The sequence below is a fragment of the Phacochoerus africanus genome, chromosome 4, assembly GCF_016906955.1.
Source record: "Phacochoerus africanus isolate WHEZ1 chromosome 4, ROS_Pafr_v1, whole genome shotgun sequence".
Classification (NCBI taxonomy): Eukaryota; Metazoa; Chordata; class Mammalia; order Artiodactyla; family Suidae; genus Phacochoerus; species Phacochoerus africanus.
Window position 1 is genome coordinate 43,551,957 of NC_062547.1, and position 245,428 is coordinate 43,797,384.

Genomic DNA, 245,428 nt, shown 5'->3' on the forward strand with positions numbered 1-245,428 from the left:
TGGAATGTTCTGTAAATATTTGATATAAAGTGTCATTCAAGTCCATTATTTCCTTTGTGCTTTTCTTTCTGGATGACCTATCAATTGCTAAAAGTGGAATATTAAAGTCCCCTACTATTATTGTGTTATTGTTTATTTCTCCCTTCAGATCTGTTAGTCTTTGCTTAATATATTTAGGTGCTCTAATGTTGGGTACATATATATTTGATTGTTTTATCTTCTTGATGAATTGACCCCTTTATCATTATATAATGATCTTTTTGCCTCTTGTACCATTTTTGGCTAAAGTCTATTTTTTCTGTTTTAAGTATAGTTACCCCTAATTTCTTTTGGCTTCTACTTTCAGGGGATGTCTTTCTCTCCATCCCTTTATTTTAAGCCTGTATATGTCCTTACGTCTAAAATGAGTTTCTTTCTTTCTTTCTTTTTTTTGTCTTTTGTCTTTTTAGGGCCGCACCTGTGGCATATGGAGGTTCCCAGACTAGGGGTCTAATCTAAAATTAGTTTCTCGGAGTTCCCATCGTGGCACAGTGGTTAACAAATCCGACTAGGAACCATGAGGTTGTGGGTTCGGTCCCTGCCCTTGCTCAGTGGGTTGACGATCCAGCATTGCCATGAGCTGTGGTGTAGGTTGCAGACGCGGCTCGGATCCTGCGACGTGGCTCGGATCCTGCGATGCGGCTTGGATCCTGCGTTGCTGTGGCTCTGGTGTAGGCTGGTGGCTACAGCTCCAATTCGACCCCTAGCCCGGGACCTCCATATGCCGTGGGAGCAGCCCAAAGAAATAGCAAAAAGACAAAAAAAATAATAATAAAATAAAATTAGTTTTTGTAGATTGCATATAGTTAGGAATTTTTTTTTTCCATTTAGTCACTTTATGTTTTTTGATCAGAGAATTTACCATTTATATTTAGAGTAACTATTGATAAATAAGGACTTACCAATGCATCTTATTTTTTGTTTTCTGGCTGCTTTATAGCTTATTTCTTCCTTTCCTCCCCTCTTTCTGCCTTCCTTCATGAAGTAATGATTTTCCATAGTGGTGTACTTTGATTCCCTTTTCTTTATCTTTTGTCAATCTACTGTTAATTTTTGCTTGGTATTTACTATGAGGCTTATATCAAACATCTTATAGATACAATAGTCTGTTTTACTCTAACAAACTTAACCCTGGTGAATTTTACCCTAATACACCATAACTTTTGGTTGTATACAAAAACTCTACCCTTTCACTCCCTTCCTTCCCCCCCCCCCTTTTTAGGGCCACACCTGCAGCATATTGGAAGTTTCTGGGCTGGGGTTAAATTGGAGCTGCAACTGCTGGCCTATGCCACAGCTATAGCAATGCCAGATCTGAACCACATCTGCAAACTACACCACAGCTTGTGGCAATGCCAGATCCTTAACCGACTGAGCAAGGCCAGGGATTGAACCCACATCCTCATGGATACTAGTCATATTCTTTACCTTCTGAGCTAAAACAGTACCTGCCAGTACCAGAGTATTCTGAATTTGTCTAAATACCTATCTTTACCAGTATATCACGTGTTTTTATATGTTTTCATGTTATTAGCATCCTATCATTTTAAGCTTGAAGGATTCCTTTCAGCATTTTTTGTAGGGAAGGTTTAGTGGTGATGAACTGAGATTTTGCTTGTCTGGGAAATTCTTTACCTCTCCATTTTTGAAGGAAAATTTTGCCAGCTGGAGTATTCTTAGTTGGTAGCTTCTTTCTTTTAGCATTTTGAATACAGCATCCCACTCTCTCTTAGCCTGTAAAGTTTCTGCTGAGAAATCTGTTCATCACCTTATGGGGTTTCTTGTAAGTTATAAGCTTCTTTTTCTCTTCCTGATTCTAAGATTCCCTCTATGTCTTTGATTTTTTTTTTTTTTTGGTCTTTTCTAGGGCCACACCCACGGCATATGGAGGTTCCCAGGCTAGGGGTTGAATTGGAGCTGCAGCCACTGGCCTATGCCAGAGCCACAGCAATGTGGGATCTGAGCCATGTCTGCTACCTACACCACAGCTCATGGTAACGCTGGATCCTTAACCCACTGAGAAAGGCTAGGGATCGAACCCGCAACCTCATGGTTCCTAGTCGGACTCATTAAGCACTGAGCTATGACGGGAACTCCTGTCTTTGATTTTTGACAATTTTATTATAATGTGTCTTGGAGAGTGTCTCTTCAAGTTGAGTTCAGTTGGTGATCTATGAGTTTGAGGAACTTGGATATCCAAGTAAGTCCTCATCCATTATTTCTTTTTTTTTTTGTCTTTTTGCCATTTCTTGGGCCGCTCCCGTGGCATATGGAGGTTCCCAGGCTAGGGGTTGAATCGGAGCTGTAGCTGCCAGCCTACACCAGAGCCACAGCAATGTGGGATCCGAGCCGTGTCTGCAACCTACACCACAGCTCACGGCAACACCGGATCCTTAACCCACTGAGCAAGGGCAGGGACCGAACCCGCAACCTCATGGTTCCCCGTTGGATTCGTTAACCACTGCGCCACGATGGGAACTCCCATTATTTCTTTAAATAATCTTTCTGCCCCCTTATCCCTCTGTAACTCCAACAATTCACAAGTCATTTCTTCTGATAGAAATATCTTGTCCTATAGATCAAGTGGGCTTTCTTCATTCTTTTCACTCTTTTTTCTTTGTTCTCCTCTGACTGAGTAATTTCAGAATTCCTTTTTTCTAACTCATATATTCTTTCTTCTGCCTGATCCATTCTGCTGATGCTCTCTATTGCATTTTTTATTATATCATTCATTTTATTATTTAGCTTCAGATTTTTTTTAAGTTTCTTGTATACAGCATTATAATTTAACTGTTGTATACACCACAAATGATTAGCTTTTTAATTATTTTTATGATTTCTAGCTCTGTTAAATTTTTCATTCTGTACATGTATTATTTTCCTGATTTCATTGAATTATCTTTCTGAGTTTTCTTGTAGGTCACTGATTTTCCTTAAAACAGCTATTGTGAATTATTTATTGAGTAAATTGATTATCTCCTTGTCTTTGGGACTGGTTACTGGAAAATTATCATGATCTTTTGATGGTGCCATGTTTCACTCATTTTTTCATGTTGCTTGAAGTTTCGAGTTGCTGTCTTTGGATTTGAAAGAGCAGCTCCTTCTTCTAGTTTTTACTAAATGCACTCTTTAGTGCATCCAAACTTGTATTTTTTTGCTTCAGTGTTGTGTTGGAACTTCACACCAAACCTAGACTTCCACAAAGATCCTCTTAGTCTGTGGGTGATTTTCTAGGACAGTGTTTTCCATAGCTTTTGTACCATGTCTGAGAGGGGCTGCAGTTGTTTCATGAGCCCCTCAGTGCCCACAGCTAGGACTAAGGTCTAAATGTCTATTGCTTGAAGCACATGTAGGTGAGACTCCTCCTGAGTCCCTTGGCACATGGGGCTGGATCCCAAGGCTCCCACAAAAGCATGCTTGTCCATGGATAGATACCATATTGTTGTTGTTGAAGAGGGGATACAAATTAAGGATATCTTATTCAGCCCTGATGCACCCTATACGTTAAAACAGTAGCATACCAGATACACAGTTCTGCATTTCACATTTCACTTAATATCTCAGAGACCATTTCGTATGAGTACATAGAGATTGATCTCATTCTTTTTTTTTTTTGGTCTTTTTGCTATTTCTTGGGCCGCTCCTGTGGCATATGGAGGTTCCCAGGCTAGGGGTCCAATCGGAGCTGTAGCCACTGGCCTACACCAGAGCCACAGCAACGGGGGATCCGAGCCGCGTCTGCGACCTACACTACAGCTCACGGCAACGCCAGATCCTTAACCCACTGAGCAAGGACAGGGATCGAACCCGCAACCTCATGGTTCCCAGTCGGATTCGTTAACCACTGCGCCATGACGGGAACTCCTCATTCTTTTTTTATTAAAAAAATTTTTTAATGGCCATACCTGCAGCACATGGAAGTTCCTGGGCCAGGGACTGAATCTGAGTCACAGCTGCAACGTATGCTACAGCTGCAGCAACACCTGATCCTTTAACCCACTGTATGAGGCCAGGGATTGAATCTGCACCTCTGTAGTGACCTAAGCCTCTGCAGTTGGATTTTTAACCCATTGTGCTGGAGCGAGAACTCCTATCTCATTCTTTTTAAGAGCTACATAGCATCCCATTGTAGGAATGTGACATAATTTAACCCATTAAAAAAAATTTGAGGTGTAACTGACATATATTCATTCCAGACATACAACATGATTCAGTATTTGTATATATTGCAAAACATCACCACAATAAATCTAGTTTACATCTCACCACATAAACCCATTTTGCGGGGGATAGACATTTTGGTTTTTCTTGGTCTTTTTTTTTTTTTTCTTTTTTGTCTTTTTGTTATTTCTTGGGCCGCTCCCGTGGCATATGGAGGTTCCCAGGCTAGGGGTCTAATTGGAGCTATAGCCACAGGCCTACGCCAGAGCCACAGCAATGCGGGATCCGAGCCGCGTCTGCGACCTACACCACAGCTCACGGCAACGCCGGATCCTTAACCCACTGAGCAAGGGCAGGGACCGAACCTGCAACCTCATGGTTCCTAGTTGGATTCGTCAACCACTGTGCCATGACGGGAACTCCTTTCTTGGTCTTTTTAAACTATTAACAATGCTGGACTGAATACTCTAGTATACGTCTTTGTGCCTCTGTGTGAGCATTGATGAAGGATTAACTTGTTGTGGAATTGCTAGGTCAAAAGATATATGCTTTTTTCCCCCTCTTTTTTGGCTGCGGCATGCAGTTTGATGTGAGATTTCAGTTCCCAGATCAGGGACTGAACTCGGGCCACAGTTGTGAAAGCACCAATTCCTAAACACTAGACCACCAGGGAACTCCCAAAAAGATATATTCATTTTCTTAAAATAATTTTTTAATTTTCCCACTGTACAGCAAGGGGGTCAGGTTATCCTTACATGTATACATTACAATTACATTTTTTCCCCCACCCTTTCTTCTGTTGCAACATGAGTATCTAGACAAAGTTCTCAATGCTATTCAGCAGGATCTCCTTGTAAATCTATTCTAAGCTGTGTCTGATAAGCCCAAGCTCCCGATCCCTCCCACTCCCTCCCCCTCCCATCAGGCAGCCACAAGTCTCTTCTCCAAGTCCATGATTTTCTTTTCTGAGGAGATGTTCATTTGTGCTGGATATTAGATTCCAGTTATAAGTGATATCATATGGTATTTGTCTTTGTCTTTCTGGCTCATTTCACTCAGGATGAGATTCTCTAGCTCCATCCATGTTGCTGCAAATGGCATGATGTCATTCTTTTTTATGGCTGAGTAGTATTCCATTGTGTATATATACCACCTCTTCCGAATCCAATCATCTGTCGATGGACATTTGGGTTGTTTCCATGTCCTGGCTATTGTGAATAGTGCTGCAATGAACATGCGGGTGCACGTGTCTCTTTTAAGTAGAGTTTTGTCCGGATAGATGCCCAAGAGTGGGATTGCGGGGTCATATGGAAGTTCTATGTATAGCTTTCTAAGGTATCTCCAAACTGTTCTCCATAGTGGCTGTACCAGTTTACATTCCCATCAATAGTGCGGGAGGGTTCCCTTTTCTCCACACCCCCTCCAGCACTTGTTATTTGTGGATTTATTAATGATGGCCATTCTGACTGGTGTGAGGTGGTATCTCATGGTAGTTTTGATTTGCATTTCTCTTATAATCAGCGATGTTGAGCATTTCTTCATGTGTTTGTTGGCCATCTGTATATCTTCTTTGGAGAAATGTCTATTCAGGTCTTTTGCCCATTTTTCCATTGATTGATTGGCTTTTTTGCTGTTGGGTTGTATAAGTTGTTTATATATTCTAGAGATTAAGCCCTTGTCAGTTGCATCATTTGAAACTATTTTCTCCCATTCTGAAAGTTGTCTTTTTGTTTTCTTTTGGGTTTCCTTTGCTGTGCAAAAGCTTGTCAGTTTGATGAGGTCCCATGGGTTTATTTTTGCTCTAATTTCGATTGCTTTGGGAGACTGACCTGAGAAAATATTCATGAGGTTGATGTCAGAGAGTGTTTTGCCTATGTTTTCTTCTAGGAGTTTGATGGTGTCTTATCGTATATTTAAGTCTTTCAGCCATTTTGAGTTTATTTTTGTGCATGGTGTGAGGGTGTGTTCTAGTTTCATTGCTTTGCATGCAGCTGTCCAGGTTTCCCAGCAATGCTTGCTGAATAGACTTTCTTTTTCCCATTTGATGTTCTTGCCTCCCTTGTCAAAGATTAATTGACCATGGGTGTCAGGGTTTATTTCCGGGTTCTCTATTCTGTTCCATTGTCTGTCTGTCTGTTTTGATACCAGTACCACACTGTTTTGATGACTGTGGCTTTGTAGTATTTCTTGAAGTCTGGGAGAGTTATGCCTCCTGCTTGGTTTTTGTTTCTCAGGATTGCTTTGGCGATTCTGGGTCTTTTGTTGTTCCATTTAAATGTTTGGATTGTTTGTTCTAGTTCTGTGAAAAATGTCATGGGTAATTTGATAGGGATTGCATTGAATCTGTAGATTGCTTTGGGTAGTATGGCCATTTTTACAATATTGATTTTTCCAACCCAGGAACATGGAATATCTTTCCGTTTCTTTACATTTTCTTTGATTTCTTTCCAAAAAGATATATTCATTTAAATGACAATAGGTGTTGCCAAATTGCCTTCAAAGAGACAACCATTTTACAGTCCCACTAACAACGAACAAGAATGTCTTTCTCTATAAGGTGCATTTTTGCCAATCTGATACTAAAACAAAATAGTATTTTCCCTTAATTTTAATAAGCATTTCTATTATGAGGGGGTTGAATATTTTTTCATATGTTGAAAAACATGACTTTTCTGTGAACTCTGTGTTCATGTCCTTTGCCCGTTTAATGCAGTCTTTTAAATTAATGTTTAACAACAAAGACACCACTTTCCTTCCCCTTCTCATTTGCTTAAGAATCTTTTCAAAGGCAGGAAGCCCTCTCAGTCAAGTGTTCAAGGTCCTCCACAATCACATCAACTCCCTCTTTTTCACTCACATGGGCCTTTTCCCCCAGTATCACTGTTCCTAAGGGCACCATTATGGTCTCCTCAACATCCCATACTACTTGCACAATCCTGTGTTTGCTCTCCAATCCCTCCCCTCTGGGGTATTCTCTTCCCAGTCACATCTGACCAGTCCTTCAGGGTCCAGCTGAATTCGACCTGCCTGGGGCTCCTTTCTGAATCTAGCCTACAGTCTCACTTTCATTTCAGTTTCAGTCCACCAGCTACATACAGCCTATGTCCCTCAAAACCTGGACCTGACATCTCCCAGAGTCCAGCTTCCTGTCGTCCATGCTCAGTTTGCAGGGGTGTCAGGGTGGAGTGTGTTTCATGCACTCACTCACCATTTGTTGACTGCATACATGAGTCAGGCACTATTCCAGGCACTGGGGATATGGCGGTGTTTGAGACAAACCAAGGTCCCTCCTTTCATCCCACTAACATTTTACTACTGTGTGTGTGTATTAATATACAACAGAAAGGCATAAACCAAACACACAAAAGAATGTCAATTAAGTGCACACAACAAATAGTGAAAGGAGGAGGGGAAGGGTCTCCTTTGGATAAAGGGATCCTCAGGAGCTGAGATGAGAGCACAAACCCGAAATGAGAAGGCTCTAATCATGTAAAGAAACTTCCAGAACCCCCACTAAAGGCCCCACCTGGAGGGTGTGTTCTTCTAAAGATGGACGAGATGCAGCCCAGCTCTCAGCATCTCTCTGTGACTTGAGAAGAACTGAAGGCCGAAGGCTGTGATCCCTGCACCTGCAGGCCTATGTTGTATCGCAGGAGGACTTGCACTCTTCTGCTTCATTAGCCAGTTGCAAATTTGGGAAAATGAAATCACGCCTGACCTGGGATTAGGAGAGCTGGTACTACGCGTCAGCGACCAGCAATTTACACCCCTGTTATTTCATTTAATCTACAGAACAATCCTGTGTAGTATTTATTACTAACTTTATTTTACAGAGGAAGAAACCAGGCTCGGAATATGGAAGTAACCTGTTGAGGGTTTCCACGGTTCAGAAAGAAGTACAGTTCCCGGAGAGTTGTGTGGTGGGGCGATCCGGCGGGGTTTACCGGCGCATTTTGGAAGCACCCTGTTTCAGGAGTTTGCCCCTGGCGGGCGCCCTGAAGGCGGCCCCCGCCCTGCTCAAGTCTTGTGGCCTCAAGGGCCAAGGGGCGCGCGGCAGGCTGGGGGCGGGGAAGGCCCGGGGACAAAGGCCGCGGTGACCGCGCTCAGGCGCGCGGGTGCGGCGGCGAACTTCGGCGGCGGTGCGGGGACTCTGCACGCCCGAGCCCTGGCCGCGCACCCGCGCCCGGAGGAGCCCGCGCCGCGATGGAGCGCCGCGGGATGCCGTCTGGGCCGCAGCAGGCCGAGCCCGCCGGGCCGCCGCCCGCACCGCCCCCTCCCCCGCCTCCGCCCCCTCCCCCCCTCCCCGGGGCGGCAGCGGCGGCTCCGTGCGCGGCGAATATGGCGGCGGCGGCGGTCGGGCGGGACGCTTTACCTGAGCACTGGTCCTATGGCGTGTGCCGGGACGGCCGCGTCTTCTTCATCAAGTGCGACCCGGGAAAGCGGGGACGCGGGCGGGGGCGCGGGCCGGGCAGGGGTACCGGGGCGGGCGGACGTCTCCGGAGCGGCGGCAGCGCTAACAGGTGCACCTCTTTCCTCGCAGTGACCAGCTCCGCTGCACAACCTGGCTGCACCCGCGCACGGGGGAGCCCGTCAACTCAGGCCACATGATCCGCTCAGGTGGGCACCAGGGAGCTGGGGTGGGGCGCTCGGGAGGCGCGCGCCCGGGCGGCCCAAGTTTGACGGGACTTTTCTTGCGTTTTCTCAGATCTGCCCCGCGGCTGGGAGGAGGGCTTCACGGAGGAGGGCGCCAGCTACTTCATCGAGTGAGTGACCGGGGCCCTGCGCTCGCACCTGTGCTGCAGGGGGTCCGAGTCGGTTCCCGCCGCGCCCCCGCCCCCCTCCTCCCGCGGGGGTCCGGGAGAGTTGGCGCGCTCAGCGCGGCGGCCGCACTCGTCTAGGTTTTTTTGTGCCTGAGTTATGTGGCGGGCTCCATGGGGGAGGCCGGGTGGGGTGGGCGGAAGTATCTCCAGAGGGGGACCCTGGAGGGGGTCCGGAATCCAGCCTGTTACCAGGACAGGGCTACAAACTGCGCCCTGGATGCGGCGATTGGGTGAGATTCCGACCCCGGTGTGAGGGGCCGGATACACCTCCGTGTTAGGGTCTCCCGCTGCGCTGAGCCTGGCTGATGCCCCGACTGTGATGGCCCGGGGTGGGGGGGAGCAGAAGTAGCAGTTCAGACCCTGGTCTGGGAACTGGGTTTGGGGGAGGGGATGGGAAAGAGACGAAGGGTCTCTCATCTAGGGCCGTTTCTCTTGGGCCGCGTTCTCTGGGATGGTGGTGGAGGAGAGTCGAAACCGCCCCCCCCGCCCCCCACTCCTCCAAAGCGCGGGCCTGAGGGGGAGAGGTGGGGGTGGGGAGGGGAACCGGTCAGCCTGTAACATTCTTTGAACACTCTGCTTCTCTTTAGCTGTGCTTAAGGGACAATCACTCTGGCCTCTGCTAGCCGAGCAGTAGTTTTTCTGCAGAGGCTTAGGAGTGTTGCCCCACTCACTCATCAGCTCTCCTAGACCTCCGTTTGTTTGACATGCAATTGAGGGACAGCAAGTTAGGGCGCTGTTCCGACGCTGACACTAGTATAGTGCTTGCTTTCACTCTTTGGGTGTGCACCTGTGTTGCAGATTTTCTCTGCTACACTCTGCCTGCTTGCCGCCGGTCAACTCCGTGAGGTCAGAAACTGCTTTTGATCCTTTGCCCCAGTGCCTGGCACAGAGTCGGCACTTGGTAAATGTTTGCTTGTTGAATGGATAAAGTAGCCAAAGGATGGATGGAAAGTGGTGTATTTGAGGGGCCTGTGAGTCATAATTGCTTCTTCACCAACTTGAAAATACTGCTAGTCAGTGGTGGAGCAGCCTATTCAAGGCTGCAGTGCCCCAGAAAATCTCAGAGCCTCCCTCCCCCGTTTGGGCTCCGGCAGATGGATGAAATCCTGATGGATGCGATGAATAGAAATGAGCACTAACTCTGTGGTTGTGGCTCTGCTGTCCTACCTCACATTTGTCTTTGAGAGAGAAGTTGGGGAGCTGGCTGGGACCTCAGATCTCTTGGTCAGTGGGTCTCTCTGGCTCATAATTACATCCATTGATGTTATGATGTTCAGTTTCTCCTGAGTACCACACATTGGTCTAGTCGCTGGGACTATCCAAGTGAATTAGGCACTGGTCTGGATCCTCAGGGAACTTGCAGTTGAGTGGCAGAGAGGAGGAAGCAGAAAACTAAGTTAAAAAAGAAAAAAACAAACAACCAGGAATAGTGTCAGAGAGTGGTAACTACTATGCAGAAAATTAAAGGTGATATGATAAATAACTGGGTAGCTTCGTTGGAATGGGAGGTGAGTGGTGGTGTTTCTGAATAGGTGATATTTAAAGTAAAATTTGAATGACAAGAAAGAGTCATCCTTGTGTTGATGAGGTGGCAAAGCATTTCCGGAAGAGAGAAACTGCCAGTGCTAGGGCTTTAAGAGCTTCCAGTTCAAGCAACAGAAAGGCCAGTGTGGCTGGAATATGAACAAGGGAGAAAGTGGCAGGAGAAGAGGTTATAGACAAGAGAGAGCTGAATGATGTAGGGCTTTGTGAGCCAGGGTAAGGAGTTTTCAGACTGTATTCTGGGCCTGGTGAGAAGTCATTGGACAGTTTTAAGAAGGGAGTGGTGCAATTTGATTTGCGTTTTTAGAACAGTCACTCTACCTGCTCCAGAGTGGGCTATAGGTGGGCACCTGTAGGGATGGTAGTAGGAGGTTGTTGCTATAGTCCAGGCAAGAGCTAATGGTGGCTTGAGTGAGGGTGGTAGCACCGGAGATGGTGAGAAGTGGTCAGATTCGGGCTCGGTGATTTGGACAGAGTCTGTGGGAGAAAGAAAAAGGCCAGAGATGACTTCTAGGGGCCTGAGCCCCTAAGTGGATGGTGCTTATATCATTGAGACGGTAAGGCTGGGAGGAGCAGGTTTGGGGTGAGGGAGCGCATGTGATCTTGCTTTGCCATGTTACATTGAAATGTGAAGATATCGACTAGTCAGATGTATGTGTGTAAGCCCAGGGGAGAGAGGGGACTGAAGAGGTACATTTGGGTGTTTTAAGTGTTATTCAAGGCCATGGGATTGGATGCAGTCATCTAGGAAGAGAGTGTAGACAGAAAAAAAAAGTTGACCTAAGCCTTGGGACAGAGCAGCATTTAGAGACTGGCAAAAGTTCTCTGGATTGAGAAGGTAGGAGAAAACCCAGGAGAGTGAGGGGTCCCAGAAGCCTAAAGGACAATCCTGAGTGGAGTAGGTGGAAGAAAACACATAGGGTAAGGAAATGGAGTTGGTAGGTATAGGTGATGTGTACATAGGTATAACTTTCAGGCAGTTTTGTTACAAAGCGGAATTGAAGAACTAGCTGGGAGTTGGAGAGGATGTGTGTTCTGGGGAGGTGTGCCTTTTTTTTTTTTTTTTTTAATTGAAGATTGTAGAATACGTTTTGTTTGGAATGGAATAATCCAGTAGAGTTGGAGAAATAGATGATGCAGGAAGGAGTTGGGACAATTACTGGAGCGTTGTTTCTGAGAAGGTCTGAGAGAAGGGATCCAGGGCTTAAGTGTCACCGGTCTCAGACAGGAACAGGGCATTTCATCCATTTGTAGGGAGGAAGGGCTGAGTGCCAGAGCTGATGTAAAGAGGTTGATAGGGTTAGGGAGGGGAGAGGTGGGTGTTCCTGTCTGAGGGTTTCTTTTCCATGAGGTACCAGGCAAAGTCTTGGGTTTGGGGTACTTGAGGAGTGTTTAGGACTCTATAGGCCATGGTCACAACTGCCCAACCTTCCTGTTCTTTGGTGACTCTTCCATGGTAACTGTGTTAAGTCCCTGGTGATCATCTTACAGCAAGCCCTGTCTCCCTATCCCCAAAGCCTTGGCTGAGTCCTCCTAGGCCTAGGGGAAAGCAGAATGTGACAGCGTCCCCTACCCTCAAAGGAGAGCCATATAGGGAAGCTGTGACCCTATGGCAGCTGATTGTATTTACTAGCTCCTGTGACAATTTCTTGAGAGACTTAACGGCTTGGGAGTAATTAGAACAGTTACTTTTCCCCCCACATAGAAAATGTTTTGCTTTAGTCTGCTTTCTTAGATTTGCTATGAGCATTTCTGAGTATTAATTTTTTTTTTAACCCTCCTCTAATAGGGCTCAGTTAGAAGGACAAAGAATTGGCACAGCTGGTTTTATTTTCCCCAGTTGAACCTTGGACTAGAAAATTGTGTGAAATTTTCAGGATGCATCAGTTGCTCCTGATATTTAGCAGATGTTTGAATTCTTTCCAGAGTTCAGTTCTTGAAGCAGAAAACCTTGGGCTAAGGCAGATAGATTTTAGGGTGTGTGTGTGTGTGTGTGTGTGTGTGTGTGTGTGTGTGTGTTTTAGAGCTGCACCCACAGCATATGGAAGTTCCCAGGCTAGGGGTCCAATCAGAGGTGTAGATGCTGGTCTATACCCACAGCCATAGCTACGCCAGGTCTGAGCCACATCTGCGACCTACACCACAGCTCACGGCAATGCCAGATCCTTAATCCACTGAGCGAAGCCAGGGATCGAACCCGGGTCCTCATGGATACTAGTTGGATTCATTTCTGCTGTGCCACAGTGGAACTACCAGATTTTAGGTTTTTTTTGTTTTTTTTTTTTGGTCTTTGTTGTTGTTGTTGTTGTTGTTGCTATTTCTTGGGCCGCTCCCGCGGCATATGGAGGTTCCCAGGCTAGGGGTTGAATCGGAGCTGTAGCCACCGGCCTACGCCAGAGCCACAGCAACGCGGGATCCGAGCGGCGTCTGCAACCTACACCACAGCTCACGGCAACGCCGGATCCTTAACCCACTGAGCAAGGGCAGGGACCGAACCCGCAACCTCATGGTTCCTAGTCGGATTCATTAACCACTGCGCCACGACGGGAAGTCCAGATTTTAGTTTTGATTGCTGCACTTTTGGTTCAATTTTGGATTAACTCAAGGACAAAGCATATAAAGAATCTACTCCTGGTCCTCCCAACTCTAGACTATGTGATGCTCATATCCCCTAAGAAGACTTCTTGCACTCTAAAACGTCTTTACTTCCCCATGACTCTCTTGGCCAGGTAGTGAGTTATGATAGTAATTGTGCTAATAGTGTCATTAACAGCAGCAGCAATAATGGTAATAGCAATTATGATATAGCATCATCTTTTAGAGTCCTTGAAAAATGCCAGGAACTGTTTCATAACTATTATCTCACAACAACTTGGTGAGGTGGAAACTATTACTAGTCACATTTTACCAACATGGAATCTCATATAATCCTGGGCATTCAGGCAGCAAAGGCTAGTTGGTTTTTCTGTTTCCTTTTCTTATTTGATCCTTCTAACAGGCCCTAGAAGCAGCAGAGCAGGGATTATCCTGTTTTTCAGATGATGAAATTCCAGTTCATGAAGGTTCAGTGATTTGGCTGAAGTTTTAGAGCTGGGACTAGCCCAGAGGTCTTCTCTAATATGGTTATCGTGGTAGCAGGGGTGGCTCCTTCCCCAGGTCACAGGTGAGTGCCAGCATCCATATTTGAAGGAGCCTTGTGCCATGTGCCATTGCTCTCTGTCAGGCTGCCCACAGCTCATGGGGCCAGACCGCTTCTCTGTTTTGCTGGGGATTGAGGTGCCTTGGGAGGGCACCATGCTGACTGGTGGTGGTGCATGTCTCATAGTAAGAAATGAGGGACATTAATTATTACTTAGTAAAAACAGTTGGTAGACACAACCTTTTCTTTCTTTTTTTTTGGCTTTTTCTCTTTTTAGGGCTGCACCCATGGCATATGGAGGTTCCAAGGTCCAATCTGAGCTACAATTGCTGACCTACACCACAGCCACAGCAATGCCAAATCCGAGCTGCCTCTGCGACCTACACCACAGCTCACGGCAATGCTGGATCCTTAACCCACTGAGTGAGGCCAGGGATCGAACCCGCAACCTCATGGTTCCTAGTCAGATTCGTTTCCACTGCGCCATGACGGGAACTCCGACACAACCTTTTCAAACATAAAACCCATGAGGGAAAAGTTCTAGAAGAGGCCTTGGGAACTGGAGTGTTAAAATGGGCTAGTTTTTAGGGTTTCACGGAATCCTTTGGGTTGGGTTCTCTCTATAGCAGGCTTGGAATAGGTCCTGAGTCAATAAGGAGTATGAATGGCAGAAAGGAAAGGTCTTGGCTCCTATGAGACTTTGGTGCCCAGCCCAGCGCTGGGCACTGAGTTGGCATTTGGTATTGAAGTATATCAGAGGTGTAGGTGGAGACTGGGCAAGGTGAAGGAAGTGAACCAGGAACCACACCTGTCAAGGCAGGTGCCTGGACCTCAGGCTTCTTGGATGTCGTTGCTTGCTGTCAGGAACAGCACTCAGAGCAGGCACCTGGCCTCCTTTGGCCTCTTCGCCACATAATCTCATGTTCTGCATCCGAGGAACAGAACTTCTGTTGGCCTTTGGACCAGGCTTCCCTTACTTTCTGGTTGCCAGGACTTGGTATCTGCTGTGACTTGGCTCCAGGGTCCTGGTGGGAAACAGCTGATGGTACAAGGTCTCTTCTAGCTTTAAGTCCCTCAGTTTTAGCTTTGGAGCCTTCTAGGGCCATCCTGTGTAGGTGTCATTCTCTTTGTGGGTGCCCTTCCCCAAGTGAGGGCAGTGAGGCTCCTGGGGAAGACATTGCTGAGGCTCAGAGTAAGGCTGATTTTCCTTCCCCAGCTGTTTGTACTGTGGCAGGTCTTGGGGCAGGACTGGCTACATGATTTGCAGCACCTTATGCAAAATGAAAGTACAGGGCCACTTGTTCAAAAAGCTGGAAAAAAGTGTCCTTAAAAGTATTAAAATATAAAACTCTTTCCTTTCTTCTGTAGCCTTTCCCTCAACCTCTATGGCATTTCTATTTGCTATTTAATGTCATTCTAAGTTTTAAAAAGTTAAATTATTAGCATCAATCTTATAGTTCATTTCTATATTGTGGAATATAAAATTTTAAAGGCAAACATCAGGGCATTGACCTCATAGATGAATCACCACGACCATGTCCCACTTCGAGACAGCATAGGGAGATTGCAGGTGCTCAGGTTCCCCTGGACAGAAGTGAGGACCAGCAGTTCTGGGTCAGGCTTGGGGTTCCAGTGGGCTGGGAATGGGCAGTTAAGAACCCACCCTACAGAGATAGGGAGAAGAGACCAGATGTGAACCAAGGCTTCAAGCCTCCTTCAGAAGGGTTTCCCTTCTGGAATAATACTAAATATCTCGGGTGTGTGCTTTTGTATTTAACAAACTCATCATTCAGTCTGAAATTAAAGAGAGAGAGGAGGAGTTGGCGAGTGAAGGCTGAACTGGCGGTGACACAATGTCCAGGTGGGGACCCCAGTTGGTTGTAGCCACCAGGTGTAGAGGAGACCTGTGAATACTGGACGGCCCAGGAAGCTACCCTCTTGAGGTGGTTTTTTTTTGGGGGGGGGGTGGGCAGTCCTCTGACAGCACGAGAAGCTCCCAGGCCAGGGATCAAACCTGCGCCACAGCTGTGACAATGCCAGTTCCTTGCAGATACACCAGGAACCTCCTTGAGGTTTAATTAAGCCATCACCCAGGGGACAGTCTTCCAGGCCACCCCTAGAAAAAAATCTGCTGTCCGCTACGTATTCCTCTCCAGGCAAGTGTTGAACTTTATGGTGGTGAAATTTGCCTTGTAGCATGCCAGCCTATTAATTCAAGTATTTGTCATCTTTCTTTTTGATGTGTTCCTGGGAACAGCAGTCCCAGCAACTTTCTTTCAAACCAGAAAGCAATAGTTCCACAAAGAATTTCTGGGAAACTAGCAGCTTACCTCTATTTAGAAGGGAAATTCTTAAACCTCTTGTTGAAGGTTAAGAAAAGGTTCTCCCAGCTTGGCAAGCCTTGGCATAATCCCACACTTTATGTTTCATTTCCTGGTTGTTTTATCAAGGGTGAAAACTGGCTCATGGATTGAAATGCTAGGGTCTGTGCACAAGGAACAAGAGTGGTGTTGTGTAGAGAGCTGGGGGAAGGATTAAGAGCCATGATTTGTGCCACGGTCTCAAAACCAACCTAGAAAAGATCTGGGAAAACCTCTTTAAGACAAATGGTGGCAAATCGCTTCTTAAGGCCCTTTTTTTCAGAGAAGGACGCGGGTGGGTGGTGAGGATGTTACTCTCAATTTGCAGCGCTGTGTGTGTGAAGAGGGTGGGTGTAGGTATCATTCCCTTGATATTTATGGAAGTAAATTTGGGGCTTCCTAGATTGAGGACTTTGGAAAAAAGGAGCTTCTTAAGAAAGCACATCATGATGTGAACTATTTGGTGATTTAGTGAGGTGCCTAGTCTAGTTTTCTCTGCCTTCAGAAAAAAGCATGGGTTTGAGTCTTTTTGTTCAGTGTAAGACAGCAGCATCTCAGCAAACGAGCAGAGTGTCTTAAGTAAACATTGGCAGAGGGTTCAACATGGAGGAATATGGTTTTGTTTGTTGTTTTTAAAGGACTGTCAAAACATTTACTTCTCAATTTTCTGAACTGAGAAGTGTTTTGGGTTAATGCTTTATTGTTTACGAAGTGCTCTGTGAATATTATCTACTTGGAGGCTCAACAGCTATGGCATTTTTGGAGTTCCCGTTGTGACGCAGTGGGTTAAGGATCCGGCATTGTCTCTGCAGAGGCTTGGGTCACTGCTGAGGAATGGGTTCGATCCCCGGCCAGGCGCTGTGGGTTAAGGATCCAGCAGTGCCACAGGTTGCAACTGGGGCTTAGATTCAACCCTTGGCCCAGGAACTTCCATATGCTGCAGGCGTGGCCAAAAAAAGTCTCCCCCCTCCCCATCCCCGAGCAAACAATAGGGCTCAGAGGAATAAAGTGACTTCCTAAAGTCTATGCTATGTTAGCTCAGCCTCTTTGGCATTCAGAGAAATGGGAAGGCATCTTTCAGCCCAGGGCTTCTCATGCCTTCATAGCTCAATGACAGAAGAGGGTGAAGGCCAGCTTACCTGGGAGACCGGGTGGCAGAAAACATCCTCAGAATGGTTTTGTCCAGAAATTCAGGTAGACTTTATCCTCAATTTAACTTATTAAAAAATCCTCTCCCATATCTTTCATTAGGATGAGAACGTTGTCAGGATGCATCATGCAGTGGTGTGTGGCTTTGTGGTTCATAAACCTGTACCCCCCAGAGGGCCAACTTCCTGGTCAATCTTAGGTGACAGGGAAGAGTGGGGAGAGCACATGTTGGCCTTCCATTGCCTCTGGGCCAAATATCTCCAAAGGGGGATCCACAGGCCTCCAGGAAGACATCAGCAGCTGTTGTGACTTCAGGTTGTCTTTTTCCTGGACTGAGTTGAGCCAGAACACCTCTTTCAAATCCAGCCTACTCATGGTCATCTGGATGCTGGCCTGGCAGCAGGGTCAGTTTTTCTTGAAGCCTGAAGCGTGAGAGGGCAATTTTATCATGCAGAAAAATGTGTAGGGGTTGTTATGTGGTAATAGTCTGTGTAAGGAGGCACTAAGTACATGAGCTCTGGAATCTGATTCCTTAGATTTTTTTGTTTTTTGCTTTTTTTTGGCTGTGCCTGCAGCATGCAGAAGCTCCAGGGCCGGGGGTCAAACCGAGCCACAGCAGTGGCAAGGCCAGGTCCTTAACCTGCTGAGCCACCAGGGAACTCCTGATTCCTTAGATTCTAATTCCAAGTCCTCCATTTATAACTCCCTGACCCTGGCAGTTTACCCACTCCCTTTAAGCGTCATTTCCTTACCAGTAAAATGAGGATAAATGTGAGAAATATGTGAATTGATGAAAAGGGTTTAGCAAGTGTCTGGCTCGTCATAAGTGCCAATAAATGTGAGCCTCTCTTCTGTACATCATGCAACAGTGAGATGAGGTGGAGATGTATGTGACTTCTGAGGCCCAGTTGTATTCTGCTGCTGTAGGAGGTGTGGTGCCCTTGAACTGGGGTTGCCTGGCTTGGGAGCATGTGAACTATAGGACTCAACTCAGGAATTGGTTTGGACCAGTGAACCATTAGGGTTGTTAAAAAGATGTTCTTAAGGTATTTGCTTTTTTTTTTTTTTTTTTTTAATAGGGCCACACCTGCGGCATATGGAAGTTCCTAGGCTAGGGGTCGAATTGGAACTGCAGCTACCTGCCTACGCCACAGCCACAGCAACACGGGATCCAAGCCACATCTGAGACCCACACCAGAGCCCATACATCACAGCTCAAGCAACACTGGATCCCTGACCCACTAAGCGAGGCCAGGGATCGAACCTGCATCCTCGTGGATGATAGTTGGATTCGTTTGCACTGTGTCACAATGGAAGCTCCATTAAGATGTTTGCTTTTAAGTGGTTGAGGAAAAACTCTAAAAAATATGCATGTGTATGTTCAGGGGAATGGACGATAGAGCAGATGGGGCTAAATGTTAACAATAGGTGAGTCTGGGTGAGGAGTATTTCGGACATTCTTCGTAGTATTCTTGCAACTTTTCAGTTCATTTGAAATTTTTCCAAATAAAAAGGTTAATTTAAAAAACACCGCTAAAAGGGAGTTCCCGTCATGGCGCAGTGCAAACGAATCCGACTATCATCCATGAGGAAATGAATACGACTAGGAGCCATGAGGTTGCGGGTTCGATCCCTGGCCTCGCTCAGCGGGTTAAGAATCCGGGGGTTGCCATGAGCTGTGGTGTAGGTCCCAGACATGGCTTGGATCCCACAATGCTGTGGCTGTGGCATAGGTTGGCAGCCATAGCTCCCATTCGACCCCTAGCCTGGGAACCTTCATATGCTGTGGGCGTGGCCCTAAAAAGCAAAGAACAAACAAATAAATCAAACAAAATAAAACCAAAAAAAACAACACTAAAAAAAAGATATAGTTTTAAAAAACCCACTAGATAACCTTGTCCAACAAGGGTTATACTGTCCCAAGGCCATTGGTATCTTGTCTAGGCTGCAGACCTGGGGACCAAGAGCCCTGGGTAATGAGGTGTGAAAACGACTCCTGGTTTGTCTGTTTCCTGGGCACTTAGAGGGCTGCACAGATGTCCAGCCCTTAATCTGGACAGCCACCTGGTTATCGGCTCTGTCTGCTGAAGGGCAAGCGCCGTCTGGTGCTGCTTGGGCCACAGATGTCAACAGGAATAATCTCTGAGTTGCGTGATAGTTGAAAGACACATACATTCCTTTTAGAAGCAGGTATTTTTATTGTTTTATTGTCTTCATTTTACAGATCTAACATTTGAGGTAGGGGGTGAGGGGTGGGAGAAGGGTTAAAAGGTCTTTTCAGGAGTTCCCGTCGTGGTGCAGTGGTTAACGAATCCGACTAGGAACCATGAGGTTCCAGGTTTGGTCCCTGCCCTTGCTCAGTGGGTTAAGGATCTGGCATTGCCGTGAGCTGTGGTGTAGGTTGCAGACGCGGCTCGGATCCCCTGTTGCTGTGGCTCTGGCGTAGGCCGGTGGCTACAGCTCCGTTCGACCCCTAGCCTGGGAACCTCCATATGCCGCGGGAGCGGCCCAAGAAATAGCAAAAAGACAAAAAAAAAAAAAAAAAGTCTTTTCAAGGCAGAGCATCCGTAGGGGAGCTGGGGCTTGAACCTCGGTCTCTTGGACTACTGTTTCTACATTTGTGTACTGTTTCTACCAGGGTATGAAGTGTCTTCTGACTCCCATCACCTCTTCCTCTGTCCTGAATCCTCCCTTTATGGTCTGTTCCCCCAAACTGGTCCCTCTGTATCATCCCTAATGACCCTGAGGCAGAAGGGCTCAGGGCTCTTGGGCCACCCTCAGAAAGTACCCTGCCCCCCACAGGATAGAAGAGTGATGGGTGAGTTGGATGGTTCCCAGGGCTGTGGGTTGGGTCCCTGGTGTTCTGGGGGAATAGATCCCCTGACCTCCCCCCAGATGTCAGCTGACCACAGCTTAGGGGCCGATGAGCCTCTTAAGCCTGCTTAGAGCCAGCCAGTCTCTTTCAGGTTCAGCCAGAAGAGCATTTTGAATGTCACAGCCAGTGTTCTCAGGGTTTTTCAGGGGCTTTTCCTGCCAAGGCAGAGCCCTCGCCCTCTTGAGGTCTGACAGCTTAAAGTTAGCATGCTCCCAGGGGCTGCTGGCTACTCCTGTGCTTCCTGGGATCAGTGCAGGGGAGGGGTGGGCAGTGCCCTCAGGGGACAAAGGAAGCAGAGGGCATTCCAGCCCTGTACTTGGGCCCTGGCTGCACAGTCACCTGTGTTCCCTCCCCTTGGGTGAGGTGGGACATGAGACTAGCTCCTTCCCAGGAGGAGTGGAAACAGAGCAATGTTTTAGGTTAATGCAGTGACCAGAAGGACACTGGGCAGTTTCAGTGTGAATGACTGGGGTTGGTGGCCTGAGGAGGGAGCTCTAGGGAGCTTCAGAGGGTGAGTGTGAAGCAGGCCAGGCAGCTGTGGAGCAGAGTATGGGCAGCCTGAGGCAGGAGAGGCCCGTGGAGGAAACTTGAAGGAGCTGGGGGTGAGGGTAGTGTGTGCCTGTCTGCATGCTGAAGAGGCTGGCGCTGAGTTGAGTCCTGGATACCCCCCTTCCCTAGTAGCTGGGCTTTAGGAGAGTGATGCAATCGGGGATTTTGCTTAGACATAGAAGTTCCCTAACTGAGGAGTGGGGCTGCATGGGGGTCACAAACACAAATTCTGGAGTCAAGTGCCTCGGTTGAAACCTTGGCTCTGCTGCCAGCTTGGGCCGGTCACTTAAACGTCTCTGTGTCTTCAGATGTTTCTTCATCTGTAAAGTGGGAACAGTGACTGTATTGCCAACTTAGAACACTACCTGCCGTATAACTAGAATTAACTACTAGTCATTGCTGCTCTTATAAAGGAGGCTCCCTTCCCATGGTGAAATGTGGCACAATCAACAGAGGAGCTTGTTCTGGGGTGTGGGTGGGGGGTGTGTGTCTCAGATCAGGCTAGCTGGAGGGAAAATTGTCCTTCCTTGTACAAATCTTGTTGAGATTTGTCTTTAAAAGGAAGCTGGGCACTAGATGGTTGGTGCTAAATATCAAAGAAATGATTCCTCGAAGCCCTGTGTGGCTGTGTCCAACTTGAGGGAAAATGAATAGGTTTCTTGTACTTGTGTTCGACGTTTTCCAAATGGGCAGTTTTGATTTCCTCCCCTTCCGTCCCCCACAGCCACCCCCAGGGGATGGGTTCCCAGGCGTTAATGTTTACTCTGCCTGGCAGGGCATCTAAGCTCTTTGTTTTGGAGGCAATAACCCTGGTATCTGTATTAGAGCACTTGATGAGGGCGCAGGGAGGGTAGATATGAAGTAGAAGCTGTAACTTCTAGGGGTTGGGCTCAGAATCAGCATTATTACAAGCTCCGTGGGTGATGCTTATGAGCCCTGAAAATGAAAATGTCTCGGAGGTTCAGCTTTCCCATCTGTGCAATGATGACAGGTCTCCTTTCCTTCCCAAAGTTATTTGAGAATTAAATGTGATGGCCTGTCTGAAGCTCCTTGCATGCTGTTTGGCATATAATAGGTGCTCAGGCCTTGTGAGTGAGGGGACATCTGTCAGGATTTATTGGATGGCCTTGAGATAGTGTCAGTGGGTCCATCTGTCTGTACTGCCCAGCCTGCTCTAGTTAGCTCCTGGAGAGCCAGGTTTCCTCCTGGAGGCTGGGAGTGCGCTGCCCTCCTCTCTGCCCAGATGAGAGGCTGTCAGCCCCCTAGATTAACAGTGGGGCTGGTCTTTTGGGTGACCACTAAGTGGGGACTGCGCCTGCCTGGGGACGGGCTAGCATTTCTTATCTCAAGAACTCCATGATCCCTTAGAGATTCCCCCTGAGGGCAGAGGAGGGGCCGGGGTGAGGAGTGGGTTGTTCCGAATGATTGACATTGATAACGAGAGCAGACTAGCAGGCTGAAATTAAGATGAGAAATGGGACTGCTTCCTCTGTGTGGGAGAATAAATGTGTCCCGGCAGACAGTTCTGATGATGAATGAGTCGTAGAGGAATCTGTTGTGGCAGTTTTCCTGAGCTGCTCCTGGGGGAGCTAGGGCAGGGAGGGCAGGCAGGATTGTGACTCAGTGCCTTGAACGGCTCACCGGCTCCCTGGGGACAGCATCAGGCACAGAGTCGGTGCTCAACCAAATTGGCATGGGACTGTGGATTTGACATTTGGCATGACCCTCTCCACGCTGACAGGCACACGAGGGGAGTTGATTGGAGTTAGGAGTAAACTGGGGTCATAAGCTGCAGGGATGAGGAGGGACACAGAGTCCGTGGTCAGGGTCCTGGGGAGGACATATGGTTTCCTTCCCTGCCTATGAAAGTGTTTGGAAAGTTTTTTTTTTTTTTTTTCTCAATGTATTTTGACCTGGGGCTTTTAAAAAAAATAGGCGCGTGAATGCTGTGAAGCTAAATATCTATAATCACTGTACCCATTAATGCATTTCTAAACGGAATTGGTGGTACCTGAAATTACATCCATTTACCGAGGCTTTGAATAATTACGTTTTTTTAGCCCTGGTGTGTAGGTGGGAGCTGGAGAGAGCTCAGTTGCCTTCCCCCAGCACCTGAAAATGCATAGATGTGTTGGTGCATTTGGCACCATATGGTTTCTAAAACTCGGGGCAGGGGGGTGGATATTAATTCTTTGGGGGAGAGAAAAGTGACTGGCTTCCTGGTCTGTGAATAGATAGATATTTAAATTAGAATCCAAAGCACACTCTTTTTATTTCAAAAACTCCACATGTCTGAGGAGCTCCGTGATTTAAGATACAATAACCATGCTGTGCAGGGATCTTGCTGGGCCTTTCGAGGCTGCTCCTTGCAGCAGGGAGGACCTAGTTGGTGCTGGATGACCTCCTTGAGTTTGTGGGAAGGTGTGAGAAATTTTTTTTTCTTTAAGTCCTCTGTTGAATTTTGCTTGGTTTTGAGGTGCAATAAGCTGAGCGCCAGGGGAGGGGAACTGTCACATTGAGAAGCCAGTTGCTTTTGTGGAGTCCTTATTTATTTGTTAGTTTTACAAATGTTTATCTCGTGCACATCGTGTGCTCTGTTCTAGGGGCTTTACAGACATGGGCTCACTTAATGCTCGCATTAACCCTTTGAGGCAGGTCCTATTATCCTCACTTTATAGATGAGGGAGGTTATAGAATTTGCAGCACAGGTGTTAGGTGGCAGCTCTGGGGTCAACCCCAGGAGTCTTTCATTGGGGTCCTTGCAGTTCCTTTCTGCCCTGCCTGGCTTGTCTCTGTCACACTCTGTGGTGGGCTGTGCTGTGGTGACTGGCTTCAGTTTGTTTCAGGGAAAAGCTCTAGCTTCACACAAGTCACTGGGGACTGTAGCTGCGGAGAGAGGTGAGGATGCAGCCCGAGCTTTTGGTTCAGGACTCATTGGGAGCCAACTGTGTGAAGCCTTCTGTTGTGTCAGCTTCTGGATGGAGCCCTGGCTGGCCTGGTAGGAACTGTCACCCCTCCTGCCCCGACACACGTACATCCTATTGGAGAGAACCCCCTGGACTTTGCAGTGGTCCCTCCAAGAGAGAATGCACCTGGAAATGGCTCTCACAGATTTGTCCGGAGCTCAGAGACTGGCTGAGTCTGGCCCCCAGGTCCTCACCATCTTTCCCTGTCCAGAGTGCAAGTGACAGAGGACACCCATTGGCTGGTTAGGTTTCCCTGCTCCCTGAGCTGCTCCTTTTCCCCTATCTGGCAGGAACATAGGGTCTGGGAGAGGAGACAGATCCTTTAACCAAAAGCCTTTACTTTGAACTTGACTCCTTTCAGGGATGGACACTGCCCCCTAGTCCCACCCAAAGTGGAAAGATTTTGAAAATCATCTCCTCTTCATAGTGCAAACGTTTGGCCTTCTGAAGGGAGCACAAAAACCTCACATCTAGTGCTTTCCTGTAGCCTCCAGGTATTGCTCTGGTCCTAATCCTTGGACCTTCCAGGTGGGAAGAGAGGGAAGCCATCTGTGGGCTAAAGCAGGGAGAAGCTGGCTGGTTTTTCCGTCCCTGTAGTCGCCTCAGGGGTATTGTGAGGGGGTGGTGATGAGAGCACTGGCCACCTGGGGGAGGGAGCAGACATGTCCTTGGCTCAGAGCCTCCTGGCTGGGGAGTCTCCCTGGGTTCTAATAGAGCCACATCCAGCCCATGCTTGTGTGATGTGAGGAAGGGGCCGGGTAGCTCGGCCTGCTTCCTGCAGATTGATGTGTCCTAACCCCCCAGTCCCAAACCTTCCCCTCTGAACCTTACTGAATCTGGATGTGGCCTCAGGCCTATTTCCCACCCAGCCCTGGAGTTTTGTTAGCAGGTGGGGTAGGTAGAGGGACCACCTCCCTGAATGTTGAGTGCTAATGTCTAGCCTCAGGCTGACACACAGTTCAGCTGTTCCACTCCAGACTTTGGATAGAGCAGCTTTGGGGTTGTCGGTGAGCACACAGGCAGCACAACTTGGTGGCCACATCATTTTATTCCTTTTATTTAACCTCTAGGAGTTCTATTCTGGCACACAGGGTTAAGAGTCCCGTGTTGTTACAGCCTGGGGCGCTGTAACCTCTAAATAAAATGAGGCAAACGCTGGCATCTGCCCTCTGGGACTTTGTAGTAATTACATGAGAATAATACCTGTGAAGTACTCAGCCCCCAGAACATCGTACAGTTCAATAAATTTTAGCAAGTATTGCCTTTAACATTGCATATTTTGTCTTTTTACTGTAACAGCTGCTTTGGTCCAAGTGTCTTTGAGTGATTCCTTGCCTTACCTCCTGTAGGGACTCTAGTCTTCCAATATTCACAGACGGTGCCCATGGATACTGTCCAACTCAGGTTGAGAGTTATGGGCATTTTCTAATAGAGGGCACTGACCAACCATCCTGATGTGTTTTGCCCAAGAATTAAAATGGCCAACTCTCCCTTTGTTTTTGTTTTTTTGTGGGTTTTTGTTTGTTTGTTTGTTTGTTTTTTGCTTTTTTAGGGCTGCACCCAAGGCACATGAAGTTCCCAGGCTGGGGTCGAATTGGAGCTACAGCTGCCGGCCTACACTACAGCCACAGCAACTTGGGATCCAAGCCACATCTGTGACCTACACCATAGCTCATGACCTCCAGATCTTTAACCCACTGAGCAAGGCCAGGGATCCAACATGCATCCTCATGGATACTAGTCGGATTCCTTTCCACTGCACCACAATGGTAACTCCTACTTGCTGTTTTTTTTTCTTTTTTTAATAGCTTTTCCTATTTTATTTTATTTATTTATTTATTTTTTTGGTCTTTTTGCCATTTCTTGGGCCGCTCCAGTGGCATATGGAGGTTCCCAGGCTAGGGGTCGAATCGGAGCTGTAGTCTCCGGCCTACGCCAGAGCCACAGCAACGCAAGATCCGAGCCGTGTCTGCAACCTACACCACAGCTCACGGCAACGCCGGATCCTTAACCCACTGAGCAAGGGCAGGGATCGAACCCGCAACCTCATGGTTCCTAGTCGGATTCGTTAACCACTGCGCCATGACGGGAACTCCTACCTGCTGTTTTAACCACAGTTGCCCCCTAGTTTTGACCTTAGCTAGTACAGCTTAATGAGTTTAGGCAATTTGGATATAATTGCAGCAAAATTTGTGTCTGATCTGAGCCCGGCTGGACTTGTTTTCCCGGGCAAGGGGAAAAATCACTTTGGTGATAATGGAAAAATGAAGAGGGGAGGCAAGATTTAGTTTATTATTTCTGTGTCTATTTTTGCTGTGTGCCTGGCACCATATTTGTTGGGGGATATCACGGAGCCCAGGGAGCTGCAAGTAAGATATCCCCACAGCTTCAGGTGATAGCATGGCCAGGTGATGTGTGATTAAGTGTCAGGTGAGTAGTGCAGGTACAGCATGGAGAGGAGCATCCAGGAGACTATTCTGGAGCCGGATGAGTCACGGAAATCTTGAGGGGTCTTGTGAACTGGATTGGGTGGGGATGAGAGAAGGAGTGGTCGCCCTAGGCAGGGGAACCAGCATTCATCATTGGGGAGGGGTCCCTACCTTTAGCAGACTTTTACTGAGCTCTTAGTGTGCCAGACACTGGCCTGGGCACTGTGGCACTGTGGCACTGTGGCTACTAAAATGCTTTGTAAAGCAGAGTAGACAAAACAGCTCTGAGAAGCAGAATGGCCCAGTGGTTGGAAGCATGGTCTAGCACAGGACTGGGTGGACTTGAATCTCAGCCTTACCACTTACTAGCCTGTGGATCCTGAGCTAATTGTGTGATATGGAGCCTCATTTCTTTCTCTGTACAATGGGCATGATAATAATAACAGTGGTGGAGATCAAATAAATTAATGTAAAGTACTCAGAAAAGTCTTGAATTTACTCAAGTATTGCCCATTATTTTTTTATATTTTATTTTTTATTTTAAATTATTATTTTTTTCTCACATTGTCCCCATCATGCTCCATCATAAATGACTGGATATATTTCCTAGTGCTACACAGCAGGATCTCATTACTGAGTGTTGTCTATTATTAGCACCAGAAAATGAGCTCCATGAAGGCAGGCATTTTGTCTGTTGTGTGTTCACTGCTGTATCACTGGCTCCCAGAAACCTTGTGGTACATGGTAGGCATTCAATTAATGAATCAAAGTGCTACTGGTGTCCTCAAGGAGCCCGAGCTTGTTTTCTGGCGGAAACACAGACCTGTCAATAACTAGAAGATGCTGTGCAAATGATTCCACAGGGATAGGTGGGGCAGAGAGAGGTGGCCAGGGGAGACTTTCTAGGGGGGTGGGAGTGAAGGGAGCCTGAGCTGGACCTTGAAAAACAAGCAGGGATTTGTTGGATGATGAAAGAGAGTTTGGATGTTCAACGGAGAGGAAGCAGCGTGGGCAGAGCTGTGTGAGAATGTGACATTCTAGGATGTTTAGAGAGGAAGGAGACTGCAGAAAGGGATGCTCAGAAGAGTTGGGGCCTCATCCTAAGGATCTGGGTTTACTTAGGGCTGTGAGGCCCACCTCTCACTGCCGCCATGATTGTGGGGGACAAAGGTGGGGTGTGGGGGGTGCGCTGGTCATTCCCAGACACCAGCTCAGGAGTCCAGAGAGGTAGGGTTGGGAGTTCCTGTTGTAGGTCAGTGGATTAAGAGGATGTGCTCATGAGGATGCAGGTTCAATGCCTGGTCTTGTTCCGTGGATTAAGGATCTGGCGTTGCCGTGAGCTGTGGTGTAGGTTGCAAATTTGACTCAGATCCAGCATTGCTGTGACTGTGGTATAGGCCAGCAGCTGCAGATGCAATTTGACCCCTGGCCTGGGAACTTGCTGCAGGTATTGGCCCTAAAAAAAAAAAAAAAAAAAAAAAGCAAAACAAAGAGGTGAGGCTGGAGAAAGTAGGTTGAAGCCTGTGAGAGATCCCACCTGGCAGGTGAGAGCTTGGTCGCCAGAGGAGAAGCTGGGTAACCCACACCACTACCTGGCAGAGCTTCTGCCTTAAAATAGAAAGAGACAGAGATAAAGAGTGGGTGGTGGTGTGAGTGTCCAAGGGGTGACCCAGTTAAAACCTGACCCCCTGGAAGTGCAAGAACCACACTCACCCTTGCTCCAGCCTTCTAAGGGGCAGTTGCCCAGGGCAGCCTCACCTTCCTTACCTTTCATCCCTCCTCAGCCCTCGGCCACGTGCAGAAGTCCTGTCACCAGGTGACTTCAGCCACACCCCACTGATGGAGGAAGTCTGGTTCCCAGGCCAGTGTGCTTCTAGGGGAGGGTACAGGGGCTGAGGGTAAGAGAAATCAGAGAATGAAAATAGGTTAATGGATTCAGGTTAATGGAACCTATGTATTTAAGCAACTCCAGTTGAAGAAGACGTTGAGGAAAAATTCTACTTCGGCTTTGTTCCCCACAGAGTATCATAATTCCTTATAGATTCAATTATCCGATGGACAGTAGCACCCTTACACGCCCCTGTTCCTGATCCCTCCCAACTTTCTTAAATGCCAGAGATAGTAGAAAAGAAACTATGGAGAAGATTTTCCCCTTTTCTCTTAGGTCCTCTGTCTTATTTTTCTTTGGCCCTCTCTGATTTCTCTGAGGCCTTTGGGACTTATTTCTGAGGCTGATAATTTATATGCAGGATCTGCTGAAGGTCCTTGCTCAGGACTTTTAAACTTTAACTGAGGTTGTGGCTGTGATAGAAATTGTGTGGAAATGCTGTTTGCAGACATGTGAGGTGGAACCATCTACCCATGGCCCCTCGTGATGTTTTCTGGTCTGAAATCCTGAGTCAGGAGGGTGCCTCAGGCTTGTTGCTGTAACCACATGACCGCCACTTCTTGAGCACCTACTGTGTGCTCACTGGCCTTTCACTTGAACAGCCCTGGGAGGTCGGTGCCCTGGGAGGTCCCAGAACTGGGAGAGAAGAAGCTGCCGTGAGTGACCACAGGTGCTGGCTGTTTCAGGTGAATTGGAGTCTGAGGACACTTAAAATTTCTGGGAGGGAGTTCCCGTTGTGGCACAGTGGAAATGAATCCGACTAGGAACCATGAGGTTGTGGGTTCGATCAGTGGGTTAAGGATCCGGTGTTGCCATGAGCTGTGGTATAGATTACAGACGTGGCTTGGGGTCTGTCATGGCTGTGGTGTAGGCTGGCAGGTGTAGCTCTGATTTGACCCCTGGCCTGGGAATCTCTGTATGCCACGGGTGTGGCCCTAAAAAGAAAAAAAAAAAAAAGTGAAATTGCCGGGAACTTCGAGCCTGCAGGAGTGGGCTCCTGGTACTGAGCCTGAGGGGAATGTGTCAGGAGGGGAGAGTGAGCCAAGGGTCTTCTTGATGCCTCTCCTTCCTCCTGTGGCTGGCAGGTGGGAAAGGTGGGCGAGATGATGACATAGAGAAGGATTCAGATCAGATGTCACATAGAGGCCTGGAGGGGATTTCACAGCCATTGAGGTGCTTTTCTATGATTGGCACTTCATAGATTATTTGCTTTGGTCCTCATAGTAGCCCTAAAAGCTGTCATTCCCGTCATTTCATAGATGAGAACACTGAGGCCCAGGGAGCCCATTAAGTCCAAGGTCACACAACTGGCTGGTGTATTGTGATTCTAAGTCAGCTTTTGCATAGCATGATGCATATATTAATTCATTTAAATTTTGCAAGAACCCCCCAGCTTATGTATTATGAATGTCATTTACACACATGGAACTGAGACCCAGACGCAAATGGCTTACCTGAAGTCATACAGTGAGGGCAGAAGCTGAACTTGGACCCAGGTCCCCAGGTGCCTCATGGGGGCTTCCTTGAGAAGGAGTTCTGTTTCCACCTTATAAAGCCAGGAGCTCTTTACTCTTGAGAGGCGAGGGAGGGGATGGGAGTGGGGTTTGAGGAGAGGTGGGAGTAGCGGTGAGTTCTGCTGGGAGAGGCCCCTCCTGGCTAGGTGACAGCATCTCCACCTCTGTGGCACATAGACAAAGTCACATGGCTTCTTCCCTGCAGTTCTGCAGGGATGCACCTTCCACACTTGTATGCCCAGGCTGGGGCTCGGGAGACCAAATTCAATTTGTCTTTTGGTCTCTCCAGTACAAGCAGCTGGTGATGCCTAGGACTACCTAGCATCAGACACATTTCCAGGGAACTTTTAAAATCTACTGGATCAGAGTTCCCATTGTGGCTCAACAATAACAAACCCAACTAGTATCCATGAGGATGCGGGTTCAATCCCTGGCCTTTTTCAGTGGGTTGAACATCTCGCATTGCTTTGAGCTGTAGTGTAGGTCGAAGGCGCAGTTCAGATCTTGCATTGCTGTGGCTGTGGCATAGGCCAGCAGCTGTAGCTCCGATTCAACCCTTAGCCTGGAAATAAATGTTCATATGCTGAAGGTGCAGCCCTAAAAAAAAAAAAAAATTAAAATTATAGTATGTCTGGGTTGAATTGAGAATTCTAAACAAACAGAAAGGAGAATTAAGGAATTAGATTGTATTGCGGGAGAGGGTCAAGAAAGGCTGCTTTGAAAGGGTGACAGCTGAACAGAGACCTACCTGAAGAAAGTGAGGGAGCAGTAAGCCATAATATCTGAAGGAAAACATTCCAGCCTACACCTCAGCCACAGCAATACCAGATCTGAGCCATGTCTGTGACCTACACCACAGCTCACGGCAATGCTGGCTCCTTAACCCACTGAGCAAGGCCAGGGATAGAACCCATGTCCTTATGGATCCTAGTTGGGTTCATTACCACTGAGCCATGATAGGAACTCCCTATAATTTTAATTTTTTTCTGGTCTTTCTGTCTTTTTAGGACCACACCTGTGGCACGTGGAGGTTCCCAGGCTAGGGGTCTAATTGGAGCTGTTGCTGCTGGCCTATGCCAGAACCAAGCCTCGTCTGCGACCTCACAGCTCACAGCAATGCTGGCTCCTTAACCCACTGAGCGAAGCCAGGGATCGAACCCTCAACCTCATGGTTCCTAGTCAGATTTGTTTCCGCTGCGCCATGGTGGGAACTCCAGCTTTAATTTTTTATTTTGTCTCCCACTAGAATTTAACATCCATGATGACACAGAATAGTGCCTGTTTTGTTCAAGGCTGTTATGTACCTCTGGTGCCTAGAATAGTGGTTGGAACAAGTAGGTGTTCAGAAAATATTTTTTTTAGCTTGATTGAAGAATACTTGACAAATGAAAATTGTATAAATTTAAGCTGTACTACTTGATGTTTTGATATGCATATGCCTGTGAAATGATCACCAGAATCAAGCTAGTTAACACATGCATCACTTCACATGATTACTGTGTGTGTGTGTGTGTGTGTGTGTGTGTGGTGAAAGAAAATAATTGTGGAATGAATTTATTAAATGGTTCAGTGAACTCTGTGATAGCCTCTTTTTGGGACTCTGCCTGAGAAGCCCATCAACTACTGAGTGGTGCCTCCCTGGCCTGAGAGGCATGGGCCTTGGGTGCTCTGGCTCAGGTGTCCCCAAAGACTCTTTTCCAGTGTGGGGACCACCTGGCATCCATATTTACCTCAATGCTGGCTTCAGATCACCCCTTCTGGGGAATTATCTGAAAGTAGACTTTTTTTTTTTTTGTCTTTTTTAGGGCCGCTCCCGCGGCATATGGAGGTTCCTAGGCTAGGGGTTTAATCAGAGCTGTAGCCACCGGCCTACGCCAGAGCCACAGCAACGCGGGATCTGAGCCGCGTCTGCAACCTACACCATAGCTCACGGCAACGCCAGATCCTTAACCCACTGAGCAAGGCCAGGGACCGAACCCGCAACCTCATGGTTCCTAGTCGGATTCGTTAACCACTGCGCCACCATGGGAACTCTGAAAATAGACATTTTTTATCATGCCTGTCCACAATGGCCACAGCGAATTACAATGGGTTGCTTTACCAGCTAACCATTGGGAGTATTCGAATGCCCGTTGAATTTCTCAAAGCCATACACATACTTGTGGCCAGAGGAGGTGCTGTCCATCTCTGGAGGTTCTCCCTGCAGAGTTGGAGCTGAGCCATGCCTAAGATAGCAGTGTGATTCAGGGCTCAGGATGTAATAGACTGAAAGGAAGGAAACCATGGTTGAATGAACACCTGTTGTGTGTAGCACGTGACCACAATGGTTATGTAGTTATCTCACTCTTAACCATATTTGAACCTTGAGGTTGCTGATTTTTTTTTAAGATTTTTATCTTTTCGATTATAGTTGATTTCCAATGTCCTATCAATTTCTGCTGTACAGCAAAGTGACTTAGTCATACATATATATACATTTTTTTCTCACATTATCTTCCATCATGTTTCCTCACAAGTGACTAGATAGAGTTCCCTATGCTATACAGCAGGATCTCATTGTTTATCCACTCCAAATGCAATAGTTTGCATCTACTAACTCCAAATTCCCAGTCCATCCCACTCTCTCCCCCTCCCCTTTGGCAACCACAAGCCTATTCTCCAGGTCCATGAGTTTGTTTCCTTTCTGTAGATAGGTTCATTTGTGCCGTCTATTAGATTCCAGATTTAAGTGGTATGATATGGTATTTGTCTTTCTCTTTCTGACTTCACTTGGTGTGAGAGTCTCTCCTTCCATCTATGTTGCTGCAAATGGCATTATTTTGTTCTTTTTTATGGCTGAATAGTATTCCATTGTGTGTATGTACCATATCTTCTTAATCCATTCATCTGTTGATGGACAGTTAGGTTGTTTCCATGTCTGGGCTACTGTGAATAGTGCTGCAGTGAACATACGGATGCATGTGTCTTTTTCAAGGAAAGTTTGTCCAGATATATGTCCAAGAGAGGGATTGCTGGATCATATGATAGTTCTATATTTAGTTTTCTGAGGAACCTCCATACTGTTTTCCATAGTGGTTGTACCAGTTTACTTCCCACCAACAGTGTAGGAGGGTTTCCTTTTGTCTACGCTCTCTCCAGCATTTGAGGGTGGTGGAGAAGTAAGATGTGGCACTCACCTTCTTCCACAAACACATAAAAAAAAAAAAAAGTTTACATATAGAATCATTCTTACAGAACATCTACTGAACGCCGGCAGAAGACCTTAAACAGCCAAAATTGAGGTTGATGATTAAGTGCTCCTCTGATGGGATGAGTAAATTAAGCTTCAGAAGTGATGTAATCAGGGCTCTCACTGACTCCAAAGCCTTGGGAATAACTGGGAAAGGCTCTAAAGGGGAACTCACAACTAGGCTGTACTATTAGTATTTGAGTCACAGGGGTAGTGTGGTATCAGGCAGTACCGCAGAAGACAAGACTGCTCTATCAAGTGTGGCTTGGTTGATTTGAGACAGCCCATTGAATACAAACAGGTGCTCCCCCCCATTATTAATTACTGGAGAATAAGGAGAAAGTGCTTTTACTGAAGCCCCAGAAATCAGGGGCTGGAGAAACCCTCCAGCCTTTCCCCACATAGGACCTGTGCATCTCGGGGACACTAGGGACCATCCCAGACAATGCTCCTGTGAGTACACACAGCCTAGCCTGGCTCCAGGAGCAGCTTAGAGCAAACCCCACCAGTCTTGGAGATTTTGTAGTTGGTAGGTTAGGCAGAACTTTGTTATATCCTGGGTAGAGGAGAAGCCTGAGGAGAGAATGGGAACAAATGAAATGGGCTTCCCTGCTCTAGGGTGGGGAGTGGGTCATGCTGGCATGAGTCAATACCTTCAAGCCCTTGTGAAATAAATGCTGCTTGCTACCCAGTCCCTGCTGGTGGGATTGGAGCTATTGAGGAAAGGCCCGTCTTCTTGATATCTGTTTAATTAACGTGTTCAAAGAGTCATTTGTTCATCAACATTTATTAGCTCCTACTCTCTAACAGGTGGCACCATGCCAGAGTCCGGGGCTACAAAGACAAGGATGTTGTCAAGGAATTCATAGTGCAGTACAGGGAGAAAGACAAACCATGGAGGACATTAAGCATGAAAGGACTGTTTTGGGACAAAGAAAACAGGGTGGGGCTGGAGTGTGGTGCCTAAGGCCACAAAGCTTTGGGTTGGCAGACTTGGTTTGACTCTTATCCCAACCCAACGAGTTACTTGACCTTGGGCAAGCTCTTGTTTTGGGCCAGGTGCTTATGTACTTTATCTTATTTTATTCCTAAAATCAGCCTGCTGAGGTAAAAATGTTCCCCCATTTTGTAGCTGAGGAAATTGAAACTTGGAGAAGGTAATTCATCTGGGTCCCTCCATAAATAAGTGGCAGGACCAGGGTTCCACCCCAGGTCTGACTCCAAAGTTCCTGTGCTTTCTGCCCTGTGCAGCTGAGGGGAACGAGTTTTGTCTATGCCCCAGCACAGCCAGGGTCCTCTGGGAGATGCAGCTCTGGGCAAAGGGGTTTGTTGATCACCGTCGCCATAGGAGTCAGCAGGATGGTCTGACCAGCCAGGTTGCTAATTTTGTTTTAGCCTGCGTGAATGGAAGCATAGTGTTCCTAATACAGGAAGCGATGTGCTGTGCTGCTCGGAGGAGATCGTAGATGGAATATTGGGGTCCCTTCTGGGATCATCCTTTTAAGAGGGCTGTGACTAGATGAAGCCCTTCTGCAGTGCTGACTGTGATGGCATCGGAAATCTTGTCTCCTGAAGAACAGCTACAGGAATTGGGGGTGTTTCATGTGGGGAAGAGGAAACCCACAGGGAAATGAGGGCTGGCTGCAAATATCTGAAGGGCTGTCACATAGAAGAATTTTGTTCCCTGGAAAAGCTACAGAGAGAGGGTTTTGGCTCCAGGTTTATGACAGAACCTTCTAAAATATCTCAGGATGTAGTGAAATACCGTCACCAGAGGTAATCAGGCACATTGGAGAGTATGGAGTAAATACCTTCTATGATTCCTCTGCCCCGAGCCCCTGAATGTGGCTTTGCTGCTGCTGCTCTGGGTATAGGTCCCGGCAGGGGGTTCAGAAGGGAAGGGTTTAGATTGTTTCCTCTCTCCTCAGCAGACTCCAGGAGTTCCCGTTACGGCGCAGAGGAAACGAACCTGACGAGTAACCATGATGTTGCAGGTTCAATCCCTGGCCTCGCTCAGTAGGCCGTGAACTGTGGTGTAGTTCATAGATGTGGCTCGGATCCTGTGTTGCTGTGCTTGTGGTGTAAGAATGAGGCTGTAGCTCTGATTTGACCCCTCACCTGGGAACCTCCATATGCCTCGGGTGCGGCCCTAAAAATGCAAAGCAAAACAAAACAAAAAACCCTGAAGTTCAGCAGACTCCAGGATTGCTTGTGGTGGGGCAAACACAGGCTTAGAATCAGAGTTAGAAGGCCTGAGTTTGAATCCTGGCTCAACCCCTTACCTTGACAGTGAATTTGCTCTCTCTGTAAAAGGGAGCCCCTCCTCTGTTGGCCTTTCATTAAAGTAGTGAGAAAATGCTTAATCAAGGAGAAGAGTGTTCAAACACTGGATATTAACAATGCAGCTCTGGCCACCAGGAATATAACCAATTTCAAGGAGCTTGGCTGTCTGAACTATGCCTAGGAAACATCACCCAGTGGTGATGGAGGACCTGTTAGGTGCAGGTGCTTTAGAGAGCTGGTTCCAGGTTTGTGCAGAGCCTTCTGAAATATGTTGTGGTAAAGTGAATTCCCCATCACTAAGGATAAATAAAAGAGTCCCCTGCTTTCTGGCCCTTGAGTGGAGGAGGCAGAAGGAGAGACTGGTGTTGAGAAGGGAGGGATCCAAGAAGCTTTCATGGAGGAAGTGATGTTTGCACTGGGCCTAAACAAAGATTTCATTATGCGGGGAAGGAGGCCAAGGCCTGGAAGAGGCAAGGGGTACAGAGGACATGGAGGGAGAGAATCAGATGCTGGGGCGGGAAGGGAGTCTGCTTATCGGGGTGGAGTGTTGTCCAACAGCTGGAAGAGGCTTCCCTCCCTGACAGCAGAGCACAAAACTCTCTGGTAGTGGAAAGAGTGATCCAGCTTTACTGCACTTTGCTGGTGGAACATAGGTCAGGAAGAGGCAGAGTGAGAAGTTTTGGGGAGACTGTCTTACATTCCCGTCATTTCTCAGGTGAAGTGAGGCCCACATGGGAAGAGGGTTTCCCAGCAGGTACAGGGTGAGCTGAGGTTAGAACCAACGCCTTACATGTCCTCCAGGTTTTCACCTTGCTCCATGGATGAGTCGGCCCAGATGCCCGTTTTTCCTGGTTCTGCCTCCCAGCAGGCTGTCTCTTAAGAAAGTAAAGGAGGAGAGAGCAAAGTTGTATTTACCAAAGGGGCTGGTTGGGCAGGTCTTCTTGCTGAGGCCACAGTCTTAGGCCAAGGTCAGCTAGGCTGGCTTCTGGTGGGTGGAGTCAGCCCTGGCCGGTACCCAGCTAGGGGGGCTTTTGGTTGGTGGTGACCACTGGGAGGAACTGAGGTTTTTCCAAGGCATGGCCCCTGAGAACAGAGGGCTGGACCGATTACAGCCCACGCATTCTTTCTCAGGAGATTAGGGCCATAGGAGATTATGGAATACCCAGGCGGCTGTAGGAAGCCTGTAAATTTCCCATTTGGGGCAATTAATTTGATGGATTGTAAAACAGCTCACCACTTCCTCTCCCCCTCCCTGGGCTGAGCTAGGCAGTCAGACTGGCCGGAGAAGGTCCTGAGCACGCTCTCCCTGAGCCTGCTTGGGTCCCTTGTTAAAACCTTCTCTGGGGGGCAGGGGCTGGGCCTGTCCTTTTCCTGCCTCCCCTCTGGTACAAGGAAGAGCACACAGTAGGTGATTTGTGAAGTACCATGCAGAACTGGTACTTATCTGATTGGAGCCTTTCCAAGGTGTTCTTAGGGGTGGGATGGGCTGAGCTTCATGGTGGCAGCTTGGTTGATAGATGGGGAAGCTAAGCCCCAGGGGTGAGGAACCTGCCCAGGGTCACTCAGGTCATTCGTGATAGCTAGGCCTCCAGCCAGGTTTCTCCACTCCTGGGCCAGGGCGTCTTCCTCCCAGTTCTGATGTCCTGAAAGTGAAAGTGAAGTAAATCATGGGCATTTTTTTCTGGTTTCTCTCCCGGGACTTCCTCCTTGCTCCCAGCCCAGATGCTTGGGTCCCTGCTTTGGTGATTGTGTACAAGCTGTGACCAGGTTCTGTTCCGGTCTCTCCCACGCAGATTTGCAGCATTCCTGTGAGGGCTCTGGTGGGGCTGCCCTTCTGTGTGCTCACAGTGTGTTGTGGCTCATCTTGGCCGTCTGCCTCCGCAGTGGGCTCTGGCAACCATGGTTGGTGAAGGTTTCTGCACAGTGCTTTTACTCTGTGCCCTCACCAGCTTGAACTTGGACTAGTGCAGTTAGTCCTGCCTGGTTGTGCTCTGCCTCTGTTCTATCTTCCCTCCGGGGGCCCCAAAGACGTCATCCTAATGCGCGTCCACATCAGGGCCTTCCAAGGTGTTCCTACCTGGGGCGTCTCCGAGTGTGGTCTGCGTCCCGTCAGATCAACAGCATTCACCTTGGCCTAAACCCAGCCCGGCAACATCGTAGTGCGTGTGGTGCTTTTGTGTGGTCCTTCTGTGCCTTTACTTTTGCAGGTCCTGGTACCGGCAATGCCCCCTTTCCATCCAGATAATCCCTATGCATCCTTAAGACTCAGACATTCCCTCAGGAAGCCTTCCCTGATTCCCCACTACTGAGGCTTTGTGACGTCCTGTCATTGGTGCTTTCATTCATTTGTTCAACAAGTATGTCATGAGCAGCTTTTATGAGCCTGCAGTGTCGTAGGTTCTGGGAAGTATGGCAGTGAACGAAGCAGGGGTGTCTGTGCTCACAGAGTGCTCATCCTAGCATCTTCTCCTGCCACCTATCCCCTTAGTTTACACTAATGTTTCTGTGTCTCTTCATAAGCCTGTGGTTCTCTTCATATTTTATTCATTTATTCATCTCTATCCCAAGCACTCAGCTCAGTGTCTGGCAAAGTAAAACTTCAAAGTTAAAATTAAATAAATGAGTGAATGAGCAGGCGTCCCACCTTCCTCTCCCCTCTGACCTGCCCGTGGGGTGTGAATGTCTCCTTGCTTGTGTGCAGCTCCCCTCCCCACCCCCTGACTCTGCCCCCTTGCTCTCCTGGCACTGTTATGTGCTGCTCACATGACCATCCTGCTTCGTATTACACCTTTTTGTATCTACATCTTTCTCCCTCACCTGGTTGTAAATTTCTTCAGGGCAGCGTCCATTTCTAGTTCAGTTTTTGTGTACTTGGAACTCCTGCCCTTTCTCATATGCAGTAAAAATAAAGAGCAGGATGTGAAGCGGCATGTAAAGAAATAAAAATGTAAGGACAGACTGAGGGCCTGGAGGTGGTTGATTTATTCTCAGACGTCTGGTAGGCACCTGCTGTGTGCCAGCCCTGGGCCAGGTGCTGGACATTCCTAGATAAATGAGGCAGAGGTATCTGCCTTGAGGAGCCCAGATGGAGCAACATGCAGATGGGGTAAGGAGGTGCCCAGCCTGCTGGCACCCAAGGTATTTGTGGTATAGGATGGCCAGACTCTTCTTTTGGTCAAAGAAGATGGCATGGCGCCACAGAGTTAGGAGGATGTGAGACAGGACTCAGTTGTTGTTGTTTTATTTTTGATTTTATTGGAGTATAGTTGACTTACAATGTTGTATTAGTTTCAGGTGTACAGCAGTGTGAGTCAATTAAATATAAACATATATCCATTCTTTTCTTACCAGAAAGGTTTATTATAGACTATTGAGCAGATTTTCCTGTGCTATACAGTAGAGAACTGATTTTTTAATCCCACCTCTGTCCCTTGCTAGCTGTGTGACCCTGGACAAGTGAGCCAACTTTCCTGAGCTTCCGTTTCCACATCTGTAATAAGGGTCTAGTAAGAACAGCCACCTTGTAGGGTAATTCATTCACGAGTATCTCTCCTCCCTGCCCCCACCGCAGAATCTCAGACCTTTATGGAAAGGCCTTGGGACCCTGATGATGGCTCTGATGCAGTTTGCCTGCCCACCCCATGCAGAGATCCCTTCAGCAGCAGTGCTGACCAAATTGTCTCTGATTGAGTCCTTTGGGCAACAGGCAGAGCTTGCTACCTGACAAAGCAGCCCCTCCTGTAATTGTCACATCTTCATTGTTAGGAAGTTCCCTTTTAGGTTGAGTTGAAATCTTTTCTGCTCTGACTTCTCTCATTGCTTTTAGTTCTGAAATACAAGGGAGTCACTCACATTCTCTCTCACCCCTTTTATCCCCTACCCCTTGCTTCTGCCCAATTAGGAAAAAGTTTACTAGTGTCCCAGGAGGTGCTTCCTAGTCCTTCCTTCCTCCTTCCCTCCCTCCCTTCCTTCCCCAGCTGCAGCATATGGGCTGGGGTCAAAGAGCTGCAGCTCAGGCCTACACCACAGCCATGGCAACACTGGATCTGAGCCACATCTGTGACCTATGCTGCAGCTTTTGGCAATGCCAGATCCTTAACCCAGTGAGCAAGGCCAGGGACCAAACCCCATAGTTACCATCCAAACAGATGCTATGTTGGATTCTTAACCTACTGAGCCACTACGGGAACTCTTGCTTCGTAGTTCTTGCTCTTTTACTCAGAGTGATCAGCTAGTTGGGGAGGTCAAGGGGAGCTTTGTAGAGTATGTGATGCTGGAGTGGGGTCTTGAGGAATTAGTCAGATAAGGAGGGGAGAAACACCTTTGAGGCAGAAGGTAAGGCAGTGTCCTCTAATAGTATGTAGAGTCCAGGGACTCTAGATAGTTCCTATCACAGGAGCAATAGGTGTGTGTGTGTGTGTGTGTGTGTGTGTGTGTGTGTCTGTCTGTCTCTCTGTCTGTCTGTCTGTCTGTAGGTGTAGGGGGAACCATGAGGGAGGTGAAACCTGAGAGGTAGGCCAGAGCTAGAGCCAGAAGAGCCACATATGACCTGTCAAGGGTCATCAACCTGAGGTCAGAAGGCTGCCTAGGACAATGGGTTTTAAAAACAGATTTGGTTGGGGGCCCAGGTAGCACAAGTTTCATATTCTCCCAGAACTGATGAATGGGTTTCTGAGCACCTCTAACTTGCCTTCCTGCCGTGGTCTGGAGTTACTGATTAAACCTGTCCTTGGGACCTCTGTAGAGCCGAGAGGGGACAAGTTGGCACCCTGAATGTGCCAGTCACCCTAGACATCGTGTTTCTGAGCTCAGCACACTGGATGAACCTGGCTCCAGGCCCCTGTCTCTGGAGCACCCTTTCCCAGGGTTGGGATAGAGGCTGGGACGCTGTAGCCATGGCCTCAGCTTGCCTCTGTCCCAGAGCTGGCGGAACACACAGGCCTGTTTCTGCCCTCAGGGTTTCTCTTTATACAGGGAACCTGCATGAACGGCGCCTGGACTCTGAGCCCTTGGCCAAACATTCCAGATTCTTTGGGCATAAAGATTTTCTGAAGGGGCCTGGGGCCCTTCCAGGGCTGTTTATGTCACACTCAGATAGCTGTTTGTATCTGTTTTTCATATATTCCCCAAGGCACTTTGCAGGAATCCCGGGGAGGCTGTCTCTCCCAGCCTGGCCGGCTCATTGGGAATCTTCTGGCAGACCCACCCAGCACTGCTGGCATATGGAGTGTCCTCCCACTGCCGTCTGTCCTTCCCCAGGGTCTTGGATGCTGAAGTGGCCGAGGGTGGAGTGGGGCTTTTTGTTTTGTTTTTAAATAGGGGCAACGTGGGTAAACAGAGCAGTGTTTCTGGTGCTGTCTGAGGGCCAGGACCCCGCATTCCGGTTCCATGACGACAGCCTGTCCTGTTGCCGCGTGCTGGGCTGTGGGCAGCAGCAGTTTACACGGGAACAATGGAGGCTCTGTTGAGATGCTGCTGCCGAGCTCAGGCAGAATGCATTTTAATTGAACACTTTCTACCCTGAAATCTGGGGGATCTGGTGGCTCACTCCTCTCGTTCCTTCCTTTTCTCTTTGTAGCTCAGGAGCCAACTTATTACAGCTCCCTTTTCCTGCTCTAATATTACCAGCCTCTTGCTGGGAAATCGTGTTTCCAGCCTGGGGTGGTTTGCATTTGGCTGACCTGGCCTTGGTGACAGAGAAGAGGACTATGCTGAGGGACTGGAGGTGGCTGGGAGACATCCCTGTACCCTGGGCTGGAGTGTCATCTCAGGTGCTATAGGAAGCTCTCTTCTTCTGGAACAGGGCTACCTGGGACTAAGGAGCACTGGCTGTAAAGTCAGATCAACTGGGTTGGACTCCCAGTGGTAACGCTTCCAGTCTGGGTCTCAGTTTCTCCATCTACAAAATGGGGATATGAATAATATCTAACTCATAGGATTGTTATAAGAATTAAATGAATTTAACATATATAAAGTACTAAAGATAATACCTGGCACATAGTAAACATCTGAAAATGCATTTATCATTTGGTCATTTTTATATTATGTCTTGATCGTCAGGATTACATTCACCCTTCAAGGCTTCATCTGAGACTAAAAGACAGAGCTACATTCTTTCTAAAATGCAAATTTGGAGTTCCTCTTGTGGCTTAGTGGGTTATGAACCTGACTAGTATCCACGAGGATGCGGGTTCGACCCCCGGCCTTGCTCAGTGGGTTAAGGATCTGGTAGTGCCGTGAGCTGTGGTGTAGGTCGCAGACGCAGCTCAGATCTGGAGTTGCTGTGGCTGTGGTGTAGGCTGGCAGCTACAGCTTCAATTTAACCCCTAGCCTGGGAACTTCCATATGCTGCAGGTGCACCCCTAAGAAGACAATAACAAAAAAAAATAAAATGTAAATTTGATTTTGTCACTCTTTGGCTTAGAAAGCTGCAGCAAGTCCCCATTGATCCCTTTGCATGAGGAGAAAGGAACTTTTGTTTATCGAAGGCTTGCTGTGTGCTTGGTCCTGGGTACTTGGTGCACCTCTGCTCATTTAGGTTAGGTCCAAATTAAGGCCCTTTGTCGTTTGTCTCTATCTTGCCTGTCTTTTCTTCCCTACTTCCCCAAACCAAGTCAAAGAAAAACATAACTCTACCTCAAAGAATAATTTGTTCTTCCCTGATATCTCATTGTCTTTCATCCTCCGTGCCTTTGTACATGTTCTGCCTTTTTCCAGGAATGCCCTGTGGAGGGTGGCTGTGGTCCAAGGCAATAGATGCACCAGGGGAGAGTTTGGGAATTCCCTAACCACCATCCCCTGAGGACCCAGGCTGCGTGAGCACCCACTGGCCAAGCTGGCTCTGGCTGAATCCTGGTTCTACCACTAACTTGGTTACCCCAGACATGTCCTAATAATAGCACCCGTCTCATAGGTTTCTTGCAAGAAGTTAATCCACGTAAAACATGAGAACAGTGTCTGATGTAAGGTGAGTGTTCAACACACTTAGCTGTTTCCGTTACTGCAACTCCTTCCAAAGGTCTGATGTAGCGTTTTTCTGTCTGGAGTATTTCTCTTTCTAGGCTCAATGCTGGACTGATTTCTTTGGGAGTAACAGGAATTGAAGAGATCTCAGCCTAGCACTTCCTGCCCAGCACTTCCTGCCCCCCTCCAGTTTGTCCCTGGCAGGATCCTTTGCTTCTCAACCACTGACCTAGCTCCTTGATGTGGCTACTCACTGTGGTGGCAGCTGGGGAACAGACAACAGCATAGCCTCACAAGATGTGGAGACCCTGTGTACACAAGCCTGCTTGCTTACAGACAGACTTGCCTGCCTGTAAATGGGACAGTTGGGATCCAAATGAGAATTATTTATAGGCCAAAAATTTTTTCTCTGATTTGAGATTAGCCAGATAACCAGTCTCTGGTCAAGAAGGGGAGAATATATATATATTTTTTCATCTAGCTGAGTTTATTAGGGCCAAGTTCTCAGAGACTGACTGTCTTGCAAGTACCTCTCACTGAAAACAATGAAAAGCCTTAGAAAGAGAAAAGAGCTGTGTGATGTATGGAGCTATGGTGATATATGTTTTGTGTCACCTCTGTTCTCTGGTTCTTGGGCTCAGTAGTCAGAATAGCTGGGGCTTTATCTCGGTTCTGTCACCAACTGACTATGTGACCTTGAGCAAGTTGAGTCTCAAATTTCATATCTGTAAAATGGGAATAACCATCTAGCTTTGCCTGCCTCCCAGAGTTGTTTTCAGGATATCATGTGTCCTTTCATATTCATATTTATTCGTTTAATCAACCAACCTTTGCTAGATCTACTGTGTCCCAGAGCCAGGCATCTAAGGATGGATAGAATGTAGTCTCTCTCCTCCTGGAGCCCAGAGATGGAGGCGAAGGTGAGGGGATGTGCGAGTGGATGGACAACAGGCATATGGCAGTCTGGCAAGTGTTTTGCTGGAAGCACATGGAAGGTATATTGGTACTCAACTCTGGAAGGTCAGGGGAGGCTTCCCAGAACCTGTCACACTTGGGGCAGAGATAAGAGAGGTACGGGTATAAGGTGGAGGCAGACACACCCTTGGTGTTGTAGGGCGAATACCTTGGTGTTGAGGGGTGAAGGTGGGGTTATGAACCTGTGGGGGAGAGGCTGCCCTGTGGATTAGGCTGGAGGTGGGGCTTTGTCCTGAAGGTGTTGAGCCTGGAGGCAGAATCTGGTCAGTAGTTCCAAATCTCATTTTGGTCTCTGTGTGGAGGGAGACTTGACCAATGGCAAGAAGTCCTACTAGGGGACTCCTGTGATGATTTAAGCAAGAGATGATATGGGCCTGAACCGTGCACAGAGGAAGACAGGAGGCACATTTGTGTGTGTATGTGTGTGCGCGCATGTTTATGGGGTAAAACCCTCTGTGTACACATAGCACAGTTTTGTTGTTTAACGAGATCATCAAAAGAATAGACACCCAGCCATTCCATCACTGTGGCTCTTCCTTTTAGGATAAGTAGACAGAATTGCAGAATTGCAGAGGTTCATGTTCAGGGATGTTCATTGAAGCCTTGCATATAGCACTAGAAATTGAAAACAACCTAACTCTCCACCAGTGAGGAACCAGATAACTAAATTATGGAGTCATGCAACCCCAAAGTGATGCTGCAGGTCTTTTTTCCTGTACATAGCAAGGCAAATACATGTATCAAATGAAAGAATGAAAGAACATATATGTAGCATTTAGCTTACCACCCCTTTGCCTTTATTCTCCACGATTTGAATGGCAGTCAAGATTGGGTTTGCTCTTTTGCCCTGTGTGTCATTTCCTGTCTTATATTACTTGATAACCGTTTTGTGTCTGGGTCTCTATGAACAAGGACCATGCCTTGTTCTTGCTCCCCTGTTTCCTTCAAGCAACAGGAGTAGGTGGCCGCTAATTACTGCAGAATTTAATTGAGGGATGTGAACAAAAGACCTTGTTATCAGCATTAAGTGATATTAAGCTGTAGGCTGATTCCTCCTCCCTCTTACAAACAGAAACAGTAGGCCTGGCTCATAAAGAAGCTTTTAAACTAAAGTTGTGTTAACAAAGACCTCTTCCAGAGACCTCCCTGCTTGGGGGGTGGGGGGCAGGGGAGAGGGAGTAAATTTGGGCTTTGTTTCCTCTGTCTAAGGGAGCCAGCTGGAGGCGAGGGGAGATGAGGTGTGTCTGCTGTCCAACCGGTTTTCTGCACTCAACATCTGAGCCTGTGTGTTTTTGTTGGGGGTGGAAAAGGGGGAGGGGAGAGCTTTGCCTTATATCTCCTGGGTGCTAGCACCTTAGGTTATCTTGTTTCATCCTTACAGCAGCCTGAAGTTGAAGAAAACACTCTCTTTCATTTTGAAGACAAGTATACCAAGGCACAGAGAGGTTGAAGCCTTGCTTAGGTTGCCTAGCTAGAGCCAGGATTTGACCATAGGTCTCTCTGCCCTCAAGCCTGTGTGCTTTACTGTAGCTGCCAATAATCCTAGAGTAGGGACCGGTCCATGGTCTGAGCTGGTGGGCATTGTTGCTGTATGAGTTTGGCTTTGGATGGTGAGCGAAGGGTGGGAGGCTCTGAGTTGGGGCAGCATGAGAATTAAGCAGTTGGGTGTGTATTTCATATCTTCTGTGTATGCAGCATGATGCTGGACACTGAGGGGACACAGAGAAGAGGCCAGATGACACTGTGCTTATCTAGTCTACCATGTGGTTGAAGCCACTCATTCTTATACAGAGAGATACAGCAGGGGCTGGTGAGGAATAAATAGGGGCACAGAAAATAGGAGGTGGAGGAAGTCTGAATAGGAGTAGCCAGCAAGACAGAGTTGGACAGGGAGGAGAGGGGGAGGTGTGAGCAGTGCTATAAACGTGGCAGGTTTGGGCTGAGTCAGGGTTTCTCGGAGATGAGTGAGTGGGAGCTTGGTTGGGAAGTGAGAGGGGTGGGTTGGGAGGCCTTGGATGCTGGACCCAGGAGCTTCCCCTGATTCTCTGGGTGATGGGCGGCCATTGAAGCTTTGGAGTGGAGAATTGAGCTGGAGGGAATCAGTTCTAGGGTGTGCACCTGGCCTTGCTGGACGATGTGGAGAGATGGCGGGAGGGTGGAGGAGTTGCCTCACCTCTCTGTTGTTTATCCATCTGTGAGAATAGTGTGGGAGGGGTGGGGATGCCCCACCTGAGGTGAACTGGGGAGATCAGGTCTGCTTTGATGTGGGCGTGTGATGGTCCTGACAGTAGAAGGAAACAGTGGTGTGATGCTCTGGTCTGGGGGTGGGGATGTGACCACACTGCCAGCTGCTCAGCTTAAGGAATTGTTGGCGTGCGTGTGGGCATTCATTTAACAATCATGTATTGAGTATCTACCATGGCACTTAAGCTAGGCATATGGTAGTGAGCAAAACAGATCTGATTGCCCTCCTTGGGTCTGGCTTTGGAAGTATACATCATGTGACCAAAAAAAAAAAAAAAGTGACAGGGAAACAATCCAAGCTACACTAAGGAAACAATTTGCTCTATAGCTTGGTTATTCCACCAAAGTAAAAGCATTGCATCTCACTGCAAAGATGAGATCTTACAGAGGAAGCTCCTGGTCAGAGCTTGCCTGGAAGAGTGGGGTTTTAGACAGCCACTCTCTTTACTTGGAGGTGAATTAAACAATGGGGCCTCCCAGAGGTTGGGGGCATTCCTTGGAGCTGTGCAGCACATTCCTGGCCGTCCTTGCTTTCCCGTACTCCTGCCCAAACCACACGGGCTCTTCTCTGGCTGAGCCAGTCTTTCCAGGCCAGCTTCTGCCTTTGGGTGGGAGGAGGAGCTGGAGGAGAAAAGGGGGTAGGGTGGACATTAGAAATGGAACAAGGAAGACATTTCAAACAGGATAAGCCCCAGAGGAGACCCTCCCTTCCTCTGTGGGCCAGTGAAGCCCCAAATCACAAGTCCCAGAGGGTGGGCTCAGGTCTTCATCAGTTGCCCATGGTTCAATAACTCATTTCCAGGGCTTATTTCTGAAGGCCCACGTTCTGGGGACCAAGATGTCACTCACTTCAGAAGGCCTAACACCTTGCAGAAATTCCAGAGACTTTCCCTTGAGCCTTGAGGCTCTGGCTAAACAGCCCCTGGTGTGGTTGCAGCCTCAGGTCCTTCTTTAAGTACCTGTGCCCCAAGGCTGGCCCTGGCGAGGATGTGTGCAGGGAGGCAGAGAGCAGAACAGCCTCTGACCAGGTGCAGGAGGCCAGCCCACGAGCAGTTGTGCTGTTCCTGTGCATGGAATGAGTCCTCGGAATACTTTGCTGACGGGAGAAGGACCCAGTTTTGACCGAAAGCTTTAAAGATGGCAAAATTGGAGCTTTACTCCAAGCATTTAAAAAAATTTACTTTTTGTATTATAAAGTTACGTTCACTGTTGTAAATTTAGGCAATGCTAATAAGCAACAAGAAGAGAATAAAAATCTCCTGTAATCCTTTTCACCCAGAGATAGTCACTTAACATTTTGTTGTATATCTGTATATATGTAGGTGCATTTTAACAGAAATAGGATAATACAGTATAAACTATTTTGTATTTTTTACATATATATATTAATCTTTTTAGGGCCATAAAAAGAATACATATTTATTTATTTTATTTATTTATTTATTTTGCTTTTTAGGGCTGCACCCACAGCTTATGGTGTTTCCCAGGCTGGGGGTCGAATCAGAGCTGTAGCCGCCGGCTTACACCAGAGCCACAGTAACATGGGATCTGAGTCTGTGACCTACACCCCAGCTCACAGCAACGCTGGATCCTTAACCCACTGAGCAAGGACAGGGATCGAACCTGCATCCTCATGGATGCTAGTCAGATCTGTTAACTGCTAAGCCACAGTGGGAACTCCATACATATTTATTATATAATTAGGAAAGTGGAGAAAAGCCCAGAGAAGGAAAAAAAATTTATAATCCTTCAAGAATAAGGACTGTTAACATTTTTCCTTCCTGTCTTTTTTCATTGCAGATATATTATAAATTTTATAAATGGAGGATCACATTGTACATGTAGTTTTGGCTCTTGCTTCTTTCAGTGATCTGCTGTAGACCCTTGTCCCTATCAGCAGTTGTTCTTCTATAACACAGTTTCCAATGGCTGTACAGTATCAAGTTTTCTAAGTGATCCTTGAATTATCAGACTGATTTTTTTTTAAAAAATCAAGTTATTACTACTTTTTTTTCATCAATGAATGATACTGTTATAAACATCCTCCTCTCTATGAACATCTGGTTGTTTCCTCAGGATAAATTCTTAGGAGACATTGATGGGTCCCTAGGATATCTGCCTGTGATAACGCACTCTTCATTAACATTTTCTCCTTTGATCCCTAAAATAGCACCCGGAAGCTGGTGCGGGAGGGGTTATTATCCCTATTCTACACATTGTTTTTTTGTTTTTGTCTTTGTCTTTTGTCTTTGTAGGGCCGCACCTGAGGTATATGGAGGTTCCCAGGCTAGGGGTCTAATCAGAGCTGTAGCTGCCAGCCTATGCCACAGCCTCAGCAATGCCAGATTGAGCCAAATCTGCGACCTACATCACAGCCCACGGCAATGCTGGATCCTTAACCCACTGAGTGAGGCCAGGGGTTGAACCTGCAACCTCATGGTTCCTAGTCAGATTCATTTCTGCTACTTGCCTCAACAGGAACCTCCCCCATCCTACATATTGGAAGTTAAGGTTTGTAAAAGTTTCAGTTTGCTCAAGATAAGAAACTACTTTGGAATGATAAAGGGATTTGCTTTAATCCAGTGAGTCTGAGGGAATAGAGTAGGAGATGGGTTCAGATTCATCACTTTTATTGTGTTATTCAGAATTCCTAGAAGTTCTATGTTCCAAAACTTCCACCCATGTCTTGGGTGTCCTTCTGGCCCATCATAGAAGTCTACTTCCTTTCAGTATTTAAAGAGGCTCCCATGTGGCTCTGAACTTCCCCTTTTCCAAATTAAACCGTCTTGTTCTTTTCGGAAACCTGGTTTTTCAGTAACTTACTGTCTTTGATACTACTTTGGACATATTCCATCTTAGCAGTAATCCTCTTACAGTATGTGTATTAGTCAACTCTCCAGGTTGGAAGTGACAGACTAGCTTAAATAGGAAATACATTGACTCCAGTAACTGGAAACTTCAAGGGTAGATCTGGCCTGGTCTTGGCACTGTCAGACCTTAGTGCTCTAAGGACTTTTCTCTTTTTTTTAGGGCCGCACTCGTGGCATTCAAAGGATATTTTGACAGCTTTATTATCTCTCCTTTCAATTCTACCAAATCCCTTGTCAGAGAGGTGCTTACTCTCTCAGGATCTATAGATCACTTAAGGAAAATTCTGATTTTGCCTGCTTGGATCAGGGGCCCACCCTTGGGGGTGGTGCATGCTGGTTGACAGTCACAACACAACAGCGTGGGGAGTTATGGCTTTTTCTAATGAGGGGATGCATAGAAGCAGTGCAGACCCACTGTACTGTGATATGTAGACCTGAACTGTGTGCCAGCTGGTGTTAGGCCAGTTCAGAAGAGAGTGGCATCATCATCTCTCTCTTTCTCAACATTATACTTCTATTAATATAGCCTAAAATCAAAATGGATTCCCTTTTACTATGTAATCATAATACATCAAGGGTTGATGCGCTGCATGTCTCTCCTCTCTTGTATTCCTGCTGGGAGGTTTTGGACTCAATATTAGGTCTTTAAGTATATCCCTGTAGATATCCTCTGGCTGGTCTGGGTCCAGAAAATCAGCCCGTTGAGATCCTTTAGCCTCAATTCTGTCATCAGGCACACTGGTCCCCCTCCCAGCTCAGTGCTGTCTGTAGTCAGGTAATAGATGTGGTTGACATTTGGTGAGGGGGCAGAGATGGGGGAATGAGGTAGGTCCAGGCAATCGCCTGCTTCAAAAGAGCCAGAATCTTTTCCTGCCTTCTCTTCTTCCCACAAACCTCTAAATTTTCCTTTTCATGGCCCATGAGGTCAGCTTTCTGCATTTGTGGTGTGTCAGAGGTTCACAAGGAAGGGCATCAGGCAGTCTGCGTTTCTGCCCAACTCAGAGGTGAGCCTCTGCCCAACTCAGAGGTGAGCCAGTGCCTGAGGCTCCAGATGGACTTAAGTTGAAGTAGAAAGGATCTAGGTTAGCATTAACTGCTTCTCGTCATGGTGTTTAGGGAAGGCATTCCAGAAAAAGTGGTAGGTTCATTTCCAGAGACTGTCAGGCACTAGCAGGTTCCTGAGAAGTCTGCAGTGCGGTAGGATGCCTAGCCTGGGATTGGAAATTCCTATGGGCCTTGTTGGGCTTACAGGTTGAACGTGCCAGCCTCTGCCTCTGGGCATTCTTGGTAGCGAGGAGGGTGGCATGGGTGTGCCGGGTGGCTTTTGGCCTTCATCGCTCTATTGAAGACTCCAAACTGTGTTGTTCAGCTGCAAAAACAGTTTTCTTCCTGTGCTAGCAAGAAACACAAAGCAGCCCTTCAGAGAGGGTCGGTGGGTGTGCAGCAGCTCTGGAAGTATGTCACCCTCATCTGGTGCAGCATAGGGCAAACCAACCCAGATGGCATGGCAGAGGCAGAGGCAGAGTTGGACAGCAGCATCCAGAGGAACCCTGGGGAACAGAGGGCAAAGGAGGGAGCCTTGCCCTGGAAGGCCCTAAGACCACAGGTGATGGCGGGAGGAGGCCTGATCTAGGAACTGGCTCACCTCTGAGTTGGGCAGAAATGAGACCAGAGAGTGGCCTTTCCATGAGGCCCAGTGGGTCTGATGGAGCCTCCTGTGTGCGCTGTCTTTGTATCCAGATCTAAGTCTGGGAGCAGTTTCTCTAGCGGTTGCCAGGGAGGAGAGGGAGGCAGGTCTCTCTGCTTTTGAGCATTAAGGGGTGCCTGAGGCCTCCTCACCTTAGGGTGGGTTTGCCAAACCATGCACTACTTTGGCAGCCTGTTCTTTTGACATCCAGATGACTTCCTGTTGGTAGAGCACCGTAGCTCTCTATTTCCTCTGTCTGCACCAGATCCCCATTGAACTATTAAGTTTGGCTGGGCTGAATGGGGTTCTGTCTGCTTGTTCTTTCTGTTTCTCTCTCTCCCTCTCTCCCCCTTCCCTTTCTCTCCCTCTGTCCTTATCTGCATCACTTCTTTCCCCTTTTCCTGAATGCCCCGAGCTCCCATTCCACCCCAAGGAACATTGGGGGACTGGTTAAACAGGGAGCAACTTCCTCATGTTTAGATGAGCCCCTCTTCCCAAGCAGTTGGTCCAAAGAAGGATATGCAATTGGCTGCTGAGGGGTAGGGGTTGTGGCAGCAGGCTGGCAAGTCTATGTGTCTAATACGGATGCCTAAATCACCCTGCTACCTGGAGGGCACAAGACAAATAAACACTTGTCGGGGTCTTATTCTGGGCTTCTGATTTGTCACACCAGAGGAACCTGGAGAGCTTCTAGGTGTTGGAGAAGGGGTGCACGTAGCTAGTGGAGGGAGGCAAAGTGGAAGTGATAGCTGGTGGGCTGCTCTCTCCTGGGAGGAGGTGACTTGTGTCCAGACAGTGGCTGCAAAGAGTGGGCCCCAGGCATGGAGGGCCTTGTGGCATTAAGCAGAGCTGTTCTCCTGTCCCCATCCTGAGCCTGGTAGAGAGTCATACATGAGTGTCTCTTTAATGCCTGTCTTTGATCAGCACTGCCCAGACCTCAGATACCCAGCCGAGGGTCAGTGTGAGTTGTCCAGATTTCCCCTTAGCTCTGCTGTAGAAGAACAGAGGCCAGTTTGGGGGAATCCTGTGGGAGGAAGCTGGGATGCTCATTGAAATTTGCCCTAATGAAATGTGCTTTAGGCTGTTCTTGGGGGTTGCTGGAGAAATTATGTTTTAATGGGAATGTTCTTTTCTAAACTTTAACTAGCAAAACCACAGAAGTGTTTGCAGTTAATAATGTACCTGGTGAGTTGTTGAGCTGAAATTTAACAGCCAATTTAAAAAACAAGGTGAGGAATTTAAAAAATAGGACATCGAGAGCATGCATGAGCTGGAATGATTTCAGTGTTTCTGTTGAAATAAGTGGTTTTGTGCTGACTGGGAGGGTTTCAATGGCCCTGTTATCATTGGTGGGCTTTCCAGGAGGCCTTGATGCCAAGCTCCCTGTCCCTGAAAAGTAATCTACTGTGCTGTCTGTTTATAGACAACTGGCAGGCCATTTCACCACTTTGGTTGGTTTTTTGTTTGTTTGTTTGTTTGTTTGTTTGTTTTTTGTCTAATGGAAGCTACAGCTGCCAGATTACGCCAGAGCCACAGCAACGCCAGATCCAAGCCACATCTGTGATCTACATCACAGCTCACGGCAACACTGGATCCTTAACCCACTGAGCGAGGCCAGGGATCAAACCCGCAACCTCATGGTTCCTAGTCAAATTTGTTTCTGCTGCACCATGATGGGAACTCCCCATTTCACCACTTTGTAGAGCTGCAGAGCTGAGGCAGTTCTTCCCCTGGTGGGATGCCCAGTGAAAGTGGCTGTGACAGGAAAGGGAGCCCCAAGTCACGATGTAGGCAGATGTTCCAGGCACACAACAGAGAAAAAACCCTCATGACTGAGCAGGGGTGTGGCTGACCCAAGGATTAAAGCAGGGATCCAGTATCAGAGATGGCAAAATCCTTCTGCAGATTTTGCTTTGGAAAAGAGAAGAGGTTTTAACAAAATCTCTGAATGGAAAATTTAGGGAACCTGAAACAAAGTATCCTTGTGGATTTCAGTGGTGTGTATTACTGCAGAAGATTGGTACCTTTTGTTAGACGCCCTGGATCTCAGGGCCCCGCCCCCCCAGCTAAAGCTCCCAATTTCACATTCATGCCCTAACTCCAGGTCTCCTGTGCTCTGCTCACTCTCTCTCTTCCCTGCTGACTTGTGGTTCAGTGAGTCACCTGGAAATGAGCTCAGAGGGTGGACTCTGCCTGGCTTGTTTCTACATCCTTCAAGGTACCCGACACCAGTGGTTGCTCCGTGGATGTTTGTAGAATGCACGTGGTGATTACTTACAGCTGTGTGTGGTGTACATGCACGTTCACCTCCCCCCACCAGACACACATACACACAAACACCTCACACCTCCAGTCCTGTCCCTGTTGGTTTTCACTCTCCCAGCTCCACCTGGAGTTCTCTTTCTTTTGCCTCTTGTGTGTTCTCACTCCTACTTGGTTTATTAGAACAGCTAATATATGCCAGGCAGGCATTGCTCTAGTGCTTTATGTCAACCATCTCATCTACTCCCACAGCCACTCTGTGGATGTTAGTATATAATGTTGCCATTTTGCAGGGGAGAAAAATCACGGTCAAGAGAGATTAATTTGCCATAAAAGTTAGTGGGGATACTGCTACCCATCCACAGGTATCACTGATCCAAAAGCTGAGTTCTTTTTTTTTTGTTTGTTTTTGTTTGTTTTTTTTTGCTATTTCTTGGGCCGCTCCTGCGGCATATGGAGGTTCCCAGGCTAGGGGTCTAAGCGGAGCTGTAGCTGCCGGCCTACGCCAGAGCCACAGCAACGCGGGATCCGAGCCGTGTCTGCAACCTACACCACAGCTCACGGCAACGCCAGATCCTTAACCCACTGAGCAAGGCCAGGGACCGAACCCGCAACCTCATGGTTCCTAGTCGGATTCGTTAACCCCTGAGCCACGACGGGAACTCCTTTTTTTTGTTTGTTTTTTTTGTTTTTTGTTTTTTGTTTTTTTTTTGTAAAAGCTGAGTTCTTAACTTCTAGGCTACAAACCTCCCTTTTCTGGGCTTTGAGTTGGAATGGAGTAAATACCTCAGGGGGGAAGAATGCTGTCCATTCTCCCCTCTCCTCTGCTCCACTGTCTCTCACTTCCCTCTGGAGTGGGAGCTCCCTAAAGATAAGTTGGCAGCAGGCAAGTGTCAGGCTCTGAGGGGTCGGGTGGTGGGTTTGTGAGTTTATTTCCCTCTGTTGTCATTATCATTACTGTTGGTACAACATACTATAAAAATCAGGAAGAAAAAAAAGGCAACAAAGGAAGGATTGGTCTAAGGTTGGAGTCCTCAAACTTTTTTGATCGTATATGTCCCATTAATAAATTAGCACATACCCTAATATATGCTCATTTATAAATTCATAAAATGCCACAATAATGTATCTGTAAGACACACATTCACACACACGCTTAAAAGGATGATATAAAAATAAACATAAATAGGTGTTCTAATACTTTCTTCCTGAACTGGAGTGGGTCATTTGAGCACCTCAGGGTCAAGTGTGCCCCACTTTAGAGACCCCTGGGTCCCCCCAGTTATCCGATGCATGCTCTGCTGCTGTAGTCTGGTGCCCTGTGAGAGGGTCTATCTAGCTAGACCTTCCATTTTTAGGCGCTCTCATTTTCAGAAGCAGGCAGGCCCATCTCTTCCAGCCCTCATGGTTTTTGCTTAGAGATTTACCACCTTGCCTGCAGCCAAGGGGGAAACTCTCCTAGCTGCTGTTCTGGCTGCAGTCCTTTGCTGTTATTCCCAAGCCCCTCAGTCAGTTCCAGTAGCTTGCAGGCATCCCAGGGTAGCAGGGAAAAGGCCCTTTTCTGGGCCTTGCCTTCCCCTCAAGGATTGATGAGGATATGGAGAAATTTGAACTCTTGTTCGTCGCTGCTAGGAAGGTAAACTGGTGCTGCTACTGTGGAAAACAGTTTGGCGGTTCTTCAGAAATCTAAACAGAATTACCATTTCATTCAGCATTTTTGCTTCAAGGTATATACACAAAGGAATTGAAAGCAGGGACTTGTACACCAGTGTTCACTGCAGCATTATTTACAGTAGCCAAAGGTGGAAATAACTTGTATCTAAGTAGGTGAATTGATTAACAAAATGTGGTGTATATTCAATGGAATATAATTCAGCCATAAAAAGAAAGGAAATTTTGATCTATGCTACAACATGGATGAACCTTGAAAGACATCATGCTGCCAGATACAAATGGACAAATATTGTATGATTCCAATTATTTGGGGTACCTAGAAAAGATACAGATACACAGAAGCAGAAAGGTTACAGGTTGGGAGTTCCCATCGTGGCTCAGTGGTTAACGAATCCGACGAGGAACCATGAGGTTGTGGGTTCGATCCCTGGCCTTGCTCAGTGGGTTAAGGATCTGGCGTTGCCGTGAGCTGTGGTGTAGGTTGCAGACGTGGCTCAGATCCCACGTTGCTGTGGCTCTGGTGTAGGCTAGTGACTACAGCTCTGATTAGACCCTTAGCCTGGGAACCTCCATATGCCGTGGGAAGTGGCCCAAGAAAATGGCAAAAAGACAAAAAAAAAAAAAAAAGAGGTTACAGGTTGGTTACCAGGGGCTAGGGGGAAGGAGTATTATTGCCAACAGATGATTATAATGTTTCTGTTTGGGGTAATAAAAAAGTTTTAGAAATAAATAATGGTGATGGTTATGCAACATCGTGAATATAGTAAAAAAGAAAAAACTTAAAAAAAAGAGGAAACAAGGAGAGGAAGCCGGGGGCTGGGATGGAGAGACAGGCAGTTAATTCTTTTGTCTGAATGTGTTACAGTCAGATGCCAAGCTGTCCCTTTCCCTGCGGGCACCTGTGCCCGGCATTAAGGCTGCTAGAATGGGACACCTGTGGCCGTGCCCTGGCCGTTCTGAACGGCTGTACAAATAGCTCTCTGGGCCTCCCAGGGGAATGGTCATCAAGATGTGGGCCATGAAGTAGGGCCACTTGTCCCCCTTCTTTGCCCTCTCTCCAGTCAGCTGATGACAACTCTGCTACTGCAGCCCAGCACCCTGTGACCGAGGCCACACCTTTCTGGGTGTTCCATTGTCAGAGCTCTTGGATTTTCAGAAGCAGATAATAGTTTTTCTCTGAGGATTGAGATCATGAAGTAGGGCAGACAGGTTTCTTTGGAGTTAAATTTAGGGCTTAGAATCCAGGGGTGGCTGAGAAAAGCTGTATTTAACAATTACCCCACCACCAAAAAAGAAAAAAAAAAGGCCTAAATTAAGCAAGGTACATGGAACCTGAAGATACCTCAACCAAACTGGAGCACCTACCTCTAAAAATAAAAGATGCTGAAATCTGGAAAATACCAAATACGTCTGCTTGGTCAGGTGTTTGCTTCTCTGCTTTTCTATTTTTGCCACCCCCGTCCCAGTACTGCGGCTGCACAGGGACAACGTCACCCTAATCCTGGAGAACTAGACTATGTACCAGGCCTTGTCTTTCATGGTGTGTGGTTCTGGGGTGAGAAGTGGAGGCCTCCTGTTCTACAGGTGAGGAGAGGAAGCTAAGAAAGACCTTGGCAACTATCCCCCAGGTAACAGTGGCTGCCCCTGCTCCTCATTGCCCCTTTCCCAGAATGTCTGCTTAGCCCCGCTCCTCGTGGGAAGGGGTGCCCATACCTCAGAAACACCTTTGGTACCACCTAGTTCCCAAGACTCTAGTGGCCAAGTGCCACTTCTTGGGCACTCAAATTTTTTTTTCTTAATCATTTTAGGGCCGCACCTGTGGCATGTAGAGGTTCCCAGGCTAGGGGTCAAATTGGAGCTGCAGCCTCTGGCCTAAGCCACAAGCACAGCAACGCAGCATCTTGAACCACATCTTCGACACAGCTCATGGCAACCCCAGATCCTTAACCCACTGAACAAGGCCAAGAATTGAACCTGCATCCTCATGAATGCTAGTCAGATTCGTTTCCACTGAGCCACAACGGGAACTCCCCGATTTGTTGTTGTTCTTGGGCACTGGGCAGACCAGGGTACATGAGAGATTCTTAGAAACACAAGGTCAGGAGAGGCTGCCTAAGGGCCACATCAAGCGACTTGTTCCCACAGGTAGAACTTGAGTTTGTAGGACTTAGGATTGTTTTAGGGAGTGAGTGTTAATAATAACAGTGAAAGATACTGGGCACTTACTGCATTCGAGCCTTTCTCCAGGGGTCTTTATGCAGACAACCTCACAACCCTATGAGGTAGATACTGTGACCATGTCCATTTAGAGTGAGAAAACTTAGGCTAAGTATCCTTCCCAAGGCCATGCAGCCAGCAAGTGGTCAAGAAGGGTTAGGGTTAGGGTTAGGGTCTCCAGGGCCTGTGCATTCCAGGACCTGGGCACATAGCTATGTGTGAGTCAGTCATTTCTGTCAAAGCCACAGGGCTGCCTCCTCACCTGAGGCACGGTGTCAGGATACAGGGCTTTCCTGCTCCTCCCACGGCCTCCTGTTTTGGGAAAAAGGACAGAATAAAAGTTGCCCCGCTCTCCCCCTGTGTACTCCCCTTCTGAAGTGGGGATGATGTCCGCCTGACTTTGACATGCAGGCTCCTGCTTTCTACATTTTGCATTTGGTTGCTCCCCTCCCCAGACATATTTATTAGGCACTTACTATGTGTCAGGCCCTATGACAGGTGCTTCGCTCATATCTTAGAATAGCCAATGAGTTAGGTATTATTGCTCCCAGTTTACAGGTGAGAAAACTGAGGCTCAGAGAGGTGAATACCTTGTCCAAATTAAATAGCTAATAAATGGCAGAACCTGTTTGATCTCAGGGCCATCCGATTTAAAAATCCAGGGTCCTTTCCACCCTCTTCTAGGAGGGTGCCGTGGGGCTGCTGAGACCTTTCATACTCCTGGCTCTGCGAAAAGCCTGTCTTTGGCTCTGATGATGCCAGGGTAGGTCTGAGGGCCAAGGTTGAAACAACATATGCCTTTTTTAGGAAAGAAGCTGGGGGGTAGTGGTGAGTGAGGAGGGTCCTCATGCCTCCCCCAGGTGTCCCCAAGATCCTGCCCTGAGGAGAGTAACAGCTAGGATGCTCCTTTTGGGCGTGGCCACGGGTGGGTGCAGGGCTAAGGGCCTCTTTCTGGGCCACGTCTCCGGTTGCCTGCAGCCGTAACTGTAAACTCTGCGGACAGAGCTCCTGGCTCCCTGGTTGGAAGCCGAGGCAGGGTCAGTGCTTTTGAGGGGTCAGGACAGGTGTGAGAAGCAGGTGCTCTTCTTCTGCCTCTGAGACTTTTCCTCCAATGAGCTGTGAAGCCTGGCATCAAGATCACCTGAAGGAGCTGGGGGCCTTTCTGCAGCCCTTTCTGGCTGAGCTGCTGAGATTCTGTCATTTCTTTAAGAGCCTCAGGCATCCTGGTGAGTGTCAGAAAATCCAGCCTGGGGCGCGGGCAGTTTGGGGACCCCACTTGAGAAAACTTTCCTGGATGACCTGATTTTTCTAAAACTTGAGGGCTTTGTGTTCTGAGTTTGGAAAAAGCGGTATCCAGAAAGTGAGGAGGAATAGGTTTCAGAAGATCAGACTCTTCAGCCTGAAACCCTCAAGGGCACAACTGGCAATGAGCTTCCTACAGGGGTGCACGGAGGAGCTGCTGGCTGGGTCTGTTCCTGGGGAGGCTGGACTGGAGATGTGGGCAGTGGGGACTGAGGTGAGAAAAAGAAGCTGAAGCTTGAGGACAAGTTTGGGTTCGAATATTTGGCAGGTGACTGGTGTGAGCGCTTCTTCCCTGACCTGGGTCAGCCCCTGTGTGCCTCAGTGTCCCCATCTGTATGGGGGGGTGTGAAATCCCCTGGAGCATTGAGAGGCTTCAGCCTCAGGGTGTAGCTGTTACATAGTCGTTGTTGTCATTATTTATTATTTAAGCACCTCTCCTTTGACTGAGCAGGGGCCTGTGAGTGGAGTATCACCTTGGGCTGCAGGCACCCTTTCTCCGCTGGACCCTGCGATCGCTGTTTGTAGTTAGCGCCTACTGCTTACCGGGACTGTGTGAGATGCTTCACATGGGTTAGTCCTGGAGGCCAAGGGGACACTCTTCCCCCCTCTTGTGGACGCCCGCATGTCCCCTACTCCCACCTTCTCCTGTTCTTTACCCCCCTCGCCAGGAACTGGCCTGATCCTCACCCTCCCAGCGCCTGGCACCCAGGTCGTAGGAAACATTTGCGTAAACCCGGGTGTTGGGGGGTTGGAATCTAGATCTTCATTGGCTTCTCCTCTCTTTCCTGTTTCCTGGCTCCGCTCAGGCCCTGGGTGCCCATGCCTTCTGCTCTGGGTGCCAGACACTCAGTGACTGTGCCAGCTTCTCCAGGACCTGTGGGGCTTGAGGCCGTGAAGGCTGCAGGGGGAGAAGGGGAGGCTGCTGGTGGCTGAATACAGGACAAAAGGAAACAGGAGTCAGCATCCAGGAGTGAAGGTGCCATGGGGAGTGAAAGGACATAGGGCCCAAGGTGGACAGAGAAGCCAGTTCACAAGTAAGGGTTATGGTTGGTGGGGCCATGGGGGGATGGACGGGAGGGGAGAGGGTGTGTATAGGAGCCAGGGCTGGTCATGAGAGTAGAGGCCTGGGGCATGGGGTGCACTGCAGCTGTCACTCATCTCATCAGTGGGTCCTTTGGGGGCAGTAGGTTTCAGCTCTAAAAATCTACCTGTTGTCATCTGGGCTCCTCCCCTTGGGCTTGGCTAGGGGTGAGCCCTGTATGGAGGTGCAGGCCTCTGTGGCCTCAGAGGGCCCCTCCACCCAAGAGCCACATTTCATGGGAGAGCCGGAGCCAGGAACCCCACACTGATAAAGAAGTGTTTTCATTCTTGGGGGTGTTAATTAACAGAGATTAGATTTCAACTGAGTGGGCCTTTTGTTGTAGGAGCCTTTCTAATCAAGGTAGTTTCAATACTACTGCCGTTTCAGTGAGCCAGTTCAGGTTCATTACTTTGGTCTGTTTCCACCCCAGGTATTTAGCCCCAATGTTGTTACTTATGGCCTGACTGGGTCCAGTTTTTCAAAATTGATTTAGCTACTGGCCTGGTGTTGCTCTCAGACATCACCCTTGTAAGGTGCGGAGCCTAGAAAAAGACAACTAAGCATGCAGCCACGTTTTCTGGGCTCTGTGAATTTTATTAAATATTTACACGTATTTTCTTCAGTTTCCTGAAGTAATCAGGACAAGATGGGCTTTGAATGCTTTCCAGTTGTCGTGTTTATGAATAATTCCATCAGTTCTTACTGTATGGAGAGAGACTGGAAAGGAATGAGACAGAGGTGGAAGGGAAGCCAGGCTAAAAGGAGGAAAGGGCGCTGAATCTGGTGCAGGTCACAGATGAAAAGATGAGAAGCTTCCTGGCTTGGACAGGGCTTTGTGCTCTGTAGCTGCATACCCCCACCACGCAGTCCTGACACTTCTTTTTTTTTTTTTTTTGTATTTTTAGGGCCGCACCTGAGGCACATGGAGGTTCCCAGGCTAGGAGTCAAATCGGAGGGAGCTGTGCTGGCCAGAGACACAGCCACAGTAACGCAGGATCTGAGCCACATCTGTGACCTACACCACAGCTCACGGCAACGCCAGATCCTTAACCCTCTGAGCAAGTCCAGGGTTCGAACCTGCATCCTCATGTAAGCTAGTCAGATTCGTTAACTGCTGGGCCACGATGGGAACTCCAGTCCTGACACTTCTGTTCTTGCAGTGGACACTGCTTGTGTTTCTGGGTGAGAGACTTTGCAGTTCTTTTTTTCTTTAATATTTTTCCTCTGGTCACATGTGCTGGGTAATTTAGGAATTAGCAAAGAAGAAAATATGTCACCTGGGATCTTACCAACCCAAGGTAATGACACTTAAGATAATAGTTTCATTCCTTTTAGGTTTGACAGAGGGCATTTAAAAATATTATTAAGGAGTTCCTGTCGTGGCGCAGTGGTTAACGAATCCGACTAGGAACCATGAGGTTGCGGGTTCGATCCCTGGCCTTGCTCAGTGGGTTAACGATCAGGCGTTGCCATGAGCTGTGGTGTAGGTTGCAGACGCGGCTCGGATCCCGAGTTGCTGTGGCTCTGGCGTAGGCCGGTGGCTGCAGCTCCGATTCAACCCCTAGCCTGGGAACTTCCATATGCCATGGGAGCAGCCCAAGAAATAGCTAAAAAGACAAAAAAAAAAATATATATATATATTATATATATATTACACTCTCTACACATAAGTCGTCTATATATCTTGCGCTTGCAGAATATTTAATTCTTTTTCTTCTTACAGAAAAAATGCATATTTGATGTAGAAAATTTCGGGAATAGAGAGGAAAAGCATAGAGAGGAGAAATAAAAATTGCACTAAATATTTCTCCATCTAGAGGTAACTATTTTGTGACTGCATGTATACACTACCAAGCTTTCTTTTCTCAAACATATATGCACACAATCTCTCACCACAGACTGGGGTCATGCATATACAGACATCCTTTCTTTTCCCTTTTTACTTAAAGATATCTCATGAATGTGTGTCATGACATGAAGTTTTGCATTGAGACATGATTTTTTTTTTTTTTGGCCATGCCTGTGGCATGCAGAAGTTCCCAGATCAAACCTGAGCCATAGCAGTGATAACACCTGATCCTTAACCCCCTGAACCACCAAGGAACTCCTAAAATTAACCATTTTAAAGTTAGCAATTCACTGACATTTAGTACCTTCATGGTGTTGTGCAACCAGTACCTCTGTTTCAAAACATTTCCATCCTCCAAAGTAAAACTCCCTACTATTAAGCAGTTCTTCCTATTTCTTCCAGCCTCTGGCAATCAACCAGTCTGCATTCTTTCCCTATAGGTTTATCTGTTCTGAATATTTCATGTAAATGGAATCACACACGAGATACGATTTTTAATGGCTGCATAGTATGCTTTTATGGATCTATTTGAACAGGCACTGGGTCTTTAGCGTAGGATGCCACCATCAAGGTATATCATATGGATATATCAAAAGTTATCTAATCCCTTATCTTTGGTTACTGAGGTTGTTTTCAGTTTTTTTTTTTTGGGGGGGGGGTTCTTTTTAGGGCTGCACCCACAGCATATAGAAGTTCCCAGGCTAGGGGTTGAATCAGAGCTGCAGCTGCTGGCCTACACCACAGCCACAGCCATGTGGGATCCAAGCCATGTCTGCGATCTATACCACAGCTCACGGCAATGCTGGAACCTTAACCCACTGAGCAAGGCCGGGAATTGAACCCCAAGTCTTCATGGATACTAGTTGGGTTTGTTAACTGCTGAGCCACAACTGGAACTCCCTGTGTTTCTAGTTTTTTAATGCCTATAAGTAATAATGTGTTGAACATCTTTGTTCCTAAACCTTTCTTTAATAGTTTTTCAGATTAACAAGGACATATATTCTTGAATATCTTGTGTAATTTAGTTTGAACATAGTTATGAAGTAAACTTTTTTTTTGCTATCCTCAAGTTAAAGGCTGTAACCTCTGACCTTTGGGCTCCTAGGTTGCTTTTTTGACAGTTTTATTTCTTCCATCTAAGTCGTTCATTGGCAAGGGTGACTTAATGCTGCTTTAAACCAGGCATAGTGATAATACCACACATTACTCAAAGGTAGCATTTAAGAAAGTAGCACTTAGGAGTTCCCATCATGGCTCAGCGGAAATGAATCTGACGAGCATCCATGAAGACGCAGATTCAATCCCTGGCCTCGCTCAGTGGGTTAAGGATCTGGCGTTGCCGTGAGCTGTGGTGTAGGTTGCAGACGTGGCTTGGATCTATCTGGCGTTGCTGTGGCTATGGTGTAGGCCTGGTGGCTACAGCTCCGATTAGACCCCTAGCCTGGGAACCTCCATATGCTGCGGGTGCAGCCCTAAAAAGACCAAAAGAAAGAAAGAAAACAGCACTTTAAACCTGCCACTTCCATTGGAATCACCAGGGCTTTTTTTTTCTCCTGAATTTCTCTGTCCTTCAAGGGCAGCATAACTTTTGCAGAGACTGGTTATCCTGCTTTAGACTGAGTTGAGAGGCTAGCAAGAGCTTGTGAAACTTGTAGCTGCTAGAGACCTCAGGTAAAAGCTTTTTGCTGCTTCTTGTCTCTCATCCAGGTGTAGGAAGTGTCAGCGTAAGGCTGGCTGTGCAATGCCCTATGTAGACAGATTGTGGATTAGGGCTCAGCTAGGAGCAGACTTCCTGGAGAGGCTTCAGATCTCCTGCAAAATCCAAAAATGGCAGGAAGTTCCTTTATCTCTGTCACAGACATGGATTAGGTGTTATTAAAATATGAGCTACCTTTGACTCTTACTGTAGCATTGTGGCATGGGATCATTGAAGGGTCATTGGCTGGTTCTGTGGACAGAGAGGGCACATGCACACCACAGAACAAGCTGATGGGAGGTCTAACCTTTCCAGTGCCATTAATCAGCTCTGTGACTTTGGACAAGACACTCTGCCCTGTAGGAATCAGATTGTCTGTACTTTGGGTGGGTGTTGACTTCTCTGGGCATAAATGCCGTCCTTCAGAATTGCACTTCCCAGGCCATCACTGATGATTTCCCTCCAAGCCTACACACAGTTCCTGGGGCAGAGTGAGCCTCAACATGCACATGTATGAATACATGCACGCATGTGCGCACTCACACACACATTCCTCTGAGCTGCACTGTCCTGATAATTGGATGTATATCCCTTTGCCTGGTCCCTATGGAAGTTATCCAAAAAGAACATATTCCTTTTTTTTTTTTTTTTTTTGCTTTTTAGGGTTGCACCCGTGGCATATGGAGGTTCCCAGGCTAGGGGTCTAATCAGAGCTACAGCTGCCAACCTATGCCACAGCCACGCTAGATCTCAGCCGCATCTGCAACCTACACCACAGCTCATGGCAATGCCAGATCCTTAACCCACTGAGCAAGGCCAGGGATTGAACCCACACCTCATGGTTCCTAGTCAGATTCGTTTCTGCTGTGCCACTGATGGGAACTCCAAAAAGAACATATTCCTACAAACTAGATCACTGGCTGTGGATCCTCCCCCAACTCTGCTTTCTAAGTGGCTGTGTATGGTCTCTAAAAATACCCCCTTTTCTAGATAACTTGGTCTCTAATCATGCCTCAGTCATTTTAGATCCCTTTTCTGGGTTCACTAAGCCTGCCTTCACTTGAGATAACTGAGAGCAGTCCTTAAAATTCCATCCTTACCCATCCACCCATCATGCTAGAGCTTTCTAGAGGTAGTCTTGACTGTCTTTCATGGACATTATGGATTGCTGGCACATGTTTGACACAGCTTGGAGGAAAAAAAGAACCACCAAGATCAGTAACTGTCTTTAAGTATCATTGATTCTGGTCACTGTAATGTGACCAGTGTCCTCACGTGGATTTGTATAGAACACAACAGGAGCACAGATGGGAGGGCAGTCTACTCCGTGGCTAGGCTCAACAGGAAGCAACATTGAACTGGGTCTTGAAGGATGGGTAGAATGTCGCCATATGGATGGGTAGGGGCAGAATATTCTGGGGAAAATGTTTATTCCATTCATTCATTCAGCAGGTCTCCCCTGCTAGCATGCCACCTGTTCAGGCATGATGGTTTGTTAGAAGTGTAGAGTTTCTCCTTTGTATTTTCTAGGATGCCTGGCATAGTGCTATCTGTGTATACAACAGTTATTGGGGAAATATTTGAGTAAACTTTTGATAATCTGACAGGTAAGGGAAGTAAAAATTACTCTGACATTAGCAGAAACTGAATTTCAAATGAAACGATGTATATGGAAATAAAGCAAGACACAACTATAATTGTGTACTTAATATTTACCTCTCTTTTTAGCTGTTTTTATTTTGTTTTCTTCCCAAGAAATTTATTGGGAGGATTTCTGTGGTCTTTCACATAACTACAGCATCTTCTTGTTACTAGCTTTAATTCTGTGCTCTCCTAGTGCTAGATAAGAGAACATTATGGTGGACGTTTTTATTTTATTTTATGATTATGATTATGATTTTTGTTTTTTAGGGCTGCACCCATGGCATATGGAAGTTCCCAAGCTAAGGTGTCGAATCTGAGTTGTAGTCACCAGCCTACACCACAGCCACAGCAACGCCAGATCTGGGCTGCATCTGCGACCTACACCACAGCTCATGGCAATGCCAGATCCTTAACCCACTGAGTGGAGCCAGGGATCGAACTCGCAACCTCATGGTTACTAGTCAGATTCGTTTCTGCTGAGCCACCACAAGAACTCCAGTTTTGTTATTATTCAACAAAATATATAGGGCCAGAAACCATACAAATCTCTGTTAACTTGTGCAGCTCCCTCATGTTTGTGTTAAGTTTGCTTTTTACCTGTTAAAGCCCTGAACTTCCTTTCCAACTAACTCCTCCATTGAGTTTAGCTTCCTGTGGGTCCAAGGGGTCAGTTTCTGAACTTTATATAAGTTTCTATTTGGTGAGTCAACTTTCTAATCATGATAAAGGGCAAATTTTTCTTTTATAAGCCTGGTAAGATTTGTCATGTTCCTGTCATTCCAGTTTCTTGAGGGGGAGGGAAAGAAAAATATAAGCACCCTCTAAGTCTGCCTTCCATTTTCCTACAGAGTAAGTAATAGACTTTTCACTTATTTGAACAAAAGTAAAATAAAATAAAATCAACACAAAGCAGACAAACATCATCCAATCAACCAGGTAAATTTGCCTTTAGCAGGTAGCCTTAAGTTGTGCCCTTAAATGCAGTACTAGGAGTTCCCGTCGTGGCGCAGTGGTTAACGAATCCAACTAGGAACCATGAGGTTGCGGGTTCGGTCCCTGCCCTTGCTCAGTGGGTTAACGATCCGGCGTTGCCGTGAGCTGTGGTGTAGGTTGCAGACGCGGCTCGGATCCCGAGTTGCTGTGGCTCTGGCGTAGGCCGGTGGCTACAGCTCCGATTCAACCCCTAGCCTGGGAACCTCCATATGCCGCGGGAGCGGCCCAAGAAATAACAACAACAACAACAAAGACAAAAAAAAAAAAAAAAGCAGTACTATTTATTGAAACATTAAAAGTTAACCAAGAGTTCTCATTTTGGCTCAGAAGCTTAAGAACCTGACATTGTGTCCGTGAGGATGTGGGTTTGATCCCTGGTCTTGCTCATTGGGTTAAAGATCTTGCATTGCCGCAAGGTGCAGCATAGGTTGCAGATACGGTTGGGATCTGGTATTGCTGTGGCTGTGGTGTCGGCTGGCAGCTGTAGTTCCAATTTGACCTGGGAACTTCCATATGCCACAGATGTGGGGAAAAAAGTTTAACCAGTAAAGGGCTCTGATGTAGACTTTATCAGTATAAGTTCTTCTGTCTATTTTGGTGCAAAAGTATGTAGAACATAAAATGAAATCTTGTATCTCAATCATGTGACCAAGGGCCTTAGTTATTACCATTATGAAGAGCCCTTACCCTCATCATTTGGTCTAGCGTATTTAATTTTTAAGTTGGGATGGTGTACATAATAGCTCTTATTCTCTCTCTCTCTCTTTTTTTTTGGAACAAAATTTTAGAACTTTAAGGCTTCTTGTGGATTACAGTCACTCTAGCACTCACAAAAGAACTTTCTTATAATTGTCTTTCATTTCTTTATACTCATTTTTTATTTATTTTTTATTTTTTTGTCTTTTTGTCCTTTTAGGGCCGTACCCAAGGCACATGAGGTTCCCAGATTAGAGGTCTAATCGGATCTGTAGCCACTGGCCTATGCCAGAGCCACAGCAACGCCAGATCCTGAGCCCACTGAGCAAGGCCAGGTATCAAACCCGAAACCTCAGGTTCCTAGTTGGATTCATTTCTGCTGCACCACGATGGGAACTCCTATACTCATTTATTCTTTACATTCATTTAGTTATTTAACCATTACAAGGCATTTAGATGATTACTGTGAGGAGGACTAAGGTTTAAGACTAGTCTATGAGAATGTGTAATCTAGTGGGATCTAATAGTATCATCTCCATGCCTCCACAGAAGCTGTTCCCTCTGCCTGTTCTTTGTCTCCTCTTGTGCATCTGGCAACTTCATCCGTAGCCTTCAAGGCTTAGCTCAAACCTCCCTGAAGCTTTCTCTGACCTCCCTGTGTTGTTCAGGGCAGGGGATCCCCAACATTAGGCTGTAGATTCCTTGAGGGGAACCTTATAATTATTGCAGTGGGTCAGCAAATTCACATGGATACTAAACATTATCTGCAGACTAAATAAACAATATGTTATTTTTAAAAAATATTATTTTTGAAATGTATGTAGATGCCATTGTGAAAAGTGAAATAAATTGAATTTTTAATTAATTAAACAATTTTAAATAAAGCCTTATTGAGAATTCCCTGGTGGCACAGTGGGTTAAGGATCCTGCCTTGTCACTGGTGTAACTCAGGTCACTGCTGTGGTGTCTGTGGGTTCGGTCCCTGGCCTGGGAACATTTACATGCCTTGAGTGTGGTCCCCCCAACAAAATAAATAAATTAAAAAGCCTTATTGAATGCATAGTAGCTCTTTGTCTTTTTGTAATTTTACAGTCAACAGATACAAAAAGTATAATCATTATGATGGAGGTCTATGAATTTCTTAAAGTTAAAAATCATTATTCGGAGTTCCCATCATGGCGCAGTGGTTAATGAATCTGACTAGGAACCATGAGGTTGCGGGTTTGGTCCCTGGCCTTGCTCAGTGGGTTAAAGGATCCGGCGTTGCTGTGAGCTGTGGTGTAGGTTGCAGACTCCGCTCGGATCCCGCATTGCTGTGGCTGTGGTGTAGGCCGGTGGCTATAGCTCCGATTAGACCCCTAGCCCAGGAACCTCCATATGCTGCGGGAGTGGCCCTAGAAAAGGCAAAAAGAGAAAAAAAAGATCATTATTCTTGGAGTTCCCCCATGGCTCAGTAGATTAGGACCTGGCATCGTCACTGCTGAGGCTCTGGTTTCAGCTGTGATATGGGTACAGTCCCTGCCCCAGGAACTTCTGCATGCTGTGGGTGCTGCCAAAAAAAAGAAAAAAGAAAAAAAGTCATTCTTACTTGTTTTAGTTAGGTGTTATATTTAGCTGAAAATGACAGAAAGCATTATAGAGACTTAGATTTATTTCTATTTCACACGAAAGTCTGGAGGTAGTCCTCCTAGAGCTATTAGGTTGACCTCAAAAAGTCTTCTGGGGAGTTCCCCGTTGTGGCGCAGTGAAAACAAATCTGACTAGGAACCATGAGCCTGGGGGTTTGATCCCTGGCCTTGCTCAGTGGGTTAAGGATCTGGCATTGCCATGAGCTGTGGTGTAGGCTGGTGGCCACAGCTCCAATTCAGCCCCTAGCCTGGGAATCTCCATATGCCGTGGGTGTGGCCCTAAAAAGCAAAAAAAAAAAAAGTCTTCTGGGCTCCAAGAACTCTAATTTTTCCTCTGCTCTGCTCTCCCTAGCATGTGGCTTTCATCTGAAAACTCAAGATGATTGCTTGAGCTCCAGCTATTCTGTCTGTATTCCAGACAACACGGGATAAGATCACCTCCCTATCCCCACCCCTATCCCATCCCCAAAACAGAATTATATCTTTAGGATTAGCAGGGGAAAACTGCACCAGGAAGAACTAGATCCCTGGAACCTCCTCTGGCAGGGGAATCTCTTCTCGTCATTGGTGTGGGACTCTTCCTCAGTTCCTTTGAGGGCTAGGTTGTCTTAACCTGATGTTTGGGGCCATGCTTCTTGGTTCAGCATTGCCTCACCCCATTGAGGCCTATAGCAAAGAGGAAAACCCTCTTGGCTCAAGGAAGATCATTCTCTGCTCTCTGCTCTCCCTCTCTTCTCTGCGGCCCTCCTCTGCTTCTACTCATTCCTTTACCATTTCACCCTCCACTCTCTGAGATCCCTTTGGCTTCCTGCTCCCTAAGTCCAAAGACTGTTGTCAGGCCAAGTTCCCTGCACTCTTTATAGAATTTGACTTTAGTGACCAGACTCCCAAAACATCTTCTTGGTTGTTCTGAAATCTCACCTTCTCTTACCCCCTTACCTCCTTTTATTGCTTTCTCTCCACTGAAGTTCTATGTCTCACGATCTCTGTACTTTGATGGCATTTGTTCCTTTCTTTCTTGTACTTTGATTTACTTTGATGGTTTATAGTCATCTTTTAAGTCATGTGCTACACTCTCAGGACAACATCTGATGCTTAATTGTCCTTTACTCCCCCAGGTGCCTAGGACAGGCATATAGTGGATAGATAAGCACTGGAGTAAATGAATGAACAAATAATTGGGGGGGGGGGATTTCTTGTATGTTAACTGCTTAGTAATGTTTCTCAAAGTGTTTTCCACAAACTGTCTGCATCAGATTCGTATGTGTGTATAATGAGGTATTTGTTCAAAATGCAGATTTTAGGGCCCTATCCAGATTTACTGAACCAGAATCACTGGGAGAATGATTCTGGGGCCTGCGTTTTTAACCCTCTCCCAGGTGTATTATTCACATTGAAATCTGAGAATTCCTGGTTTAACGGACAATGAGCCAATCTTGTAAATGCATTTTAGCCACTGAGCATCAAATGTCTTCTAGATGAGTCCTGGGAGGGAGACATGATGCTGTCCACCTCCCACCCCCCCACCTACCAGGAAGATGGGCCTTGGGGCGGAAGGCATGGCTTTGGGAAGTGGTGAATGGGAGGGGAGTACAAAGGAGGTGAGGGACAGATAAAGCTTGCTAAGTAGAGATGGGGAGAAGGTAAAGAGAAAGGGGCTTTGGGGGCTTCTGTGAGGAGGAACCAGCATGAACAAACAAGACCTGGAGGTGAGAAATCCAGCATATGGGAATGACAAGGGCTCTGGATTGGCTGGATGGAAGCACATGAGGGGAAGCAGAAGAAAGACTCAGGTCATGAGGGCTTGAATGCCATGCTGAGGAATGATGATGTCCTGCCGTAAAGAGGATACTGGGGATGCAGGGCTGTCGGCATCTGTGTGGCCTGATCACCTGCAGGGCCTGCTGTTCTCCCTGTGTTGAGGAATCCTTGGGGACTAGGGAGAGTTGGGAAGGGCTTTGTGAAAAGGAGGTGGGAAACCTGGAGCTTATGATCAAGTCCTAAAACACTCCTATCTATGTTTAATGTGGAAGTGTATCTTCTTATTTCAAGTTTCTGTGCTCTCCCCCTTTTCTTAATCTTCTCCTGCTCCTATGAACTTACAAGAGGCTGGTGTGTCCCATGGGGCCCTGGCATCTGTATTCTTTTTTTTTTTTTTTTTTGTCTTTGTAGGGCCACACCCGAAGCATATGGAAGTTCCCAGGCTAGGGGGTCAAACCGGAGCTGCAGCTGCCCGCCTACGCCACAGGAATGCTGAATCCAAGCCACGTCTACAACCTACTCCACAGCTCACGGCGACTCAGAACCTTAACCTACTGAGTGAGGCCAGGGATTGAACTCGTGTCCTCATGGATACTAATCGGGTTCATTACCACTGAGCCACAACGGGAACTCCAGGCATCTGTATTCTTTGCTCGTTCCCAGGGGAGCTTGTTGTTGCTGATGTAGCTGCATTTTGGAACCATTGGTCCTTTCACCAAGGATTAAGGGCTTGTGAATTCCTTAGCTGGGACGGGGTTATTTAAGTTGAGAGTGACTCTTTCTTCCACTTTGATCATCAGAGAGGAAAATACCTCCCAGAGCTGAGAGGTGGCCCAGGGAATGTTCCTCCAGGTCTCCTCTGCATGGTGGGTGTGCGTTGCCAGAGCCGGAGTCTAACAGAATGCTCATTAAGACCTGCAGCAAGTTGGGGCCTGTCAGTAATGAGTCCTCTTTGCTGTTTTCTACAGAAATTCCACTTTAAAACCTGATTTGCCTTCAAATACCCTGATTTGCCATTCTAATTAGGCACTGAAGTCGGGCTTTGTGGACAGGTTTGTGGAGCCCTCTGTGCATCCCAATTCTGTGAACCTCTTGGGAGACACTTGAAGTAAAATTCTTTGAACACATGAAAAAAGTCAATACAAACGAAAGTCCCAGCAATTCGCAAACCTTAAAAATATTCAGTGTTCAATTTCAAAGTTCCTATCTGTCTTCACTTTAAGGTTGATGTAATCCTGCCTTGTGCTAAGTGAGGAAGGAAGGTTTTACACTTTAAGGCACGTAGGGCCGGGCAGCGGGGGGAGCTCAGGGCTGGGGGCTCTGGCCCGTGTCCAGTCCTCTTCAGGCTGCTTATCCAGTGACTAGACTGGAGAAAGGCCCTGGGAGAAAACCTGGAAGCCTCAGCCTCAGACTGACTCAGACTGACTGGATGCGGCTCCCATGGGTACCAGGTCCCTTTCCATCTCTAGCAGAATGGGGCTGTGGGAGCCAGCAGATGAATCTCTGTGAGCAGGAGAGTGTGGGTGGCACCACAGATGGTTCCTGCTGCCCCCGTGAGGAGGGCTCTTGAAAGAGCAGCTTCCTGATGGTGGAGGCTCTGGTTTCCCGCTAAATAAGGAGGCCCAGGAAACCACAGGGGAGGGAATCAGGCTGGTTCCTGTCTGTGGCTCAGTCATGAGCAAAAGGGATGGCCCTTAAGGATGCTCCCTTAAAAACAAAACTGAATGCCTCTGTGACCTAAATGAGAGAGCAAAGCAGCGATGTCCTTTGAGGCCAGAGAGTGAAAGCATGAGACTTTGTAGGACTTTTGTTCCTGGTGGCATCCCTCCTGGGCCCATGGTCCAGCAATTCCCTAGGCCCAGATCCTGATTCCTTTGAAACTGCCTTTTAATATGACCTTTGTGCATTCTGGCACTGAGTTTCTTCACTTTGGATCTGCTCCTTTTAGGGTCTCCCATCTCCACTTCTCTCCACCCCCTTCTCATATCCCCATGCAGCCCTGGATACTCCTGGACCAAAGTTTTTATTCTGTCTCCTGCTTAGAAACCTTTTGGAGCTTCCATTTATTCAGCTGATAAGGTTCAGTGATCTAGAGCTCCCTCTTCTGGAGTTCCCATCATGGCTCAGTGGTTAATGAATCCGACTAGGAACCATGAGGTTGCGGGTTCTGTCCCTGGCCTTGCTCAATGGGTTAAGGATTCGGCGTTCTTGTGAGCTGTGGTGTAGATCATAGATGCGGCTCGGATCCCGCGTTGCTGTGGCTGTGGTGTAGGCCAGAGGCTATAGCTCCGATTAGACCCCTAGTCTGGGAAATTCCATATGCCACGGGAGTGGCCCTAGAAAAGGCAAAAAGACAAAAAAAAAAAAAGGATTATGTATATTTGTGGATCATAGTAACTATTAAATAAATATTGGCTCAAGATTCCCTTCGTGGCTCAGAGGTTAATGAATCTGACTAGGATCCATGAGGATGCCGGTTCGATCCCTGTCCTCCCTCAGTGGGTTGAGGATCCAGCATTGCTGTGGCTGTGGTGTAGGCTGACAGCTGTAGCTCTGATTTGACCCCTAGGCTGGGAACCTGCATATGCCGTGGGTGCGGGCCTAAAATGCAAATAAATTAATATTGACTCTTATAATTATTATCAAAATCAGAAAAGAAATTTTCTCCAGGATCCATGGAAGTCACTGAAAATGCAGAGAAAAACATCTCCAATGATTTGCTCAGCATGAATCCACCAAGTCTTATAAACTCATCTGTTGTAACACTCCTCAATGTAAGTGAAAGGGATTACTCCAACAGTTTAGTTATCAGTGAACTGAAATCTGTTGGATAAAGAGTAACACCCTGTTTTATCAATTGATCAATTGTTTGTTTTCCATGTTGGATTTTTTTTTTTTTTTTCTTTTTAGGGCCTCACCCACGACATATGAAAAGTTCCTGGTTGGGGTCGAATCGGAGCTACAGCTGCCAGCCTAGGCCACAGCCACAGCCCTGCCAGATCCAAACTGCATCTGCGACCTATACCACAGCTCACAGCAACACCAGCTCCTTAACCCACTGAGTGAGGCCAGGGATCGAACCCCACATCCTCATGGATCCTAGTTGGGTTCATTTCCACTTCTCCACAATGGGAACTCCTGCATTTTTTTTTTTTTTTTAAAGGAGAGGCATTTTAATACTTGCAAGGTGATTTGGTGCAGTTACTCCCAAAGAGTGACAACATCAGAATCACCTGGGAAATGTCTTTAACATACTGATCGTGGGGTTCTGCCTTTCTCCTCTCCCCAAATTGCTCCAGTGTATCTGGACAGGGCTGGAAATCTGTGTTTTATTTTTTTATTTGGCCATGTCTATGACATGCAGAAGTTCTAGGGCCGGAGATCGAACCCATGCCACAGCAGTAACCCCAGCCACAGCAGTGACAATGCCAGATCCTTACCTGCTGAGCCACTCAGAAACTCTGTGGAAATCTGTGTTTTAAACAAGTGCCTCCAGGCAGTTCTGCTTTGGGGCTCAGGTAGGGAACCCATGACAGAACCGGGACTCTGAGGCCAAGCCCTGGGCTTAGTTTCTCCTGGTGCTGCCCCTGTCTACCTGGATGACCTCCTGGTCACTCAGGCTCTGGGAGTCCCAGGGTTATCAGGTATGGGCATCTGATGAGATAAGAACACTTCTTTGTGAGCTCAATAAAAGGAAAGGATTATCATTTCTGTTTATTCATTATAATAATCCCATTTTCCCAGTCCCACTCCTTCCTTTAATGATGGAATCAGAATTACCACTGCACAACATTTATCTTTTAAGCCTTCAGTTGATTCTGATAGGATTTAGTGTTATGAAATAAGTAGCAAACGCTTCTGTTTTGGCCTGGGAGCAAATTCTTTGCTGTTAAAAAGCCTCTGATTCGGAGCTTTGGTCTGTCTGCAGAAAGGAGATTATGCCAGGCATTTATGATTGGGACTTGAAAGCTTGAGGTCTTTTTGCTGTCCTGAAAAGTAGCTGCTAGCCACATGTGGCTATTTAGCAGTTGAAATATGCCTAGTCTGGATGGAGATGTAGTGTGAATTTGCAATATATAACATATTTAGAAGACTTACTATTAAAAAAAGAATGTAAAGTATATCTAATAATTTATACTGATTACATGTTGAAATGATAGTATTTTAAATATGTTAAGGTATATTATTAAATTAATTGCACTAGTTTCTTTTTACCCTTTTTAATGGGGCTACTAGGAAAGTTTAAAATTGTATATGTAGCTTCCATTATATTTTATCAGTGCTGCTTTAGGTTTTAAGTCAATCTTAGGGAGCCAGTTCAAAAAGTTTACAGTGTTTACTCTGCAAATTCCAAAAATGGGTTTTACGTTTGAAATGCACGTCCAGAGCAGTTATTCTGAATCATTTTACTTGACCTTGAATATTTGGAGTATTATTATTCTTGTTGCTTTTTTTTTGAAATGGCAATTTCATGAAATTCAGTCTGAAGGGCATTCGTGGTTATCTACTGTTTTAAAAGAAAGTCTTCTAACATCTTTAGGAGGGACGAGAAGAAAGCTTAAGTGAGAAATTGCTTTGCTCAGATTGGATTTTTATTGCAGAGCTGCAAAGCCCAGAAGATAGCAGTTGATAGTGGACACTGCAATTCATTTTTTAACTGTCGACTTGGGATGAAACGGCTATGAAATAGCAATGGCAGCATCACTTACCCTTTTTCCTAATCATTTTTGGCCTCTCTCTGGCCCTCTGCTTTCTCTCTCTTTCCCTGATGTTGTTTGGTGATCATAATGCGTGAGGCCCAGCTAGAGCCTCAAACAGTGAGGTTGAGAAAGGCAGATTAGCTCCTAAGCAATGGCCAAGTTGGAGTGGGCACCGGTCAGTGAATTTCTCTCTAAATGGCAACATCCTTGGGAATTCAGACCGTTTTCAACACCAAAGGGACAATGCTATGAGCTCTTGTGTATACCTTATGGTGGGATTATGAAAAATAAAAAGAAATTAAAAGGCAGGATGTCAGGGGTACACAAATAGATAGTAAAAGCCCAGAAGAACACAGGCCCCTGCTGTTAATGTTTCTGTGGCAAACACTCTCCCTTCTGTAGGCCTCTTTCTCCTGTTATAAACTGAGGAACTAGAATGATTCAATATAGTTAAAAAGACGCAGAGTCTGACCCCAGATTGAATTCCATTTCTGCTACTTACTAGCTGTGTGACCTTGGGAAACTTCCTTGACTGCTCTGTGCCTCAGTTTCCTCATCTATAAAATGGGATAATAGGAAGTTCCTTTGTGGCACAGGGGTTAAGGCTCCGGCATTAACAAAGCTGTGGCGCAGGTCATAACTGCGGTGCAGGTTTGATCCCTGGCCCAGGAACTTCCACATGCTGCAGGTGCTGCCAGAATAAAAAGTGGGGATGGTAGAACCTGTTGTGAGGTTAATTGAGCTAATATCTGGAAGGTCCTTAGACGTGCACTCGGAAGACAATAAATATCCTCTGTGAACACTGGATTTATTCAGTCAACAATATTTTTTGAGTGCCTTTTATGTGCGAGGTGCTTTTAGTAGAGGAATTCAAGGTATATTTATTAATTATAATCAGAGTATGTCACTGCTTTGGGAAGCATCTTGCACTGTGCTGCTTTGTTTTATTTACTGGGTTTTGACACCTAAGATCCTATTTTTTTTTAAAGGATTCTACTGCTAAATAAAACAAAGCAAATATGAAATCTTGGGTTTCATTCCTAGTTCACCTTCACCGTATGACCTTGGGTAAGTTACATTAACTCTCTGAGACTTCATTTCCTCATGTGTAAGAAAGTTAATGAATAATATCTTGCACAAAGGAGAGTGTGGACATTAAATGTTATATCACATGAGACAGTGCCTATAAAGCTCTTAGCATATGTTCTATAAATGTTAACTCTTACTGCCATCACTTCTAGTTCTGGAGATTCTAGAAGTCAGTGGTTCTAAATGAAAAGTTCCCCAGGCTGGTGGAAGGGGATGTTGAATCCTGTTTTCCTGTGGTTCCTCTTCATGGGCTAGGAGGTTCGTGAGTGCCATAGAAACAATCTTTTTTTTTTTTTTTTTTTTTTCCCAGAGAAAAATACTGATCTGGAATTTCAATAGAGTTGTCCAAAGTTGGAGTGGGTTTTCTTGAGAGGTAGGAGTTCCTCAACATTAGGGGTGTCCAAGCTAGACAGCCAGTCAGCAGGGATGTTGTTAAGGGTTGGTCCTTGGTTTTGCTGTTTTCGAAGACTGCTTCCAGCTCTGAGTTGATGGAGCCTTTTTTTGGCCATCAGCATTTTTTTTTTTTTTCCTTTTTTGACTGCACCTCTGGCAAGTGGAAGTTCCCAGACCAGAGATGGAACCTACATTACAGCAGTGACCCCAGCCGCTGTAGTGATGATAGATCCTTAACCTGTTGCACCACAAGAGAACACCTGGCCATGGACATTTGATCCAGCCAGGTAAGGAAACGTTTGTGAGGGGTACCCGATCATCACGGCCCTGTTGAGGTACTGCTTCTAGAAGGGCAACTGATGACCTCAGAGACTTGCTGCCCCACACAGCCAGGTGGGGCACTCACCCCGACATTGCCTTTATTACTTCTTGGGAGAGTAGTTATTTCTTGGACACAGGTGCTGTCAGAGAGGCCTGTCACCCCATTACCTAATTGTTTATCCCAAGAGTGGGGGTACTTGAGTGTTGGTGTCACATTCATCCTTTTCTGAGGATGGAGTAGGTTGAAATAACTTCAGTGCCAAGTGGCTAGTGGCAGAGCCACTAATGTCTGGACCACTAAGCCAGCTCTGAAGAAGCCACAGTTAGCTTTTAATTTTGGTCTCAGTTACTCCTTCATCTTCATTTGCTACCTTGGACTTGCCTACAGGAAGTGAAAAAGCAAAGGCACTGTGTTTTCTGGGTTCATTTGCTTTCTTTTTCTTTTTTTTTTTTTTTAATGATAAGCAGTTTATTTGCTTTCAAAGAACCATTTCCTAAGCATCTACCTGCACAAAGCACCCGCTAGTCTCTGTTCTTCCATTCCTTCAAAGTGTCCACCATGTGCCAGACACTGTGCAAGAGCCTGGAGATACAGGGCTGCGAAAAGACACAAGTGGTCCTTCCCTTGAAGTTATAATCCGGCAGGAGAGACAACTATTGAAAGAATAAGTCTAAGGCCCTGATTGTGAAGGGAGACAGTCACACACAGACTGAATGGTAGCTCTTCCCTTCTTGTCCGATCCCTCAGTGGCCCTGGCTTTGGTTTGGCAAATCCAGCACATTGTCCAACATCCTGGGTTTCTGACTCACTTCCTGTGTCCATGTCTAGGTCTCATCACATCCTGGGTGTCAGTGAAATGCAGCTAGTTGTTGCACCTCACTCTGGTCACTTACCTCTGCTCAGGCAGGTCAGGAAAATCTCTATCATTCAGCCCATACATGTCTCCTATGCCAGAGCTGCCTTTCGCCCTTTAAAATCTTTGCAGCAAACCAGGAATCCTCTGGCTTGTAACAGTGGGAAATGTAAATTGGTACAACTACTATGGAAAACAGTATGAAGGTATCTTAGAAAACTATACATGGAACTACCATATGACCCAGCAATCCCACTCTTGGTCATATATCCAGACAAAACTTTCCTTGAAAAAGACACATGCACTCGCATGTTCATTGCAGCACCATTCACAATAGCCAAGACTTGGAAACAACCTAAATGTCCATTGACAGATGATTGGATTAATAAGAAGTGGTATATATACACAATGGAATACTACTCAGCCACAAAAAGAACAAAATTATGCCATTTGCAGCAACATGGATAGAACTAGAGACTCTCATACTGAGTGAAGTAAGTCAGAAAAAGAAAGGCAAATACTATATGATTTCACTTATATCTGGAATCTACTATGGCACAAATGAACCTTTCCACAGAAGGTTCATGGACATGGAAAATAGACTTGTGGTTGCCAAGGTGGAGGGGGAGAGAGTGGGATGGATTGGGAATTTGGGGTTAATAGATGCAAACTATTGCTTTTGGAATGGTTAAGCAACGAAATCCTGCTTATAGCACTGAGAACTATGTCTAGTCACTTATGATGGAGCATGATAATGTGAGAAAAAAAAATGTATGCATGTATGTGTAACTGGGTCACCTTGCTGTGCAGTAGAAAATTGAGAGAACACTCTAAACCAGCTATGATGGAAAAAATAAAAATCATTATAAATGAAAAAAAAAGAAGGAAAGCTCAGAGAGATAACAGGGCATGGGATATGTGTTGCCAACCTAGCTGGCCTGGGGGAACATGAGGAGAGAGAAGAGGAAAAACCAGTGTCCTTGAATGAGCTGCTTTATGATTGTAACAAAAAAAAAAAAAAAAGACTTTATTTTTTAAAGCAGTTTTAGGTTCACAGCAAAATTGAGCAGAAGGTACAGAGATTGCCCATATACACCCTACCCCACATACATGGCCTCCCCCATTATCAGCATCCCCCACCAAAGTGGAACATTTGTTATAATTGATCAACCCACACTGATGCATCATATGGCCTAACGTTCATAGTTTACATTAGGGTTTGCTCTTGGTGCTGTACCTTCTGTTGGTTTTGACAAATATATAATGTATCTACAGTATTTTGTTTTTTATTTATTTTTGATAGGCAAGAAGTAGATTTATTAATATGGGATGCTTATGAAGGATACAGTGGGCAGGCAAGAGGGCTCTGACCTGAGAACTAAGTGGGCGACATTTATATAGTCGAAGGAACAGTGTGGAGTGGGAAAAGACCACCTTCTTCCTCTTTCTTTGTAAAGATGTGGCAGGAAAATGGGGTACAAACGGATTGTCATGTCCTAGGTCTTGGGTGAGTTCCTGGGATGGGCTGCCAAGTGAACATCAGGAAAGAATTCAAGAGTAAGCCATAGTAAAGTGAAAAGAAGACATACACATTCCATAGACAGAGTGTGGGTCATTTTAGGTGAGAAGTCTGTAGTGTTTTAAACTTAGATTTTTTGTTTGTTTCTTTTGCTTTTTAGGGCCGTACCTGCAGCATATGGAGGTTCCCAGGCTAGGGGCTGAATAGGAACTGCAGCCTACCCCACAGCCACAGCAGTGCCAGAACTGACCCACGTCTGCGACCTACACCACAGCTCACAGCAACCCTGGATCCTCAACGCACTGAGCAAGGCCAGGGATTCAGCCTTTGTCCTCATGAATACTAGTCGGGTTCGTTACTGCCGAGCCACGATGGGAAACTCCTAAACTTAGATTGTTTTTGAGTTCCTGCCATGGTGCAACAGGATTGGCAGTGTCTTGGGAATGCTGGGATGCAGGTTTGATCCCCAGCCTGGCACAGGGGTTAAGGATCTGGCGTTCCCACAGTTGCAGCTTAGATCACAGCTACAGCTCGAATTTGATCCCTGGCCCAGGAACTCTGTGTGCTGCAGGGTAGCCAAAAAAGAAAAAATAAATAAATAAACTTAAATTGTTGACTCCTCTATGCAGTATTCCACAAACTTCAGCATCTCAAACTTTAGGCATTCCTGTTCTACCTCTGCACTTTTGCAATAGCCATATAAAACCGACTCACTTAAAAAAAAAAAAAATTCAGACACCAAATAAGTGAATTTAAAAAATAATTTCACGTAACTCTTATCTACATTACATATAACTATTACTTATAGCATTTATAGTTTTTCGAATGTTCTTGCCTCACTGTCATCTCAGGTGCCCACAGGTATTTGCTCTTTTCTTAGGGAGATTCTGCCTAAGTTCATGAATGGACTTTCAGAAGGTTTTTTTTTCCTTGCCACGCCCATGGCTGTGGAAGGTCCTGGGCCAGGGATTGAACCCATGCCACAGCAGTGAGCTGGGCCACAGCAGTGACAACACCAAATCCTTAACCCACTAGGCCACCAGGAAACTCCTCAGAAGGTTCTTGAATCTCCTAAAACTGGCCAAAATTGTGCTTATGTCTTTTTTCCTTGGGGAGACAGTTTAAATTTTCATCATATAAAGGGGACCAGGACCAATTAAGGAGGAGAGCCACAATTTGCAGTTCTTGGAACTACGTCTGATTTTCATTTATAAAGATTTCATCTTCCTAGGAAGAGAAATGGTTTTCTACAAGAGATGGACCTTTTACTCATAAAACATCCTTTTTTTAAAATGAGGTGCAGATAAACTGCAAATTGAAAAAGGTAATGGCCTCTCCCACATCTCCTCCTCATGTCTTTCCTGTTTTCAGCCTTCGATACATGAACATTAATTCATCATAAGAGGAGAGTGACCATTTTCTGATCCCAACACCGTGACATAGGGTCTGATGAAGAATTTGTGTATATATATATCATGCCTTTCAAAGGTATAAAAGGAAAACTCCAGTTTTATATTTAATGAGTTGTCTTTATTAAACAGAAAATTGCAAAAAAAAAAATTTGTTTTAAAGGGAGGGGTCATCTGTCCTGAAATATCCAGAATGAAGCTTCGCTGTGAATATAGGTCATTGAATGTTTCAGAGAAAAATGAGCAAAAGGAAAGCTGCTCGTTAGGGTAGAAATATAACGTGATAAAGTGCCTCTGGAAGAAGCACCATCGTGCTAGATCACACAAACCACCAGGAACGCACTGCTTGTATAAAAGTGGACCAAGCCACATGTCTTTCTCTGCCTCTGGGGTAACACACCAGGCGGGGACACAAAGGGCACTCTGTTAATCCTTTCCAGCTCAGCCCCTTAGCCTTAGAAAGAGTATTAATAAGTCTCTATTTGTGTCTTGCCTCCTTTCACCAAGGATTCATGAACAATAGAGACAATGGTAAAATAGAAATAGGAATTTGAAATCAGGGCTAGGGAAAAAAATAAATGAAAAGAAGACGACAAGCCAGGGGGTAGTGAGAATATAAAATATGCATGTATTAAGGGTCTGAATTATTGCTGAATTTTATATTTGATTTGGAGCTTCCTGGCAGCCAGAACAAAAAGGAAACTGAGTAGGTTTTCTGGATATCACTGTCAGAGAAGAAAAACACCCTAGTCATGAAGAGGAAGTGAAGTGCCTCCTTAGTTTGTTCCTTTAAGTTAAATTTCTTAGGCAGGGCCCACTGAGGGTGTAGAGAACAATGACGTCTTTAGCTTTCTTCTCTTATTAAGCCCTTGTCATCCTGCAGCTCCTCTGACTGGGCTGATTTCCTCATTTTAGGTGGCCAAGTCACAGATGGTCGTGAGCCTCTCCTTCGTAGTACTTATCACAGGTGTACATTTATATCTATTCCTGAGAGTCTCTTGAAAGCTTGTCTTCTCCACTAGATCTGGTTTCATGAGGCCAGGGCCATGATGTCTTCAGTGGCACATTGCGAGCCTTCAGTAAGTATTTGAACAAATGAATGAGGCAAAAGCCACCAGGGATTTTATGTGATTTTTGTGGTTCTCTCATAGAAAATCAAGGTTCTTTCAAGGGTACAAACTATCTCTTGCCCAGACAGCTTGACAACGAAGTTCTCAGGATATCTCCAAGTTCCTTTTGCTCTGCTGCACACTTCAGAGACTGTTAATAACAATTGCAGTGTGTCATGCACCTGCTCTAAGTCCATTTCTGAAGCAGAACCTGGTACACGTTGATGCTGTTCCTCCCGGATGAGGGAAACTGAGGCGCAGTGGAGGGAGAGGGCTTACCCAAGGTCTGTCTGACTTGAGTGCATACCGTTTCCTTTCCGTCTGCTGTGTCTGATACTGAGCCACAACTGCCTGTGTGGGTTATGGGTTCTTATCTCTTGGCAATTAGGGCTGCACAGCAAGGTATTTCTGGCACAGGCCATGGCTGCTTTCTGACAGCTGTTAGATTCCAGTCTCTCTTGAGTTGGGGAGAGAAAGCCCACACCTGGGGTTGGCCAAGGCAGTCTCAGAACTCATTTGCCCTGGCTTTTGCACACAGAGGATGTGTTTATCGCTCTTGAAAGTGCAGGCACATTCAAGTTGAATATTATTTTCATAAAAGTCACCAGGGAGAAAGAGAGAAGAGAGGCACAATTCGGTTGTCTCAGGAATAATTGGATTTGCCTAGTGCTTGGGAGAGTGGAGGCGGGAAGTGACAGCAAGCCAGGACGTTCATTTGATGGTGCATTTGATTCTGTGTTTGTCAGGCATGTATTTTTAATTACTTTGTGCCTGTTGTCATCCTTTTAATAGAGACCTGATTTTTCAAATGGGATTTATTATTATATTAAACTTTATGCCACAAGGCTGGCAAATGGAGGATTCTCATGGCTCAGTGTTGCCCCCTACTGTGTACAGCAAGGAGTGTCAATCTTTAGAAAATTAGAAGGCAATAAAACACATTCAAACTGCAACAAGGCATAATTTGATCTGTCTATTCTTCCACAAGGTTGCAAGTCCTCAGGGTGAGCATTATAAGCATCTGTCATCACCGTGAGCTCTAGAGTGCCAACATATTGGTTCCAGTGACTTCTGGTGATTAAAAAAAAAAAAAATACCACTTTTCCTTTGCTCCTTGAGAATGAGCCTCCTCAAAAACATTTGTTGCCTGCACGTGGGGATCTAAATAATTGCTATATTCAGGTTTATGTTAGAGAGTGTTCCCGAAGAAGGCACTTAAGGGGACGCTTGTAAATGTGATGAGAGTTTTGGTTCTATCTTTGGCCCACTGGTCTCAATAAGGATTTTGGCTCATGTCAGTGATTTAGAAAACCTAATAATTTTTATGTCTCCAAAGTTGTGTTCCCAGGCTGCTGGCAATTTCATATTCTAAAGCTTGTTTCTGCTTTTAGAAGGACACGAGAGATTAGCAGTGGGCATCAACATGCCTTTTTACCTCTCCATGCCAGCAAAGGACTGGCAATTTCCAGCTTTGTTTGTGATTAGATTTAGATTGAGTCTTATTCCAGTTTCCTTCAGTGGCTTTGACAAGTCTTATTTGGAAGATGAAGTAGCACAGTTATTGAACTGGCTTCCTATTGTTTCCAGTTTGAATGGTAAGAGCCACAAAATCGTCATACGTGTATAGGACATAAGATGTCATCCACTTCCCCTATAGATTATTGTTCAGGAAGTTAGGGAGAAAAATATGAAAAATGTAAGTGCTAGTTATTACTAGACTCTCTCTCTTTTAAAACAAGAGATTGAAAAAAAATTTTTAATGCTTTTTAGGGCCGTACCTGAGGCTTACGGAAGTTTCTAGGCTAGGGGTCGAATTGGAGCTACAGATGCTGGCCTCCACCACAGCCATAGCAACACCAGATCCAAGCCGCATCTGCAAACTATAATGTAGCTCACAGCAATGCCAGATCCCTTACCCAGTGAGCAAGGCCAGGGATTGAACCCGTGTCCTCGTGGATACTAGTCGGATTTGTCGCCGCTGAGCCACAACGGGAACTCCCAAGAGATCAAATTTTTTAAATGTTTTACATATTGATTAGAACATTTCCTTGCCCAACCTCCAATTAATACCCATGATAAACAACCTTTATTGATTACATAGATCTGAAAGTTTAGTATCCAAGAAGGTCAAGACTGTGCACTATTTGTCTTTTTATCTATTGCTTTATCCTATTACACAGTGGATTCAAAGAAGCTTATGAAAAAACCATAAAATATGAATGAAAAGTAAAACAGTCAGCACCAGCAAGAGTATAAATTATACTAGGAGCTTAAGCCTAAGGAGACAAGGAGAATGAGAATAGCCTGGTGTTACTTCTGTTAAGCTAAAAGGCCATTTCATTGGGCAGGTTGTTGTAGCCATTTTCTTAAAGCTACTTGGAAGCTGCTCGGAGTTTTTAAAAGCTCTGTGTAAACATGGGCTGCTTCATGTTCTTGACATTTCAGCTGAACTTTAAAAAAAAAGTCGCCCTTTATTTTTTTCCTTCCAACCTCTACTGACCTCCAGCACACACCCACTTCCTCTGAGCCAAGGTGGTGTCAATAATGAAAGTATTTTATCAAGTGAGGTTGCTGTATTTCTGGAAATGGTGTAGCCTGGACGTCAGCGGGGCATTTGAGAAGCCCGAATGTGGGAGGCTTATTTTGGAAACCCTTTCATTATTATCGCACTCTGGCCCTTGTGAGCAATTCCAGGGACTCACACCCGGATGGGCTTCGTTGATAGGACTGAAAAAAGGAGTGTTGCAGTGGAAGAGGGGGTAGAAAGTCCTTTTCTCACAAGGCAGCGGGATGCCTGATAAACTTCCATCCACAGCTTCTATTTCCATCCTCTCCTCCAGGACCTCCAGCCTCTGTGTTGCCTTCTGGAGATCTGACATATGGGAGGTCATCTTGAAAGAAGATAGGCTCCTGGAAGTGGGTTCAGGGGATGGGGCTGGGATGCAGGCTTTACTGGACCACAGAGGGCAGGTTGGGCAGGGTGCTTTCAGCTCCAGAGCAAGGTGTAGTCTTGCATTGAGATGACGTGCTGCCCTCACTTGTTACCACCAACCAGTTCCATGGCCGGAAGAGCCCTCCTCCTCCATCCTCACAACATACCAGGTGAGGAGTCATGTGGTGGTGAGGTACCTCTGATTACATCTGCAGCCCTGACCTCTCCCCAGACTGCAGACGGCCACAGCTCGCAGCCTTCCGGACGCCTCCACTGGGATGTCTAATAGACACCTCAGACCTAACATGTGCAAAGCTGAGTTCTTGTTTGATTTTAATGCCTCCCCTTTCCTTTGATTTGATCTTCCCTGGGCTTAACCATTTCGGGAAACTGGCATCTCTTCCATTGTTCAATCCCAAAACTTGGGAGTTGGAGTTTTCTTGTGATGCAGTAGATTAGGGATCCAGCCTTGTCACTGCAGCAGTTTGGATTGCTTCTTTGGTGCAGGTTCGATCCCTGGCCTGGGAACATCTGCATGCCACTGACAAGGCCCCACCCCCCCCAAAAAAAGAGATCGTACATGTACAGTTCTTAGGACAGTTCTGAGCACATAATTTAGCAAAAAGGAAATGTTAGGTTTTTGTTTATTGTCCCCAACCCCCGGCCATCCTCCAAATAGCACCTATAAAAGTCTTTTTCTGAGTTCCCGTCGTGGCACAGTGGTTAACAAATCCGACTAGGTTTTGGGTTCGATCCCTGGCCTTGCTCAGTGGGTTAACGATCCTGCGTTGCCGTGAGCTGTGGTGTAGGTCGAAGACGCAGCTCGGATCCTGCGTTGCTGTGGCTGTGGCTGTGGCCAGTGGCTGTAGCTCTGATTTGACCCCTAGCCTGGGAACTTCCATAGGCAGTGGATATAGCCCTAGAAGGCAAACAACATACATACAAAAACAAACAAACAAAAAACCCAAAAAACCCCACCCACCCCAAACACATATCTAAAACCTCATTCAAAGGCTTGGGTGAGGAGTTCCCATTATGGCTCATGGAAACAAATCTGACTAGCATCCATGAGGACAGAGGTTCTATCTCTGGCCTTGCTCAGTGGGTTAAGGATCTGGCATTGCCATGAGTTGTGGTGTAGGTTGCAGACATGGCTCAAATCCTGCATTGCTATGGCTGAGGTGTAGGCTAGCAGCTACAGCTACGATTAGACCCCTAGCCTGGGAACCTCCATATGCCGCGGGAGTGGCCCTAAAAAAGACAAAAAAAAAAAAGTTTTTCATGCGTCTTCCACGGCACAAAATTTTCTTTTAAACCCATCCACGGCTTCCTACTGCATTTGGAAGAGAATCTAAACTCCCACTAAATATTACATAGCCTCATAAGCTTCACTATCTGACTCCCCAGTTTCCTCTTTTATCGTCATCCCACTGGTCACTGACTTCTAGCCTCACAGCCCTTCCTTCCCAGGAATGCACTTAGTTTGTTCCCACCTGGTCTCTTACCTAAATTGCTCTTCATTTAAATGCGACGTCTTAGGCCTTCCCTGATATCAGATGCTTTCCTGAACCACCATTTCACTCTGTCACATCACTGTTTTATTTTCTTCATAGCATTTCAATTTCTGAAATTATTTATTTGCTTGTATGTTATTTGTATTTTCGTCCCTCTGTCTCTTTGGTGTCTACTGTATTTCCTGTGCTCACAACACCTAACTTATAAAAGGCCCCAATAAATGTTTATCCATAGATTAAATAATGGTCATTGCTGTTTATTTAGTATCTACTACGCCCTCCACCCTTTGACAATTTTGTTATACCTCCCTCATAACAGTATTAAGGGGATAGATATTTTTAAACCCATTTTAGAGGTGAGGAAATAGAATGGCTCAGAGAAGAAAAAACTTATCCAGGGCCACCCAGCTGCAAGTGAGTGAGCCCAAGTTTTTAACTCAGGTCTGTCTGAGTCCATGTAGTTTTTAGGTGGTAACACTAGTGAATTCAGAGATTTCATACCTGGCTTATGCATAGAAGTTGAGACTAGACAGGTATAAAAATTTCAGTATCCTCATCTTTTAAAAAAGATAACTGTTTTAGGGAGTTCCCCTCATGGTGCAGTGGAAACGAATCCAACTAGGAAGCATGAGGTTGCAGGTTTGATCCCTGGCCTCGCTCAGTGGGTTAATGATCTGGTGTTGCCATGAGCTGTGGTGTAGGTTGCAGATGCGGCTTGGATCTGGTGTTGCCATGACTGTGGCATAGGTCGGCAGCTGTAGCTCCAATTGGACCCCAGCACGGGAATCTCCATATGCCATGGGAACAGCCCTAAAAAAAAAAATAAAATAAAAAAAAGGAAAAAAAAAAGATAACTGTTTTAGAGCACTTCCTATGTGCTTAGTGATTCTTTATATTTTCTTTGTTTCTGCCATTCTTCATCACACTTTAGTTTTGTTGTGAGTTTTGTAAGATGCATCAATTGGATTCATTCAGCATTGATTACAAATTGATTCAAGCCCACTTGGGCGCTGCCTCCTAGATGGTAGTGGGGAGACAGGAGTGTTGGACTCTTCCTGGCCTTTTAGCTTCAGATTTCAGTGTGGGCTCCAGACCACAAAAAGCTGAATCACCCAGGTTGTTTGCAGATTCTTGGGCTCACTCTAGATTTGTGGTATGAGAGTCTCTAGGGGTAGACCCCTGGAATTTGCTTTTTTACAATCAACCAAGGTTATTGAGGGTTCACATTCACAGTATGTTGAGGTTCCTGGGCCAGGGATTGAACCCATGCCACAGCAGTAACAATACTAGGTCCTTGACCTGTTAAGCCACCAGGGAACGCCCCAACTGAGGCTCTTTTGATAAAATGAATGTACAAAGATCACTGGTCACAGATATGTGTTCTAACTAATTAGGAGTTTTGTAATTTGGTTTAGTCCATGATTTTTAAAAGATTTGTTAAGCTCTGTATATACTTACTAATTATTCATTTTAGCAAAAGTCATTTGCGTGGCTTTTTGTTCTGACCATGGAGCAAGTAGGCTTTCTCCTTCTTAATGACTCTTTGTCTTCAAGTCCCCAGTCCAAGTTGGCTACCTTGGTTAGTATGTCAGTGTTTCCCACTTAGATGAAGCAGGGTTCCTCATGTCTGTCCCTGTGCTGTTGCCTGGCTGTGGGGGTAGGCAGATAGGAGGCTGGTCTCTTCTCAAGGGGGCTGGATAGTTGTACAAGAGCAGATATTCTCATACAGTTGAGCCCATTAAAATTATGTTTTAAAATCAAGTTCATTCTTATCACTTCCTTTCCAGAAACAGTTCCGGAATAATCAAAATTTCCAGCTCTTGATGTCTGTGCTTTCCTCCCCTCTGTTTACTCTCTAAACAAAGGCCCCATGTTTTAATAGATGCCATAACAGTAAAATTAGCTTTATTAGACTCTAGGTGGATTTAAAATGTAACCTAATAGGAGCTCTGTCTGGCTTGGAAATCATGTGCTTTACTTTGAGCAGAGAATGCGGTTGGTTGCTGTGCCTGGTAGAGGATTGAATGATGATTGAATTAAAGAAGCCAAATAACATAAACATCTTTCGCCTTTAGATGCTGCCTTTATGGTAGTTGGCTATAGTGTTTTGAGAAACCTGGGCCTCCAGCTTGGATTTTTTTTTTTCTTTTTCCTTTTAGGACTACACCCACGGCATATGGACATTCCCAGGCTGGGGATCGAATTGGAGCTATAGCTGCCGGCCTATACCACAGCCATGGCAACATGGGGTCCGAGCTTTGTCTGCAACCTACACCACAGCTCACAGCAACACTGGATCCCCAACCCACTGAGCAAGGCCAGGGATCGAACCCACATCCTCATGGATGCTAATTGGTTTTATTTCCACTGTGCCACAATGGAAACTCCTCAGCTTGGATTTTTAATCCCACTTCCTTCTGTCCTTGATATAAGAGTTCCTGGAAATTCCCATTTTAGCTCAGTGATTAACGAACCCAACTAGTATCCATGAGGACGTGGGTACGATCCCTGGCCTTGCTCAGTGGGTTAAGGATCCAGTGTTGCCGTGAGCTGTGGTGTAGGTCGCAGACGCAGCTCGGATCCCATGTTGCTCTGGCTGTGGCGTAGGCCAGCAGGCTACAGCTCTGATTCAACCCTAGCTTGGGAACCTCCATATGCCATGGGGGTGGCCCTGAAAAGACAAAAAAAAAAAAAAAAAAAGAGTTCCTGAGTTTTGCCATAAGAGAAAGTCTTGTTTCCCATTTCACTCCCTCATCAGGTTTGTGAACACTTTTGGTTCTCAGAAAGCTTGAAATGTGATGCAAATTGCAGTTTACCACCCTTGGGACAAAGAACCCACAACTAGTCAGCTTCTTCGCCCTCCAAAAGTCCTAGCATACAGTTCCATTAAATAATAACATGCTACATTGAAGTAGTATTTTCTACCTTGTCCTAATGCTTTTATAGCCACCCCTTCAAACAAAAAAACTATAGAGTCTTTACTACTTTTAACAGGGGAAACTGAGGCATAGATAATTAAACCAATTACTGGCTGAGCCCAGTCTGATTCATGGCCTGTGCTTTTTCTGCTGGTTCTTGACAGTGTGCTTGGTGGCACCATCAGGTCTGGGAAAAGCAGGCTGAACAGTTTTTGGTCCTCAGGACCTGGAGGTGTATGTCATATTTGTTTTCAGCTTATTAAGAACCTAGAATGTTTGGTGAGTTTCAGGGTAGGAGATCCATTAGCAGATGATCATGGCTGCTTCCTTTTGGACCCTTTAGTCTAAGCTTCTAAGCATTATTATAAGCATAGCCCAGGAGGTAAATGTAAAAATAATTTTCTTGCCAGTTTTTCCTACATGGTATCCTAGCGACGATGTACTGTCGTCCTTGGGCGTTGGGGCACCAACTGGGGCAGTATCAGAGCTTGCAGAAAGAAGGGCTGCGAAAGGCATGATCAGAGTCACCCCTTTTAAAGTCAAGACTTAGCTTCTTTTTATCTTTCGGAGGGTTTCTAACCCACTTGTTTTTAAGTAGCATTTCACTTTCTGATTACCAAGGTAATACATGTTTATTTACAGACAACTTGGAAAACACAGAAAATCTGAAGGAAGGAAATAGAATCAACTATAATTCCAATATTGTTAACATTTTGGTAAATATCTCTCAGTAGTCTTTTTTCTTCTTCTGAACTGTCATACAGTGATTAGACACTGTATAAAGTATAAAGGAAAAAAATCTCATAAAGTCAAGATTACCCTAAACCACCATGGACAGTAATTTTTATGCACTCTAACGTCTGGAAACTACTGAGCTAGACTCAAGGAAAGAACAGCTGAAAAAGCTAGGTGAAATGGAACCTCTGGGGGAAAACTATTCTACCTTTAAGATTACTATCAAATCCCTAATGGTGAGTGGATAGCAGTAGAGAATTGAGCCAGGTTCCTGCCTACCTGCAAGGTTTATTCTATGCTGTTTAAATATTAAGGTTCTCTAACTTTCATATGGGTTAATAGATTTACTAGTGAGGGTGACAAGCCATAGTGGCATCATGTTTTGGTCCAAAGGCTAGGTTTTGAATCAACCAGTAAGAAAAATGAACACAGTGTAATTTTATCATAGGTGCTTACCACCACCATCATCCCCCTCCAACCTGTACACACATGCTTGCACACACAGGGATCATTTGTCTTGTAATCTTTGTTTTGTTTTATTCAACAGTAAATATTCTATATATCAGTTTTTTTGGTTTTTTTTGTCTTTTGCCTTTTTAGGGCCACGCATATGGGGGTTCCCAGGCTAGGGGTCCTGTTGGAGCTGTAGCTGCCAGCCTACGACAGCAATGCAGGATCCAAGCTGTGTCTGCGACTTAAACCACGGCTCATGGCAAGGCAAGATCCTTAACCCACTGATCGAGGCCAGGGATCAAACCCACAACCTCATGGATACTAGTTGGGTTCATTAAACACTGAGCCACAGTGGGAACTCCTTTATATATCAGTTTTAAAGTTGCATATATTCAGTGGCAAAAATGTACCAGGGTTTACTAACCAATCATTTGTTGTTATGAAGATGATGATGTGAACATCCTTGTGGATAAATCTTTGTGTTCATCTATAATTATATCTTGAGGATAAATTCGTAGATCTGGAATCGATGGTTCAAAGGATACATACATTTTTAGGGCTTTTAAATCATACAGCTGATTTGTCCACAGGAACATTATATGCGTCCTTAAAAGTGTCTGTTTCCCAGCATCACTGGAAATTATCATTCAGAACAGTCTTCCACAGCATGCCTTTTGGATGACCCATGGCTTCTGTTCATTGCCTGGCCAATTTATCCTGGAAAGAATAAAAGAAATGAGGGTAGAGATAAGTGCTTATGGTCAGACTCATGTGGGAAGGATGGGGACAGATAACAGGAAAAGGGTGAGCTTGGAGACCATTTTTTTTTCTTTTTTGGATGCTCTCCAGCATATGGAGTTCTTGGGTCAGGGATCAGATCCGAGCTGTAGTTGGCAGTCTGTGCCACAGCTGAGGCAACACTGGATCCTTAACCCACTGTTCCAAGCTGGGGATTGAACCTGCATCCCAGCATTTCCGAGATGCCACTGATCTTGTTGCGCCACAGCAGGAACTCCTTTAATTAAAAAAAAAAATTTTTTTTGGCCACTCCTGTGGCATGTGGAAGTTTCAGGGCCAGGGAATCCAACCCTCACCAGAGCAGTGAACCAAGCTAACGTGACAATGCTGGATCCTTAACACCACAAGGGAATTCCTGGAGACCATTTCTTTATTCCTACTTCCAAGTTAACGTCAGCAGACATCTTTTAATGCTGTATACTTAAAGGGGCACATACAGTTTTTCCAGTTTTTCTTTCTTCTTTTTATAGCTGCACCTGCCGCATATGGAAGTTTCCCAGTCAGGGGTTGAATGGGAGCTGCGGCTGGGGTCTACACCACAGGTGTAGTAACAATGGATCTGTGTGCAGCATAGGTCACAGATGTAGCTCAGATCTGGCGTTGCTGTGGCTGTGGCGTAGGCCAGCATCTGTGGCTGGGATTCAGCCCCTAGCCTGGGAACTTCCATGTGCCATAGGTATGGCCCTAAGAAGAAAAAACAAAGGAAAAAACCAAAAGGGAATAGGGGAGTATGGGTTTGAAAAAAATAAATGTAGAAACACTGTTCTAACCAAAACCTCATTTTATTTGTTTATTTATTTATTTTTTTAAGTTTTGTTTTTTTTTTTTTGCTTTTTAGGGCTGCAAGTGAGGCATATGGAAGTTCCCAGGGTAGGGGTCCAGTCGGAGCTGCAGCTGCCAGCCTATGCCACAGCCACAGCAACTGGGATCCAAGCTTTGTCTGCAACCTACACCACAGCTCACGGCAACACTGGATTCTTAACTCACGAGCGAGGCCAGGGATTGAACCCACATCCTCATGAATACTAGTTGGGTTTGTAACCTGCTGAGCCACAGCGGGAACTCCCAAACCCTCATTTTAGGTGGAGAAATTGAAACCAAAGAGTAGAAGGGATTTCTTTAGAGCCACATAGCAAATTGATGATGGAGTTGGAGCTAGAAGTAAAAGCTCCCAACTGCCAGTTTAGAGCTCAATGATGGGAAAGATAGCCTGGTTCAGGGGGAGAAGAGAAAGCAGACATAAGGGCCTCTTTGAACTCTCTTCCAGGGCCTGTGAACTGCTTCATGCCCCTCCTGGACAAAGGCCCATGTGTCTCCAGCAAGTTCATGTCTGCTTATCTTCACCTTTGAATGGAGGCAATCTTTTTTTTTTTTTGGACTGTTCCCAGGGCATATAGAAGTTCCCAGGCCAGGGATTAAACCCATGCAGCAGCTGTGATCCTTAACCTACTAGGCCGCAAGGGAACTTTCTCCACCTGTGAATGGGAATGAACCTAACCCGTGTCTTTGCCTGAACTTTCCCTCCCCCAGGATAACTTCTCTTCATACTTCAGCAGCTCAAATGTCACTTCCTCAGGGAAGCCTTTCCTGACTGCCAATATTGTTTAGGGTTCCCAGGTGCGTTCTTGTAGCACCTCTTACCTTTAATACGCTTGTCACAATTATAATTACCTTTCTTTGTTTTTAATCTCTCCCTCCCTGACTATATACGCTATGACTGTAGAGCTCTATGAGGGCAGGAACGTTGTTTATGTTGCTCCTGGCATATACTAAGCCTTAATAAATGCTTAAATGTTTGACTATTTGGATGGATGTTAATGAGTGAATTAGAAGTGTGTGTGGGCTGCTGGGTGGTGCTGTTTCTGATTGCCTGCAGGAGCTTGCCAGGAGAGCTGTCCCTTATTGCCAAGGGCATTGAGAGAAGAGAAAAAGAAAGGAGACCCAGTTGAGGCTGCAGGTATAGCAACAAGCCAGAGGATAAGGTCAGCTTCTTTGGGTGCCCATAGCAGCCTCCTGGGTGATGGGGTCAGCAACCACATCCAACCAAGAATTCATTCCTGGCTTGGCAGAACCAGCCCTGGCAATTTAGTAGGGGGTGGTTAGAGGGAAGCCTCCCTCAGTCATTCTGGGGAAGAGGATTCAAGGTCAGGACTTCCTGGTGGGGAGAGGACAGCAACCCGGATCACCTGCAACCTGGTCTTCACAGTTGATGGGCGCGCTAGCAGCAAGGGCTGTAGGGTCTGCTGGTGGTTGGCTAGGCGCCAGAGCAGCGCGGCTGTTAGGCTGCAGGTCCTGCCCCCTCCGCGGGTTTCCCTCCCCCTCTTCCGTCTCCCTGCCCACTCCTGCTTGCAGCATCATCTGCAAGGAGAGAAATGTGCGGCTCGGACGCGCAGTCCTCGCGAAGCAGTGGCACCTAGGGCGCGCTCTGGACCGCCGGGGTCTGCCGTCTGGCGCTGCGCCACGTGCTTTGATCCGAGCTGATGTCAAGTGGGTGTGGGCTTTTAGGGAAGGCCGGGCGAGGACAAGGAGGGCGCGAGATGCGCCGCGGGCGCGCTGAGGCCCCAGCGCGCTCCGCAACCCAGCGCTGCTGACCGTGGCCAGTCCCGGCTCCCGGAGTGGCTCATGGAACCAAGGCGCTGCCCGTCCGGGCACGCGTGCCCCGCCGCCCTGGGGGGCTTGCGGGGGACGCTGCCGGGAGCCTGCAGGTATGTCCGCACACCGTAACTTTCGGGGGGCTGCGGGTAGTTGGGCCGGCAGGGCGCAATGTGCACGGGCTGTATTTGGGGGGTGTTTTTGTGCCTGGGAGCCGGCGTGACGTGAGCCGGTTGGTTCTCGGCCGGCCATCCGCGTGGGAGCCGCAGCTCGCCACTGGAGTTTCAGCGAGAGAATTCATTGAGCCGGCGATTGGCTTTGGGTTACTCATCGGGAAGGGCGCCGAGGGAGCTGCCTTCTTTTGAGAATTGGTTTCCAAGTACAGCCAGCATTCATGGTAACAGGATTATCTCTCAGCGCGGCGTCTCGAAATCGGCTGTTTGGGGGCACCGGTCGTTGGGAGTGCGGGGGAGGGGAAGTGGGCAAAGGCGACCTCGCCACCAGTTCCGCCCCGCGCGTCGGCCCCTCCCCCCACCCTTTCTAGCCGGGGGTCGGCTAAGTGGGAGGTAAGGGGTCAGCCTCTCGCCTTTGACAGATCTGGTTTCAGACACACCTTCCCGGAGGAATGCGGAGGCTTTGTTCCAGGCGCCGGTCCCAGCCTGGAGCCTAGAAGCCTATGGGCATGGGGCCGGGACTCCCGTGTCATTACTCATCTTTTATGGCAACGCTGGCGAGCTCCCGGGTAGGCAAGTTAATTATTAATGTGTTTAGGCTGGAGGGAGGGGATCTGGAAATGAGATTGGTGGGTCGCAGGTTTTTCTTTCCCTTTTTTGGCGTTGGCAGTCAAGGTTTAAGCTCAGGCTACTGCATCCCATTTCCTGAGAAGGATGCTGGCATTCCCCCAGTCACCAGGACCCTGCAGAAGAAAACCATTTTCGCCTTCTGTGGGACTACCCTGAGGGCAGAAAGGGAGAAGCTCTATGTTTTTATCTACTTTGGAACCCGCCTATCTATACCTTTCCTCCTTTACCTTCGGAAACCACCCCTTTTCCTACCACCTGCCCCAGGGCAGCTTCTAGATGAAGCTTCCAGGCCAGGTGTGTGAGACTGAGTTCTCAGCTGGCAGGCAGTCTGAAAAGCATTCTGAAAAGCGCTGCCCTGTCCCGGCCCCAGAGCCTGGAAACCTCGGCAGATTCAACAAGTGCCCTGGGGTGTATTTTCAGGCCCCAGCTCTGTAGGACTCTGGGCTAAGGCAAAAGTGCCTCCCAGGTGGTCACCTGACCTGCCTCTCCCAGTTCCCTCAGCGCCAAGAGGAAGGAGGAGGTCAAGGTGGGGAAGAGCTGAGGGCGGAGTTTGCACTCTCTGGTTTCAGTTTCCCTCCCCAAAGGCTGGGAGAAGGTGGATTCTCAGACTGGTAGTGTCACTAGGTGTGTGCTGTGTGAGCTGTGTGCTGTGTGTGCTGTGCTGTGTGTTGTGTGGAAGGGCCCAGCCTTAAATGGAGGGCTGTGGATAGGTCTTGGCTTTAAGGGATTGGGCTAGTAGGAGGCCTGGGATTTTGCGCCAGCTGGGGCCTGAGAAGAGTTGCCCAACTCAGCCCTCCTGGCAGGTGCTGTGCCTTAGAGACTTGGGACACCGCTCTTTCTTTGACAGATTGTGGTAATGGATTCAGCCTTGTAAACTAAAGGGTTGGCAGATCTGTGATGAGAAGAGCATGTCTTGAAAGTTGGCACTCTTGGGGTGCAACAGGGGGCTGGACTTATTGGGGGGGTTGTGGGAGGGGCGATATGTTTATAGGGGTGAGGAGTGCAGGGAGGAAGAATTTAACAATGACCATAGGCTGTGCATTGTATCAGAGCAGTTCTCTGAGACAGGCCGTTGCAGTCCCCACATCTCCTCTTCGGTTTTCTATCCCCTCCTTCAGTGGCTTGGCTTACTGGGTTCCTCCTGGGCTGGACTGTTCTGATGGCTGCCCAGGGACACATAGTCCCCATCTCAGCCCAAGCTTCCAGAGAGGAGATGAGTGAAGAAGGGCTTGGCTGGAGAAAGGCTGCTGATTCTCACCCTGCGTTATTGGGGGGTCCATGCCACCTGTCACACTGGGTTTGTGGTATGTACATTCACTCAGTGGCGCCCCTCCCCCAATACTCATGCTTTTAGAGTGCCACCTTCTCCCGCAGTGCCCTGAGCTGCTGTTGATCTGCTGTCACTCTGTGAGGTGAGGATTTGGAGATGGTCCCGATTTAAGAACAGTTTTTTTTCTATGGGAAGTCTGCCCAAGGCTGCCATTTAATGTCTGCTCACTTGCAGCCTGCTGGTCATGGCTGAATATGCATTAATAATGGCCTGGCCACTGCCTGGGGAAGCTACTCAAGTTGATTCTGTAAGGTCTCTGGGGGTTCTGTGACGTGAACAGGGGTTGTGAGGTTGTGGGAAAGTGAGGCCGTTGTTAGAAAGGCTGTGGGATTGTGGGGTGAACCGGAGGGGTTCAGCATCGCTATGAGTGGTAGGGTCAGAGGACTGAGCAGGGCTGGTTTAGAGATTCCCCATGTGTCCATGCTGGGCACAACGGGCTCTGGTGAATCCAGCATCAGCTGAGGCCTCTGTCCTGGGGCCTGACTGCCCCTGACACCGGGTTAAAGGGGCAGCCTGGCTCTGTACATCAGCTCTTGGACTTCTCCTTTCCCTCTTTTTTTTTTTTTTTTCCGTCTTTTTAGGGTCACACTGTGGCATATGGAGGTTCCCAGGCTAGGGATCGAATCGGAATTATAACCGCCAGCCTACACCACAGCCACAGACAGCAAGATGGGATCTGAGCTGAATCTGCCACCTATACCACAGCTCATGGCAATGCTGGATCTTTAACCCTCGGAGCGAGGCCAGGGATCGAACCTGCGTCCTCATGGATGCTAGTCAGATTCGTTTCCGCTGAGCCCCAACAGGAACTCCTCCGTTCCCTCTTAACAGAGGTGCTGGGTTTAATGGTGACTGTTACTGTATTTCTCTGGCAGGGGGCCTCTTCTTGGGATTGGCATCAGGAGAAGGTACCCAGGCTAAGATAGAAGTTCTCTGAAAGTTTGTTCTGAATCATGCAAGATCAAGAGGAGAAACTGAATAAAGACCCTGCCAGCCTTTGCTGTCTTGGTTTGCAGAAGCACTAAATTCCTTCCACTGGGTTTTACTGTCTCTGGTGAAGAGAAGAGAGGCTAGTTGTTCCAGGCCTAGGCCCTGTGGGTATCCAGGTGGGGGGAGAGGGATTGATGAGGAGTAAATTGAAATGGTTTGTGGCACTTTCTCTGCCTAATTGGGTTCAAATTTAGTCTCTGCTGTTTATTAGCTCTGACCCTGGGCCTCTCTGAGTCTATTTCTTTGCCTGTTAAATAGAGATAAGGGTACCTCTCTTCACCTCCTCCCCCTAGCAGGATAATTGTGAGGATTATACAAGGTGTTTATATAGGATTGAACGCAGCTCTTGTTAATTGGTAGCTTAAAAAAATTTTTTTTTTTTTTTAATGAAAGGTAACTAGAGGATCCTTGGAGCAGCAGCCGAGACAGTTGTTTTATTATATAAAAGATGAGAATGTCAGAAGTGCCATTTTGTGCCCACCCCAGAGGCCATACCTAGGCTCCTAGGGTCAGATGTGAGAACTGTCCTGGAAGTTTTTTCTGACCTTCACATTAAGCCTGTTTTCTAGTGTCTGACTATTCGAAGAGGCCTTGGAGACTGGTGAGTTCCTGATTGTAGGCACAGTACCGTTTGAGCTGGAAAGGTAGCATGCTCAAATTCTTGGTAATGGGACCATCTCTGGTTCAGCCATGATTATGGACTGTTAGTCCTAAGAACAACCAGACACCTGGCACTTTTTATCTGTGTGATTCTGAGCAAGTCCTTTTATCTCTTTGAGCTATTGTCCTGTGAGAGTAATAAAATCTACCTCTCAGTTCTTGGGATCAAATGGAATAGTATATGCAAAACTAAGGCAGCATTGGAGTTCCCGTTGTGGCGCAGTGGTTACCGAATCCGACTAGGAACAATGAGGTTGCAGGTTCGATCCCTGGCCTTGCTCAGTGGGTTAAGGATCTGGCATTGCTGTGAGCTGTGGTGTAGGTTGCAGACTCGGCTCGGATCCTGCGTTGCTGTGGCTCTGGTGTAGGCTGGTGACTACAGCTCTGATTTGACCCCTAGCCTGGGAATCTCCATATGCCGCGGGAGCGGCCCTAGAAAAGGCAAAAAGACAAAAAAAACCCACAAAAAAAAACAAAAAAACTAAGGCAGCATGCAAATAATTACTGATGGCTTACTGTGTACCATACACTGTTCTAAGTGCTTTCACATATTATCTCATTTAATTCTCACAACAATTTATGATGCAGTTAATTATCACCTACATTTTACTGACAGGGAAGTTGACTCAGGAATTAAAATTGCTATGTGACTGACCCCCTGTGGAAATTATGCATCTGAAGAACTCTGCCTCCCAGAATAGGAATAAACCAGGAGGCAGTTTCTGCAAATACATTTGCTTACTGTTTTCCTTCCATCCTCCTAGTCTAACATCCCAAGCTAATTCTGGATATGTTTGTAAAATGAGCAAAAGAGGTTCGTATTGGTCATTTTGGTTTTTTGGTACCCTTTTCTGGTCCCATCTGTCTTTCATTGATAGGCTCTCTGGGGCTTCTAGATACAGCACCTTCTTGGCTGTTATTTATTTTTTGGCTGTGCCCGTGGCATGCAGGAATTTCTAGGTCAGGGACTGAACCTACGGCACAGCTGTAACCAGAGCCGTAGCAATGACAATGCTGGATCCTTAACCTGCTGAACCATGAGGGAACGCCTTGGCTCTCACTTTTAAATATCATTTGTGTGGGACTGTAACCCTCCTGTGCTCACTCGTTTAATGGTTGCTGGTGGATCAAAGATAGTTGATATTAGCATAGTAATGCAAGATATATAAAAGGGATTATACATCAGCTTGCTTCAATGCAGGGCAGCACTTAGGTCCTAAGGATCAGTTATGTCTCCTGACTTGAATGTAAATTCATGTACATATGAAAGGTTTGTGGATAAAAGAAACAAAAGGAGGAAGAGAAAGAAGTTGCCAGTTTGATTTTAGGCAGAGGAAATGTTTGGTGTAGAGTCTTAACTCCATTAGGCTTGGAGTTTTCAAGGTCCCATCCTTCTGATGGTTCTGGTTAGCTATTTTGCCTCTTCCTCTCTGCTACAGACCTTCTGCCAGCGAGCCCTTAGTCTGAAGTTTTAATGTATTGTGGGGGAAAAAGGGAAGAAAGAAACAAAACACCCTATGAAATTAAGGATTCACGGCTGGTGGCATTTCAAACACGGGTGGTGCTCATTAACAGCAGTGATGATCACAGCCTGAAATTCCTTCTCAGTACTTTTTTGTAGCAGGTTTATGGGGTAAGAAAAAGGCTGCAGCTTTGCGGGTTATTCTTTCTTTTTACGACAAGTATAACGTGTATGGAGGTTTGACAAATAAAGGTCTGGTTAGAAATAGAAAGTGAAAAGCAACTGGTGGGACCCAGGCACGCACAGGAGATTCCAGGGCTCTCAGCGGAGATTTTCACTGCCCTAACCTGGGTGACCTAGTTCCCACAGCAGCCTGGTGATGTCAGAGTGGTATTGTTTCTGTCATTTTACTGGAAAGTGGAATGACTTGCCCGAGGTCAGGTAGCCAGATATGAAATGCTGGGGAGTGGACCCCAGGTCTCTGACTTTCTGACTCAGAGGCAGTCAGTCTCATTTATCCTTGTAACAATTTTAGTGATTTTTCCTACTGTGGACATATGATGGAACATATGGGATGTTATATAGGGAGATAAAGCAGGGAGTCATGGCTCAAGCACCAGAGTCAGACATTGTTTACATTTTGGTGAATTTTTAAAGACTCCTTTTAGCAAGAGGGTCATTTTTGACAGGGAAGAATGCTTGTTGTTTATCTATCTCTGTGCATATCCCGTTTCCTGTCTGGGAGCAAATACTCTTTCTGTAAGCTTTGATTCCCTACAAATCCAGGCCAGATTTTTATTTTAGTGAAACACTGTGCTAGGCACAGTGAGGGGAGAGAAAGATAAGCAAGGCCTTTCTGCCTTTAGAGTGCTTACAATGAAGTGGGAAAGACGGGTGTGTACTCAGCAGATTAGTCCAGGCAAAATAGTAATAGCAAACAGTAACTGTGTCCACTTCTGTTCCAGGTGCTTTAGATAAGTAATTCCCAGTCAGCCTTGCTAGGGAGGTATTACCCATTTTACAGTTGTAGAAAAACTATGAGGTTAAATGGCCTGCCAAAGGTAATAAAGCTAACAACCATCCAAGCTGAGATTCAGATCCAGGTTGTCCCATTATAAGACCAAGTGCTCTCTCGTTTGAAAAATCCCTTAAAAGAGAAGCAAAAAGTCAGTCTTTTGAGATGAGGGAAGGTATGGCATATACCTCTTTGTCATTCCCTCTCGTTCTTTTCTTCTGTCATCTTTTAAGATGAATGATTCTAATTATGTTGAATGATAGTCATTACTTTTTTCAAAAATCCCCTGCACGGATTCTCTTGTTTATATGGATCACTTAGTAATAAATCTCATAGTCTCAGAACTGAAAGGAAATGGAAAGATTGTCTAGATCATTCGCTTTCTTTTCTTTCTTTCTTTTTTTTTTTGTCTTCTTGCCTTTTCTAGGGCTGCTCCCTCGGCATATGGAGGTTCCCAGGCTAGGGGTTGAATCGGAGCTGTAGCCACCGGCCTATGCCAGAGCCACAGCAACGCAGGATCCGAGCCGCGTCTGCAACCTACACCACAGCTCACAGCAATGCCAGATCCTTAACCCACTGAGCAAGGGCAGGGATGGAACCCGCAACCTCATGGTTCCTAGTCGAATTCGTTAACCACTGAGCCACGACGGGAACTCCGATCATTCGCTTTATTTTCTTATTTGGGGGAAACTGAGTCTCAGAGAAGGGACCTGACATGGGCATACCTAATAGTTGTTAGTTGAGTCAGGACCAGAACTCAGGTTTTTTTCACTAGGGTTTCCCAAAATGTAACAGGATATGAAATAACACCAGGCTGGATATTTTAAATTTTAATGGTTTTATACATGAGTATATGATTTTTTCACTTGAAATATAGCCAGAATATTAAACTCATCATTTGGCAGCTGCTGTTGCTTAGGATGTGTCTAAAATCTTGGCTGTCTGTTTAAAGAAAAATAGACAAGGTTGGACAGGGAGGTGGCAGAATCATGGAGGTGGGGTGTGGATAACATTAGGGAAACAGTGCACATACACCAAGTTGTACTCAATGAGAGGATTTACTTGCCCTGCCAACTTTATTCTTTCAGGAGCAGGAAGGAGGGGTCCAGACCCTGATGAAAACATATTGCCTGCTGGGCATTTTACCGGTGGGTCAGTGTTAATGGGCTTGTTGTGTGTGTCTTGTATATTGAGAAAGCTCAGAGAGGTTGATTAACAAGACCTTGGTCACACAGGGTAGAATGGAGAGTCAGGGTTCAGATCCCAGCTTGGGCTCCTTCCAATGCCCCTTCTGGACCAGCCTGCCCTTGTCATCAGGAGTTCTGACACTTTCTTGTTCAGGTACCAGCCTCAAGTGGAAGTGAATGTGATTGGATTTCTGCTGTAGCCTGCAATTTAAAGCTTGATTTTGACAGAATTTCAAAGAATGTGCTGTATTTATAATATGTGGCATTTATCAAATCTGACTCATGCTGGTAAGTGATAAAACCCTTATCCTGCTGCCTTTTGGCTTCTGTATACATTGTGATGATGCTGTGTGGATTGTGAGCTCCAGGAAGACATAGATTGTGCCTTCAGTCTATCTAAAGGGCAATTACCAAATGATTTTGGAGACTGATTCATCTATCCATACTTTCAGAGTTCAAAGAATCAACCAGTGTATTTTTACCTAGTGTGGAGGTATATGGACCACTTCCATGTTAGCTGAAGAGACCCAGAGTTGCAGGTTATGGAGAGAAGGCCCCCTTTGGGAGATTTTAACTAGAACAGAGGTTCTAGGCTTTGGGTCCCTCCTAAACCAGCTGAGAAGGTTCTACTTCTCAGTGGTTTAGTACCACGTAGAGTGTGGTTTCTTGCACAGGACAGGTGGTCACTGCCCATCTGCTATGCAATAAGAGCTATGATAGGGATGGAATTCCTTGGTAGCTCCTTAGGTTAAGGATCTGGCATTGCCACTGCTGTGACTTGGGCCACTGCTGTGGCATAGACTCGATCCCTGGCCTGGGAATTTCCACATGCCACAGGTATGGCCAAGGGGGGAAAAAAAAAAAAAGCTGAGATTGTGAGGTAGGCTGAGTGATGGCCCCCCTTCCCCAAATATGTCTGTGTTGTGATCCCCAGAACCTGTCAGTGTTACTTTATGTGGTCAGAGAGATTTTGCAGGTGTAATTGGGAAGTGAGGAATGGGGAAATTATGCTGGATTATCTGAGTGAGCCCAGTGTAATCAGAAGGGTCCTTATAGATGACGGTCAGAGTGAAGAGAAGGAAGTGTGCTGACAGTAGTAGAGGTTGGAGTGAGCAAGGAATATAGAAGCTGAAAAAGGCAAGGAATTCATTCTCCAGAAGGAATGCAGCCCTATTGACACTTTGATTTTAGCCCAGTGAAACTGATTTTGGACTTCTGACCTTCAGAACTACAGTATGGTAAATGTGTGTTGTTTTAAGCTGCTAAATTTGTGATCATCTGTTACAGCAGCAGTAGGAAACCAATACAGATGAGTACTGAAGAGCAGAAAATGAATATACCACTCGCAGTCCTTGCCTGCTTTCAGTGGCTGTCAGTGCAGTGGGGGAGACAGGCAATTACAGAGCCAGTTTTGATAATAGTAGTGAATATCCTTATAGGGTTGTAAATTCAGGAATCTGTCGGAGATAAGGAAATTCAGCTTTGGGAGTAAGGGAGGACTTCCAGGATGAGCTGATTTCAGAGGTGCTACTTAAGGACAGTTAGAGTTAGAGGATGAAGGGGGCCAGAGAGGAGCCCTTATGAAGAAAGACGAGCATATTCAAGGTCATCTCAGTAAGATCTGAAAACTAGGTGAAGGCTATTGGCCAGGCCTTGCAAGGCAGAGCTGGTTTCACCTGAGCTGATATAGGCACACATGGCCCTGTTTTCAGACTAAAGCCTTGCATAGTGGAAGCAGTTCTAAGAGGGAAAAGTCCTGGAGTTCTCTTGTGGTGTGATGGGTGAAGGATCTGGCCATGTCACTGGCTTGGTTCGCATCTGTGGCGCGGATTTGATCCCTGGCCATGAAACTTCCATATGCCATGGGTATGGCCAAAAGAAAAAAGAAAAGTCCTAATGCTATACCATCCATGTTGGGTGCTGACACCATCTCAGGCACCTGCTGTCTCTTTCACATATATTTCCCCATGTAATCCTTGCAACTAGTATGAGAGGTAGGGACTATTATTTTCTTCATGTTGCAATTTGAGGAAATTTTAGGTTAAGTAATGGACCGAGGGCCACATAGCTTATCAGTAGTGGGGCTGAGATGTGAATCCAGGCCTTAGGGCTTTAGAATCCTTATTCTTAGTATTCTCCTCTGTGGTGGAAAGATCACTGGTTAGCAGTCAGAGGACCTGAGTTCTAGTGCTTGCTGTGCTTCTTACTAGACTTAGGTCAGTCTACTCTCTAACCTCACTTTTCTCATCTGTAAAAAGGGATGAGACGCCTACCTGCTTCAGAGATGTTGTGAGCCTAAAGGAGATCCTGAAGGAATGTGCTTTTGCTGCAAACTCCCCTCCTCTCTCCAGTTTCAGACCTCCAGAGAGGGCCTTGTTTGCCCTGTCTTGAAGTCATCCTTAGAGGTCATGAGGCAGGTCATGAAGACTGGCCACAATGGATCACGGATATGTCCACATGGGGCTAGTGTGTTTGCATCCGTGGGTGGTGATAGAGATAGCAAGTGGGCAAGAGATATATAGTGGCCTTGTCTCCAGGTATGGAGAGCTGGAATGGAAGTCTGGAAGGAAGAGGTGTTGTCTGCGTTGTGTTCCCTGCCAAGATGCTAATGCCAGAGGTGACGGAGGGGGAAACTTTCCTAACTTGGAAGTTAGATGAGCAGCATGTAGTGATTTGAGGCAAGTCCGTGTGAGTTTTGAAGGCTTCGTCTCTTCATGTGTAAAATGGGGCTAGTGTGTCCTACTCTGCAAAGCATATGAAAGCATCCTACCCAGTTCCTGATATTTAGCGGACATTCCATAAATAGTGACAGTCTCTAAAACTGGCAGTTCGAGACTTCTCAGGGTTAATCCAATAAATTCCCATTCTTTGCAGGATTCTACTTCTCTCCCTTCCCTTTCAGACTCCACTTAGGCACATTGTAATTCGATGTGAAGGGAGTTCTGGCCACAGAATGAGAGACCCAGGAGTCTTTGGTGTGGGGCGGGGGCGGAGGGAGGGGGCAGGAGACCCTGTGCTTCCCAGCAGGAAAGAGTGACGAATGGTTTTCAGGTGGCTGCAGTGGGTCGGCTGAGCCATTTTTGAAGCGAGAATATGTTCATCTTGCCAAGGACAAGATTGAGTGTCACCGTTTTGCTTTCTGGGAATAATGGCTGTGCAGATGAAGCAGATTTATGGCGCTGAGGTACATCAAGGAATAGACTGCTTTTTTTTTTTTTTCCTGAATGTCTACATTTGCTGATTGTTAAGGTAATGCTTATTTTAGAATATTCAGAAAGTATTTTCCAAAAAAATAAAATTATTTCCACACCCACAGATGATGACTGCTAACATTTTAGTGTATTTCCCTTCCTTCTTTTTTGAAATGCACATATCCTTTTTTTTGGAAAATACACAGTTTCATATGATTTATTCACTGAACATTATATCATGTGCATTTCCCATATTATTACATATTCCTTAGAAACATCTTTATTTGCTACAGAATAGTCTGTTGGGTGCACGGACCATAATTTTCTTAATCATTCCCCATTCAATAGTTGGACATTTAGATTGTGACTACTGAATTACCTAAGTACATATTTTCCCCTAAAATATGTAAAAATATTTGACTTTTTCTTTTTCTTTTTTTTAACCATCTTCTTAGATTCCTAGAACCGGAATTCCTAGACCAGAGAATAAGTACATTTAAAAATACAGAGTTCCCTTTATGGCGCAGGGGAAACGAATCTGACTAGTACCCATGAGGAAGCGTGTTTGATGCCTGGCCTCGCTCAGTGGGTTAAGGATCCCGTGTTGCTGTGGTGCAGGCTGGCAGCTGTTGCTCCGATTCAACCCCTAGCCTGGGAACCTCCATATGCTGCAAGTGCAGCTGTAAAAAGCAAAAAAAAAAAAAAAAAAGCCTATTGGTGGGGATTATCAGACAGTTCTGTTCACCTTAGATTTAAAGCAAAAAGGCTATGGCCTGTTATGTGGCTGTGGGCCGGCTGGGTGTGGTCCCTGCTTCTGACCATTGTGCACAGGAGGAGGCTGCCTCCTCATCCCTCCCTTGCTTCCTGGCGGACAGTACAATCAGCCCCTTGTGGCAAACCAGTGTAATTTAAGTAATGGGTCAGCTTTTCCAGAGCTTCCCTCTCTGTCAGGAAGTTCATCTGTGAATCTAACCTAAATCTCGTTGTTGCATTTTAAATCCCCACCCACTGCCGGCTCCCCTCAGTGGAGAGGAGCAGAGCGGAGCTGAACACCTGCCCATTCACCTCTCTCCCCACTGCCTGACCACCTCGGCTCCAGCCACCAGCCTTATGTTACCCTGGAGGAAACTTGAGGGTCTCTGGCTACTGCTGTCTCGACTAGGAGGGCAGTCCCTGCATCGAGTGGCTGCCGATAACACCAGGTAGGGTTTCCAAACCCAAGAGTGCCCATGCCATGGAGGCCAGCATCCCCGGCCTCTCCCCATGCCCTCTGCAGAACTCGTGGGGACAATTAGCATTCAGAGTGGTGCTCTCCTATTGACACTGCGGGTCTATCAGATTCATTCTCTAGGAAAAAAGGAATGTGGCTTGAGCAGGGATTAATTGTGTTTCAGTCCCAAGTGCATTGGCCCAGTGATAAATGTGCAGTAAAGGAGGACGGCCAGCTGGGGGTGGGGGGACGTTTGAGGGCTTTCTGGTGATGGAAGAGCCCACTGTCAGTGTGAAAAGGCTTAGTCCCACCCTGGGCCTCCCACCTTTGGCATCAAGTAACTGCTGTGCCCACTGCCTAAACAGCCTTGGGCACCTTGGCCAGAGTCTTTTGTTGCGAGCTGACGGCTTTATTAGGAGGCAGTAGGATGTTAATTTGGAAGGGAAATGAATATAGCTGCAACTTCATGGGCAGCCAGAGGCCCCTTACGTCCCTCACTTGGCCTTTTGGAGCTGGCTGGCAATAGGCCAGCAGGGTGGACCATGTCAGGGAACAGACTGCGGATTCAGTCCTGCAGCACCTGTGGGAGTATCTGAGTGTGGCTGGAACCTGAAGTGTCCCAGGGCCTGGCCCAGGCGGGCTGACCTTCTTCAGCTCCTTCCCTCCCCTCCACGTCAGCACCAGGAGACCCTGCCTTAGGATGAACTGCTTGGGGTTCCAGCTTTACCTCCTCAGAAGGTCTGCACTCTGAAGATGAGATGCCTCATTTTCTATTTGCTCTGCCTTCCTTCAGTGCCTGGCACTTTGCTAGTGCTTGATTGAAATGAAACAAGCATTTATGAGGCAAAACCCATTGGTTTTATGCCCTCAGTAAAGAAGCTAGTTGTCTGCTCTTTAGCCTTTATTTAAAAATTCCATGTCGGGAGTTCCTGTTGTGGCCCAGTGGTAAGGAACCTGACTCGTATCCATGAGGATGCGGGTTTGATCCATGGCCTCACTCAGTGGGTTAATGATCTGGCATTGCTGTGAGCTGTGGTGTAGGTCGCTGACGCAGCTTGGATCTGGTGTTGCTGTGGCTCTGGCCTAGGCTGGCAGCTACAGCTCTGATTTGACCCCTAGCCTGGGAACTTCCCTATGGTGTGGCCATGGCCCTAAAAAGACCACCACCACCAACAAAATTCCATGTCAGATAGTTTTTCTTCCTTTTGAAGGGGAGGAGCTTTGCTTCTGCCTTACCTTATTATTATCCCACACTCACTTTGGGGCTGAATGTTACTAGTACGTTTACCTTGTTGGAGCCCAGTGTCCCCACTGTGAGACCTTAGCCGAGTGAATGCCATCCCCGGCTGCCTGTTGGAATCCCTTGGACAGTTTTTTTTTTTTTTTTTTTTTTAATATCGATGCCTAGGACCTAATGCCAGAGATTCTGATTTATTTTGTTTCTGCTGGCGCTCTGGCATCATCATGTAAAAAACATTCCACAGGTGATTCTGATGTTCAGAATTTTCCCAGGATAAGGAGTGAGACATTCATTCCTGCCATGTCCTGTCAGCAGGTTCCCTTTGTGGGAAGACATGTGTTAGAAGGCTGTGATATCCACAGCAGTAGGCTGCAATTTGCTAGCCATCTAAACAGATTCCCCTGGGGTGCTTGTTAAAAATTCAGAATCTCTGGAAATGGAACCTAGGAATTTGCATTTTAGCCAGAATTCCAGGCCATTATCAGGTACAGGAATGTTTGAGTATAACTTTTTTTTTTTTTAAGTTACTCCTTTTGTTTTAGAGGGGAAATGTGACACAGAATGGTTAAGTGACTTGCCCAGGATCATGCAGTGATTTAGGGCTGGAGCCAAGCCTGGAAGAACCTAAGCCAAGTCCAGAATGTTAATATCACCTCATCGTTGTCTAGAACATTGTTCTTTGAAAGCATAACCCATTTTTCTGCCCCTCTGGTTTGCTAAGATAGAAAGTGTCATCCATCATCTCTTTTGAACCAGATTACTTTTTTGCTGTGGGGAGCTGTCCTGTGCATTGTAGGCTGTTTAGCAGCATTTCTTGCTTCTGCTCCCTGAATGCCAGTAGCATCCTCTAGTTCTGACAATCAAAAAAGTCTCCAGGCATTACCAAATGTCCTTGGGGTTGGGTGGGGGGTGGCAAAACCACCCAACTGAGAGCTTTAGCAGCAGAAGCTGTGTGTCAGGGATGTTCCCTAATGGCATCCTACAACATTTATTTTTATATCAGAGGACTTCAGTTTTAAAATTTGCATAGCTGGCTTCTACCCGACTTGGCTACTGTGCTGGATTGCACACATTAATGATGTCACGCTAAATATAAGCTCTCTCCTCCTCTGTTTTGGCCTGCAGAGGAAAGGCATAAATAAGCTTGGAAAGACCTCTGAATCTGAACTCCAGTCTGCAGTTTGTCTGCCAGCCCTGCACTTCCTAGCTGTGGGATCTCGGGCAAGTCGCTTACCTTCTTGAGCCCCTTTCCTCATCTGAGTATGATAGAAAGAGATGTTTGTTTTGAATGAGAATTAAGTGACACCTTGAATGTGAAAGTGTTTATAAAACATTACTCATATATTAAGTGGTGATGATAAGATTCAGGTCTAATTACCAGCACTTGAGGTTTTCTCAAATTCAAAAGTGGGGAACTCAGCACAGCAATTCTAGACTTATATTTGGCCAAGTATATTACCCTTGTCTTCTTTCTGCCCATAAAGTTAATCTTCCCCTCCCTCAATTTAAATCTAATCTTCTTATTCTTGGTGGCCATTGGGATACCTCTTTTGGATCATTGTCTCTGCAAGGTTGGTTGTTTATTACCTGTGACTGACAAGAGCCAGTTTCTTATTATGGTGAGGTTTCAGAAGGGCTGTCAAATAATTTGTGAAAATCGAAACCAGTGCCACCTTCCTTTCCCTCATTGCCACCACCCAGAGAAGTGCATCGTAATTGGCACACAAGGCCTAAATGAAGCTGGTGAAGCCAGCATCATTCTGCAGAGTTGCATGCAGCATACAGATGAACTTGGAGATTAAAGGTCACCGAGCTGTTGGCACAGCAAAGCTCAGCTAATCCAGCACTTTATTTTGCAGACAAGGAAACTGAGCCCAGAGAAGGAACATGTCTGAGGTATCACAGGGGCAGCGTAAGATTGTGGCCCAAGGTTCCCAGGTGCCAACTGAGGCTGCTGTCTCGCGTGGTGAGGGGGAGGGGGCAGGCCTCACTCCATATCCAGGGTGCTTTGGCTGCCCTCTGTTTTACTTCATGTATTGTGATGGGTCTTGTGATGTCATCTCCTTCTGCTCAGTAGTTTATGGATGGAACTTCAAGAGTTCACATAGTACATGGCATGATTTTCACTAATTCCTATAGCAGGACATCTTGAGGGGAAAAGGCACCAGTTTCAGTGTGAACATATTAGAGAGGAAAATGCCCCTCTTGTTTCTGTGGTCACCTCAAACACCATCCCTTGGCTGTATGTTTTCTCCCACTATAATGTGCTTGTATATCACTGCTGATACTAATTGTTAGTATTATTAATACTTGCCGTTATTTATTGAGTGACTGTTGTATGCATGTGAAGTGTTTACCACAATGTAAATCTCGGTTGATCCACCCAGACTCTCTACTAAGAAGGTACTGTAACTGTCTCTGTTTTGTAAATGGGAAACAGGTTAAGGAACTTACTCAACCTCAAATCCTTCCAGTCAATGAAGCCTAAATAGTCTTGTTCCTGACCTATGGTTCTTGACTCCCATGCGGGCAGTTACTGGGAATCTCACCAGCCCTCTCCTCCTCTCCAGCCAAAGGCAAAATATTCAAGGACCTACTGTTTGTCAGATGGTCAGTTTGAACTTCCAGAGCTGTCCTGACTGGGTGTACTCAGCTCACTAGGTCACCACCTGCCTCCAGGCATTCCCTCTCAGGCTGTGCCAAGAGTCTAAATGAGAAGAGCTGTTCCTGACTTGGGAAACTAGAGGTCAGCTGACAAGGGAGGCACAGCCTTCAGAGACTAAGGCTTGGATTTTGGTGGGATAGATCCCTTCACCTTCTGGACCCTCATTTTGCTTGGCTGTAAAATAGAGGTGATTCCCTGTCTCACAAAATTTTTTTTTTTTTTGGCAGCATGTTAAATGAAACTCTTCAGTTGAAAGGGTTTATAAACTCTGGGTTTAGATGAGATTGTGCCTAATCCATCACCATCATAATTCCAGAGGAGGGTAGAATGGGAGTCTGAGGGAGAATGATCCAGGGACTGAAACACAGGGACACTGTGGGGAAGAAGCAGACTGAGCTCCCTTTGCCAGTTGTTTCAGAGGTCTTCTCACTCAGCCTTCCACCTTCATGCAGTATCAGTGCACCATGCGTAGATGTGTTTCTGCTTCCCTACCTGCTCTGGAGGGAGTGATCACAGGCATCAGTGGGGGACTAGCTGTTCCTGCAGGTCCGCTCTGCAGATACTCACCAGAGGGCCCCATCCTGCTGTTCCTTCCCTGGAGCAAAAAGGGCTGCTTGGGGGAACTTTAAAGGGAAATTGCTGGCAGATAATTTGGGTTATGATGACCTTGAGGAAAGCATAGAATGGAAAAAAGTTTTTTTCATCATGAAGGGAACATAAATACGTTACATCAAAAACTGGATAATAGAGAAGGAGCACACACTCATATTCATTTCACCTTGATCAATTTCTTCTGCATTTTTGTGTGTAGAGAAGGGATAGGTATACATAACATGGTACATATTTGACAGGGTATAAAGCAGTAAAAAATAAGGGTTTTTTGTGTTTTTTGTTTTGTTTTTTATCTTTTTTAGGGCCACACCTGTGGCACATGGAGGTTCCCAGGCTAGGGGTTCAATCAGAGCTGTAGCCGCCAGCCACAGCTGCAGCAACACCAGATCCCAGCTGAGTCTGCGACCTACACCACAGCTCACGGCAATGCCAGATCCTTAGCCCTCTGAGACCAGGGATTGAACCTGTGTCCTTATGGGTCCTAGTCAGACTCGTTTCCGCTGAGCCACGACAGGAACTCTGAAAAATGTCTTTTAATAGAACATGTTTGTAGTCATTTAATACGTATGATTTTGACTCAGTTAACATTACTTGATTTTCATATGTCTAAATAGCATGTCTTATTCGTCCCCATTTTAAAGATTTAAAAAAAAATTTTGCAGGCAATATATGCAAAATATATTTATACATTTTTTTTTGTCTTTTGTTGTTGTTGTTGTTGCTATTTCTTGGGCCGCTCCCGCAGCATATGGAGGTTCCCAGGCTAGGGGTTGAATCGGAGCTGTAGCCACCGGCCTACGCCAGAGCCACAGCAACGCAAGATCTGAGCCGCGTCTGCGACCTACACCACAGCTCACAGCAATGCTGGATCCTTAACCCACTGAGCAAGGGCAGGGACCGAACCCACAACCTCATGGTTCCTAGTCGGATTTGTTAACCACTGCGCCACAACGGGAACTCCTATACATTTTTATTCTTACATAAGTAGACAGCAGAATACCAAATTGGTAACAGTGGTGACATGTTACAGGTGACTTTAATTTTTATTTTTTATGCTTTTATTTCTGAATTTTCCATAATGAGCAGGAATATTCAGAGAAGTATGCAAAGGAGATACTGTCCATAACCTTAGAGTTAACATTTGGGCCTATTTTTATCACATATTAATTCTTTGCATCCTATAAACATAGCTGAGATTATATATTTTATCAGTGTGGATCCTGCTTGGTCTTCATTTAATATAAGCTTTTTTTTTTGCTTTTTGGCTTTTTTAAGGCTGCACCTCTGGCATATGGAGGTTCCCAGGCTAGGGGTCGAATCAGAGCTGTAGCCATCGGCCTACGCCACAGCCACAGCCATGTCAGATCCGAGCCTCGCCTGCGACCTGCACCATAGCTCAGGGCAATGCTGGATCCTCAACCCACTGAACGAGGCCAGGGATGGAACCTGCAACCTCATGGTTCCTAGTCTGATGTCTTTCTGCTGCACCACTATGGGAACTCCAATATAAGCATTTGTTAAGCTTAGATTCTTCAAAAACTTTGTTTTCATGGCTGTGCAGTATTCCATCAAGTAGAAACACTGTATTTTATTTAATCATTTCTTATAGTTGGATAGTTAGGTGACTTGCAGTTTTTACTGTTAAAATAATGCCATAATGAACAACTTAGGAAATAAACATTTAGAAGTGTCAACCCTGAAAAAAATCAGTTCAGAGCTTAGAGGAACTGTATTCCCAATGGATGGGTATGTAGCAGGCACTCAGCGGTTGCTTGTGCTTAGTGAACGACAGGAGAGGAGTGAAGGAGTAGTTCTATACATGATTTCAATAAGTGATAGCATGAATGAATAAAGAATGTTTTACAGCAGTGAAGTCTTGTAAGGAGGGACCGGGGGATGGACTGCAAAATCCAAACCTGTCACTCCCTGGTAGCTTCACGGTTTTGGGGAGGGTTCTGCAGTTTCAGCCATGCATGGTATTGAGGGAAGACAGTGATTTGCAAAATTCTGCAGTAGGAATATAGAGCTCACTCTGTCTGGTGTGAAGGATCAAATGGCACTGATGCTTTTCCAGTCTCAGGGAACATGGCAAGAGGGACAAAAGCCTAAAGACAGTTTGTTGTCTCTGTGCTGCCCAAGAGGCGGCTGCTGAAACCAAGTCAATTTGCAGAAGGCTGTGAGGGTTTTCTTGGCTTGACTCTCTTTTTTGGAATTGGATAGAAAAATAGAATTTCTCTAAAACGTGTCTTTGTTTGTGCCTGGAGGGCTCTGTAATTTGGACCTTGTCAGAACAGCCTGTCTTTATTTTGAATTTGGAACCATTGGCTCCCCTTTTCTTTACACTGGGAGCTATTTATATGCCTGAAAGCACCAGTGGAGGCCTTTTCACATTCTCACTCAGAACTTCAGGAAATCAATAAAGGAAAGCAACATTCTCTAGACTGTATAATCCCTGAGCATTGGCAACAAAGAAATGAAAACTACTCTAATACAGACGTCTTTGCAGTGTAGATGGGCTGTGGATGGGTGGTGAGAAGCTCTGCTGCTGGGTCCTATTGTGCTGTTCTTTGCTGGGACCCTCTGGGGAAGGGACTCCTCATTCACCCAGCTGAGCCTACATCCTGAACACGTTGTGCTTGTCTGTTTTCCATTCATTCCTTCACTTGTTTATTCTATTTGGTTCACTTCAGTTTTTGATCACCTAATGTTTTAAGTGGTGCAGTGTCAAGGCTGTAGTGATACAGCTGTGACTAAGCCTTCCTTCCTGTTTCAGTCAGGGTTCAATGACAGCAATGAGAAACTGGCTACTCTAAATAGACCTGGATTGAATACAGTGAATTAGGTGCTTACGTCATTATTGGAAGGGCCAAGGAGTAGGACCAAAACTGGTCTGAGACAATGGCTCCTAAAACAAGACTCTGAAGATGGTCCGCTACTAACTGTTTTCTTTTTCCCTTTTCTCCCTCTTTTGAACTTTTGATCACCCCTCCCCCGCCCCATCTTCTCTGTCCCAGACCTTAGACTGTCCCTTTCTGGAATTAATGGATTGTGAAGTGTGAATGATCAAGTCTGTTGTTAATATCTGTTGTTAATAATAACAACTCTTACTTGCTGACCTTTTACTGAGTGCCCAGTTGTGTGCTAAGTCCGTTATATGCCCTCTCTCAATTCTCACAGCCTCTGTTACATACTTACATATTATCTCTGCATTACAGTTAAGGAACCTGAAGTTAATAAAATTTAGCGACTTACCCAAGACAATTTACCTGAGTAACATTTGAATTCAGGCAGTATCCCTGTCCAGAAGTACTTGCAGTTTAAAACAAAAGCTAGGCCAAAGAAGATAGACAAATGGCTAATATGCCCCTGAAAAGATGCTCGACATCACTAGCCAGCAAGGAATATGCAAATCAAAACCAAAATGAGCCACTACTTCACACACACTAGGATGTCTGTATTCAAAAAGACAGATGTTTTAGAAGTGCTGGTAAGGATGTAGAAAAGCTGGAACACTAATACACTGCTGGTGAGAATGTGCAACCACTTTGGAAATCAGTTTGCAAGTCCTGAGAAGTTTAAACATAGAGCCACATATGACTCAGTTCTACTCTTGGGTGTATTCCCAAGGGAAATGAAAACAGATGTGTAAATGTAGATATCTATATATCTAAATAGATACATAGAAGTTCCCGTTGTGGCTCAGCGGTTAATGAATCTGACTAGCATCCATGAGGATGCAGGTTTGATCCCTGGCCTTGTTCAGTGGGTTAAGGACCTGGCGTTGCCATGAGCTGTGGTATAGGTTGTAGACGCGGCTCGGATCTTGTGTTGTGTGGCTGTGGCATAGCCCAGCAGCTATACCTCCTATTTGACCCCTAGCCTGGGAGCCACCCTATGCTGCAGGTGTGGCCCTAAAAAGCAAAAAAAATAAAAAAATAAAAATAAAATAAATAGATATATTGGTATAGCCACATAAAGACGTACACGTGAATGTTCATGGAAGTATTATTCATGATATCCCCAAAGTGGAAATAACCCAAATGTCCACCAACCGATAAATGGATAAATAAAATGTACATTCATGCTGTATAATATTATTTGGCAGTTAAAAAAAAAAAAGTCACACACTGATACTTGCTGCAAGGATGAACCTTGAAAACATTGTGCTAAATGAAAGAAATAAGTCACAAAAAATGACAGTGTATTATTCCATATATATGAAATGTCAAGAACGGGGAAATCTATAGAGATGGAAAGTAGATTAGTGGTTCTCAGGGACTGGGAGAGATGATGGCTAAAGGGTATGGAGTTTCTTTTTAGCTAAGGTGATGAACATGTTAAATTGATAAATGTTAAGGTGGTAAAATTGATTGGGGTTGTGGTTGTACAACTCTGACTCTACTTTAAATGGGTGAATAGTTTGACATGTGAAGTATGTCTCACTAAGTTGTGACCAAACCCAAAAACGAGAGAGAATGAAAGCTGGGAAGGTCAGTCCTTACCCAAAGACGTGAAATGCTAATGGTGGAATTTAGGAAATAGTAAATAAATCCCATACACATTCTCTTGAACTTTTGGCTGTTATTAGTTTGTCTCCACTAGAATGGATTTAATTTAGCTCAAAATTAAATGTTTAGTTCCCAAGTGATTGTCTGGTTGGTGGGCCTAGAGGTGTGTTCTTTTTTCCCCCCCTCTGCTGTCTACTTTTCTAGGTTTTTCAACTTTTCTCTAAGGGGTATATATTCCTTTTTGTAAGTAGGGAACCAAAACTGAAGTATATCATAAAATATATATTCCATTTGGTTGTGCAAAAAGAACATCATGACTTCCACATGTTGTACGCCTTGAACTAGTTTGAGAATTTTTGTCCTAGAAAAACTATTTTGGAGGAAAATCCTGGGAGCCTCCTGCCTTTTGCTTCCTCATTTCTTACTTGCTTTTTGAGTCTGTCCAAGCACCACCAGGTTGTTAATGATCACAACGTTGTATACAATTTTGTGCACAACTTGACTTACAAGGGAAAGATGGCAGGGGAGTGGTGGTGATGGATGGTCCCATTGAATATGAGTAAAAGGAAGAAATGTAGTGGGGTCTGAGCCCTTAGGTAATTTGTTCCATTGCTGAGGCCAGCATTTCATAGTCTGCTTATAACCCAGTAAAATACCTCATGAAAGTTACCAGGCCTCCACGGGGGAATTGCCCCTTCACAAAGTTACAAGGGGAATTCACTGTAGTTCCCTCCTTTCTACCTGAGCTAAGACCATGTGCGTGTTTCGTTTTGTTTTTTAAACTGGATTTATGGATCAGTGAAGTGAAATATATCGAGATCCAGGTGTATGGTTGAGGGCAGAATTTGCTGTCAAGCAATCGGAGTAAAGCTGAGGATTTACAACCCACAAGAGGCTTAAATGTGGAGAGTACTTTCCCCATTGCACATTAAGTAGGCAACTTGGAGCATGACCTGGATTTCTCAGGCTGGAAGTTGCAAGCTCTGGGCCCTTCTCATTTACTGTGTGCACGTGTGTTTGCGCAAGTAAGGTCCTGGTGCCTTCCAGGTAAAAAGGAATGAGGGGAGTTCCTGTTGTGGTGCAGCGGAAATGAATCCGACTAGGAACCATGAGGTTGTGGGTTTGATTCCTGGCCTGGCTCATTGGGTTAAGGATCCAGCGTTGCCGTGAACTGCGGTGTATAGTGCGGATGCGGCACTTGGCTAGGATCTGGCATTGCTGTGGCTCTGGCCTAGGCCGGCAGCTACACCTCCAATTAGATCCCTAGCCTGGGAACCTCTGTATGCCGAGGGCGCGGCCTTCAAGAGACAAAAAAGACAAAAAGACAAAAAAAAAAAGGTGGGGGGGGATGTGAGGAGTAAGAGTGAGGGGATCATGTCTGCTAGGTACCTGACTCCCACCTTCCCGCAGTGAGCCTGCCAACACTTTTCTGCACACCCCCTGGTACCCAGGCTCTCTCTTTCCCTGCTGACTGACACCTGGGACCTTTAAGAGCAGGCCAGGAACAGCTCACAAGTATGTTAGAAAGAAATCCCAGAGAGCAAGGTTTGCGTCCTCACTCTACCACTTGCAAGAGCTCTTTGCCTTTGGGCAAATGACTTAAACTTCTTAAGGTCTTCCCTAATCTTGAATAGAAATAATGCTACCTTTCTTCTATGCTCGTGGTAAATACAGGCATACCTTGGAGATATTGCAGGTTCATTTCCAGACCACCTCAATAAAGCAAATATTGTGATAAGAAAATCTTGCGAATTTTTTGGCTTCCCAGTGAATATAAAAAGTTCTGTTTATACAATACTGTAGTCTGTTAAATGTGCATTAGCATTTTGTCTTAAACAATGAACGTACCTTAATTTAAAAGTAATAGGGAGTTCCCATTGTGGCTCAGTCAGTTAAGAACCTGATATAGTGTCTGTGAGGATGCTGGTTCAATCCCTTTTGGCCTTGCTTAGTGGGTTGAGGATATGGCATTGGCCTCAAGTTGTGGTGTAGGTGACAGATGTGGCTCTTATCTGGAGTGGCTGTGGCTGTGGTATAGCCTGTAGCTGTAGCTCCAATTTGACCCTTAGCCTGGAAACTTCCATATGCTGCAGGTGTGACCATAAAAAAGAATTGTTGGAAAAATGGCACCAATAGACTTATTAAGCTCAAGATTGCAACAACCCCTTCAGTATGTAAATAGATGCAAGAAGTACAGTAAAATTAATCCTATGGAAAATGCATAGCACAGTGTCTGAGACACATTAAGCCTTTAATAAATATTACCTCTTTCCCAATCCACTTTTCTTCTTTGTCTCCCTTTCCCTCACCTGATTTCTACATTGTGTTAGCAAAGAAAATTACTCAGTTTTCTCCACCTCCAGAGGCCACCTGGCAGCATCACTAAAATATTTTCTTCCCCACCAACCTATTTTTGTGCTAAATTTTTGTCTACATTGAGCACATTTCTCCAGAATGAAACCCATTGAAACAAAAAAAATTCTTGGGAGTTCTGATTGTGGCTCAGGGGGTTATGAACCCGACTAGTAACCATGAGGATGCAGATTTGATCCCTGGCCCCATTCAGTGGGTTAAGGATCCAGCATTGCCATGCACTGCCACTGAGATCCTGTGTCGCTGTGGTGTAGGCTGGAAGCTGTAGATCTGATTCTACCCCTAGCCTGGGAACTTCCATATGCCAAGGGCGTGTGGCCCCAAAAAGCAAAAAAACAAAAGAAAGAAAGAAAAAATTGTTGACTCTAGAATAACCTGTCTAGTAGAACTTTCTATAGTAATGAAATGATTTTGGCTGTTTTTGCTGTTTTTCACTTAGGTTTTAAGATTGGTTTGTGACAATCTATGAAAAACCATGTGAGATCTTGATTGGCTTCACACTGAATTTATAGGTTAATTTAGGGAAGAAGCAGCATATTTATGACATTGGGGTTCTCTTAACTCTCATTTAGGCCTTTTAAAATGTTTTCCAGTAAACCCATACTTTTCTCCATGAAAGTCCTTTCAGAGGTTCATATAGACCAAAGGATATATTGGTTGAGTGGCCATGAGGACAGTGAACGAGAAAGAACAGATTCTAGAAGCAAGGAATCAGTGAGGGGGCTGTTGGAGTAGCCTAGGTGAGACAGGATGGAAGCTCAGACTTAGGTCTGTGAGGAGGAGGAGGAGCTAAGACGTCTCCTAGGCAGAGTGGACAGGGCTTTCTTAATTCTTTCAGGGCAAAATAAGGCAGGGGAATAATACCATTTGCTGCCATGTATTGACAGCTCATCGTGTACCAGGCCAACTGCTGGCTTCATTACTTCTCACAGTGCTCTGGAGTAGGCATTATTACTTTTTTCCTGCAGGTGAGGAAAACAAATCTCAGAGAGATTAAGTAACTAACCCAAGGTCAACAAAGCGGGCATTTGCATCTAGTTCTGCTCCTGCCCAAAGACCACTGAACTTTTCTAATCTTGGGTTGTTTCAGAGTTTATTGGAAATATTTTATGAAAATGTACCAGGCCTTTTGAATTTTATGACTGAAATAAAAATGACGAAAATCCTGTTCACAATCATAGTCAGAAAATTAAATTGGAAGGTTTACCTAGTTTTATAGTGTTTGATAAAAGATCTAGACAAGTCGGAATTTATGAGATCTATAAAATGTGAGTTGTTGAGAGGGCAGGTGGGGCAGCTTTGGGGATGGAGATCATGTGACTCTGAGAAAAGCAGTGGAAAGATTTTTGAATTCTGAAAGTGTTTTTGGTCATGTATTTCTGGGTAACATGTTGTTGATGTTTTTCATCCATTGGTCAGAAGGAAAAAAAGGAATAGCCTTAATTAAAATTTCTATTGTCTTTGCCACAGAGGAAGGAAGCCTTTCAGTGGTTGTCATGGTGATGTCTGAATGACACTGTTGAAGTAGGTAGTGATTGCCCTCGAGAACCCAGAAATGAGCATTTATCATTTTCCATACCCCCGGCCCCCCGAGAGGCCTGCAGAACCAAACTGCACAATTCCTTAATCTCCTTTTAAATTTGAACTTGAACCAAATGTGTGTGTGTGTGTGGTGTGTGTGTGTGTGTGTGTGTGTGTGTGTGTGTGTGTGTGTGTACGGGTATGAGGGAATGAGCTTGGCTTGCAGCCATGGTTAGAGTCGTAAAGTCTGAAACCCCATTTCTAATTACTTCGTGCTCCTGAAGCAAAATGGCAAATGTGAGGTACTGGTGAAAACTCTCAGAAAGTAATTAGGAACTACCAACCTTTCACGTGATACAGCAGCACAGCTTGGGAGGCTACCATCCCCTTCCAGCCCTCCTGACCCCCTTCTGGGCACTCAGAAGTCTTGCCTGGCACACCTTCTCTGTGGGCACCCCATTGAACGTGGCTTGTAGTTAATGCATGCCAACTTTATTTTTATTTTTATTTTTTTGTGTATTTTTGCCATTTCTTGGGCCACTTCCGCGGCATATGGAGGTTCCCAGGCTAGGGGTCTAATTGGAGCTGTAGCCACCGGCCTACACCACAGCCACAGCAACTTGGGATCTGAGCCGCATCTGCAACCTACACCACAGCTCACAGCAACACCGGATCCTTAACCCACTGAGCGAGGCAGGGATTGAACCTGCAACCTCATGGTTCCTAGTCGGATTCGCTAACCACTGCACCACGACAGGAACTCCTGCATGCCAGCTTTAAATGCTGCCACTTACCACCAGTCCTCTACCACCCCTCCCTGCAGTCAGCAGCATGCTAGAGCCATCGGGCTGCATGCGGGCAGAGTGTGGCTGTTTCTGACAGTCAAGCGAGGCTCCGTTACTGGCTTTGGGGTTTCTGCATAGTGTGATTGGGGTGTAGGAAGGGGAAAGGGGAAAGAGCAATATTGTGCCAGCTGGGAAATGTGGATGGGTTTTTCAGAACTCTTTCTGCATGTGAGGTTACCTCCCCAAAGAGGCCTGAAGAAGAGAGGACTGTGACACCCCTCCTCCCCCGTGGTGCTGTGCAGCTAGCTATGTAATGTGGATGGATTTTCTAGAGTTCTGTCTACAGGTGTGGAGAGAGGCTTATGACACCTCCCATCCCCAACTAGATATCTCTTCTATAGCCTTTTATGTAGAGTGGTGTTGTGACAAAGAGCAAAGAATTCGCCATCAGAGAACCAGGTTCAAGTCTTAGCTCCATGCCTTAGCTAGCTCTATGAACCTCAGCAAGAACTTATCCTCTAGAGCCTTGGTTTCTTCTTCTGTACAACTGTATCAATGACAGTAACTCCCTGACCCCTAGCCTGGGAACTTCCATATGCCACAGGTATGGCCCTTAAAAAAAGAAAAGAAATGATCAGTGACTGCAGTGGTTAGTAAGAAAGGTGGTGCCAACGTTGGCAGTGGAGATCCTGCGTTAGAGAAGAGCAGCCTCATCTCTGTGTCCTGAAGAGGCAAGGCACGGAGTTATGTCTCTTGAGGACCACCTACCCCAATGGGGGGACATGTTTATGCTTTTCCCATCAACTGAAGGGAATCTGAGGTTGCTCTTCTCCTGGAACCAAGTCAAGATTTGACTGGCATCACCCTCCAGTCATACCACAAATTTGCAGGGGAAGACAGAAAAAGCCACTGGGTTTTCTAAATGCTGTCTCCACGCCTTTTAAGAGAATAAACAGAGTGTATTCGGATCCAAAAAAAAAAAAAAAAGACAGTAACTCCCACTCCAGGTCATTGTATTGCATGAGATAATACTTTATTAGCTGTTAAGTGCTGTATAAGCTGTAAATTCTAATTCCTTAAGCTTGTATTGTATACTAGACTCTGTGTTAGAGAATCAGAGCTGACAGGCAGGGCAAGAACAATAATCAGAATAAGATGAAAATGTGTGATCTCAGTGTGTACCAACAGGCATTTAATTCTCCCTGATGTCAGGGAGAGGCTTCTAGGTAGAGTTGACCCTTGCGCTTGAAGGGTCTTGAAGGATGGCTAGAAGTCAGCCAGAAAGATAGGGAGGCAGCCTTCAAGAAAGGGGTAAATAGGAGTTCCTGTCGTGGCTCAGTGGAAAGGAGTCTGACTAGCATCTGTGAGGACACAGGTTCAAACCCTGGCCTCACTTAGTGGGTTAGGGATTTGGTGTTACCTTGAGCTGTGGTGTAGGTGAGGATGCAGCTCTGATCTGACGTTGCTCTGGCTGTGGCGTAGGCCAGCGGCTATAGCTCTGATTCGACCCCTAGCCTGGGAACCTCCATATGCCTCAGGTTCGGATCTAAAAAGAGGAAGAAAAAGCAGGGGGGAATAGTGTGTGCAGACACTAAGGCACCACTGCACTAGGGAGCAGTGAGCCATGAGGCTGAGAACAGATAAAGGCTGGTATTTGCCTTTATCCAGGAGGTGAGGGGAGCCAATAGATGATTTTAAGACAAGGAATGACATAGTTTGTAGCTTTAGGAATATTACTGGTAGCTATGTGGAGGATTATTGAAAGTTAATTGGGAGTAGGTGGGTGAGTGCAGAACTAGGCTGATGACCTTAGAGGGAACTGCAGTCATCCCAGTGAGAGAAGCCATGGGGACAGAGAAGATGGATTGGGTGGGTGAAAGAGGACATAGAGTTGACAAGCTTCTGACTGAAAGGAGATGAAGGAAAGCAGTAGGATAACTTCCAACGTTCCTAAATGGTGTTTGCATCTCTAGGGACAGATTTTCATGGCGTGGGACTGTGTTGCTCAGCATCCTGGATCAAACATCAACAGAAACATCACTGTACTTTTTCCAAAAGCCCCTGGTTGAAAACCATAAAATGGTAGTTTCACCAACATGGGGGATACAAGAGGAGAAATGGAGTGGGAAGAGTTCCGTTAGGGAATATGTCAATTTTGATCTTATGTTTGATTTACATCTTGGTGGAAATGTAAGCAGTTGGCCCTAGGGATCCAGGGCACGAGAGAGTGAACAGCACGGAGGAGGCAGCTTCAGGAATCGTATCTGTGGCAGCAACTGAGCTTTCCAGGGTGGATATTTAGCATGATAAGGGGGGCAGGTGCATGGCAGAACTTTGGGGACCGTCATGTATCTTCTTTGGTCTGGAGAAAATGGGTAGTATTCCAGGGCCTACGGGGAAGATGAAAATGAACTTCAGCAAGAGCAAATGACGTTTCCAAGTTTCTCATTTAATTAGTTTTGGCAGATTTTCTCCTTGGCCCAGCCAGTGTCCACATGAGGCTGGGGAATAGATTTTGCCCCCCCTTTTTTTCGGGGTTCCTTGATGTCTTTCTTTGTGGCCAGTTGGATCAGGTATCTCAGTGACCTAGCTGTTACTTTCATTGCCTCACCTTGCGTTTAGAAGTCTGTGCATTAGTAAGGAGGCTTCTCATGATTTGTTTTTTTTCCCCTGCAATGACAGATTTTTCCTCAGCGCCCTCTGTGTTCTTGGTTCACTGATTAAATAGACACTTGAGGAATTGCAGGGAGCCGTTTAACATGCACCAGATACCACCACTAGCAGAGAAAGTGATTCACTGAGCCCTCTCTCTGCTGTCTGCATCCTCTCTGCCGACACAGTTTGACGTTGGGGAATTGAGCCTGGATCTGGAAGAGTGCAGTTTAAATGTGTGATTCAGAGTCAGTGATGGTGCAACTGTCTCCAAAGTGGGGGTGCTTAAGGGGTGGATGGTGAGGGGTCCAGGAGGCTTTGCACTCCCACTTCCTACATCACCTTCTTCAAAGGTAGGGGCCGTTTCCAGCTAAAGGTCAACAATCTGGGCTCTAACCTTCAGGCCTTCTGCCAGTGCTCACGCCAGGGGGTTGGGACTTCAGACAGGCATGTGGAGGGCTGGCAGTTTATTTTCAGAGCATCAAGATTCTAGTAAGAATGACCTCTAGTAAGCCCTTACCCTGTACCAAAATTTTCTTCTTGTCTGGGAAGTATAAGGGGCCAGTTTTGTTGTCTTCATGGGGAATAGTCTGCCCTTTGACTCCAGAGTCTACTTCAGATGGTGGACCCCTCACCATCCACCTCTCCAGATTTGTTTTTATTTTTTTGTTTTTATTTTTGGCTTTTAGGGCTGTACCCACGGCATATGGAGGTTCCCAGACTAGAGGTTGAATTGGAGCTGTAGTCACCGGCTTACACCACAGCCGCAGCAACACGGGATCCGAGCCACATCTGCAACCTACACCACAGCTCACGGCAACGCCAGATCCTTAACCCACTGAGCACGGCCAGGGATCGAACCCGAAACCTCATGGATGCTAGTGGGGTTTGTTAACCGCTGAGTCACGACAGGAACTCCCACCTCTCCAGGTTTGAATCTTGGCTTTGCCTCTGCCTAACTGTAATTGTGCACAAACCCCATAATTTTTCTCATCCTCAGTTTCCTCATCTGTAAAATGGAGATAATAATGCCTACCTCTTAGGATTGTGATAAAGCATGTGAAAATGAAAGTGCCTGGAATATATGATATGATATACTTGCTCCAGTTATTGTTATGGATCTCTCTTCCATCTTATGTGGTTCTTTATCCCCCACCCCCCAACACATACCTTTTCACACATTTTGGGGTATCTGCAGAAGCCTGATACTCTGGCATGGTGACCCTCTGTTTAGGAATGTGGAGAACTGGTAGGTTGGCTTTAGAGAGAAGGGACCTCGATAAGACCAGCGACCCTATTGTTCATCTCCTTGATGCCAGGCACCATTTAGAAGGTCTTTCACAGAGCCTATGCTGGCGGTGTGGGACCGAACCTGGACCCATTTCTGCTTACAAACCTACTGACTTTGATGCCTCTCCCCTGCTCTGTTCCCTCTCAGGCCTGATTTTCCCCCTGATGCCCCTGCAGCTGCCCGCCCCCTCCCCAAAAAAAAGAAATAAAGAAAAGAAACACTGGAATAAAATCAGAAAAGCCTGTCAGGATATTTCTATCTGGGCTCAGTGGTTTGCTTACTGGAAAGTCTGGGTCCTCTGGGTTAGGCATCTTCTTCCTGCTGTGCTCCTTGACCTGAAGCTCCCTTCCTGAATGGGCATCACTAGGAAATCGAGAAGGAAATGGGTTTAGGTGGGGGGTTTCCAGAAGTGAGATAGGCAAAGAGAGCCCCTCCCTGACCGGATGTCTGAAGTCCTTCCCCTCCCCTTCCCCCCAGCACTGAGGGTAGGATGGTTCCCCTTCCCTGGGCCATGGAGGGAAGCTGGGCCAGTCACCCTGTGTGATTAGGCCTCTGGGGTCCCTTGGCTCTGTTAATACCATTGATAGAAGGCTCTAGAGGGACAGTTGGGAAGTAGGTGGCCTTGGAGGGTCTCAGTGGGCATGTGAGGGAGCAGCTGTGGAGGGTGGACGGTGCCCTAACCTGATTCAGGACAATATCCACCGAGGCTGTGCTATGCGGAGCAGCTGCAAAGGCCTGCATCCCCTGAACATGGCTGGGCTGCTTTCTCTCTCACACCCACTGTCAACTTTATTTCTTCCAAAAAAAGACCCTGTGCTTTAATTCCTCTTGGACATCCCCTGGGCCCTGGCACTAGATCTATAAAGTATCAGATCTGTGTGCTGATTCTTTATAGCATAGCCCCAGTGTATGGAGTGAAGTGTGCTAAATGTCAAGATTTATGTGGACCTTTCTGGGCTGCACACCTGTGCATGAGCTCACATCGCTGTCTGGGTGCCTGTTTTCTGCTTCCTCCTTCCATCACTATCCTGACCCCCAGGCAGCATGCAGTACATTGCCGTGTCCCCCTTGTTGTGAGTACCAAAGAGTTACTGCCTTCCCTGCCATCACTTCTGCAGCCCTTCCAGTGTGGAAGGTGACATGGGGTAAAGGAATCTAGTCCAGCAGCGCCAGGTGTCAGAGTTGGAAGGGCTCCTGTGCTCATCATCTTCAACCTCTTCCCATTTTACATTGAGGGGACTGAGGCCCGTAGAGGAAAAGCTTGCTCCCACTTGCCTGGTATTGTTGTTTACCTTGAACAAAGGAAATGCCCGAAGTAGGCAGGGAAGACATCATGATGTGAAATAAGAGTTTGGCTTCTGGACTTGGATTCCAGCAGGAATCCTAAATCCTACTGAAATGTTTCGCCCTGGACAAATGACTTAACCCCTCTTAACCTCAGTTCCCTAAGGTGGTAACTCCTTGCTGTGTTGAAATGACTGTTAGAGGTAACACATGCAAGCATCTCAAGCAGTTACTCGCAATGGTCGGTATTAAGGAAAAGGTGACCGCTGCTTTGAATATAATATAGTCCCCGTGACTGGTTAACGGATACTGGCTGCATTGAAATATTAGGTTGTGTGTCTGAAAGAGAAAGCTTGATGTAGGTATTGTCAATCTCAGCGTAAGCTTCCTGTGAGAAGGGGCATAAGGAACATAACCTAGCTTCTACTCTAGGGCTGTGAGCACTTGCTCCTGCAGCCAGGTTCCTGAGAGTTGGGCATTGGTTCTCAGCCATACCTTTGCACAGGGCCTTGCTTCTTTCTTTCTTTGCCCACCAAAATACCTTCTCATGCTTAGGATTGTGTCATTCTACCCATGTATTTCAGAAATCTCTTGACTCACACAATTGCTGAATGGTGTGTTTCATGGATTAATAGATGCACAGAGCTAGAGAGGAGCATAAGGTCATCTTGGAAGATTGCAGACCTGGGGTTTGTGTTCTTTCCTTAGCAACATGTGGTCAAACGATTTTTTTGGCCTGAGCTTGAAAACTTTCACCAACAGGAGCCAACTCGCCAGTCCGATGTTCAGAGGCCTCTGTGACATTGTTGACACTTGATTCCTTAAAAAATATACTTCCCAGTGATTCCACCCACTGATCTTAGTTCTACCATCTTGGACCTCAAGGAGCAAATCAAATTACTGTTCCTCATCATGGCCTTTCAGAGATGATGACAGTAGTCATGCACCCTGAGTCTTCCCAGGCCATAAAAGTCCAGTTCCTTCAGTGATGTGGCTTTGACCCATTGGTGCCCTTCACAGCCCTGGCTTGTCTCTCCTGGACAAGCTCCAGCTTTCCACTCAGGTCTGTAGGTTTGGTTGTCAGAGGTGAACACAATATTTGGATCAATTCAAAATAGAACATCTTTTACCTTGCTGGTCGTAGACTCTATACTACTATTAAGTGAGTCCCAAGGTCCTAGTGGCTCTCTGACGGCTTTTCCACCTAATGGGGTTGTGGTAAATCAAAGCCACTAAGCTGATACAGATTGTGTATTATTTCCTAGGGCTGGCATAACAGGTTACTATAAACCTGCTGGCTTAAAACAACAGGAAGGTATCCTCTTACATTGCGGAAGCCGGAAGTCTGAAATCATAGCATCTGAAGGCTTGTTCCTTTTGGAGGCTCTGAGGGAAAATCCATTCTATGCCTCTCTCCTTCCTTCTGGTGGTTGCTGACAATCCTTGGCGTTTCTTGCTTTCGAGATGCATCAAGACTCCTCCGTCTTCGCATGACCATCTACCCCTGCGTGTGTTTTATATACCATTTGAATCCAGAGTAGATTTCTCTGCAAGGTGTTTTGACTGGACATAAGGATTCCCAGCTCTAAAATATATTTTTCATTCTTTCTTTTTGTCTTTTTGTCTTTTTAGGGCCGTACCCGTGGCATATGGAGGTTCCCAGGCTAGGGGTCAAATTGGAGCTGTAGCCGCCAGCCTGCACCAGAGCCACAGCAACACTGGATCCTTAACCCACTGAGCAAGGCTGGGGATCGAACCCGCGTCCTCATGGATACTAGTCATGTTCGTTAACTGCTGAGCCACGATGGGAACTCCCTAAAATACATTTTTCATATTTGTTAGTAGGAATTAGTCACTGGAAGGTGGATTTTTTTTAAGACAGGACATTAATTTTGAAAAAATTTGATGTCCCCCAACATCCTTGTTTTCAACAACCTAGTGTTAATTTATGGTTAGTAATAGCTATGACTTTGAGCAATTCTCTAACCTTCCCTGACCTCAGTTTCCTCATCTGTTAAACAAAGAGATTGGATGAGGTGAGCCCTGTGTCCTTTTCAGCTCTAAAATTCTTAATATAGTGATTTCTGGAAATCAGCGGTTACCCTAGGTGATAAAAGGTCTCAAATTGGCTTAGTAAACTGATGGAGAATTTACAGCTCCTGACTAAGAAGACAAATTATCATATATGAATCTGAAAATCTGAAAAACTCTGTCCTCTTGTTCACTTTTGACAGGATGTAGGGTCTGAGCTGTTACACACCCCCTCGCTCTTCTTGATTACTCACATAGTGTGAGGCCGCGGCGTCGGCATCTCCCCGGCTCTCAACTATTTGTGACGTGAATGAATGAACATGCTTATGTCAGATATCATTATTGGAAACCATGCAGTATCATCTAGGTCTCCGCATCTAGTAATCGTGAACCTTTTAAGACTTCTCCCACGTACCTAGCAGAGACAATTTACTTATTTAATGATCTATCTTCCAGTTTTATTGAGATATAATTGAACTATAGCACTCTGTAACTTTAAGGTGCCACAGCATAATGATTTGACTTATATCCATCATGAAATGATTATCACATGTTTAGTGAGCATGCGTCATCTCATCTCGATACAAATTAGAGAAATAGAAAAAAAATTGTTTGTAATGAGGGCTCTTAGGATTTACTCTCTTGACAAGGTTTCATATAAAACATACAGCGGTGCTAACTGTATGTCTCATGTTGTCCATTACATCTGTAGTACTTATTCATCTCATTACTGGAAGTTTGTATCACCTTTTGACTGGCTTCATCCAATCCCTCCTCCCCCAGCTCATCTACCCCCACCATTACCTCCCACCCCCACCCCTGGTAACCATAAACCTGATCTCTTCTTCTGTGGGTTTGTTTATATATTTTTTGTCTTTTTCAAGTATAATTGACCTACATTATGTTTAGTTCCTACTGCACAACACAGTGAATTTCTTTTCCTTACACTTCAAAATGATCACCATGATAAATCTAGTTAGGATATGTCACCATACAAAGGAATTTGTTATTGACTGTATTCCCTGCACAATCCATTTCATACCTGTGACTCATTCATTTTGCAACTGGAAGTTTGTACCTCTTTCTCTCCCTCACCTATTTCTTTCCTCCCCTCACCCCAGAAGCAACTATTTTTAAAAGATGGTGGCAGTGTTTCAAAGTTGCTTTTTGGAACAGTTTATCTGTGATATAGGTGGCTTTGAGGGCTGGACTCCAGGACCCATGCTCTAAACACCACAGGAAACTGCCTTTTTCAGGTGAGCGAAGCTCTGTGATCTTGTTCCAGGCGGCGCCTGGTCAGATGCTTTTCTGTTGCAGGAACCCTCGCCTGCTGTCAGTGGCTCCTGTGAGTGTCCATAAAGGGCTGCAGCCACTGACACCTCTCTTCCTTTGGATTCTCTAGGGGGCAGTTGATAGTTTTCACTCTGCAAGAAACAGTCTGTTGACTGTCATGGGGTTAACCTTTTCAGGAAACCAGTCAGGAAAGATTAAGGGCAAGTCTACTCACTGTCACTGTTGGGAAGATTCTTCTAAGATTTTTTGTGAGAGGGACATATTTTTGGCCGATTTTCGCCACCTTCATTTCATTCTTACTCTTATGCAAGAAAAGCTTATTCTTTTTTAACAGATCTCCTTCCTAAAAGGAAGAGCTTCTCTGGTATCAGTGGTGTTGGTACAAAATAGGGGTTGCAAACTCAAATGTCTACAGAGGCTTAGCAGATAACCAAAAAACAGATTGTGCGTATGTGCTCCAGTTTGTTTTAGGAATACTTAGTCCACTCCATTTATCTTTTGTTTCCCTAGTCCTGGTTGGGATATGGGTAGAAAGAAATGTGTCTTCTTGTAGGAAAATTAGAAATGCAGATGTGGAGTTATCATCGTGGTTCAGTGGTTAACGAACCTGACCAGCATCCAAGAGAACGCAGGTTCCATCCCTGGCCTCGCTCGGCGGGTTAAGGATCCGTTTTTGCCGTGAGCTGTGGTGTAGGTTGCAGACATGGGTCGGATCTGGCGTTGCTGTGGCTGTGGTGTAGGCCAGCGGCTACAGCTCCAAATTGATCCGTAGCCTGGGAACCTCCATATGCTGAGGGTGCTACCCTAGAAGACAAAAAGACACACACACAAAAAAAAAGGAAAGAAAAAAGAAATGCAGATGTGATGACAAACACCACTAGATGTACACCCTCAACACTGGGAAGCAGTAGGGAGTGGTGGGGACTGCAGTAAACTATAGAAGGGCCATTCCACTTCTCATGGAGGCCTGGTTTTCCAAGATAAGCTGGATTTTTGTATGAAAATGTCCCATTGTTAAACTTTGGTTCAATTTAAAAAAATCTGTGTGGTTCAAATGAAACAAATTCGGGGGGCAAATTTATTTGAAGGTGATCAAATTTGAAACCTCTCATATGTGTTGGAGCACGTTGGCTCCTGGGTCATCTCTCTATGGGGTGATCTGGTCTGCTGGGGGGTCCTAGGAGAGCTGTGTGTGAAAAGGGTTATGCTTATCCTTACATGTGGATATGGAGGAATTGTAGAGTAAAAAGTAAGTTGTAGAAAACTATGTACAGTTTTTTGGGGTTATTTTTGGCTTTTTGCTATTTCTTTGGGCTGCTCCCGCGGCATATGGAGGTTCCCAGGCTAGGGGTCTAATTGGAGCTGTAGCTGCCAGCCTATGCCAGAGCCACAGCAACGCGGGATCCGAGCGCGTCTGCAACCTACACCACAGCTCACGGCAACGCCGGATCATTAACCCACTGAGCAAGGCCAGGGACCGAACCCGCAACCTCATGGTTCCTAGTCGGATTCGTTAACCTCTGTGCCACGACAGGAACTCCAATGTACAGTTTTATTCTGTGTAATTTTCTTCTAAAAAGATGTGTATGTAAAATTTTAAATACATAAAAAATTTCATAAATGCAAAAAGCGAAAACAAACATGTTTACTACAAGAAACTGGTAAACATGTTGCCTCTGAGATTGACACTGAATTCCAGGCAAGAAAGAGACCTTCTGCTTTTTAGTTTATATCCGTCTGTAACACAGAGTGCACTTGGCCCCCTTGGATGCAGAACCCGCAGTTGAGGAGAGCTGACTGACTCTCCTGTGCCATTTTTATATAAGGGACTTGATCGTCTGTAGATTCTGGTTTGGGGAGGGGGAGTCCTAGAACCAATCTCCCACAGCTACCACAGAACCACTGTATTTAATTTTTGTAAGGTAAAATGAAAAGAGCTGTGGGGAAGTGTAATTGCTGTACAAAGAGTGTAAACCTTCAGTGCTGAAACTACGAGGAAGAATGGCCTGGAGTGATCAGGAAGGACAGCTGGGAAGAGAAGGGGCCTTGAAGGCTGGGCAGAATTCATTAGGGAAGAAGATGGCAGGAGCCCAGAGGTGGGAAAGACAGGGTGACTTGGGGAACTGGTGAACAGTTAAATTGTTTTCATTTTGGGGGCCGTGCCCACAGTATGCGGAATTTACCAGGCCTGGGATTAAGCCTGAGTCACAGCAGTGACAGCACTGAATCCTTAACCACTAGGCCACCAAGGAAGTCCTGAACAGTCTAGGGAAGTGGTGAGAGAGGAGGCTTTAGCAGCGAGAAGCCATGGAGGGTGTGTACCAGGAGATAATGGAATGAGAGCCGTGCTGCAGCATGATCGGTCTGGCAACCAGGACCAGGGAGTTTGGAGGCAGGACTTCAGGGTGGGAGCCTGTCAGGTGGCCTCATCTGGCTCCCAGGCAGCTGTCACTGATCCCTGCCAGGGTGTGCCTGGTGAATGAGGGTTACAGCTATATACCTGGTGAATAAGCTCATGGCACTTCCTGTTCCTCCACTCCCAAAAGTGTGGGCTTTGGAAGCTGGCCAGCCTCTGCTGGTGCTTGATGTGGTTCCGGTATCTCTGCCGCCCGCAAGTCTCCTCAGGCATTTTGGAGGTTCTGTGGAGCAACTGGCCATTGACTGAAATGTAGCCGCTGAGAACAAACCCATACTTAGGAATCAGGCAGATATGGGCTTGACATCTGCTTTGTCACTTACTGGTTATGTGACCTTGGGGTGGCACTTGACCCCTCTGGGCCTCAGTAGTCATATTTGCAGGGGGGGTAATGGGGATAAAAGGATTTCCTTTCCAGTGTGGTTGTACCCAGCAGATTGACACTTAGCAAGTCGGTGTGCCTTGCTCTACTTTGACATTGCGGTACTCACTCTGATTTGTTTAATATTATAAAATACATATTATGTCTAGGTATGACATATCAGTCTATTCTTTTGGGCTTTGGGGTTTTTTTGTCTGGGGCCAGACCCTCGGCATATGGAGGTTCCCAGGCTAGGGGTCCAATTGGAGCTGTAGCCACTGGCCTACACCACAGCCACAGCAATGCTGGATCCTTAACCCACTGAGCAAGGCCAGGGATCAAACCTGCGTCCTCTTGGTTACTAGTCAGATTCGTTTCTGCTGAGCCGTGATGGGAACCCCTCAGTCTATTCTTTTGGATCATAAGCTCCTATTCAGTGGGAATAATTATGTTCTAAACAACTGTTTTACCTCAAAGCACTTGGTGCAGAACACATAGTAGGGCTAAGTAAACGTTGAACGAAGTGAGTTTGTCCTCTTAAACCTACTCCAGGCTTTATAGCAATTGACTTGTGATTGATTAGGTTATGTCCATAGTTCGGTGCTTATCGACTCTGTGGGTAAAACAAGTTTTGTTAAACCAAATGCTCTGCGGTCAGGGCGGCTTGTGAGTTCTTCATTCTTTCATTCTGCTGCAGCAGACCTGTTTTGTGGGGCTTGATGTTTATAAAATTTGAGAGGTCTTCTTTAAAAATACATAAATTTGCAGAAAGCATGTACACACATTACTAGACCCCTTTCTATGGCCTTGGAAGGTGCTTGTGAAAGTGAGGGGCCCTAATGCTTAAACTTCCTTGGTGTCACAGTAAATCATCTCTTCATTTAAAGATGTATAGAGGGCTCCCTACAGGCAGTGGTGGGAGTTATGAAGGCAATGGACATTTCTAAAAGGGAACAGATGATGGTAGTGGATACAGGTTTTAGTGAAATTGTCATCTAAAGAAGATTCTGAACAAGACCCCTTGTATTTTTTTTTTCATTCAACAAATATTTATGAAACGCCTACTGTGTGCCAAGCAATATGTAAGCGTTAGAACATAGCTATGGAGGGAGTTCCCGTCATGGCGCAGTGGTTAACGAATCCGACTAGGAACCATGAGGTTGCGGGTTCGGTCCCTGGCCTTGCTCAGTGGGTTAACGATCCGGCGTTGCCGTGAGCTGTGGTGTGGGTTGCAGACACAGCTCGGATCCCGCGTTGCTGTGGCTCTGGCGTAGGCCGGTGGCTATAGCTCTGATTCGACCCCTAGCCTGGGAACCTCCATATGCCACGGGAGTGGCCCAAAGAAATAGCAAAAAGACCAAAAAAAAAAACCAAAAACAACATAGCTATGGAAACAGTCCTTGTGCCATGGAGTTCATATTTCAAGTGGTCAGCTGCATTGTGACTTGTAGTCCTTCACAGACACAGTGAAGAGCCATGGTGTTGCTCTGAGGCCATGGCAATAAAGGCCCTTGGGGAGTTTCCATTGTGGCTTAGCGGGTTAAGAACCTGACTAGTATCCATGAGGATGTGGGTTCAATCCCTGGCCTTGCTCAGCTGGTTAAGGGCCCAGTGTTGCCACAAGATGTGGTTTAGGTTGCAGATCCAGTTCGGATCTGGCATTGCGTGACTGTGGCAGAGGCTGGAAACTGCAGCTCTGCTTGACCCCTAGCCCTGGAACTTCCATATGCTGTGGTGTGGCCCTAAAAAGAAAAAAAATAAATAAATAAAGGCATTTGGGTGCCTTAGCTTGCCTTTCCTAACCCCCTGCCCTTCTACTTTCTAAGCCTGTTCTGAGAGTGAAAGCCATATGGTTAAACTGATGCTGAGAAAGCTGTAGCCATCCCAAGCAGTGGTAAAAGAATCATAGATTGTTGGCAGGGGGAGTGGGTATGACAGCATGTAACTGCTCAGCTCCTTCCCCGCCCTGACCATGAGAGGTAGTGAGAGAAGAACCCTCATTTCTCCACCAAAGGCTCTCTGCTTTCAGGATGATATCAGCCACAGTGTGGCAGAGCAGAACTGAGTGAGCAGTTCATTCTGACCCCAGGGCTCTCAAGTGGAGGTGTTTTTCATGTCCTGCCACCAGAGGGGCTGCCACCCCCATGGGTCTCAAAGAACAGAAGAAATGGGGCCTGGAGACATGAAGTGCCTGCCTAGCTGTTTACTCCCAGCCAGTACTCTGCTTGGCCACAGCGGGGCAGTGACTCAGAGGTGGAACTGTGTTCCTATGTCGTTGCCAGATTTTGCGTAGGGGGGGCGGAGAGGAAAGAGAATGAATGAGTAGGAGCAAGTGGCTGCTGGATTTGTAACACCTTTTGGGAGGCAGCTGCTCCAGAACCGAAATTGAAAGAGAACAGGCAGGCTGGGCTGGGAGCCTCCACTTCACCTCTGCACACAGCTGGGCCCTCCCTCCCTCCCTGCCTGACCTGAACTTGGGTTTTCATAAGGCCGGGAAGACACAGCATGGAACTCAAGGAGAGAGCTTCTTCCTCTTTTCCCAGCAAGAACAGGAAAGCAGGTTAGTCCTATACTGGTTTCATAGGGATTCAGTTTGCTGTGATGTATTCCTGATTCATGAAAGTCTAAGAGAAAAGGAGTTTTCTGTGGTTTGGTTGGGAGAGCCTGCAGTTAAAAAAAAAAAAAAAAAAAAAGTAAAAAAAAAACAACCCCACAAACAATCCAGTCTGATTGGGAATAAACAGGAGAAAAGTGTCATTAACTGCACCTCTCCAATGTCATTTCAAAGGATATTCTGTTGGCAAGCGAAACTGGGGAGGGGACAGCTGTTCTGCCTCCTTCCTTTGTGTTTTCAGTTTTGTGCAGTGTTGTTACATTTCAGCCTGTCGCTCCAGCAACAGTCTGAGATGAACTTCAGTGTTTTAAGATATTACAGCTGGAAGATCCATAAGACATCACCTGGTCCAGTCTTCTCATTTTACATTTGAGGAAACTGACTTATTGAAGAGCGTTAAAAGGATAAAACTGAGTGTTCTCTGGGGTCGAAAGTGTTTCCTGTGAAGTTTTAAGACTTCTGTAGAGTGTGTGTTCCTGGCTTAGCACAGCCAGCTGGGGAGGCTGTTTTTTTCTAGGGCTGCACTTTCTGAACCATGGGGCTTGACCCAGTGAGGGACAGAAGTGTGGCTGACAGAGGGTGCTTATTGATCTTAAACCACTTTGCCTGGTAGGCAAGTTCTTTAAATACAAGTTTAAACCAGAGGCAGGGTGTTGTGCCTTAACTCAAAGGGAAGAAAATGTGTTCTTGAGCCAGGCTAACAGTTTGTGATTTAGAAAAAGACAAAACAACAGTATTAGAGAGGAGTTTTAAAGCTAGCAAAACAAAAATATAATAGGCACTGAAGGTTGAGCGTCTGCCATAGGCCAGGCACATTATCAGTACTCTTTATAACAATCTTGCAGAGTTGGAATTGTCTCCTCTTTTTGCAGATAAAGAAACCAGCACTCTGAAAGGTCATTAACTCTTTCAAGGTCGTGCACCACCAGTGCGTGGCAGAGCTGGGATTTAACTCCAGCCTGTATGACTCTGAACAGCCTGGGGTTTATGCTCTGACGGCCTCCTGTGGCCTCTCCAGATGGAGAGTCTAACCCCTCATTGGACAAATGAGGAAACTAAGGCCCAGAGAGGTTCAGTATTTGCTCAGAGGTGTGAAACTAGTTGGTAGTAACAGAGCTGGTACTTTGGCTTCTGCTACATTGCTTGTCTGCCAGCTTCCTTTAAAAAAGGGGGTGGGGGAGAGGAGACTGGGTTTGATTTCCTCATTCAGTCAGGGATTTGGCTTTAGTTTTTTCATGGTTATTGAAGTCTTGTGGAGCCAGAATTAAAACTTCCTATTAACCAATTAGCAGTCCTAAATATTAGGGCCCCACATGGGGACTTGGGGAATAGAGAGGTTTGCAGTGTGGGTTACAGAGTCAGAAGAGGTAATTTATGAAACGAGTTGGCCACCAAGTGGATCTGAAAACACTTGGAGAGCCTAATGAACTATAGAGCTTTTCAAATCATGCTAGAAGACTTTAATCTGTTAAATTCAGTGTGTGGAAAGGACAGACCTCCCTCTTTGCAAGATGTAAGAGCATTCAGTTCACTCAATTAATTTTGTGACTCCCTTGAGCCCAGCTGTCTGTGCCAGGCTCAGTCCCTTTTGGCACCTTTGGTCAAGGAGAGCTGGTACTGACTGTCCCTCTGGGTGGTGGGTCTGAGGTTTAGGTGGATTTCAGTGTCTCTCCCTGTTGGGAGTGTGTGTGAGTCAAGTGCGGACAGCGTGGGAGCAGGGAAGGCCCTTTTTTGGTCTGTGCCATGCTTCTCCAGGCTCGTGGAGTCTCCCAGCCTGGCTATAAGATTCTTTATCAGGGCCTTGGGGCTCCTGCCTTTCCCACTCTTTCTGGGGCGTGTATGATAGGTTGGGCTGCTGAAATCAGAAAGTGAGGTGGGTTCCATAGAGCCTCTCCCTGAAGGTGACGTGTGTTTGTGCCTGTTGAGATAAAGGAGTTCAAGTGCCTGCTCCACGGGTATTGCTGTTCTGTGCTGCAGGAAATACATGAGCAATAAGTGAATGACTGCTCCCAGCCCTCTGGGAACTTAGGATCTTAAGGGAGGGGAGGGAGAGGGGAGGAGAGTAAACACCTATGAAATAGTAGAGAGCAATGTGAGAGCATATAATCAGTCATCAAATTGTAGGTTTCACACCAAATAACTCTCCCACTTCTCAAAAGGGAGATACAGGTGATGTTTGTATTATCCTCTTGTGTGTTTTTAATCACTCCGTAATTGCCTCTTGGTTGTTTGTATTCCATTCTTCGATTCTCTCTGTTGAGTGTACTACCTCTTCTTTGCAGGGGTTTATGGGAAGTTGCAGGTGAGGGTAACACATTTGGGAGAGAGCCAAGGGTGAAGTGTCTTGGTTTGTTGATCTGATGCTTCCTTCCCCAGGCGGTAAGAGCAGAGACCACTGCCTTCTGATGACTTAGGACCTTTTAAGTTCTTGTCTCCTTGCCACCCAAGTCCAGACTTCTGTATGATTAGCTAGCCTATTTGGAGGCATGGCCTCACTTTAAAGTGGGAATCTTTTCAGTTTGTTCACATTCATTCAGCAAATACAATAGCCAAAGACTGTTACAGGTTGATAACAGCACTGAAAAGGCAGGTGAGGTCCTTGCTCTTCTGGAATACACATGTTAGTAGGGAGACGGATGATCTTCAAACACAGACAAAAGCAAGAAAAATAACAATTAGTAATAATTATAATGGGTGATGTGATATGGAGTGACCGGGAGCCTACTTCAATGGGTGGTTGGGAAGGGCTCTGAGATGATGGTAATTCTGCTGAGGTCTGAATGACAAGGAACCAGTTTTGAGAGTATGGAAAGAGAGCATCTAGCACAAAGGTTGTTTAGAGCTTGGTGTTCAAGGAGCTGAGGGAAGGCCGGTGTGGCTGGAGCAGGATGAGGAGGAAGGAGAGTGGTCCAGGAAGAGGATGGAGCTAGACAGGGGTCAGATCATCTAGGATCTCGTAAGTCAAGGTAAGGAGCTTCGATTTTACTCTGTGTGATGTGGAGCGTTGTAGGGTTTAAAGGAGGAGCATGCTGTCTTCACATTTTAAAAGATCCGTCTGGTTTTCGGTGAGGGGGACAGGTGATACAAAGGCCAGAGTGGAAGAAGGAAGAGCAGTTGGGAAGCTGTTGTACAATTCTATCAAGAGATGATTAGGGTGCCGGCTGCAGAGATGTAGAGAAGTGGATGAATTCAGAGTGTGTTTTGTAGATGGAGGCAACAAGACTTGCTAATACATGGTGTGTGACGGTTAAGGTAAAGGAGTGGAAGATGACTCCAAGGTTGTTGGACAGTGATGCTGTTAATGGACGTAAGATAATCGGGAGGAGGAGTGTCAGGTTTGGTGGGAGTGAGGGGAAGAGACTCATTCTATTTTTGCCTTGTTAAAATTTAGATGTCCGGAGTTCCCGTCATGGCTCAGGGGTTAACGAATCCGACTAAGAACCATGAGGTTGCGGGTTCAATCCCTGGCCTTGCTCAGTGGGTTAAGGATCCGGCGTTGCCGTGAGCTGTGGTGTAGGTCGCAGACGCAGCTCGGATCCTGTGTTGCTGTGGCTCTGGTGTAGGCCGGCAGCTACAGCTCCGATTGGACCCCTAGCTTGGGAACCTCCATATGCCGTGGCAGCAGCCCAAGAAATGGCAAAAAGACAAAATAAATAAATAAATAAATAAAATAAAATTTAGATGTCTGTTAGTCATTGCAATAGTCAAGACCCGGGTTCAGCAAACTTTAAGTAAGTACCTTCTATGTGCCAGGCGTTATGTGATGCCCTTTCATATACGTTCCCTCATTTTTCCTTGCAGCAGCCTGTGGGAAGACTATTGTTCTTATTCCCTATTTGCAAGTGGAAGAACTGAGGCTGAGGGACCTGAGGTGACTTCTTCTGGCTTGAACCCAGATAGTCTGACCCCAGGACTCTGGGCTGACTTGTGGCCCAGGGTGGATATTGAAGGAGGCTGGTTAGTACTACTGTGTTAATGGCATTCACTTGGAGAGAGAATGAGGACCATGCGTTGGTTCATCAAGCCTGATTTCCAGCTTCTGCAAGAAGGGCCTGTCAGAGTAACACCCGTGTGCAGCGAGCTGTTACAAATCTTGACACTTAAAATAGTGCAAAGACCACTTCAGGAACATCCTCAGCCCCCTTAGGAAATGCCACATGAACAACAGTGACAATTTGTACTAAATGATCAATTATGTGAAAATGTTCAGTAAAATAAAACAAAAGTTGCTTAAAAAGTGTTACAGGAAAGTGGAGGTGCCATTACGACTGTTGGCTGCTACCTCTTTACTCTGGAGGCTGAACGTGGGGAGGCAGTTTCTTTGCTTTTCAGCTTCGGTTATCAATTTGGGAACCTAAGTAGGAGCATTATTTGGTGACCTAGGACCCTTGGTTTTCTGGAGACACTGGGATTTAGAACAAAGACGGTAAGTGCCTTAACAAGCCTGGAGGCAGTGCTGACTGTGGCTTCAAGTCTGCAGGGAGATTCTGAGAGTATTTGGGGAGCTGCATGGAGGAGCCAGAAGGTCTAGGGTGGAGCTGCTGCCAGGCATACCAGTGAGGAGAGCCTTGATGGAATCCCGTTGTGGACTTTGAGGCCGGACACTTTCCTTACATTTCAAGCTGTTTCTTCTCTTTATAGCATGGGCCAGATAAGAGCTAGTGCTGACAGAGCAGCTCTGTCACACTCAGCATACCAGTACCACCACTGTCAAAAAAGCAGATTTATCAGGCTGCTCCAACCTCCACTCTTGAACACCATTCGCATTAACTCCAGACTTCTTGCCATGCCAAAAAAATGGCCATGCTAAGTAAATTGGAGCCTTTATGTTTAGCCAACCAGAGTCCCTCCTCACATGATAGTCAAAATCTGTATGGTTTTGATTTGCATTTCTCTAATAATGAGCGATGTTGAACATCTTTTTATGTGTTTTTTGGACCATGGCCTGCCTTTATGGAGATTGTCCTTTCTTCCCTGCCACCTTCCACCCTGCCCCCTGGTCCTCTCACAGGTGAAACTGAGACTGGGTGCCATTCAACCTGGAGGGGTGCTCCTGGGAGGAAGACCAGGATCTGGGAATGGAAGATCAATCTTGTAAAAACATTGCAAGAAAGTGTAGGATCTGTTTACATTTTGACCAGCCCTGTCTGTGGTTGTAGATGGGCTCTTCCTTCTATGGAGCTCAAGTCAGTCTCCAGTTCTCCCTGGTCCTCATTCTGCTGTCTCATCCAGTCTCCTGTGTTGACTGTTGGACGTTTTTAGGGCCTAACCCAGGCCAGGGGCTTGTGAAAACGTGCTTGTTTATGTGTATGGTTATCCATGGCCTGCCTTTTTTTGGTTTTGTTTTGTTTTCTTCTTTTACTCGATGAATTTATTACATTTGTATTGTACAATGATCATCACAATCCAATTTTATAGGATTTCCATCCCACAACTCCAGCACATCCCCCCCCCCCAAACTGTCTCCTCTGGAGACCATAAGTTTTTCAAAGTCTGAGTCAGTATCTGTTCTGCAAAGAAGTTCATTCTGTCCTTTTTTCAGATTCCACATGTCAGTGAAAGCATTTGATGTTGCTGTTTCATTGTATGGCTGACTTCATTTAGCATGATAATTTCTAGGTCCATCTATGTTGCTAAAAATGCCAGTATTTCGTTCCTTTTAATGGCTGAGTAATATTCCATTGGGTATACTTACCACGTCTTCTTGATCTACTCCTCTATCGATGGACATTTAGGTTGTTTCCATGTCTTGGCTATTGTAAATAGTGCTGCAGTGAACACTGGAGCACATGTGTCTTTTCGAGTCATGGTTTTCTCTGGATAGATGCCCAGGAGTGGGATTGCTCCATCAAATGGTAGTTCTATTTTTAGTTTTCTGAGGCATCTCCGTACTGTTTTCCACAGTGGTTGCACCAATTTACAATCCCACCAACAGTATAATAGGGTTCCTTTTTTTCCACACCCTCTCCAGCACTTATTGTTTGTAGACTTTTTGATGATGGCCATTCTGGGTGGTGTAAGGTGGTACCTCATAGTGGTTTTGATTTGCATTTCTCTAATAATGAGCGATGTTGAACATCTTTTTATGTGTTTTTTGGACCATGGCCTGCCTTTATGGAGATTGTCCTTTCTTCCCTGCCACCTTCCACCCTGCCCCCTGGTCCTCTCACAGGTGAAACTGAGACTGGGTGCCATTCAACCTGGAGGGGTGCTCCTGGGAGGAAGACCAGGATCTGGGAATAAAGGCTAGTTTGTGTTCTACCTCGTTTGGCAAGTTACTTTCTCGTTAGCCTGAAGAGCAATAGAAGTCCTTGTATGGAGAGAGACACTTTCTGTGTTCCATTGAAACCAGCCATCTGGCACCCAGCCAGGCTGTCTCCATCACTGCCAGGGAGCAAGGTGGCAATTCAGGTTTAAGAACAGGTATTTCAAGGGATTTGTCTGTGCCTGCTAACTGCATCTTGAGGCAGGGTGATAGGACGTAAGATTCTCTATGGATTTTAGAAAATTGAAAATCAGGAAGTGGAGCAGGCTGGGGGCTTTTGGGCTGAAGGCACAAGGGCAGCAGGTTAAGTCAGAGGACTTTGCATTCTCCAAATGAGTGTGGCGGTCTAACGTTGGATAGGCAACCTTCATTTGGTGAGGGTGACCTGGAGTGGTAGGAAGAGATCGGAAGAGTGGTGGTTGCAGGAGCACAGAAGTTAACTCTTGTGGGCACAACATTTACCCTTTCTGGGCCTTTCGTTACCCGTGGTTTGATGTGACGAAACACAGCCTGCCCTGCTGGGTATATAGGACAATTGAATGAAATAGCCCAAGGACCTAACACTTCTTCCTTTGCTCAAAAAGTGCTGAACCAGAAGCTCTGCCATTAGCAAGCTGGGTGAGTTTGATTAGAAATAATCAGATTTGAATTCCTCGCTATTCAGGAAGCATTACTCTGATTGCTTTTCTCAATGTATTGAGTGTTTTTTTTTTTTAATTTAGTGATCCAATAATACCCATCACCTGAATCTTTGTTTCCTTATATGTAACATGGGAATAAAAATATCTGCACTGAATGTGCAGATGAATATGACCACATTTAAAGCTTCGTGTAAATGCAGGAAATGGTGCTGATGGTGCTGTGGTTGATAGCTATTTTTGACAAAAAGGTAGCATCCATAATAGTAAAGAAAGGTTGGGGAGCTAGCTGCCTCTAGGTCTGATCAAATGACAGCTATATTTTTGTCCACTTTAAAAAAAACTATCCTTCTTCTAATATTAGAATGTAAAACTTGTCTTAGTGCCCACACCTTCCAGCTCAGGATTCATTTGCCCAAGACCCTGTGCTTATTTAAGCTGGTACAAGTTGGGTGTGGGGAGCCCAGGAGATGATGTTAAGGTTGTGCAGTGAATGTGGAGTCCTTACTGGATGCCGCTCTAGGCATGTAGAATATTTGCTCTTTGCCGGTATCTACCAGAGAGTCACCGGGCTGACTTTGTGTTAGGACCAAAGACATTGTTGCCACTCATAAATCTGGCCCTGGGCATAAGGGGAGGGAGGTGGGGGAGGGGAGAGGGAGTAGCAATAGATGCTGCTGTTTTTCTGATGCCTTGTCTTTAGGGACTTCTGATCATGGCCAGGAAGCTGCCAGCCCCACAGACTCCTAAGGGAAGGGGACAGCAGGTTATCATGCAGAGAGCATTAAATTTAAAAATAGAAGACCTGGATTCATGCCCCAGTCTGATCACTTATTGACGAACTTTTCTTGTGCAAGTCACTTAACCTCTGTGAGGTGTTTCCTCATTCATAAAACAGGAGTTGACGGTGTTAATAGCTAAGACATGGAAGAAAGACTTTGTAGAGGTGCTAGTGGATAGGAATTATTGTTATTCTCATTATGAGCAGAGCATTTTTTTGTTTTCCTCCGGGTGGAAGTGATGCGGGCTTAGGTTAGAGTTTGTGTTTTCCAATTCCCTGGTGAATGGAGAAGACTCTAAAAAGAACCTAGGTGTAACATGGGGCAAGGATTTCTGAGATGGATATTTAGGGGGCCTGCTTCTCATCCTTATCAAGATGCTCATGCCTTAACTCCCTGTTTTGGAAAGAGCAGCTGGCTGCCCGCTAGATGAGGTCATAGGATTCCGAGGGCTTTGGCTGGAACCAGGAGCTGAGAATTCGGAGACTGGCCGTGTTTGGGAGGGGCGAGATGGTGCTGGAGGTGGTGTACAGTCGCAGGGCCAGGGAGCAGCCTGGCCTGTTGGCTCTGCCTGCTTTATGTATGGCTTATTAGGATTCAGCCAGCTCAGACCTTGATGCCAGCTTTCCCCAGACACCAGAGCACAGGGCGCTCTGACCAGGCCCCAGGGCAGAATAAGACCAACTTTGTAGGCCTGGAGATGTTTTCCTTTTTAATAACTTTTATGCTGTGCTCATTTAAATTTACTAATCTCCGAGTTGAGGCAGGGCTCAATTTGGATATGGATCTAATATCTTAACACTCAAACTGAGATGATGTATTGAGTCTGACAATAAAAGCATTTTAACCTTCTGTATTTGGAGCCTTAAAAAATGACCATGCCCTTTGATTAATTTTACTTCTGGGACTTTAACCAAAGGAAATCATTTGAGCTGTAGAAAAGCCTATATATGCAGAGAGAGATTTTTTATAAAGGTGGGGGTGGGGTAGGGGAAGCATCTGAAATGTCCAGCATTAGAAGAATGTCAGTCTTTCTAGAATGTAAGCACCATGGGGTAGGGGCTTTTTTGTTCATTCCACATCTCTAGCACCTGAAGCAGTACCTGGCACACAGATGGCCAGTAAACATTTTTTGGACAGTTAAATGAAAAAAAATTTTATATCCGTGTGATAAGACTATTACTCACCTATTTCAAATGAAGAAGTTTTAATGACACAGGAAATTTTTGATGTTACTAGGATATGAAAAAAGCAGGATTGGAGACAGTTTGGGGGGTGGGGGGATGTGCTCGGGTTATGGGATGGAAATCCTGTGAAATTGGATTGTTATGATCATTATACAACTACAGATGTGATAAATTCATTCGAGTAATAAAAAAAAATAAAGTAACATAATATTTTAAAATAAATAAATAAAAATAAAATAAAATCCTCAAAAAAAAAAAGAAAAGAAAAAAGCAGGATAGATTTCTAATACAGTAAAATCACAATTTTTTTTTTCTTTTTTTTAATGGCCACACTCGCAGCATATGGAAGTTCCCAGGCTAGGAGTCCAATGGGAGCTACCACTGCTGGCCTATGCCACAGCCACAGCCATGCCAGATCTGAGCCGCGTCTTCGACTACCCCACATCCCACAGCAACGCTGGATCCTTAACCCACTGAGTGAGGCCAGGGATCGAACCCACAACCTCATGGTTCCTAGTCAGATTCACTTCCACTGCGCCACAATGGGAACTCCCACAATTTTTTTTTTAATTTTTTTCAATAGAAGAAGATACACAGGTATTTATCTAGGTGGTGAGATGATGGGTGGCTTTTTTCTTTCTGTATTTTCTAACATTTCTAAAATAACTGATTTTGTGACTGAGAAAAACATTTTGAAATCTTTTTTTTTTTTTTTTCTTTCAAAGAGGTGGTTAGTTTAGTTTATTCGTGGAGCAGAGCAGTAGCCTCTAGAGCCAGCTCCTCCTTCCTTTCAAAGAGCCAGGCAGCCTTTATGAATACACAAAACACCTACGCACTTCGGTTGTGTCTGTCAACTCGGCGTGGAAGCTGATCCCTCCTCACTTCAAAAGGGTGATAGAAACTGCACAGTGTTGAAATTGTACAGGTCGTATTGCAGAGACATGCCCATACGCTTATATCCCATCACTGAAGTGAAGACATTTTGTAGTAGGGAGAAGAATTTTCAGAAGATAAATTTTTTCTGGGTGGGTGGCTAATTCTTAGAATTCTTTCTCTGGTTCATGGGTTTTGGAAGCTGTTGAAAATGCTGTCTGCTTTCCTTCATTCTTGTTTTCGGCTTATGCCTTCTTAAAGTAACTTTTGGCTGCTCGAGTCAATTTATTGGAGTAAGTACTTCAATTTATTGGAGTAAGTCTCTCTAAGATGCACTGTTCCCTTGGAGCCAAGACTTGCCTAGAATTGAAATCTCCACCTCTTAGGTGGGCTTTGGCACCTGAGCTGCAAGTTTGTGGTTTTTAAATGCAGCTGGCTTCTGACAGATGAAGGGCTTCTTGGAGGAAAGGCCTTCGGTCTCACCCTGGGAGGAATCTGTGATGATTGGGGGTCCTCAGACATTACTGAGCTGTTGTTGTGTCTGTGAGCCTTTCCATTCCCATGACTTCTCATTCATTATCTCTCTTTCTTTCTTTTTAGCCATAACCAGCAGACCACAGCGTTCAGGCATCCTGTGAGCGGGCAGTTTTCTCCAGAAAATAGTGAATTTATTCTTCAAGAGGAGTAAGTTCCATTTACATAGTCTCCTTTTTCAGGTGGAGCGTGGGGAGCTTAAAGGCATTTGCTCAAAACAAAGCTTGCTGGACTATTTTTGCTCTTGGACAGAGGGGCTTGGAGTGGGTTGTTTGATTCAAGGTGAAACACGAGACTTTTGCTTTTTTACCCTCTAGACGTCTCAGCAGGTAGCTGTGAAAGGGTTGGTGACATGGGATTGTGCTACGATGGGTCTTGTCAGAGCCTCTTCACGGCTCCCTTTCGCCTGAATGAACCCTTTCCCCTCAAGCATCATCTGACACTCGAGCTGCGTTCTGAGAGGACCCACTCATCTACTGTGAACATACCCTAAATACAGCTGCGGATGGAGTGGATCCAGCCTCCCAGGGAAGCCTCCAGTGAGAATCCAAAGCCAGGGCTTAGAAAAGAGCAGGGCTGGTGGCACCCATTGTCCCTGAACATTTTGAGTTCTTTCTGCTTGCTTTTCCTAACACGGGAACTTTCTTACCCCTCAGTCCCATTTTAGCAGGGCCTCTGGGGTGCTCAGAGACAGGTTCTACCACCCAGAGAGTGTCTGTTTCAGAATGTAAGTACCGCCCACTCAGGATGTGTTCTCCCAAAAATGAAGGCAGGGAAACATGTGCAAGTTTCTGTGTTCCCCTCTGATCATTAGAGACAGTTGTCTGAGAAACTCATGGAGGCACTAGCTTTAAGGGTGGTTTGTTCTCTTTCTTCAAATCATTTTTCTTCTATTCAGCCATCTAGATATGTTCAAATATAATCTTAATTTATCCGTATTTATATTTTTACAGAATTTTCCTCTCTCCATACTTACACTTTTAAATTAATACAGAAAATTTCAAACATATACAAAAGTAGAGAAATAATAGTAATAAATCCTTCACTCATCTTCAGCAGTTTCCCAAACGTGGTGGCTGATTTTATTTCATCTGTACCCTTCTCCTCACCCCCTGGATTCTTCTTCTTTTCTTTTTTTTTTTTTTCTTTTCTAGGACCACACCCGTGGCACATGGAGGTTCCCAGGCTAGGGGACTAATCGGAGCTGTAGCCGCTGGCCTATGCCACAACCACAGCAACGCAGAATCTGAGCCATGTCTGTGACCTACACCACAGCTCACGGCAACGCCAGATCCTCAACCCACTGAGTGAGGCCAGGGATCGAACCCACAATCTCATGGTTCCTAATTGGATTTGTTAACCACTGAGCCATGATGGGAACTCCTCCCTGGTTTGTTTTGAAGCAAATTCCAAATGTATCATTTCACCTCGACAGTGTTTTCAGCTTAGAATCATTATCCTACAGAACTTTTAAGACTAGAAATCTATAATTATGACCACACTGGCATTCCTTGCATGTTTACTCTTTGCTGAGGATTTCATGTGCATATCTCATTTAATACAATAATCCTGAGAGGCAGACCATCATCACCATTTTAGAGACAAAGATACTGAGACCCAAAGAAGTCATGTCACTTGCCTAAGGTGTCCTGGCTAGAAGTAGAAAAGCCAGGATGTCATCCAAGGTTGATCTCTTTAGTCAGGCCCAAGCCTTGCCCTAATCAGAAGCTCTTTGCTCAATTATTTGGATGCCTATGGCTCACGGGACATGACAGCCAGACTGTGGGGTTGGGGAACGGTATGGGGTCCAACTTTGAAAGCATTAATACTATTAGAGAAAGTGGAAGGTAAATGTTGTCTTGTCTCCTATATCAGAAATAATTGCTGTGTGAAGACAAAGCCAGAGTGTGGATTCTCTGAATTCCAGCTTGGAATAAGTTTGTTTATAGAATTCTGAAGGTCAGAAGCTCTTGGGAGGTCATTGGGTTTGGCCCCCTTCCATAGGCATCCTGGAGACATGGGTGCCTGTCAGTAAAGGCCTGGATGGAGAATCCCTCGGAATACTTAGCTCAAGAAGTTACCAACTTTAATAATGCTTTTGGAGAAATGTACACTCTCCATCACTAAACACCTCTATCACACACATTCCCTTTCCTCATTGTTAACAGAAGACTTTGTTCCCTGAGCACTTCTGAGAAGGTAACCTCTTTAACCTACCAAAATATCTCTGCAGCTGATTTCAGTTCCATCCACTTGCCAAGGAAAAACTCCTCCTCCTTTTCAAGGGTCACTTTTTCCCTCTAGATCTGATTCCTAGATGTCATAAGAGGTGCTTGCTTGTTTCAGATGATGGGCCCAACTATGTGGCCAGACCCTCCTTGAAGCAGACAGATGTGCTTTAGGCATTGACAGAAAGGAAAGATTCCTATGAATGGATGGGGCGATTCCTGTACTTATTCATTAAATACTTAGAAAGTGCCTAGATGTGTTAGGGACTATGCCAGACTCTGCAGTTAGTGCAGAGACAGATTGGTTCTATCCGTGAGGAGCATACACTTGGCAGGATAGATAATTGAACGAGAGATCACAGATGTGATAAATGTTCAGGATAGAGGGAACGTGGAGTTCAACTGAACTTGATAAAAGAGGGTTCTAACCTGGCTTAGGGATTGTGGAAGGCCCCTCCATCCTGGGAAAGGATGTTGTTTAAATTGAGACCTGGCCAGTCAAGGTGAACAACCTATTCAAAAACCTAGATGTGGGAAGTTCCCGTTGTGGCTCAGCGAAAACAAATCTGACTAGTATCCGTGAGAATGCAGGTTGGATCCCTGGCCTTGCTCAGTGGGTTAAGGATAGGGTGTTGCTATGAGCTGCAGTGTAGGTCTCAGACACAGCTCAGATGTGGTGTGGCAGTGGCTGTGTGTAGGATCAGAGTGGCTACAGCTCTGATCCTACGCCTAGCTTGGAACCTCCATATGCCTCCAGTGCAGCCCTAAAAAGGCAAAAAAACAAAAAACAAAAAACCTAGAGAGGGAGGGAGGGGGAGCATGGGGATCTATACCAATCAGAGTGCAAAACCAAGAGCACCAGCTGGGTTCTGGAGATACTTGGGAGGTAGAATTGAAGGAGTTGGTGATTGATTGGCTGTGATGGGGACAAAAGAGAGGGGAGATTTTCTTGCTGAAGTGTCTGGCCCTAACTGGAGGAAGGGAAGGATTTAGATAAGTGAAGATAAGTGTGCTCGTGTGTGAGGGTCACTCACAGCTGAGGGAAGTGTGCCCAGCTTTGGCAAGGGGGCTGACATGTCCTGGAGGTTTTTGAAGGAGCGTGTGGAGATAAGGTTGGAGAGGGAGGTTGCAACCAATGATCCAAAGTGCTTCTTCCCGAAATAGACCTGGCTTTCCCTCCAGGTAGATCCCGAGGGAGCTCTGGAGGGTGAGTGAGGCGTGACTTCCCTTCACAGAATCCACTTTTTTTAAAGTGTGCTAACGAATATGATTTCTGTTTTGTTCCCTTAAAGGAGCTTAACTTTGTTGTGTAGTGTGTTATGTGGTGAGAAAAGAAGGCTGAGATGACCATTTGCATCCTTTACATCAGCTCTCAGATTAATGTATTGGGTGGAAAAAGGAAAATTGGCTCTTTTCCTTCTCCCAAGTGGATCTGTTAAGGTCGCATTACTCCTTCTGCTAGAGCCTCCACCGCAGTTTCTGGGAGTGAAACTTTCTAGGGTGGTGGGCATCCCTGACAACTTGTTAGAGATGCAAATTCTCAAGCCCCACCCCAGCCTTACAGCATCAGAGACTCTGGAGATAGGACCCCATAAACTGTGTTTTAGGAAGCCTTCAGGTGATTGTGATTCTGGAAAAGTTTTGAGAACCACCGACTTAGACAACCTGCTGTTCCTATCCCTTCAAAATTACTCCCAGATTCTTCTATTCATCCTTAAGTCTCCTCCAGGGAAGTCATCGTTTTCTGATGTGCAGTGGCAATCTTAGATGCACTGTAGTCAGATAATGTTGGGATTCCTTCTCCTGTGGAAGGAAAAAAAAAAAAAAAAGGCAGTCTCCACGGTGACTTCCTTTAGAACATTGCCGATTTGAACAGAAAATGCATCTCCCCCACTGCCATCAGGTAGAACTCAGAGAGAAATAATTGTGAAAGCTATGATCTGGTGGATCCAGAGGATGTGAACTCTGAGTGTTCCAGTTTCCGTGCCAATAATATAGAATCAGTCATGGGAGATCCATTGCCGTGCATTGGAAACAAGAATCTGACTAGTATCCATGAGGATGTGTGTTCGATCCCTGGCCTTGCTCCGTGGATCAGGGGTCTGGCATTGCCATGAGCTATGGTGTAGGTCATAGAGGAGGCTTGGATCCTGCGTTATGTCTGTGGTGTAGGCTGGCAGCTGTAGCTCTGATTTGACCCTTAGCCTGGGAACCTCCATATGCCGTGGGTGTGGCCCTAAAAAGCAAAAAAATATATATATAGATATAGATATAATATACAAATATTATACAAGTATGATATATAATGTATATAATTTATAAAATATGAATTACATAAATTATATAATATAAATATTTTATGTATATAGGATCAGTCAGGGTGGTCTAGGGTCTGCTATGGTAACAGATTGTTGTCAGCAAATTGTTGTCACTTACAACAATGACAAACAGAATTTCGGTGACTTAAAACAATTTAGGTTTATTTCTCATTTTCCCTCCATGTCCATCACAGGTCACCTGAAGTGTTCAGCTCTGTCACCTTTACTGAGGGACACTCTATCTCTGTGCTTCCATGATTGCCAAAGGCAAGGAAAAGGAAACTTGGAGAATTCTGCACTGGTGCTTTCACTCACATTTCGTTGGCTAAAACAAGTCACATGACCACTCCTGTCTCCAGGGGCCTGCTTTTCTACCAGGCATCTGGGAAGAGAATCAGAAATATTTGTTGGTCAGCACTCGTGACTACACTTAATAACCCACAGTGTAGATTTATTAATGGTAGCAGGACTTTTTGAGACTGTCACTGACAGACTTCTTTTACTGCATGATTAGTGTTTGCTTTCTCGGTTCACCTTTTCTGTTATGCTATCTAACCTTTGTCAGATGCAGGTCCTGCAACCTCGCCCCCAAGGGAGACCCCTGCACACCCAAACCAACAGGCTTATGGAAATCCCTCTTGGAAGAGCTAATATAAGCCGAGGCTACATTAACAAAAATATAATGTGTAGAGAAAGGAGGAGAGTAGTTCTATGTACCATGGTGTTTGTGGACTGCTTCATTAATTCATTCCAAGTTTATGGAGCCCCAAGGACATGCCAAGCCCCAAACACTCTGATCTGGGTATTAAATTTCAAGAGGGATGTTGAGACATTGAGATTTCCCTGACGAGGGGGACCATTATGGTGAGGGGTCTAGAAACCATGTCCTGTGAACAATCCTGTTTAGTCTGTAGAAGAAAAGATGAAGGAGAATGTGCTTAAGTCTTTAAGAAGGGTTGGCAGGTGGAAGTGGGGTACATTTTTCACGTGGCTGCCAAAGACAGGCATCAGATCAATGAATAAAAGTTAAAGGCAGGCAAATTTCAGCTCAGTCTATAATTTCCTAGGAAAGCAATTTTCTAGCATCCCTTGTTTCAGGATTTAGAATTTCATCTTTGACATTAAATGAAATAAATTTATTTCTTAGAAGAAGAGTTGGTTTTTTCCATTAATAATAATAACATTCTTATTTTTATAGCTAATACTTAGAGCCCTTATGATTGATTATGAGGTATAAGGTCTTTCCTTATATTAATGTCCACAACAGGCCTATGAGGAAGGTATCATTATTAAAATGGATACTGAGGCATTGAGAGGTTAAGAGTCTTGCCAAAACTAATAAATGGCAGAGTTAGGATTTAAATCCCAGTAGTCTGGTCCCAGATGCTATGCCTCAAACTACTACATGTACTGCCTCTCATTTCTGTGATCTTTCTGAAGGACAGTGCCCTTCCTTGGCTGTACTTAGGCGTTAATGTGCTAAGTAGGCTACTGCACTGAGAAGTTTTAATTGTAGTTGTATTTGCTGTAATGAAATTTGATCTAATAACTTCATTTTTGCTTGAAAGGTGCCAAGCTTCCCTGCTAGTGTTTCTCCAAAAAACGTTCTCAAGCCTTTTTACAGGGCCTCAGTTACAGTAATTCGGTCATTTTGTCTCTTCTTCTGAAAGCCTCTTTCTTGATTCTTAGTGATTTTCTTTTTTTTTTTTTTTTGGTCTTTTGCCATTTTCTTGGGCCGCTCCCACGGCATATGGAGGTTCCCAGGCTAGGGGTCGAATCAGAGCTGTAGCCGCTGGCCTACGCCAGAGCCACAGCAATGCTGGATCCTAATCACGTCTGCAACCCACACCACAGCTCATGGCAATGCCGGATTGTTAACCCACTGAGCAAGGCCAGGGATCGAACCCGCAACCTCATGGTTCCTAGTCGGATTCGTTAACCACTGCGCCACGACAGGAACTCCATCAGTGATTTTCTTGAATTGGGAGCTTGTGGCTTAGAGAGCCGCACACAGGGGCCCATCTAAAGGCGTACACCTTGACACAGAGAACGCCCTGACTGTGGTTTTGGTGGTTGGTGCTGTGGCACAGGAGCATTTTTCTCCTCAGTGCTGGGATGCCCAGGAAGCTGCTGACAGACGCCTCTGCAGCTCTTAGGGAAGAGGAGAGAAGCATTCCGGAGCTGTGACGCTGGCAGCTGACTGACAGCAGGCTGTGTACACTGATCCCCAGGCTCTGTCAAGTATTTGATGTTAAGGTGGGGCCTAGTTGAGAGAGTGTGCGCTGTGAAGTTCAGAAGCCTGTTCTTGTGCTCAGAAGCCAGCTGCAAGGCCCTCAAGGTTGCCTTGGGGTTTCCGAACCAGGGGAGAAGACCTTTGCCTGGCCTGCCTTTTGGGACCTCCTAGTGAGTTTAGCTTGCTCCTTCTACTGGGGTCTGAGGAGCCCTTCATTTTCTCATTGTACTGTTTAGAAACGAACCACCCTTGGAATTGCCTGGAATTTCTTTCATGAGTGGGGTTTGGAGGATTCGACTTGTAACAGATATTTTGCTTAAGGTAAGAGTTACCTTCCTGATCTTTGACCTCTTTGAGGGATCATTTTGCAGGCTGCAGGGCTGGACTCTCCAAGGTATAGGCTGATTATGGGCCTGGGGGTGGGGGGTAGCTCCTGCTGCTAGAGATGGCTGTCTCTCGTTCCTCTGACAGTTTCAAGTTGGTGAAAGCTCACAGAGCTTAAGAGCACAGGATGGCAGTGGGGGTGTGCTACAACTCTGAGCTTGGAGAAGGAGTCTGTCCTCCTGAAGCTCATTTGCTGAGCCTAGGGCTGAGGCTGATGTGTATGTGTTACTGTCTGTGGCTGATAGAGCAGCACCTTGCCTTTCCTGACTGGCAGTCTTGGGCTAGATTTGCCTGTTGCATTTGGTTGCTATGACAGCAGAAAAAATGAGGAAAAATGGGAACACCTGGCAAGCAGATGCAGAAACTTGACTGTTCAGTTTTCCTTCCTGGTCTAGGAGATGGTGTTTGTGACAATCTCAGGTAGGGGAAGAGGTGGTGATGGTGTCCTTAGTTCATTTAGACACCTGGGTATTGGCTTGGCTTTTGATGTTGATGTTTAAAGGACCTTGGCACTGGAGATGCAGCCACGTTTCTGGCTGGCTGTGCTGGGGAAGATGCTGCAGTGGTGGCTTTGCTGTATGGAAGGGAAGCTGCTGCTTGCAAACAGTCATTTTGTCTTCCTGTGACTTCCCTCCTTTTCCTCTTCTGTTGCCTCCCTCTCATCTTGGAAGTGCCGAACTTGCCATTAGAAAAGGCTATTTTCTAATGAGCAAAGTGGCTGCCTCGTAATCCAGGAGGAGCAGATATGCTAGAAGAGGGTTTGCCAAAGGCTGAGGTTAGAATTGTAGCATCTCTGAAATAGCAAAACAGAGGTGAAGAGGACAGTAGCAGTCAAGTCTGGTTCTCCCTAGGCATAGAGAGAGACATGGAGCCTGTACAGAGGAAGAGACTGGACCAGGCTCCGACGGCAGAGATGGACTCGGGCCAAGTACAGGGCAGTGCTTGGGTTTGGAGATGGGAGAGGGGAGCCCTTGAGGCTTATGGGGTTGTTTGGGTGCCAGGTGAGGGGTGCTGTTGGCTTGGTTTCCAGCTCCCGAGGTGGTATGGGGTTGAGGAGGCGGGGAACTGGAGCCAGTGTTCAAGAGAGGAGTTGGGGATGAAGGGGGAGGAACGCAGAAAGCCATAGTTGAGTAATGAGGCCACAGTTGGTGAATGAAAACCCGTGTCAGACAGCCTCCCCCAGGGTGTTGGGAGTGTACAGGGAGCGTTGGCGGTCTGTCTGTGTGTCTCTTTCTCTGGGAAGAGGGGGTGTGGAGGTATCTGCCTGTTTGGGACAAGAACTTTGTTTTATTCTCGCTTTTCATTGTGCATTGCTTTCCCCAAACCCCTTAGGTGGTGGGTGTGAGCGCCTTGGGAAATGCTGGTTGTGCTGGTTGTTTGTGAGTGTGCCTCTTCTCATGTACCCAGTAATTTTAGCTGTGCTCCATGTAGAATCCTTGAGGATAGAGCATGAATTTTTTTTCTAGGAATTAATGGAACACAGATGTCATCTAATGATACCTTCTCAGTAAGAGGTTCTTATTCCCCATGGGTTTCTAACTTCCCATCTTAGCCTCTTGACGTTATCTTTCTCCTGGGGAAAGAATGGGAGGCCAGTCCTTCAGCCACAGGATTATTACACCTTAAAGAAGCCCCAGATAAGGTGTTTATAGGGCTGTTTATAGCCAGTGATTGCTGTTTAGAAGGTAATTGTTTAGTACCTTGAGCTTTCTGGAGAGAAGTGCCATGGAAATTAAAAAAAAAAGTACACCTGAGATTTAAATTCAGGCGTCTCCACTGGTAAGAGTCACGAAACAGTGCTTTTAATTGAGTGCAGAGCTTTATGGTTTTCAAAGCACCGCTTCAGTCCACACAGCCACCTTGGGAGATGAGAGTTCTTTCCACCCTATTTTGCAAAAAATGGAAACTGAGGCCCAGAGTAGCTCATGGAGGAGTCAGTAAGCTGCAGAAATTTGTTGAGATCCTAGTATCTGGGCCCATGATCTTCCCACCCCAAAGGATCTTCTTGGTTTGGGAGTTGGTCTTGGCGCTGAGAAAAACAAAAGCCTGTTTCTACCAGACCTTAGGAATTGCCGTGGGATGGTGTCTATGTGCCAAAGGCCAGGTCTTGGAGTCCAGGTTCTGTCTTGGGGAAGTCATTAATGGCTCTGTGTCTCCATTTCCTCTTTGACAGAATGGAGAAAGTAAAACTGGCTCTGCAGGGTTAAGTGAGATAATGCAGGCAAAGTGCCTGACACATTAGGCAGTGAACAGGTATAGTGAACAGGTCTCTCTGCTTGCTTGATCTTGTGTACCTGTCCCTAAGGGTTGGCGGTACTTGGCCTGGTGACCTAGCTATTACAACAACAATAGGGTCTTACCTTGATGCCACTTGTCTGCTCCAGTTCAGGATGTTGTCTGAGAGGGCGCCAAGGAGCCCAATAACCAACATCACCTAAATTGAGACCTAACAGAAAGTAATGGCTTCTGATTTTCATAACTTTTCTTTCTTACCATGTCTGTCAGTGTTATGTGCATTTGCTCCTGGATATGTAGGAAGCAGAAGCAGCTCCTTTAGTAGATGGATAGATTGAGGGAGAGAGAAGGTGACTTCTGCCCAGGCTCACCTGACACATCCTTGAGGAAGTTCAGAGTAGAATGCAGAGACTTTCCTCTTGGGCTTCTCCAGACTGATTTTTATCTGGTTCGAACTTCTTTTGTTCTTTTCAGATGGGAGGCAGTTGAGTGGCTCACTGTTTTGAACTTCAGCCCACACCCCTCCAGCAAAATAATCAGCATTCATGTAGCCCAAGTGAAGGAAAAGAGAAGTCTTTGTTCAGACCATCCCACTGTACTTTGGGAATCCACATAGCACAGAAACCTGGCAAACAGCCTTTTAAGTTAATAGATTTTATTTAATGACACTCGGAGAGCCTGCCTTCCCATAGCGTGTGCAGGGGTTTTGTCTCCTCTCCCGGGATCTGTGTGACTCATGTGCCTGAGGGCATGCGGTTGGGAACCAAACCACCTTCACAGCTGCTCAGCTCAGGAGCACAGGCTCATCTCTGGGGGAGGGGTCCATTCTTGAGTGAAACCTGTCAGGAGTATAACTCGGTCTGAGGCGCTGAGGGCAAGTCAGTATCTGTCCTGCCAGACTAAGTGGGGAGTGCACCTATAAGTTGTAACTGGCCTAAGCACATAGGTGTCAGAATGCCCACATCCAAGTGAGTGATGATCCTTTCAGAGTTGTTTCTTCAGGACACTACACACCTGCACTATTGATGTTCCCATTGCTCAAAACAGTGTGGTAAATGACCTCTAGAAGTTTCTATTGGAGCCAGCTTTTCAACCAAGTGAGACAATCTGTGTTGTTGTTTTGTTTTGTTTCTTTTTAGGGCCAAATCTGAGCCAAATGGAAGTTCCTGGGCTAGGGGTCGAATCAGAGCTGCAGCCACTGACCTACGCCACAGCAACGCCAGATCTGAGCCCCATCTGCAACCTACGCTGCAGCTTTTGGGAACACCAGATCCTTAACCCACTGAATGAGGCCAGGGATTGAACCTGTATCCTCATAGACACCGATGTCCTCTCACTGGGTTAGTTCTTTTTCTTTTTCTTTTTAGGCCACACCCGAGGCATATGGAGGTTCCCAGGCTAGGGGTCGAATCAAAGCTACAGCTGCCAGCCTACACCATAGCCACAGCAACGTGGGATCTGAGCTGCGTCTGTGACCTACACCACAGCTCACGGCAATGCCAGATCCTTAACCCACTGAGTGAGGCCAGGAATGGAACCCACATCCTCATGGATACTAGTCAGGTTCGTTTCCACTGAACCACAATGGGAACTCCCTATGTGGGGTTCTTGAGAGCCACAGTGGGAACTCCAAGACAATTGTTTTTGAGATTTTTTTTTTATATCCTCACTTTTGGATTCCAAGTAGTGTTCCAGGCATGACCACCATCTTGTTCTTATTTTATTTTTTCAAAAACGAGTTGAAATTCCAGTTAACTTCTAGTGATTTCTAGAAGTCATAGTGTCATAGTCACCCTTGGAGGACATAAGAGATCATTCATTACTCATGCTGAAGAGATTCAGAGGAACATCCTCTGAAGGCAGACCTTGTTACCTGGCTGCGTGGTTAGCTGTGTGCACCTTGTTCTCTCAAAGAGCCGGGTCAAGGACTGCCAGGTGACGGCTGAGTCTTTAGCTTGAGTAGGGAACCCTGGTGAAGACATCCCCCCAGTTTGTAGAGATGACATAGTCCTCTCCCTGGGGCAGATTTAGTTTGAACTTGGTAGTCCCATCCCCTAATAAGCCAGCTTTCTCTGGCTCTGACTGAGCAGAGGTCTCTATAGTCATGGAAAATGGAGTTGTCTTCGTGTATTTTCCCTGTGTCCCCCCCAGCTGTCCCTCACTGATGATCAGTGTTGGGGCCACACCAGTCCTTTTCCAGCTGAAATCTGTTCCTACCTGCCTCTCCAGGTGGCGGTCATACCTTCTTTCCTCATCCACCCATGGCTGCAGGGCAGTCATCTTCCTTCCTGTACTTTTGGCTGGAGGGATCCCTGGCTAGCCAGCATCCCAGAAGCTGGTGTGCTGAGGGGACATGGGGTTAGAATGCAGGAGGATGATTAAAAGTAAGAGCTCAAGACTGTAAGATGCAAAAGTGGCCATCTGTCCCGGATTTCCTGGGCCAATTGTAAATCCAGATCGTCTCTTCTTTGTCCCACAGAAGAGCAATCTAGTGGATGGAATGTGATGCAGTCATTTAAAATGATGTGGATGAAATTAAAAGAAAGGTGAAAGTGTCTGTGTTACAATAAATTTTAAAAATCAAGATGCAGAATCCTAAATATAGTATGATCACAATTATATGAAAACAAAAAAGCACCCATCTCATCCCTTACCCCCTGGAAATAAACCCAGGCATATAAAAAAGAATGACAGTAAATATATCAAGTATTCAAAACTCTTTACCTTTGGGTACCAGAACTATCGTGACTTTTTTCTTTCCTTTTAGCTTTTTTTTTTCTCTTATATTTCTCAATTCTTCTATAATAACCCTCTATCAGTGTCTTAACTGGAAGCCAATTTAAACAGGTAAAAATCCCAAACAAACCTTTTTTTATTGTTGGGACTTTGTTTCCTGAGTTTTGGCTTAGATACAGCTCCATAACTGAGATGACCTGAGAACTCTTCTTCCCTGTCTCAGCCTGTGGAAATCTGAAAAGTCAGGCAAGACCAGGTTCCAGGAAGACATTTCGGGCATAGTTCTGCCTGGAGGCAGGGGCTGGACAAGGCAGCCTCTCAGAGCCCCTTCCCACCCCCGGTGAGCGGTTATCTCTCTGCTGCACACAGTCTCTGCCAACAGTGAGCAGGCTGTAAGTGTGGTGACATTCTCCGAGGGGGAGCAGTAACAAAAGTCTGGCTGGGATGGAAGCCGGGGGCGGGGACTCTGGAGTGAGTGCCTGAGCTGATAAGGAGCCAGTGATCTTTCTGCCTGGTGGGACTTGCACTTCCAGCTGCCAAGCATCCTACAGAGCCCAGCCCCCAGGAAAGCTGGTGCCTGCTGGCGCAGCCCAGAGAGCACGGTGGTCACGGCTACTTCTGCAAAGAACTTCCCTAATGGTGCAGGGTGTCAGGACTCTGTCCTGGGTTGGGGGAAGGATCTCTTAGCCTTTGAGCAGCAGTGGTTTTGAAGGAAGCAGCATTATCTCCAAGGTGGAAACTAGGATTTTTCCTCGTAGCACTTCTGTCAAAGCGACCCTGGCCAGCGGACATCCAGAGTGCGTCTTCCTCAGCAGTCTTGCCTGGATCCTCCAGCCCCACCTCCTCAGGGCCCTGCCCTCCAAGTCAGATGTTCTCCACTTCTCAGGCAAAAAGCCTCAGTTTACTGCAGCTACCTGGATCCTGTTGCCCATGAGACCAGCGACTCCCCAGCCTTACCACACTGGTTCTTAGACTTTGAGAAAGGCTTGCAGATCCTGGAGTTGGCAGGGTCTGGGAATCAAGCATCAAGCTGATCGAGGATAGGGATTGGATTTGTGTGGAGTCCTTTGTTGCTGCTGCTGCTGCTTTGAAAAACTCTGGTAAATGCTGGGGATCTGTGGAGGCAGGTGAGAAGGGTTCTTGACAGTGTCTTTTAAGTGCGGTATGGAGATGTTTATGTTCCCAGGGTGCTGGCCCTCCCAGGCCAGGTGGAGCTTCTCGGTGGAAAGCGTGATGTCACTGGATACTGATGAGGATGATACTGATGAAATCAAGGGATTTCTCACTGGGGACCCAGGCATGCTTCCTTTCTTCCTGCTCTCCAGGCATGGCACAAGGAGTTAATATCTCCAGTGGCTCTATTTTGGGGCTAATGGAGTGTTCCTAGAATAGGACTCTTTGTTAAGGAGTCTATTTTGGGAGGCAAGCCCCACTGGCATTTATGTAAGCGATTCTCTCTGTGTATCTGGGGGTGTGGATGTGTGCGCCAGTGATTTCTTGTTACTAATTATAAACGGTTTCTTTGGGGAGCCAGGGAGATGGAGGTGTGTATGTGTGAGGAGTATGGATTCCTCTTGCTCTGAAGAGCGGTGTGACTGCTGTGTGTGCCCATTTGATGGGGCGTTTGCTGCAGACCTCCGAGTAAGAGTGGAATAACTGGGGACCTCGGGATGGCAGGCAGCAGTGACAGCCTTGACCCCTTTGTGGAGTGTCAGGATGTGGAGATTGGCCATCCATCATGCTCTTGATTCCCTGAAGCAGATGGGTAGGCTGGACATGGAGGCCCTCCAGTGGCAGTCTGGAATTAGGTGGTCTCCGGATGATCTGACCTGGGTTCTTTAAGGCCCATCAACCAGTTCTAACCTGAAACGAATCTGAGATTCTACTTCTTGCTGCAGCCTGGCCACTTATTCACTGATTTCCCTCTGTCTCTCCACAGGCCAAATCCACATATGTCAAAGCAAGAGAGAAACCAAAGACCGTCCAGCATGGTCAGTGAAACGTCCACGGCTGGGACCACTTCCACCGTGGAGGCCAAGCCTGGCCCCAAGGTGAGCCCCTGGCCACTTGCCCCTAACGTCCTCTCTTCTGTATTTTGCCAAGCACCTTAGTAGCCGGAAACCCATTTTGACCTTCACCTTTGTTTTGTGAGGGAGACATGTAAGAGGTATTCTGCCCAAATGACAGATCAGGAAATTGAGACCAGTTGGGGTTATGTCACTTGTCCAAGAAAAGTGACGGAACCAGGACTGCCCTCTAGGGTCTTGGACACTTTCTCCATTTTCCTGGTGTGTCTGGGAGGGCCACACCTCTGTTCACACGTGTGTTAGAGACCCCCTGGTGAGATATGTGACAGAGGGGCCCAGAGGTTTCTGTGCCCAGGATGTGGAAGCACTGACTGAGGAGCAGGGAAGAGAGGACCAGCATTGTGCAGAAGGGCAAGGTAAATATCTGGAAATTGGCAAAAACTGTAAATACAAGTAGCAGAAAAGCTACAGGACATGTTAGGGCTAGCAGCTGCTAGTGAACATTGATTGAAAACTCCCTTTACATGTTTTTTTCCCTCTGTGATGTAGACAGGAAGCTTGCTAACTCTTGGACTTGCCATTTAATTAGGATGTTATGGCCTTGTGCACACTCATTCTCTGTCTTCTTGTTGTTCTTTCTTTCTTTTTTTTTTTTTCTTTTTGCTTTTTAGGGCTGCACTTGCAGGATATGGAAGTTCCCAGGCTAGGGGTCGAACAGGAGCTGCATTTGCCGGCCTTCACCACAGCAACAGCAATTTGAGGTTTAAGCTGCATCTGCGACCTATACCACAGCTCTTGGCAACGCCGGATCCCCAACCCACTGATCGAGGCCAGGAGTTGAACCCGCATCCTCATGGGTACTAGTAAGATTTGTTTCCACTGCAACACAGTGGGAACTCCTCTTCTTGCTGTTCTTTTTTTTTTTTTTGCTGCCCTGCAGTATATGCAGTCCCAGACCAGGGATCAAATCCAAGCCAGAGTTGCAATCTTCACCACAGCTGCAGCAAATGCTGGATCTCTCAATCCACTGCACTAGGCTGGGGATCAAACCCACATTCCTGCCACTGCAGGGACACCATCAATCTCATTGTGCCACAGCAGGAACTCCTGTTCTTTTGATGAAGGGGTGCCACCGTGTAGATTAAGGCACAGGAAGCCTATAGCCCTTCTCTCATGCAAGTGCTTCTCTGGGCTGCCCAAAATCCGTCTTGCTGCTAGAGTTCAAGTCTGCTCTTTCCTAGATCATAAAGTCCAGCAGTAAAGTCCACAGCTTTGGGAAGAGGGACCAGGCTATTCGGAGGAACCTGAATGTTCCAGTGGTGGTGAGGGGCTGGCTGCACAAGCAGGTGAGGAGATTGAGGAGGGAGGGTGTCGGGGAGATCATTCTTGCTGATTTCCTTCCATACTCTGACCCCTGGGAGCTGGGAACAGACTCATAATAAGCTTTCTCTTCCTGAGTTTGTTTGAGGCCAGTAGATTCTGCCCACTGTGCTAAGCAATTTGCTGTTCATTTTTTTGTAAGTGGACAGTCTGCTTAATGGCTGCAGCTTCCTTCCTCAAACACACTTAACTGCTTTGGTTCCCGGTGCTGGGACCCAGGCCTGAGTGTGGGTGGGTCAGCATGAAACCAGCCTTCTTGCCAACCCTCTGCCAGCACTTGCCTTCCTGATGTTAAAGAGCCTTTGTGATCATTTGGCTGAAAAAGTCCATCCTTTCCTTTCCCCCAGTCTAGCATACATATCTAGGGAACCTCATATTCCAAATCATCCAAACTCAGCTCCTTGCGTCTTCACCCCTTACCTCTGTTTTCCCCCAACCTGCATTTTCTGGATCTTGTCGATGGTTCCCCATCCTCCCAGACACTCCGGTCAGAAGCCTCGGCACCATCACCAGCTCCTCCTTCTCCCACATCCTTCCCGTCAGGAAGCCCCATCAGCTCTATCTCCCCGGAGGCCATCCTTCATCGCTCTCCTCACCACCAGTTGTGCTGCTTCTGGTCCTCTGGCCATGGATAGGCCGTGAACTCTCAGGGTCAGAGAACACGTCCCTTTGTCTCCTTCCTTCCCTTCTTGCCATCCATCCACCTGTCCATCCTTTCACCCACCAAGTGCCTGCCATATCCTGAGTGCTCTCCCAGCAAGGATACAGATGAGTGGCATGTGCTTCCTGCCCTTGAGGAACTCATGGCATCGTCTGTGGGGGGAGATGTGATACACCTCTCTCATGTCATGTCATCACCCATCACAGTCTCCCACATACCATATTTGCAGAACCCCATAAACTCTGACAGTGGCGTTGTGTTCTTTGTGGGAAGACAGAGGAGGGCATGACCTTGCACATCACACTGAAGACATCCCCAAAAGTCCTTCTGAAATCTCTCTCTCCCCCAGTTCTTCCCCCCATGGCAACTCCCACAGATCTCTGGCCTCTCCTGGCAGAGACTCCTTTGGCGCCACCCTCTCCTTCACCCTCTTCCTTCACAGCTCTCTCCTCATTCTCATTTCTTACCTCCGTAATCTAACCCTTTGACCGAATTCCCATTTGCATCCCAGTTCCCATTAAACAAAAGGCCGCTCCTTTGAAATGAGGAGGGAAAAAGATTATGAATAATTCTTCTTCCCAACTTCCGCCCCCTGGAGCAGGCCCTTGGCTGCGCTGTAGCTGTAACCGAGGTCTGTGTAGAGTGCTGTGGACACAGCAGAGAAAATATAGCTGCGCTTAGGGGAGTCCTGAAGGGCTCCTCAGAGGAAGCGACGTTTGAACCAGGTGTGGAAGGATGGAGAAGAGCTTTCCAAACAAAGCAAATTTCATAGGCCAAGACCTTAGAGATCACATGGTTAATGCAAAAGTTAAAACCAAGAAATGCATGAACTTACCAAGTTAAATTTGTTTTTAGCACTTAAGTAAGTAGAAAAGGAACAAAATTTTTAAAAGCTTAAGCCTATTAAACACTTTTGCAGCAGAAAGACAGTTTCAACTGCTAAAAGTAGCTCTAGGAAAAAAAAAAAAAATTCCAAATTCTAGATGTGGAAGAAAAGCGACCCTAAAACACTACTGTTTTCCTACCCTAGCCATATTTTTCAAAAAAATTTCTGCAATCACCTAATAATAAATGTAATGATTTATCTTTTAGATGAGTAAAGACAGAGTCTTATTATGAGATAGTTTGACAGCAAGAAAATCCAGGTCTCCTTCTGTTGAACAAAAAGAAAACAGAACAAAATCGATCCTTTGGGGTAGAGAACTGAACTTAGTCAAAGGAGAGCTTACTTTGCCTCATTGATTAATTATCTAACTTAAACTCTTTTTTTCCATACTATGTAAATCAATTTTGTAATCAGTAGAAGTGAAGGCATTTTATAGCATAGCACCTGAATGAATGAATGAATAACTTCCTTTTTGTTAAAAGCTGATTTCTTTTGTAATGGGAGAACTGTATTTTTGAATTCATGTCTTCCTATCTGAAAGAAGGATGCTTAAGATTTATTAATCCGTTTCCAGGAAATAAAACTCCCTGGGGATAAACCATCATTGGTTTAAATTAAATTTTAATGTCCTATTCAAAGAATGGCCACACAATAAAAATTCACTAATTTACTGAAAAAAAAGAGTGAATATGGGCAAGTCTTGGTTCTAGGATCCAGGTGTACATGACTGGGGAGGGGGACAGCATGCTCAGATATTGCCCTGATTCGTTTCCTTTGCTTTTCAGGACAGTTCTGGGATGAGGCTGTGGAAAAGGAGGTGGTTTGTGCTTGCTGATTATTGCTTGTTTTACTATAAAGGTGAGCTGAGGCTCAGGCTACCAAGGGCTCTGTGTTGGAAGGGGTGCTGAGGTGATGACAGTGGTAGTTGGTCTTCTCAAATGCAGTGAATGGGCCATTGGCCTGAGCTAATTAATACCTTGTTCAACTGCCACCGTGTTCACTTTTACATATGTGGATGGTTGGTGACTTCATTTTTACCACTCCCAGCACTGAAAGTGCCTTTTTTTTTGGTCTTTTTTTTTTTTGTCTTTTTGCCTTTTCTAGGGCCGCTGTCGCGGCATATGGAGGTTCCCAGGCTAGGGGTCTAATCGGAGCTGTAGCCGCCTGCCTACGTCACAGCCACAGCAACGCTGGAGCTATAGCCTGCAAGCTACACCACAGCTCACGGCAATGCCGGATCGTTAACCCACTGAGCAAGGCCAGGGATCGAACCCGCAACCTCATGGTTCCTAGTCGGATTCGTTAACCACTGCGCCACGACGGGAACTCCCTGAAAGTGCTATTTGTTGAATTAAAATAAGAATCTGGTTTGCTTTCTACTTAGGGTCTCAAGATCTGGAGTCTTTCTAGCTTCTGCCCCATTTGAGGCATAGGCACACCTCTGATGCAATGTGGGGGGATGGGAAGTATGGGTGAATTGTTGTGCTTTGTAACCTGCCATCTCGTTTTATTCCCTGTTAGCGAATGGGCAGCCGGTGAATTAAATTGACTATATGAACATTTGTGGAGGCCCAGCACATAGAGTTAGAGGCTGTGCAAATGTCAGAAGGAAGTAAGGCTCAAAATATGGAGGAAAAGATAGCTACTTTTAAGATAAGATTAAGCTGTGACAGGTGCTTTGGAAGACATCCAAACTGCTTAGGCATTTCAGGGGAGCAAAAAGTTAATTCCATATTGGAGAATTTGAGGAGGCTCCTTAGAAGAGATAGGGTTTGAATTGGGCTTTGAGGGGTGGGTAGAGCTTTGCTCATGGGTTGGGGGAAGATGGGCATCCAAGCAGAAGCAACAACTTGATTAAAGTTCTAGAAACAGAAGAAAGTGGAGTGACAGACCTGTTACGTCAGAGTGAGTCTTGCATGGAGGATGTGCTGGGTACAAGGCTCAGAAAGTGGTTAAGAGCCAAAATGCAAAAGGGCTGTGATACTAGGCTGAGGAAGTTGGGCTTCATTCTGTGTCCAGTGGAAAGTCAGCAAGTACCTCTAAGTAGGAGAGTAGTGGGACCAACTCTGTCGTTAGGAAGTTATCTCTGGTAACACAGATGGTCTGGGGTAGGAAGAGAATAGATGTAGAAGGTAGGTTATTTCACATCGGTTCTAACTTTGCCTCTGAGGTGTGCACTACCCAGAATGCCCTCACCCATCCTTTACAACACTTTACAATATCACCTTCTGAAGCCTTCTCAACTTTCCCCGGGCGGTGTGCCATTCCCACCTGTGTATTCCTGCGGCACTTGGTATGCTGCTGTGTTTTAGGAGTTAGCAGGTCAAGCCGAGTGTGTTTCCATGGCTGTCCCTGTCCTCAGGGAGAAGGCCCTGCCTGGTCCCCCTGTGTAGTTCCAGCAGTAGCACAAAGCTCCCCAGAGCACCTGACTGCCCACCGTGATTGCAGTCTTCCTGGGAGAGCTAAGGAGCCCTCAACTAGGGCAGGGAGATGGACCAGCCCAAGGAAGGTGCCACAGGAAGTTATTCTGATGTGTTTTTCCGTTCAAAGACAGCCGAGAAGAAGCGGTCCTTGGAAGCATCCCTCTGCCCAGCTACGTGATCTCGCCGGTGGCCCCTGAGGATCGCATAAGTCGCAAATATTCCTTTAAGGTACTGCCCCCTCCCCTCTAGTGCAGCAGTTCCATCCTAAGAAAAGTTGCATTCCCAAAGATGGTTTCACAAAAGCAGTTGTTTTTGTGGGGAAGGGGAAGAACTGAGGAAACAGAGCATTTCAGACTCATGCTCACAAAGTTATAAACTCTTTAAATAAGAAGAATGTCACTCACAAGTTCTTTGATTTGAGCTTTTGAGTCCCTCAGCCTTGCTTAGGTATTTAGACCTCTCCTTTCCTATCACCACTCATCCTGTGATTGCGTATGGAAAGCGGCCCTTCTCATGCTTTTTTATCACTGTCACTGCCCCCAGTGACTCCAGAGTTGCTCTGGGTTGAAGATTCTGGGTCCTTCTTCACTTCATGTTGGATGATATGGTATTGCCTTATGTTTGTAAAGCCGTTTGGAATTAAGAACTGCTTTTATCCTTGTTGCCTCATTTGATGCTTGTGGGAAGCCTACGAGGTCAGTATTATTAGCTTCATTTTATAAACTGGGAGCACAAGGATCAGAAAGCTGAAGAAACTTGCCCATAGTCCCAAAGCTGGAAGATGAGGGCAGTAGAACTCCACCCCGAGCTCCATCCTCTTTCAGTTGCATTATAAGGAGAGAAGACAGATTTTTCTCTTCCTCTCTGCTTATTCTGGTCACCTCCACACACATTACAGGAGGTGGGGACGTGGTTTCAGTTAATGTTTATTATTAACATTTTAGGAGTACTCTTCTATTTAACAGTTCAGGAACCTCTTTTGCTTATTGTTGGCTCTGAAAACATTTTGTTCAATGGGTTTCAGACTGGTCTTTTGTAGCCTGAAAGCCCCCCTCAGAAAACCTTCCTTTCTAGGGTTGAGCATTGCTACTGGGCAAACAATCCGGGTAATGCTATCGTATGTGATTTTGGGGGGACATCATTTGGAATGTTCTCAAAGTAATTGATTATGATAACTATATATATTTCATCTTAACACTTTTTTAGAAGGTGTGAAATAGGTTCTAGGAAAACATTTTTTATTTGTCTTAGATTCTTTTTTGTTTTTTGTTTTTGGCCAACACCTGTGGCATATGGAGGTTCCCAAGCTAGGGGTTGAATCGGAGCTGTAGCCACCGGCCTACACCACAGCCACAGCAACGCCAGATCCGAGCCAAGTGTGCAACCTACACCACAGCTCACGGCAATGCCGGATCCTTAACCCACTGTATGAGGCCAGGGATCCAACCTGCGTCCTCATGGATACTAGTCAGATTTGTTCTGTTGAGCCGCAACAGGAGCTCTCCATTTCTCTATTTTTTTTTTTAAAAAAAGAAATTTTAAAAAAATTTCTTAAACTTTACCAAGTATTCCCTAAATCTTTTGTTTAGGATACAGAAAACATGCACCTTTGGGGGGAATCATTGGGATCTTCAGGGTCTGAGAGCAGAGAAAACCTACTGCAGACAGGTCTGGTGATGTTCAGTTGGTTCTCCAGAAAGGGCTATGGTTTTCTGAGGGTGAAAGAGTTCCCTTTCCCTTTGGGTTTCGGTGTCATTCTTTTAGGGACCTAAGGATGAGCCTCGGGGTGGTTGAGGATCCATGTCTTGGGTATACCCAGGAGTGTGCAGTGTTTTGTGGCCTGGGCCATGTGCTTATCTTTGAAGTCAGTTCTTCTCAGTTTTCAGAGCTGAAATTCCCTGTTGCTCGGGCACCTTGCCTGAGATTGTTCCACGTGTTGCGGTAGATACACTGCCTCAAGGGTTATATGGTCCTCTCTCATCTTTCTTCTCTAGCTGTGCTCACAGCCTGGTAGTCACTAGGCATTGCTAGGGTCCCAAGGCTCTGCTAGGTGTGCAGGATGAACCAGGCCATGCTCTCAGTGGTCTTTAGGGGCACCCCCTTGGCCATCGAGCCTTTTGTGCTCTCACCTGGGGCACCTCCCCACAGAGCTCCTCCTGGATGCCCAGCCTCTCTTGGCCTGTTGGTCACCTCTCGGCAAGCATGGCCCCTCTGATCTGAATCTAGAGCAGAAAACATCCCCTGTAGCCAAGGGGAGAAAAAGTTTTTACTGCCTCCCTATGAGCTGTTCTACCTCCATTGAAGTCTAAAGGTTCTCGACCTGAGGTCTACAGACCCTCAAGTGTCAGCAGATGAATCACATCTTCCTTTTCTTGACCTCTAAGTGTCAGTGGATAAACTATATATTTCTTTTTGGGGGGGGGGGCTCTAACATTTCCTTTAAGAAAGCAGGCCCACCCTAGGTATTAGCAACACCTGTTCCTTGGTCACCAGTAGAAATCAGAGATATTTGTATATCATATACAGTTGTAGCAAGTATCTTGAAATAATATTCTTCTCATCATCACTTTGGAATTACAATAATTATTATATCTGCTACTAGATTTGTTATGTAGTGCGGTGATACAGGTGTTTCTTTGGTAATGTATCATAACATTTAAAAAACATTTTGATTACTGTATTTCAGTATGGTGTATTTCCTTTATCTTATTTGTACACTTAAAAACATTCTAAGAAGAGTTCATAAGATTTACCAAACTGTCAAAAAGATGCTGCACACACACACAAAAGTTTAAGACTCTGTAGTTTAGATTCTGGCTGAAGGCCAGCCAAAAGACATGGCTTTTTCTTATGTACATTCAGCAAACTTTTACTGTGCTTTCTTGTTTTACTTGGCAGAATATAGATGCTGGGGATACAACAGTGAAAAGGACAAAGTCCTTGCCTTCCTCTGCCTCAGCACGGGGGCTATTAGGGAATAAGAAGAGAGCAAGAAAGAGTTGTCTGTTCCTCTCCCATTTTGACTTTCTGCTTTGTGTATCTCTCAAATCCATCTATCCACAGCCACTTTCACCATTCTGCCATCCTCCTCCTCGCCCCTCCCCACCAGATAAGAACTTACTGCTGGAACAATGCCTAGCACATAGCACTCATGAATGTTGGCCATCACTGCCTCAGCCTTTGAACTTCTCTGCAGCCTCCCTTCTACCCTCCACAGTGTTCCTAAATTGCATATCTGTTCAAGTGTACTCCCACCATATATTCTTCAGGATAAAGCCCAGTCTTGATTCAGGCCCAGCTTCTCTCTCTAGGCACATTTCACCCACTTTCGTCTTATACCTTCCCTCTAGCTGTATACAGTTGCCTGAAGGTTCAGGACATCTCTCGCCCATGGGCCTTTGCTTAAACTTTAGTCGCAGCTTGGAATGCCCTTTCCTCAACTCTTACTTGTCTTTTCGGTGTCTCCTCAGGGGTCACTGCTTCTGGGAAGTCTTCGCTGAGTCCCCTGAACAGGTTAGGTACCTTTCTTCCAAACATCCATAGCTTTGGTATCACTGCACTATTGATTACCCATCCAGAGCTTTCTCCAGGAAAACTATCCATCAGCTAGTTCTGCCTGGGTAGGTGGGGCTAGTCCCATTCTGCAAACAGATCAATGGAGCGGTCATTTGCAGTGGGAGTTGTAGTCAGTGACATCCCTTCTGTTTCCCAAGTTAAGGTGGTAGGTTCAAGCTTACATTTCATGTTTAGTCCTTTGTAAGTTAGTGATCATTCAGTGAACCACCTGAGGCTACTCAAGTAAATGCCTGTCCCAGAACCCTCTGTGGCTAGGCAGAAAGTCTGGAAAGGCAGACTTCTGGCAGAAGTCAGAGATCTTATGGGGTCATTGTCCAAGGGAACTTTTCTAGGAATTTCTGCTGATTCACATAAGACATGCACAAGTTCCTTCTCATTCTCTTCTTAGTGCCACATCTCCACCTTGCTAAAATAGGGATTTCTTCCTGGGACAGTGGACAAGTCCTTATACACACAAAGAAAAAAGTCAGATTTGCTTTGGCCGCTGTAGAAACCCTTAATCTGAGGCTAGGTTTGCCTGGACTCCCTTGGCACCAGGCCGGATGGATTCAGATTTGTGAATGTCAGTAGCAGGCCCATTTTTAATATCATTTTTTTGGACCTGGATTTTAGGAGTGTGAGAGAAGTAGATCTGAGAGATTTCATCCATGACCACTGGAGGTTTTAGAAACATGCCATTTTCCAGATATTATTTAGTTCTCCCATTTTGCTCTCTCTGACTGGTCCTTGCAAGGAGTCTGCCTTTCATTCTGGACCCTGGCTCCAGCTTTTCATTCATTTGGCGGATATTTACTAGGCACCTACTGTGTGCCAGGCACTGTTCCTGGGGGTACAACAGTGAACAAAATATGTAAAAGCCCTGCTATCATGGGGTTTATACTGTGAGGGAGGAGATAGATGATAAACAAGAGTGTAAAATAAACAATGCCAGGTAATGATAAGTCTGTGAAGAATCTGTAACCAGGTGAGAAAATATAGGAAAGTTGCCTTTTTTGGGTCTTTTTAGGGCTGCACTCACGGCATATGGAGGTTCCCAGGCCTGGGGTCGAATCAAAGCTACAGCTGCCGGCCTACACAACAGCCACAGCAACGCAGGATCCAAGCCGCATCTGTGACCCTGCACCGAAGCTCACGGCAACACCAGATCCTTAACCCACTGATCAAGGCCAGGGATCGAATCTGTATCCTCATGGATACTAGTTGGGTTTGTTACTGCTGAGCCACGACAGGAACTCCTAGGAATACTACTTCTCAGAGCTTCACTTGCACCATCTATAAGAGATTTCATTCCTACCTCGAAGGGCTGTTGGAATTAAGATGAGATTAAAGTCATCCAAGTACTGGGGAGACATGTAGTAGGCATTCCATAAATCTTCCTCTTTCCACATCATCTTCCTATGAGGATTTTGTGAACTGTTTCCTTGCAAATTTTAAAGACCCTGCTTATCAGAGCACAAGGGGGAAAACTTCATCTCTTATTCGAAGTACATCCCCAGTTGCTTTTCAGGAGTTGTTTCTAGGACCTCTGGAACATGTGAACTCACCTTGAGGCTTCCTGGTGCATAGTAGGTGTGCTGGGGCTTCTGGGTTGGACTCTGTGGTGCCTCTTTGGAGAGACAGAAGAGCAGCTTCCTCGTTGGGCACACATTACATTTCATGCCCCTGCAGGGAAGCACAGTGACATCTGCACCAAGCCACCTGCTGTTGCAGCTGATTTTTAAATCATTTCCAGTCATTTTGGTGCTTCAGCAACACCAAAACAGCAATTTCTTAGAACTCCTTAGATGCTTCTTTGGAATAGGGTTTCTTTTTTTAAACAATTTCTTCCTCATTGAAGCCTTGAATCGACTGTGTGCCCCTCCCTAGGTGGGAGAGAGGTAAGTAGCAAACAGGTTCCCAGGCCTGGCTGCACTGAGAAAGGGGAATCCAGCCCATGACAGTTGGTTTCCAGGTGTGGAGACGAGCTGGGCAGTGCATGGACTTTTCATCTAGAAGAGGGAGAACCTGGCTGGGCTGGTTTTTGCTCCTGGAAGTGAGACTTGAGCTAATCTCTCTGACCTGGGTCTCCTGCTTACAGGCCGTGCACACAGGGATGCGAGCGCTCATCTATAATAGCTCCGCCGGGGGCTATCAGGCCGAGCAGTCGGGTATGAGGACCTACTACTTCAGTGCCGACACCCAGGAGGACATGAACGCTTGGGTCAGGGCCATGAACCAGGCTGCACAGGTGCTGTCTCGATCGTCACTGAAGAGGTCAGTCCCATGCATAGGAAGGGTCCCCAAATAAGAACTCTTGGGTGCTCAGACTTCCACCATTCACCCACTCACATTAAGCATTGCTCTTTCTTTGAAATCCTTTTCTTTTCTTTTTTTTTAAGGGCCGCACCCACAGCATTTGGAGATTCCCAGGCTAGGGGTCGAATCAGAGCTGCAGCCTCCAACCTACACCACAGCCACAGCACTGCCAGATTAGAGCTGCATCTGTGACCTACACCACAGCTCTCAACAATGCCATATCCTTAACCCACTGAGCGGGACCAGGGATCGAACCACATCCTCATGGATACTAGTCAGGTTCATTATTGCTGAGCTACAACAGGAACTCTCGAAGTCCTTTTTAATGGTAAATTCTTCCCTGATGAGAATGCTTACACAGCCAACACATGCTTCAGGCAGAGCCAAGAGGAACAGGAAGGGCTGGGAGGGAGAAATGACTGCCTGGGGCACACAGCCTTGGAACCTGGTTGTGTGTTTCTCAGTTTTTCATCTCTTGTGTGTGGTAGAAGGGACAGCCTTGGGATGAAGGTTGGGGAGGAGGGAGCAGACAGGCAAGAAAGATCTTACAAACTGGAAACCTGCCACCAATGACCCACCTTGTTATTAGGAGCTAACCTGGAAGCTTCCTCCAGCTGCCCCCTCCCTCCAGCGGGCCAACCAAGGGTGCCACCAGGGATCTTGAAGTTCCCTTGAGTCTGCTCACTGTGGGTGATTCCTTGAGAGAAAGCGGAGGGAAAACATGAGTGGGATCAGGATCATAGAGAAGGTAGGGCAACCCTGGAAAAGTCAGGGTGCCTTTAGTCTAGTCCTCATCTGACATGAGCCCCGTTCTTCACTGTCTGAACACCTCGCTCTGCTTAGAGGCCTCTTTGACACAGGGAGGCTCAAAACAAGAGAGTAGTATTCTCCAGCAACTAAAGGCAAGGTTTGTTAGTAACTACAAATGGATTTTACGTGGTGTTTTAGCTTGCCTTGTCTACCTTTTCCAGCTCATGTGTGTGATGTTTGGTATTAGTGGTATTTGCCAGCTTCATTTTTCTTTCCTGAGGTAAGTAGACCTTAGATACAGATAGTGGCCTCCTTCAGGAGACCGGGTGGTGGTCAGGCTCTACCCTCGGAGCTTCCATAGCACCTCAGTGGAACATGTATCATGCTGAGTTTTTCTCCCCCTTCTGTCTACTTTTCAGTATCCTAAATTTCAGGCAGGGATTGTGCCTATCTTCTGCATGCCTGACACACAGTAAGTGCTCAAGTGTCTGTTGCGTGAATAAGTGAGAGATTGAACGAATGAATGAATATGTTGGACCGGTCGGGACAGGACCAAAGACTGTCCTGGAAGTTTCTACCTGGGCCCTGAACTCAGTCAGGTTTGCCTCAGCCTCCTAGCATTGTCATCCAGCCTGATCTTTCTGTTGTGTCCATAATGACGCTAAGAAAGGCCCTTAGTCTGCAGGTGCTCTGTCCAGAGTGACGTTGACATTAACTTCTTCATCCCAGAAAGAGGAAATGGGGTGGTTTTGAGACATCTTACTCCCAGTGCACATGTTGGTCTCTGAAGTACACTGTTTTCCAGTCTTTGGTTTTCATTTCTGTATAAAAAGTGCAAAAAGTAAAACAGAGATATCCTTAATCACCTTATTAGGGTTACCTCTGTTACCAGATTAATAGGCATCCTTTTAAACTTACTCATTTATGTGCATTTATGCATTTATAGAAATATGGAGGGGTTTTATGCTTTTTTAATAGCATAAATCATATTGATCTTGAAAACTGTTCTGTATCAGTATATAAGGATTGACTTTATTTTTGAATGTTGTATGGTGTTTCCTAGTGTAGATGTATCATAGTGTATTTAAGCATGAGCCACACCTCGAACAGTTTATTTTTTGTCCTTTTTTACTGTTACAGTCAGTCATATAATGAAAAATTTTCTACAAGCCTCTGCACAGGTGAGGCTTTCAGATTGCTGAGTCAATATATAATGCATTTTTAATTTTAATCATTACCACCAAACCTCCCCTTAAAGAAAACTGGAAGTTCCACAGTGAGAGTGCTCATTTCCCCACATCTTTGCCAACAGTTGATGTTATCAGTCTTTTTCATTTTTGCTGAACTGCGGTGTGTAGGTGAATGGTATCTGGTTATTTTACTGTGTATTTTCATGATGGTGAAGGTCCTTTATATTTGTCCACTTGTATTTCCTCTGCAGTGAATTGCTGGTCCTACTCTCTGCCCCTTTTTCCACAGGTTGCTTGCTTTTCCTTGGTGCTTCCTTTACTGCATGTGCTGAAACCTGCCCGGTTAGGAATGCAGCTTAGCCTGCATTGGTAGTAGGCTCTCGGGTCTTGTGATTTAAGAGGATCTGTTTTCCCCCCTCTTGAAAATCAGGGTGCTGTGTGCCAGTCTGTAGTCTCTGGCATTTTCCCTGTTCTCTTGGATTCCTCAGAGATCACCTGAAAGCTTTCTTGAGGCCATCCCTGAGTTCCCTTAAGGCTCTGGGATGCTGACAGCTGGGCCTTTCCCATCGTGGACTTTGTCTCTCTTAACTGAGGTTGTTGTTTGTTGTTGTTGTTGTTGTTTTTCGTCTTTTGTCTTTTTAGGGCTGCACCCATGGCATATGGACGTTCCCAGGCTAGGAATCACATCAGAGCTACAGCTGCCGGCCACAGCCACAGCCACAGCAACACGGGATCCAAGCTACATCTGCGACCTTTACCACAGCTCATGGCAATGCCAGATCCTTAACCCACTGAGCAAGGCTAGGGATCAGACCTGAGTCCTCATGGATACTAGTTGAATTCATTAACCACTGAGCCATGATGGGAACTTTGTGAGGTTGTTCTCCTATTACATCTTGATGAAGATAAGGAGCTCAATCCAGAAGTTAAAGAATTCAACTTTGTGCTGTGTCATCTTCCCAAGCAGAGATACCTATGATTTGTATTTTTTTAAAAAAATCTTCCCTTCTTTATTTTTATTTTTTCATTTTTTGGCCACCCCATGGCACATGGAGTTCCAGGGCCAGGGATCAGATCCAAGCCATAGCTGTAACCTACACTGTGACCTATACCACAGCTATGGCAACACCAGATCCTCCAACCCACTGCACCTGGCTGGGGATGGAACGGTGCCACAGACACACTGCTGAGCCTGTTGGGCCACACCAGAAACTCCACCTCTCCTTTATTTTAATTCTTAGAAAATAGAAAGTGATTGATGAGTGATATTTGCCTTGAACTTAGATAATAGAAAGTTTTGTTTTGCTTTAAATAAATAAATCTCAGTTCCTTTTAGAAGTCGCCTTTTTTGTCATTGTTCCTGTGGGCCATTCCACTGCACTGATGCTTGATCTTGTCCTGCAGATGCATTTCTTGTGTCCTTTTATAGAGTGAGCTCTGAGAGCTCCCTCTGCTGTTCCACTGATTTCTTTCGACGAGCACTAGTGAAGGGTTCATTCTTGTGTCCCAGCTTTGCTCAGTTCATCATGCCTTACTAGGGCACTGGGTCAAAGAAAATGTGAGAATGAGATCAGGCTTAACAAGAAAAAGTGCTGTGATTGATAAGTGATGTCTGCCTTGAACTGTTCATTGTGAATTTGCCAGCTGAGGCTAGGAATTTTTTTTTTTTCCCTTTTTCTTACCTGAAGATTTTGTAATCAACTCTTAGATTTTAGTTTTGGGGGCTCCTCCCCTCCTCCACTGGGCTGTCTGTCATCCCTTTTAAGATCTCAAGGACATTACATTGCCCCTAGCTTTTTTCCTGAACTTTTAAAATGTGTTCTGGGAGTTCCCATCATGGTGCAGTGGAAATGAATCTGACTAATATCCATGAGGTTGTGGGTTCAATCCCTGGCCTCGCTCAACGGGTTGGGGATCTGGCATTGCTGTGAGCTGTGGTGTGGGTCACTGGCAAGGCTTGACACTGACATTGCTGTGGATGTGATGTAGGCTTGACCCCTAGCCTGGGTACTTTCATATGCAGCGGGTACCCCCCTAAAAAGCAAAAAAAAAAAAGTGTTCTTACGATGCTTTTAATAAACCCCTAAAATCCCATAATCATCTTTCCCTAAGATTTCTGCCCTTTTTTTTTTTTAATTTTTCTATCTTCTGACTCAAACTAAAAGCAGAATAGCATTTCCTCTTAACTTTCTGAGAGATAAAATTGTCAGCCAAGAAAATCCAGACTTACTAAATGTTCCGTTTTTCCAGAATAAGATGTTCAGACATTTGGTTAGTTAAAAGTATTTATCCTGCAGGACTGGATCTTGCTTCTCCTCCACATTGGTGATCTGTGCTGGAAAACCTCCATCTCTGTTAGGTGGGCGGCCCCAACCCCAACCGTAGCTTTTCATTTTCTCCCTCCTTGATTCTCACCCAGCTGCTTCTATTCTTATTCATACCAATGCTTTCTTTATGAATGTAGGACATTAGGGCTTCTGATTGCAGGTAATAGAAGATGCAGACAAATTTACCTTAAAAGAGGAGGAATTTATTGGTCATGTCACTGAAAAGTTCAAGATAGAAACAGCTAGGTTCAAGGCACTGACAGTATCATCATAAGTCATTCGCTCAGCCTCTTTCCGGAGTCTGCATTCATTCTTGAACTCCATGTGGAGGTCCCTGGAAGATCTAGAATCTGTTGGCTAGATAATTGTCATAGCCCCAGACTTATGTCGTCCAAGTTAAGTCCAGCAGGAAAGAGTCAGTCTTGTCCAGAAGCTCTGAAATTTATTCTAAGTAAACAGGCTTAGGTCACCTTGATACCAAAATCACATTCCGTAGCCAGGGAATGGACAAGCTGACTGGCACAGGCCTGGAACACATGCTTCACCTCTGACAAGCAGACCTTGGGGACCGAGAGTGAGGAAGGGGTGGATCCCCAAGTAATGTTAGGGCTCTGGGCAGAGGAAAGCAAATGACTGCGTGGGCTGTGATGAAGGAGGTGCAAACAAGCAACACCCAGGCCATTTGCCTACTGTATCAACTTCTTTCTTCTTTCCTTTCCTGTCCTGTCCTGTCCTGTCCTTTCTTCCTTTTTTCCCTTTCTTTCTCTCTCTCTCTCTCTCTTTCTTTCTTTGGCCACACCCACACCATATGGAGGTTCCCAGGCTGGGGTTGAATCAGAGCTGTAGCTGCCGACCTACACCACAGCTCACGGCAACGCTGGATCCCCAACCCACTGAGCAAGGCCAGGGATCAAACCCACATCCTCATGGATTCTAGTCAGATTCATTTCTGCTGCACCATGAAGGGAACTCCCTGTATCAATTTCTTTTGCCTTAATTATCTCCTCCTCCAGTTTAGTCTCTGAAGTCAGACAGACCAGGGTTCCAGTCTCAGCTCTGCTACTTTCTAGCTGTGTCACTTGTGCAATTTAGGTATGATTTTTAAACCTCGTTTCCTTAGTTCATAGGGTTGTTACAAAGATTAAACAAAGGTATAAAGTGTTTCCTTAGCGTGATGCCTAAGAAAGAGTAGATACTCCATATCAGACATTCTGCCTTCCAGAGGGTTTGGTTTTTGGTTTTAGTGTTGGCTTTTTTTTTCCTTCTTTTTGTTTTTTTGGCCATGCCTGTGGCATGTGGAAGTTCCCAGGCCAGGGATTGCTGCAGTGACAATGCCAGATCCTTAACCGCTGCACCACGAGAGAGCTCCTGTCTCTTTTTTCTTTACACCCTTGCAGTTTCATCGTTAATCCTCTGGAGTACATTGACAATGACTCTCCTGTGACAAATTATACTCTCTCCCTTGCCAGGATGTGCCTATCCCCTAACTGTGAGTTGCGTGCGGCTCAATGGGCCAGGCTCCCTGCAGCATCATCCCTCCACCTGCCCTGCCCTGCACCCCTTTCCTCTTCTAGCCTCTTCCTCCATCATGCGTCTAATCCCATAAGGAGCTGAGCGCTTTTGCTGCACCTCCTCCCTTTGTCCTCTTGTTTCCTACACAGACTCTTGATAGACAAGTATTCTTGAGACCCCCACCCCCAGGCTGTAAGGGGCTCCAAGCACTGCTGCCAGACACTGCTCTCTACCTCATTCTGTCCATAATTTCTCCTCCCCCATTTCCATATTCCTCCACTTGGCAGATTTTGGATTCTGGTTTTCGGTTCTCTTCACCTCCTTGAAATCTGTCTCCAAGATCCTCCTGTTGGCAACTGCCTTTTCTCCCCCCTCTTGTCTACGAATATCTTGTTCTCGCCTGCAAGCTAGAGCACTACGCAAGGAGGTCAGCTTGTCATGGAATGCACAAAACTGTCAAGCAGTTCAGATAGAAGGGCCTGTCAGAAGACAGCTTATCTCTTTTTTTTAGTTTCCAAACTCTCTGGTCTCTGGTGTCACTGTAGTCCCACCATGGGCCTGAAGGAACTAAGAGTCTAATCATCTTTGGAGTAAAAGCTAGTCTCCTTCATAGGGCTTTTGATCCCTGCCTGGGTCTGGTCCCTGCAGGTGCCTTTGGCTCACATCTTGTTGTTCCCCATCCTCTCTGCCCAAACCATCCTCAGATTATTGAATTGAGGGCATTTTTGCATGCATTCATCCACTTAGTCTTTTATTCTACAGGTATTTATTGAGGGCATGTTTTGTGTCAGACACTGTTAAAGATACTGAGGAATACAGCAGTTCTTCAAGAGAGAGGCAAAGAGAGATTGTAAACAGGCAAACAGATTGTAAACAAATCGACAAGATAATGTTGTATCATGATCTGTGCATGAAGGCAGTAAAATAGAGTGATGTTATAGGGCGGGACTAGGAGGTAGGGAGTAGCCACTTTTATTTGGTTGGTCAGGGGAGGCCTCTGTGTGGGGAAGATGTGAAGGTGAAGCCTAATTGATAACAAGAAAGTCGCATATGTAAAACTTCAAAGAAGAGTGTTCTGAGCAGAAGGAAAGGCACTTACGAATGCTCAGAGGCAGGAATGGGCTTGGTTTGTTCAAGAAACCGAAAGCTTAGGGAATTGTGGCAAGTCAAGATAAGCAAGGGAGGGAGAAACTGCGATGAGCTCTAGGAGGTAGATGGAGGTCCATCTCAGGAGGCCTAGGATTCCTCTGGGTCTTGCTTATCTGCTCCCCTGGCCGTCACCCTTATTAGGACAGTTTAACACATCCTCAAGGTCTTCACCTACATGTGTTTCTTCCTTCTTTGACCCTCAGTGTGTTAGATGCCCCTGCTTATAGCACTGTGTCATTCCTTGTGCATAGAACTTTGATGCTAAAGTTGTGTTGGTCTGCTTTCTCATTGTCACCCCTGCTATATTGTAGGCTCCTTGAAATGAGAAGAGTGCCTGGCGCATAGTAAATATTTGCTTAATGGACAGGAGCATGGATGTTTAGCTCTCTGGGCTGGTGTGTGGTTGGACAGAGGAATAAAACTTTTGCCTGTAGGGAGTTCTGTGGCTCAGTAGAAGCGAATCTAACAGCATCCATGAGGATGCAGGTTCAATCCCTGGCCTTGCTCAGTGGATTAAGGATCTGGTGTTGCCGTGGGCTGTGGTATTGGTCGAAGACGAGGCTCAGATTTTGTGTTGCTGTGGTTGTGGTATAGGCTGGTGGCTACAGCTCCAATTCGACCCCTGGCCTGGGAACCTCCATATGCCACAGGTATGGCCCTAAAAGGACAGAAACAAAAACAAAAAAACACCAACCAAACAACAACAACAAAAAATTTCTGCCTATAAAATGTTCGGATAAGGACTTGAGGTGTTTGAGAGCAGTCTTAGCACTGTTGTGGGATTGACATGGGGGAATCCGCCTGCTCAGAAGTGGCCTGAACATTCCTGGCTATCTGCACTCTCTTCAGGGAACAGACTCTTTGACCTTTCCAACCCTGATCATTTGGGTAAAGCATGGCAGGACAACACCTGAGGTTGGACAGGCCCCTTGGACCTTTGATAGAAGTAATCTATAGATGTGTTTTCTGCCCAGGTGCAGGGTTTTGGAGTTGGATGAGATGGAATTTGAGTCCTGCTTTATGTTGCCGGTTGCATGATCCTAGGCAAGTTGGTTAACCTCTCTGAGCTTCACTTTCATTACCTATAATAAAAGAATAATATTTCTAGTTTTGTGGGATGGTAAGAAGAGGTAATCTATTTAAAGTGCTTAGTTTAGGGTTTTATAGCTAGTAAGTGCTCAGTGATGGCTGTTGCTGCCATAATCCCTATTCTTCAGTAGAGACAGATTATTGTAAGTAATCCAGTACTCATGTGAGTGCCCTCAGCCTCTCTGGTCTTGACAGTACTGACCTTGCCAGATTCTTGAAGGGAATAAAGATGGTCTGTGTCAAGTTCATGGCTCCCAGTAGGACCCAGCATTCAATAACCAAGCATTGGCTGCAGATGAATGACCCAGACTGTAACTGCCATAGAGAGATGGAAGTGGTGAATTTGGTGTGTGCCAGGACTCCAGACTGGCTCAGGTTAGGCTGTGACAGTTGAGTGTGACTTACCCAGGTAGGAGGAAGATGGGTGGATTCTCCAGGCAGGCATTGTACATCTTTTCTTTCTGCTTTGGCTGGTTTGTCAGGTTCTTAAAACTTCACAAGGGACTTTGCCAATAGCCAGTCTGCTGAGGCAAGAGACAGCCTCAGCTTGGCAGTCTGGTGTTTCATTTATCCTTTAGCTTCACTCTTCTCTGGGAGAGGACAGCCTGGAGAATTAGGGAGTGTGTTGTCAGAGCCCTCAGGCCCTCTATTGTTCATTTCGAACAGCCAGCAGAGCAGCGCATGAAAGTTTCTTTCCCCATCCCAAGAGAGCTGTCCTATTTAACTGGAGAAAAGAAGAAACCAACTTCTGTCTCCATTTCTCTCCAGCCCATTTCCTTCCTCAAACCTAGGAACTAATTCAAGTGAGCAAGCCTGCCTTCAGGCTCCCTAGAGACTTGGACCCATTCCCTTTTGCCTTTTGTGCAAGTCTGTGGACTCTGCTGGGTTGAGTTGGGGCTTCCTGAGCCTGGGAATCAGTGCTCAGGACTTGGATCTGTCAACACAGGCTGAGCTGGTTTTCTAGGACAGGAACTTCCACCACCTGACCTGGCTCAGACCAGACTCTCCAAGGATATCAGTGGCCTGACCTTTGTTCCTGGGCTATTAGTTTGGCCATCTAAGTATGGGGAGTAGAAAAGGATTATTCAGTGGGATTGTGAGGGCTATGTTGCCAGTAGAACCAAGGTCCAGCCAAGCCCCCACAAGCTGTCACTCCTTTTCTCACCCAAGCCTTTTTTTTTTTTTTTTTTGTCTTTTGTCTTTTTAGGGACATACCTGCGGCATATGGAGGTTCCCAGGCTAGGGGTCTAATCGTAGCTAGAGCTGCTAGCCTACACCTCAGCCATAGCAATGCAGGATCCGAGCCATGTCTGCAACCTACACCACAACTCATGGCAATGCCAGATCCTTAACCCACTGAGCAAGGCCAGAGATTGAACCTCTGTCCTCTTGGATGCTAGTCAGATTTGTTTCCACTGAGCCATAATGGGAACTCCTCACCCAAGCCTTTGAATGAGGTTTTAGATATGTGTTTGGGGTGGGTGGGGTTTTTTGGGTTTTTTGTTTGTTTGTTTTTGTATGTATGTTGTTTGCTTTCTAGGGCTGTATCCTCTGCCTATGGAAGTTCCCAGGCTAGGGGTCAAATCAGAGCTACAGCCACTGGCCACAGCCACAGCCACAGCAACGCAGGATCCGAGCTGCATCTGTGACCTACACCACAGCTCATGTCAACACCAGATCCTTAACCCGCTGAATGAGACTAGGGATCGAACCGCATCCTCATGGATCTTAGTCGGGTTCGTTAATGGCTGAGCCACAAAGGGAACTCCTGTGTGTGTGTTTAACATCAAGACGGAAGTAAATGTTATTTGTTATTTCCTGGTGAGATAAAGGGTTTGGAGGCAGAATAAAATCATTATCTGTGTACAGTTGCTTGGTATGATCTGTTAACTTCCAAGTTCTTGTGAAGAACAGGAATAAAACAGAAATATCCTCAATCTGAGGTATGTGCTCTTCCCACTTGCAAGTGAAAACAAGGATTTGCTCTAAGCTGACATGACAGCATTGCTGTGATGTGCTAAAAATGGAGAGACCCAGTACCTGCTGATGATAAGCTGAGCCCCTTGTATCAAGGATTGTGTTTAGTTGTCAGTAATAGAACAACCCAACTTAGGATGGCATAGTCAAATGAGGTTTTAGTTTTCTCACTAATAGAAATCCAGAGTGAGTCCAGGCTGGTATAGTAGCTCCATGATGTTATCAAGGACCCGGGCTCTTTCTCACTTTCTACCCAGGTTTTGGCAGGTAGCTTTCATCCCCATTGCTGTCATCTCGCAACCCAGCATAGAGTCTAGATTCCAAGCAGGAAGAAGAAAAGGGTTACCTAAGCCAGCTAAGAGAGCCCCTTCTTACTTTGCTGGGAGACAAACTGCCATCCTCCAATTTCTGCGTACATCTTCCTGGGCAGATTTGTTATGTGATCACTCTCAGCTCCAAGGGAGGTTAGGAAATATAAGGTTTTTGTTGGATACATTGCCACTTTGAAAAAACTGGGGCAAGGAAGGAGGAGAGAATAGAGAATGGAAGCCAATACACTTGCATTTGAGGGCACGCTATGTTCCAGACATGGTGCTGTGCTCTTTCTGTGCATTGTCTCCTTTAATCCTCATAACAGCCCAAGCAGGTGGAGGTTGTTGCAGATGAGGAACCAGAGACCAGAGAGGTCAGGAATTTGCCCAAGGTTACTCAGCGTCTGTGCTCTGGAGCCAGCTCTTGAATCCAGGTCCTCTGATCCTGTGCCCTCTGGGTTTGTCATGCTTGAGAAGTGACAAATGTGGCCAAGCTGGTCACCAAATGTCAGGAATTCCTTGTGTTTTTTGAGCAGTCCCTGATGCCAGGTGCTCACAATGATAGTAATGACCTGCACAAGAAAGGCTTGTATTGTCTTAGCTGAACATCTGTGCCCTGCACGACCAACTTCTCTGAATGACACTGTCGTTGACAGCCAGGTGTACTTCCTTCTTTCCTACCATTGTGCTAAATCGAGCATTGTGAGTTTACTATGTGACAGGTCTCCTGATTTGAGAAGTCCTGGGTTACGTTGGTGGGAATGCAAGGAGACAGGGAGAAAATAAAAAACACTTTTGCCTTAAATCCTGTAACTTAGTACTAACTTACTATGTGGTAATGTATCCAACAAAAACAACTTATCTGTTTTAAGTCAGATAGGGTGGAGGAGTCGGAAATATTCCCTTCACCTTTCTTATCTCAGCCATAGTGTGAACATTTTGGGACATCTTACCTTATGTAAGGCACAGCAGCTGTGGAAGTAGAAGTTATTGATAACCCCAAGTCTCAGGGCCTGGAAAGCTGCCAGGTGGCGAGCAGGCTACCGTGCTTTTAGCCACTTTCTAAAGATTTGTTTCGCAGTAAATGCTGGTGTTAATCTGAGAAAAGAATTTCTCAGTCAACTTTATTTTTAGGACATATTGGCATATATAGGGTTTGTACACTCACGTACAACACCGAAAAGACTAAGATTTATAGTTGTAAGTTAGCTCCAAGGTTAGAAAAGATTGGCAAACTCCATGATTTGGGGTCAGCTTATGAGAAGAGTATTAAATGTGGTTAGCATGATTAAATCCAGCTTGAGGGTTGTCTCACTTTGGCAGCAGAGACTGTTTTCTTCTTATACCTCCAGGTTCCCATCCCAGTGGGGATATATTGATTTTTCAGCAAACACATGGAGGCTGATTGGTAAAGAAAGAAAAATTCTCATTACATTTGATTGCGCTGAGACATTGTACCCATGACCCTTGGGTTCTAAAGTTGAAGAAACCCTCTTCTTTTATTTTTAATTTATTTTTTTGAAGTAGAGTTGATTTATAATGTTGTGTTAATTTCTCTGTATAGCAAAGTGATTCAGTTTTACATGTATAGTATATATATGTGTGTGTGTATGCATACACATATACATTATTTTTAAGCATTCTTTTCTATTATGGTTTATCACAGGATATTGAATATAGTTCCCTGTGCTATACAGTAGGACTTTGTTGTTTATACATTCTGTATATAATAGTTTGCTCTGCTAGTCCCAAACACCTAATCCATCCCTCTCCTGTCGCCTCCACCCCCACCCCCCGCCCTAGCCTGGCAACCACCAGTCTGTTCTTTGTGTCTATAAGTCTGTCTATGTTTCATAGACAAGTTCATTTGCGCCATATTTTATTTTTTAAATGTTTTTTATTTTTTAGCTGCTCCCTTGGCATGTGGAAGTTCCGGGGCCAGGGATCAAACCTGCACCACAGCAGTGACAATGCTAGATCCTTAACCCAGTGAGCCACCAGGGAACTCTCATTTGTGTCATATTTTAGGTTCCACATATAAGTGATATCATATAGTATTTGTCTTCTCTTTCTGACTTACTTCCCTTAGTATGATAATCTCTCGGTCCATCCATGTTGCTGCAAATGGCATTCTTCCATTCTTTTTTTTTTTTTTATTGTTGAGTAGTATTCCATTGTGTATATGTACCACATCTTCTTTATCCATTTATCTTTCAATTGAAGAAACCCTCTTTTCAGTTCTAATGTGGTCCATTTAGGTACATATTTGTTTCACGATAATGGCTTTTATGATAAGGTGCTGTTTATCTTTGGGGTGAGAATGATGAGATATGATTACTTCTGTCTCACAATTAGAGTAACCAGCTTCTACAACTGCAGTGATTTGACCTGAGCGTGACCTAGAGTGTAGCCAGAGCTTCAGTCTTTCAGACAGCAGCCTTAGCACCCATCCCCTACCCCCCTGCCCTGCCCTGCCCTGCCCTAATTGGAGAAACAGTAGAGAAGATAAAGGCCAATTTAGGCAATTTGAAGGCTACCAGTGAGGTTACACTGATGTGGTAATGGAAGGATTAAAGGAAGAAAGGAAAGCCCAAACCTATAATGTGTATGTTGTAGAACAGAGTTGTCCCTTTATAAACTTACCATAAGAATTGCCTTTTTGCCTTCCTTTTCTTCTTTCTTTTTTTCTTTTCTTTTCTTTTTTAGGGCTGTACCCACAGCATATAGAAGTTCCCAGGCTAGGGGTCAAATCAGAGCTGCAACTGCTGGCCTGTGTCACAGCCACAGTGACGTGGGATCTGAACCAAGTCTGTGACTTACACCACAGCTCACAACAACCCTGGATCCTTAATTCACTGAGCAAGGCCAGGGATCGAACCTGCATCCTCATGGATCCTAGTCGGGTTCCTTTCTGCTGAGCCACAACGGAAAGTGCAAGAATTGCTTTTTCTTGAAGTGTAGACCTCTGAATATTTCCCAAATGTTTTTACTCCTTGAGCTTATGGACCCAGTGGACATTAGGAATGGAAGGGCCCTCAGAGATCATCTAAATATGTCATTATAAAAAGATGTAATAGGACTCCTTCCACTGTAAGTGACAGAGACCAAACTCAGGCTGTCTTAAGTGAGAAAAAGAATTTTTTTTTTTTTGTCTTTTTGCTATTTCTTTGGGCCGCTCCTGCGGCATATGGAGGTTCCCAGGCTAGGGGTCGAATCGGAGCTGTAGCCACCAGCCTACGCCAGAGCCACAGCAACTCGGGATCCTAGCCGCGTCTGCAGCCTACACCACAGCTCACAGCAACGCCGGATTGTTAACCCACTGAGCAAGGGCAGGGACCGAACCCGCAACCTCATGGTTCCTAGTCGGATTCGTTAACCACTGTGCCACAACGGGAACTCCAGAATTTTTTTTTTTTCTACTGTGGCATGCAAAAGTTCCCAGGCCAAGAATCAAACCCACGCAGCACCCTGAATCACAGCAGTTACAACACCAGATTTTTAACCTGCTGAGCCACACAGGAACTCCTGAGAACAAGAATTTACCGATGCAGATCTAAAAAGTCTAAGGATATATCTGGCTTAGATATGGCTAAACCTTAGAGTTCAAACCAAGTCTATAGAATTGTTTTTTCCATCTGCTTTCCTTGGCATTGGTTTTATTCTCAAATAGCTACTCCTCATGTAGTTGTAGTAGCTCAAGACCAGCTTCAACCAAAGTCCCAGAGCTAACTCTGATGGGCCTCTATTAGGTGGTGGGTCAGCCTCTAAGCCAATCACTGAGACTCTGGAGCCTCAGGTGGATAGGGATTTGTAGTCAGCAGCACTTAAACCACATGAATTGGGAGTGGGGGAGGGTGACCCCCAAAGGAAAATTGAAACACTGTTAGCAAAAGAAGGGGTGGGAAAGGAGGGGAAGGAGATCCAAAGACCATTTCACCCCACCCCACCCCATTTGGGTTTTCATAGAAGAGCATAGACAGTGAAATGTGCAATTGCTTTTCTCAGTTCTCTAGCCTAAGTTAAGACTGACAGACCTGCACACACTAAGAAGCTGACCTATGTTAGGGGTTTTGTTTTCACTTTATTGTTTATTATTATTATTATTGTCTTTTTGGGGCTGCACCTGCAGCATGTGGAGGTTCCCAGGCTAGGGGTCGAATCGGAGCTGTTGCTGCCAGCCTATGCCACAGCAACCCCAGATTCGAGCCACGTCTGCAAACTATACCACAGCTTAGGGCAATGCCGGAGTCTCAACCCACTGAGCCAGGCCAGAGATTGAACCCGCAACCTCATGGTTCCTAGTCAGGTTCGTTTCCACTACGCCATGAAGGGAACTCGTGTTTTCACTTTGTATTGACATTTTTTAAGGCTCCTAGACTGGATTGATTCTGCCCTGAATCTGTGTTGATTATTGGTAGCTGAGGTTCTGAGGTTGTTGCAAGGACATTTGGGGTCTGGCCATCATCATGTAAATGCAGCAGCATTTCCACTGTTTGTTCTCCATTTAAAATGGAGAACCCTGAGGCTTGGCCATTTCAAGGAGTGAAAGATGTTGAGGCCAGGACCTTTTTACCAAGGAGTACAAATACAGGCTGCCCATCTAAGGATAGCTGATAAATTTTTTGGTCTTGTTCCCGGAATTCAGCCTCTGTCAGCTGGTGCCGAATTGAAATGCAGAGACAGAGTTTTGGGTAAAGGAGGAAAAAAAAAAATAGCTTTATTGTTTTGCCAGGCAAAGGAGGGCCACAATCAGGCTAATGCCTTAAAGCCTGTGACCTCCCCCCCCCACTCCAAGAATTACAAGGAGTTTTATAGTAAAAATGAGAAAAACAGGTTTTTAAGATAGAAATCAGGATTGGGACAAACATGCATTCTTCTTTCTTTGGGGGAGAAGCTGGAGTTAGGAGATCTCAGCCTGATCCTGATGGTGGTCTTCTGGGTTATTGCCTAGAATAACAGTACTTGCCTTAAAGGGCATATGGATCAGAGATTAGAACAAACTAGGAAAGTTCCTGAAAAACATTATGTGCTAATAATCTTTAACCCACAGGCAGTTATGTTCAGGGTGCCTAATCTTTAGCTTATGGGTGATTGTGTTTAGGGTGTAACCAAGGGAGAAGGACAAGGAAGGACTCTAAGCTGTTCAATTTCAAAGTACTCATTTCAAAAAGAAGCATAAGGAATATAACTTTTCTCTCAGGGGTATGAGGTGCCTGCATCAGTCCTCCTGAGTTAGGATCAAGTGTGTCCTCCTGCCCCCCCCCCTTCTAAATTCTAAGCTTCTGGAGCTGCTGCTGTGTCCCTGGTACCAAGTAATGAGGATACAGACATAACTAGGACCCAAGGAGGCAGGGAGAAGGGCAGCTTTCAGTGGGAGATGGAGCCCTTCTCTGTGTTCCAGAAGCTCTTTAGCCTCAGTTTACATCCTAACCTGTAGCCCACCTCATTGTGTGTACAGTTTCTAGGTCTGCATGTGTGTAGGTCATGGACACACATACAGAGAGGCAGTAGAGAGCAGGGGCTACAGTGTGGAATCTGTGCTCTGCCTGGGATTAAGTCCTGGTGCCTCTCTTTTCCAGCCGTATGATCTTGGGCAAACCATTTATATTCTCTGGGCCTTAGTTTCCTTATCTCTGAAATCTGACAAATAATGCTTCAGGGAATTATTGTTAGGTCTGTATTCTTGCATTCCTGTTTGAGCAGTTCCTTGATGAGATAGATAAGTGGTTCTGTAAAGAGAGTGCTGTGCTGCTTCTGTACTCACCGTCTTGCAATAATGATAATTAGGCTGCTAATTGTCCTTTGGGCTGCGCTAGATGCCTGTGGGAGAGACGCTGGGCTCAGTAGCCTTCTAACCAAGCTGGCCTGCCCCAGACAGACAGGTGAACACACAGTGAGAGGAAAGACATGAGAATGTCACATGTATCACTTATTTGTTCTGTGGTATTGATAGAGCTCTTATTCTGTACTGTCTCTGCAGGGAAGTTCTGGGCGTATGAGGAATGACGAGCTAGGCCTCTGGCCTGAAGGAACTCATAGTCTGCTTGGGCACTAGATGAGGAAACGCAATCATGGTCCAGTGTGATTAGTGTGACAGTCCCCTAAAGGTCCTGGTCTAGACTGGGGGTGTGGGAGGGGGGCTTCCTGGAGGAGGTAACATTTAAGTTACTTTAAATCACCCCAAAGGAGTAGAAGTTAATCCCAAAGGAGTAGAAGTTAATTTCGCAGAGTAAGGGAAGAAGCATGAAAGGGGCTCCAGGCAGAAGAAGGAGCCTATGCAAAGGCCTGGAGGTAATTGGAGTGTAAAGTGTGGCCTTTGGGGAGTTTGCTCAGAGTTCCAGTCTGGATGGGGCTAAACATGCTGCTGTCGTTGCAGGGACATGGAGAAGGTGGAGCGGCAGGCGGTTCCCCAGGCCAACCACACAGAGGCCTGTCGAGAGTGTGGCCGCGTGGGACCTGGACATGCGAGGGATTGTCCTCATCGTGGCCATGAAGACTCCTTCGGATTTGAGAGGCGGGAACAGGAGGAAGACCGGTACCGCTCCCAGAGGGACCCACTGGAGGGCAAGCGGGACAGGAGCAAGGCCAGGTCCCCATACTCACCAGCTGAGGAGGATGCCTTATTTGTGGATTTACCCAGTGGCCCGAGAGGCCAGCAGGCTCAGCCCCAACGGGCCGAGAGGAACGGTGTGCTGCCTGCCGCGTCTGGCCCAGGAGAGCAGAATGGGACTGGCGGGTACCAGCGGGCCTTTCCTCCCAGGACCAACCTTGAGAAGCACAGCCAGAGGAAGAGCAATCTGGCCCAAGTGGAGCAGTGGGCAAAGGCCCAGAAGGGGGACAGCAGGAGGTCAGTAATAGACTCAGGATGGCTGCCACTAATGAGCACAGTAACTTAGTAACAGTAGCTGTCACTCACATAGCCAGTGCTGGATGCATGCTGGCCTCAAACTCTACGTCAATGATCTCCATAAATCCCTGCAACAACCTTACAAGGAAGGGTGAGAGCTAAAATTTATAAACAAAGAAACTGGGGCTTGGGGGAGTGAGGAAACCTGCCCAGGGCAGGCAGATAAGTGGCAAAGCCAGAGTTCAGACCCTGTCTGTGAGCCTCCCCAGGTCACACGAGCCCTTCCCCCAGGACTGTGCCTCGAGACTGTGAGCCTGTAGGTAGTAACTGATTGTCTCCTTTTACTTGGCTACTTCTCTACATCCAGGAAATATTTGTGGCAACTAGAGTAAATACAGATCGATTTTTAATTCCAAGCACGTTGAGAAGTGCTCAGGCACTGTTGACACTGGGTTTTATTATACCCATTCCTTCAAGAAGTTGTTTTAATTATTTAGAGGGCGTGCATCTCTTGCTATTTGCAAAGCACTGTCTGTAGTTTATTACAATTTTAGATGAGTTAGGACGTATTTATGAACGTGAAAAATTCAGGGTCACTCAGCTTCCCCATTGTCCCTAGAAGCTACTGTGTGTTGGCTTCACTGTGGAGACAGAAAATCCCCGTCATCCTCTTGCTGCTGCTTCTTTTTTTTTTTTTTTTTTTTTTGAAACAGTGTAAGTAGCTGTAATTGCCAGGCAAAGAGAGGAATACGGCAGGCTAATACCTCAAGGACTGTGCCCCCACCCTCTTGGAGTCTTACGGTGTTTGAGGAGCAGGGTGTGATCAGCTCATGGACATTTTCCTGATGGTGGGTGGTGAGGTAATTGGGAGTCGGTGTCATCCACCTTGTTCAAACTGGTCTGGGACTGCGTGCTTGTAGACAGCATACAGTTGACTTCTTCCACCAGTTGGGGGCTTCAGCACCTGTAAAATAGCTTCAAGGACATGGCTCAGCATATAATCTATAGTCTTTGAAGAGCTGAAGGCCCTTGACTTTGATGAATGGCTGAATTATTATTACTGTTTTCTTTTTTCTCTGTATTTTTTTCTCTTCCCTGATTAAACTGGTTCTTCGACTAAAGTTTTTCTATAGATAAAAAGGCAGGTGGGGGCCGTGAGTGGGGGGCGTGGGGGTCCACTCTGGGAAGGCCTCCCAGGGTCCTGCTCAGTTACAATCCCCCCGCTATCCTCAGGCTTCTGAAACAAACCTCGGACCGGAGAGGAGATAGCCAAGCCATGGTGTATTTAGAAAGCCCTTCAGGGGCTGAGGGGCCACAGTGGATGTGCCAGAGCTCACGTCTGCCACAGGTTTGATACACATGCTCTAAAGTGCCAGTCTCTGTGCTCCCTGTTGTGAGGCCCAGACTTTCCACCTTTGGGCTCTGGAGGCAGTGGTGCTCCAGGGGGTGCCTTTTTAGATGGGTGGGGGTGTTGTGCAGGTGTGGGTGTTGTATGTATGTGTGGATTGTGTAACTTATTTATTAATCTAGTCCAGATGGGCACTTTTGAGGTTGGATGGTGGAGAACTCACAATGGGACCCCCGCCTCCTCCCAAGCAGTTGGTAGCCATTGTCGTGGGACAGACTGGGAGAAGGAGGGCCTTTTGCATTGTAGCTGGGGTACCTTCCCATTCCCACCTGGGATGCCCAGGTGTCCATTCTGTTTGATCAGATTTTGTGTCTTATTGAAAACAAGGACATTCCAAGGACACAGAGGAGGGAAGTTGCTATTCTTGATGCCTGGTGCTCACAGACCCCTTATGAGGTAGTTATAAGTGATCTTACTGCTGAGTGAGGTTGGAAAGCTGGCAGGGGTTTTATCATGCAGGTCCTCGTACTCTAAGGTAAGGAATTTGGATTTTATTTGAAAAAGCAATAGGAAGAGGCTCTGAAAGGTTTTTAAACAGGGAAATGATGTGATCTGATTAATAGTTCACAAAGAAGAACCTAGGGAGGAGTCTGTTGTTCAGGATGGTGACAGAGGAAATAGGAAGAAATCGATTTATGGTACATTTTGGAGGCTGAAATAGCAAAGCTTACAGTGAATTAGACGTGTAGGATGAGAGAAAGGAAGGAATAAACGTGATCCCTCGATTTTTTTTTTCTTCATTTTTGGCCATTCCACGGAATATGGAGTTCCCAAGCCAGGGATCAGATCCAAGCTGCAGCTGTGACCTGGCAACACTGTCCCACTGTGCCAGGCTGGGGATCGAACTTGCGTCCCTGCACTCTGGAGATACCGCGGATCCTGCTGCACCACAGTTGGAACTCCAATCCCTCAAATTTTGACTTGAACAACTGGATGGTTGCTGAGATGGGGGAGGCTTAGGAACAAGTTTGGGGGCGAATCAAGGTTTCCTTTTGGGGGCAGGAGGAGGCTGTGCCTGCAGCATACAGAAGTTTCTGGGCCAGGGATTGAATCTGCACCACAGTAGTGGCCCAAGCCAATGCAGTGACAATGTCAAGTCCCTTTTTAAAAATTTCTTTTCTTTTTATGGCCACACCTGTGGCGTATTGAAGTTCCCGGGGTAGGGCTTGATTCAGAGCTGCAGGTGCTGGCCTGCACCACAGCCACAGCAGTGCCAAATTCGAGCCACATCAGTGGCTTAACCCACTAGTTAAAGCCAGGGATCAAACCCACATCCTCATGGATACTAATCCGGTTCTTAACACACCGAGCCGCAACAGGAACTCCATAATGCCGGATCCTGAACCCCACTAAGCCACCAGGGAACTTGACAAGGTTTCCATTTCGAACGTAAAAGTTTGAGAAACCCTCAGCTATCCAGTGGGAGAGATGTCAGGTAGGCACTTGGGTATGGATTGTGATGTTGAGGTTTGACATCTGGTTGGACATGCTAATTGGGAGAATCAGTGCGTGGGGGTATCCCAGCATGTGAATCTTAGCAGCAGGAGGGGATCCAGCAGAGGAGACAGTTTGGTCAGAGAGAAGCTTCTCATAATAAGTTAGCTGTTTCCTCTTATATGTAGCAGTTGTTAGGAACTGTAGTCATTATGGGGCTGAGTAGGGTGGGTAAAAGCAGGAGAAACCAGAAATAGAAGCAAATAGGAAGGGCGTGGGTTCTTCCCTGATTAGCCTGTATTTCCTACTAAAGAGTCTGGATTTTATATGGAGGCCCATGAAAACCAGTGATGGACATTAAACAGGAGCGTGGCATGATGCTGTCTGATATTTAGGATGGAGGTCTGAAGGGTATTGGCAGGGAAGAAGCATCAGGATATCTGGGAGATTCTCAGACTGGCTAGTCCTTGCCTCTTTCTAGTGCTAATACAGCAGGTCCATGTATGTGCTGAAGAAATTTCCCAGGCGATTCTGATATTCCCCACCCAAAATGAGAATGGCATTTTAGTTATTGCTAATTTAAAAATTTTTCTTAAAGTAACACCTGTCAATGGCTTAAGGACTTAAGAAAGATGACTCCATCCATCCCCATTCCTAATTCCAGCACCTTTGAGGCACTTTCACTTCTTTTATCTCTCTTACAACGCTGTTTTTTGATTTTTCAATTTTAGTTAATGACATTCTCCTCTAGAAGACAAGGATTTTAGTCTTACTCCCCCTCTGCCTTTTCTTTCCAACAGTCACACCCCTATCTCAGCTTCACAATATAGTTATGGCATGATTCTTGTTTAGATGGCTACTCAGTTTTTACATTATTATGACAATGTAAATATTTATAGCTGGTCCTTATAGTATACTATAATTAAATTTCATTTGTTTTACAATTTTTTATTTTCTGGCATTGATAATTTTCATGCTTGTTTTCTCTGTATTGATTACTAATTCATCACCACATTCACAACTACATGTACAAATTCCCTTTGCTCAGTACCCTCAAATAATTAGTAATCCATTTACAAGGTGAAAAATCCAAATAATACTGAAGGGTAAATACTGAAAAATAAGTACCCTCCTATTTTATATCAGAAACCTAAATATACTCCCTTGTGACCAACCACTGTCTTCAAAATAAATCAAAACTTCATCTTGCTTTTTTCACTAAATATATTGATATATATGTATATAGGTAATTTAATATGTCTTGGCTATCTGTCCACATCAGCGCATATAGACGTGTATTATTAATTCAAAATGTGTAGCATATTTCATTGTATGATCTACAATGATCTACAGGCCTATTAATGGACAATTAGCTTAAAAAGCACTTGCTATTACAAACTTTGTTGCAGGGATTATCTTTGCTCAGTTGGCTCTGCAAACAAGTGCAAGTATACTTGAGGCACAAATTACTTCAAGTAGAATGACTAGGTTGGAAATATATGTGATTTAAATTTTGATGGTTATTACAAAATTGCCCTCCAAAGATGCTTTTTCAGATTAATTTTATTTTTTTTTCTTTTGTCATTTTAGGGCTGCCCCCACGGCATATGGAGGGGTCGAATCGAAGCCGTAGCCCCTGGCCTACACCACATCCATAGCAATGCCAGATCTTAGTCGCGTCTGTGACCTACACTGCAGCTCATGGCAATGCTGGATCCTTAACCCACTGAGCGAGGCCAGGGATCGAACCGGCATCCTCAAGGATGCTAGTCACATTTGTTTCCGCTGAGCCACAATGAGAACTCTGCTTTTTCAGATTATACTCCATCAAACCCTCATATCATCCCTGAGAACTGCTATTTTAGGTTAAGTGCTTGCTCTAGGATCATATGGAAGATGGTTAAATGGGGAAGAGTCTGGAAAGAGAACATGATCAGGTATGTAATTGTCGTATTTTGGGTAGGAGATGAGGGAGACCTAAACAAAAGCAATCGTGAGGAGGAGATGGATAGTATCCATAGATGTTAAGATTGGGTAGGTATAGGGCTTGATAAACTGATTTATCCAAGGCTGGAAGGTAGAGTTACAGTTAACATTTAAGTTTGACTCGGTTGATAGGTAGGTATGGTGCCACACAGAAGATGTGAGTCCAAGAGAGAGAAACAAGTTTGAAGAGCAACATGGTACCTGTGGAGTGGCCAGGTGGAGATAACCAGTAGGCTGTAGGTAATGTGAGTTCAGGTCAGGGAGAGATTTGGGGGTCATTGCCCTAGAGATGGTAACTGATGCCCTTGCAGCAGTTGAGATCACCTAGGATTGAATGCTTAGAGCAGTTCTTACTCCTGGCTGCACAGTTTGATCATGTGAGGCCCTACCCCCAGGGCAATGTCAAAGCATCAGTCTGTTTTAAAATCTCCTCAGATAATACCAGTATATGAAAGAGGTTTGACATTTACTGAGGCCTGAGTCCAGGAAATCTGATTCTGATGATCTGAATTTTAGCGTGGACATCAGGAATTTTCAAAACACCCCCTTCACCTGGTGATTCTAACATGCAGTCCAGGATGGAGAATTCCTTAGCTTAGAGTGTACAATCAAAAAGGGCCAAAGGGAGTTCCCGTCGTGGCGCAGTGGTTAACGAATCCGACTAGGAACCATGAGGTTGCGAGTTCGGTCCCTGCCCTTGCTCAGTGGGTTAACGATCCGGCGTTGCCATGAGCTGTGGTGTAGGTTGCAGACGCGGCTCGGATCCCGCGTTGCTGTGGCTCTGGCGTAGGCCGGTGGCTACAGCTCCGATTCGACCCCTAGCCTGGGAACCTCCATATGCCACGGGAGGTGGCCCAAGAAATAGCAATAGCAACAACAACAAAAAGACAAAAGACAAAAAAAAAAAAAAAAGGGCCAAAGGCAGGAGTTCCCATCGTGGTGCAGAGGAAATGAATCCAACTAGTATCCGTGGGGATGTGGGTTTGATTCTTGGCTTCACTCAGTGGGTCAGTGATCCTGCGTTGCTGTGGCTGTGGTGTAGGCTGGTAGCTACAGGTCTGATTCAGTCCCTAGTCTGGGAACTTCCATATGTCATGAGTGCAACTCTAAAAAGAAAAGAAAAAAAAAAAAAAAAAAGATCAGACCCTATGGACCTCCAGCCCAAAGGGGTGGGCAAAAGCAGAGTCAAGACAGAGGAAAACCTGAGCGTTTCGAGGGGAGTTTCATTTGGAAGGCGTCTAGTCAGCAGCACAGGACTGCTCTGTGAGGGTGGTGCCTTCTGAGGAGGCTGGGTACCAGGAGAGCAGAGTCTGGAATCTCAGGGTCACTACTGGTCTCACACTCAGCAGCAGAAGCCTTTGGTTCCACTGAGCTTCTTGATGGGCTTGGATGGACAGACCTTCTTAATAGAACTAGAGTTTTGAAGTTGGGAGGCAGAGGAATGGGAGGGGGAGGCAGAAGGGAATCAGACGGCATGTGGGGTTCAGTGAGGAACCCTTTGTGGTGGGGGTGCAAAAGGGACTTTCAGAAGCTGTGTAGCTGATAGGCAATTGTAAGTTGTGGTTGTGAAATGTCTCTACATAACCATTTCTGGCAGCTCACAGACCTACATTATTCTGCTGCACATAATGGGGGCTGGGGGGACATTGGGGAGCTAAAGGATGAGAAGTCAGCTGCAGGGTGATGAAAGTGGTTGGGAAAGGCGTTGGACTGTCCCTATGATGTAAGTTTGAGCCATTCTTATCTAAGGGGCAGGGTGATGTGAGGTCTGTAGATGAAAACAATTTGTTGGCCTTGGAGGTCGCTGAGCACTCAGGGAGAGGAATTTCAGTCTAGTGGTAGAAACAGTTCTCAGTGGGCCGAAAAGTAAGGAGGGATTGAAGATGACCCTTTTGAGAAGAAAGCTGTCAGCCTCTGAGTACACAGAGTACTCGGTCTCTGATCACTCACTTGTATCTGGGAAGAACTGCATATTGCATCCTTCCCCTTTTTTTTTTCCTTCAAAATGTTTGTAATCTCTTACAGCTAAGTAATAGATCTGGCTGCTTCATAAAGGACCCTCCTCCGTTTGAAAATTGAGAGGAGGGGGGAAAAAAAAGGAAGGAGTTCTCCTCATGGCTCAGTGGTTAACGAACTCCACTAGGATCCGTGAAGATGCGGGTTCGATCCCTGGCCTCGCTCGGAGGGTCGGGGATCCGGTGTTGCCATGAGCTGTGGTGTAGGTCAAAGACGTGGCTTGGATCTTGCATTGCTGTGGCTGTGGCGTAGGCCGGCAGCTGTCGCTCCGATTGGACCCCTAGCCTGGGAACCTCCATATGCCACCAGTGTGGCCCCCAAAAGCAAAAACAAACAAACAAAAAAACCCAAAAAGCAAATAGAGAAGAGGGTCCTGCTCTGGGTGTGATTAGGACTGTGCTAATCTCATTAGATGAAACACATTAGACTTTGGAAGGAGGGTTATTTGAACTGTAATATGATCTCGTATTCATGGCTCTAGACCACACAAGGAATTATCCCAGACTGTTCTTTCAGTACTTGGAGATGAACATAAAATTTCACTGTATTAAACTTCTTTAGAATGATGGTTTGCAAGGACAGACTGTTTTGAAATTCTGGCCTTGCATTATCATCCTGGAGTAATGCATGCTGAAACAAAATGACAGGTGGAGATGCAAAACATTAGCATGGGAACAGTAAAACATGAACGTCCTGCACAACTGATGTGGCGGTTCGGTGAGGACTCTAGTGCATAAATAATTGGCTATAAAAGTTGATTTCAGGGAGTTCCCGTTGTGGCTCAGCATATGAAGAACCTGACATAGTATCCCTGAGGATGCAGTTCAATCCTTGGCCTCCCTCAGTGGGTTAAGGATCCGGCCTTGCTATGAGCTGTGTTGTAGGTCACAGGTGTGGTGTGGATCTGGTGTTGCTGTGGCTGTGGTGTAGGCTGGCAGCTGCAGCTCCAATTCAACCCCTAGCTCAGGAACTTCCTATATGCCACTGGTATGGCTGTAAAAAGAAAAAAAAAATTGATTTCATATTTTCATATGGCTGTTTTATTTTATTTTTATTTGATTAATTTTTTTTTTTTTTTTGGCCAATCCTGTGACATGTGGAAGTTCCTGGGCCAGAGATGAAACCTGCACCACGGCAGTGACCCAAGCTGGTGCAGTGACAACACAGGATCCTTAACCCACTGCGCCACAAAAGAACTCCCTTGATATGACCATTTTATAGTGGCTGTATGAGAACATCCTGTTTGGTGCCTTTTGGAACAGGAAGGTCACATGGCACAGAGGAGGGTATGAGGGCAGGAAACCTTGAGCCTTGTTTTTGGATAAAGCTGGGGCTGGGGGCTAGCAAATGGATCTGCTGTCAGGGACAGAGCTGCTCTGGGCACTCCTGTTGCTCACAGGGGGACCTTTACCTCAAATACAACCCTGCTTCCTGTGTCTCTCCTTCCACCATCTCTTAGTTACCATTGTTTGGCCTCTGGCACCAGGACTCATCTTGCACCAGGGTCCTTGGGGTTGCCCGCAAATGGCCAGCCCTGGGAAGGTGGCAAGCTAGAGCATGAGCTGAGGGCTTTGGGGCACTGCCCCGTGGGAGGCTCTGACCATCTGGACACCATAGGCAGGCCCGGGGAGTGGGCTGCAGAGCTGGACGGAAGGGGTGTGTAGGGGGGACATGACTGCGACCCGCTTTGCATAGTGAGCATTTTTCTTCAGGCAGAGTGGACAGTGGTTAGTTACAGCCCCTGGCTGGATTTCTGCCACCCCTGCTGTTTGAGGATTCAGGCCTGGCCCTTAGAGACATAACAGCCCTCTGACTTTGGGAAATTGATAGCAAACCCTGCCATCTGGTGGCAAGCAGACAAACTGGACAAGTCTGGGCTGAAGAGATCTTAAAATTACCTTCTGTACTTTCAAAGATAACTGTTAACAAGGAAGACGCGAACCACCATTTTTGAATGACAACTGCTAATCATCACAACAGTCTATTAAATGGTTCTTTGTAGTCCTGTGTTACAGTAAGGAGAGTAAGGACATAAAAGATACTAACCTGAGGTCCTCTAGGCAGGAAGTGATTTGATGAGTGTAAAAATAATTTGAAAAGCACTTCTCAAACATCAGCCACCTGGAGGACTTGTTAAAACACAGGTGTCTGCCCCAGGGTGTCTGGTTTTGGGTGAGGCCTGATAACCTGCATTTCTAACAGGTTCCCAGGAAGTGCTGATGCTGCCTGACCACACTGTGAGTACCACTGGCTTAGAACAAGGTCTGACACATGGCAGGCACCATGTAAAAGTTTGTTAGATAAAATTGATAAAGGCAGAGTTAGGATGCCAATCCAGGCCTGAATCTGAAACTTGTCCTTTTCATGCCAGGCTGCCTCTCAAGTTAGACTTTTAAGGCTTAATAAAACTGTCTGCCTGGTCCCTTGCTGAATTTTTCTTTCAAAAATCAGATGGCTGGGTGCTCGTAGTTTTCACGATCCTATCCAGCCTGGTGTGCCAGAGTATTTGTTGAAGGGCTGGCTATGTGTCGGGCCTTTCTCAGACTGCAGACAACACCACAGAATGTGAGACAGAGTTCCTGCCCCCCAGGGATTTACAGCTTGGCTGGGGAAGAGACATCTTACCAGTAGGAAAAGGTTACATCAATGCAGGACCTTGGAAGAGTTACAGACTATACCGTAACTAGGTCAGAGCAGGGCAGGAACCCCGAGGGCTGAGAGAGATGTTGCCGTATGAGTGAGATTTGGTGATAGGGCCAGGTGAGCGCATCCAGAGAGAGAGCAGGGCGGTGGGGGTGGGGGGTGGAGAAGGAACAGCATGATGAGAATAAGGAGAGAAGCGGGAAGGGAGCACCCACTGAGGAATGTCCCATCTGCCGATCAGGCATGAAGCCTGCGTTCTCTTCCTTGTCTCATTTTTCTTCACGATAGCCTGAAGAGGCAGGTAATTCTGTTCTCATGTTATGGTAAAGAAGCTAATGACTCCCGAGTGGTTAGGTAAGCTGCCTAAAGTCACACAGCCAGTGGCTTCAACCCCAGATCTGACTACCTCTCCTTTTTCCACAGCCGAAAGTTGCCCAAGTGTCTTGGAGGTGTGCAAGACCAGGGAAAAGTCCTCACTCTCGGGCTCCAGCAAGTGCAGGGGTGCACCTGAGAGGGGGTGCCTCCTTAAATGCTGGGCCCTCGTTTGATCCTGGCCCCAGTAGGAGGAGAATGAGAAAATAGCAGGAAGGCAGGGTGGGTTGAGGTCAGGTGCTAGAGAGCTATGAATGCCAGGTGAAGGGATTTAGAGTTTACCTCATAAGCAACAGGGAGCCAGTGAAGATTTGGGAACACAGGAGTGATTAGATCCAGGCCATTGACTGCCTACCACATGGAAACTCATCTGGAAGGTCTCAGAGTTGTGTCAGGGGAGGTAATTAATCAGTATCTGGACTAGAGTAATAGGCAAAGAAAGGAACTGATGCCAGCCACTTACGAACCTCTAAAACTTGGTGCTGGGGAACGGTGACCGGGAGAATCGTGGGGCATTACCTGGAAATATGCACATACTTTGGAAGAGCTGAGTGACAGCAAGAGAGAGAGGCAGGTTTAATCACACTGCACTTGATGTGGGGCAGCCAGCTTGGCATGGTAAGGGGCTGACACTCCACGTTGCCAGAGGAAGTGGTTTAGGAACTCTCCGGAGAGGGAAGCAGTGACAGAAGTCCTGGATGTCAGCTTTGATTGTTGTTGTTCTCTGAGGTTCTTACAGGGCTCCCTCACACACCTGGCTTTGTGGCTTTACTTAGTTAGCTGTGTTTCCAGAAGCCTAGCAGACCCATGCCAGTCCTCTTACCATCCTCTCTTTTCTCCTCAGCCTGCCCCTGGACCAGACCCTTCCTCGCCAGGGTCCCAGCCAGTCCCTGCCCTTCCCAGAAAACTACCAGACTCTTCCCAAGAGCAACCGACACCCCTCGGGGGGCTCTTCTCCCCCTCCCCGCAACCTGCCCAGTGACTACAAGTACGCACAGGACCGAGCCAGCCACCTGAAGATGTCGAGCGAGGAGCGCCGAGCACACCGGGATGGCACTGTGTGGCAGCTCTACGAATGGCAGCAGCGCCAGCAGTTCCGGCACGGGAGCCCCACAGCGCCCATCGGGACCGGCTCCCCGGAGTTCACTGACCAGGGCCGGAGCAGGAGTATGCTAGAGGTGCCCCGCTCCATCTCTGTGCCTCCATCGCCCTCGGACATCCCTCCCCCAGGACCCCCGAGGGTCTTTCCACCCCGGCGGCCACACACACCAGCAGAGAGGGTCACCGTGAAGCCACCGGACCAGAGGAGGAGTGTGGACATTTCGCTCGGAGGGTCTCCCAGGAAGGCATGGGGCCACACCACCAAGGTGAGACCCCGGAGGCCCTGCCAGCATGAGGGCGCTGGGAGCCGCGCACGGTTTGAACACACTGAGCAATTTGGGAAAATAGGTAACACTTACGCAGTATGTTTAGGTACTGGGTCCAGCACTAAAGGTTTTACTATAATTCTTACGACAGCCCTATGAGGCAGGTGCTATTATTACAGGTTTCCCCGGATGTTTGAAAGTAGAGTGTTCCTGTGAAAGCTTTTGCAAGCCAGAATGGCATAAAGTGAGGAAACAATTACCTTTCTTCATAAAAGCAAAAGTCCTCTGGATTTCGTGAAAGCAGGTACTATAGATGGATCTTTTATAAAGGAGAAGTGGTATACAGTGAACTTTGATAAAGCAGGGAATACCTGTATGCCCATTTCACAGATGAGGACTCTTGAGGCATTAAGAGATGAAGTAACTTACACAGAATCCCACAACTAGAAGTTTGCTTCCTTGTAGCTTGGAAGGCAGGGAAAGATGTCTGTGTTCAACCTATTCAATTAGTTATTATAAATAACTTAAAAATGACTTAAATTTTAACTCTCCGAGGGGCTCTCACAGTTTGTCATTTATTATAACCTAGTGAGAAGTGTGTGTATCCCCATTAGACAGATGAAGCTCAGAGAGGTGCAGTGCCATGTGCTCAGCTGCCCTGATAGTTAATGGCAGAGGCTGTGGCCCTGGCCCCAGCCCCGACTCTCAGTATAACTTTTTTTTTTTTTTGGTCTTTTTAGGGTTGCACCCTCGGCATAACGAGGTTCCCAGGCTAGGGGTCAAATCGGACCCGTAGCCACTGGCCTACGCCACAGCCACCGCAACACCAGATCTAAGCTGCGTCTGCAACCTATACCACAGCTCACAGCATTGCCAGATTCTTAACCCACAGAGTGAGGCCAGGGATCAAACCCGCATCCTCATGGATACTAATCGGGTTCGTTAACCACTGAGCCACGATGGGAACTCCCTCAGTATGACCTCTTGTCTCCCCTCCTACAGAATTCCTCTCATGTGGACCGGCGCTCCATGCCCTCCATGGGTTACATGACCCACACCGTCAGCGCTCCCAGTTTACATGGAAAATCGGTAAGCAGCGCCTGCTCTCCTCCTCCAGGTGAATGATCCGATCCAGTCTGCTAACCTCATCAGGGTTCTCCCCTGAGCCAGTCAGAGGCAATCCCCACTTTACTTTTTTTTTTTTATTCTTTCTTTCTTTCTTTCTTTGGCCTCACCTGGGGCATGCTGAAGTTCCTGGGCCGGGGATCGAACCCATGCCATAGCAGTGACCTGAGCTGCCGCAGTGACAATGCTGGATCCTTAACCTGCTGAGCCACAAGAGAACTTCCCAATCTGCATTTTAGCAATGAGGAAACTGAGGCTCAGAGAAGTCGAATGACTTGCTCAGACTCACCCTGCTGGCACTGGGTCCTCCCGAGGTCAGCCAAAGAGCTTGAGGAGGTGGAGGAGAATGTGGTGTTTCTTCTCTTTGGGGCAGCATTTTGTCTGCAGTATTTTCTAGCCACCTGCCTTTTTCTCCTGTTAGCTTCTCTCCTTTCTTCCTGGTCTTTGCTTTGATGAGTTCACTGTCTTCAAAGTGTGAGCCTGTGTGAGGCTGCACAGCTGGTGCCTGTTTCCTGATAAAACTACTTCCTGCAGCCTCTTTTGTGCCAGTGCTTTTATTTGTCCTAATGACAGAATTAATGCAATCATTACTTAATGGTGTCGCATCAGTACTGTCCCGGCACCAGGGTAAAGAGTAATTATAGCGTTGTGCTCCTGCGGTGGCTAATTTCCTTGTGATGTGTCTACACACCTACAGCTGGAGGAGCTCTCACTGCTTCTCACCCGGCTACGGCGGCACCAGGCCAAGTTGGCCAGTGTGCGAAATTTTGCCATCGGCCAGTTACTACAGCACCAGCTGACCTTTCCCACCTGCCAGGTCAGCGCTGGTGGGCTCTCTCAGGGCCGGGGGCCACCCCAGGGGCAAGGGAGTGACATGCTGGCTCGTGCTCCCTTGTGCCCGAGTTCTAGTCTGTCCTGCTGTCTGGCGCTTTCCCCTTGTTCCCTGCCTGTTTGCTTCTGGATGCTACTGCCAGACACTGTGCAGCTGTGGTGGGGCCCACACCCCTGGTACTGGGGTGGAGGCTGCATGTGGTGTGAGAGACCTGAACTGTGGCTTCTCTGGCTGTGAATAGTGACTGCCAGGCTGGTGTGTGGTCATGTCCAAAGGGCTGTGTTGGCTGTCATCCTTGTTGCTACCTTGGGCATTCTTTGGGATGCTGAAAGGTACGTGTGTCAGCCTGGAGGGAGAAGGCGGAGTGCCCTGCTGATTGACAGAGCATCCTTATGTCCCTTATCCTGGTGAGCTGCACAGTAACCTGGGAGAGGGTAGGGATGACAGGTTGGAAAATGACCTGCCCAGGACCCCTCAGCTGCTGGCATGCAGGCTGGAGCCCAAATCCAGATCCTGCTTGCACGGTCTTCTAAACTGTTTCCAGGACAGGGGATGGGGTGGTGGGAGGGTTGTGGTTTTGCAGGCAGGCTCCTCAAGAAGTAGCCAGGCAGTTGTTCTCCTGTCAGCTTAAAGAAGATGCCGTTTCATACAAGACCGGTCCCTACAGGCTGCACAGAAGTAGGTAGAGGACAGATGAGGAGGGTGATGGGATTGTCACCATCCTTTCCTGTCCTGTTTTAGTGGGGCCTGAGTGGTTCAGGAAATGTATTTGGAAAAATGAAAGGAAGGGAGCATGTGCAAATCCTAAGTTGTGAATTTGGGTGATTTTTAGTAACATCCCTCTGCTCTGTCCCTCTACCTGTGGGACTGGACTGATGGGGGAAGTAGGGACAGATAAGGAGACAGTGTAGGCACAGAAATAAGATCTTGCAAGCGTCTAGTGTCCCCAGCAGCAGTCCTTTAGGCCTTCTCATACGTAAAAGTACTGCTTGAACATTTCATATTATTTATATTTTTGTGTTTGTTTTACATCAGAACTATAAACTCAGACCACTTTCCTAGCCCTGGCTGGCTTTGGCTTACTGAATGTCTTCTTAGTCGGCTGAGAAAGTAATGCTTGGACTATTTTTCTTAAGCTTTCATAGCCTCTCTTCCTCACAGCTTCTGTGATCTGTTAACATGAGAAGCACAAGTTCTAGGAAATGACTCTCACTCGTTCTGGTAATTATACTGAAGAACTTAATAGATGGTTGGGGATGACAAAAGCAGATAGGTCTGCCCAGACCTTCCTTATCTAGCTCCTGACATGGCTGTGTTGCTCCATCTGAGCAAAGGAAACCTCTAGTGGAAACTGGTGCTTGTCATTCTGGAACCAAAGGCCATAAGGTCATCTCCCTGGGTCAGTAGGTCATCTCCATGCCTCTTTTGGGCATTCATCCACACCAATCAGGGGGTTGTTTTGCTTCAGGCATATGAAGCTGCCCAATGTAAAGGTTTGATGACAAGAATTGAGGGGCTGGCAATTGAGGAGGCCTGAGCTCAGGTGTGCATGTTCTCTTCCAGGTAGACCTCTCTAGTTCTGTCTCAGGAGCTCACCTCCGCCTCAGCTGCACCGTTGTCCTAGTCCTTTGGTGGGATGTGTGCTGTCTCCCTCCCCCCCATCAGACTGTTCCCAGCCAATGGGGACAGGCTGGCTTTCCCCACCTGGTGGACCTGCAGGATGCATATGCTAAAAATCCTCTGAGCTGCACCGAGACATTTGTGCTTCCTCTGTGGCCCCAGATGTTTGTTCTACTGTAGTCTCTTGTTCCTGAAGCTGCACAGTGTGTATGATGTATCCACAAAGCCGGAGTTACAGACATCTTGGAGTTCATAACTGGCTTTTTTCTCTCTGTGCTTCATTTGAAGGCTGACGATACCTACCTCCAGCTGAAGAAAGACCTGGAGTACCTGGACCTAAAGGTGAGGGGCCTCAGGGGTCTTGTTTTCCTTGGATACTTACCTTTCTGAGAATGTCAGCGTCCTTGGAACCCAGCCCAAAGCCAAAGGCCATGCAGGACTTAGCAAATTTAGGTTTCAAATGAAGACTGAATCAGAGGGGTTTTTTTGGTTTTGGGTTTTTGATTTTTTTTTTCTTTATGTTGCTGTGGCTTTTGAAGATTTCATTTTTTTTTTTTTAATTAAATATAATTGACACATAACATCAGTTCCTGGTATACAACATAATGATATTTGTATATATTGGGAAATGACCACAAGTCTAGTTCATATCCATCACCATATTTGGTTACATGTTTTTTTTTCCTATGATGAGAACTTTTAAGATCTACTCTCTTAGCAGCTTTCAAATAGGTGGTGCAAGTATTAATCACAGTCACCATGTTGTACATCACATCCCCAGGATGGACTTATTTTATAACTGGTAGTTTGTACCTTTCAGAAGAGTTTCATTTCTTTTTCTTTTTCTTTTTCTTTTTTTTTTTTTGTCTTTTTGTCTTTTTAGGGTCATACCTGCAGCACATGGAGGGTCCCAGACTAGGGGTCCAATCGGAGCTGTCGCTGCCGGCCTACACCACGGCCACAGCAACACAGGATCCGAGCCACATCTGTGACCCACACCACAGCTCGCAGCAATGCCAGATCCTTAGCCTACTGAGCAAGGCCAGGGATCTCACCCATGTCCTCATGTATGCTAGTCGGGTTCATTAACCACTGAGCCATGACAGCAACTCCCGAGTTTCATTTCTTATAGCCTCAGACTCTGAACTCAGTTTCTTGTGCGTTGTGCTGTAAGGTGTCTGGTTCACAGAGTGAGGGTGTGAGGTCTTGCTCTCTTCCTGTCTTTAGTGAGAATCACAAGGTTTCTCCAAATAATAGCCAGTTGCTTCTTCAGAGCCTCCAGTGGGGCAGAGGTGGGTTTGGTTCCTAGTGCACTGATGTGTGTTTTCAGGCACAAGCAGCTTGTTAGGGGATTCGGTTTCGTTACTGGGGAATCAAGTTCCACATGGAATTGTGTGGCTCTAAGGACCCCCTCATCCCCCAGTCAGGAGATGAACACTGGTGCCTCCCTGTAGGTGATGAAGTTCAGGCACTAAGTCAGCCTCCGTAGCACAGATAGAGAGCCTGGGAAAGCTGCTGTAAAAGGGAGAGGCAGTGTGCCTGGAAGAGAGCTGCTATTGTTTTGTTCCACAGCTCTCTGTGAAAGCTCCCACTGTGAAAATGCCTGAGCCATGACACAGACCGAAGGAGTGTGACCTTTAAACTGCGGGTGTGGGAGGGTGGGTGAGGGGCCCCGTGGGAAGACACCCAGGTGACTGCCATGAGGGGTGTGCCTCCCCAAGTCCCCAGGGTGCCTGACTTGGGACATTTTTAATCCAGGGATTGTAATCCAGCATTGTAGAAGCAGGGGTGTGAACATTAGGTCCTAAGGCGGCTGCTGAGGGGGCCTCCCCACTCTGAGGCAAGATTAAGGCCTTTGAGTAGGAATTGCCTTTGATTCGGAACCTTATGTATCTGTTAATAACCTGGACACTTTCCGTACCCTCAAGCTCTGGAGAAGCATGGGGAGATGCAAGAGAAAAATTGAGGTTCTGTGGCCTAGAAAAACTTCCAAACATTCTGAGTTAGGGAAAGAAATTATTTCCAAATAATGTAGACTTATTTGTGTAAAGATGTGTCTGGCCGAGTGCTCAGAGCTGAGAGAATGAGCATCACTGTGGGCTACAGTGCTGGCTCAGGCTTCTGGAGGAGGTGGCATGTGTCTGGAGCCTTGAAAAGCCAGAGGGTTTAGGTTGGTTGAGATGAAAGAGGAACAGTGGGAGCCAAGGAGAGCCAGTGTGAGGCTGATGTGGATAGTGGGAGTAGGGGGAGAGAAAACGGGGAGTGATTGTCCAGCTTCTTGATTCTCTCCTAGGCTTTAGGAAGGAAGGTGCAGTGAAGAAAAGTCAGACTTGGCTTTCAGACGTGAGCCAAACAAGGAGGGTTCTCTCAAAATCAGGACGTTTTCTAACTTACGCGGAAGTCAGATGATGCAAAGCATGCATGAGTGTTGTAGGTGTGGTAGTCACACTGCAGAATTCGAAGTGCTCAGACATGGTAGCGTGGGCCAAATGTGCAGCCCAGCCCACCCTCCTGTTTCCTGATCCTGGGCAGGTCCTTCCAGCATGCCTGCCACTCTCTGACCTGGAGCAGGTCCAACACCGCCACCCCTGGCCTCCACCTGCCCTAGGTACCACCATGTCCCTGTTCCCTGGCTTCACTGTGGCCCCTGTTTGCTTCTTCTCGCACCTCCACTCCAGGACCATCCAGGCCACACAGGAGTGTTTGTAGAGCATCCACGATGTACCTAGGCCTGTGGGAGAGGCTTGGCTCACAGCAGCACAGCTGTACCATGAAACACTCTTCAGAGTGCTTGGTGCACGGTGCAAAGGAACTTCATAAAGTACCGGAGCTGGAGTAACAGGGATTAGCTGTCTTCTGATTCCTGTTTCTGGGTGATAGCCAAAAGTCACAGTTGATCCTGGAGAGAAGATTCAGCTCAGGTTTGTTTTATTTAAAGAGTGTGGAACTTGAGCTAAATCGAAGGAATTCAGAGAAAGAAACTCAGGCACAGGAGAGCGGAGCCAAGGTCCTTTTATGTCCTGACTCCCAATGGAAGCTGAACAGCAATAGAGGGGATAGTGTGCGTCAGTCACCATGTTTGACTTTGCTTCTGTTAAATTATCTAACCCCTGCAGTAACGCTGTAACGGAGGTGGTGGTATTTTTTTTCTTTACTGACTAAGGCTCAGAGAAGTGAAGACTTCCCCACAGCCATGTTAGTCGTTACTGGGGAGTCAGTATTTGGGTGGAGCCCTGACTCTGAAGCTGGTGCTCTTAATCACCCTCCCTCCCAGCCGCTCTTAGAATGCTGCTTCTACTACTGTGGACCCAAAGGCATTAAGTTTTTTATGGAGCTGAACTGCGGTCCTTCTCGCAGGAAATGTGTATGATGTGATAGAGAGACAAAGTGCATCCTTGGGGTGTTTCACCAGCTGGGAGTCGTGTGTGACCAGAGCATTAACTAGTGAGTGAAGGTTGTCACTGTTTGTCATGGAAAGCAGCTGTATTTATACCAGAATGTCCCTGGTCTTATAGCTATTACTCCATTGCTAAGCTCCTCTTAAAGAGAATAGCACCAGCAGGTGAAAGAGGCTTACTAGCAACTTGTGTGGGAGGTTTGTGCGCTGTGTGAGTCATCAGTCAGAAAGGCTAACTTTGGGAGTTCTGTGGCATGGCGGCTCAAGGATCTGACATTGTCACTGCAGCGGCTTGGGTTGTTGCTGTGGCATGAGTTCAATCCCTGGCTCCAGAACTTCCACGTGCCAGGCGCAGCAAGGAAAGAGTACCCAGAGTGGCTCAGTGGTTAACAAATCCGACTAGGAACCATGAGGTTGCGGGTCAATCCCTGGCCTTGCTCAGTGGGTTCAGGATCCGGCGTTGCCGTGAGCTGTGGTGTAGGTCACAGAGGCGGCTCGGATCCTGCGTTGCTGTGGCTATGGCATAGGCCAGCAGCTACATCTCCGATTAGACCCCTAGCCTGGGAACCTCCATATGCTGCGGGTGTGGCCTTAGGAAAAGGCAGAAAAGAAAAGAAAGGAAAGGCTGACATCACCTTGGTCTCCCTCCAAGGGACAAGGTGCTCAAATCAGGGAGGCAGTGAGCCTGTTTTGCTCAGACCCAGCTGGGGTGTAGGCTTTCCAGATGGGCCTCTCACTTTGGGGTTCAGATGAGGGAAGGGCTGGAATCAAAGGAAAGGTGTTGAGAACCTACCAGAACTGTAGCTGAGGAGTGTACCAGGCAGGTTGCTATTATTCTTAGGGGATCCAAGACCCAGATCAACCTGCTGAGCCCAAAGGGAATATACTGCTTTGCGTAGCCAGGGCCTGCATTCTGGAGTCTTGGGCCACATTGCTACTGTTCTACCTTTCAGATGGCCAGGGAAGAAAGGTGGCCGCTTGCACACCTAGGTTCACTTTGACCCAGCCTAGCCTCCCTGCGCAGTGAAGGGTAGCGAGTGCCCTCATGGGAAAGCAGGGCAAACACAGCAGCAGCCAGCACAGCTGCAGTGCGGATTACTGGAGGAGGAAGGGGCGATTCAGGCAAGACCTAGAGACGGTCTGTAAAGCTCTGAAATGTTACCATGTGTCTTCTGTGGCCTTCAGGGGGCATTAAAACAAGTGGTTAGTAGCTCCAAGTAGATGGGTTTCAGTTTAGTAGAAGAAAGACTTTTCTAAAGAGCCACCATAGGTCATGGTGACCTCCCCATCACTGGGATGCAGCCGAGGCCAGGTGAGCCTCAGGTGGGATGAGTGACTGGGTCAGGAGAACTCTCAGGCCCATTGGCTCTGAGATCCTGTGACGTGCTGAGCAAGATGAGCTAATGTTGAGCCCAGCAGGCATCCCTGGAAATGAGGGCCTCCCAGGACACAAGTGAATGAACCCCGTAGCCCAGCCTGGGCGTGGAGATGGTGATGAGCACAGCCTGCTGGGACCAGTTTCTTGGGAGAGGTCCTCCTGGGTCCTTGAGGGCAGAGGTAAGCCTCTCTGGAGGATAGTCTCCTGCCACCATGGGGTTGGCCTATGGTCTCCTTTGTCCTTGTCCCACAGGCCACTTCCCTCCATCCCCCATCTGCCGATGCTCAGCTTCCAGAACCAGTTGGTGGTGTTTGCTTGCCCACGTGTTGTAGAGCTTGGTCTCCTGAAGTGAGCATTTCTGCTGGTGTGCCAAATGATCAAATAAAGACAGACTCCACTTTCTTAGAAGAGGCTTGGTGTTAGTGTTCTTTTTGGAAATGTTTATTTTCCTGGCATTTTACTTGGCGGTGCCAGGGTGGAAAGGATTTCATGTTGATTAAGCATCTGTTCCTGCCTGGCAATGTTTGGGTACCTGATGTTCATTACCTCACTTAATCCTCTCAGATAGGAATTATTATCCCATCTTACTAACCAGGAACCCTAGTATCAGAGAGGTAACTACCACAAAGTTCTGAGGCTAAGATTTGAACCCAGGGGCTAAGTACACAACTTCTTTCTTCCGGGTGCCAAGTACATCACCTACCCTAAAGCTGCATTTGCCGAATTGTATTTCTGGCATTGAAGTTCTGCCCTTTGGAACCCGGCACCCTGGCCAGGTCTGAAAAGGGCGTGGGAGGGTTTGCTGCTGTTGACACTTTGAATTGTTTTTATGCAGCCAGGAAGCATAGCTGGGAAAGTGAGATGGAGGGAGGGTACCTGCGGCCATGCCGGCGGGGGCGGGGGGGGGGGTGCGGGGGGGGGGGGGCGGGCCGGGGTGGGGGGGCTTTTAGATGGAGCTGGTTGCAATCAGCCCCAAAGGGGCTTTTGTCCCTGATGAGGGATGGTGAGTGGCTCCGGGTACCTGGCCTCCAGACTCTTCCTGTTTGAGCCTGAGATCGGGGCTTCTCTGTTCAGGGTTTGTTTCTAGTTAGCTTCTGAAGCAGAGTTTCTTCACTCAGTCTGGGATGCCAGCTATATCAGGATCACCTGGGAGTTTGATTTAAAAAAAAAAAAAAAAAACTACAGATCTGAAGGGTTCTTTTGAAGTAGAACCTGGAGAAATGGTGCTCAGAATGCTGCAGTTTAGATCAAGCTCTGGGGTGAGTCTTGGGCACACTAAAATGAGCCCTTTTATTCTGGAGAGAGATCGTTAACCCGGTCATGAACCAGAACAACCGGGGGAGCTTTTTAAATGAATGTGGATTCTTGGCTCCTACCTCTTAGAGGCTCTGATTTAATTGGTAATATTCAGGTATTGCTCTTAAGAAAGAAAGAAAGAAAGAAAGAAAAGAAAGAAAGAAAGAGGAACGAAAAGAAAGAAAGAAAAAGAAACTTACTTCTCTAGGTGTTTATTTAATTATTTATTTGTCGTTTTGTCTTTTCTAGGGCTGCTCCCTCAGCATATGGAGGTTCCCAGGCTAGGTGTCTAATTGGAGCTGTAGCTCCTGGCCTGCACCAGAGCCACAGCAACACAGGATCTGAGCTGCGTCTGCAACCTATACCACAACTCATGGCAATGCCAGATCCTTAACCCACTGAGCGAGGCCAGGGACCAAACCTACCACCTCATGGTTCCTAGTTGGATTCGTTTCTGTTGCACCACAGCAGGAACTTTCCAAGAACCACTTTTTTAGTGTGGTGCTTCCCGTTAGACTTTTAAGAATCTTGGTGCCCAAGCCACACCCCACACCACTTACATCCAAGTTTTCTAGGAGTGGGACTCAGGCATCAATATATTTTAAAGCTCCTGGGTGATCCCAGTGTTGGAGCCAGGGTTGAGATCCAGTGTCTTAGCAAGTGGGGATAGTGTTTCCTCAAAGGAGCTGGAAACATTTGGGATCATGGGTAAGACATAATTGTTTAGGTGTGGAGGCTTGGGTCTGAGGGACTGCAAGTGGAAAATACTGGGCAGAGCTGAGACAATGCATGGCTCCAGTCTAAACTACAGCTTTCGTATCTTACAGTATATGATAAGGGAGGATGAGGGAAGAAGCAGAGTCCCCTCTTACCTTCCGTGGCAGAACCAGGAGGGATATGGGCACTGCACTTGGTGCTCCCACCTAAGCTCACCTGTGTGAAGATCCTTCAGGCAGCACTTCCGGTCCCCCATTTACAGATGAGGGAACTGAAGTCGGGAAAGGTCCACTGGCTGGGAAGCAGCGGGACCAGACTGAGACCAAGACCCACTCACTTGAATTGCACGGCACACATCCTCCTTGAGGTTTTCCCTTGCCAGTTCCCCAAATTCTGGCTCCTTCAACTGTCATTTGATGTCTCACCTGTTACGTTTTGTTGTATTTGCCCTTTTGTTTGGAACAGATAAAAAATAATGAACCTTTGATCAACGTGCTTTACAAAGTGCTGAAGAAGTCAGCACGGGGCTGTCGGCCCAGGAGAAGCGTAAGATGATCGGATCTGTGTCTCCAGGCGGGGCCATTCCATTGCTTCTGGCTCAGTGCCGACTCCATCACTTGCTTAACCAGGGGCTCTCCTGACGGCCCCCAGGCTTCCTGCAAGTCATTTCGGTTTATTTTCTTTTCTATTGAAGCTCCCTCAGCGTTTTTGGCTGGTGCCTCTCATCTGTGTTGTTCTGTGACTCCATCTTTCGTGCTGCCGTCGGGGGCCAGGGGGTGGGGGGGTGGGGGCTTGTCTAAGTTGCCACCAGCTTGTGTCGTGTTCCCATTCTTGCTTGTCTGCCTCCATGGTGAGGGCTGCCCTAGAGCATGCATTTCTTGGGAGGGAGCAGCAGTTCCCAGTCACCTTGGAGGAGCTGGGGTGCCTTGAGATTCCACCGTGGCTCTTCTCCGGGGCCGCATGTCGTTGTTTGAAAACAGCCTGGAGCTGGACTAGAACAGAAGGCCCACCTCCCCACCCCACCCCCAATCTTCCTCTTTGAGTGATATAAAAGCAGGGCAAGCTTTTATAGCCTTCCAGGGGAGACTACAGGTACGAAAGCAGGTGCTGTGTCCAGTCCAGGTGCCCGAGCCCCTGAGAGTAGGTGTCTTGGGTTGTAGTGGAGGCAACTAAAATGCCTGGGTGGCCTTTAATTCCTTTGGGATGCAAAGACACTTTCACATGGAGAGAGAGCCCACTGACTCTGACACTTTCTGGTGACAGAGATGTAGGGACCCATCGTGGATGTTTTAAATGGATTTAAACATTGCCGAGGTGCAGTCTTAAAGGGGAAATGAAATGTAGTATACCACTTGTGGATTTGTCTTAGTAGCCTCTGCTCTCTGAAACCAACCCAAATGTGAGCTGTGTAAACACTGTCATGAAGCCCCTGCTCTAAAGCCAATGAGCTTTACTCCATAGGAAGAGGTCCCAGGCCCTGAGCACAGCAAACAGCTCACCTTGTTTGACTACATTCACAGACTCCCTAAGCAAATGCCTCTCAAGTATCCTCAATATGCTGAGCCCCGGGCGGGGCTCTGCGGATACAGAGAAAATACGTCACAATCCTCACAGTCACCCCTCTTATGTTACTGTCTAGTGAGGGGAGATAGAACATATCACTTCCTAAGGCCCATAGACATGACGGACACAGTGTGGAGGGAAGTCCCTTGATGGGCATCAAAGCCAGACTGAGGGAAGGAGGCAGAAGAGCAGCAAGTGTGTCTTGTCCCCTCCGGTGAGTTTCTAATCCTAACGCACTCAGTCATTTCAATTCAGAGCACCTTAGAAGCAGCACATTAGAAGGGGACAAAGAGAAAGTTACTTCTTAGAAAAGAGGGAGTGCTCAAATCCTGAGAGTAGAAAGAAACACTGTATGTCAATCTGAAACGGAACTGAGAGCACAGAAATTTGGGAGCATTTAACCAGATAGGCAAATGGTCCTAACCACTGACTTCAAAGAAATTCTGTATTACTCATTTTTATACTGACTCTGATTCTTCCCCCGATAGACTGAAGTTCTATGAAGGCAGTGAAGGCTATACTTTTAGAAAGCTTTCCATCAAAATGTTTAAAAGACTCCGCTTTCTGAAAGTGCCCTTTTTTTGTGTGTGTAGAAATGCCTCATTCCTTGCCTGAAGGCGCTGAGTAAATCAAAACATTGTCATTTGGAAAAAGCTCCAGGGGCATAAAGGGAAGGGTTTCGCAAGAAGGATAAGCCCCCAGAGCATATCTCAATTTGAGAATGTTTCTTCCTGGGAAACAGGCCAAGGGTCAGCCCCTTGGAGAGAAGGCAAGCTCATTGCCCCTCGCTTTGGCGAAGGAGTGTGACACAGAGTGGAGACTTCCTATCTCGATCTGCAGGCTTCCCGGGGGTTAAAAGCCCAAGTCCAGCTTGGGAAGTAGATCTGTGGTTCACCAGAATTAATCACGCTCTCTTGCTTCCGCCACTGCAGCCCTTACCTTTGCAGGAGCCAGCACAGTCTGTGTTTTTTTGTGTGTGTGTGAATTGTTGCTACTATGGTCAGTGTGTTCTGTGACTGTGTGTATAGTTATATGTACACATAATTTGCCAGTTGGAAGAGCAGAATTTGGCTGGAGTTCTCCTTTTTCCAGGACTGACCTACATGTGTTTCCTTCTCACCTACTGCAAGGCAGTAAGCACTTTGCCGAGAGCCGTCTGCTCTCACCAGGCCTTCTGCTCAGGGCTGACTTTATCAAGATAAAGGGGACAGAGGTCCCTGTTCTCTACTGTGCCCCCAAAGGGAACAGGGGAATGGATGGGAAGGCAGTCCAGGCTCGGTCCTCAGCTCAAGGCTTGGAGAGGACTTCTCCCCTGACCTGGACCTTTGGATTTGCTGATGACACTTGTCAGGGAGAGGGAGTGTAAGACATTGGGGTGGCGGGGGGGGGGGGGGGGCGGGAACGACACATTTCTGAGGGAAATGTTTGCTCATGTATTTCTGCTTCCGATTCACACTCACAAACTTGATGGAGTAGGGAGAATGTGAGGGCCCTTTCTCCAGCAGCTGTGTGTCCATCCATATGGGGACCCTCTGCCTAGTACACACACCGTCCATGTCTGCTGTGCTTAGCTCCATTTCTCTGGTCCAATCTGCAAAGCACAATTCCGCAAGACGACCTCTCCCGCAGAGGGCACCTTTGGCCTGGCTCTCCATGACCATGGTTTGGCCCCGGGGGTACATCTGTGAAAAAAGTCCCCCCACCCCTGCACAAGTTTTGACAAGAAGGAGGTTTGAAGGAAATAAAAGGGTAGCATAAAGAGTAAGTGTTTCGCTTCATAGGGTCAGTGAGAGATGAGCACCGTGTCACCCCACCCACCCTGCATCCAGGGAAAGATGGCAGATGGGAAAATCCACTGGCCTCTAAGATTGGGTGACTTTTTTGTCTACTACTTGTGATTTCCCTGAGAGGACAGGGTAACTTGTAACTCATATTAAAAATACAGCCTAACCTCAGCAATTCAGGGATCACTTGAAAACCCCACCAGGAATTATCCAGGTTCCTTCTTCCCTGGCCAGATCCTCTTCCCCAACAGTGGAGAGTGAGGAAGCCCATCTTACTCATGTGGTGGGGGTGCTGCTCAGACTTTTGTCAACTGAGACTCAACAGTGCCCCAGGGGTTTGCCCCTTCCTCTTGGACCACCCACCCCCAGCCCTAGAGGGAGACATGTTACTTGTATTTCGCTCTAGGTTTAGAAGCAAACTCTCCCTTATCAGTGGCAAATCTTCCAAGATTCATACTGAGCTCCTTTGGGGCAAGTTTAAGCTTTTATGATTGATGATATTAAAACTTGCAAGTGTGTTTTCTTTCATTTGAGAAGTTTATAAGTACTACTAAAATGTCAAAAAGGTTTTTTTTCCCCTGAAATGAAAGTTGTAAAAATAAAGCAGGTTTTGCCCAAGTTTTTGCCCTTCCCACGCCATAACCCTACCTGCCCCTGCTGAGACTTATACACCTGTCCATTGTAGGGTCACCGTTCCTTCCTGAGTTCTGGTTCCGAACCCCGTGGTTAAATCTCCTTTAAATTGTTCACCTCCCAGATGACAGGCCGGGATCTTCTCAAGGACCGAAGTCTGAAGCCAGTGAAGATTGCTGAGAGTGACATTGACGTGAGTGAGCGGAGCAACAGGCTGGCCCCTTGCCTGCCTGCTACCCCCAGACCCGGGGTGGGCAGCTTCAGGCAGGCTTTGGATGGTTCTGTAGCCAAAGGCTTTCTGATCACACTCCAAGGCCGTGCCCTTTTCTCATCATCCGAGGCCCTCTCCAACCTGTTCTCACTCACAGGTCAAACTGAGCGTCTTCTGTGAACAAGACAGGATCCTCCAGGACTTGGAAGACAAGATACGAGCCCTTAAGGAGAACAAAGTATGTATTGGTTTTGCATAATCTTGGAGGGAGGGAATTTTGTCATCCTGTCTTTCCTCAGTATAGACTGGACTCTGTTGTTAGTATTGAACGACACGTATTAGTTTATTCAGAACAAGGTCTTTGGGTTTGTTTGTTTGTTTGTTTGTTTGCTTTTTAGGGCCACACTTGTAGCGTATGGAAGTTCCCAGGCTAGGGGTCAAATCGGAGCTACAGCTGCCAACCTACACCAGAGCCACAGTAACATGGGATCTGAGCCATGTCTGCAACCTACACCTCAGCTCACAGCAACGCCACATCCCCAACCCCCTGAGCAAGGCCAGGGATTGAACCTGCATCCTCATGGATAGTAGTCAGATTTGTTTCTGCTGAGCCACAACAGGAGCTCCCTGTCTTTGGGTTTAAAGAGTATTTCTTATGAACCCAGAGAAAACCTTAGAGGGAGACCTCAGCCTACTTATTCCGAGTACCACCTCCCTGACCTTATTTCTGCTCTGGCCCACCTCTCCCTGGAAGCCCTGTGAGGTGAGCCTGGGAGAAGAGGGCTCCTCTGGCTGCTAGTGATGACCCCAGGCCCCTGAACCCCAGGGAAGGGGAGCTGCCTTGAAGAAAGTGGCCATAGTTGTAACAAGGCAGAGGCTCTCACTTCCTAAGTCTCCTTTCCTCTAAGGATCTGGGCTATCGAGGAAGCCAGTCTGGCTGAGAGGGAAGGAATGGAATGGTAGCCACTGATATTTGGTCTCTTAGACGGTTGGTGTGAATTTTTTCTTTTCTGCATTTTAACAAGGCATTATAGTTGACATTCAAGGTTATCTATAACATGCCCCCTTTTCTAGAGCTTAGAGAGTATTCCATCTTTTCTTAGATTTAGCCTCATAGTTTATCCCATAGTTTATCCCATAGTTTCTGCCTACTTTATGGATTAGGAAACTGACGCAGCTCGTTAAGTGATGTGTCCCCGGAGACCACCCATTGAGCAGAGTCAGAGCTGGAATCAGAGGCCCTGACTCTCAAGTGTCTCGCTCGGTGCTGGCCCCTTCAGCCTCAGTTAGATCCAGCAGGTTTGTTTAGTTCCAGGCATGGTTTGGGGGGCCTGCAGGGACTGCCCTGCTATCATCTTGTTCTTTGGCCCCGGTCTGGTGCAGGACCAGCTAGAGTCCGTGCTGGAGGTGTTGCACAGACAGATGGAGCAGTACCGAGACCAGCCCCAGCACCTGGAGAAGATTGCCTACCAGCAGAGGCTGCTGCAAGAGGATCTTGTCCACATCCGGGCGGAGCTCTCCAGAGAGTCCACTGTGCGTGGAGGGTGCGGAGGGTGGCAGGCACTCTCCCCTCCCCACGACAGGCTGGCCAGGGGTTTGTTTCTCATCTCCCGAGCGGGAGCTGAGTTGGTGGTCAGGGGCCAGAGTCTTGGGGTAGTGGAACTCCTCCAGGCTGCTTCCTGACAGTAGCTTACTTCATCCAGGGTGACATGTTTGCCTCTACCAGTGCCTTAAGGTGCTTTCTTTCAGTGACTCCTAGATGGCTGCAGTGATACCCAAGGGGTCAGATGTCTCTGAACAGCCTGCAAGGCTGTTCCCCTGATCCATGTGCAGTCTATTCTAAGGAATTTCTTCTATTTGTCCATCCGATGTGATGCAGGCCCTTTCTGCCAGAGCTGGGAACCAAAGCACCCCCAAAGTGGCCTGTCTCTCTCCCCAGGCCTGCCTAAGACCCGCTGGGCTCCTCTTCCCTCTTCCCTGTCCAGTCAGCAGTGGTTGGGCACACAGGTGCTTCATGGTGCCTTCTGGGGGGGCAGACATGGGATAACTAAGAATCAGAAGCATTTCCTTGGCCAACAGGAGATGGAAAATGCCTGGAATGAATACCTGAAGTTGGAGAGAGATGTGGAGCAGCTGAAGCAGACCCTGCAGGAGCAGCACAGTCGAGCCTTTTTTTTCCAGGTGACCCAAGAACTCTTCTGAGTTCTGCTTTCTTCTCAGAGTCTTGACCCGTGGGGGCTGTGAGTCTTTCTCCACTGGGGTTCAGCCTGCTTTCCCTTGGGGAACTCTTCCCCCAGCCAGGCTGTTGTGAGAAGCCTATCTTCAGCTCCGCCTGCCTCTCTGCTCTCAAAGACAGGATCCTGGGCATTTTTTTTAAGGGTTTTACTGCTGATCATTTGGGAAAGCAGCCCCAAGAGGAGACAGTACTGACCTTGAGAACCTTATGGAGGCCTGAGGGTAATCTGTGTCTTGTTCTTGGCCCCTTCTTGGATTCTTAACCTCTCCCTTAGGATAGATGACTCCTGAGGAGAGATGTTATCAAACCTTCACCTTAGCAGTAGTCTGAATTCAGGCCAGGCTGGGTTATGCCCACAGCTGTGGCCCCTTCCTCCCTCTGGCAGCCTTAGAGCCCTGCTTTCTCTAACTTAGAATCAGGCTGCCCCGTTGATGGCTGCCTCTGCCGCCAAAGGTGAGAGAATGAAAGGCCCTGTGTGATTTCCTTCTTCCAGGTTGGGCCCTCCAGCTGCCAGTATTCCCCCACTGGGGTGCCCAACCAGACTGCCACCCAACCTTCAAAATTTTGAAAATGTGAAATCCCCTGCTTCCGAACTCAACTTCAGATCTGACTCTCCTCTTTCAGGGCCCTGACATCAATTCTCTTTATTTGAATTCAGCAAGCATTAGTTGAGGTTTCTTTGCACACAAGGCACCCTGCTGGGCCAGTTTTGGGGCTCAGCTTGCTAGCTGAGGCATTAGTTCTAGCCAAACCTCTTCATTCAAGTGATTTAGAGAATGTGGTGACTTTCTGCACATCAGGATCACTCCAAGGAAAGTGAAGGAACTGGGGAGAGAGGTCAGGTTTGTGGACTAGGAGGCTTTTCCCAGGCCCTGCTATCCCTCTACTCACCACTCGGATCTGGCCCAGGGAGCCCGGTCCAGGACCGTGTGGAGGAAGACTCTTGCCAGTGGCTCAGGGTTGCCCTGTAAGCTTACCCAGAACTTGTCTTTGTTTCCCATAATTTTCCTTCATTTGAGCTGACATTTTCCTGTTCTTTTTGTATTCCCAGCACTTGGCATAATAACTTGAAAATAAATAGGTGAATGTTGTTGGCAAAAGTCCTTCAAATGATTATTTCTAGTTACTATTTCCTTGAACCGTCCTGTCTTATTATACTTATTTTCTTGAATTTCAGCAAGTAATTTTTTTTAGCTCTTCATCCCTAGTGTTTTTTTTTTTTAATTATACAAATAACACACAAATGGATTTCTGAAAAGTCCAAACAATGAGAAGTAAAATCAAAAGACACAAAAATCTCTTCCTCCTCCCCTCCCTCTCTGCCCCAGGTCTGTCACCTTCCTTATATGTAATCAATGCCATCAGTTTGCTCCATTGCCTTCCAGACCATTGTCTGTGCATTTCCAAATGAATGCGTAGCATCATATAATTTATGTGGGAGTGGAAGTTGGGTTTACTTAAGGAGGACTCGTACTTACACATTGCTTGATAACTCGTATTTTGTCATAACTTTATGTTATGGAAATCTTTTTAGGAAAGCTACCTCCCAAGTTTATGCTGCCCCATAGGTAGCTATTTATTTTTATTTATTTATTTATTTTTTTGTCTTTTTAGGGCCATACCCAAGGCATATGGAGGTTCCCAGGCTAGGGGTCAAATCGGAGCTGTAGCCGCTGACCTACACCATAGCTACAGCAACACCAGATCTAAGCTGCATCTGCAACCTGTACCACAGCTCACAGAAATGCCAGATCCTTAACCCACTGAGAGAGAGCAGGGATCAAACCTGCGTCCTCATGGATAATAGATTTGTTTCCTCTGAGCCACAATGGTAACTCCTAGGTAGCTGTTTAAATATAAACTTAACTAAAATAAACTAAAATTAAATATATATTCCCTAGTCACCCTGTAATCATTTCATGTGTTCAGGAGCCACATGTGGCTATTGGCTTCTGTATTGGACAGCACAGATCATAGAAGATTTTCATAGTCTCAGAAATTTTAGTGGTCATTTTGGTTTAAATAAATGAAATAAGTTTTTAACTACAAAAAAAAAGGGTGGAAAAAAAGAAAAGGGGAGCTCCCTTTGTGTCTCAGCAGTAACAAACCCGACTAGCATCCATGAGGATGTGGGTTTAATCCCTGGCCTTGCTCAGAGGGTTAAGGATCCAGCATTGCAGTGAGTTATGGTATAGGTCAAAGACGCAGCTCAGATCCCATGTTGCTGTGGCTGTGGCCAGCAGCTGCAGCTCTGATTCGACCCTTATAGCCTGGGAACTTCCATATGCTGCAGGTGCAGCCCTAAAAAGACAAAGCAAAAAAAAAAGAAAAGAAAAAAGAAAAAGAAATTAGTTCTTACTGTTACATAGTATTTCATAGTCTGGATATTCTTTGCTTTATTTAGCCATTCCTCTTCTGACAGGCATTTACGTTATTGGCAGTGTTCTGCTTTTATAAATGGTGTCACAGTAAGCATCTATGTAACTGCCTTTTCAAGCTTGTCTACAAGCATTTATCTAAGATGGGCTCCTAGGAGTGGACTTGTTGGGTTGAAATGAGTGTACATCTTGAAGGCTGGCAGATAATACCAAATCACCCTCCAAAAGGCTGCACTCACTTGTTCTCCTACCTACAGTGCCTGAGAGTACCGAACCTGTTTACCCACATCCTTGCCAGCACTTGTTATCAGTCTTTTTGGTTCTTGCTAGTCTGCCTGCTGAAAAAGGACATCTTGTTTTAATGTGCCTTTATTTAATTACTAGTGGGTTAATCATCTTTTTTTTCCCCTCATTTAAAAAATTTTATGATTTTTATTTTTACCGTTATAGTTGATTTACAGCGTTTTATGATCTTTTCATATAACTCTTGGCTATTTGTATTCCTAATGTGCATACTTCATGGTGATTTAATATATAGCAGACCCAGAATCCTTTTCTTCCCTCCAAAAGCAAACAGGTACAATGCACAGGTCTTGACACTGACTTCCTAGAGAACAGAGTCCTGTGAGGTACTAGGAGATAGGCCAGTTTAAAGCCTGGCCCTGCAGCTTGATTTCCACCCACTCTGGTGGCATTGCTTGTGTTTTCCCTGAGTGCCACAATGACCTAGGAAGCTCACAAAGCCCTTCTTTGAGCAGGCTCTGTGCTAACTTCTTTGGTGTAATTCTAGGCCCGGCAACCTGAGAGTCCTGAATAAATCATTGACAGTGGAGATAGTCTTATAGCCCCAAATGCAAATTCTCAGGGGCTTGGGAACTTACTTCTCCTTAACCAGGTTTGGCTGTGAGAAAATCCATAGCCTTTTTGGGAAGTAGGAGTAACTTTATTTATGAAGATCCTCATGGCCACCTGGGCAGGGAAACCAGAGGATGAAAGAACTTAACAGGTAACTGTGCGAGTCAGTGATAGGCCAGGCTACCTGTAGGTGTCCTTACTTGCGGACAATGAGTTCAAATCTTTGCTGAATGTAGTACAGGAGCCTTCCGGCCTAGTGTGATGTGAGGATACAGGAATGAAACCCCACTCTCATGCTCCCCCAAAACTTCCTTCATCTTGTCATTAAGTTCTGAAGTTCCATCATCCTCGGAGAAAGATAGAAGTTCTAGGGCCTCTGCTCCTCTCTGCTCTTCTCTTACGTGTCAGGATGGCAGGCAGAAGGGGGTCAGGATTGTGAACTGAACCAGTAGAAGTATGCCATGTAGATGGCCAGGGGAGGGGAGAGAGATGATTTCAACCCTAAGCCCCTCCCTTGCCTGTTTCCAGCAGTCTGCTTGGGGACCTCAGCTCTAGAGATAATCCTATTTTTAGAACATTCGTACTTCAGTTGGAGCTGAGCCTTAGACCCGCTCGCTATTTGCTTATCAGCCCCGAGGATGTGCACCGATGTTGGAAAGGTGGGGAGAGTATGAGAGTGTGAGCCCCCCTTAGGAGGGAAGCATCAGACATCTCTTGTCACAGCTGTGGGACAGTGCTTGCTCCGGGACTTGTATGTGATTGGTCCTTTATTTTATTCAACACACATGTGCTGAGAACCCGCTCAGTGCCCAGCCCTGTGGGGCAGTACCCAGCGGCAATGGTCTAGTTGCAGAACCAGACAGGTCCACAAGTATCACACATGTGAGAACTCTTCCATTTGAGGGCAGCTGGGTACCTTGAGAGGAGATAAGGGTGTGGAGCCTTCCTTTTTAAAATCTATGGAGTGGGACCATGATTTAAAATTTTTTTTTTTTTTTTTTTTAGCTTTTTAGGGCTGCACCTGAAATATACAAAATATACAATTCCTGCATATGGAATTTTCCAGGCTAGGGGTCAAATCAGAGCTGCAGCAGCTGGCTTACACCACAGCCATGCAATGCAGGATCCTGGCCACGTCTGCAACCTACACTACAGCTTATGGCAACACTGGATCCTTAACCCACTGAGCAAGGCCAGGGATTGAACCCTCATCCTCATGGATACTAGTCGGATTCATTTCTGCTGAGCCATGATGGGAACTCCTGAGACCATGATAATTTTATTGTTTTTTCTTTTTTTTCCAGATGATTTTTATTTTTTCCATTATAGCTGGTTGATAGTGTTCTGTCAATTTTCTACTGTACAGCAAGGTGACTCAGTCACACATACATATATACATTCTTTTTCTCACATTATCCTCCATCATGCTCCATCATAAGTGACTAGATATAGTTCCCAGGGCTATACAGCAGGGTCTCATTGCTTACGGGACCATGATAATTTTAAAATGAAAAGAATACCATGTCTGTTGTTTGACAACTCAATTGAAAGATGCCCACGATCCCTTAGTCATGACAGATCCTGCTCACCTCTTTCTAGGGCCTCTTCCCAGGTGGCTTTGGTTATAACTTGTCAGCGTGTGCCTACGGTCCTATAGCCTGGCTTTTTTCTCATTGTACTTTTAAAAATAATAACAGCTTTACCATGCAATTCGCATGCCATAAAGTCCGCTATTTTAAAATATACAATTCAGTGATTTTTAGTACATTCACACAGTTTCGTAACATCCCCCACAATTGATTGTATAAGGTATTCATCACGCCCCAAAAGAAAGCCAGTACCCACTTACAGTCACTCCCCATCCCTACCCCAACTCTCCATTCTAGCCAACCACTAGTCTGCTTGCTGTCTTTACAGATTTACCTCTTCTGGACATTTCACATAAAGGAAATCATATGATAGGTGGCATTTTGTGTCTCGCATATTTCACTTAGCATAATGTTTTCATAATTCATCCGTGAAGTAACACAGTGCTTCATTCTTTTCTATTGCCAAGTCATATCCAATGCCCAGGGTACTCTTAAATAAACCCCCAATTCTAGGATTCACCTCTGTCTTTAAAAAGGTACTCTTTATATTCTAGAGATGGGGTCACCTCCAGTGCCTGCCTTCTCTTCCCCTCTGCCCCAATTGCCTAAGACAGTCCGTTTTTTACATTGTAAAATATACCTAACATAAAAATTAACCTTAACCTTCTGTGTGTGTGTCTCTGTGTGTGTATGTGTGTGTGTGTCTTTTTAGGGCCCTGCCTGCGGTGTATGGGGTTCCCAGGCTAGGGGTCAAATTAGAGATGTAGCTGCCAGCCTACATCAGAGCCACAACAATGTGGGGTCTGAGACACGTCTGCAACCTACACCACAGTTCACGGCAGTGCCGGATTCTTAACCCACTGAGGAAGGCCAGAGATCGAACCCATGTCCTCATGGCTACTAGTTGGGTTTGTTACCACTGAACCATGACGGGAACTCCCTAACCTTAACGATTTTTAAGTATGCAATTTGTTACTATTAAGTATATTCAGGGAATTTCCATTGTGGCTCAGCAAGTTAAGAACCTGATGTCTCTGTGTAGTTACGGGTTTGATCCCTGACCTCGCTCCATGAGCTAAGGATCTAGTGTTGCTGTAGCTGTGGAGTTAGGCCTGCAGCTGCAGCTTGGATTCAACCCCTGGCCCGGGAACTCCATATGCTGCAAATGTGGCTGATTGAAAAAAAGTGTATTTGGGGAGTTCCCATCATGGCTTAGCAGAAATGAATCTGACTAGCAACCGTGAGGATGCAGGTTCAATCCCTGGCCTCACTCAGTGGGTTAAGGATCCAGAGTTGCCATGAGCTGTGGTGTAGGCCGGCAGCTACAGTTCTGATTGGACCCCAAGCCTGGGAACTTCCATACGCTGTAGGTGCAGCCCCTAAAAAGACCAAAAAAAAAGGTATGTTCATATTGTCATGCACCCAATTCTCCAGAAAGTTTTTCTTCTCACAAAACTGCAGCTCTGTACACATTAAACAACAGTCCCTATTTCCCTCCCCCTGCCAACCACCTTTCTACTTTCTGTCTCTGAATCTGGCAACTCTAGGTGACCACACATAAGTGGCAGTGTACAGTATTTAAGGCCGTCCAGATTAGGTGAAAACAGGCAAGGTAGACTGGTGCGAGCTCCTCTGAAATTCCTCCCCTGGGCCTTGGGCATCTTGCACGTCTCTGCTTCCCCAGGAAGCAGTGAAGCCGGCTTGGCTTTAGCCCTGATGGGTTATCAGAGGGGTTGCTACTGCTCCCCAGGGTGAGGGGCTTTGGCTGAAATGACAGCATGAAGTCCCAGGAAGAAAATTCCGGTAAGAGCCTAAGAAGGAAATGAACCACTCCTCATCTTCCTCAGGAGAAATCACAGATACAGAAGGATCTCTGGAGGATTGAAGACGTCATTGCAGGCCTGAGTGCAAACAAAGAGAACTTCAGAATCCTGGTGGAATCGGTGAAAAATCCGGGTGAGGGGGCCATCTTCCTGGGGGTGGAGGTGTTGGAGGCCTGGGGTGGTGGGATGACCCTTGGGGAGGAGGTGGGGTCATCACGACGTGAGTCCCTCCTCTTGTCCTCCGAGAAAGACAGTCTTTGTTCCATCGTCTCCTTTGCTTCCCTCCCCACCCCTCAGAGAGAAAAACGGTGCCTTTGCTTCCTCACCCACCTGTGCCTTCACTCTCGACGCCTGAGAGCAAGCCGCCCCCGCCGCCCAGCCCTCCCACCAGCCCCACGCGGACCCCTCTGGAGGTTCGTCTCTTCCCCCAGCTGCAAACCTACGTGCCGTACCGACCTCACCCACCCCAGCTGAGGAAGGTGACGTCCCCCCTTCAGTCACCCACCAAGACAAAGCCCAAAGTTGTGAGTCTTTTTTATTTTTATTTTGTATCGACGTGTGGTTGATTTACGATGTTGTGTTTATTTCAGGTCTACAAGCGTAGTGATCAGTGACATGCATACATGTATCCATTCTTTTTCAGATTCTTTTCCCATACAGGTTTTCACAGAATTTTGAGTATCAGTAGAGTTCCCTGTGCTATGCAGTAGGTCCTTTTTTTTTTTTTTTTCTTGTCTTTTTAGGGCCACACTAGCAGCATGTGGCGGTTCCCAGGCTAGGGGTCCAGTCGGAGCTGAAGCTGCCAGCGTCCACCACAGCCATAGCAATGCAGGATCCAAGCTGTGTCTGCAACCTACATCACAGCTCATGGCAATGCTGGATCCTTAACCCACTGAGCAAGGCCAATGATGGAACCTCATGGATGCCAGTCAGATTTGTTTCTGCTGAGCCATGACGGGAAATCCCCGTCCTTTTTGATTATTTATTTCATATACAGTAAAGTGTGTATGTTAATCCCAAAGTTGTGAGTATTGCTGACCGGGGAGCCGAGCATTGTCATTCCCTCTCTGGAAGATGATATTGTCCCTCTCTGTCCTCAGGTCCACTTCTCTTGGGAGAGAAGCTTTTAGGGAAGCTTCTGGAGACAGAACCAGCCAGAGTCCTGAGGGGTTCCTGAGCCATGAACAGTTAAGGAGAGGTCGGGGGCCCTGCCATTGTGCTTAGTCTTCCAGAACTGGGAGGGGCCTTAAAGATGTTCTAGTCCAGCCCTCCCACTGTGCCGTTGTGAAAACTGAAGCCAAGCAGGAGGGAGGGACTGCACTGAGTAGAGCAAAATTTGTGATCTGCATCATGCAGCGAGGTGTGTGACTGCCCATGCGGGGCTCTGTGCAAACCTGCAGTTACACCAGCCTTGGAGCAATGAGTTCATCTCAGCAGGGTATCCTTCTCATCACCTGCCCCTGAGCACTGTGCTGGGCTATGAGGATGCATGTGGTCTTCACCCTAAGCTCATGGAATAGAGACGGGAAGATCAGTGTCCCCATTCCACAGATAAGAGAACTGAGGCCCAGAGATGTTAAAAATTTGCGTTAGGTCTCCATAGTAGTTAGTGAATGCAGTCCACATCTCCTGACCATTCTCTGTGCCATCTGGCATCTAACTGGACCTTCCGCCCCAGTCCTCAGGTTAGGTCTGTGGCCCATGCGGTTGCCTAGGCCAGCTCCTTGGCCTGCCTGGCAGAGAGAGGGGCCAAGCCCTTGGCTGAGTCTGGGAGCACAGGAGGCTCTAAAGAAATAGAAGATGTGGCCAGGTACTGTGAGAGCTCATGTTCCTAGGGCCGGCCAGCCTTGGCTGGAAAATAGGAGGGGCCAGGTCCACGTGACAGGGATGCCACAGCAGAAGGGACCTTGGAATGAGGACTTGCTGGCTTTTGCCAACACAGGCTTAGAGGAGCTTTGCCTGGGCACCGCGTGTGTGTAGGACCTCTGACAAGGTTGATACGAGTGCTGTCTGAAACACACAAGTTCTCATACCTTGGTCCTCACTGTCCACCTGCTTCCAGCCATGGTCTAGGGCCCTGAGCTGGAAGACAGGTGCTGGGACCCAAGGTCATTGTGAATTTCTTCATCTCGAGGTCCCTACTCCCAGATCTTAAGAGTCATGGAGAATCGGCCACAAAACAGGAGGAAGAAAATAGCAAAATAAATAATGGGAATGGCTGGGCAGACAGTTTCTGTGACATAAGGCAGAATGAGTGCCAGCTGGGTTGAGGAGCAGAGGGAAAAGGCAATAGCCTGGGAGCAGGACTGCCTAGATTCCAGCCCTCGTCTTTCACTGGATCCTCGGGCAAGGTCCATCCCCTATCTGAGCCTCCTCAGCTTCCTCTTGTGCGGAACAAGCAGCTTGAAATAGATCATGGCAGAGCTCGTCTTCACAGCCATGGCCACATGGCCACAGCCTGTGGCTGGGAGGCAGGGCTTTTCAACTTGGTTGAACCTCAGGGTCACCAGAGGGTCTTCTTTCCCCAACTTCTAGTTGTATATGTGTTCACCAGTTTTACCTTTTGTTTTTTTTGTTGTTGTCATTTTTTGGTTTTTGTCTTTTCTAGGGCCGCACCCGCGTCATGTGGAAGTTCCCAGACCAGGGAGCTAGTCGGAGCTGTAGCCGCTGGCCTACTCCATGGCCACAGCAACGCCGGATCCGAGCTGCCTCTGTGACCTGTCTCACAGCTCACGGCAATGCCGCATCCTTAACCCACTGAGCAAGGCCAGGGATTAAACCCGCAACCTCATGGTTCCAAGTCAGATTCGTTAACCACTGTGCCATGACAGGAACTCCAGTTTTACCATTTTTCATTGTCAGTTGGTTGGTTTGTATTTATGGTTGTGACACAATGATATACATCCTGAGATTGACATGAAACATGAATGTATAATTTAATAAATAATAGGAAAAAGACCACCCATATCATACCAACACACAGACTAAGGAGAGGACTTTGCCAGCAATCAGAATTGCTTGGACCTGTGGGTCCCTTCCCAGTGCAGGCCCTTTTTCTTTCAGCCAGAGTTAACCACTATCTTAACTTTTGAATAATTTCCTTTTTAATTTTGTTTTGCTATCTGTTTTTGCATCCTAAACACTTCAATTTACCCGTATATAATACTGTATTTATTCTTTCATAGCTTACATTCTTTCAACATTATGATCATGAGATTCATCCATGTTGTTGCATTTCGCTATAGTTATTTTTATTTAGCCTTTCTTGACTTTAAGGTCATTTACTTTTTTATTAGACAATACTCCGAAAGGGTACAGAATCAAAGGATACAAAAAATATGTAATAAAATGTCTCCTTCTCACCCTCTGTCTCCAGACATTCTGTTCCCTTCAATCAAAAGCAATCAGTGTTTGTCTTTCTGGAGGCTTTTTAGAAATTGGTGATTCTGAGATTTTTTTTCCAGCTTGGAAACTGCAGATGCTCAGAGAGCCCATGGGTCTTTTGGTTGGGTGGCTTAAACTTCACACAGTAATGTAATATCTTGCTTTAGAAGATTGCTGATAAATCTTTGCAAAACAAGCTTCCAGCACCCTTTCCTGAACTCTGAAAAAATCTGAAAAACAAAGCAAAATTACATGAAGAAAGGGGGAGTTTAGGAGGAAGGAGTCTCGATGGTCGTTTGTCCTAGGAGTGGGTGTTCATGGCAGTCAGGGGCGAGGCTGTCCGTCTGTCGAGAAGCCACAGCCCTTAGAGAGCATTGTGGGTGAGAGGCAGGGGTGGGGTCCTGGAAAATAGTTACATTCATCACAGCCCAGGGAGTGGGCAGCGGAGAGGTCAGTGAGTCACCCATCCTGATTGCCTATGCAGTGTCCCAGTCAAGAAGGAGGAAATATTTTGTAACCATGCACATTTCTGATAGAAAGGCCAGGACCTCCTTGCTCAGGTCTCCAGCCTACTGAAGGATCCAGAGACCGTGCAGGGCCAGTGAGCCCCCTCGTTCTAAGCATGGTGGGGTGGGGTGCTGTCATAAACATAACGGATAAGCACAGATGACCAGCCTGCCTACCCTGTGGTGCCCTCCGAGCAAGTGAAGTGAATTCTGGATTGTGTTTAGGTAACACTTGGAAAAATGGCAGACGTGTGAATCAAAGGGAAGACTGGGGTTGGAGCAGAGGCATCCCCTGTGCTCACAGCTCAACGAGGGGAAATGCTGGCATCTTTGGGCTGAAGTGATCCTGGTCTGTTCCATTTGGGCCACCACCGTGATGGTAACACTCAGCATCCTCTCTCCGGGCACTGATTCTGGTTTTGTTTTTTGTTTTTTTCTGAACAGGAAGACGAGGCACCTCCCAGGCCCCCGCTCCCTGAGCTCTACAGCCCAGAGGACCAGCCCCCGGCCGTGCCACCCCTGCCGAGGGAGGCCACCATCATCCGGCACACTTCAGTGAGGGGCCTCAAGCGGCAGTCAGACGAGAGGAAGAGAGACCGGGAACAGGGGCAGTGTGTGAACGGGGACTCGAGGGTGAGCAGGGAGGACCCCTGGGCTTGCCCTGCTCTGGGTGGGGAAAGTGGGGGGCACGGCGGGATGTGGGGCAGGTGTGACGGCCTCTGCCCGCAGGTGGAACTCCGGTCATATGTCAGTGAGCCTGAGCTGGCCACCTTCAGTGGGGACATGGCCCCTCCCTCGCTGGGACTCGTGGGCCCTGAGAGCAGGTACCAGACGCTGCCAGGCAGAGGTAAGGCAAGACTCTCTGTGGAGTCTCTCTGGGAAGCCCGCCCACTACCACACCACCGCTCCCCAACCCTCATCCGGTCCTTACCCTCTTCTGCCCTCTACAGTGCAGGGCCTCGGGGTGGGTAGCGAGGGCCTCTGGCCTGTGTGGAGGGCCTGTTCTTCCTTCCTCTGTCTCTTCTCCTGATTCTCTTTCTCTTTTATTACATCGGCCCTTGGGAACAATGATCATAGCAATTACTATAAAGCCTAGCTCTGTTTTTAAGCATTTTCTCTTCACTTAGTTAAGAATCATAGTAATCCTGTGAAGGAAGTACTATTACTATCCTCATTTTAGAGATAAGAAAACTAAGGCCCAGAGAAATTAAATAACTTGCCAATTCATCAGTGAGTGATGGAGCCAGAATACAATCCCAGTGTCCTGGCTACAGAGCCACTGCCTGCTGCAGGCTGGGCTATGGGGTGACTGCCCACCTCAGGGCTTCCAGAGGGTTTTCTCCTCTTCTGTGTCACTCAATGAGTCCTTTTTTTTTTTTTTTGTCTTTTTGTCTTTTCTTGGGCCGCTCTGGTGGCATGTAGAGGTTCCCAGGCTAGAGGTCGAATCAGAGCTGTAGCCACCGGCCTACGCCAGAGCCACAGCAACTTGGGATCCAAGCTCGTGGCAACACTGGATCCTTAACCCACTGAGCAAGGCCAGGGATCGAAACCAAAACCTCATGGTTCCTAGTCAGATTCATTAACCACTGAGCCATGACGGGAACTCCAATGAGTCCTTTCTTTAAACAAATACACCTTTCTCCTTAATTAGGCCTCCTTTTCACTCTCCTCCCCCTATCCCTTTGAGATGGGGGTGGGAATAGACTTAGGCCCTTAGGCTCACCCATGCCCCATTTTCCCCACAGCCAGACCCTCTTCCCCAGAAGTCCTTATAAAGGGAGGCCCTTGGAAGCCCTGAGCAGGCTGACTGCACGCCCTCACTTGGTCCTCCTGTCTGCTCCCCAAGGTGGGAGGTCAGGTACCTTCCACCCATTGACCAGGTATAGAAACAGGAGGCCACCCAGCCATGGTTCGGGCACCTGTGGGGTTATGTGACTCCCAGCCCACCATGTTATCTAGGCTTGCTGTGACCTGAGCTGGTGCCTGGAGGGGGCTGGCTTTTGCTGAGTTGGGCCACAGCAACCCTTGGCACTCTACCTGGGGACCTGTTCCCATCATTCATTACAGCCTAGAGGCATTTATCAATGACAGCCTCAATGGCATTTGGGGCAGGACAGTTTTTTGTTGCTCAGGATTTGCTGGGTATTGCAGGACATTTATTGTTCTTTTCCCCATGTACTAAATGCTAGTGGTATCCTGTCAGTGTGATGCCCATTTCTAGATGTCAGGGACCAGCCTTGATAAGAATGCTACTAGTGAACAAAGTGCGGGCTGTGGCTCCCTGTGACCTTGGACAAGTTACTTAACCTCTCTGAGCCTTAGACTGCATACCTCTGCAGTGGTTAGGTAGGGCTACTGTGTAGGGCCAGGGACAAAATCTGTATGAAACACCTGACACAGCGCTTGCCTGTTATATAGTAAATATTCAATAAATGCTCGGTGCTTCCTTCTTTCCCTTCTTCATTTATTCTGTCAGTTGGTCAACCAAGCATTATTGAATTTGCAATCTAGTTAGACAGGCATGTTGACCCTGTGGTCAGGGCGGTAACCAGTGACTATACTGAAGGATATAGGGAATAACTGATTCTGCCTGGGGCATTTGAAAAGGCTTCTCACAGGCAGGGCATCCCAGTTGGGTCACGCAGTATGCATAGGAGCTCATCAGGAAGAAGGGATGCAGGGCATTCCTCGCTCTCCGTCCTTTGCTCCTGCCAAGCAGCCCAGGACTTCTGCATGTGTCCTGGGAAGACTAAGGTAGTTCCTAGATCTTTAGGGACACTGTCCCCCTTTGAGGACAGAGGGCGCCCATGGGCTGGCCCCTCATTTGCTCCCTGGGACCTTGCTCTTCCAAGTCCTGGGGAGGAAGAAGGGTGGGTTGTTGGCTGGGTCCTCGTGATCTGCTCACAGGATCAGGAGGTGATTAGGGAGGGGCCGGTGGCCTGTCCTGCTCACCACAAATCCACTTGCATTTCTGTTTCCTCACTAAGGGCTCTCGGGGTCCACGTCAAGGCTCCAGCAGTCATCCACCATTGCTCCCTACGTCACCCTCCGGAGGGGTCTGGATGCCGAAAGCAGCAAGGTGACCTACCCTGTGAGTGGCCTTGAGAAGTTCTCAAGGGGCTCACTGCTCCCTCACGCACAGAGGGAAGGGCTCCGAGGTGGACGGTGACTGATGATCTTGTGAGGTGACCTCATCCCCTCCTCATCTCAGGGGCCCTGTCACCTGCCCACCAAGAAGGATGTCAGACTGCCCTCTCCATTTCCCAAGAGCCCCCCCACCTTTCTCCCCAGTCTCATTCGTGCAGCGCTCAGAGCCCCTGAGGGCCCGTGGTGTCCTGCCCACGAAATCTAGGGAAACCCTAGTGTGCTTGGAGGAAGTGGTTCTCAGTGGCCAAGAGGAGCCCAGCTGGATTGTGGTGTGTGTGTGTGTGTGTGTGTGGAGGAAAGAGAGACATGGGAATGAAGCCAGCAGGGCAGCTGCCCTGTGTGTTCCCAGCCCAGCTGCCCTGTCTGTCTCCTGCCCTCCTGCCCCTCAGAGACCCAAGAGTGCCTTGGAGCGCCTGTACTCAGGGGACCACCAGCGGGGCAAGATGAGCGCGGAGGAGCAGCTGGAGCGCATGAAGCGGCACCAGAAGGCGCTGGTCCGGGAGCGCAAGAGGACACTGAGCCAAGGAGAGAGGACGGGTCTGCCCTCGTCCCGCTACCTCAGCCAACCACTCCCCGGAGATGTCGGCTCAGTATGTTAGGAGGGTCCAGCAGGCGGGGCAGGGACAGGGAGCACAGCTACCCCGAGTCCCCCAGACACAAGCACGGCACACCCCCCGAGAGCGTGGGTTGTCGACCTGGATGGTGCAGAGAATCCCCCACGGGCTGTGTGTTCACAGCTCAAGACGCCTGTGTGACTTGGTCAGAGGGTGCCCTGGAACTAGAGCAGGAGTGAGGATGTCACGGCAGGAGCCCAGGAGCCAGAGAAAACATCCAAAGTCAGTTCTCCAGTTGAGCTTGAGGGAGGCCTTTGTAGGCACTTGGAGTCTCTCAGCTGAACCAAGGACTTGGAAAGGACAGGGTCCGAAAAGTGGAGGAGGAAGACGGTGCTATGATTTGAGGAGGAGTGTAAGCCAACCAACCTCCCAAACTTCTAAGCAGGTGCCCTTTGGGGCAGCTGAGCACAGGGTCGTGCCCCACACCTCTGAGGGCTGGGGGTCTCCCACAACTGCGGTGCTGGCAGGCTTCCCAGCACCCCTAGGAGAGCCGGGGCATCTGCTGCCCCCTAGTGGTGCTTATAGACACTGCACCCTCCCTACAGTCGCCTTAGGTCCCTTTTGGAAACATTCCATTTGACTTTTCCTTGTTTGAAATCAAGGGTTTCCCTAGACTTCCAGCCTGGCTGTTCTTTCCCTAATTCATTGCACAAGCTCTTTTGCTTTTAGAATTACCGCTCATTGCCTCTCTAATCCTGCCTGATTGTGTTTACAGAAGCTTCTAATTTGCACCAACCGTTCTCTAACTGGCCTGTGCTCTTGTTACCAGGCTTATAATAGCAGCTCTTTTCTCCATGGCCTAGCGAGCACTCCCATGTGTGACTCACCTTTCTGCTGCCCCCTTTGTGCAGGCTTACTGACTCATAATTCACTTATCTCAAAAGCCGCCTCACAAGGCTGAGCCAGCCCCCACTGCCTGAGGGCCATGGTCATTGGCAGAGGTCTGGGCACAATGAGTTTTATCAAAGGCCACACCTTACACCTAGACAGTAGACATGAACTTCAGAGACTGCATGTATGAATCAATTCTGCCAAGTCTGAGGTGGTTTGGTTTTAATTCCTCCAGCCCCATCGGCACAATTTCTTATGGAAAACTTTTTGTGTTTCTAGTATTTAATAACCTGAATGGATAACGAGATACATAATGTTCTGTATTCAGAGGGCCTCTCTGCAGCTGTTGCTCAGACACCAAAGGGGTAAGACCCAGGACACTCATATCCTGAAAAGTTGCAAAGCCAGTAACTTTTAAACTTTATAAGTAAATGTCCTATGGGATAACACTGACTTTTTACGACCTGATGTCTCAAATGTAGAAACAGTCGTAACTTGAATACCTTGTAATTTTTCTCTTTAAAAAAAGGCTTGTGTAAGTCTCTGCCTCAGCGCCAATAAACGTGTTGCTTAATGATGAAGGATTGGCGTGGTTCTTCCCCAGGATACCTGGTAGAGTCCAGTGAGCATTTTCTGTTTGTGGAAACAATCAGGCTGGGTTTATGTGAGGACTTGACTCCATTTGGGGCACTGGTGAGCGTGTGAAAAAAAATGTGTGTTTTCTTTGTGAATCATTAAATTAATTTTTCATCTCTGAATCTTCATCCGCCTAATCCTTTCATCCTATAATTGAAAATGATCACCTAAGAGCGATTACACTGATTTCGAGTCGGTATTGAGAGCTTGTGCATGAATGGGTGAAATGTGCTGATGTGGCTCTGGGTTTAGGGCTTGGGAGGCTGGGGGTTTGAAAGGGCCTTAAAGGCAGTTGGGACTGCTTGGGGCTCTGTGGAGTGGATGGACTAAGAGGGAGGAGGTAACCTGAGATGGAGAAGCATCTGCGTGGCTTCTGCTCAAGAGAAGAGAGGCTTTGAGGCCATTCCCTTTCCTCAACAACCTGCTCAGCATCGAGGCCTGTGGGGACTTGGGCCACAGGTGGTTTGGAGGGAAGGCCACGGCGGGCCTGAACCGTTGTGCGGGGATCTTAAGGCAGCGGGTTAGAGTTTCCCTCTGTGAGCCTGCTTGTTACAGGGTTGGTACTGAGGAACCTTGGAAATGTTGCATTTGATTGAGCAATTTTCATTTCCAGTGGTTAAAACATCCCCTCCCCCGATAGATGAGCAGTTTATCTGTCTCACTGGCCCCAAGCTGCTCCTACGCGTACCTCCCAGCCCCACTGGGGGTGCAGTATTCCCCACTCCTGCCTGTGCCCTGTTGGGAATACCCACTAGAGAGGCCCTTGGCTGTTCTCCTTGCTACCAGGGCCTCAAAGGGCTTTTTTTTCCCATGAGTTCTGAACTGCAACATGCACCTCCTGCACCAGAAAGCTTTCTGTGAGTTGTCAGGAGGCAGAAACAGCACATCCTTTCTCTGGGGCTCTGTCCCAGATTCTGTTTTGGGGTCACCTTCTTGGACCTGGAAGCCTCCTGAATCCCTGGGGGGCCTTGTGGGTCTAAAGTTGTGGATCTTAGACCTGTGCCCCGTTTGAACAGAGGTGCATGTTGGAACACTCTGGGGCCCAGATCAGAAAGAAATCAGCAGTCTAGAGGCAGCATCAAAGGGGCAGAGGCCTTGTTCTCTGGTTCGCAGACTTTCAGCACATAGCAGAGACCGTCAATGTCACAAAACTACTGCCTTGTTTGACAGATGAGGCTGAGGTCCATGGTCACACAGCTTCTCCCTAACAAATCACAAGCCCATCTTCCCAAGGACCCCCCTTGCCTGTAGGAGCCACCCAAAAGGGACAGGAAATGACTACATTTCACCCTCTCGTTCTGTTGCCAGTGGAAGCGTGAGCAGGACTTTGACCTGCAGCTGCTGGAACGGGCCGTACAAGGGGACAGAAAGGACAAGGAGGAGAATGGCTGGCTGAAGGTGCAGGCCATGCCTGTCACTGAGTTGGACCTGGAACCACAAGACTATGACGTGGACATCAGCAGAGAGGTGAGGGCAGGGGCTTCCTTCGTGCCCCGTGCCGAGGCACAGCCTTCAGACTCCAGCCTGACTGACCCTCCCAGGGGCTGTTGTCCTGAATGGAGACAAGCTCAGCTTGAGTGTGGCCCAGGATGATGGTCAAATAGCAATAAGAGGAGCCCAGGCATTTTGATGCAGATTGGGATCTGTCTGTAATTTGGGGCAAGTCATTGAACTTCCCTGTGCCTCGGTTTCCTCAGCAGTAAAGTGGGCTGCGGTGAGGGTGTAAGTGACTCAGCATGTTATTGCCCAAACGATTAACAACAATTAGAAAGCTATGAGCCCAGGGCCTGGCATAGAGTAGGTATGTGATAAGGTGGTTACTGTTAGGGTATGTTCCCATGGAAAACCACAGGTTTGGTCTTGCATCTGGCCGGTTAGGCCAGTCGAGGCCATCAGACTTGGGGGGAAAGTGGGGGCAGATTTGGAAATCACAGGTGAAATTTCAGCCCTGGTGGAGCCGGGGGAGACCTGCCTGGTTCTGGTCAGAATTCTTTTTGCGCCCTCTGGTGGCTCAAATGCATCATGACTGGACAGACCCCAGAAAGCAAGTAACCCCAGGTCAGGAACGTCTCTTACCTGAGGGAAGAGAAGAGGAGTTGGAGGGTGACAGGCTCAGGGTCTTTAAGACATAGGGTGGTCTCCTGTGGCCTGTCCTGCTCCATTTGTACGCTCTTGAGAGCAGCATCTGTGGCTGTTAGGTTCACCTTGTGCATCCAGCACCAGGCCTGGCACATAGAAGAGGCTCTGGAAATAGCTGCTGAATGACGACTCTTGTTGGATGGAGTGCACAGTGCCAGTACGCCAAACATCTGTGTGAGTCCTGGGGCTCCAGGGGGTTAATGAGGCCAGTCCCCTGCCTTCAGGCCTTTCCTTAGGCACCCCTGAAACAGCCAAAGGTCCCTGCTTTCTCAGATTCACTGGAGAAGCTTCTACAAACTGCCCTGGCAGTGAAAGGGTTTTCTGTGGTGTCCTAGTTGGCCTGCCAGCCAGGAGAAAAAGTCTTTTCTTATCTCTAACCTATATCCCTCCTGCCACAATGTAATCGGCTTCCTTCTTCTGGATCTGCCCTCATTGGAAATAACAGAGAAGGGCTTATTTCTTGCCATCTTTGACCAGAGGAAAAGGTCTGCACGGATTTGAATTCAGGTGCAGATTTGCCCTGGGATTGGATTTAGCTTGTTTTTCGACGCTTCAGCCAACCCCATTTTAATGTGCCCTTGTAGTTCACGGAGGAAGAAATTCCCTGAGGTGCATAAAAAAGGAATTGCCTTTGGCATTCTTGGCCCAAGCGAGGTTTTACCAAGCCAAAATTTCCACTGGGTTCGTGTGAGAGACTGGTGGGGAAGAGCTGGGGTCATTTTTCCTCTTGAAAGGGGTAGATAATACGGCACGGGTGCCTCCTGTTTGGATCAGAGGAGCTTCGGTAGGGATGGAAAGCACTGTCACTTTCTTTCATCCCTCCACCCAGCCACCCACCCATCCAAGGAGTGTTTGCTGAGGGGCTACTGAGTGCCAGGTCTCTGTCCTGGACAGCGGAGAGACAGACAGCAAAACAGGAGGGCGTAGCAGGGGTGGTGGGAGTGGGAGGGTCAGGGAAGGTTTCTGAACGGGAGGTTGGGAGGATGAGACAGTCCTTGGAGCCCAAGGCGGAGAAGCCAGGCAGGGGCTGACGTGAGTCAGTGTGGCTGGAGAGGCTGGCAGGGGTCAGATCACATCAAAGGTGGTATTAAGGGTGATCATTTTTATCCCCCGGCCTAGTTTTTTGCCTCCTCCTTCCCTTCACTTGTCCTGTAGGAGGTCACCTCGTATGGTGGAAAGAACAGGGCCTTTGAGTCAGACACAGGTTCAGATCCTGACTCCACGGTAGACTGCCTTTGTGATCTTAGCAAATTACTTCAGCCTGTGGCTTCCATGGGCCCCCTCAGGATGGGGAACAGGGTTGGGGAGGAGGTCTCCGACCCACACCTCTGTGCCTCCCTCTCACCAGCCTCCTGGGTCCTTTCCTCAGCTCTCCAAACCCGAGAAGGTCTCCATCCCCGAGCGTTATGTGGAGCTGGATCCCGAAGAGCCGCCCAGCCTGGAGGAGCTGCAGGCTCGGTACCGCAAAGCCGAGAAGATCCGTAACATCCTGGCCCGGTCCAGGTCAGCTCTCGCGCTGTTCACATCCTGACAACCTGCTGGGCTACCTCAGGGTCTCAACTGAATGGCCCTAGGCCGGGCTGGCTGGGGTGGGTGCTTTGCCAGGCAGGCAGCTCTCAGCACGTCACCAGCAGATCAGCAAGGAAGCGTACCCAGGTCATTTGGGAGGCCCTAAAACACTCGGAGGGCCATCCTGGACCCTTGCCCCCAACGCTGTGTCTCATGGCCCTGGCAAGTGTGGGGGTAAAGTGGGCACAGCTGGAGAGTGGCTTCAGGGATGGCTTCCTAGTCTTAGGGCCCCTTTTCCCTCACACCAACTCCTAGACCAGAGCCAGGGGCCCAGCCTTGTCCTGAGGTCCCAGAGGCCAGGATGGGACCCCAGGAAGTGGCTTTCCTGTCCCATCAGCCTGTGTAGCCTCAGAAACATAAATTGGTATTTGTGGGCCTCCCTTCAGAGTTGGGTTAGCCTTTTCACATCTGGATTTAATAGGAGCTCAACTCCTATTTTTTCTTTTTCTTTTTTCTTTTTTGCTTTTTTTGTCTTTTCTAGGGCCGCCTCCCATGACATATGGAGGTTCCCAGGCTAGGGGTCTAATCGGAGCTGTAGCTGCTGGCCTACACCAGAGCCACAGCAACACGGGATCCTTAACCCACTGAGCAAGGCCAGGGATCGAACCCGCAACCTCATGGTTCCTAGTCGGGTTCGTTAACCACTGCACCACAGTGGGAACTCCTTTTTTTTGCTTTTTAGGGCCATACTGGTGGCATATGGAAGTTCTCAGGCTAGGGGTCGAATCAGAGCTACAGCTGCCAGCTTACACCACAGCCACAGCAATGCAGGATCTGAGCCGGATCCTTAACCCACAGAGTGGGGCCAAGGATCAAACCCACATCTTCATGGGTTTGTTACCGCTGAGCCACCACAGAAACTCTTGGAGCTCAACTCTTTATCTTGTGGTCTGTGATTCCCCAAAGGAGGACCACAGCTGTGACTGTGTGTTTGGGGAGAAGCATGTGCGCTTTGGTCAGGAGAGGAGGTGCACTGTTTTTATCTGAGGCCCCCAAAGGGTGAGCTCCTCCGGCCCTCCTCTCATGAGGCAGGTGCCAGCGGTGGCGAGGCTCCCAGCCTGCTTTCTGGCCCTCCTTTCCGCAGCATGTGCAACCTGCAGCCCACATCTAGCCAGGACCGGGACAGCGTGGCCGATCTGGACTCGCAGCTGCAGGAGCAGGAGCGCATCATCAACATCTCCTACGCCCTGGCCTCGGAGGCCTCCCAGCGCAGCAAGCAGGTGGCAGGTGAGGCCCTGGTGGGGAGGGGGCAGCCTCCGAGGCTGGGCCCCATCCCTGCTCCTTGGGCTTAGGGCCCAGCATGGCCTGTCAGGGAGTCAGGGGAAAAGCGAGCGTCAAGCTTGGTTGTTGAGGGACAGTGGTGTATCCCTCTGTCCCCCGAGCTCCTCAGGGCTTGCACAGGGGATGGGCGAGGCAGGCGGGAGCTGGAAGGGTGTCAGAGGAAAGATGTCCCAGAGGGGTGACTCATTCTAAAATCTGAGAGCGGTGCTGCTATTCAGCTTCCTGTGAGATTGCTAGGTGGGAACAAGTTTTTCAGGCTTCTGAACAAAAGGGCCAAGGCTAAGATGTCTGGCCTCATGAAGAAGGGGGGCAGGAAAGGCTCTGGTGCTTAGATTTCTTGTGCGGGCAAGGCAGAAGGGGGTCCCTCTAACCCTCCCTGGGTCTCCTACTTTGATCCCCAAATCAGAGCCACTGTTCACCATATCAGAGTGGCCTGTGCCAGAAAGCAGGACGGGGGAAGAGGGACTTTGCTGCCCAGTGGGGGAAAAATAGCACCATGGGGTGTGAGGGGGTGTGTATATGCGTGTGTAAAAAGGTGTTCTCTCTCAGCCAGGAGACTCCTGGCTCCTCTCTCTGCCCACACGTGCCTCCCCGTATGAGCCTTCACAGTTCCTCCCCAGATGCAGGGGCCACTGCATGTCCAGATGGTGTCCTTGGCCTTGGTCAGGTGTGAGGAGGATGGTCATAGAGCCTGAGTGGTGTCACGGTCCCCACCTGTCCTCCCACAAGTGGCCAAGGGGGGGGCCCTGCTGGGTCCCAATTGCCCAGCCCTGGGGAGCATAGCCTTAACATCACCTCGAGAAACTACAGGCGTGACGGAGGACAAGGGGAAGCCTGTTCTGTCCCCCAGCTCTGATCCTGGACAGAGTCCCTGAAATCCCTGCTGTCCTGACTCCCCTGAGGATATGTGGGTGGGCTGAGAGGGGGCCATCATTGGGGAGACAGCAGATGCTCCTCCAGACCTGCCCTCCTAATAATCCTGGGGGCTCCCTGTGACCCATCGTGGCGATTTTGAATTCCTCCCATGTCAAGGGTTCCAGCCGGGGCACTGTCCCCTCCATAAAGTGCCCTCCTCTCTGGCTGTGCTTTCTCTCCCTCTGGGCCTCCTGTCCTCGGCTTCCTCAGCACCAGCAGGCGAGCGTGCCCCACACATAACACCCTGACGCCCCACGGTCACGCCCCCACTGAGTCGCCACCTTTGCCTTTCCTCCCTCTTGCTCCCCGCTCCACCTCAGACATTGCCAGGCCCCCACCAGGCCCCACGGACATGCCCCTAAGCCCAGGCCTTTAGTGCTGGGCCAGGGGGCCCACGGCACCGGCCCTGCCGAGTGGGGCGTCTGGTGCTGCGGGAGCAGACGAGGAGCCTGACGCACTGCTTGATCCCTGTGTGCCCATCTAGCCCAGCAGCTGGCCCTCCTCCCGCCTAAAGGCCCCCTGTCCTCCAGGACGGTGCCACCTTACCCCCCCTTAAGCAACGGACTTCACTACACCTTTGTCTAACACCTGCCAAGTAAGAGCCCCCCGGCGTGGCGCCCCACCTAGTGCTGAGCATGCCCCCTTCCCCGCTGAGATGACTGCAGTGCCCCTGCTGACGCTTCCTTCCGTGGGCAAAGCGGCCGCTGGGGAGACCACCCCGGACTAGGAGGCAGGCGGGGGGCTGGTGGTTTTTAGGAACTCAGTGCTCAGTGGCCCCCGTAAGCCAAGACCATGTGATCTCAGGAGCCTGAGCTGTGTTGGCTTCCTGCAGGCGGCCCAGTGGCCCCCAGGGACCAGTGCAGGCCGGCTGCCAACTTGGAAGGGAGGACAGATGTCAGCTTTGGCCTCTCGCTCTCAAGGCTTTGGCCGGAGAGATTGAAGAACCAGAAGCCCGGGAAAACCAGTTTTGCAGATGAGGACATGAACCCAATGAGGTCACATGGAATTGGTGTCAGAACAAGGACGAGGACTGCCCTTTCGGTTGCTTGAGCATCTCGGGAGGGAGAGGAAGGCAAGCTTGGGGGAGGGGGCCAGTGGCCTTCAGCCGTGCAGAACGTTCCAGCAGCACCCCTCTGCATTCTCCTCCCGTGAGCGTTTAGCGATGAGAGGAGGCGGCGTGGGAACAGGGGCGGAGCTCCAGACCAGGAGCCGGGCAGGCCAGCGTCTCGTCTAGGCTTGTTGTCCTGAGTTCTCAGCTGTTCCTTCTCGAAGCTCCAGTCCCTGGACAGGGATGGTGGATCGAGTCTCAGCAGCCCTGACATCGTATGGCGTCCAACTGTGTGTAGGGTGTCCCCTCTTGTTCCTCTTTCTGTAGCTACGGTTTATGTTGCTGCGTGCCCACTCGGTGCCAGGAGTGTCTCCTTTGACAACCACCCCAGAGAGGTATTCACCCCCTTTTACGGCTGAGGGGAGCAGCTCAGAGACCGTGAGGGACTTGCCCAAGGAGTCACAGCGGCGACTGTCAGAGCCAGGCGGGGAACCCTTTCTGTGCCAGTTCAGAGCCTTTGTTCTCCATTGCCAACCGTGGACCCGGGTGGGCCAGCCCGGGGAAGCTCGAGATGTTAAGAGAGGGAGTGAAGCGAGGGACAGGGTATGTGGTGGGGGTGGGCGCGTGACCCTTTGGCAGCGCCCCCCACCCACCCCCAGGGCCTGAGGAGGGCAGGAGGAGGTTGGCCTGCTGGGCCAGGCTCCTGCGAGGTGTGCAGTAGGGACCCCTTGACTGAAGAGCCTGGGAAAATGCTGCAGCCAGGCCTTTTGTAAAGGCCGCAGAGTCCTCGGGGCTTGTGGGAGGGTGTGTGGCTTTCCCCTAGAGATCTGAGTGTGGTGACCCCATCCCAAGCCACAGAGAGGCGGCAGGGTAGTGGCTCTGTTCCTCCTGGCTTTTGGTGCCCCTGTGGCGGTGAGGTGGCCTCTGATGTTCTTTCCGGAGCACGTCCATATTTCCTTTCAGCCTTCCAGCATCCTCATTAGGAGACTGGTGTGCTCCCCCTGTTTTTAGGTTAAAGAAAAAAAAAGAGGCCCACAGAGACCAAGAGAGTTCCTCACAGTCACTCAGCAAATGAAGGGCAGGGCCAGACCTGGACTCCGGATTCCTCTTTGCTCAGGCCTTTTTGCCCTGTTTGAGCAGGGACCCAACCCAGGAGCTAACATGTGTCTGGGAAATGTCCTAGAAACGGGGGTGGAGGAAAGGTGGGGCGCCCACGAGTCCTAGAAGCCGGGGGTCCCCCAGCAGCGGCCGCATTGCCCCAGCCCATGCTCTGTTGCTCTCTCTCCTGCCAGCCTGCCTCTGCCTGTCACGTGTGCGCCCAGACATGCCCACCGCCTGCTCCCCACATGTGGGCTGGGGATCCTGCCAGCACCTCATTGTCTCCTGTGCTTTTTTGCCAGCCCAGGCAGTGACTGACCCGTGATCCAATGTGCAGAGAAGTCCAGAGCCAGGGACCATCCGAACAGTGTCCTCTGAGAAAACTGATCCTTCCTCCCTCAAGGAAACCCCTTCCCGCCAAGCAGGGGTTCAGGCTGAAAGACGGAGCAGCCCCCGGACTATGGAGCGTTCTCTGCAGGGCTTGGTCCCAACACCCCCGCTTGGTTTAGTTCAGACTCCTTTTCACATGTGACAAAGGCACTTTTGATACACACTGTAAAGTACTGACACTGTCTTTTAGAATCAGGACCTATTTTATAATGTTCACCTCAAGGGCTGAGTGGCTGAGAAGGTGAGGCTGCAAGATTTGGAAGCTGCACCTATGGATTCAGGTACCGTGTGGGTGGCAGGTGTGGGTGGAGGCAGCGGGCAGGGTGAGCAGAGGCCAGTCCAAGCTCTGATGAACACAAGTGAGGCTGGATTGGTGCTGCGCTTCCAGTGGATTCCAGTGTTAGGCTCATGGGCGTGCTGTCCGGGGCAGAGATCAGCCGTCCCTGCCCTGACTTGATGACCCGCTTCAAGATGGCACGTGGAGCCCACGCCTGCGCCTCGGCCTTGGGTTTGGTTTAGGGTCAACGGCGTGTCCAGGAGCTTTGGTTCCCAACCCACTCACGAAGGTCTCTTAGCAAAGGGCTCTTCACCAAAATGCAAACAAAAACCCAATTCACTTTCATTAAAAACAAAAAACACTTTGAAGTGCAGAAAAGGTGAGATGCATCTTTGATTGTATCATAAGCAATAAATGTCACACTAGGTGGTATCTGTCTGCAACCCCCTGCGACCACACTAGGCTGTGATAGGAATCCCAGGATTTTTGTGGCCTGCCCCCGAGGACACAGGTCAGCTCCCCTGGGACGTGAGTCGGGTGGCAGGGGGGCAGGCAGCACAGTCCCCCACCATCCTTGATGGCCAGCAGGGCTGATGGCAGGACTGTGACTTGACTTCCAGCCTAATAAGGGGAGGGGGCTGCCAAGCCAGGCACAAGGTTTGTGGCCCTTTATATAAGTCATGAGCTCATGATGTTCTGCATCTAGAAAATGAGGTGGAAAAGGAAAACAAAACAAAACAAAACTCCATTGCGTGGAGCCACACTTTAAATGAAAATTTGTCTGTGACTGTGGTCAGAAAAATAATCTTGAATATATTTAGAAGTTGCCGTCTATTTTTAACTAACTCCATATGCTGCCAGTATCAACTTCATGACATTTGCCAAAATAAGATTTTATTTTTGCCTTTATAAGATTTTGTTGGAAAAATGAAATGAATATTTTGCAAGAAAAAGTTAATTTAAATAAAAGTGTAACGGTTTGCAAAAAAAAGATGTGATGTACAGATTAAAATAATAACCTGATATGCATCCTGCTTTTTTGCTGGCTGTGTTCTCCTGAGTGTTAGTGTGTTTTTTGTTGTGTGTGTGTGTGTGTGTGTTTTTTTTTTCCCCCATTTCTTTGGAAAATCCCCAGTTTTCAGCTCTGGATCCTGCTGTGTTCCCCGATGAAGTTTCTCCTGATGACAGGTCCTTGACACTTGATTGACTTTGGAGGCATGGGGGAGGAAGGCCTGTACTTTGGGGTCCTTGGCTGGGCTTCAACGGCCGCTCAGGATGGCTCCCCACCCCACCCCACGCTACGCTGTTGAGGGGCCGCTGGGCTGCTGCCTCCCATATGGGGTTGGTTTGGCAGGTGGACTGCAGTCCAGGACTGCAGGAGGGACTCCTCAGGCCCTCTTCCAGTCCACATGCGGTGTCCAATGAGGAGGGTTAGTGATGGACCATTGCAAACTGGATTCGTATTTAATTGGCTTTGACTTGCATGGTATGCTCACAACAGAAGGCGAGCGGCTGGTTCAGTATCGAGGAGTGTGCATTTCCAAGTTTGTTGTTAGTGGCAGTTTTCCTCTGTTGCCAAGAAGAGCACTGGAGGTTTAGGGTGACTTTCCAACTATTTAAACTGAAGAAAACAGGTTCCAAGGCATTCTGAAGAGGGGACACTGCTGCTTTCCTAGCTACTAACCTCTTTGAATTTTAACATGGAGCATACTCTCTGGCTTTCCGCGTTCCTTGGAGATATCTCCCTGAGAGATGGGAGGGAGGCGGGGTGGGGTTTCGGGGGGGAAGAATTTGTCCATAACTGAGTGCAAGGTGAGAAGAAAGGCACAGGAGGCAAAACCCCCCACCTGGGGTGGCCTCCTGCAGACATTCTCTCAGCAAAGCATGTCAGTGGTTCTCTTGCTACTGGGTCACAGTTTCTGCTTCACACACGCCGTCCTGTGTAGGCGGGAGCGCCATGACCCCTCGATGTTCTGTCCAGCCCCAGCAGGGAGCAGGGCTAGCCTATTCGGTAAGCATCTCAGCCCAGATTTCCAACAGCATGGCAGGCCTTCAACTCAGACTCCACGAAGAGCACGCGTGGTTTGGAAAAGGCACCCTCCAGCTACGTCACCTGTGAGCAGGCAACGTGGCCGGACCCCCTCGAAGGGACTCATTACCTGAGGTAAGATGGGCCATCTGTGAAAGTACTGGCTGACCAGGGACCCTCCAGGTGGGAGCTGCTTTGGGAAACTTCATGCGGCAGGACGATTCTGGCTTCGCTTCTTCTGGTTTGTTTATTTTTGTTGCTTTTTAGGGTCGCATTCACGGCATGTGGAGGTTCCCAGGCTAGGGGTTGAACTGGAGCTGTAGCCCCTGACCTATGCCACAGCCACAGCAACACGGGATCCGAGCTGCATCTGCACCCTACACCACAGCTCACGGCAACCCCAGATCCTTAACCCACTGAGCGAGGCCAGGGATCCAACCTGCAACCTAATGGTTCCTAGTCAGATTCGTTTCTGCTGCGTGAGGGGAGGTGAGCATGCTTCTGTATCCATTGCAAACATCCACTCCTGATTTTAACTTGAGCCGAAGTCCAGGTTGAACCCAGGATGTCTGTTTCATGTTAGCAAGAACATTTTGGGATGACTATGAAACGGTGGTGGGGAATATTCCTAATTCCCACCTGACCTCCTGAACTGCCCAGATTCTCAGCCTTTCCAGGGCATCATTTAAACGATTGAGACGTGAGTGCGTGTGGCGTAGATGTGCCCGGGCTGACGTGGATGCTGAAAGCAGGCCTTTTGTTTGCACCCTTTCATTCACTTTTCTGCCTGCCTTTGTTTCTGGCTGGGGGCTGGTATCTGCAGCAGGCAGCCCCTTCTCCTTCTTCCCCCTTGGCCACCTTCACTTAAATTGGGTTCTCCAGAATTCTCTGGGCTCTTGTAGGTTGCAGCCTAAGGCCAGGGAAACCTCCCATCTGCCCAAGGTCAGCCTGGGGCTGGCAGGCGTTGGGGGGGTGGATGTTTAAGCTTGGGGAGCCTCCCCTGCCGTGTACCGTACTCTGGGGCAAGTCCTTTTGTGTTTGCACCAAGGGAGGGGAAGAAGCAGCAAATTATTTGTCTAATCCACAAATCACATTTCTGAGACGAGGCAGGCAGGTGCTGGGAGCCCTCTGCTTCCGATTCAGCATCAGACGCCAGGGCACATGAGGGGCTTTGCCCATGTGGGTTGCGTGCCGTTATGAAAAGAACAAAGAGACAGGCGGTGGCGGGGTGGATGCGAAAAACGGCAGCCCCTCCTGGCCCGGTAAACATGCCATTGCTTTGCCGTCTCCACTCCAAAGGCTACCACTTTTCATTGCTCGCCGAGCAAAGAAACCTTTCTTCAGAGGAGTGGCAGGGTACAAAGGCAGAGTACAAAATGTGTGCACATCACAGTCCCCGCAATTCTGTTTGAACAAGCATATTGATTGGGTCTGACCCTCTTACATTTTTTCCCTATTATTTGAAAAGGTGCATCTAAGTGTAGTGAATTGAACCAGCCGAGCTGAACTTTCCATGAAAACTTCTCGAGGTATTTCTTTAGTTCAAAGCTTTGGGATTTTAAAGGGCATTTTTAATACGAGCCTGTTGAGTATTCCCTACCACAGCCCAACAAGGGACGGTAAATGCAGATGAGGCTGAGTGAGGGCTCGCGTCGGGGTGGGTCGTGGTTGGAGTGTGTGGACCAGCCCAGGAACAGCTGCGCTTTGTGGAGAGAGGCTGAGACTGTGGAGCGGCACACAGAGCCTAGGAAGGACCTCTCTGAGCTCACTGGGGACAGCGTAGGAGACAGGGGAGAAGCTTCTCAGCTGAGCTTCCTCGAAGGTTTTTCCGTAGAGAACTGAGGACGCGTTAGTGGCTCTTTCTGCTGGATGAGGGTTTTTCCTTGCGAGTAAGGGGCTCCTTCCTCAGCCACTCGCGTCCCCTCATCCTGTGCTTTAGAACTGAGAAGAAAGAATAGGTGCAGGTCCTTGACTGAGGTCACAGAGTCGATAAGAAGCTGCCACTGTCCTCAGCCCTTGATGGCACTGTACAGTCACAGATGCTTACTCGCTGGGCCCTGAGCTGCATCTCCGTCCCTAACCCACTTGACATCTTGGGAATGTTGTGCTGCTTGGGAGCCATGGCAGTGGGCCCTCTTGCCACCCTGGCCCGGGCCCTAGGAAGCATCCACAGTTTGTCCCCCAATAGGGGCCCTCTCTCAGCCCACTGAAGGCACATGGCCCTCTTTGATTGAGTTTTGTGACTCTGTTCGTCTCTGGAGGCCTCTTGGATCCAGAAAGCACCTCTTTCCTAGAACTAGAATTTGGGATCAGAGGCAGAAGCATGCCAGGGAGGAGCTGGAAAGTCAGGTCGTATGCCGAACGATCTCAGGGCTTGGGCAGCTCAGCAAAATCCTGTCATTGTCCTTGCCAAATCTCCAGCCTAGAAGACTGGCCTGGGGAGGTCAAAATAGGGTCAGAATTTCAATAACAGTTGGTGGAAGATACCCAGTCTTTTGTCTGTGCCCACAACTGGGACCACCAGCCCCATTCAAATCCCTCCTACCTCTTCCTGGGAGCCCCAAGGATGTCACGTATACTCTGAAATAGTGGTTTTGGCTGTCACTTTCGGGCCTTCCTGCTGCTTCCTGTGCTTCTTGGGACCACACTAGCCAGTGGGCACCCATGAAGCTCCACTGAAGTTCCAATGACAGTAAGAACTCCAGTTTCATGGCTTCTGCCCCCTTATGCACACAACGCAGGTCCCTCTGCCTGTGTCTCCCCAGTCATTTCTGGGAGTCCGCAGGCATATCGTGCAGGAGCCCATAACCAGGCTCTCGAGTTGTGGTTCTCCCACTTGCAGCTCCCTGATGTCTTTTTGGCCATGCGTCCACTGCCCCTGCGCCCCGGGGAGGCCACCCCTCCTGCTTGCGGCCCTCTCCCCTCTCTGGAGACCCTCGAAGCGCCAGAGGAGTGTGGGTGTCTGTCTGCGAGTTCTCCCGGCCAAACCCAGGCTGCATTGGCACACATGCAGCAGAAATGTTGCCACCAAATCCAGTGTCTCTCAGGCCCCAAGGCTGGGCTGCATGTGCCCTGGTTCATGCCGAGCCCTGGGGAGACATACTTCAAGCTTCTGCTCAGGTCTGCTCCCCATGGTGCTCAGACACGTTCTCTGTGTCTCCTCTTCCTGCACCTTAAACACCACTAGTTTCTTATTTCTCATGATTCTGCAGTCTGGCCCGCGCTCACCTGGGCAGGTCTTCTGCTTCACGCGGTGATGGGGGGCTGGGATGCCCAGGATGGTGGCTTCACTCGTATCTGGCACCCGAGCTGGGATGGCTGGTGACATCTCCACCTTTCACATGGACTCTCTTTGTGGCTGCTTCCTCTTCCTTACAGCATGAAGTTCTCAAGGCAGTTGAACTCTTTTACCTGAGCTGACATCCAAGGGCCCAAAGCTGCCAGACCTTTTGTGGACTAGGTCTGCTGGGAGTTCCCATGGTGGTGCAACGGTGACGAACCCAACCAGTATCCATGAAGACATATGTTCGATCCCTGGCTTCGCTTAGTGGCTTAAGGATCTGGCATTGCTTTGAGCTGTGGTGTAGGTTGCAGATGTGGCTCATATCTGGTGTGGCTGTGGCAAAGGCCAATGGCTACAGCTCCTAGTGGACCCCTAGCCTGGGCACCTCCATGTGCTGGGGGTGTGGCCCTAAAACAAAAGATACAAAAAAAAAAAAAAAAAGAATAGATCTGGAATTGGCACAGGCTCACTTCCTCCACATTCTCTTGACCAAGGCCAGACACAGAGCAGCCAGATCAGAGGGGAAATAGATTCTCCCTCCTGATGGGCGGCCTGCACATGCACAGGGATGGGATGGCCGGGGACCATCTTGGAGACTATTCACCACGAGACCGCTTCCTACATCTCCTGAAGCCACTGAAGCATTTAAGAAACAGTGTTGTCACTCCAGTTTTCTCTTCCACTGCAGCGGACACCTGAGAGCCACATCTGGATGGTGTAACCACAAGATGCTAGCCGACCTGACCTATAGCTCCACTGGGAAAGAGACTGCCCAGGAGAGGCCCCACGCCCACAGCTCCCTGTGCACGAGTGAGAAATCAACTTCGATGTATTCAGACCCCTGGATTTTAGGCTTTATTTTCTGCTGTCGCATAATCTGGCCTACCCAGATTGTAGGTATTATTCTTCCCATACTTCCTGTGAGAAAACTGAGGCACCGGTGGTTCCATGACCAGAAAGCAACTGAGTTGAAGATGGAGCTTGGATCTGACTCCAGGGGGCTTTTAAGCCCGACAGCAGCTGCTGTTCCACTGGGAAGAGGCCGTGGAGGGGAGGACGGTCCTGTGGGCCTGGATTTGAGGTCACTTGAAATCGAGCTGCCTCTGGTGAGGACAGGCGCTCATGGACAGCCTGAAGAGAGACTCACGGGAAAGCACCTAACCCAGTGCCTGGGAGTCATGGTGCCCAGTGAATGGAAGCTGCCACCGTGGCTGTGTTTTGACAGCGAGCATCGCCTGGGGATCCCATGGAGAGCCATTGCTTTGGCGTGCTTGACCTGGCCTTTGGGGCTCAGAAACCAGATCTGTCAGCACCAGGAGCGGGCCTGTCTCTCAGGGCTATGATCACACTGACTGGGCTCAGGAGACAGATGGAGAAAACTGGGTAAGAACCCAACTGCCAGGCTGCTTGTGTTCACTGATGCACACCCCCCACCCCTGCTGCCCCAGCAGCCAAGTCTCGGAAGGTGGCCTGGTAGTCTCAGGACCAGCAAAGTCTTGGAAAATCCTGGTGTCACTGAGCAGCCTGAGGTCCCATCTCCACTGCAGGATGCCCCCATTCCACAGACCGGGTGTCTACATTTCCAGACCAGGGCTTCTTCTTGGGGCAGAATAAGATGGCACTGCCCATCAGATGCCCCCTTGCTCTGTGACCATGGCTGGCCAGACCATTATTAGGAGGTTGACACCATGGTAAGGAGGCAGGGATAGCGAGCTCTGGAGCTAGGCTGCCTGGAATCTAGTTCTGGTTGCACCATTTTGCCTGCTCTGTAACCTCGGGCAAGTTCCTTAACCTCTCTGCGCTTCAATTTTCCCACCTGTAAAATAGCAGCTACTTCAGTAGAGTTGTTTTGAGGATTAAATGCATTATTATATAGAAAATGTTAAGCATGGTTCCTGGCCCCATAGGAAGCACTAGGGAAAATATGACACAGAAGTTCTGCATTTAAGTGATAATTACTTAACACATAACACACAGTCTCATTTTTTTTTTTTTTCCTCGTCTTTCTGCCATTTCTTGGGCCGTTCCCACAGCATATGGAGGTTCCCAGGCTAGGGGTCAAATCGGAGCCATAGCCGCCAGCATACTCCACAGCCACAACTCAGGATCCGAGCTGCATCTGCAACCTATACCACAGCTCACGGCAATGCCGGATCCTTAACCCACTGAGCAAGGGCAGGGATCGAACCCACAACCTCGTGGTTCCTAGTTGGATTCGTTAACCACTGAGCCATGAAGGGAACTCCACACAGTCTCATTCTTTAATTGACTTGTTTACGTGTTTATTGCCTGTCTTCCTCACAAGAATATAAGCTTGGGAAGAGCAAGGGTCTTGTCTTGTTCATTATATCATCCCTGGCGCCCAGAACAATGTCTGCCATGAAGAAGGTGCTGAGAAATAATTCGTTGGATGTATGAGAGGATGCAAGAAGTCCAGGTCTGTGGGCCAGGGGGCCTTCTCTTTTCTTCAGATGACTTTGCCTCTCTCTGCTCTGTTACATGTTTTATACTCCAGCTCCCTACTTCCTTTTTTGTTGTTGCTTTTTAGGGCTGCACCTGCAGCATATGGCGGTTCCCAGGCTAGGGGTTAAGTCAGAGCTGTAGCTGCTGGCCTCCGCCAGAGCCACAGCAAAGCAGGATCCTAGCCGCATCTGCGACCTACACCACAACTCACAGCAATGTGGGATCCTCAACCCACCAAGCAAGGCCAGGGATTGAATCCACATCGTCATGGATCCTAGCTGGGTTCAGGTTCATTCACCACTGAGCCACGAAGGGAACTCCCTCTAGTTCCGTGAGTAATAAGGGCAGGGATTATGCAAATCCATCCTTATTATCTCTGACCTTGGGCATATCACTGAACCTCTCTAAGCTTCAGTTTCCTCTTCCAAAAAATGAGACTAATGGGTGATGTGAGGGCTAAATGAGATCATCCTGAAGTGTGGTGCCACACAGGACACTCAACCAATGGTTGCCACACTGCTTTGCCCTCCTGTATGATCCTTATTGTAAACAGCAAGGCTCCAGGCCATTTTTCCACATTTAAACCCTCTTGTCCCTGGCTTAGCAGGATAAATAGGTTTGGGGTCAACGGCTATCCCCTGCCCCAGTCTTCTGCTCTTCAGGGTCTGTCTGCCATTTTAGCCAATTGCTTGCAGCCTAAAGCAATGGCCCAGGGCTTTTGAAGTTGGGGTTCATAAGGCCATGCCACTGCCAGGCTGCCTCCCTGATCTCTCCAGGGGCTGAGGACAGGCGAATCCTCTGAGGCCTCCCCTCGCAGCCCTGCGGCTGTCCACCTCGACATCAGATCAACCCAAGCGCGCCCCTTTGATGTCACTTCCCGAACTGGAGCCTCGTGCCCCGCTCTGAGGACCTGGGCTTTGAAGTCCGCCTATAAACTGAGCTCTCGGGAAGAAAGTTGTCTGTTGTGCCTCAGAGCACGGCCGGGCCCTGTAAAGGCACACGGCATGCCATGAACACCTGATAAATAATT

General features: G+C 47.1%; 1 protein-coding gene across 9 annotated transcripts; it reads left to right on the forward strand.

Annotated features, from left to right (window-relative positions):
• Window positions 1-8,515: 8,515 nt before the first annotated feature.
• Window positions 8,516-237,538, forward strand: PLEKHA7 (pleckstrin homology domain containing A7). Of its 9 annotated transcripts, none has more exons than XM_047776198.1 (29): window positions 8,516-8,624; window positions 8,741-8,817; window positions 8,906-8,963; window positions 141,658-141,741; window positions 155,665-155,776; window positions 156,994-157,098; window positions 159,465-159,537; window positions 161,230-161,330; window positions 166,756-166,931; window positions 183,655-184,125; window positions 194,829-195,351; window positions 196,354-196,440; window positions 199,217-199,270; window positions 206,182-206,262; window positions 209,821-209,889; window positions 210,065-210,145; window positions 211,291-211,440; window positions 211,987-212,088; window positions 218,813-218,921; window positions 219,086-219,312; window positions 223,123-223,311; window positions 223,408-223,525; window positions 225,666-225,769; window positions 226,215-226,415; window positions 229,215-229,373; window positions 231,394-231,548; window positions 232,699-232,841; window positions 234,295-234,405; window positions 236,259-237,538. In XM_047776198.1, exons 1-28 carry the CDS (start codon window positions 8,539-8,541, stop codon window positions 234,393-234,395), a joined length of 3,996 nt encoding a protein of 1,331 aa, XP_047632154.1. In that variant the 5' UTR covers window positions 8,516-8,538; the 3' UTR covers window positions 234,396-234,405; window positions 236,259-237,538. The 9 variants fall into 9 exon arrangements, with proteins under 9 accessions (XP_047632154.1, XP_047632157.1, XP_047632156.1 ...); XM_047776201.1 differs by having other exon boundaries at window positions 231,415-231,548; XM_047776200.1 differs by having other exon boundaries at window positions 225,666-225,757.
• The last annotated feature ends 7,890 nt before the right edge of the window (window positions 237,539-245,428 follow it).

Excerpts from the sequence above, each read along its gene's own strand:
- PLEKHA7 (XM_047776198.1), top strand. The coding sequence starts at position 8,539 with ATGGCGGCGGCGGCGGTCGGGCGGGACGCTTTACCTGAGCACTGGTCC. Across the intron at positions 184,126-194,828 it reads CAGAAGGGGGACAGCAGGAG|CCTGCCCCTGGACCAGACCC; the intron begins GTCAGTAATAGA and ends TTTTCTCCTCAG. Across the intron at positions 209,890-210,064 it reads TTGCTGAGAGTGACATTGAC|GTCAAACTGAGCGTCTTCTG; the intron begins GTGAGTGAGCGG and ends TCTCACTCACAG.